This window comes from Theobroma cacao, chromosome 10, assembly GCF_000208745.1.
Source record: "Theobroma cacao cultivar B97-61/B2 chromosome 10, Criollo_cocoa_genome_V2, whole genome shotgun sequence".
In the NCBI taxonomy this organism is placed as follows: Eukaryota; Viridiplantae; Streptophyta; class Magnoliopsida; order Malvales; family Malvaceae; genus Theobroma; species Theobroma cacao.
Window position 1 is genome coordinate 4,296,206 of NC_030859.1, and position 286,575 is coordinate 4,582,780.

A 286,575-nucleotide genomic window follows, 5' to 3' on the forward strand; every position below is an offset into this window, starting at 1 on the left:
AAAAGAAAGGCAACCTGGATAAAATTAAAAGGCTACATCAAATTGGCATTAAGCTGCATGGGTAGCTCCACAGGTGCCAGATGTTCGAAAGCTAACAATGCATTTACGTCGTCTACATCTTTATCAGTGAAAAGCTCATCCAACTTGCTAATTTCACTTATGTTGCTAATTCCTCATAGCTGATCCAATTTCTTGAAAGACTCATCATCGTTTAATTCCTCATATCCACCCAATAGCTCATCCACATTCGAATCAGTGACAGGTTCAACCGATTTGCTAATTTCATTGTTGTTGCTAATCCCATGTAGTTGATCCAATTCCTTCTAACAGTCACCATCGATTAATGCCTCATATTCACGCAATAATTCATCTACGCTCTTATCAATGACAAGCTCATCCAAGTTGCTAATTTGATCGTTGTTGCTAATCCCCAATAGTTGATCCACCTCATTGAAAGGGTCTTCATCCCGCAACTGATCCATCAAAGAATAACCCTCACCTACTAGGCCATTAGATTCCATTTCTCCAAAACCATTCACTAGAGATTCTGATCCTTCCACCAAAATTGATGACTGACATTCCAGGTTCTCTGACTGCTGCAACCTTCCATCCACGTAATTATCTATCAAAGGATCGCATTGTCCATAATCGGGCAAAGGTAAATTTCCACTGAAAACAGCTTCTTGCATCAAAGCAGATGATGGACATTCTTTGTTTCCAAGAAGCAGATTTCCAAAAAGCTCCTTAACCCAAAAAGCTACACACTCATCTTTCTCTAAACAGGCTATGTCTTTGATCTTGCAGATAACCCATTCTTGAAAATTTTCTCCGGGGAGACGATACTCATGCATCAGCCAGCTAGTTTTGTTGGCATCCTTTGAACTTCGTTTTCGCACCCTTGCACTCATAGAAGTTAAGGGTATTCACGTACCCTATAACATGCTCTCCTTGTTCATCAAGAATAGGTTTCTCACCTGTTGAAGACCTCCAAAATCCACCGACTCCTGCTGCTCGACTGTCAAGAACCCTTCTAGGTCGTTTTCCATTTGCATTCTTTTGAGAAATCTTCTGACGATGGGTGAAGACGAAACGCTGGTTGGGTTTGACGAACGGAAGAAAGCCTTTGTTAACATCAAACAGGGCAGCTGGCTTGATGCAATATAGATCACAAAATTCAATGAGGTAGCTAAGTTCGCCGATCCCTTCACCAGTCATCAACTTGGGCAGAAAAAAGGAAACTATCACCCGATCAGAAGGATTGAACACCACTCCTGGAGCTGGAGGATGGAACATCATTGCTAGGGTCGGAGTTAGAACAAGATTTTCTTGTTTTGGGAAAGAGAATGAAGAGGTTCTTAGCGTCAAAAGGAAGCAGAATGCTTTGTTTTCTGAGAGTGAAGTGAGAAGAAATCTACTTGCTTAATTCTGCTTTTATTTATAGTTAACAAAAGAGACGGTTTAAGCAGAATTCTACTTGCTTAATTCTAGTTGCTTAAAACGCGTTTTTTTTTTTAATTTTAAATTTGAAATTTGGTAGCACTGCTTCTGCTGGTCTCTTGATCAGCTTTGCTATGAAAGTTCCTTGATGGTACAAGAACACTAAAGCAAGGCACCTCACCCTCGCTCCAACCAAGGCCGTCGATAGCACGTTCTCTCCCAGCGGCCACCAGTCCTTGTCTCCCATCACGGTACCTTCCCCCTCTCAATCTCCCCCCAATTTCCGTGTTTCACCCTGTGAGGTTATAATTCCACCCTCCCCTGCATTTCTTGGGTTTTAGCTCCTGAATTTTGGCATGGAAACTCAATTAAATTTCTATTTTATTCTAATTAGCATCAAATGAACTTCTTTTACTAAATTTCAAGGAATTTATTTGGAAATGCTCATAATTTTTCACTTTTAAAGTAAAGGATATGTTTGTTTGAAATTTCAATGTCAGTACATGTGTGATTTCTATGGTTTACTGTGAAACCATGCTCAGAGTTATTCAAGATGGTGATTTGGGTTGGGATGAATGGCATAATTAGCTTTACTTGATCATCTTTTCCATAACTTGTTTAAATTTTTTACTAAAAGATTGTTAAAAGATGAGAATGAGGGGGAGAGTTTGAAGAATTGTTACTAACTGTTTGGGGTAAAGGGTTGAATCCATCATGATAGGAAATGGATGCACTTGATAGTAAAGATGTGATATGAACTTTATGATAAGCATTAAATGGGGTGATTTGGGTTGAATCCATTATGATAGGAAGGGGATGCCTCATGCCTGGTGCCTTGTCTGATGAGAGAAAGTAATGATAACGATTTTTGTTTCGAAACAGACTGTATATCACCAGAATAATTTCTCATGCACTGTTACCAGTCTGTTGTTTTGAGGCCTTGTCCGTTGTTTTGGCTCTTTTTCCCCTTTTAGCGCAGGTTCATCAGGTTCACTTGCAGATAGGAAAGAATTGGTTTCTTTGTCTCTGCAGGACACGGGGGGGATACTGGTGTTCTTGTTGTGAGGGTCAAGACTGACTGCCAATCAGTCTTCCACTCTCCTCTGTTTGTTTTTGGACTCCCTCCAGGGAATGAATGACTTAATTTAAAAAAAAAAAAAGCTTAAATTTTTTCTATATACCATGACCAGAACCCAGCTTTATTTTTTTGTGCCCAAATAAAATGGTGAAGAAATATCATTTTGCTTTACATGAAAGAGATTGGGAAACAACTTATTTCTTTGGAAGGTAAGAGATGTGATGAAATTTTTAGGTTGAGAAAAGATTTGTGGATGGATATAGAACGAAGTGCAATTATATTTCATATGGACATTTTGTTTTTTACTTTGTTGTTTTGAGTTCTGGATTTTAATTTGTTATGATTCTTTTTGGATATTTAATTTTTTTGAAATCCAGTGAGTAATAAAAAGGATAGCTGCTCCACAAAATAAAACTTGATTGCAAATTTAAAAGTTCTAACTAGGAAATACCTATAAAGAGGAATGCCATGATATCTACTTTCTTTCTTTTTTTTAATTTTTGGCCATTTCTAGCTTGGAAATAGCTATTGTTCACATAGATGAATCAAGCATTTGGAACCATATGGTAGAATCATCATGTAGATAAGTCACTTTGATGGTATTTTCTTTCTGAATTTAAAATGTATGGCAAAGTCTCTCATATGCCAGCTATCCACATTGCAAGTCTGGAATCAGTAATCAGCAATATTATGATATCTTTATGCTATCTTATTGTGTGCGTGTATATATATATATATATATCCAAGTTACAAAATATAATGCCATGTTGACAAGGGTAAGGAAGAAAGAAGTATATAAGTTTTGGCTCTATAGAGTGCAAGGCTAGAGGGTCTTTCATCATCTTATTTCATGCTTCTGGCAGTTTGATGTCAAAATCTCTTGCTTCTCTGATGCTGGATTAGTAGGATTGCAAGATATTCTGCCTATGAACTGTCATCTTCATGTTGTCGAAAAATTCCTGATCCAGTATTATGAGGAAACTACCGAGTTTCATGTGACTAGCACAGATACATATCAGATTACACAAGAGTGATACCCAGGACATCATGATAACTAAGTGATGGTGGGAAGAAATTAGAGTTTTGGGAAGTATAACTTGCATCTCATTGATGGAAGCCTTCAAATATCAAATTTCTTTGGGCATTTTGATATAAACCAAACATCAAGGTTACATAAATAACTTTAGTTTTCACAAGTATAACTTGGTTATAAGAGGAATGCCATGGTATTTTGTTTTTAATTATTTGGCCGAACTCCATAGAAAGTCAAAGAGAAGATTACCTAGTGGTTGCTTATTTCCATATACTATGCCCCCCAGAAATTTAAGTGCTGGAACACCCCTAATTTCCATGTCCACTAGGGGTGCTTGGATTAACTTCAAGCTGGATAGTTTTGGATTGTTACGAATCATATCAGGGCATGCATTTGATGTTGAAATATTCAATTAATAATAAATAATTAAAAATATTCGAGTATTTGGTTCGGTAATTGATACATGATCCTTTGTCTAGAAAGTAAAATTTGAATTCCCTTCTCTTAATTAAAAAAAAAAAACAATGAGTAATTACGGGGAAGAGTAAGTTGGAAAGGATGATGAAGATACTAATGTTCCATCTTTCCGTTAATATGTTCTTCCATTCAACATGCTATGAAACATCGATCACCATTTGTCATAATATTATTGAGGGTAAACAGATTATACCTTTCTTTTCACAGCACAGAACTTGCAGTCAGAGGCAGATGGATGAAGAATCTGATTAACAATAAGTCGCCTGACAGGAACATTTTCCTTGTCCAAGAAGGCACGTAGTCTAGATGACTCATTGGCTGCCATCACCTAGGGAAAGGACATAAAACATGAGCAATGAGCTGAGGTTATTCTAGTTGTTGTATTAAGGCAATGAACAGAGGTTCTTTGTGTAGACACAGAGAAAACTTTGGACAGAACTATAATCAACACGTTTACCCATTTCACCTACACGTTTTCTGCTGCAGGTGTTTTATCAAGGTGGCAGGGAGGTTTCCCTTTCTAGGTATCATCATCAACTATGTATGAGTATGACCATTTGAACACAATCTAATTCATCATTTCATATATATATATATATATATATATATATTATAACTATCAGAAATCAAAACATATTTTTTTATAATTTGCACTAAATATATTTGTAATTTTACATATTATTATATTATATTATAGATATTTATATTTTGTATGGTTTTAGGAATAATACTGTATGTTGTTTGAATTTTAATAAATTTCAAATATAATTATATGCTAATTTTGCAATACTTATTATTAAATAAAATATAAATTATATGATTAATAAAATATAACTATAGAATGTGCAGGCAGTGTCAATAGGAGCTCCCTCGAGCATATGTGCCATATATACACCTTCGAATCCTCACTACCACTTGCAATAAATTACAAATCGGATACGTTTTATGACCTTTGTACTTTGACACAAGTGTAGGATCACCTTCTATGCTCCAGAGATGGTTTTCTTGGATTATAAGATTCACCAGTAAGAACTTATTGTCTTTTGATAATGAGAATGAAGTAATCATGTCCACCTCTTCAATAAGTCTCTCAAATTTTCGTTCCCAGTCGAGCAATAGTATAGCAGATTCTCTGAATATGCTTATGATCCTCTTATCATCATCCGTTATGGCCATATCTGAGATTTTAAATTTCCTCTGTCCTTTGCAGCATTCTTCAGAACTGAAATCCCAACGCCTGATACCCTCCTCCTGTCCACAGGTAAGGATTTGGCTATCATCTGGGCTCCATGAAACAGTTAATACTGGTTTCTGATGGCCGCATAGGGTAAGCTTCAGTGACCCTTGCCCTTGACCACTAGTTATATCTTAATCCCATATGTAGTCCATGGGAATTCATTCATTCATTTGGTCTACAAAGGCAACGTGTAAGGGATATGATCTCATATATAGAAATTGAACTACAACGGATTTGAATGACCTTATCTAGCTATATATCTATTTTTGCACGATGATCAGCCGCCATCTTTGAACAACTATGTTGAAAAACTTGAAAAATGGAATGCCTTCTCTTGAGATAAGCCAGTTTCTCACTTTACTGATATAAGCCAATTTCGTAAGTGATATCAACTTGACAGAGCTAGCTAAATTAGCCTCGTGAATTTGGTTGTTAGTTTGACTACTTACTTTTCCATAAATAATAGATATTTTCACATAGTTAAAAATAAAAAAATTCTATTTAGAAATCTTTCTTATCACAAAGAATTATAATGATTAACCATTAAAGCCTATAATATAAAGTCCATTTTTTGGGTTCATAATTTGACTTTTCTTCAATCTAAATCCATTTAAACAAATATTCATGGCAATCTAGATGGTTCGAGTTAGTGTTAACAGATCTTCATATTAATCATCATTTGGTTGTACACTCAAAAAGAACTAATCCAAAATTTAAAAATGAAATATGGAGGTTGTTGTAAACCGTGCGAATTAAAAAATCAATTAAAATATAGTTGGAATACTCTAGTTATCAGGGCTTAACATTAAAAACTAATTAAAGTTGCTTCCTATATTATACCAAATATATAAATATCCGCGCAGCTGACAAGGCAATGTTTTCTCCATTGAAAATTTGCTATATTAGATTCATTAGAATGAGAAAGAATAATTAGATATTATGACGTGTAATTTTTTTATTTATACATTTGCTTTGTGAGAGATTCTGATATTCAAATATACTCAAAATGGACACAACAAAATATAATCATAAAACGAAAAAGGTTTTAATAGGAGACTATTATTAATATCTTATACCAAATTTAAAACAAATTACAGACATATATGTATTTCAAGAGTTACAATAATTTTGAGCTTGCTTATTTAATTATGGCTACATGACTAGGTATAAATAAGTGACTTGCTAGTCAAGTATATAAGCCCTTTGCATTTAACCAATGACGGGAACCCTGGTAACGATCCCATCAGTGTTAACCCAAACACGAACCCTAGTGCACAAGAAATCCGGGGTGACAAATGATCCTTCCGACACAATCACAGCATTGACATTAGGATTCTCCCTCTCAATTGTTGCTGCTGCCTCCTCCCCTTTTGCTCCCAGGAGCTCCGGCCATGAACTTTTCCCTACATATTTAGGCATAGCCACAAGAATTTGTATTAAACAAAAGGAAATTGTTAATCAGCACAAACCATTCCAGGCTCTGGAAGTTGTTATTTACCTTGGCATTCATCTGAAGCCATCTTTCTCTTCTTTTCACTCTATTGCAATATCCTGTTCCTCTATGATTTAACTGTGTTATGGCAATCGGGTAAAAGGGATATTTATAGATGGAAAAGTATATGGTGGTTTGTTGGACATTATTGACTTTCGAGGCTTATGCCAAAAGTTTGACGTTCTTGGCAAATTAATTGTTCCATAGTTCTCAAACCTGCATTTAGCTATATGATCAGAAATCTGTCAGCTGATGAAGATTTACATGAAAGTCTGTGTATTCTTTAAGCAATTCTTCTCACGTTTCCTTTCAGATTTTATTTAAAACCATCGGATATATATATGATCAGCCACTATTTTTTCATTGAAATTTTCTATGCATTTGATTACATCAAAGCTTCTTTGAACAGTTCCATGTCTTTTCTTGCAGATATTGCAATAGCCAATAGGGAAGCTTATCGCCAAGATTGGCTTATGCTGCAAGATATATCTTGAATCAGGGCAAGGTTTTAAAATGAATGGCTTACAACTGATCTAGATCTCTCCTGGTCAAAGTCAGCCTGTAAATATATTGCTTACGTTGAAAATTGTGCATTTTCATTCACATTCAATCCAAATTTCCTAACATAGTTAATTAATTAATATTGTAAGCATTCGGTTTTCATTTTATAAATATATATCTATTGAATCAAAAGTGTATATTTAAGTTGAAATAGATCAGAGGAAATGTAACATGGAGTGAAATTATCAAGTGTTTTGTGATCTTTAATGAGATTTCATTCAGAAACAAAGTCAATGATGAACCATGATAAAGTTGAATCATTTCATTTTCGTCACAGCTTGACCATGAACCAACCGGGAATCAAACCCGGGTCTGTGCCGTGGGAGTGTATACTACTATTCTACCATTAGAGTCCTTCCCACTTCACCTTGACAAAATTATCTCCCACGCAGCCCCAACCCCTAAATCTGGTGAAGGAAAACCCAAAATGCCTCTGTCCCAAAATATTTAAATTACATTTGCATTTTTTTAATAATGATTTGCAATTTTTAAGTTTTAATTACATACAAGGGAGCCAAATCATATTCATCTTGTAAGAGAGAAATGACATGATGCTTCATTTTTTTTTAAAGAGAAAAAACAAGAAATTAAAACTAAATGTAACTTACATCTATATATAAAGTATAAATTAATAACTTTTCTTTGAAAATTAGAAATTCATATCTGTCCATGGCATTCTCTTTCCAGATTCCAATTTCATGGCAAAGTCTTTCCATATGTCTGATCTCTAAATACTATTGCACATCCCAAATCAAAAATCAAGCTTTGATATCTTATAATGCTTTATCCTGATCTCACAAAATAAATGTAGTAGTAGTTGACAAGGTACTTTGTTCTCTATGTTCATATATTACAAATAAATAACAGTTTATGGAATTATATTTGACTCAATAGTTTATACATGAGTTCCCTTCAAAGAATGGGATCTGAATTTCTTTTCTCCAAAAAACCAAAAGAAAGAAAATGCTATTAGATTGTCATTATTTGCAACAATATTCTCTAACATCACAAGAATTAATCCTTCTTGAACAATGGGTGTTAAAAGGATGTAAGAGGACATTTTGCAAAGAATGGACCATTTAGGTCCGGCACCTTCAAAATTTTGCATTTCTTCTCACTTAATTCCAAATTCAAGTGCATGACAAAATATGATCATAAAATACAAAGAAGCCTTAATGGAGACGGTTCAAAATCTTATTCCAAACTAAAAATAAATTACAGACTTAAATAAAGATAATGAGATTATGTAACATAATATTGGGTATTCTTATTTTAAATTACAATACGTAATTCGTGTCTATTAAAGAAATTAAAACAAGTAACTTGCTAGTAAAGCATAAGCCCTTCACAATTTAACCAATGATAGGAACCCTGGTAACAATCCCATAGGTGTTAACCCAAACTCGAACCCTAGTGCACAAGAAATCCGCTGTAACAAATGATCCTTCCAACACAATCACAGCATTGACATGAGGATTCTCCTTCTCAATTCTTGCTGCCGCATCCTCCCCTTTCTTCCCCACAAGCTCAGGCCAAGAACTTTTCCCTACATTTATAGCCACAAGAACTTATATAATTGCTTTTAAGGAAATAAAATCATTAGTACAATTACAAATCATTCTTAGCTTCGAAAGTTGTTAATATTTACCTTTGCATTCATCTGAAGCCATCTTGTTCTTCCTCTTACTCTATTGAACTATTTTTCCTCCTTTGATTTATTTGTGTTATGAAAACTAGTTAAGATGGGAATTTATAGATGAGTAGGTTAGCCTGCTGCTCATTATTGACCTTTCTAGGAAGCTTATGTAGAAAGTTTGAAGTGTTTTTATGGGGATAAATTGTTTGTTGTATTCCACTATCAGCTCTGATGAAGATTAGGATGAAGACAGTTGGTGCACTCTTCAGCAATTTTTCTCACTTTCCTTACCAAAATTAAATTTAGAGTTCACAGATATATGGTTTCCACAACCATTTGTCTAATGAAATTTTCGATTACTACATATTGTTTGAACAGCTCAAATCTTAACTTGTCTAGATTTTTCAAAATTGGATTATACTTCAAGATATCTTGAAACATTTATTGGCTTAAAACAATGAATTTAAGTCAATTAATGATCCATATATATATACATATATCTCTATAAACAAAGGACCAAAATCTTAATCATGTAAAAGAGAAAGCAAAAATGAAAACCACAAACATATGAGATAAAGTTGAAGTCTTTGATGTGTTCCAACAAGGAAGATTTGAAATTCAATTTGTGTATGGTGCGAACACCCAAAACTTAAAGAAAAACAAACATATAGAAAGTCATAATAACTATATATCTATAAACAACTTTAAACAAGCACAGAAATTTTAAAGCTATATATAAAGAGTTGAAAGTCTTTGTTGCAAGAAGGAAGGTGAATATTAGATTTTGATTTATCTTCGGAGAAGTGATTGTTAAATGTTAATATATTCTTTGATTATTTAAAGTCAACAGAGCAATAATGAGCATGGTAGATTTAAATGGTATGTTCAATTCTTTTAGAATTAGACATTATCTTTGAGGTTTTGAGCATCCATATTTAATTAGCTTGAAGACGATGTACAATGCTTCAATGATTAATTTATCAAGTTAATTGATGTCAGAGGGTCTGAACCGACTATCTATTAAGCAAAATCAGATTTTTATCTTATCAAGCGTTGTTTATGGTTTTCTAAATGGCTAAAGCACAAAATAAGTCCTTATACTAAAAATATCTATCATATGAGCTTTTATCTTTTTATTGCATTAAATATTTGAGCTCTTAATCAATTATTACAATCAATCGAGTCCTTTTGGATATATAAAAATTTTAACACCATTAACTCTTTCTACCAATGAGAACAGAATTGTCATGTGCCATAAATAATGTGGAACACACAGCATTTTTTAGGCATGTGTTAAAATAAAAAAAAAACAAAGAATTTAATAATTTTTTCATTGAAATTTTCTATGCGTCTGATTACATCAAAGCTTCTTTGAACAGTTCCATGTCTTTACTTGCAGATATTGCAATAGCCAATAGGGAAGCTTATCACCAAGATTGGCTTATGCTTCAAGACATTTCTTGAATCAGGGCAAGGTTGAAAATTGATCTAGATCTCTACTGGTCAAAGTCAGCCTGTAAATATATTGCTTACGTTGAAAATTGTGCATTTTCATTCACATTCAATCCAAATTTTCTAACAAGATAGTTAATTAATTATTGTAAGCATTCGGTTTTCATTTTATAAATACTAGAGTGGTGCCTCGCTTTGTGTGGGTGTTAAATTTTTTATTAAAAATTATATAATATTATAAATAAAAATAATAATATCAAGAGCAATAATTTTAAATTTAAAAATACTATAAATAATAGTTATAATGATAATTTAAAGAAAATTATTTTTTAAAATATTTCTCATCTCTTATTAAGCAAAAATTTTATTTAAATAATTTTTTTTAAAACATTTAATTTTTTATATCTTAATATATGCTAATATTGATATATTCATATTTTATTAATTACATGATTCTAATAGTGAAATCAAATTCATATTGAAAAAATATAATGTTTTAAAAGTAATTATTGATAAGCTATATAATTGATATAATAAAATTATTCAAATAAAATAAATATTTTTTGAAAGTCAAAATGAAATAAATATTAATTATACTTATTAATTTTTTTAGTTTTAATGATGAAATGTTCTAAATGATCTTTAATTTTAATTAGTACTTTTTTATCTCATGCCTTTATAATTGTTTAGAATTAATTCCCCTTATAATTCCTATCGTGTCTCATTAAAAATTAAAAATTTGCTTCACATCAAACTTGAATGAAATCCATAAATGTGCACCAAAAAAAGTTTATTTTTATATTTTATTTTATAAAGAATATATATTTCATAATACATGAAAGCACTGTTAGCTTCAATTTCCTATGAACCAAAACATTATCAATACGGAAAAAATGCTCTTATGAAGCTAAAGAAAAAAAATCTTCTGTTGACAATCCTAAATGCAACCGACCCCACAAAAATCATCTCAAAATTCTTTATAAATCAATCATTTTAAATTAGCCACATGTCAATAAAAGAAGCCACAAACGTGGCCAAGTGTGGAAGCCCCTGTAGGGCTTCATTTTACTTATGTTATAGATATATCTATATATTGAATCGAAAGTGTACATTTAATTTGAAATAGATCATAGGAAATGTAACATGGAGTGAAATTATAAAGTGTTTTGTGATCTTTATTGAGATTTCATTTTTATGTAATGTAGAGAAACAAACTCAATGATGAACCATGATAGAGTTGAATCATTTCATTTTCATCACAGCTTGAACACGAACCAATGGGGAATCAAACCGAGGGGGTCTGTACCGAGGCAGGGTATTACTATTCTACCATTAGAGTCCTTCCAACTTCACCTTGACAAAATTATCACCACGCAGCCCTAACCCCTAAATCTGATGAAAAACCCAAAATGCCTCTGTCCCAAAATATTTAAATTACATTTACATATTTTTTATCAATAATGATTTGCAGTTTTTAAGTATTAATTACATACAAGGGAGCCAAATCATGTTCATCTTGCAAGAAAGAAATGACATGATGCTTCATTTTTTTAAAAAAAGAAGAAATTAAAACTAAATGTAACCTACATCTATATATAAAGTATAAATTAATAACTTTTCTTTGAAAATTAGAAATTCATATCTGTCCATGGCATTCTCTTTCCAGATTCCAATTTCATGGCAAAGTCTTTCCATATGTCTGATCTCTACATACTATTGCACATCCCAAATCAGAAATCAGGCTTTGATATCTTATAATGCTTTATCCTGATCTCACAAAATAAATGTTGTAGTAGTTGACAAGGTAATTTGTTCTCTATGTTCATATATTACGAATAAATAACAGTTTACAGAATTAGATTTGACTCAATAGTTCATGTATGTGTTCCCTTCAAAGAGTGGGATTTGAATTTCTTTTCTCCAAAAAACCAAAAGAAAGAAAACGTTATAAGATTGTCATTATTTGCAATAATATTCTCCAACATCACAAGAATTAATCCTTCTTGAGCAATAGGTACGTTAAAAGGATGCAATAGGACATTTTGCAAAGAATGGACCATTTAGGTCCGGCACCTTCAAAATGTTGTATTTCTTCTCCCTTAATTCCAAATTCAAGTGCATGAAAAAATATGATCATAAAATACAAAGAAGCCTTAATGGAGATGGTTAAAAATCTTATTCCAAACAAAAAATAAATTATAGATTTAAATAAAGATAATGAGATCGTATAACATAATAGTGGGTATTCTTATTTTAAATTACAATACGTAATTTGTGTTTATTAAAGAAATTAAAACAAGTAACTTGCTAGTAAAGCATAAGCCCTTCACAATTTAACCAATGGTCGGAACCCTGGTAACAATCCCATAGGTGTTAACCCAAACTCGAACCCTAGTGCACAAGAAATCCGCTGTAACAAATGATCCTTCCAACACAATCACAGCATTGACATGAGGATTCTCCTTCTCAATTCTTGCCGCTGCATCCTCCCCTTTCTTCCCCACAAGCTCAGGCCAAGAACTTTTCCCTACATTTATAGCCACAAGAACTTATATAATTGCTTTTAAGGAAATAAAATTATTATTACAATTACAAATCATTCTTAGCTTCGAAAGTTGTTAATATTTACCTTCGCATTCATCTGAAGCCATCTTGTTCTTCCTCTTACTCTATTGAACTATTTTTTCTCCTTTGATTTATTTGTGTTATGGAAACTAGTTAAGATGGGTATTTATAGATGAGTAGGTTAGCCTGCTGCTCATTATTGACCTTTCTTAGAAGCTTATGTTGAAAGTTTCAAGTATTTTTTTTGGGGATAAATTGTTTGTTGTATTCCAACATCAGCTCTGATGAAGATTAGGATGAAGACAGTTGGTGCACTCTTCAGCAATTTTTCTCACTTTCCTTACCAAAATTAAATTTAGAGTTCAAGGATATATGGTTTCCGCGACCATTTGTCTAATGAAATTTTCTATTACTACATATTGTTTGAACAGCTCAAATCTTAACTTGTCTAGATTTTTCAAAATTGGATTATGCTTCAAGATATCTTGAAACATTTATTGGCTTAAAACTATGAATTTAAGTCAATTGATGATCCATATACATATATCTATAAACAAAGGACCAAATCTTAATCATGTAAAAGAGAAAGCAAAAATGAAAACCACAAACATATGAGATAAAGTTGAAGTCTTTGATGTGTTCCAACAAGGAAGATTTGAAATTCAATTTGTGTATGGTGTGAACACCCAAAAATTAAAGAAAAACAAACACATTGAAAGTCATAATAGCTATATATCTATAAACAACTTTAAACAAGCACAGAAATTTTAAAACTATATATAAAGAGTTGAAAGTCTTCGTTCCAAGAAGGAAGACTGAATCTTATATTTTGATTTATCTCTCGGAGAAGTGATTGTTAAATGATAATATATTCTTTGATTATTTAAAGTCAATAGGGCAATAATGAGTATGAAGATATAAATGGTATATTCAATTCTTTTAGAATTAGACATTATCTTTGAGGTTTTGAGCATCCATATTTAAATAGCTTGAAGACGATGTACAATGCTTCAATGATTAATTTATCAAGTTAATTAATAAGTTAGGTTCCAAGTCCAAATTGTACTCTTAAAAAATGGGTTAAAATTAAATTGGTTTCGTCTCACTGATTAAGTAATCATTTATAACTATTTATTCTATTATTTATTATTACTAATGTCGGAGAGTCTAAACCAACTATCTATTAAGCAAAATCAAATTTTAATCTTATCAGGCATTGTTTATGGTTTTCTAAATGGCTAAAGCACAAAATAAGTCCTTATACTAAAAATATCTATCATTTGAGCTTTTATCTTTTTAGTGCATTAAATATTTGAGTTCTTAATCAACTATTACAATCAATTGAGTCCTTACTGGAATATATAAAAATTTTAACACCATTAGCTCTTTCTATCAATGAGAATAAGATTGTCATGTGACATAAACAATGTGGAACACACAGCATTTTTTAGGCATGTGTTAAAATTAAAAAAAAAAAAACAAAGAATTCCTTTCATTCTTGACATGTATTAAAAATGACCATTTCTTTTAATTTGACACACATGCTCAAAAAATGTCGTGTTAATATTTATTCCACATCATTCATGTCTCATGAAAATTATATCCCGACTAATAGAAATTAAAGAATTAATGGTGTTAAAATTTTCATCAAATAAGAATCCAATTGATTGTAAATAATTGATTAAAAACCTAATTATTTACAATAGAATAGAAGCTCTTGCAACACATTTAATTGCATACAAGGGCTTATTTTGTTTTTAGTCAAATCATATTCATCTTGTGTGAAAGAAATGACATGATGCCAGTCGACATGGTGCTTCAATATTTTTTTTTTTAAATAAACTACATGTAACATAAATAAAGTATAATATAAGTATTTTCATGAATGCATTAAAAAATCAATAACTTGATTAGGCATTGTACAAATATATAACTATCTTCCCTTTGGAAATTAGAAATTCATAATTCATCCATGGCATTCTATTTCCAGATTCCAATTTCATGGCAAAGTGTTTCCATATGTCATGTATTTCTACATTGCAAATTCCAAAACAGAAATCAGGCTTTGATATCTTATAACTCATTAACGATTTGTGTATGTATTCCCTTCGGAGAGCCTTAATGGAGACCGTTTAGCATCTAATTAGTCCAAATTTGAAACAAATTAGAGACTTACGTAGATAAACAATGAGATCAAATAATCAAATTTATTCTTGTTTTATATTACAACATAGTCCCCATTTATTAAAAAAATAAAAGCAAGTAACTTGCTATAGTCGAGCATAAGCCCTTCACAATATATTTAACCAATGATGGGAACCCTGGTAACGATCCCATCCGTGTTAACCCAAACCCGAACCCTAGTGCACAAGAACTCCAATGTTACAAATGTTCCTTCCAACACAATCATAGCATTGACATGAGGATTCTCCTTCTCAATTCTTGCCGCTGCATCCTCCCCTTTCTTCCCCACAAGCTCAGGCCACGAACTTTTCCCTACACATATAGCCACAAGAATGTATATAATTATTCTGAAGGAAAAAAAGTTATTAGTACGATTACAAAGCATTCTTAGCTTTGAAAGTTGTTACTATTTACCTTTGCATTCGTCTGAAGCCATCTTGTTCTTCTTTTCACTCTATTGAACTATTTTTTTCTACTTTGATTTATTTGTGTTAAGGCAACTAGTTAAGATGGGTATTTATAGATGAGGAGCAGATTAGCCTGTTCCTCATTGTTGACCTTTCCAGCAGGCTTATGTTGAAAGTTTGAAGTGTTTTTTTGGGAGGGGATAAATTTTTTGTTGTATTCCAACATCACCTCTGAGAAAGATTAGGATGAAGAAAGTTGGTGCATTTTTAAGCAATGTTTCTCACTTTCCCTTCCAAAACTTAATCTATAAACCTAACATATTTGTGGTCTCAGCTGCCACTATCTGCCCAATGACATTTTCAATGCATTTGATTACAGCAAAGTATCTTTGAACAGTTCAGCATCTTAGCTTGTGGATATTGCAATAGGAAGCTTATCCCAAAGATTGGATTATGGTGCAAGATATCTTGAATCAGGGCAAGGTATTCAAACAAATATGGCTTAAAAGTCATCAGAATTCTACTTCTATAGGAAAAATTTTTTTGAACATTAATCTTCCATGACTCCATCTTTCTTGATGTTGCCGCTACCACTGCTTCTTCTGTTCTCTTGATCACCTTTGATGTCAAAATTCCTTGATGCTCCATAACAAAAGCAAACTAAAGTGGTACACCTGCGACGCCGCCAGGAGTACAGACCAACAAGCTGAAATCCTTTCTATTTATGCCGATACCATTCCAGACAGCTTTATTTATTATGGCTATTGATCAACCAAATTAAAAATGGTGACGAGATATGGGTATACCATTTTTCTTTTGCACAATCAGAAATGCTTTATTGAATATCACAGAAAACTGATCACAAAAGATCAGTATGGAGTACAATATGACTCATCACACTAAGGCTAACAGCCCCCAAAAAAAACAAAGGCACCAGAAGCCTCCCATAAAGTAATAGCATGGTCACCATTAGCTGTACTCAATCGAAAACAGAGGAGGAAAGATCTTACTTCTATACTATATATATTAATATGAAGGTTAATTCTGGTTTTGAGATGTCTTGTTAGGTTTCTTCTTTCTTTTTCATCTTGTTGTTGGGTTGATCTTCTTTTTTGTTTTCTCCCCTTGTGGATGTGTGTTTCTGTTTCTGTTTCTGTTTCTGTATCTTTGTTTTCTGCTTCTGCGGGTGCTGGCTTTCTCAGCTAGTTTCCTTCTGAACCTCTGTTTCTTTTGTGATGATTATGTTTCATATGGACAATTTGTGTTCTATTTTGTTGTTTTGATCTTTTAATTTTAATTTTGGGATGAGTCTTTTTGGATATTTCATCTGTTTGAAATCCAGTGAATTGTAAAATTGATAGCTAGTCCACCAAACTTAAAATAAAAAAAGTTGTAATCACTAAAGCGTACACTAAATTCAGCAAGGAAAAAACTCCAGCCTAGCTTGATTACAAAATTAAAAGTTCTAGATAGGAAATATCTATAAAGAGGAATGCCATAATATTTTGTTTTCTTTGTTTTAATCTTTGGGCCATGTCTAGCTTGGAAATGGCTAACGAATGTTGAGAAATCATTGTTCAGATTGATGAATCAAGCACTTAGAACCCTATGGTAGAATCATTAAATGGATAGACACTTTCATGGTCCTTTCTTTTTGAATTTAATTCTATGGCAAAGCCTTTCATATACCAGCTATCCACATTGCAAGTCTGGAATCAGTAATCAGCAATATTATGTTATCTTTATGCTATCTTATTGTGTACGTATCCAAGTTACAAAATATAAAGCCATGTTGACAAGGGTAAGGAAGAAACAGGTATATAAGTTTTGGCTTTATAGAGTGCAGGGCTGGAGAGTCTTCCATCATCCTATTTCATGTTTCTGGCAGTTTGATATCAAAATCTCTGACTTTTAAATATATGTAGCTACCGTCCATGAATAAAAGTCAACCAGATTATTATACAAGTCCCTAACTCTATAGCTCATATAGCTTAGCTCAACAAAAGCAAATATTCTTTGATTATTTAACTAAACGGCATGTTAAATTCATTTACAATTAGACACTATCTTAATTTGAGCATTCATACTGGATAATTTGAAGCCTAGGAAAATTTAATGCTTGAATATCATTTGTAATTTTAGCCAATTTCTCAATAATATAATTATTAAATTTACTGTTTGATAAATCAGGTTGAAACTAAAATGGTTTTGTCTCATCAATGAAGAAACCATTTCTATTTGAATGGATTTCTGCTTAGCACCAAGATTCCAAAGACCAATAGAAAGGCATAGGCAGTGGTAGATCAGCATCATCCACGAGTCAGCACTGACAGAGCACAAGCAGTTGAAAGTGCAGCAGCATTCAAAGAGTGTTGCCATAACATAATAAACCAGCAAAATCAGATTTTTTTATCTTGTTTTGACTAAACAAGAATTAATTACTTTTCATTAAGGATGAGATCGATTCATATTGGCCATCAATTTGGAAAAGCATAACATTTTATTGATTTCAGCTTGAAAAATATATTCAAGGCTAATCTTTACATTTAGAAGAAAAAAAGAAAAGCAACCTAGATATGAAATACAAAATTATAAGGCTACTTCAAATTGGCACAGGTAGCTCCGAAGGTGGCAGATGGTCGAAAGCCAACAATGCATGTATGTCATCTACATCCTTATCAGTGAAAAGCTCATCCAACTTGCTATTCTCATCTGTGTTCCTAATTCCCCATAGCTGATCCACCTCCTTGAAAGAGTCATCATGGTTTAATTCCTCATATCCACCCGATAGCTCATCTACATTCTTACCAGTGACAATGACAGGTTCAACCGGTTTGCTACTTTCACTGTTGTTGCTAATCCCATGTAGTTGATCCACTTCCTTCAAACAGTCACCATCGATTAATGCCTCATATTCACGCAATAATTCATCTACGCTCTTATCAATGACAAGCTCATCCAAGTTGCTAATTTGATCGTTGTTGCTAATCCCCAATAGTTGATCCACCTCACTGTAGGGGTCTTCATCCAGTAACTGATCCATCAAAGAATCACCCTCACCTACTAGGCCATTAGAATCCATTTCTCCAAAACCATTTACTCGAGATTCTGATCGTTCCACCAAAATTGATGATTGACATTCCAGGTTCTCTGACTACTGCAACCTTCCATCTACGTAATTATCTACCCAAGGACGGCATTGTCCATCATCGAGCAAAGGTAAATTTCCACTGAAAACAGCTTCTTGCATTAAAGCAGATGATGGACATTCTTTGTTTCCAAGAAACAGATTTCCAAAAAGCTCATTAACCCAAAAAGCTACACACTTATCTTCCTCTGAACAGGCTGTGTCTTTGATCTTGCAGATAACCCATTCTTGAAAATTTTCTCTGGGGAGACGATACTCATGCATAAGCCAGCTAGTTTTGGTGGCATCCTTTGGATTTCGTTTCTCACCCTTGTACTCATAGAAGTTAAGGGTATTCACGTACCCTATAACATGCTCTCCTTGTTCATCAAGAATAGGTTTCTCACCTGTTGAAGACCTCCAAAATCCACCGTCTCCTACTGCTCGACTGTCAAGAACCCTTCTAGGTCGTTTTCCATTTGCATTCTTTTGAGAAATCTTCTGTCGATGGGTGAAGACGAAACGCTGGTTGGGTTTGACGAACGGAAGAAAGCCTTTGTTAACATCAAACAGGGCATCTGGCTTGATGCAATATAGATCACAAAATTCAATGAGGTAGCTAAGTTCGTCGATCCCTTCACCAGTCATCAACTTGGGCAGAAAAAAGGAAACTATTTCCCGATCAGAAGGATTGAACACCACTCCTGGAGCTGGAGGATGGAACATCATCGCTAGGGTCGGAGTTAGAATGAGATTTTCTTGTTTTGGGAAAGAGAGTGAAGAGGTTTTTAGCGTCAAAAGGAAGCAGAATGCTTTGTTTTCTGAAAGTGAAGTAAGAAGAAATCTAGTTGCTTAATTCTGCTTTTATTTATAGTTACCAAAAGAGACGGTTTAAGCAGAATTCTACTTGCTTAATTCTAGTTGCCTAAAACGCGTTTTTTGTTTTTAATTTTAAATTTGAAATTTGGTAGCGCTGCTTCTGATGGTCTCTTGATCAGCTTTGCTATGAAAGTTCCTTGATGGTACAAGAACACTAAAGCAAGGCACCTCACCCTCACTCCAACCATGGCCGCCGATATCAGGATCTCTACCAGCGACCACCAGGCCTTGTCTCCCATCACGGTACCTTCCCCCTCTCAATCTCCCCTCCAATTCCCATGTTTCCCCCGTGAGGTTATAATTCGCCCCTCCCCTGCATGTCTTGGGTTTTAGCTCCTGAATTTTAGCATGGAAACTCAATTAGATTTCTATTTTATTTTAATTAATATCAAATGAACTTCTTTTACTAAATTTCAAGGAATTTATTTGGAAATGCTCATATTTTTTTCACTTTTAAAGTAAAGGATATGTTTGTTTGAAATTTCAATGTCAGTACATACGTGTGATTTCTATGGTTTCCTGTAAAACAATGCTCAGAGTTATTCAAGATGGTGATTTGGGTTGGGATGAATGGCATAATTAGCTTTACTTAATCATCTTTTCCATAACTTGTTACAATTTTTTACTACAAGATTGTTAATAGATGAGAATGGAGGGAGACTTTGAAGAATTGTTAATAACTGTTTGGGGTAAAGGGTTGAATCTATCATGATAGGAAAGGGATGCACTTGATAGTAAAGATGTGATAAGAACTTTTTGATAAGCATTAAATGGGATGATTTGGGTTGAATCCATCATGATAGGAAAGGGATGCCTCATGCCTGGTGCCTAGTCTGATGAGAGAAAGTAATGATAACAACTTTTGTTTCGAAACGGACTGTATATCACCAGAATCATTTCTCATGCACTGTTACCAGTATGTTGTTTTGAGGCCTTGTCTGTTGTTTTGGCTCTTTTTCCCCTGTTAGCGCAGGTTTATCGGGTTCACTTGTAAATAGGGAAAGAATTGGTTTCTTTGTCTCTGCAGGACACGGAGGGTATACTGGTGTTCCTGTTACCAGTCTATGCTGTGAGGGTCAAGACTAACTGCCAATCAGTCTTCTACTCTCCTCTGTTTGTTTTTGGACTCCCTCTATGGAATGAATGACTTAATTTTCAAAAAGCAAAAAAAAAAAAAAAGGTTAAATCTTTTTCTATATACCATGACCAGAACCCAGCTTTATTTTTTTGTGGCCAAATAAAATTGTGAAGAAATATCACTTTGCTTTACATGAAAGAGATTAGGAAACAACTTATTTCTTTGGGAGGTAGGAGATGTGATGAAATTTTTAGGTTGAGAAAAGATTTATGGATGGATATAGAATGAAGCGCAATTATATTTCATATGGACATTTTGTATTTTACTTTGTTGTTTCGAATTCTGAATTTTAATTTGTTATAATTCTTTTTGGATATTTAATTTTCTTGAAATCCCATGAGTGGTAAAAAGGATAGCTAGTCCACCAAAATAAAACTTGATTGCAAATTTAAAAGCTCTAACTAGGAAATACCTATAAAGAGGAATGCCACAATATTTTCTTCTTTTTTTTTAATTTTTGGCCATTTCTAGCTTGGAAATAGCTATTGTTCACATAGATGAATCAAGCACTTGGAACCCTATGGTAGAATCATCAGGTAGATAGACACTTTCATGGTATTTTCTTTCTGAATTTAAAATGTATGGCAAAGTCTTTCATATGCCAGCTATCCACATTGCAAGTCTGGAATCAGTAATCAGCAATATTATGGTATCTTTGTGCGATCTTATTGTATATATATATCCAAGTTACAAAATATAAAGCCATGTTGACAAGGCTAAGGAAGAAAGAAGTATATAAGTTTTGGCTCTATATAGAGTGCAAGGCTGGAGGGCCTTCCATCATCCTATTTCATGCTTCTGGCAGTTTGATATCAAAATCTCTTGCTTCTCTGATGCTGGATTTGTAGGATTGCAAGATATTCTGCTTATGAACTGTCACCTTCATGCTGTCGAAAATTCCTGATCCAGTATTATGAGGAAACTGCTAAGTTACATGTGACAAGCACAAATACATATCAGATTACACAGGAGTGATACCCAGGACATTATGATAACTAAGTGATGGTGGCGAGAAACTAGAGTTTTGGGAAGTATAATTTGCATCTCATTGATGGAAGCCTCCAAATAACAAATTTCTTTTTTTGGGCTTTTTGATATAAACCAAACATCAAGGTTGCATAAATAACTTTAGTTTTCGGAAGTATAACTTGGTTATAAGAGGAATGCCATGGTATTGGTTTTTTAATTATTTGGCCGAACTCCATAGAAAGTCAAAGGGAAGATTACCTAGTGGTTACTTATTTCCATATACAATGTCCCCCACAAATTTAAGTGCTGGAACACCTCTAATTTCCATGTCAACTAGGGGTGCTTGGTTTAACTTCAAGCTGGATAGCTCTGGATTGTTATGAATCATATCAAGGGCACGCATCTGATGTTGAAATATTTAATTAACAATAAATAATTAAAAATATTCGAATATTTGATTTATTGGTTAGTACATAATTTTTTATTTAAAAAATATGATTCAAATCCCTCTTCTCTCAATTAAAAAAAAAACAATGAATAATTAAGGGGAAGAGTAAGTTGGAAAGGAAGATGAAGATACTAATGTTCCATCTTTTCGTTAATATATTCTTCCATTCAACATGCTATGACACATCGATCACCATTCGTCATAATATTATTGAGGGTAAACAGATTTATACCTTTATTTTCACAGCACAGAACTTGCAGTCAGAGGCAGATGGATGAAGAATCTGATTAACAATAAGTCGCCTGACAGGAACATTTTCCATCTCCAAGAAGGCACGTAGTCTAGATGACTCACTGACTGCCATCACCTAAGGAAAGGACATAAAACATGAGCAATGAGCACAGAGGTTCTTCTAGTTGTTGTAATAAGGCAATGAGCAGAGGCTCTTTGTGTGGACACACAGAACTTTGGATAGAACTATAATCAACACGTTTACCCATTTCACCTACACGTTTTGTGCTGCAGGTGCTTTTTTAAGGAAGCAGGGAGTTTTCCCTTTCTAGGTACCATTATCAACTATGTATGAGTATGACGACTTGAATATAATCTAATTCAGCATTTCAAAAATATATATATTATAAATATTCAGAAATCAAAACATATTTTTTTATCATTTGCACTAAATTTATTTGTAATTTTACATATTATTATATTATATTGTAGATATTTATATTTTGTATGGTTTTAGGATTGATACTGTATGTTGTTTGAATTTTAATAAATTTCAAATATAATTATATGCTAATTTTGCAATATTTATTATTAAATAAAATATAAATTATATGATTTATAAAATATAACTGTAGAAAGTGCAGGCAGTGTCAATAGGAGCTCCCTTGAGCACCTGCACCATATATACACATTCGAATCCTCACTAGCAATAAATTACAAATCGAATACGTTTTGTGACCTTTGTTTTGACACAAGTGTAGGATCACCTTCTATGCTCCAGAGATGGATTTCTTGGATTATAAGCTTCATCAGTAAGAACTTATTGTCTTTTGATAATGAGAATGAAGTAATCATGTCTACCTCTTCAATAAGTCACTCAAATTTTGCCTCCCAGTCGAGCAATAGTATAGCAGATTCTCTGCATATGCTTATGATCCTCTTATCATCATCAGTTATGGCCATATCTGAGATTTTAAGTGTCTTCTGTCCTTTACAGCATTCTCCAGAACTGACATCCCAAGGCCTCATACCCTCCTCCTGTCCACAAGTAAGGATTTGGCTATCATCTGGGCTCCATGAAACAGTTAATACTGGTTTCTGGTGGCCGCATAGGGTAGGCTTCAGTGAACTTTGCCCTTGACCACTAGTTATCTTAATCCCATATGTAGTCCATGTGTAGTCATGCATTCATTTGGTCCACAAAGGCAATGTGTGAGGGATGTGATCTCATATATAGAAATTGAACTACAGCGGATTTGAATGACCTTATCTAGCTATATATCTAATCTTGCACGACAATCAGCCACCATTTTTGAACAACTATGTTGAAAAACTGGAAAAATAGAATGCCTTCTGTTGAGATAAGCTAGTTTCTCACTTTATTGATATAAGACAATTTTGTAAGTGATATCAACTTGACAGAGCTAGCTTATAAATTAGCCTGGTCAATTTGGTTGTTAGTTTGACTACTTACTTTTTCAGAAATAATTGATATTTTCAAATAATTAAAAAAATAAAAAAATTCCATTTAGAAATCTTTCTTATCACAAAGAATTATTATGATTAACCATTAAAGCCTATAGAATAAAGTCTATTTTCTGGGTTCGTAATTTGACTTTTCGTCAATCTAAATCCATTTAAACAAATATTCATGGCAATCTAGATGACTAGAGTTAGTGTTAAAATAGACCTTCATATTAATCGTCATTTGCTTGCATACTTAAAAAGAACTAACCCAAAATTTAAAATGGAATATGAAGGATGTTCTACACCGTGCTAATTAAAAAGCCAATTAAAATATAGTTGAAATACTCTACTTATCAGGGCTTAACATTAAAAATTAATTAAAGCTGTTTCCTGATATTATACCAAATATATAAATATCCCTGCAGCTGACAAGGCAATGTTTTTTCCATTGAAAATTTTCTATATTAGATTCATTGGAATGAGAAAGAAGAATTAGATATTATAGCGTGTTTTTCCATCCATATGATTGATTTGTAAAAGATTCTGATATTCAAAGATACTCAAAATAGGCATGGCAAAATATAATTATAAAGTGAAAAAGGTCTTAATAGGAAACTATTATTAGTATCTTATGTCAAATTTAAACCAAATTACAGAGATATATGTATGTCAAGAGATACAATAATTTTGAGCTTGCTTATTTAATTATGGCTACATGACTAGGTATAAATAAGTGACTTCCTAGTCAAGTGTATAAGCCCTTTGCATTTAACCAATGACGGGAACCCTGGTAACGATCCCATCAGTGTTAACCCAAACACGAACCCTAGTGCACAAGAAATCCGGGGTGACAAATGATCCTTCCAACACAATCACAGCATTGACATTAGGATTCTCCCTCTCAATTGTAGCTGCTGCCTCCTCCCCTTTTGCTCCCAGGAGCTCCGGCCATGAACTTTTCCCTACATATATAGGCATAGCCACAAGAATTTGCATTAAACAAAAGGAAATTGTTAATCAGTACAAACCATTCGAGGCTCTGGAAGTTGTTATTTACCTTGGCATTCATCTGAAGCCATGTTTCTCTTCTTTTCACTCTATTGCAATATCCTTTTCCTCTTTGATTTAATTGTGTTATGGCAATCGGGTAAAAGGGGTATTTATAGATGAAAAGTATATGGTGGTTTGTTGGACATTATTGACTTTCAAGGCTTATGCCAAAAGTTTGAAGTTCTTGGCAAATTAATTGTTCCATAGTTTTCAAACCTGCATTTAGCTATATGATCAGAAATCCGTCAGCTGTAATTACATGATAGATGGTGCATTCTTTAAGCAATTCTTCTCACGTTTCCTTTCAGATTTTATTTAAAACCATCGGATATATATATATATGATCAGCCACTATTTTTTCATTGAAATTTTCTATGCGTCTGATTACATCAAAGCTTCTTTGAACAGTTCCATGTCTTTACTTGCAGATATTGCAATAGCCAATAGGGAAGCTTATCACCAAGATTGGCTTATGCTTCAAGACATTTCTTGAATCAAGGCAAGGTTTTAAAAGGAATGGCTTAAAACTGATCTACATCTCTACTGGTCAAAGTCAGCCTGTAAATATATTGCGTACGTTGAAAATTGTGCATTTTCATTCACATTCAATCCAAATTTCCTAACAAGATATATAGTTAATTAATTATTGTAAGCATTCGGTTTTCATTTTATAAATACTAGAGTGGTGCCCCGCTTTGCGTGGGTGTTAAATTTTTTATTAAAAACAATATCAAATTATATAATATTATAAATAAAAATAATAATTTTAAATTTAAAAACACTATAAATAATAGTTATAATGATAATTTAAAGATAATTATTTTAAAAATTATTTTTTAAAATATTTCTCATCTCTTATTAAGCAAAATTTTTTATTTAAATAATTTTTTTGAAAACATTTAATTTTTTATATCTTAATATATGCTAATATTGATATATTTATATTTTATTAATTACATGATTCTAACTGTGAAATCAAATTTATATTGAGAAAATATAATGTTTTAAAAGTAATTATTGATAAGCTATATAATTGATATAATAAAATTATTCAAATAAAATAAAAATTTTTGAAAGTCAAAATGAAATAAATATTAATTATACTTATTAAATTTTTTTTAGTTTTAATGATGAAATTTTCTAAATGATCTTTAATTTTAATTAATACTTTTTTATCTCATGCCTTTATAATTATTTAGAATTAATCTCCCTTATAATTCCTTTCGTGTCTCATTAAAAATTAAAAATTTGCTTCACGTCAAACTTGAATGAAATCCATAAATGTCCACTAAAAAAGTTTATTTTTATATTTTATTCTATAAAAAATATATATTTCATAGTACATGAAAGCACTGTTAGCTTCAATTCCCTATGAACCAAAACATTATCAATACGGTAAAAATGCTCTTATGAAGCTAAAGAAAAAAATTCCTCTGTTGACAATCTTAAATGCAACCGACCTCACAAAAATCATCTCAAAATTTTTTATAAATCAACCATTTTAAATTAGCCACATGTCAATGAAAAAAGCCACAAACGTGGCCAAGTGTGGAAGCCCCTTTGAAGCTTCCCTTTACTTAAGTTATAGATATATCTATTTATTGAATCGAAAGTGTACATTTAATTTGAAATAGATCATAGGAAATGTAACATGGGGTGAAATTATAAAGTGTTTTGTGATCTTTATTGAGATTTCATTTTTATGTAATGTAGAGAAACAAACTCAATGATGAACCATGATAGAGTTGAATCATTTCATTTTCATCACAGCTTGAACACGAACCAATCTGGAATCAAACCGTGGGGGTCTGTACCGAGGAAGGGTATTACTATTCTACCATTTGAGTCCTTCCAACTTCACCTTGACAAATTTATCACCACGCAGCCCTAACCCCTAAATCTGATGAGGAAAAACCCAAAATGCCTCTGTCCCAAAATATTTAAATTACATTTACATATTTTTTGTCAATAATGATTTGCACTTTTTAAGTATTAATTACATACAAGGGAGCCAAATCATATTCATCTTGTAAGAAAGAAATGACATGATGCTTCATTTAAAAAAAAAAAGAAGAAATTAAAACTAAATGTAACCTACCGCTATATATAAAGTATAAATTAATAACTTTTCTTTGAAAATTAGAAATTCATATCTGTCCATGGCATTCTCTTTCCAGATTCCAATTTCATGGCAAAGTCTTTCCATATGTCTGATCTCTACATACTATTGCAATCCCAAATCAGAAATCAGGCTTTGATATCTTATAAAGCTTTATCCTGATCTCACAAAATAAATGTTGTAGTAGTTGACAAGGTAATTTGTTCTCTATGTTCCTATATTACGAATAAATAACAGTTTACAGAATTAAATTTGACTCAATAGTTCATGTATGTGTTCCCTTCAAAGAATGAGATTTGAATTTCTTTTCTTCAAGAAAACAAAAGAAAGAAAATGTTATAAGATTGTCATTATTTGCAACAACATTCTCTGACATCACAAGAATTAATCCTTCTTGAGCAATTGGAGTTAATAGGAGTTAAGAGGATGTAAGACGACATTTTGCAAAGAATGGACCATTTAGGTCCGGCACCTTCAAAATTTTGCATTTTTTCTCCCTTAATTCCAAATTCAAGTGCATGACAAAATATGATCATAAAGTACAAAGAAGTCTTAATGGAGACGGTTCAAAATCTTATTTCAAATTAAAAATAAATTACAAACTTAAATAAAGATAATGAGATCATATAACATAATATTGGGTATTCTTATTTTAAATTATAATACATAATTCGTGTTTATTAAAGAAATTAAAACAAGTAACTTGCTAGTAAAGCATAGGCCCTTCACAATTTAACCAATCATAGGAACCCTGGTAACAATCCCATAGGTGTTAACCCAAACTCGAACCCTAGTGCACAAGAAATCCGCTGTAACAAATGATCCTTCTAACACAATCACAGCATTGACACGAGGATTCTCCTTCTCAATTGTTGCTGCCGCATCCTCCCCTTTCTTCCCCACAAGCTCAGGCCAAGAACTTTTCCCTACATTTATAGCCACAAGAACTTATATAATTGCCTTTAAGGAAATAATATTATTAGTACAATTACAAATCATTCCTAGCTTCGAAAGTTGTTAATATTTACCTTCGCATTCATCTGAAGCCATCTTGTTCTTCCTCTTACTCTATTGAACTATTTTTTCTCCTTTGATTTGTTTTTGTTATGGAAACTAGTTAAGATGGGTATTTATAGATGAGTAGGTTAGCCTGCTGCTCATTATATTGACCTTTATTAGAAGCTTATGTTGAAAGTTTCAAGTTTTTTTTTGGGGATAAATTGTTTGTTGTATTCCAACGTCAGCTCTGATGAAGATTAGGATGAAGACAGTTGGCGCACTCTTCAGCAATTTTTCTCACTTTCCTTACCAAAATTAAATTTAGAGTTCAAGGATATATGGTTTCCGCGACCATTTGTCTAATGAAATTTTCTATTACTACATATTCTTTGAGCAGCTCAAATCTTAACTCGTCTAGATTTTGCAAAATTGGATTATGCTTCAAGATATCTTGAAACATTTATTGGCTTAAAACTATGAATTTAAGTCAATTGATGATCCATATACATATATCTATAAACAAAGGACCAAATCTTAATCATGTAAAAGAGAAAGCAAAAATGGAAACCACAAACATATGAGATAAAGTTGAAGTCTTTGATGTGTTCCAACAAGGAAGACTTGAAATTCAATTTGTGTATGGTGTGAACACCCAAAAATTAAAGAAAACAAACACATTAGAAAGTCATAATAGCTATATATCTATAAACAACTTTAAACAAGCACGGAAATTTTAAAGCTATATATAAAGAGTTGAAAGTCTTTGTTCCGAGAAGGAAGACTGAATCTTACATTTTGATTTATCTCTCGGAGAAGTGATTGTTAAATGATGATATATTCTTTGATTATTTAAAGTCAATAGAGCAATAATGAGTATGGGATATTTGAATGGTGAATTCAATTCTTTTAGAATTAGACATTATCTTTGAGGTTTTGAGCATCCATATTTAAATAGCTTGAAGACGATGTACAATGCTTCAATGATTAATTTATCAAGTTAATTAATAAGTTAGGTTCCAAGTCCAAATTCTACTCTTAAAAACTGGGTTAAAATTAAATTGGTTTCGTCTCACTGATTAAGTAATCATTTATAACTATTTATTCTATTATTTATTATTACTGATGTCAGAGAGTCTAAACCAACTATCTATTAAGCAAAATCAGATTTTAATCTTATCAAGCATTGTTTATGGTTTTCTAAATGGCTAAAGCATAAAATAAGTCCTTATACTTAATTAAATCTATCATTTGAGCTTTTATCTTTTTATTGTATTAAATATTTGAGTTCTTAATCAACTATTACAATCAATTGAGTCCTTCCTGGAATACATAAAAACTTTAACACCATTAGCACTTTCTATCAATGAGAATAGGATTGTCATGTGACATAAATAATGTGGCATTTTTTAGGCATGTGTTAAAATAAAAAACAAAATTTCCTTTCATTCTTGACATGTATTAAAAATGACCATTTCTTTTAACTTGACACACATGCTCAAAAAATGTCATGTGAAAATATTTATTCCACATCATTCATATCACATGAAAATTATATTCCGACTAATAGAAGGAATTAATGGTGTTAAAATTTTCATCAAATAAGAATCCAATTGATTGTAATTAAAAACTTAATTATTTACAATAGAATAGAAGCTCTTGCAATACATTTAATTACATATATTCATGGGCTTATTTTGCTTTTAGTCAAATCATATTCATCTTGTGTGAAAGAAATGACATGATGCCAGTTGACATGCTGCTTCAATATTTTAAAAAATAAATAAATAAAACTAAATGTAACATAAATAAAGTATATATAAGTATTTTTATGAATACATTAAAAAATCAATAACTTGATTAGGCATTGTACAAATATATACTATATTCCCTTTGGAAATTAGAAATTCATAATTCATCCATGGCATTCTATTTCCAGATTCCAATTTCATGGCAAAATCTTTCCATATGTCATATATTTCTACATTGCAAATTCCAAAACAGAAATCAGGCTTTGTATCTTATAAAGCTTTATCCTGATATCATAAAATAAATGTCTTAGTAATTAACAGGGCAACTTTTTCTCCATATTTATGTATTACGAATAAATAACAATTTATAAAATCAAATTTAACTCATTTATGATTTGTATATGTATTCCCTTCAAAGAGCCTTAATGGAGACCGTTTAGCAACTAATTATACCAAATTTGATACAAATTAGAGACTTACGTAGATAAACAATGAGATCAAATAATCAAATTTATTCTTATTTCATATTACAACATAGTCCCCATTTATTAAAGATATAAAAGCAAGTAACTTGCTATAGTCGAGCATAAGCCCTTCACAATTTAACCAATGATGGGAACCCTGGTAACGATCCCATTGGTGTTAACCCAAACCCGAACCCTAGTGCACAAGAACTCCAATGTAACAAATGTTCCTTCCAACACAATCACAGCATTGACATGAGGATTCTCCTTCTCAATTCTTGCTGCTGCATCCTCCCCTTTCTTCCCCACAAGCTCAGGCCACGAACTTTTCCCTACAAATATAGCCGCAAGAACGTATAATTATTCTGAAGGAAAGAAAGTTATTAGTACGATTACAAAGCATTCTTAGCTTTGAAAGTTGTTAGTATTTACCTTTGCATTCGTCTGAAGCCATCTTGTTCTTCCTTTCACTCTATTGAACTATTTTTTTCTGCTTTGATTTATTTGTGTTAAGGCAACTAGTTAAGATTAAGATGGGTATTTATAGATGAGGACTAGATTAGCCTGTTGCTCATTGTTGACCTTCCCAGCAAGCTTATGTTGAAAGTTTGAAGTGTTTTTTTGGGAGGGGATAAATTGTTTGTTGTATTCCAACATCAGCTCTGAGGAAGATTAGGATGAAGAAAGTTGGTGCATTTTTCAGCAATGTTTCTCACTTCCCCTTCCAAAATTTAATCTATAAACCTAACATATATGTGGTCTCAGCTGCCACTATCTGTCCAATGACATTTTCAATGCATTTGATTACAGCAAAGTATCTTTGAACAGTTCAGCATCTTAGCTTGTGGATATTGCAATAGGAAGCTTATCCCAAAGATTGGATTATGGTGCAAGATATCTTGAATCATGGCAAGGTATGCAAACAAATATGGCTTACAAGTCATCAGAATTCTACTTCTATAGGAAATAATTTTTTTGAACATTAATCTGTTGATCTTTTGAGAATATTTAAAAGAGAAAATTTCCAGAAAAGAGATAAATTGAAAACAAGGAATTGATTGATATTTTTCACTACTGCATTAAGTGTATTTATACACAAACACTGAGAGGATAAGGACAAGAAAATAGTTAATCTAAAAATAAAGGATCCAAGACAGCACAACTTATTCAAATAACTGCTGCCTTTAACGGCTCACATCATGTGGCCTTTATTCCAACATAAAAAACTGCTTAAGGATAAAATTCCAACTCATGTGGTTGACATGTGGACATCTTCATCTTTGAAGTACTGATGCCACTCTCTGCAACCGAGACTTTAATTTCCATTATAATCTTCCATGACTCCATCTTTCTTGATGTTGCTGCTACCACTGCTTCTTCTGTTCTCTTGATCACCTTTGATATCAAAATTCCTTGGTGCTACATAACAAAAGCAAACTAAAGCGGTACACCTGTGACGCCGCCAGGAGTACAGACCAACAAGCTGAAATCCTTTCTATTAATGCCGATACCATGACCAGACAGCTTTATTTATTATGGCTATTGCTCAACCAAATTAAAAATGGTGAAGAGATATGGCTATACCATTTTTCTTTTGCACAATCAGAAAGGCTTTATTGAATATCAAAGAAAACTGATCACAAAAGATCAGTATGGAGAACAATATGACTCATCACACTAATGGTAACAGCCCCAATAAAAAACAAAGGCACCAGAAGCCTCCCATGCAGCAATCGCATGGTCACCATTTGCTGTACTCAATCGAAAACAGAGGGGGAAAGGTCTGACTTCTATACTATATATATTAATATGAAGGTTAATTATGGTTTTGGGATGCCTAGTTAGGTTTCTTCTTTCTTTTTCATCTTGTTGTTGGGTTGATCTTCTCTTTTGTTTTCTCTCCTTGTGGATTTTCTGTTTCTGTTTCTCTTTCTGTTTCTGTATCTTTGTTTTCTGGTTCTGCGGGTGCTGGCTTTCTCAGCTAGTTTCCTTCTGAACCTCTGTTTCTTTTGTGATGATTATGTTTCATATGGACAATTTGTGTTCTATTTTGTTGTTTTGAGCTTTTAATTTTAATTTTGTGATGATTCTTTTTGGATATTTCATCTGTTTGAAATCCAGTGAATAGTAACCACTAGAGCATAAACTAAATTCAGCAAGAAAAAAGCTTAAGCCTAGCTTGATTACAAAATTAGAAGTTCTAGATAGGAAATATCTATAAAGAGGATTGCCATAATATTTTGTTTTCTTTGTTTCAATTTTTTGGCCATTTCTAGCTTGGAATATAGCTAAAGAATGTTGAGAAATCATTGTTCAGATTGATGAATCAAGCACTTAGAACCCTATGGTAGAATCATTACATAGATAGACACTTTCATGGTCTTTTCATTTTGAATTTAAATTCTATGGCAAAGTCTTTCATATACCAGCTATCCACATTGCAAGTCTGGAATCAGTAATCAACAATATTATGTTATCTTTATGCTATCTTATTGTGTACGTATCCATGTTACAAAATATAAAGCCATGTTGACAAGGGTAAGGAAGAAACATGTATATAAGTTTTGGCTATATAGAGTGCAGGGCTGGAGGGTCTTCCACCATCCTATTTCATGCTTCTGGGAGTTTGATATCAAAATCTCTGACTTTTAAATATATGTAGCTACCGTCCAAGAATAAAAGTCAACCAGATTATTTTACAGGTCCCAAACTCTATAGCTCATATAGCTTAGCTCAACAGAAGCAAATATTCTTTGATAATTTAACTAAACGGCATGTTCAATTCATTTACAATTAGACACCATCTTAATTTGAGCATTCATACTGGATAACTTGAAGCCTAGGAAAATTTAATGCTTGAATATCATTTGTAATTTTAGCCAAATTCTCAATAATATAATTATTAAATTTACTCTTTGATAAATCAGGTTGAAACTAAAATGGTTTTGTCTCATCAATGAAGAAACCATTTCTATTTGAATGGATTTCTGCTTAGCACCAAGATTCCGAAGACCAATAGAAAGGCATAGGCAGTAATAGATCAGCATCATCCACGAGACAGCACTGACAGAGCACAAGCAGTTGAAAGTGCAGCAGCATTTAAAGAGTGTTCCCATAACATAATAAACCAGCAAAATCAGATTTTTTTTATCTTGCTTTGACTAAACAAGAATTAATTACTTTTCATTAAGGATGAGATCGATTCATATTGGCAATCAATTTGGAAAAGCATAAAATTTTATTGATTTCAGCTTGAAAAATATATTCAAGGCTAATCTTTAAATTTAGAAGAAAAAAAGAAAAGCAATCTAGATATAAAATACAAAATCAAAAGGCTACTTCAAATTGGCACAGGTAGCTCCGACTGTGGCAGATGGTCGGAAGCCAACAATGCATGTATGTCATCTACATCCTTAACAGTGTAAAGCTCATCCAACTTGCTATTCTCATCTGTGTTGCTAATTCCCCATAGCTGATCCACCTCCTTGAAAGAGTTATCATAGTTTAATTCCTCATATCCACCCGATAGCTCATCTACATTCTTACCAGTGACAATGACAGGTTCAACCGATTTGCTACTTTCACTGTTGTTGCTAATCCCATGTAGTTGATCCACTTCCTTCAAACAGTCACCATCGATTAACGCCTTATATTCACGCACTAATTCATCTACGCTCTTATCAACGACAAGCTCATCCAAGTTGCTAATTTGATCGTTGTTGCTAATCCCCAATAGTTGATCCACCTCATTGAAGGGGTCTTCATCCAGTAACTGATCCATCAAAGAATAACCCTCACCTACTAGGCCATTAGAATCCATTTCTCCAAAACCATTTACTAGAGATTCTGATCGTTCCACCAAAATTGATGATTGACATTCCTGGTTCTCTGACTGCTGCAACCTTCCATCCACGTAATTATCTATCAAAGGATCGCATTGTCCATAATCGGTCAAAGGTAAATTTCCACTGAAAACAGCTTCTTGCATCAAAGCAGATGATGGACATTCTTTGTTTCCAAGAAGCAGATTTCCAAAAAGCTCCTTAACCAAAAAACTGCACACTTATCTTCCTCTAAACAGGCTGTGTCTTTGATCTTGCAGATAACCCATTCTTGAAAATTTTCTCCGGGGACACAATACTCATGCATAAGCCAGCTAGTTTTGTTGGCATCCTTTGGACTTCATTTCTCACCCTTGTACTCATAGAAGTTAAGGGTATTCACGTACCCTATAACATGCTCTCCTTGCTCATCAAGAATAGGTTTCTCACCTGTTGAAGACCTCCAAAATCCACCGTCTCCCACTGCTCGACTGTCAAGAACCCTTCTAGGTCTTTTTCCATTTGCATTCTTTTGAGAAATCTTCTGACGATGGGTGAAGACGAAACGTTGGTTGGGTTTGACGAACGGAAGAAAGCCTTTGTTAACATTGAACAGGGCAGCTGGGTTGATGCAATATAGATCACAAAATTCAATGAGGTAGCTAAGTTCGCCGATCCCTTCACCACTTATCAACTTGGGCAGAAAAAAGGAAACAATCTCCCGATCAGAAGGATTGAACACCACCACTGGAGCTGGAGGATAGAACATCATTGCTAGGGTCGGACTGTCGGAGTTAGAATGAGATTTTCTTGTTTTGGGAAAGAGAATGAAGAGGTTTTTAGCGTCAAAAGGAAGCAGAATTCTTTCTTTGTTTTTTGAGAGTGAAGTAAGAAGAAATCTAGTTGCTTAATTCTGCTTTTATTTATAGTTAACAAAAGAGACGGTTTATGCAGAATTCTACATGCTTAATTCTACTTGCTTAAAACGCCTCTTTTTTTAAAAAAAAATGAAATTTGGTAGCACTGCTTCTGCTGGTCTCTTGATCAGCTATGCTATGAAAGCTCCTTGATGGTGCGTACAAGAACACTAGAGCGGGGCACCTGTCCTACTTATCCTTGGAGGCTCGGGAACCTTGTTGGTTCAGCTCAAATGGCGTGGTTGGCATTAAAAGGATGTCTTGTGTTTTACAGCTTCCTGCCGTTCGGCATCGTACAGGGAAGTTCTTGCTCTGTTCCTTTGTTTTGGTATTCTTCTGTCTTGTGAATGGGGTTTGCATATTTTTTTACACTTTTTTTTATAAGTAGTTATTAATTTTTCATTTGGAGTTATTTATTACTAATTACGTTTGCATTTAAGCTTTTGATTTAATGATAAATACATAATTTTTCTATTGAATTTAAGTTTTCTTTTCACTTATTTCCAAAGCTTAAACAACTCCCCAAATTTCACAAATAATGAATATTTTTGTCTAGTAAATTGAAGATTATGAAAGGATTAATAACTCATATTTAGTAAATTTTTGTTTATATAATGTAACACTAACACAAGTTTTGATTTGAGGGTTGAATATCTTTTTAATTTTCAAGCAAACGTCCATGATAGAGTCTTGAGTTATAGACCTTTTCAACTTAAAATTTCATCCAAATCCTATCTCAAAAAAATGTTTTGAGTTAAACATTTAAAAAAGTACCATCTTTTAGGTTTTATATATTTTACCTTCCCAATCATAAACATCTTCTTTCTGAATTTAGAATCTATGGCAAAATCTTTTATATGCCAGCTATCCACATTGCATGTCTGGAATCAACAATCAGCAATATTATGATATCTTTATGCTGTCTTATTGTATATATATCCAAGTTACAAAAATATAAAGCCATGTTGACAAAGCTAAAAAGAAAAAAGTTTTGGCTCTATAGAGTGCAGGGCTGGAGGGTCTTCCATCATCCTATTTCATGCTTCTGGCAGTTTTGATATCAAAATCTCTGGCTTCTCTGATGCTGGATTTGTAGTATTGCAAGATATTCTGGTTATGAACTGTCATCTTCATGTCCCGGAAAATTCCCAATCCAGTATTTCGAGGAAACTGCCAATTAACATGCGACAGGCACAGATGCTTATCAGATTGCACAAGAGTGATACTCAGGACATTATGATAACTAAGTGATGGTGGGGAGAAATTAGAGTTTTGGGAAGTATAACTTGCATCTCATTGATGGAAGCCTCCAAATATCAAATTTCTCTTTTTAGGCCTTTTGACACAAACCAAACATTAAGGTTACATAAATAAATTTAGTTTTCGGAAGAATAACTTGATTATAAGAGGAATGCCATGATATTTTGTTTTTTAATTATTTGGCCGAAGGCCAAGAAAAGGCAAAGAGAAGATTACCTAGTGGTTGCTTATTTCCATACTATGTCACCCATAAATTTAAGTGCTGGAACACCCCTAATCTCCATGTCAACTAGGGGTGCCTGGATTAACTTCAAGCTGGATAGCTCTGGATCATTTTGAATCATATCAAGGGCATGCATCTGATCCTGAAATATTTAATTAACAATGAGTAATTAAGGGGAAGAGTAAGGTGGAAAGAAAGATCAAGATACTGATGTTCCATCTTTCTGTTAATATGTTCTACCGTTCAACATGTTATAAAACATCCGTCACCATTTGTCATAATATTATTGAGGGCTTAAAACCTCTATGAGAGCAAACAGATTAATACCTTTCTTTTCACTGCACAAAACTTGCAGTCAGAGGCAGATGGAGGAAGAATCTGATTAACAATAAGTCGCCTGACAGGAACATTTTCCTTCTCCAAGGAGGCACGTAGTCTAGATGACTCATTGACTGCCATCACCTAGGGTAAGGAGATAAAATATGAGCGATTAGTTAAAAGCAATAAACATTTACTTGGGAGTCCTATCTTCACAACTTATGTAATGGAAGGAAAAATCCATGTAAGCAATGCTAAACAGTTCAATATTGAAGTTGAGCACTGAAATACAATTCTAAAGGTCACTACCGTGGGAATTGTGACTATGACAAACTCTGTTGAATCTGAGTCACGGAAAAGGTCTCTCACTTTTACCATCCTCTCCCTCAGACGCTCCAGCTTGTCAGCCTGCACAATAATACAAGGATAAATTGTATTAAAAAAATAAAATAATTTTAAAAATAATAAACAAGATGCCAACTCTCAACCATATCAGACTTACAGAATTTTGACGGGTTTCTTCTTGCCCAAAAACAGATTTGATGGCTGAGGTGGCTGAAGCTATCTTCTGTCTAAGCTGTATAATGAGAAAAAAGTGAAAGAAAAGAAATCAGTAGCAAAAAGACACTTCCTCCAGCACCACATAAGTAAAAATAATATCAAATTAATACAGAGCAAGTTCCAGATTCCTAAAAATGCTCAATTTGGTGAGCTACTAACTTAACTCACAAGACATCAGTATGTAAAACCATGTTAGACAAGGAGAAAATTATGCTTATATTGTCAACCAACTCAACCTCATCATTCTTGAGGAATTGAAAGCTTTATATGTAAAATTTGTCAGACAAGCCATCTGTATGTTAAGTCATGGCCACATGAAACATCATCTGACCATCTAAATTGAAAAGCATCTCTAATAAAATAAGATTTAACCAACATAGTATGATAACCTCATCTTTTACGATTCAAATTTGTAATATTTTTTAAAGTCTGCCTCGTTCTTAACATCATAAGCAGCTTGTTACAGAGATGTCACTTGTCTATCATTTTTCCTTGCTGGCTTTTATATTAGATTCAAGCATTGAGTGATTTCCAGTAATATAATCATCAAATAAGTATGGTATACTAGAAAATGTTGTTTAAATCTTTTGTCACTTAATAATTCATCCTCACAACATGATGGCCATATGAGTTTAAAAAAAAAAAAACGCAGAACAATTAAATCAGAATGAGAGAGCACATCATCAACAGGCTTTAATCATTCAAGTTGGCATGCCAACCTTCAATATCTTGCCTATTGATGCATCCAAGAAGTCTGGCAATGACAAAAGTCGCAGTGTGTGTCCCTGAAAAAAGCCTCCCATCAATTAGAGTTCATTGGGTTGATTTCAAATATGAAGTGCCAAAACATAGAAAGAAGAAATTCTCACTCACCGTTGGTGCAGTGTCAAACACTATTCGAGTAAACATACTATATTGTGGTGATTCAAGAAATTGCATCACCTAGCAAGAGCTTTCTGCAGTCAATATGATGCCTAAAAATGCAATAAAATGAGGAAAATAAGCAGAGCACATAATGCTTACCTTTGAAATTGCGATAGCTTCATCTAAACCAGGAGGTGGCGTGTCAAGTAGTTCCCCCAGTTTCAGCTCTCCTAACTTCATAAGTCAGAAGAAGCATCAGAAGCAGAAATCATGATTTTAGAAATTAGGAAATTTCAAATGAATAAAAGAGGGAGACTAGATGGGGGAAAGGAGGGTATGAGAGAAAAAGAGAGGATTGGCATCCAGATACAATGACGAAATTCACATATGGCAAAATTGAGAGAAAGAGAGAGGATTGGCATCCAGATACAATGACAAAATTCACACGGCAAAAATTTTCTCATCTCTCCATGGCTTAGCATCTTAAGTTTGCCATGTTACTGTGGTTTTGAGTTTTTGCGCATGCATGAGCAGGAGTGTGCACACATGCAGGTTTGCATGCTTTTTCGCATATTTGCCAAATCACTAAAGTCCTCACCGAAGGAAAGATTGAGAGGGGCATGAAAGACACAATGCATGCAGCTCCAACAAAATAAAAGTTATGGGGTCATTTAGAAGAAACTTTGCTCAATACAAAGATTACTGGCCAAAATGCAGTCAGTGAGGCCATCCAAGACAAAACATAGTGCAAATTTGATCAAAAAACTATTTGGTATCTGAAGTTGCAACGCTCAGACGTATATATAAAGCTTCACCTGTTCTGCAAGTATCCCAAGGCCCATGCCATCCATGAAATCTTTGACCCCAGTTCCACCATTGTTCTTACTTGCATCTCGAAATTCTTCCCTAGCCTTCTCTGGGTTTATCTGTTTTAGAGCTATAAATTTAACTTACTGAGATACAGGGCAACAATACCATAAAAACAATAACTAGCAGATAGTTATTTCTTACATAATCTATAATGTCAAGGACTACATTAGACAAACAGATAAGAATCATCAAAAGAAAAATTAAGGAGAACTTAGTAAGAAAATTTATTCCACATACCTCAAGAGCAAACAAGGGGAAGTCAGGTCCTTCAACTGGTACTAGTGTTCCTCCAGTCAAATCCTAGATGAAAAATGAACACATAGACTGAGCCCATATGAAGATAAATGCAGGAAGAACAACATTAGAAAACAAAACGATAGAATGGATTTAAACCTGAGCAAAAGAATCACTCAAGGAATGTGCTGGATCAGTTGAAACCACCAGAGTGTGGTGTCCATTATTTGCAAATTTAACTGCCAGTGAAGCAGCACAACTTGTCTTTCCTACACCTCCCTTGCCACCTAGCATATAATACTTACGTTGGGTCCCAGAAACCATGTCTTCAAACCCTGCAACATCTTCTGCAGGAGCAGCCACAGATCTCACTGCCACACAAATATACAGATAAAAAATTCAGCTCCAATATGCTAGGATTTTATCCAAGGAAAATACAACAATGGAATGAAATACTCTTTCTCCATTGAACACAATAACACAAATTTCAATTATCACAATCATTATGCTACCTCTAAAGTGATGAAAAGAAAGGCTCAATGAATTCGGGGTTCATTCACTAGAGTGATTCCAAAAAGACACAACTTTTACTGTATCCTGTAATATCTCTCTGAGTACAGCATTGGATCTCGAACAAGCAGAACAGAAACAAAATCTTATCACCATATTCCCATTTCCAGAAACCTCCTCATCTCAACCATGAAAATATCATGTAAAATACTTTCTTCTCCCCTGCTATCATCTTTATAACAGTGAAATCTCATTCTTGCTCCAGTATGCTTTGCTTTGGTCTGAGGAAAATGGCACAGTGGCATAAACTACTACTCCCCCGTTGAACACTATTCACTAAAACACTAAGCATTTGTCATGGAATAAACTTCAATTATCACATCTTATTGTCTCCTAAAAATTGCAGAAAAGAAAAGCCTGTTAAATATGGAATTTCCTTCCCTAAAATTATTCCAGCATGAATAAATTTTCGCTTTCTATTGCCATTGCTCAATGACTACAACTTTTGGCCTCAAACAAGGTGGAAAAGAAAAAAGAAGAAGAAAAAGAAAGACAAATTCCTATCATCATCTTCAATTTCCAGTAACTTTCTCATCTCATCCATTAAAAATATCATTTAAATTCTCCTTCTTCTTCCGCTTCCTCTCTATAGTTATCTTTTCTTTCCTTTTCTTTTTTTCTTAACAAACTTTTCACTTTCATTGCTACTTGCACTCCAACAAATTATAAAGTTTACATCTAAATAACAATTACACTACTTCAGAATTAAACTACACAATGGAGCATCAACTATAATAAGCACAAAAAATGATACAATTCTCAATTTGAAGTTAGATTCTACAAGAGAGTCAAATTCTTTTTTAAAAAAAAACATGCTAATAGTAAGAAAAAATCAACTTTTCATTTCTATTTTAACAAAGTTGACTTTTTTTTTCGCTTGCATCTTCAACAATTTATTAAATTTAAATCACTTAACAATCTCACTACTTCTAAAGTAAAACTACCCAATTAAACATCCATTACAATGAGCACAAAAAATGAATCAATCCATAAAAAAACACATTGAGAATATCAATTCTTTTCCTAACAAATAAGAAAAAGAAAGTAAAACCCAAGAAAGATACAATCTTGAAAGGAAGTAGAAAGTATAAAGGAATCACCTTGAAAAGAGTTGTTGGGTCGTTTTGGTTTGATAGAAAGGGAAGGAAAAGTTGAAGATAGAGTGTGAACTCTGGGTGAAAAAGAAAGCAAAAAACCAACTGCTACTATGGGTTTTCTTGGAGTCCAAAATTTATGAAAAGAAGAAGAAAATGAAGTGAAAGAAGCATGACAAGCTGCTGCTTTTGCCATTTTTTTTTCCTCTGCTTTTTCTTTCGTCTAGCTGTTCTTATAAGGTAATGAGCAGAGGTTTTATGTGTCGACACGGAGAAAACTTGGATAGAACTACAATTAACACGTGACCCATTTCACGTACACGTTTACCCATTTCCTTTTTCGGGTTTGAATAATTTGAATTGGAATATAGAAATTTAATCTTAAAAAAATAGTAATAATCAACAGTGAAATAAATTAAATCATTTTATTTACTCTAAATACTAAAAAAATCTTCATTTTATTTCTTTTTCTTTTCTCTCCTTTTGTCTTCCATTTTCATTTCTTTTTTTTTTTTGTTTTTAGTCCATTTGTTTATAAAAAAAAAAACCTTTCATTCAAATTAATGGTAATTACTTTATTTTAACTAAAACTGATTTAATACATTCATCTTAAAGCTAATATATAATTGAATTAAAGATAAGTTTATTAAATTTAATATGTCATTGAATTAGAAGATAAATTAATTAAAATTTATTTTCATAGTAATTAAAGATGATTTTAAAACTAATTAAATCTCATGATTTTTTAGTAAAAAAATTGTATAGAAGAAAATAAGAAAAGAGAAATAAATAATTAATAGAGGATTTTTTTATTTAAATTAATAATATTACCTGTGTGGGAGTAAGGGTATTTTCAACCAAATTTCAAAGGTATTTTTGTATATTTCCATATGATTATTTAGCCATCATTTTCTTTATCCCTTTTAGCATCCTATCATCTCCATAATCCATAAATTAATCATAAATGTATAATCCTGTTGGAGGCCAAGGCTTTTCATCATGCTAATAGCAGGAAAGCATTTCATTCTGTTGAAAACATTTTCCCTTAATTAGACAGACAATCTATGCTGCTGAACGACTTCTCCATTGGAGAATGATGGGGAAGAACACATAGGTTTTGACTATAAATTTTTAGTTTTATCTAAAACATGGTATTTGGGAGGAGGTTAACATTAAGAAATGCTTCAAAACGTTCACATCAAGAAATCTCATCACAAATACATATCATGTTTACCCTTTCAGGGCTCCCTTTCCAGCTAAATCTTCAAGAGTTAGATTCAGGGTGTCAACTGAGCCTTTTTTTACTTCCTCGCCACGAGCAGCTAGGAAATCCTCGATGCTTCCTGGTTCACCAAACCACCCAAGACGATCTGCAATCAGATGTAAATTATTACACCCGCTACATCTTGCCACCACCACACCTTTCTCATATGATTCGCGGCAAACTGTCTTAACTGATCTTGTTTCACAGACCCTGCATGTAAATATCATGGCAAGATCATGCCTTGAGGATGTTTTCAAGTTGGAAACAGCAGTATGCTTCACAGCGGAATGGTTTGCCTCGGAAGGAACATTAGCCAAGTCAGAAGCAGACTTTAAATGGTCAGCTTCATGGTTTTCTGTATCCTCATTAGACTGGCCATCTGGATTTGCTTGAATCTGGAGCCATCTTCTATAAAAGTTATGTCTACTGCTGAAGAATGCACTTGCAGAAGGTAGGACTTGTGAAGGGGGTTCTGCCGGCAAAAAGTTAACTTCCATTGTTAGAAAGGCAAACTGAATTCCATTAATATCTTCATGAAAGCATGTGTAACTATTATTACAAAGATTTTTTGCGATCAAATCACCAATCATTTTGCCAAATTTCTTAATTTATTTATTTCTTAGAATTCCAATCACTTGGAGTTTTAATTAACTAATGCCTTTGTTAGAACCAATATGCCAAACTTGCTTGGCATATCGAATCACAAAACAAAGCAAAGACCTAACATCTCAGCACTGTCAGTAAGCAACACCAGTGTCAACAGCAGCAGTACGATTCTATCCGTTCGAGTCTAGTATTCCAGAAGCCATTAAACATGCAATGAACATCCCCATCACCCCTTGGTTAGCCACTATTAAATAATAAACTCATTTCCACTGTCGGTTTGCATCGGTCAGACAAAACTTAGGGAAAGCCAACCCTTCAATTTAACTAGAAAAACATCCCTCTGATGAAAACATTAGTCCATTTCACTAAAATAACTACTAAATCTCAAAACAAAGTCTACAAGCACCACGAAAATTCCAACATAGAAGACCTAGACCTTGCGATCCCCCATTGTTTCACAAAATGCCAGCTATCGCCTAAGTACTTAACTCTTGATTTAAGCATGGTAGTCCCTGGGAAAACTTGAAAGACCAATTTGCAATTTCACATTTGTTGTAAATTTCTATTTTTCATAACTTTAACTTTGATACATTAGAATTATGCACAAATTCATAATTTCGAAGTATTAAACTACTCAAACCTTCAATTTCTCCACCCAGCTATCTTATCACACTACAAGACATGATACCCGCAGCTAATACACTAAACAATAACAAAAGAATGTTAGTAATAAATTCTTCCCTCTCCTTAGAACACAACAAATTTTCACAAGCATTCACTTTCCATTGAAAATATCAGATAGCAAAAATAAAACTTCTAGCTGTTCTCATAATACAGTAATAAAAACATAGAACCAAGATAAATCCACAGCACAAAAAAGGTACAAAATTTTCAAACATGCTGAAAAATGCAAGATAGCAAAAACCCAACAATTATTTCTTCGAATAACAAAAACCCAATCTTTCTATCGATTGAAAAAGCTCAAACAAAGCCAAAAAAAGGCCACTTTTGTAAAGTTCCACAGCTTCCATATCACAGCTTCAGCTCATATAAAGAAAACCCAAATAATAGAAAACAAAGAAAGAGGGAGGAAAGAGAAGGAAACGAGCTTACCTTTGAAAAGAGAGGTTTGAGGCTGATTACGAGCAAGAAGTGAGAGAACTCGCCGAAACTGAGACATCCTCGGCTGACATGAAGTGAACCGGTTTGAGGAACTGAGTTAGGATTCTGAATTTATACGTAATGCCCTTTTATTTTTTATTTTTATATATTTATAATTAAGTAAAATACCTCCACACTTTAATTTTTAATCGAAATTATATTAAAAATTTATTAATTTTAAATATTTTTATTTAATAAAAAATAATTATGATTATTCATAGATGAAATTTGATTGGATGATCCATAAATTTTTTAAATTTGTTTGGTTAAGTCATGTGTTTTAATCTTAAATTTCATATGATATGTTTTTNTTTCTAGGGAGTTGGGTGTTTTTTTTTTATTGTTTTTAAAAAATATAATAATAATTTTTTAAATTAATAAAAAATATATTTTAAATTTTTTATAATTTTTATTAATAATATTTACATCTTTAAGATGAAATGTTTATTTCAAAAATTAATAAATTAATTTAAAATTTTGATTATAATTTAAATTGATAAGAGTCTTTTACCCATATAATTATTTTCTTTTCTAATTACTTGCTCTAAAAGATTTTGTTTTCTTTTTTGAGTGTAAAAGTCTTTAAATTATAAAGTTGTCATATTTTAGAAGCAAATTCTTTTTTTTTTTTGGTAAAGATTATAGTTCAAAGGTCTTATAAAGGAGAAAAAGACTTTGATTTTTTTATTTTTTATTAAATCCAAAGTGTCAGCCACAGAAAGAATAGAAATCTAAGATTTTCCTGCTATTTTAATTATTTTTAATAATTAATTATCATTAATTACATTTCAATATAAAATTATTGAAGATTATAATTAATCTTATAATTTCATGGATTTTGCATGAAAATGTTATTTTATTCTTATTTTCATTTAAGCATTTAGTAAAAGTTAGAAGAGAGTGTAAAAAACTTTTTGTTCATATATTTCTTTTTGGTACATCATTTTGGTAAATAAATTGCTTAATATTTTGCGTTCGGACAAGATGCGTCGTACTCGTAAAGGTCGTGCATTCAAGATTAACGCAAACAAGGGCCACTTCATTGATAATATTCTAATTCAATACTACTTAAATCGAGATAAACATACCAATTAAATCAACCCGATTTAATCACATATGTATATATATATTGATAATATAATCAAATAGTAAAATGGAAATCTCAAACAATTTTCCCCTAAATACATGCATTTAAGTTCTAAATATTAGCATTTGATAGTTTTTTTTATTAAGATATTCTATTTAATAATTTATTAACAAGAGTATAAAGAATGTTGAAAGAAAAAATCATTAAAAAATTGAATTTAACTTTCAATTGATTACTGCTAAAATTAAATAATAAAGTTGACACTCTTACAAAATTATAATCATTAGCATATAAGAAAGAAAGATTAGTAAAATATTAAAGGTAGCAGTCAAATGATGAAGTGAAAGGGGACCATGACCAAGTATTAAACCTGAAATTAGTAACAAAATTCCATCATTTCTCAATAAAATGAGAATCTTAAGTATCTTATAGCCATTAAGCCTCAAGTTGATAAAGAAACAGAGCCTTGGGCTGCGTTTGTCTATGGAAATGACGGCTTTAGATTCAAAATAGTTGTAAGGGAAGTGCTGATTCTTCCCTTAGAAGTGGATTAAGAACAAATACCAGATGTTAAATCAGCCTTTCATCTATGTCCCAGCCACCAACCTTAAACTTGTATTAGTCTTAAGTCAAAAGATACTTAGTTATATCAAGTCTTCCCTTGAACAAGACTTTTGTAGACCAATGGCAAGACATGTCCATTTTGCTTGCTTCTTATTTGTAGACGTCTCCAATCTTCTTACATGTCTGCAGCATTTTCTTAAAACTAATTGAAAGATTTTCTCAGATTTTCATTTCATGATGAAGTGCTGAACGCAGCCTGAGATAATCCAATGCTTACTGTAGTAAAATGATAACGATCCCTTTGATTTCAACATAGCACAAAGGTCAGGTCAACAAAATTTGCATATGGAGCTGGAATTGGTCCCAGAATTCCATCCTTGCTGGATGATTCAGGAGACAAAATCTTGTACTACCAAGATAAGGACTCAAATTGAACAAGTGATTTGAATTCAAAGTGGTTTTAAGGTCTTGGCCTGGGGTTTCTGTGCAATTGTCATTTCAACATTTTTAAGTAGAGAAGCACAGAAATAATATATGCAGAGAAGATAGATGGTAATGACAATTGCTGATGTCCCAATGAAGCATTACATTGAAGTCTTTGGAATCTCCACCTTCTATTGGTCGTAGCCAATAAAATAAAGCAAAAAGAAATAAGGAATAGAGCAGTTAACCGTCTGGCCAATCAATCAAAGCAGCTCAACTAATTGTGCAGACAGTTGGGAAGTGAAAAAACCAACTTTAATGACTACAAAAAGCTATCTACCTTCCAATTCCATTTCATTCTTTTTTCATGTTCTTGCTGGTGACTAGACAGTTGAGAAACTAATTCAGATGTCTTTGTTTAAACTTCTACGAAAGAATTTTTCCGATTTAGGTTCTTGACCCTTACAGTGTAAAAGACTGGTTGCTCTCACATCACATGTGTAAGGCATAAATGGTGGGGAACCAGACAACAGCATTTTCACCAAAAGTCACGTCTGAAAGTATTTTTGCAAACTGGGGTAATGGAAAACTCTCGAGTAGACTAATGACAACATTGGCATTGTCATATTCCATTAATTCCTAGGGTCTACAGTTGAATATCTACATCCATCCACTAACTTCAGCACAGAGTGAGTCTTGAGTATAACATATCACTGCAGAAAACTTATGTTGAGAAGATCCTAACTACAAAGAGTTTTGGATCAAAGATTCAAAAACAATAGCAATACATGCACTCCAAAAAACTGTCTGAAGCAGTCAATACACTAGTACCATTTTCAGTAACAGACAGCACTAACTGAAGCAGAAAATCTTGTTTGCATAACAATTATTAAGAATGAACCTAGTTTCACAAAATCCTATACCAAAATCTCTCCCACAAAATGAACTTAAGTCTAAAAAAACTGCTCTCTGTATAGATTCACAAAAGGTACAAATATGTACAGGTACCTCAAGTTGTTGAGAAGAATCATGAATTTGTAAAGCTAAAAGAACAAAAAAAATAACTCTACTAACTCTCATTACTGATCAAACTGACAACCCCAAAGAATTTGCTCATAAGAAAAAAAAAACAAAAGCCGCAATCAATTTGTATAATTACCTTGGAGCCATTGAGACTGAGATATCAGTAGGCAAAACAATCTTGTCAGCCCAGTTCTTAGACTCCAAATACGACTTTGAAACCTGCCCTGCAACCTTATTCATATCAGGCCTTTTTCCTGGATCTTCCTCCACACATTCCAATGCCACCAAAACCATCTTCTCTGCCACATCCACTGGAAAGGAGTCCTTAAACCTCCTATCCACCCACCTCCTCACCCCTGCACTGCCTCCGGCCGCCGCCTCCCTAGCAGTATCTATAACACTCACTCTCTTATACCCTCCATTTTCTTCATCAACCGAATACTTTAAGGCTTCCTGTCCACTCAAAAGCTCCAAAACCACGACCCCAAATGCATAAACGTCACATTTCTGTGTCACCAAACCACTAAACTGAAGCTCAGGTGCCATGTACCCTCTTGTTCCTTCAATCTTCATAACTTTACTGTTTGATCTCTTAAGACTTTTTGACCCCTCCTCTTTTGCCACTTCCCCACATAGCTCAGCAGTGCCAAAATGACAAATTTTGGCTCTTAAAGAATCTTCAGCTACTAAAATACTTGAGATCTTTATATGGTTATGAGTGAAGCTAGTTTCAAGACCTGAACAATGGTGAATATAATCCAAGCCATGAGCAATACCATCAGCAATTTGCATACGAGAAATCCAAGTAGAAAGTATAGTAAAACTTGGGTTCTTGGGGTTTCTTAAACAATCTCTAAGGTTAGCTCCTTGTACATATTCATAAACAAGATAAATATAATTCCCTGACAGAGAAACACCCAAAAGCTTGATTAAACTACTATGATGACTCCTACAAATGAGTGATAACTTGTGAACCAAGTCATCTAACTCAATCGCACGTCTCAATTTTCTTTGGAAAATGACAACTCGTTTGCCTTGAAGGTTGCAGAGCCATGACGATGATGAAGAGGAAGAAGAAAAACGTTTAGCAAGGAAGTTGTCTGTGGCCGAGCAAATGTCTGAGAAGTTATAGATGTGGGGGTTTTCAGGGAGAGAGGCTTTGAAAGTTGAGAGAGTTCTGGAGATTTGGCTTGAGGTCGAGTAGCTGGAAGAGTTGTCTAAGAAGTAGCTTGAAGAAAGAACCAAATTGTTGGCTGCGGAAGTGCTGCTGGATGGGTCTGATAAAGAAGAGACGGATTTTGAGGTTTTGGGTGTTTGAGATGAGGATGAAAAAGATGGTCTTTTGGAAGATCTCGGTTGGATTACCTCTATGCTTTTCTTTGATCCACACATTAGGAAGAGAGAAAGAAAGGGAAAACAACGAAAAATTCTCTTGTTTTCTAGGGAAATTTTGTTTCTTTACAAGGATTCTTTGGTGGGGATTGGCGGTTGAGGTGGCGGTGGTTGGGGGCGTGGTCTGGAGACAGAAAGGGGAAATTTTTAATGGGACATAAGAGGAAATGAAAAGACTTTCTGTTTCAGTTTTTGATTCGGAACTCTTTGTTGGTTTGCAGTGTTGTCTCTGTCGATGAGCCGCAGACATTGGTTTCTCTCTTCCTGAAATTAATACAGTCTTTTCAACAGACACGTGTGGGTTACGCTGCAGAACCATCAAAAGCTCCAATTCTTTCTCCCATTCTTAGCTTCATCAAAATTTTTTTTTATCTTTTTTAAGTTTCATTTTATTGTTAATTTCATAACTTATTTTTCATTTGCTTTCCATGAAAAATCGTTTTGTCAACACTTTGAAGCTGAATTAGCGTGAAAGATTCAAGTGCTCAATCTGTTGTCATCCATTGCTGCTATCCCACGCCGCCACCAAAAAAATAAACTTTAATTTATAAATAATATATTCTTCTTGAAGCTGCTTTATTTGAATATCATTTTATCTCCCGGAAAACTAGACATGTCATTGTTTTAATTCTTTTAATAATCAATTTCTTATGGATATTCAACTCATTATTATTCCATGTGAAAGCAAGCAGGATACCTTTCTGATTTCAGGATCCAATCCCCTTTGCTCTTTGCTTATGGAACTGCCTTCATCCATGGTGGAGTTTTATATGGTCAAGTCTTTGAAGATGAAATTGAATTACTCATGCATATAAAAGTTTTTTATTCCTAATTTAATTACATCATTAATTATTTAAGTGAGATGTGTTGAGCTATAATATATTAATTTTAGAGCTTAAAAATATTGACATTAATTTGATTTTTGTTAAATCAAATAAAATCTACTTACTACGTTATATCTTTTATTTTTCGAAACGTAATATTATAACTGAAATTTTGTATTATATTAATATTAACGTGTATTAAAACTCATAATATAATACAATAGTTAAGAAAAAAAGTAGCAAAGTAGTTTTTTTACAAACTCTTGATGATAAAAGATGTTTGAATTTGAATGATGGAACATTTATCTGGCTGTTTGTGACTTTTTGTACCCTCTATTCACAGTTGCATATTGATACCATCCTTGGTAGCTTAGTTAGCCTGCCTACAAATGCTATATACCTGGTTCTACACAATTAAAATTCAGACTTAACTAGGATATAAGTTGCCAATAAGTTGGCTAATTCCCACTAGGCAAGATCCAATGGCTGCTGCTATTGTTAATTTGTTATTAAATTTCCTCATTACAGCTACCTGCTTCTATAGTCATAGCAATTGTGTCCATTCTCAGCTCTAGAGTCACGTTTGTGGGGCTTTCTAGAGCCAATCTGCTCTTTTTTCTCTGGCAATCTTTGCCAATTGCATAGCACCGGTAACCCAGAATATTGTTTACAAGTATCCCTATGCTCATGAAAGATGTAAACAGCATGAAAACCAAGTTGCTGAAGAGAACAAATATACCACGACAAGGAACATGGTTACCTGCAAAATGTAGAGTTTCAGCTTTCAACTAAATGCTGAATTGCTTACCACTAGGAAGGACAAGTTCAAATAGTAAAGAATACACAACTCTTGACATTGCGCCATGTTGGAAATCCCATCTCAATCCCATACAAGTTATGAGGAAAGTTATTCCAGTTCAATGGTGTGTAGAATCTGCTTTTATGCTGGGGGAGATAAGTCAGGATTGACTGCCTAAACAAAAATGCTTGATGTTTTATTAACATGCAATCAATGTGATTCCCCAACCAATACATTTTGAATATGAACTCTTTCCTAAACATGGGAATAGGCCTGCAAATGGATTTTCAAATAAACCTAACCGAGGAAATTCACACCCTCATGTACAAATGAATATGGGAGATAGGTTGTATAACCTAAGCAAACAAAGTTACACTGATCAACTCCTAGATATACAAAATAAGCCGTGGCACTATTTAGTGACAGATTGAGATCATCACTCTCATGATTTTCCTGTTGCTGAAGGTTCGATGGTGCCATGAGCCTTCAGAGCTGAAGCATTCCACTTCTCCAGAAGGAATTAGAATGCCAAACAAATGCCAGGTTGGAAACTGATGTTCACTTCTTCTGAAAAGTAATCATACCAACAAATGCAAATAAACGGCTGACTACACCAGTAAGAATGAGGATGAATATACAAAGAGTCCATTCATGTAGACTATAACCACTTTTCAGAAGCGCACCACAACGAGTAATTAACCACACTCCATAGTACCTGCAATGTAAACATGACTCTTTTGGTAAATGAGATTTTCATTCAAAAGAAAACCAACAAATCACAAGGAAACATTAAGGAAAAAAAAAAAGGGAAACTAGCAGGAGGGGGAAAGTACTATGGTGGTGCTCTATTCAAAAGATGATTAACAATGTGCATCAGAAAAACCATAGTTTTCTAAGTTTCCATGATTACTTCCAAAAATTGCTGATGCCAAACCTATGCTCAAAGGAAAAATTGGTAAAAAATAATAAATAAATAAAAAAGCCATGCTAAGGGGTTTCTTTGTTACATCCAAACTACGGATTCTGAATGAGCCTCTGCCTGATCTGGGAAATGACAAATTATTTCAGATGTACACTAATACATACTAAAAGGTTCTTTCTAACCAGAATTTGGTGGCTGCAAAGGGATCAAAGGATACTAAATGATTTGATGCGAGGATATTGCACATTAGGTTTTTGTGGTCAGAAATCTAGTTAATTGCATCTCCCAAAAGTACTACAGTGGTGCTCTATTCAAAAGAACCTCTCTCAGAAACTTGGGAGACAACAGTGAATCAAGGCTTCGCAGCTTTGTCCACAACCTACGCAACTATTATTTTCTCCTCCTGAAAACTGCCAAAGTTTTGCCCCACAAAAACATTCCAGCTTGAGCGTTTTGCCCTATAAAACTCTTCCACCTTCAGCATTTTGGCCCAAAAACAGCTTACTAAAGCTAAGCCATCACAAAAATTCTGGGTCTCATATTTGACTGCTTGAAGTCTGGAGCCACCAATGACATAATTTTAAAGTGTATGGCACTAATTGTTAAATATTTCTATGGCCCAGACTAGTAATAAAAGAATAACCACAAACAGTTTCAAATATTATTACAGATTAAAGAAAAGCCTTTCTTTCAGCATCTTCGCAGGCATTGTGGTTCTTAGATATAGAAACATTGCAAAGCCCACTGCAGTGGTCTTAATTATTTGGATTCAGATTTCATTGCCCTTCCTACATACAAATTTTTTAGATAAATTTATCTAGAGTTTCATAGATATGATCAAATAATATACTCTGTTCAATTCAGTCTGAAAGATCTGATCCATAGATATCCCAAAATCATTTCTGCCGAGGAGAACCTTCTAAATGAAGTGAAACCTTCCTTGTCCTAGAGTGAGTAGGCAAAACTTTTCAGTCAGCCTCTGGCATAGACAAGTTATAAGACCTAAAGGAACAAACCTAATAGAAGAAGCAATAGCTTTTCTGTTTTGCACTGTAGCTTAATCCATTGCTATACTTAAGCTAACCAGTCCAAGTTGCAGTTCAGGTTGACTTGGCTAATTCTGCTGTAATTTAATATGACTAGGACATTGAGAACACAATATGTTTAGATTAGGTTAAGTAGCTGTGAAGGTTCCTAAAGTTTCTTGATCTGTGTTGAAGATGGGAGTCTGCAATGAGGAAATTCTTGGTGCTAAAATGTTTGAAGCTATTGGAGAAGAAGAACACATGATCTTATCTGTTTTTAACTTTTATCTTTATAGTATTTTATATTTTATTTTCTTGTATCAGAATAGCCTGTGAGCTATCAGGAATTAGCTGTGGAGGGCATGTGGCATTTCTTGATTGTAAGCCACTGTCCACCTAGCCGACAAGGAGCAATATGGTACTGCTGTGCAGTTGACCTGTCCTATTTGTTTTTATTTCCTCCAAAGGGTGGTTATATACCACACCATTTTCACAAAATGAAGATATTCCAGCTACTGTCTTCTTCATTGAGTATTTGATATTTTTACTCTGTTTTTATGTCTACTCTGTGACTAATTTTCTTTATGAAATTCTTCAATCTGGAAGCTTCTCTTTGCCTATATTAATCCAATTAGATATTTTTAGATTATCATGACAATGAGATGGTGAATCTAAGGAGCAACGTATACATATTTATCTTTGATATCTTGAATAGATAAAGGGGTGATTTGCCATACCTTTCAGCATTTGCTATCACAAAAGCTTCCAAAGCCCACTTCGGGTAGCACAAATTAGATATCTTTTTCAGAACTTCACCATCTTGTTTCTGAGTGGCGACAAGTGTCAAAACAACTGGAAGAAGAACCGACCACTACAAGAAACAGTAACGTCAACGAAAGGGAAAGGATATATAAAATTTGAAATTGGTTAAATGACATGTCTATTCCACTCTCAGTACGTGCTAATCTTACTCACCAGCTGGGCTGGACCAGGTTGAAAGAAGATGGCCAATGCATAGGCTATACCAGTCACACAGTACACCAGGCACAGCAAGACAATATAATTTTCAGCAAACGAAGATCTTGGATTTGTGAAGAAAAAGAACATAGAGAGATAAACCACAGGCTTGATCACAGTATTAAAGTGGTCAATGGTGTCTTTGGCCAAAAAGTAAGCCAAGCTGCTCATGCCAGATGCACTCTCTCTCCAATATTGTAATTTATCCAGTGAAAATGATCTCAAAGCTGCTATTTTGCATAGAAGAGCTGAAAACATCAAGAACCATGGTGAGAAAGTTATTGATACGGCAATTAGTTTACCATATGAATTCCACATCTTAACATTATTATTAATTGTTGCAAATGTATTTTAGCCTTGTGTGTGTGCAATTTATGCTTCATTTTCAATTGAATATATGTTTTCTAAAAAAGAAAAAGACTTTGCTGGAGGCAATAGTAAAATGAAGTTCCTCCAGTACTTCTGCAACTTTCATGGAACAAATCAAAAGAGCAAATTCGAAGAAATCCTTCTAGCATAAGTAACAGTTGTCCAACTTACAGACTGCAATTATGGTATAAGTATAACCAACTGCCCCGAAGTTTTCGTCACTTGTTTTAGCTAATGTTCCTAAGCAGGCTCCAGCAAGCAGTAAGATCAGATAATCTGTCGCTTGTATCTTAGCTTCCCTCATACGCTGCTTCCCAACCCTGAAATATTTATGGGAATTAAGCTGAAGATTTCTCAAGTTAAAAAAAATAACATGAAGAAATTGAACCGTATTGGCCACTGGATAGTTAACTCAAAAGATCATAGAACATTTAGCCCTGGGGCAAATTTATCAAGTAAAAGCCATTAAAGACTCAGATTAATAGTTATAGGAAAGAAGGTTATGAATTTTTAATTCACAATTTGACATAAATTGTCTTTGAGATTTTAAAACCCAAAGCCCATCACCTATTCAAACCAATTATATGCAGAATCAGTGGGATCTCAACAAACTCAAACAGACAAAAGCAGAGCTTTTGAGTGAAGCAAGCCTAAAACTTTAATGTGGTGCTTTTAATATCTGTTTTGGCCCCGAAAAAACTTATAATCAACAAATCAGACAAAAGCTATGGAATATGTATTGTATAAATGAGGTTTTCATCATTGAACATTTTACCAAATTAATCATTATATAAAGTTGGAAGCTACATGCAATCTCGGCAAAAGTTAGATAGTCCTTACCTCCCAAGAAAATATCTGTATTGCCAGAGTACACCTGGAGTTCTCCGGCATGATAAGTCCTTAAACTTTAAGAAATTGTGATGTATGCTATCCCGCTGCAACTCCACATTACTCCTCACATCTTGCCATAACTCTCCAGCAAAAGATTTTTCCTCCATTCCAGCATGAACAGGATTTGTCCCATTTGCTGGACCTGCACCTGCTGAGGGCATAGCAAGCTGAGCAAAACTTTGCTGCAGATCAGGGGGCACTGGGTACCCATTGTGAAGCATCCACCTGACAGGAAACTCTTTGTAGTTGACACCTGAGGTTGCACTTGGTGTTACTATACCCTCTAAAATGTCAATGAAGTGGTCTGGAGGGTTAACACGTTCTGGGACATGGATCCCAAGGCCCGCAAAGTATTCTTCTGCTTTCTTTGCTGAACCATGGTAGACAGTGAGGCCGCCTTTTGCCAAAAGTACTAGATCATCAAACATTTGGAACAAGGCATAGCTGAACCAGAAATTTCAGCAATTAATACACAAAAAAGACAGTAAATTTACATGCCTTAGAATCTAAATGAATCTTAACCAAGTTTCTAACTCCACAGAATTAGTTAGTATGTTTATTATATGCAAGGATACAGCAGTCTACGACTGACGCAAATTCATAATGACCAGATTGAAAAATATAGATTTCTGATAAAAAATTGTTACCTAGGTTGATGAAGCACCATGCAGATGTTTACTCCTTCAAGAGCTTCATGTCGAAGTGCTCTAAGAAGCAGCTGAGAGGATGCACTGTCCAAACCAGATGTGGGTTCATCCAAGATCAAAAGTGAAGGTTCCATGACCATTTCCAATCCAACATTTACTCGCTTCCTCTGGCCCCCTGAGATACCTCGCTTCTCTACAGTTCCCACCAAGGAATTACGCACCATCTGAAGCCCCAAAGACTCAATAACTCTTTCAACAACAAGAACTGTATCTGGTTTTGATAAATGAGCAGGAAGCCTTTAACATGCAGGAGTTTATGACATAGGGAAAATACGAGTAGTCAATACAAAAGAACTGATAGGAAAAGAACCCAGAAGATCAAGACATATAATTTAAGTATACACAAAAGAACATCAAGAGAAAGAGTATTTTCCAAACAAATGACTTCAGAATAATCATCCATTACTCTAAGTGAACTTTGATGTTGCCATATATAAGAAACAGCTTCAGCCATAACATGACAGGGACAGAGACAGGTCAAAAACTAAGGTTCTATTTTTGGGGAACAAAGGTGATGGGGGCTGGGAGGAGGGGAGGAGGAGGACCCAACCAATTCAAATGCAAGTGAAATAGAGTGCTAATTGATTCCTTGATATTATATACATCCATGACGAATTGATTCAAATAGAAATAACGACTAAAGGTTTTTTTATTATTTTTGAGAAGAACAAGCACAGAAACAGAATAGCTAAGCAAACCCACTCTTAAGTGATCTAGTATTCTAGAAGTCTTCCGTAAAAGGAATGTCCAAGTTATAGTATTTATACGTGACATACAGAAAGAAGGCAATAGTGTGGTTTTAGCATACTATGGCAGGGAGAAGGGAAATTTCCCTGCCACCACCACCTTCTTAGTCCTTGGTTAAAAGGTAAAGTGGGTGGTGTGTTAATAGAGCAACTGAGCAACTGGATTTTAGTTCAACATCTGAGCTTACCAACTTAGTAAACATGATTGCAAAAACAGCAACAAATTTAGTGATGAAAGTTTCATCTCTATCATTCACCGGGCACAATAAATTGATGAGTTTGATTGATAGATATGGATTTCATTCTGCCAGGAGGAAACAAGTGTAGGGAACAATCGTTCATGAGCCATAATTAATCAAAAAGCATATTTCTATAGCTAAAGGTTCCTGGAAAGTGAAATAAGAACAAAATAATATTCCTAAAAATTTTGCATATCATTAGAGAATGTTAAACATGCATCCATCACATAGCAGCACTAAAGACTATTTGGGACCTGTAAATGTTGCCTATAAGTTGTTGTCATTATATTAACAACAGCACATGTAGATCTTAGAAAGGCAATGCGCCAGACCCTAATTCATTTTAACTGCTCTAGCTACCTATTACAAGGTGCCATTTTTACATCCTACAATAGTTATTAAAAAAAAAAGACATCATTACTTAGCTCCTGTCTGCTCTTGCCAAAGCAAGGAATTGGATGAGTTACTGAAATATGGTAGCATAGGACATCACATGCTAGGTAATAGTCAGTTTTTGACAAGTATTTTCCATTAGTTCAAAGGGTGAAGTGATTACAACCCCTTGACAATATCAACCCACCTATGGCAATCCACCACACTAAACGTAACATGGACCAGAAAGAAAACAAGATGATAATTTGTATTATGCACACGAGTCAATATCTATGTTGCTGATGTAAAAGGGGTTTAAATCTGGCATACCTGCACTTAGCATTAAACCGTAGATTCTCTTCCACGGTCAAGTTCCCATGCACAATATCATCTTGTGGCACATAACCAATTATTTTCCTATATGAGCGGATTGATTCATTCTTTCCATTTATAAGAATCAAACCAGTCATCTTGCAACCTATTGCCTTTCCAGCCAGAGCAGAAATAAATGTTGTTTTTCCAGCACCTGAAGGGCCCATTACAGCAGTGATGCGACCAGGCTTAATTTTTCCAGTAACACACCTCAAAAGATGCTTGCCTTTCCCCTTCAAAGTGAGTGTAAGGTCTTTGAAAGAGACCTCAATCAGGGGCCTTTTCCTGATTTCAGGATTAGTAGCCATAGAAATTACTCCTGAGAATGTAAGATTTTTATTTTCTTCTTGCAGTGCTTTCTCTTTTTCAAGTTGAGCATATGCATACTTAAAAATTTGGCTATGAGTATTAGGTTGTTTTCCCTTTGGCTTATGGCCTTTAGATTTTCTATCATGGGTATTAACATCAAATCCTTCATAATTTCCAGGGTCATCTTCAATTTCATGCATCATCCGCATCAAATTGCCAGGTTCCATTGGCTTTCCCCTGGATGGTGCAGATGATGATAAAGATTCACTTGAACAACTTATATGTGTAGGAGCATACAAGTCTTCATCTGTTTCACAACTTGTTTGATCCAATATTTTAAGTTCCTCAGGATGCTTGGCAGATTTTTTAAAAGAAAATGTCTGTGAAAAATGAGTTTGCAGTCCACTTGCATGTTTCTTAGCAGCATCCTTAGCAGTTTTCCACCTTTGACGTGCTTTTGCTGTGTCTCTTGCACTTCTTGCCGCTGCTTCCCTGGTTTTCGCCAGTCGTCTTTCCCTTGTGTTGAGAACTTGGTCAGAACAATTGTAGATAATGAGGAGAAGAGTAGTAGTAGCAGCCTGCATAAGCAAAGAGATATTTTATTATTGTTTTGGATCGTTGTCAAAGGGCTATAAGCATACTTCTGCAAGCATGTCAGACTAACAGTAAATGATAAGAATCCAAAAAAACAAAATAGGTGATTATACTTATGGCTCTGGAGTCAAGCAAATGACTTACTATAAGCATAATTCCATAGGCATGCAAATCTTGATTTGATGCGTTTGAATTGCAAGAAGTCAACTTGAAGCAGCCTGCAAGATCAGTGAGGGTAAAAATGCAGTCCAGGCATCATGAAGCCTCAACCAGGACATAAACCATAGGATCCTAAATATTAATTTCACAAAGTGACAAATGCCTATATACACTCCCAGTGGAGTCAGATGTAATATGCAAAATAAACAATCTAAGCAAAGGGCTTACGTTTCTCAGATGTTGAACCCATCCTGCAGTAATGTCTGCAAAAGGCAAACAAAAATTTGATAGCATCAAGAAAAATGAAAATAAAACCAGGAGATTAAGTATACATATAAATAACGCAGACAGGATTATTAAATATTTTGTTATGATAGATATAGAAAGAATGAAACTGGCCAAATGTCGGAGCTCCAGGAGAAGCGATTAAGTGTTAGGAAGAAAACTAATACCCACTACTGCACGGCTTTTCCTGGGTTGTTGTTGGACAATATGACCCTGCTGAACAGAATACCTCACCACTGCTACGAACATCAGCCCATATATTGGCTCCTCCACAAGTATGGTTTGGCTTTCCTGGAGGCAGCTGGTAAAGATATCTGAAAAACCATATCAATAGTTTTTTTATATGAACCTTCTTAAAGCCATAGGCCATTCAATTTGTAAAGCAATGTTTAGAAGTAGTATGAACTTACGGCTCACATATGCCAGTAGCGTTATTGAGTGTTGCAACCGGACAATGGGAACCCAATGGGCAAGCTGTAGAAAGATGGCATCAGATAAAGCATGTGCAGAAAAAAAATAGACATATTTTTAACCATTCTAAGAAAACAATGACTAAGCATGGAATGATACTTAGAAAAAAAGTTACAAGGCCGTGAACTAACAAAAGATACTTGAGAATTTTTGGTTATTAATGTTGCATACTTCATTACTAGGCAATATAGAGACTTAATAATCTAGAAGTATAAGGATTAGATAGCAGAAAAATATACCTTGTTTTGCAGGATGCTCAATAATAAATAGAAATTAGCTATCTAGGAAGAAAGCCTTGAAAAGATCTTCAGATACTTACGAATCATGCATGTAAGACCACGAGGGCAGAAAAAGCCCTCACAACAAGCCTGACAATCATGAGTCCTAGGAGGAATGACTCGAGAATTTTCAAGGTCAACCTGCTGGTTTGGACCAATACTACAAGCCCATCCCGGCTCACAACCAGAAACCCATGAGGTTACATTACAGTTTTCGTTAGGCCTCAAATTAGTTGCACTTGAACTTCTAAAAAAAGTATCGAAGTAGAATTTTGCCTCAGCTGCTGTGCACAAGCGCCGCATAATATCTCCTGTTGAACCAATGGACACCACAGTATTATACTAACACATGAGACAGTAGAATAAAAGAAATTTTTAACATAACTAATTCTAAGTCAACTCAACTAGTCTCATTTCCAACTTCCAAGTACACGGTTGGTTTTGTGCGAGAATCTCTACTTAGAGTTATAACTTATGTTGAGGCAACAAATTTTAGAAGTAACAGCAACACTAACTACAATGTTTACAAAAATACTACTGGAAGAACACTGTCAAAGCTTCAAAATTTTCTTCTCATCTCTTTCTGCATTTCCTTAGCTACTAAAGAAAGCAAGTAGTTTCATTCTTGCTAATCACAGATATTGTACCTTTAGTTTTCTGAATACAGGAAGCCAAGAAGTCCAAATTTGATGAAAAATTAAATGCTTTATTCCAATCAGCTTCCCTGAAACATAGAGGCAGCTTCAAACTCAAAACGATCCAATTCCATTGTATGAACAAATATATAAAACTAACAAATAAGTATCACCTCAGAAAATTTTCTGCAAAATTAAAGAAATTAACATTTTTTAAAAAAAAATCACTTTGTAACCAGAAACAAACATATAGCGCCAATTAGTACAAACTTCATTCGACATGTCACAGCCAAGCTTCATTTCTATTCATTATCAAAGAAACCAAAAGAATACAGAATAGAACAGTTCAATGCAGTTTACCGTTCTACAATTGTTCAGCAACCAAATAGAGTAAAAGACCAAAAAGAAATGGCATGCAAAGCACAAAAGAAATGACCTTAATAGAACGAAATACAAGCTAACCTTCATTAACCAAAAACCCGAAGCAACATTAAACATAAAACAGACTCAATTCTCAATTATTCCCTTCCTTTTCCTCATCAATTCTATTTAAGAAATAGATAATGAACAAGTATGACATAGAGAAAAAAGAAAAAAGGAAAAACTTACTGGTTTTTTATGCAGAACCTGGCCTGGTCACCAATATCCTTGCTAAAAACTGCAGTAAGATTAGAAAGCCTGCTATTAACAAGGGCTGTAGTAAAGCGAAGAGCAGTAGGATCGTCCACTTGATCATAATCATTCAAATCTTGACATTGTACCATATTCACTAAGAAACTCAAAACTACAAAAACCCAGAAAGAAGCCGACCAAAAACTACAAACTTTTAACTTTTTTAAGCCCATTTTGAGCATATGGAAAGAAACCCAACAAAGAGACAATTTTGTTCTTTTGACAAAAAAAAATGGAACTCTGCTTTTCACTTAGGATAAAAATGAGTGTGTGGAGCTAAAGAAAAATGTGAATGAGGAACATAAAGAGATCTGGGATTGGCTTAAGCAGCCATGTGGTGGGTTTTAAAGGTCAAACTTTTGTATTTTAGGAAGGCTGCTTAGCCACCCTTTGTATTAAAAAGAATTATCTTTCATTCTTATCCTCCCTTCCTTCCTGGTTCATGCCCAAGGCGGGGTGAAAAAGATAGAAGGAATGAGTTGGGAAGAAATGGTGAAAGTGGGACCCTTGTAAGAGGAGACCTTGTCTTAAGGACCATTTGCTTGTTTGCCGGCTTTCGCAGACAGGACATGTTTGGTTGCGCTGTCTGGTTTGAGAAGAAAACCATATGTAAATCTGTTTTATATAAGATTCCTATTCCTATATGAATAATATCAGAATGTGAACTACTTAGCATCCCTAGTAGTAAATTATTCTACGTCTGGCGTATTCGTGAAGCCATGTGTGAAAGTCAAGACCAAGCCAGGCCACCCAATCTTGAAAGCTGGACACTATTGTGACCCTTGAATGAGCCAAGCCTACCATGGCCAGGTCCATGGTAGGTCTCGTTGACACATTTCAAATCATTGTCCATTTTCCCTTTTACCCTGGGAAACATGAGGCTGTAAGACCTAGCATAGGACCATAATTTCATCTCAAACTAAATGGAAAGCAGAGAACTTGAGTATTCAAAGTTGTCAGGAACTGTTAAGGTGTAAATCTATAACAATGTAAAATTGGGTAACCTGTTGGGGTTGATAGATTAAGGGTGTCAGTTAATGTTATGTACAGGCTTTGAGAATCTGTCCTGCTGCCTATGTGTTATTGTGCAGTGTTGAGCTTTTGTAAGGCTACCGGAATTTTATCTAAGTCAGAATTTTTATATCGATGAAAGTCTTTTGTCAAAGACTTAATATGGTATTTTGGCATTGGAAGTAAGGATGAGTAAAATTAGATTAGATTAATTATTCATCCAAATTAAATATAATTTAGATAAAACGGTTCGATTCAATTGATTCAAAATATTTGATCTAATTAATTTATTTAATTGATTTTCAATTTTTAAAATTTTTGAATCAAACTGATTCAAACAAATTAAATTTTTATATATATTAATATATTATGTATTATTTTGAAATTTATATAAAATATAATATACATTTAATATTTTTAAGTTTTAATTACTATTTACTATGTTACATTCCCAGAATTCACTTCTTCATTTTTATTTTTTAATCACTCCTTCTTTACTTTTTTTTTTCTCACCTAGTCACCTTTACATTTTACTCTTTCTTTATTTCTTTTAATTCTTTTTTGTTTATACATTTTAAGATGTCAAAGATTGGGATTATAGATTCCATTTCTGTTGTTGACAATTGACAATTGAAGAATTTAGAAATGCATTCTTCACACTTGAATTGAAATAAAATGTTAAATTTTATGACTTTTTACATAATTTTCATTTTTAATATGCTTTGACTTTGTTATTAAAAAAATTATATTAATTATATTTTTTATATTCTTTCGATTGGTAGATAGTTATGTGAGTGAATGTGAAGAGCCAAGTCATTAAAAAGATTCAAGTTGATAATTTGTGATGATTAATGGTCTTGTGTTAAACAATTTTATTTTGTGAAAGTTAATTTTATTATTTTGACTCTTTATTTTGTTGAATCTTAAATATTAATTTAATGATTTATGTAAAAAGATATAATTATATAAGTGAATGAACAAATTTTATGTTTTTTATATTTAGATTATTTGTGTATTTTATACTTATGGATAAAATTTAGAAGTTTTAATGTTGTACTATAAAAAAAAGTGATAAAATTTTGATCTATTGGTTCAAAATCGAACTGATCAAACCAATTCAATATTTGGTTAGTTTAATCTTACTTTATATTTGATCAGTTTTAATCGATTTTTTAAAAATATTTGATTTATTTAGTCTTTAGGTAAGATAGACCAAATTGTCTAATTGCTCACCCCTAACTGAAAGAGTTAAGAAAAACTTAAAAAAAGAAGAAGTTAGAAATCAAAATAAGTATATGATTTATGAAACCAAAGTTCTTGTCTTAAATAATCTATAATCTAATTAACCTATTAATGTACAAAGCTATAATCCACCTACTCTATTAAACTCATTTTTTTCTCAAACTTTTTTGGTAAATAAGATAATTATGGGAGTTAATGTAAATCTTAGCCGTGATTACCTCCTACAATCATTGGAAGAACTTAATTAAAAGGCCACCATTAACTATTCATAAACATTGTTAATTAAACTGTTTGACTTGTTGCATTTAGTAAAAGTTAAGCATCCCATTTTTTCCCTTTTGCACCTGCTTACGCTATTAAAGTAATTAGTTGCCACATTCCTAATTCCTCATAAACAGGTTTGAATAAGTACAAGACTTGAGAGATTAGAACAATTTATCAGTCTATGAATTTTAATTCGTAATCAAAAGAATTAGGTAAAATATCCTCACTTTTTAAGTTTTGATTAAAATTATACAATAGTCAATTAATTTTCAAAATAGACAATACGTCTCAAAAAATATTTTTCTAAAAAAAATAATTTTATTTTTAATTAATTTTTAAAAATACTATTATATAATTTTATTAATTATTTAATCAGAAAAAGCTTCGTGCTCTCCTTTTTTGGAGAGTTGAGAAGCATGATCAATGCTCCTTATTTTAATTTTTTTAAAAAAATATAATAATAATTTTTAAGTTAATAAAGAAAGAAAATATATTTTAATTTTATCATAATTTATGTTAACAGTGTTTGTACTCTCTTGGTTCACTAGAAAGAATAAAATATGAATAAAATAGTCATTTCAAGATAATAAAATAGAGGAATAATAGCTATTATGTAGATTGGTTAATGGGAATGGAATATGATAGAAATTGCTATTATTACTTATTCTATTATTTGATTGGCATGAATAATTTTAAGAATGGTTAAGGAATAATGGGTAAATGATAAAAATACCCTTTATTAAAATTTAAAAATTTTTTAATTAAAAGACAAAAAAACTATGATGGAAAATAAATAATCTTTATTCAAATTTAAAATTTTATTTTATTAAAAGATAAAAATATTTCGAGCAATAAAATCAAAATAACTTTTACTATAATTAATAATATTTTCACTAAAATACAAACATATTTTTATTATAATTTAATAATATTTTTATTAGAAGTTAATTAAACTTTTTATTATAATTAAATAATATTTAATATTAAAAGATAAAATATATTATTCATTAAATTTAAATAATACTCTTTATTATATTTATTATATTCAAATAATAATATTAAATAATATGTTTTATAATATTTATTATAGTGAAACAATATTAATATATTAAATAATATTTAAATATTTTTATTTCCTTTTTTTTGAAAATGAAGTAAAAACTTGTGTCTTTTGTGCTTTAGAGAGAGAAGAAGTGAGGACGAGAGAGAAAAAATAGATTTAGTATTTTTTTGTAAGATAATTTTTTAAATTGTAAAAGGGTATATTTATCTAATCAACTTCTTTTCTTATTCTTAATAATTTGGAATAGTTATTACCAAAGAAGGCCTTGGTAATGGCTATTCAAACTTCTATTGAAATGGTTATTCTGAAGAATAATCATTCCATTGAACTAAATACAACTTTATTTCAAAAATGAGAATGGGGAAGGAATGAATATTCCATTATATTCAACCAAGCATGCCCTTAGAGTAAAATGTTTATTTCAAAAATTAATGAATTTATTTAAAATTTTTATTAAAACTTAAAATGTGAAAGTATTTTACTCAAAAAATTAATATGTTTCAATAGTTATCAAGAAGAGAAAATCTAATGATAAGATTCAAAATATAATGATAAAGTAAAAAATAATGAATATTCGAATATTTGATTCATTAATTAATATATAATTTTTTTATTTAAAAAATAAAATTTAAAATTTTTTTAATTAAAAGAAATTGAGGGGAGGTGAAATTCACTAGACATTCTAGACTGCAGACATTGCCTCTATGCGCCACAGCTAATGATCCAAACTTCACCTTAACTTGCACCACCATATGGTACACTACACCAATGAAGGGAGAGGCAAACTCCACAAAGGGACCTAAAAGGACAGGTTCATGATCATGAAGGAAGAGGCAAATGTCATATCAACACTGTTTCATTAATGATATGATCTTCCCATTGTCAGGTTCAACAGAAACAAAGGGTAGAGATGCATTAAGGGCAAAGCTTTTTGGCAAATTGTCTTGTTCATTTATGTTACCAGGTTCATGACAAAGATAAAAGGATACAGTCATGGATTAAATTATTCCCCATATTACATTATTTTATTATTTATAACATTTCTTGATATTAACTAAAAAAAACAATTTTGAACATGTCATGCAATGTTAGTTTTTGAAATAATTTTGCTTTAAGCTTCATGGGGGGTTTTGGACTTAGGTTTTGTATCAGGTTTTATCTTCTCTAATGTTACTTGATGCATTTATATTTATTATTACTGTATAATTTATTCATAAAAATCAATACTAAAAGGATTTTCATTCAAGAGAGAGAGTAAAATTGAATCGAAATAATGATTCAATCGAATCAAATATAATTTAAATAAAATGGTTTAATCCAATTGATCCATTAAATTTGTTGATTTAAAAAATTTAATCTAATTAATTTATTTGATTAGTTCTCAATTTTACAATTTTTAAATCGAATCGATCAATAGATCAAATTAATATTCTCTACATATATATATATACATCAATATATATAATATTATATATTATTTTTAAATTTATATAAAATATATATTTTATTACTAATATTTATTTTATATTTTATAATTACAAGTTAAATTTATAAATTTTAATATTATAATTTAAAAAAATACAAAATTTTATTTTTTTTATTTAAAACCAAATTGAATAAATCAATTCAAGATTTAATCGATTTCATCCTTTTTATATTTAATCAATTCGAATTAATGTTCAAAAAATGTTTCCCCCGTTTAATCATCAGGATTGATAGTCTAAACTGACCTAACTACCTAATTGCTGGTCTATGCTTCAATTGACGCGTTGTCAAAATCAAATTGAAGGCCATAAACAAGTGGGTAGAACGTGCATTCGAAGCTTTAATGTTATGGAGAATTCAAGAGTTTCTAATGAATGACCTGTTGACTTTCCTCATCCTAAAATGATGGTGCAACTTCTTATGCTGACACACAACATGAAGTTAGAACTACCCTTTTTTTTTCCCAGCAATTTCATGAATTTTGACTTATGAATTGTTTTTGTCTTCACTTTGAATTTCCATTATAAAACTATTTGAAGCCCATGGTTGCAAGCTATGTTAATGGTTTCCAACTTCCAACTACACCTTTAAAAAAAGAAATACTACAAATACAATTCCTCTTTTTTTGTATTCATAGATATGCTATACAAATGACTCATTCTCCGTGATTGTTTCACCTTCAAATCCTTTCTTTTGAAGAAAGTGACAACCAAATCTTTTCCCTTTTCACACTTTCTCACTTTTTTGTTCTTCAAGTCCTAGACATAATACTATAATCTCATTTGGTTTTTATCATTATTTTTTTTGGGGGGCTGTTGTTTACTCACTAAAAGCCTTTTTTTTTCTTAATGAGGTTCTTGGTTGGTGAGCTAAAATACAGCTGCCTTGTATTGACTTGTTGCTTTAGATCATGGAGAGCTCGTTGCTGTGTCCTTGGATCCTCTCAGTATTCCTTTTGGCTTTCTGGGTGTCTCTTTAATATGGAAAACCTGTGAATTCTATCTACTTTGTTCTTGTTGTTTTTCTGGGTTTATATTCAAAGAGAGCATTAGCAAAGGTCAGTGCTTTCTTGAAATTATTTCCTTTTTGTCAAAAAGCGTTTTGAATTTTTTTGGTCTTTCACAATTCAAAATGTTGTTGAATTTTATTTGTAGCATATGTGAGTTTATATCTTTTTCAAGGTTTCTTGGTGGTTCAATGCAGAGCTTCTTTGACTTATATTATAGTTTCTCTCTCTCCCCCCCCCCCNCTCTCTCCCCCCCCCCTCCCCCCCCCTCCCTCTCTCTCTCTCTCTCTCTCTCATGTTTGATAAATTTGTTGGGTAACTTGTTGCACTGGAAGTTGGTTCCTTTCAGGAATAGTATACCATTGTTAAGGGTGTATCTGATGACATTTTAGTCTATGGCACATATTTAATTTTGAATTTGTAATGTTCAAGAAATATGGTAGCCGACTATTTTCTCTAATAAGATGAATTGTTTTGTTTAAAGCCCTGGTCATGGAATTTTGCTGGTGACTAAAAATGCAGACAAAGAACATTGGCATCTTGATGTCATGTTTGACGTTTAAAAGCCTACTTTTTTTGAGTTGCTAATGGTATTTTGTATCATATCTTGAATTTTGCTGGAAGTTGTCGTTTGATTGATTTTATGCTGCTTGAGCATGTGGAATTGGATAATAGCTATGTTTATACTTTATCAACATTCTTCATCTCTATACTTTCATTTTATTATCAGCAATTCTTGTTAGGATTAAGCGTTAGGTTACGATTACGTTCATCAGGCTGTTAATCTCAAAATCTATTTGAGTTAATCCATACTAATGCAATTCTTAATGTGCAGTGAGGCAGTGTGTTTCTTTGGGGCTATGAAGTGTTTTTGTTTCTCTGGTAAAGAGAAGAATGCTGAACCAAAAGCTACAAAGTCTATTTCCGTCCGTTCCTCCACTTCCATTTCCATGTCAGCAGATCATGATATGAGGAGATCTGGGTCTGAGTTCAATTCTCAGAATGTCTCAGATTTTAGCACAGAATCCTCCACGAAGAATTCATTTGCTGCTTTGTCTCAAAGACAAAGTAATCTCAGAGAGTTCACGTTCTCAGAGTTGAAGACAGCAACAAAGAATTTCAGCCGCTCCCTGATGATTGGAGAAGGTGGGTTTGGCGGTGTATATAGGGGTGTTATCCGAAGCACAGACGATCCTCATAAGAAAATTGATATTGCTGTTAAACAGCTCAGCAGAAGAGGGTTGCAGGTAAGCTTTCTGCTTTTGTAAAGCTTGGTACAAAAAATGGTATTTCAAAATTTTAAAATTTTCCCTAGCTTGGGTGTGAAGTCTTTTGGGTAACATGCCAGCGAATTTACCTTTTTTTCTGTGCATTATTGATCTTTCGTATCTGTCTTATCTGTACTGAGAAACCAACAATTCCAGGGAGTTCTTTCCTTGTAAAGTTGCAGATATGACTAACACAAAGGGAATATTGTAGTTTGTTCTACATGCTGAATTTAGACAATTTATATGTTTATTAAATACGTAGTTTACTTGAATGCATATAATCCTTTTATCCCTATGAATTAATTAATGTCTTTTAATCTAAAAAAGCATGTGTACAAAATATTCCAGGAATGTGTGGTTGGCTACTTTAACAGTCGTCTTCTCAGCACTTCTAGACCTTCCATTGTTGACACTCTTATGCTAGCAGAAGATGCTGGCTGCTTCTTGTTTTTTGTTTCCTTGAACAGTTTTCCATTTAGCCATGGGATCATTAAATTGTGGTAGGAAGTCAAAGTAGAGTTTTGGATAACCAAGTTAGATAAGGGGTATAAATTATGACTTCTAACTAACTTATATTAATTATTGAACCTGATTTTGGTGAAAATCAATGCGAGAGGAATTAAATGTCATAGTCATCAGGCTGAAGTGATATGGAACTGCTAAACATTTTCAGATGGAGCACTTTACCAAGAACAAATAAATCTTTTAGGGGATACACAGCCTACAGCATGATCTTTTATGTAAATATCCACATATTTTGGGATAGTTTAAATCATTTTGCCCAGTTTAAAGGTCCCCATCTACCAGTGTTCTGCTCATGCCTTTCTTCCTATCCTTTCTCAAACTGTTTTAGGACTGCAATGCATCTTGATTCCTATGGCTTAAGATTGCATTAACCTATTTTTTACTTTTAATGAGTACTTATTTTAGAAAAGGGGAAATCTCTGGCGATTAAATTGATTCCCTTATTCCTGTTATATGTTCTTTTCTGTAACATGTAGATGTAACAATCCTTTTGAAATATGTAATAGTTGTTTCCACATTTTGTTGGCAGGGGCACAAAGAATGGGTGACAGAAGTAAATGTTTTAGGGGTAGTTGAACACCAAAATCTTGTGAAATTAGTGGGTTACTGTGCTGAGGATGATGAAAGAGGTATACAGAGGCTGCTGATATATGAGTACATGCCCAACAGGAGTGTGCAGGATCACTTGTCAAGTCGGTTTCAAACAACTCTTCCTTGGGCCACCAGAATTAAAATTGCCCAGGACGCTGCCCGAGGCTTAGCTTACCTCCATGAAGGAATGGACTTTCAGGTACCTTTTACTTCTTGCTAGATATGATTGCAATCTGATAGAGAAATTTTCTTCTTTTGGTATATATGTAGATGAGGTGGGAAACAAAATGCAAAAAAAGAATAGGGAAAAAAAGGTGCAAATTTAGTATAAAGATTTCATGCAAAGAGTTGTGGTAGGACTTAAAGGAACTAGGCATGTCAAAAAAGAAACACTCAAAACATGATGAATTGATAACAATGAAGCTTCTTATCGCAAATGAAACCCGCATTTTACCTCATTGCATCTTTTAGCTGCTTTAGAAGTTTAAATCCTTTTCTTGAACTATATATATATATATATTATTTATCAAGAACTTTTGTTTTGTGATTGGCTCAGATTATTTTCAGAGATTTCAAGTCCTCAAATATACTTTTGGATGAGCATTGGAATGCAAAGCTGTCAGACTTTGGGTTGGCCAGACTGGGGCCTTCAGATGGATTAAGTCATGTCTCAACTGCAGTAGGTTTTGAAGTTGCTGCAGATGATCTTAAATTGCATTTGTTTTCTTTACACTGCAATTTAGGCCATAAAAGCTTATGCCATATGTCATAGTTACTTGAAGATGCTAGACCATTTCTTGAAATTCTACGTTGTCTTTGTTGACTACTAAAAATTGCTTTTCCGATACTCATCTGCACTACTCACCTTAAAATGAATGGACTTTTGCTTACTTCCAACATCTCCAAACCAGCACTTATTATCCCTCCTCCCCCTTTCTCTGGCCCCATTTCTTCCATATTCCTTGTGCAAATGTTTCATATCATGCTCTTTTTACAGGAATAGAGGTACCAATTTGTCCATTTTCTGTGCAGGTTGTAGGGACTATTGGATATGCAGCTCCTGAATACATTCAAACCGGGCGCCTGACAGCTAAAAGTGATGTGTGGAGCTATGGAGTTTTCCTTTATGAACTCATAACAGGTAGGCGCCCTTTGGATCGGAGTCGCCCCAAGCGGGAGCAAAAGCTTTTAGAATGGGTCAGGCCACACATCTCTGATATAAAGAAGTTCAAGTTGATTTTGGACCCTAGGCTCGAAGGGAAGTATTCTCTCAAGTCTGCACATAAACTTGCAGCAGTAGCAAACAAATGCTTGGCACGGCAGGCCAAACTACGCCCCAAAATGAGTGAAGTTCTAGAAATGGTGAACCGAATCGTGGAAGCAGCAGATATGGTAAGCCCCCAACTCCCTATGAAGAGTTCAACTCTGAAAAATGTCTCTGAAGTATTATCAAGCAGGAAGCGTCTAAAAAGAAGGTTTGTTGATCTGATAACCGGGGACAAAGGATGTTTGATTTGGCGAACACGGAGACCAAAGATTGTGAGAACTTGTTAAGACACTAGTTGATGAATTTGGTTGAATTCTGTAAGTTAGTCTTCTCTACGTATCGCATAAAAACCATTGTAAAGGCTTTGCTTTGGCTGTAGGAAGTTTTCAAACTACCATATTTGAGCTGATACTTTGTGCTCAAAGCTTAATAGCTTGAAAGAGTAATATCTAGTCAATAGCTGTTTAATTTCATCTTATAAATAAGTTTCCAAGGTATTTGGTTTATCCTCAGCTTTCATAACTTTCATTAATAATTTGTTAAAATGAAGCTAATGCAAAGATGCTTTGCTTGATGTATGTTTTGATCCAAGCTTAATTGCTTGTAATCAAAAGCATTTACCGGATTCTCTCTGTCTTGATTTACAAGCTACATTGATAATTAAAAGATATGAGTAACGAGGCCTTAAAGTTGTTAAGAAGGTAACCATGGTGGAAAAGGAAGTGACAAGCCTAGTTTGTGTTTGTTCTCTAAGAATTTGGATGCCATGGCTAAAACTTCATGGGGCAGAGGGATTAAGTTAGAAGTAGCTGACACGATTTATAAGACCCTTTTCATCAAATGAAGCTCCAATTGGCTTTAACGTAAAAACAGGTTGAATCAAAAGCCATTCCAGACTTGAATTTGGATTATTACAGTTCACAAAATAAATGTGTTAAACATTGGCTTGGTGTAATTTACACAAAAAGAAAACACTCCAGGAAAATTGGGTGACATAGGCACCGAGTCACTTTTGTGCTTGGGCTTGTTTAAAAGGCCTATAAGAACTGACGCACTTAAATTATATTCAAAAACATAAATCCAACTCATTCCAAAGCCCTCCTTCTTCTTATTCTTATTCAACAGTGAACTCGGCGAGCTCTCTTTGATGGCTACCGAAGAGGAATCGATAGAACAAGCAGCTGCGTCACGTCGAGAGAGGCTTAGAGCTCTTAAAGCAGCTCAGGAACTGTTAAGCACCCCAGATGAAGATTCTGCTCAAGCTGCTGAAGACAAAACAAATGAAACTGACGAAGAAAAGTAAGTTAAAAAGCTTCCTATTTTGTTTAATTTCCATCCCAGGATTTATTTATTTTTTAGCATAAAGGTAATATGAATTAGGCTTTAGTAATTGGGTTTTCTTTATCTTGTGAAGATATGGATGTTTAAGACTATGGGTACAGGAATACTATGAATCCTAGTTAAAATACCAGTAAAATACCAGATTTTTTTAATCTGATGTCCTCTGATGAATGGTGCGTTTGGCAACTGTATCTTCAGCCTCCACCAAACGACACCGTTTCTTTCACTCTGTTTTCTTCACAGCCCCACCCTCATCCTTTTCAATCCAGCAACACAGATCTAAACCTGCCACCGTTCAAATCGCCTTGCCACGCCTTAGCCGACGTCGTATTCTACTGCCACACTCCTGCCACACCCCGAATGCCCCCAAATCCCTAAATCTGAGAGCTTTCTAGTCTAAAGAACAAAGCATGAAACCAGTCTATGGTTTCTTTAAAGAGTTTTCATCCTAGGTTTCGTCTTTGATTTTATTTTTTTATTTTTCTTGTGGTGCTAGGTTTCTAGGTTTTCTCTATCGCGGCTTTTGCTAGGTTTTTTCCTGAAAACCCTCCCCCTCCGAAGAAATTTCTGGGCTCCCCATCAACAGAGAGAGCAGAAAGCTGCCCTCAAGGTTGCTGGGAGGTGGCAGCGCACTCGTTTCTGCATATGTTTCGCCAACGAATTTGAAAAATCTCTCGAACAACCCAAAACCCATGTTTTTCCGCAACTCAAACTCAAAATCCCACTTTAAAAGACTAATCTTTTCTTCCAATTTTTCAACCTTTTCCCTTTTTATTCATCAAAAACCTCCTTTTAGATACACCCAAAATCACAACTATGTGAATGTGTACATGAAATGGAAGAAAGATCCGTTCTTTGACTCAATAGTGCACATCCATAAATCCATAGAGCTTAAACCAATTATTCAACTCAAAAACTTCGTTGCTAAAGACCCCAGTGGTTGCATCCCCATCTCTGCTGTATCAAAAAGAGGCTTAGAATTTGATATTTCCATTAAGGTTGCTAGGTTCCTAAGGCAATACCCTTCAGTTTTTGAGGAGTTTAGAGGTCCTGAATACAATTTGCCTTGGTTTAGGTTGACCCCAGAAGCTGCTGAGATTGATGGAGAGGAGAAAAGGGTATTTGATGAATGCAAGGAGGATTTGAAGGATAGGTTGAAAAGGTTTATTTTAATGAGTAAAGATAAGGTTTTGCCTTTGAAGATTATTAAAGGAATGGAATGGTATTTGGGGTTGCCTGAAGGGTTTTTGGAGGATTCAAAAGGAAATCTTGATGAGTCTTTTAGGTTTATGGACATGGAAGATGGGTTAAAAGGATTGGCTGTTGAGAGTGAGGGGGAAAAAGTATTGTCTACAATGCAAAGAAATGCGATGAAAAATGGAGTGTATTTTGGTGGGACGATGGAAGGAATTGAGTTTCCAATTTTTCCATCAAAGGGTTTAAGGTTAAGGAGGAAGATCGAAGGTTGGTTAAATGAGTTTCAAAAACTTCCTTATGTTTCACCTTATGAGGATTTTTCACATTTAGATCCTAATAGTGATGTAGCTGAGAAGAGAGTTGTAGGGATTCTTCACGAGTTGTTGAGTTTGTTTGTCGAACACTCAGCACAAAGGAAGAAGCTTTTGTGTCTTAAGAAATATTTGGGGTTGCCACAGAAAGTCCATAAAGCATTTGAAAGGCATCCTCATATGTTTTATTTATCTTTTAAGGACAAGACCTGTACTGCAATTCTTAAGGAGGCATATTGTGGTAAGTCTGGTATAGAGAGGCATCCATTGTTGGGAGTGAGGAAGAAATACATTCGATTGGTAAAAGAATCAGGTAGGATTTTGAAGTATAGAAAGACTAATAATCGGTTTATTAAGCAAGAAAAGTTGGAGAAGGATTTGGATTTGGATTCAGAGTCAGATGACAGAACAGAGCTTCCTTTGTAAATGGGGTGATCATGTTACATTGCAAGCAGCTGCAGATACGGTATGGTCAACTACCAAACCTTTCTATTTCTAACATGATTTAACTTTAGCTCTTTTAGGCATACTGTATGCTGCTTACTACCTTCGCACTGACATTGCAATCATTAACACATATAATATCGTTGGTTCTTTTTTTATTCCATAGAATTTCCAGCATGAACTTTCCACGTAAATTTCCATCCAAAGATTTTGTGTTTTTTAGTGCAAATATAATATGTGTTATAGAATAACAACTCGGTTTATCATGGGTTTCATTTTCTCTTGAAAATATGGATGTTTTAGATTATTGGAAGGGGCCAGCAAGAAAGTACAGTAAAAATTAATTGAATGTTACTTTCTTAAATTCAATACAAACCTACCGGGCATATAGAAACAAAATAATTTCCATTGGAGTTTTTGCTTTCTTCTTTTGGCCTTTTGGGCAAAATAAATCACTAACACTAAATTTAGGAATTGCATGGGAAAATGGAATGAGAGGTAAAGGAGGAAGAGTGGGGAAGAGGGGAAAAGAGAGGCCAAGGCCTTATTTGGATTATTTGAAAAGATTAAGGGAACAAAAGAAAGGATGTGCTATGTAGCCCTCATTCTGTTAAGGAGTGGAAAGGTATGGGGGAGCTATAACTTGTTAGGTCTTTTTACAACTATATCTTTTTGTTGGTCTTGTATGGTAGGAAGGATGGAAAGGTTGAAGGATACAAAAAGTTTTAGGCCTATGAGGTAGAATTTTGTATAACAACCTTTGGATTGAAAAATCTTCCTTTCTTTCACCTTTCTATATTCTCTCTCTCTGATCATCTCAATTTGGGGAAATTGAACAAATTGGGGTTTGGACGGTTTTGTCGGAATAAATGTAACCCTTGTTATCCATTCCCCTCCCTTAGAAATTCTCCAAACAAGGTAAAGCACCATTCCTCCTTGGTTTTCTCCCTTTTCCATCTAGTCCCTTGGATCCAAAGAAAGTGGGGAACTTTTTGTAGTTTACTGGTTTGAAAATGAGTTGCAAATACACCATGTATGTTTGGCTAAATGTCTTCTTGCAGCTCTTTCATGTACACCTTCCTTGCTTGTCTTTTTTGTTCGACAGTAATCGCAGCATGAAGTTTCGAAATTATGTACCTCATGATATACAGCTGCAGGAGGGTAAAGTTGCTCCCCCAGTGCTGCCAAAGTTTGAAGATCCTGTTGAAGTAGCACCTCCACCATCAGAAGACAAAGAGGTGCTTGTTTATCCTCAATATCTCATATAACTGAGCAAGAGTTTTTCTTCAAGTTTGTTCTAATTGTGGGTCAAATGGTATAGGATCCCTTTGTCAACATTGCTCCCAAGAAACCAAACTGGGATCTGCGAAGAGACGTGCAGAAGAAGCTTGATAAGCTTGAAAGGCGCACACAGAAGGCAATATACATACTTATGGGTAAGTAATATTGTGTCAAACAACTTCTGCTAATATGCTGATGAGTCAGATTGGCTGTCAAATTTTTTCGGAATTTTAGATGTAAACCATAATAACTAGTATCTGGTTCCCAATCGGCTTTAAAGAGGTAACCTCAATGCACATTTGCCATATGCTTTTTATTAACTATAGAACTGGAAAAGTCTAGATTGGTTATCAGGTTTGATCAGACTTAAAGTATACAGCAACTTCAGGTTAGCAACAAAAATTTTGAATGTGAACTAGAATTGTAAGTAAAAATACATAGAAAGTCCTACTCAGGTAGGATTATAAAAACTAAACATTTAGCTTATCTGGTGGTTAAGGTTTTCACTGAATAGTGATGAAGCAGCTTACAACAAATTAAAGACGAAGAAAGGGTGCCTCAGAATGTCACAAGCAAACCCTGTAAAAATAAGATAACACATAAATAAAGCAGGGGAAGAAAAGAATCAAGAAGTTAACTGCTGCACTTTAATATAATACACACGGTAATTTAGATGCTTTAGCTTGTAGGTCTCCCAATAGAAGCTGCCAATTATTATGCCTGTGAAACTTACCTGTGGAATCAAAATCTGTTGTCTAAATTTTTTTTTAAGGCCCTGTATGCACTTTGTTATAATTCTTGATCCTTTGGATGACACGATGATTGTTGCATTTGCATGTTGAATTATGCTCGCTTTTAAGCTTTGGACAAGGTTGCAACTAATTTTAAGCATGAGGTAAAAAATTAATGCTATGTTTGCATGTCACCTTCTTCCTGCTGGGATTGGTGATTTATCAAAATGTATGGCTTCAGCTAGAAGTTCCTATGCATTTGAAGTTATTATTCACTATGTAACATATTTGAAGTTATTATTCACTATGTAACATAATCCTGTTTTAAGTATCAATGGTTTTAGGTCATAGTCAAAACATTGTATTGTGCTTGATGTGAACATGAATGCTGTTTGTCCATGGTTATTAGGTTTCTAAATGTTCATATACATATAGAAGAGAGTTTCCATCAAAAAGGAAAAAAGAAAAGAGGAGAGTTGATGTTTTTGCCTTCTTTCATAAATTTATTAGTTTTCACATGTAACATCCACTTTCTGCAGTGGATGCTCTAATAAATGCTTCTGTATCTTTACTGGTGCGAAATGACTATGATCATAAAGCTGTCTACTGGTTGTGTTTCATGTGGAAATCTGTTTGATTGGTGTCAATTTTTGTGCCACGCAGAGCAACAAGAACAGGAAAAACAGTTGGCTGAAGGTGGAAATAACATTGAAGACTAGAATTAGATCTGAAGTCAAAGATTTGTTGAACCACTCTGATCATAAACTACTGAGAAATGGCGATCTGTTGGAGCAGCTGAATGAAATACTTGTAGGAAAACAATATGTTATTCAATAGTGAATTAGCCAACAGGAAAATGCTTGAATCTTTTTGAGACTGAAATATGATTCTATTGTCAGTACCTGAGATGCTTCATCTACACCTAGTTGCATAATCTGAAGGTGCTAAGTGCTTTGGTTCACCAGAATTATGATTAGCACAAGTCAAACTCCAAATGGTGTTTGAGTTGCTTTTCAATTACACTACAATTGCCAGAATCCATCTTTGTTATATCTGCTGTTATATTTTAGTCATAGCATAATTTTCTAGGGGAAGATTAGATTCCTGGGTGAGGATCTTGGACTGCTATTAATGAACAAAACGGCCTACCAAAAATTATTGCCCTCCCCAAATACCCCAATCCAGAGAAACATTATAGAAGTTGTACAGAAGAGTGGTCTTCAGTTGGCGACATTACAGAAACCTATATTAATTACCAAATCTACAATTTTGAAATAATTTGGATGCTAAATGTGTAATTAATTCTTAAATATATATTTGAAAAATAATCCTAGAAAATATTTACGTTAGCTAAATTGCAAGCTCTAGTAAACCCAACTCCAAAGTAGAGAAGGAAAAGAAAATACTAATACAAATAGGAAATCCACCTTTCAAAAAGTAATAAAAATACAAATAGGAAACCCAAATCCTACTCCAAGTAGAGGATTTAAAGTATAAAACAATGGACCAGCAATGTTTTCTTTCACTTTCTCAATCTAAATTTCTACTCTACCTTTCATCCCAAGGTACCAATGGCGCTCTGCAATTCAAGCCATCACTACAGGATTTACGTTTCTGCACAGCCAAACAATGTTTACAAAGATGATCAATCTTTGGGATTTCCTCTGATCACGTTCAAGTGCAACATCAAGATGAGTTACATATCAGATCAACGGGACAAATCCATTCAAATCCATATTCAAGGCCACGATTCTTGGCACGAATTTGAGCATAATCCAGCCAATGAGCTGACAAGGGATTTTATATCTAATATGCTTGCCAACACCAGGATAATCCCATTCTCGTTGAGAAATTTGCATTGGAAAAAACGGGTTTATGACAAAGAATCTGTCCCCTTAATGTCAACAGATGGTGTTATAACCTCCATGTTGGATGTTTGTCATAACATGGTCCGTGAATCAAGACGCCAGAAAATGTTTCTACTTGTGTTTATCAAGAAAGAAGTGATTGTGCCCCACGCTGAATATCTGGCAATGCTCAAGGCGAAGCAAGCAGAAGAAATTCTTCACCAGGTTGAAGATATGGTTCGGTTGCAGGCTCAAGGCTGGAGCTTCCAACAAGCAGATTGGGAAAACATGGGTAACGTTATAAGACAAGCGGGACTCGGTAATTCGATAAGGAACGCTTTGGATTTAGCCAGGGAACGTGCTATATGGGAGTCGAGTGAACAACAAGTGGTTAGGTTGGTGCCTGCAGCAGCAACATCGGTTCAAGTCTTGAAAAAGGTGACCTGTGGTTCAGAAGAGAAGTGTTCAGTGTGTTTGGAGGAGATGTTAACTGGTTCTCAAGTTACTCAGATGCCTTGCTCCCACGTGTTCCATGGAGATTGCATTGTTCAGTGGTTGAAGACAAGTCATATGTGTCCGGTGTGCCGGTTCAAGTTGCCAACAACATAGTTTGTTTTTTTCTCTTCTGAATGTTTAAAATTTGTTTCTATATTGACATTAGAAGGTATCCTTTTCCTGATGTTTTTCAAAATTTTGCACTAATTTGACACATATAGTGCAAAATTTTAAGCTTTTATCTATACTTTGTGGAAGTAAAACACGAGAATTGTTTTTTATCTGGATGTCTTTTGAAGAATGATATGTTTTGCTAGTCACCTCAGCGTCTCTGAGTGTTATGATCTGCTGCGCCACAGGCTGACCACTCCTTAAATTTTAGGTTATTTCTCTTTTGTTCAAACTCTTGTCAACATAGGTATAGCAACGATTAGGGTTACAATGGTATAACTATACTTTCGTTTAATTTCATCAATGTTCTGGACTTGGTAACAAACAATTTCTTTGGTTTTAATCAATGAGAAAGTCCATTCTGCTTTTAAAAAAACATTAACCATTAGCATGTCATCAAAACGCATATCAGGGGCAGTGCCTTCAACAAAAGCTGTTAGAAAAAAGAGGAAGAGAAATCTGAATTTTAAGCATGAGGTCAAAAATGAATGCCATGTTTGCATGTCACCTTCCTCTCGCCTGGATTGGTGATTTATCAAAGTGTATGACTTAACTATGTAACATAACCCTGTTTTAAGTATCAATGGTTTCAGGTCATAGTCAAAACATTGTATTGTGGTTGATGTGAACATGAATGTTGCTAGCCCATGGTTATCAGGTTTCTAAATATTCATGTACATATAGAAGGAGAGTTTCCATCAAAAATGGAAAAAGGAAAAAAAAGGAGAGTGGGTGCTTTTGCTTTCTTCAAAAATTTATTAGTTTTAATGTTCACTTTTTGTAGTGGATGCTTTAATAAATGCCTTGTTGGTTAGTCTTTTTACTTTGTCATTTATGAGCTCTTAGTCAACAGGAAGAAGATATCTTTACCATTATTTTAGGAAGAAGTTACAGATTGTTGGTTGATTTATGCCCATTTTATTGTTTTCTTGTTACATGTACAGCCTTTATATAGGCTAGCTTTTGGTAAATAAAGCATGTTCAAAACTCATTCTTATCCTTTCTTTGTCTTATCTAATCTGCTCTTTATTTTTTTACGTTCCTTGCTTATTTGTTTTCTTTTCTTTGGTATCAGAGCCAAGTTTTAAAAGTGTTGTCGAAAAGATTCTCTGCAACCGTTAATGTTCTACACACTTTCTTTTATGGCTTTTAAGAATTTCGTCCAAGCCTCCATTCCACGTTTTGACGGTCATTATGTCCAGTGGAGTATGTTGATGGATAACTTTATGAGATCAAAAGAATACTGGCAAGTAGTTTCAGAAGGTATACCACGATTGGCAATAGGAGCAGCATAAGCACAAAAGGTAAAAGTAAAGGCATTGAAATTGAAAGATCTAAAGGCTAAAAATTATCTGTTTTAGACCATAGATCGTTCAATCTTGGAGACAATACTTTGCAAAGATACTTCCAAGCACATATGGGACTCAATGAAGATGAAGTACCAAGGTTCTGCCAAAACCAAAAAGTAGTAACTTCAGGCACTTCAAATTGAGTTTGAAACCTTGAGGATGAAGCCAGGTGAGACAATTACACAATACTTCTCAAGAGTAATGGCCATTGTTAACAAGATGAGGGTGCATGGTGATGCATCAGAAGATGTGGTCATTGTAGAGAAGATTTTGAGATCATTGACACCAAAGTATAACTTTGTTGTATGTTTCATAGAAGAGTCACATGGTATTGACGAACTATCTTTAGATGAGTTACAATGCTCGTTGCTGGTTCATGAGCAGAAGCTGATCCAACCAGACCAAATGGAGCAAGCTTTTCAAGTCTCCACTCAAGCAAGCAGGTATGACAAGAGCAAAAAAAAAAAAGGAAAGGATACAGGAGTGTGCAAATAGATAATAATGCTCAAAGAAAGGAAAAAGGTTAAGGAAGATCTGCTCAAACTAGTCACAAAGGAGGAACAGGAAGCAAGGCACATGTTGAGAGCTACAGGTGTCATAAATTGGCCATTATAAGTCAGAATGCAAAACAAATATGTCAAAAAGCAAAGGAGAATCATCCAATTTTGCATAATAGGAAGAGGAGATATCTTTGTTGAAAGTATGTCAAACAAAGGAGGAAACTGCCAAGGGCTTGTGGTACTTAGACACGGGGTGTAGTAATCATATGAGTGGTTAAAAATAAGTTTTTTCAAGTTTGGACGAAACTTTCAAAGGCAACGTGAAATTTGGAGATAACATAAAAGTTTCAATCATGGAGAAATGTTAGGTCAGAATTAGAACAAAAAAGAATTCAATTCAAACAATCTCTAATGTACTTTTTGTACCAAACTTAAAGGCCAACTTATTGAGCATTGGACAACTACAGGACAAAGTCTATGAAGTGATTATCAAGGATGGTACGTGCAAAATTCAAAACAAAAAACTTGGACTGATAGCATAAGTAAATATGACTGCTAATAGAATGTTTCAATTTAATCTTTATTATATTAAGCAGTCATGTTTTACAGCTCAATTGAGGGATATAGCTTGGTTGTGGCATTTTAGATATGGCCACTTGAATTTTGGAGGACTGAAAACCTTCTAACAGAAGAACATGGTGACTAGTCTTTCAACTTTTCAAATTCTTTCTAGCATTTGTGAAGGTTGTGTCATTGGGAAGTAGCACAAGGAATCCTTTCCAAAAGGAAGGACACAAGGAGCAAAAGAAATATTAGAGATTATCCACTCAAATATATGTGGACCTATCACTCCTGCTTCAAATGGTAGAAAAAGGTACTTTGCAACCTTTATAGATGATCACAGTAGAAAAACTTGGGTGTACTTTCTTGCAGAAAAATCAGAAGTATTTGAAACTTTCAACAAATTTAAAGCAATTGCAGAAAATGAAGTAGGAAGGACAATTTAGGTGCTACGCATAAATAGAGGTGGAGAGTATGACTCACAAGATTTTTCAAAATTTTGTGGGTTACATGGTATAAAGAGACAGAAAACAGCAGCTTACACTCCACAACAAAATGGAGTGAGTAAGAGAAAGAACTGAACAATTATGACCATGGTGAGAAGCTTGATGATAAGGAGCAAAGTGCCAAAGAAATTTTAGCCCGAAACAACAAATTGGAGTGTGCGCATTCTGAATAGAAGTCTAACATTGGCTACGTAAAGCATGACACTTGAAAAAGCATGGAGTAGAAGAAAACCTGATGTAAGTTATTTCAAAAGTTTTTGTTGCGTTGGTTATGCACATGTACTAGATGAAAAAAAGGAGAAAATTGAATGACAAAGGAAAGAAGTGTGTGTTTCTTGGCATAGCAGATTGTACAAAAGCTTATAAACTCTATAATCCCACTACAAAGAAGATTGTAATTAGTAGGGATGTGGTCTTTGATGAAACAGAGTTATGGCAGTGGGATGAAGGTGGAGCAAAGCAACATATATCTACAAATCTCAATGATGAAGAGTAGACCAATGGTGAAGGAAAACAACATGATATAGAGTAAGCTAAGGAGGTTGAAACTGCTAGTCAAAGCACAAGTACCCTTGACTAGAGAGTTCAAAGGCAAAGAAGGAGGCTTGCTTAGATGGAGGATTATGAGGTAATTGGAGTTAGTCAAACAGATGCAACTTTGACTCATTTTTGCTTGTTTGTAGAATATGATCCAATTACCTTCGAGGAAGCTATCAAGAAACCAAAATGGTAGAAGGCAATGAATGAAGATATATTAGCCATTAAAAGGGGTAACACTTGGGAACTGACAACATTGCCAAAAGGTCAAAAAAATATTAGAATGAAATGGGTGTTTAAGACAAAGTTGAAGGAAAATGGAGAGACAGACAAACACAAAGCCAGACTTGTAACAAAAAAGGTACAAACAGAAGTATAATGTTGACTATGAGGAAGTGTTTGCACCTGGTGTGAAGCATGGTACAATCAGAATGATTTTGAGATTGGTAGCTCAAAACCAATGGCCGATATATTAGCTTGGTGTAAAGTCAGCATTTATACATGGAGAGCTACAAGAAGAAGTATATGTTGATCAACCTTTTGGCTATACTAGAACTGGTGAAGAACACAAGGTGTATAGACTGAAGAAGGCATTAAATGGACTGAAACAAGCACCTAGAGCTTGGTTCAGCCACATAGATGCCTATTTTGCAAGAGAAGGCTTTCATAAATGCCCATATGAGCATATTCTCTACATCAGGTTTTTTTTTTATAAAATAGGGTCTAACTACCCTATTCAAGTTTATTAATTACGAAATAAAAAGTACAAAAGAGTGAGACATAAACCGTACCTCCAAGTTACATGATTGTAAGAAAGTTTTGAAGAAATACTTAGAGTAGGGAAATCCATTTTACATGTATAATTTTTAATGCTACAGTAAAACAGATATTTCCTACTATTACATTGAGACAATATACTAAAATCAAGTTTAGAATAGAAAATGTAAGTAGGAAAACACCTAGAATGGAGCGTTTCATTTTATGACCATAATTTTTACTATCATCATAAACTTGAAACACTACCATGTTACAACAATCAGTGTTAATAAAATTGACTTTAGAAGCAACTACCATGGGTTCCAAAATGACTAGAAATACCTATCGCGTTCCCAACTAGTTGCAAAATTCACCGAGATGGCGTCTTCATCCGAGGCCTCATCATTTTCCCCATATCCACGGCTCTATCTGAGGCTAGACTTAGTATTTTATCTATTGAAACTTCAGTATTTGAATGTCTCCTAAGCTGTACCCGAGGATGGACTTCAATTTCTGAAAAATTTGTTTTGGAGACAAAAGGAATAGAAGGAACATCACTTAGTTCTTTATTGTACATGCACTTACCCGAGGCAGACTCCAAATTTGGTGGATTTTCAGCATATGCTTCCATTCTGTCACTTGGGCGTGCTACTGTTAAAACAGACTTGTTATTGTTAGTGGTTTGAGTTGCACTCTTTTCAGTATTTGGGCTGTGTTCTCTACTGCCTTCCAACATGTCCACAGGCCCAGTCTGACCCCCCTCTTCTGCCCTTTGTTGGTCGTCCCCTTGTGGGACAACTGCTGTCCAATTTGGTGGCATATAAAAATGAATTTTTGAATTCTCACTTGCACCTTCTTACGTCGATTTGAGTACACCCGTCCATTCCTCTGCAGGTGCTGTCCGTTCCCTGTCCCTCTCACCCCTAATTTTTTTCTTTTTAATATTTTTTTTGCCCCGCTTACCCTGCACGTTGAGGAATAAAGCTGCATGCTTTTCTATATTCTCTACATCAGGTTTGATAAAGGTAATATTCTCATTGTTTGTCTATATGTGAATGACTTAATTTTTACTAGAAGCAATGAGATTATGTTTGACAAGTTTAAAGAATCTATGATGAAGGAGTTTGACATGACTGATTTGGGAAGATTGCATTACTTCCTTGGGCTTGAGGTAGTTCAATTAGATAGTGGAATTTTTGTTTCTTAGAAAAAGTATGTGTGGGAAATGTTAGTTAAGTTTCAGATGGAGAAATGTATTCCAGTTCTCACACTAGCTGATCCTAGCATAAAGTTAGACAAGGATCTAAAAGGGAAAGATGTTGATGGAACTTACTACAAACAGATAGTAAGAAGTCTGATCATTAGGTATGCAGTTAGCCTTATCATTAGGTACATGCACAAACCTAAACAATCTCATCTTTTAGTAGCTAAACGAATTCTGAGGTATTTGCAGGGCACAACCAGCCATGGTTTGTTGTACAAGAAAGGGGAAAATTCAATGTTGATAGGGTTTACAGACAGGGATTATGCAGGAGATAGAGATGATAGGAAGAGCACCACTGGATTTGTGTTCAAGTTGGAATCAAATGCTATATCATGGTCATCCAAGAAGCAGCCTATAGTAACTCTGTCCACTACAGAAGCAAAGTTTGTTGCAGCAACAGCTTGTGCATGTCAATCTATCTGGCTTAAGAAGTTGCTGAAAGAAATTTATTGCAAGCAAACAGAAGCTACTCCAATATATTGTGACAATAGCTCAGCTATCAAATTGTCAAAAAATCCAGTGTTCCTTAGGAGAAGCAAACATATAGATGTAAGGTATCATTTCTTAAGAGACCTTACACGTGATGGTATAATTGATGTGGTTTACTGCAAAAGTGAAGACCAAGCAGCAGATATTTTCACCAAGCCTTGAAAAAGGAGAGTTTTCTCAAGTTCGGAGACATGCTTGGTATCTATTCATCAGAAGAATTTAAAGCCCTGTAAACTGTGTTAGAAACATCAGTTTAAGGGAGGCATTGTTGGTCAGTCTTTTTACTCTGTCATTTAGGAACTTCGAGTCAATAGGAGGAAGATATTTTTTTACCATTATTTTAGAAAGAAGTTACAAACTGTTAGCTGATTTTATGCCCATTTTATTGTTTTCTTGTTAAGGTACAGCTTGTATATAGGCTAGCTTTTGGTAAATAAAGTATGTTCATCCTTTCTTTGTCTTGTCTAATTTGCTCCCTATTTTTTTTTACGTTCCTTCCTTATTTATTTTCTTTTATGCCACTGTATCTTTACTGGTGCGGAATGACTGTATATTAACCAAATTTTATGTTTAAAGGACCCTTTTGAAGTTTAAAGGACACATGATGTTCATATATTTTGTTTCAATAGAAATAGCTCAATCAGCTATAATCCGAGATAAAGCTTCTAAAGTGACAAAATTTAATAATAAATGTTTAGCAGAAGTCAAACCCCAAATGGTGTTTGAGTTACTTTTCAATTACATTACAATTGCCAGAATCCATCTTTGTTATATCTGTTGTTCTATTTTGGTCATAGCATAATTTTCTAGTCCAAGATTAGGTTCCTGGATGAGGAACTTGGACTGCTATTAATAAACAAAAAAGCCTACCAAAAATAATTGCCCTCCCCAAATACCCCAATCTAGAGAAACATTATAGAAGTTGTACAGAAGAAGGGTCTCTAGTTGGCAACATTAATCGTAGAAACTTAAATTAATTACCAAATCTATAATTTTAATATAATTTGGATACTAAATCTGTAAGTAATCCTTAAAAATATATTTTTTTTTGTGAAAAATAGTGCTTAAAAATTTTTACTCGAACCAAATTGCAAGTTCAAATAAAGCCAACTCCAAAGTAGAGAAGGAAAAGAAAATACTAATACAAATAGGAAATCCACCTTTCAAAAATTAATAATAATAAAAATAGGAAACCCAAATCCTACTCTAAGAAGAAGATTAATACTACAAAACAAGGGACCCGCAATGCTCTCTTTCACATTCTCAATCTAAATTTCTACTCTACCTTTCATCCCAAGGTACCGATGGCGCACTGCAATTCAAGCCATCGCTACAGGATTTACGTTTCTACACAGCCAAACAATGTTTACCAGGATGATCAATCTTTGGAATCTCCTCTGATCACATTCAAGTGCAACATCAAGATGAGTTACATATCAGACAAACCAGACAAATCCATTCAAAGCTATATTCAAGGCCACGATTCATGGCATGATTTTGAGCATCATCCAGCCAATGAGCTGACAAGGGATTTTATATCTAATATGCTTGCCAACACCAGAATAATCCCATTCTCGTTGAGAAATTTGTATTGGAAAAACCAGGTTTATGACCAAGAATCAGTCCCTTTAATGTCAACAGATGGTGTTATAACCTCCATGTTGGATGTTTGTGATAGCATGGTCAGTGAATCAAGACGTAAGAAATTTTTTCTGCTTGTCTTTATTAAGAAGGAAGTGATTATGCCCCATGATGAATATCTGGCAATGCTCAAGGCGAAGCAAGCAGAAGAAATTCTTCACCAGCTTGAAGATATGGTTCGGTTGCAGGCTCAAGGTTGGAGGTTCAGACAAGCAGATTGGGAAAACATGGCTAACGTTATAAGACAAGCGGGACTTGGTAATTCGATAAGGATCGCTTTGGATTTAGTGAGGGAACGTGCTACAAGGGAGTCGAGCGAACAACAAGTGGTTAGGTTGGTGCCTGCAGCTGCAACCTCGGTTCAAGCCTTGGAAAAAGTGACCTGTCATTCAGAAGAGAAGTGTTCAGTGTGCTTGGAAGAGATGTTAACTGGTTCTCAAGTTACCAAAATGCCTTGCTCCCATTTGTTTCATGGAGATTGCATTATTCAATGGCTGAAGACAAGTCATATATGTCCTGTGTGTCGGTTTAAGTTGCCAACAACATAGTTTTTAATGTACTTTTTATTAATCAATTTGTTCCATCTAATCACATTTGGTTTTAGCTAGTTTATTTTTCTTTCTTCTGAATGTTTAAAATTTGTTTCAATATTGACATTAGAAGGTATCCTTCTCCGGATGTATTTCAGATTTTGACATGTATAATACAAACTTTTAAGCTTTTATCTATACTTTTACGTTTTTTTGAACTGGATTTTTCTTTTTTATATTTTTTTCGGATAAACCAGTAACATACCAGATTTTTTTATCTGATGTCCTCTGATTAACGGTGCATTTAGCAACTGTATCTTCAGCCTCCACCGAACGACACCGTTTCTATCACTCTGTTTTCTTCACAGCCGCATACCCTCAGCTTTTTCGATCCAGCAATACAGATCTTAGCCTTTCAGAGTTCATATAGCCATGCCACTCTCTAGCCTACGTCGTATTCTACTGCCACACTCATGTCTCTGATCAAAAAGCAATCTTTCGAGCTTTTCGATTCTACACCCCGAATGCCCCAAAATCCCTAAATCTCAGAACTTTCTAGTCTAAAGAACAAAGCATGAAACCATTCTATGGTTTCTTTAAAGAGTTTTTCATCCTAGGTTTCTTCTTTGATTATTTTTTTATTTTTCTTGTGGTTTTCTAAGGCTGGTAGAGGTGCTAGGTTTCTAGGGGTTTCTCTATCGCGGCTTTTGCTAGGTTTTTTTCAGCAAACCCTCTCCCTCCAAAGAAATTTTTGGGCTCTCCCATCAACAGAGAGAGCAGAAAGCTGCCCTCAAGGGTGCTGGCAGGTGATACCGCACTCGTTTCTGCATATGTTTTGCCAACGAATTTGAAAAATCCCTCGAACAATCCAAAACCCATGTTTTTTCACAACTCAAACTCAAAATCCCACTTTAAAAAACTAATCTTTTCTTCCAATTTTTCAATCTTTTCCCTTTTTATTCACCAAAAACTTCCTTTTAGATACACCCAAAATCACAACTATGTGAATGTGTACATGAAATGGAAGAAAGATCCATTCTTTGACTCAATAATGCACATCCATAAATCCATAGAGCTTAAACCAATTATTCAACTCAAAAACTTCATTGCCAAAGACCCCAGTGGTTGCATCCCCATCTCTGCTGTATCAAAAAGAGGCTTAGAATTTGATATTTCCATTAAGGTTGCTAGGTTCCTTAGGCAATACCCTTCAGTTTTTGAGGAGTTTAGAGGTCCTGAATACAATTTGCCTTGGTTTAGGTTGACCCCAGAAGCTGCTGAGATTGATAGAGAGGAGAAAAGGGTATTTGATGAATGCAAGGAGGATTTGAAGGATAGGTTGAAAAGGTTTATTTTAATGAGTAAAGATAAGGTTTTGCCTTTGAAGATTATTAAAGGAATGGAATGGTATTTGGGGTTGCCTGAAGGGTTTTTGGAGGATTCAAAAGGGTATCTAGATGAGTCTTTTAGGTTTATGGACATGGAAGATGGGTTAAAAGGATTGGCTGTTGAGAGTGAGCGGGAAAAAGTATTGTCTACGATGCAAAGAAATGCGATGAAAAATGGAGTGTATTTTGGTGGGACAATGGAAGGAATTGAGTTTCCAATTTTTCCATCAAAGGGTTTAAGGTTAAGGAGGAAGATCGAAGGTTGGTTAAATGAGTTTCAAAAACTTCCTTACGTTTCACCTTATGAGGATTTTTCACATTTAGATCCTAATAGTGATGTAGCTGAGAAGAGGGTTGTAGGGATTCTTCACGAGTTGTTGAGTTTGTTTGTTGAACACTCAGCACAAAGGAAGAAGCTTTTGTGTCTTAAGAAATATTTTGGGTTGCCACAGAAAGTCCATAAAGCATTTGAAAGGCATCCTCATATGTTTTATTTATCTTTTAAGAACAAGACTTGTACTGCAATTCTCAAGGAGGCATATTGTGGTAATTCTAGTATAGAGAGGCATCCATTGTTGGGAGTGAGGAAGAAATATATTCGATTGGTAAAAGAATCAGGTAGGATTTTGAAGAATAGAAAGACGAATAACCAGTTTATTAAGCAAGAAAAGTTGGAGAAGGATTTGGATTCGGATTCAGAGTCAGATGACAGAACGGAGCTTCCTTTGTAAATTATGGTTCCATAATTTTTACGTTAGACATGTACAGGCTAACACAATAAGTGTGGGCAAGAGCTTCTCCTAGACGGTGATTAGAGCTTATGCTTATATACTAGCCTTTCAGTGGCAGGGGATTTGTCTTAGTTAGACATTGGAACTAACAATAGTACTTAAAAAGTGGCAAGTCTTGGACCTGTTGGTGCATTTGAGCAGTTCTTTCATTGTGAAGGTACTTCTGAAAATGTAGCTATTAGCATTGCCATGATGTTATTAATCTCAAAACGTTTCTTGCGCATGATGTTAACATATACATGTTCTATAAGTATTGCTAGCAAATTTTAATATAGAAGAGGTTTCAGTAGAATTCTCTTGTGATATTTAACCTATGTCTTCAATAGATGCTCTAGTTAGTGCCTCAATTTCTTTCCTGGTATAAGTAACTGTCAACTGTTTATTGATTGTGGTTCACGTCAAAATCTATCTAATTGGTGTCCATTTGGCTTGCCTTGCAGAGCAACAACAAGAACAAGAAAAAGCAGCTGAAGGAGGATCATTCCATTGAAGATTAGAATTACATTGACTAGTTTAACCATTTTGATAATCAAATGACTTTGAATGGCAGTTTGTTGAATCATCCAACAGAACAGTCGCTGGAAACTAGTGTGTTCTTCAGTAGTGAATTGGCCAACAGTAAGAAGCTTAAAAATCATTTTGAGGCTGAAATATGATGCTCCTTCCTTCTGTATCTGTTGTCTATACCTGAGATGAAGCATTGCTTACCTAGTATCATGATCTGCTAAGTATTTTGGGTTCACTGGGATTCTGAAATGCAAGCAGAAGTCAAAACTCCCAAGTTAACCAAATCCTGTCAGCTACATCTGGTATTTATGTCTTGTTGAAATGTCAAACTGTTAACGTCCAAATATAGACATGTCTTGCTGAAGTCAAAAAAAAAAAAAAAAAACACTAATGCATGCGTCAGGCATTTTCATTTTCAACCTTACTTAATTCCCTTCATTGACAAGTTTGTGCAGTGGGGAGTACATGATGCTTAACCATGAATCCATTGACCTGACATATTATAATGTTCTGATTTCTAACTTGGATGCCTGCAAAGTCAATTCTCTTCAACATGTAAATTAAAATAGAATGCTACTCTGGACAACTTAAGACATGAATTATTAAATCAATAAAAAAATAGTTTCCCATCCCAATTCAGAATCCAGACAAAGATAATAAAATGTTTTCCATATAAATAAAAATATGATTGCGAATTGTAGCATAAAGGGCATGTTTAGTTCGGGAGAATGACTTTTATTTTGACATTTGGTTTGCAGAATGGTTATTTTTTGAAACTTCAAAATAAAAAATTTCAAATTAAAATTAGGGGTATTTTCATGAAAAAAGGTATGCTGTTTTTTTTTTTTTTTCTGGAAATAAAATTTGTTATGTTTGAGTTGTAAAGACAATAAAGAACAAGGGAAGACGCCAGGATTGCTGAGATGCTGTTTGGTTGCATATTTTGACAATTGTCAAAATATTAGGCAGATTTTAATGTTTTAATTTACCTAATATGTAACGGATGTTAGGTACATTTAGTTTTCAAAGGGCGTCTTTTTGGACACTTTCGATTGACACAACACAACACAACACAACATAAGAGAACTCGACAAGGACGAGGCTTCGGACCATACTAGTATAGGCCGGCATCACTCTACTTTCCACGTGTCCTCTTTTTCCTATACTTGAAAAAACTGATTTTTCTCTATTATTATTTATATAATATTTGAAAAAAAAAATAAAGTAAATATGTGTATTTTATTTTAAAATAAACAAATTTTTATAATTAATGATCTATTAATTATTATTAATCAAAATATTATATTATAATAATAAATAATTTAACACAATAATATAATATGTGTTTTTTGATCTTTTAGATTAACGTTTCCTTAATATAAAATGACAATTGATAATTTAATTAATAATACTGTTAATTATAAAAAAATTTTAATTTAAAATAAAAATATTAACTGAACATAATAAAAAATTTTATTTAAAATTTTTAAATAATTCAAATAAATTGATGATTAACAAAGGGTGGCGGGCCCGACACTTAAATCAATTGGGGCCCATAAACCCAAAGAGTATTGAAGGTAAGTATAAAAGCCTCTATTTCTGACTTCGACTTCGCCTCCTGGGTTACGTTCTCTTCTGATATTCGTTTCTACTCTCTGTCTCTCTCTCTCTCTCGCCTTCGAATTTAATTTCAAGTAAGTTTCTATTTATTTTTCTTTACATAAAAATTTTATTACCTTCTTTATTTGAAGATTCTATTTTTATTCCTAACATTAGTTCTCTCATCTATAAACAATAATTAGATTTTTCTGAATTTTGTTCCGTCAGAATTTTTCTATGTATATTCGTAAAAGTACATGGAAACCTATAAATGTTCAGCGAATTTTTGTTGGAATGAGAACAAATTTTTGTATAGGTACGTTGGAAACCTCGTATATAGCGTTATGTACGAAAAATCGAGGATATTTTATTCAGTAAATATGTGAAAGAATCGAATCGAGAGGATAACATTAAACTAGGATGGAATTGGTTGGTCTTGAGTTAGCTTTGAAACTTGTAGTATAAGATGTGAGAAAAAAAGAAAATCGATAATTAATGAGATTGTATGTAAATCTTTTGTATAAATGTAAGCGGAATTTGAATCCAAAATCTCTTATTTATTAAAAAAAATATTTTTGTTAATTAGATTAATCATATCTCAATTATGTAATATTATTGAAATTGAGACAGAAATCTGGAGTTAAAGATCATTCAAATTGCTGAAAATGTAATATATCATAAGGTGTAAGATTATAGTCAGATATGCAGGCATGATAAAAGCCATTAAATTTTGTGATTAAAATTTATTATATGCATTAATTTTCACTCATGCACCAGGTAACATTAGGAAACTTTTTTACTAGATATCAGATTTGTAACTTAATTATAAATTCAAAACAATTATATTGCACATGTTATAGGCTTTTGTAATAATTTTGGAATTTTTTCCATGGTTATTATCCAGATCCAAGTTAAGTTTGTAGCATGTTTAGGTCTTTGAATATAAGATCAAGATGCATCCACCTAACTTTTCCCAATTATTATTTCTAATCACTTTGTAAATACATTACCTTTGTATTTAAAAATAGCATAAATAGTATTTAAAAAAAATTACAAATAGCAAAAGCAGCTTGAAGTCAAGAATAATCCCAAACAAATTAAGCCATTCTCCTTTCCTTTTACCTTGTACTAATCAAATCTCCAATAGACCCCACAGAGCAATACTACATGCTTGGTAGTAATAATAGTAAAGATTTGATTATTTCAAGTTAATAAGAGAGGGAGTGAAAAAAGGAAAAGTAAGAAAGGAGAGATTTCAATGTTAAAATATGCTCCAAAATATCTGAGAAAAGAAAAAGAAAGTCCATTTTTTCTTCTCATAAAATTTTCTTTCTTCTTTTTCATCATTTTCCTAGGTAATTTCTGTGAATTTGCATATATGAATTGGAAAATAGTGTGTTGGGTTGGTTTTCTGTTTGATGAATTTGTTCTGGATTGGAAGATTGGTTTTGTTAAGAATTTGGATTTTGGGATTAGCGTTTTTGTGGCTTTCTTGTTCCAGTTGTACGTCTTACAAGCAATGGTTGCTTTCTCTCTTCTTTTTTTTGGTTTTGAGTTTTGTGTGCTTCTTGAATCTATGTTAAGAGATTTCTGTGTTAGTTTCTTTAGGCTTTTTATATGTATATTTTCCTGATTTGGGATGGTTGATATTATCATATGCTAATTATGATTAATTTACTTCTATGTTCTTGTCCTCAGAAATTCATTTGGGGGAGTATATAAATTAAAGCAGAACGTGCACGGTGTTCTCTTATAAATTTTACCAATGATTACATATGATATAGATCCTGATGTCCTTCGCTGGGGTCTCGAAGATCTACAAGTTTGTGTATTTAGCCATTCTGGTGCCAGTGGTAGTGTTACTCAATATGAGAGAGACAATAGCCAAACTGGGTATATTGGAGAGGGTTATTATGAACCAGAACATGTAAATGTAGAGAATGATGCGGTTATTGCACATGCCTTTCAAGAGGAACTCTCTCGAGTTGCTGCTGCAGAGGCATCTGGATCTACTAATCCTGGCCAAGATTCTATTCTTGCCCAAGATTGTTTTGGCTTTCCTGGAAGACAACATAGTTCTGGTAGTGGGAATTTCGTAAGTTGCCATTATGGCTCAATGATTATATTGACTTTTTATTAATTTAATGTTGTTACCTATTGTGTATAGATCATGAAGATGTTAGGAAAATTGTAGAAGATCCTAACCAAACTGAACGGTGCACAAATGAAGTTAATCACGTGAAGAGGGATTTAAGTGATCAAAACATTAGTAGAAGTGAACAAGGTGGTGACTCTGGCATGGGAGACAAAGTTTTTCTTGGTGAAGACATGTTGCGTATAGATAAAATTGATGAGTCATCTGCTCTTGATGGTGAAGTAGAGAAGAGGTTGAATGACATGGTTGCTATTCCCGTAAGTACAAGTCCTGGAAAGTTGCATTATTTATTAGGATTTGAAGAATTTTCTTGTTAAATTTTAATTGAAGTTCTGCTGCAGTGAGTGGAAGCATCATTTCGCACATTGTTTTCTTTAACTTTTTAGTTGATTTTATTTTTTAATATAATTTTGATGAAGTCCTTGTGTTTTCAATCTCTTTTGTGAGGAATGAAATTTGACGAATTGATCATGGTAACCCAATCAAGTGTTCTGCATCATTTGCAATCTTAAACTAGCTGTTCTTCAAATAAAATAATGCCTGTTCTGACTTCATTCCTTTTGTTTTGTGGAAGTATTGGGTTAAATTATTGTTCATAATTTGTTATGCTTCTGTTAGAGGAATTTTTGGCTATGAAAGCTATAACATTTGCCTTATCCTTCATTCTCCCCCTATGCATTGAAAAAAGAAGGCTGGATATATTTAAATTTAACAAAATTATAATTTTGTTAATTGGTTACAAATTTTTCTAATGAATGTTATGAATCTTGGTTGAGTTGGTGTATGCTCTTTTGGTAAACAATGTTTTATTTTAATGGAATGATTAGGGATCATCACATGTTAAAATTAATTCATTTGTTTATATTTTCTTAATTTAAAATTCAAGCATTAAAGTTTAGTAGGTTGGCACTGCTTGAAGTGTCTCAAGGTTCACCATTAAGTTGCATCTACTGATGCAAAAAGGCGAACTTCGATTTGTGATTGTGGATGTGATTTCTTCACCTTTTACCCTGTAACACTGTGTTGGATCAGAATTGACTTTGCTAATTTTATGATATGTATCGTGCAGCATGTACCTAAAATTAATAGTGAAATACCATCAGCTGATGAAGAGATATCAGACCATCAAAGGCTACTTGATAGGTTTGGCTCGAAATTTTCTCTATTTTATCTGATTCTCTTATGATTTTGTGGAAAATAAACTTCACCACCCTGAACTTTGGGATTGGTTTCATTTTATATCCTAAATTTTCATATTTCGAGAATTAACATCCCAATCTATGATCCAATTCCAGGGTTAGCAATTTAAAGAAAACCCTTTAAAATGATAGAAGCGCATCTGCATATCAGGCACTAGGGTGCTATGACAAGTTGCACATTATTATGTGGTCTAACAAAAGACTAAATGACTCTCATTTAGAACCTCATATAGCTCTAGACCCTCCTTGGTTCAAATCTAATCTCCCCTGCCTAACGTCTACTTTGCTTTTTCTCTTTTTGATATCGTAGCGTTAACCCTAATTTTTTGTGAGAACTTAACTTTTAGACTCCATTATTGAAATTGCAGGTGGTTCTGACCATCGGTCATAAAATTCCTAAAAGAAGCTTCTTGTTGAATTTTGATAGCAACCTTAAAAATTAGGTTACCTCAAATTTATGCAGTGCTAGAATTTAAAAGCACGTCGTGAAACTAACAGCTCTGGAACAAAATGAGAACCATTTGAGTTTAGTCATCCACTCTGTGTATTCCAATGATATTCCTTTTGCATGACATTATAAATAACTCACAATGTCCATTGAGAAAAGTCTCACCTATCAATAGCTAGCTGAGCTCATTAAGCTCAATTGGACTCACTAGAAATATGTCCAGTTGCTTTAGGTTTCCATTCTTGAGGTAGTGGGAAATTAAGTAATGATAAAAGAAAAAAAATGTTTCATTTAAATATATTTTAATGAGGATCGAAGATAACTGAAGCCATTTAACCAGCATGTTTGGCATTTTCCATGAGGTTGCCCATGTATGGATCCATCTTGGTAAATAGTTCTGCTCCTTTTTGAAAGGGTCTTTTGTACCTCATTGCCTTCTATAAGATATCAAGGTGTGGTTGAGCATGTGTATTTTTTTTACAATGAGAAATTCACTTGTTTAAGTTTTTTTTTTTTTTTAATTCTTTAAAATATTTTAACTCTTGTATCAGGATCCATTTGGTAAGTAATTGCTCCTTTGCCATAGAATTCCCTCTCCCCATTCAACTGTTTTTTTTCCCTCTTCTATAGACTTGCCATTCAATTTTGGCATCTAGTGAGTTGTTCTTGCTTAACCATTTTTTGTTTCTTCTTCTCCATTAAAAAAAAAATTACTTTTGCGGTTAAGTTATTGGGTTGTGTTTGTTTTAGTAATACACTCAATCTTATGAATGTTGGGTTTTAATTACATATTCAATTTTGAATTTATTATTGTATATTTCAGGTTGCAGTTGTATGGTCTGGTTGAGAATAAGGTTCAAGGTGATGGTAACTGTCAGGTTGGTTTTTACTTAATTCTCTAACAGAAAGATGCATGATATTGCATGTTAACATGCACAGGTGTTTTCTTTGCTGAATTGTAGTGAGACATAGACGCAAGTGATTGAAAGGGGTTTTAATTGCAATAAACATGTTGGATGAAGATACTATATAAAAACTGTCATGCTAATTTCATGAGTTTATGGTGACTCTTAACTATTTTATAATCTTTATGGTCGTTGAATATAGTGTCTGAGTCATTATTACCAGGTACGTGGTACGGGTTTGGGGATGAGGCATATGGATTAATTTTTTCATGGTATGATGGGGGTAGTTTTAATTGGTTTGTTATTTTGGGTCGTGGCACATTGTAAGGTACTTGTGGGACTGTATTTACTTTAAAAGATTATAGGTGTTTCTTTTTTCAATTACACAAGTATATTGTAGTATGAACATATAAGTTTATAAATATTTTTATAAGCAACTATTTTCATGATTGTAAGAAAATAACAATGAATATTACTTTTAAATCTCTTTTTTTTTTTAAAGAGAGGAAGTAACAATAGTAAATTTTTGTAGTAGTTTTGTTCCCTCTTTACTCTCCAAATAATGTCAGTCAATTTATTTAATTACCAATAAATAAAGGAAATACTGGGAATGAATATTGCATATAAATGGACCAATGATAATAATAAGCCCAAAACGAAACCCACTTTTTTTTTTGAAAGATACAACGAAACCCACTTAACATAGAATGTAGATAAAAATTCTAAATCATTTTAATTTTAAAGTTTACATGTACTCTTTTGGTGCATGGCCTCTGTATGCCTATGCAGCCCACTGTTTTTAATCTTTTCGCCTGGAATCAACCTTTGAGTTTCCAGATTCTTTCATTCTTTTTATATTTTAAAATTTTTGGACATGTCAATATTTCTTCTTTTGCATTTGAAAACATCCTTTTACCTTTCTCTCTTCATTGTTTCTCCATTGTGCCTCTTTCTTCTTTCTTCTCTTGCTCATGTCGAACTTCTTTTCTTTCTATTTAACCAATCAATTTGGGTCCATGATTTTGGCAATCCAGGCCATGTACCCAAACAATCTGGGACATAAAAGACCCATGATCTGGAATGTACAAATTGGATCACCAACCCAGGGGGTAGCTGTGATTTTGGTGACTATGGTCTGCATACAATAATTTTCAGATGGTGCTATCATGTCCTCTAGCAATCACTTGTATTAGACCGAACCTTCCTGTTATTTATCTGTTTGTGGATAATATGGATTTTCATTTGCCATTGTTGCATTGCATTGTCTGCATCTAAATAACTTGAGAACTTAATGGCTGTGGTGAGAATGCATAGTATTCATTTGCCAAAATTTTACTCGGAGTTAATATAGAGACTTCTAAGGAAGGCAATGAAAATGGAAAAAAAATACCATTTCCATTTGTCTTCCCCTGCCATTATTTTCTACTTGGCAGAAAGACTGCATGCTTTTGAATTGTTGCACAATAGGTAGGGCTGTTCCTCTGGTTGTTGGTTACTGATACTATGCATCCAAGAAAAACAATAACACATGGAAACATATATATGTACATATAACTACGGGAATTAGTCTACAGTTTTTGGTTTCGGCAGTGACAATTTCCAATTGAATTTATGTGTCGTTCACAAGATTTAGGACTTATTTTTCCGAGAATATCATCAATGATTGATGCTTAACTATTGATTTATTAATTGAACTTGATGACCGTAGAGCCTGACTTGTAATTTTGAAGTCAACTGTGTCAATGCCAGAAGATTTAGGACTTATTTTTCCAAGAATATCATCAATGATTGATGCTTAACTATGGATTTATTAATTAAACTTGATGACCGTAGAGCCTGACTTGTAATTTTGAAGTCAACTGTGTCAATGCCTTAAGTGATTCCTTTTATTTTATATGTTCCAGTTTCGTTCTTTATCAGATCAACTTTACCGTTCTCAAGATCACCACAGGTTTGTGAGGCAGCAAGTTGTTTCTCAGGTTGGTTGGCATTTCTATAAGTTCATTTTATCCAGTCAATTGAAGTCCTTTGGTGGCATATTCAATCTCTTAGTCTAATGATTTTTTTTTTCTCTTGATATGTTTGATTTCATTAGCTTAAATTGAATCCAGAGATTTACAAGGGTTATGTTCCAATGGCTTATGGCGACTATTTGAAGAAAATGAACAAGTAAAAATGTTTCCGTGCTATTGTAGTACTAAAAATGTTTTAAGAACACTTTCATGCTTACAATAGTTATTTACATCGATGAAGCAGGAATGGTGAATGGGGTGATCATGTTACATTGCAAGCAGCTGCAGATACGGTATGGTCAACTACCAAACCTTTCTATTTCTAACATGATTTGACTTTAGTTCTTTTCCCAACTGATTGCTGGATTTAAAGTATTTGAATATAGACCATAAATTTTGTACCACCATAAGGCTTAAACTTTAGCAATATACGAGAACTGATTTTTGTTCACATTATTTTTTTAGGAAATGTTCGCTGTTTAAGTTTTAAATGCATGCTTGTTTTCTAAAAGAAGTATTAATATTAAGCTTTACCCGTGTGGGTGAACTTTGTTACCACAATGAGTTTGTGGTTTTCTAAGATTGGAAAATTATATGGGAGCAATATGTTATTCCTTGCCTAAAAACTTGACAATGGCCACAAATTTGTGGGTTGAGGTAAGGCAACAAAATAGATGATTTATAATTATTCATGTGATACTGTTTCCTATTGTTTAAGATTTTAAGCGTTCATCAGATTGGGTAATAAAATATGTCTCATTGCACAATAACATTTTTTTATCAAGCAATTTCAAGTTCTATTTTATAAAATAATGGAGGACTTTTATTTGTATTTTCTTTAAGACATTTACTTATTATAAAGCGGTTTAGTTTGTAGGTTCATGTGTGGTATGCTTGAGAAGTTGCTGAAGAGATGTGTGATTGTTACAAATATAACTAAACAACATTAAAGCACGTAACATTTCATATCTTGCATTACTTTTGCAACTCTAGTGTTTTGCTTACTTTACGTGGACTATTTAATAGATGATTAATGTAAATTTGCTGTTTGATTGCAGTATGGGGTGAAGATATTTGTATTAACTTCATTTAAGGATACATGTTATATCGAGATCCTTCCACATCGTCAAAAGTCTCAACGAAGTAAGATATATTGATGCTTTTCATCTTTTTTCTTTTTTTGGTATAATATTGGAAATGTAGCATTTTTTTTTTTTTGAAAGGCTATTGGAAATGTAGCATTAATATATGAGAAAACAAAAAAACCAGAGATGAGTTGTTCAGATATGTCATTAGATTTTAAACTTTTAAGGCTAGACTCAATTTACAATACTTGTCACATGCTTATCACAACATTTTTTGGGATAAAACAGAAAAAGCACCAATTAGATAAATGTAAGAAAAGCATGTCTATATGATCATGAAGCTTGTGAAATGGTGTAGGTTGTTGAATTCATGGATCACCCATTCTTCCTGAACTTTGTATAACTTATTTTTGGATAGCAGTTCATATTTCCCAATATTTGAGAAGCAGATATACTTGTGATGGGGTCAGAGTTTTGCCATATTTTCTTTTTCATATCATGGTTTTTTTGTCTTTGAATTCGTACAAAATAGTGCTTTTCAACTTTTTTGCTTTAGATGGAAATGATAATATTCTAGTTTTTAACTAAGACCGAAACTTGCCAATCGAATATGATGAAAGAATTCTTTGCCTCTTAAAATTGCCTATGGCTGTTCTAGTTGCTGGTTTTACGTACTTGCTTCCATGTTACCTGTTTATGAATTATGACTTTCTAGTTGCTGGTTTTATGTACTTGCGTCCATGTTACCTGTTCATGAATTATGACTTATGCAGTTATATTCTTGAGTTTCTGGGCTGAGGTGCACTATAATTCGATTTATCCTGAAGAAGGTAAACTTACTCAGCAAAACGCATTTAATAAAACACGAGTTGCTATTCCCAATGTGGAAGAAACTGTTTTAAGTTATTGTATAATCATGTTCATGTTGTTTTTTATATCCAGAACTGCCTATGTTAGAGAGTCAGAAAAAGAAGAAATGGTGGATGATTTTAAGTTAAGAGCATTGCTTGCGATGGCAGACTCATACATTGCACCTGGTGGAGTTTCCATTGGGGGTTAGGGCTGCCTTTGATAGTTAGTAGCATCTTTCTTTCCATCTTTGTACATGCCATGTAATTTCTTTCATGTATATAGATCGGACCTTGTGACACTTTCTTCTCCTTTTTTCTTCTTTAAAATCGGCAATAGGGCAATAGGTTAATAGTATTTGATTGTAAATAAATTTTTAGTGATTTCTTCAATTGATTGATTGATTTATTTATTTAGTTTTAGCATATTAGGAGCACGTCATTATTAATAGAAAAATTCACGTATACGTCACAAGATCATTACTTCTTTTTGTAAAAATTTAACCTGATAAAACATGTAACATAAAGTTGACTTTTATAAATTTAGTCTTAAAATCTAATATTTAATATTCTTGCAGAATGTGTAACATTCACGTTTATAAATTTATCAAAATTTCCATAGTAGGCATTATTGGGAAAAGTTTTCATCACATAACAAGTCTAGCAAGAGATAAGAATATGAGGTAATATTTACATAATAAATGCAAGCAAAAATTCTCAATATTGATTGCAACTCACTCTAAGCATTTACATCCATAGCTTCTGCTTTACAATCTATATATCCACTTCCAGAATGGATACCCAAAATTATAACTCATCCTCTGCTCTGCTCTTGTTCATCCAACACAACCTTCCCTACAACAAGTCTTCTTTGAATATACAATTAAATATCGACAAGGCACCATCTTATTCTCTAGTCCTACTACTACTGGATTGGTGTTTATCTATCAACTTTTTTTTTACTCACCCTCCATGTCAGCTGTACAATTTGCATCTATTTCCAGTCTTGTCGTGGCAGCACAGAAAAAGTAGAGTGCCATATATGCTTTTATACATGGATTATTTAGGCGGCCAATGACGAAAGTAATCCTATGCGCCTTTCTGCAATCAACATTTTCGGGTTTATATAAGTTGGCAGCAGTCACTGATAAGGCTAGGCTAGTAATTATAAAACAAAAGGTAAGGGAAACTCACCTCCAGTTGCAATAAGCTTCTCAACGCGTGAAACAATATGTTTGCCGTAAGTGTACCTCTTCAGGGCATTTAAATGTACCTTGATTCGAGAGAGAATCAACTCAAGACTCCGATCATCACAAGTCTCAAGAACCTTTTGCACAACATAGTTTCCAAATTGATCTTTCATCATGGCCTGCAGTTTTCAATTCCACAAATTTCAGTATTTGGCAAGTGCAAATTAAGAACTGAAACATATTCATGCAAGTACATGGTTATAAAGTCTTACAAAAGCAGCAAATAATACCCAAGAATTTGCATTAGTAATGCAGCAAGACAAAATATAGAGGAAAAACTTAGGTGCAGGGAATGAAAAAAACAGTGTAAAAATGCACTATGGTGGGTCTCACGAGAAACTAAGTATTCTGCACACCATCTCTTCTAGGATGATAGTCATATTTCAACATTTTGTACACCATTTTCAGATTTCTTGCTAAGATAGTTATTGCATTGATTTGATTAAAAAACAAAGACAGAAGATCTTCACCATTAAAATATAATCTCTCATTATGGTTACACCAAAAAAAGAAAAACTATTTGATGTGAAAAAATAAAAAATACTTGGAGAAACTGCATACACAAATACATACATATATCACCATTTGCATGTGGAAAAAGAAATTACTATTGTGACAGACCTGCAATGGCTCATTTTCATCAGTAGAACCAAGCATCTCGTTCACCAAAATTTGACGTTCCTCAGGCCCACCAAAAGTCAAGCACTTCTCGACAACATTAGAAGCGAATTTCTGCTGACTCATCTTCACGATTTGTCCTGCAAGCTTGCTGATAATAGCAGATCGCTCATGTGGTTTACCATGTTCAAGAACATGCTACCACACATAAATAGACATGTCAAGGACACATAATTAATACAATAGCATGGATGATCAAAATAGGACATATATTGGCAAAATGCGGCTAGAGCAACAAGCAACTGGTAAAAGAAAATTGGAAGAAACAACTTGAGCCACAATAAAAAGTGATTTTAGCTTGAAACCAAGCATACATCAGCTTTTCCAAAACCTCGTTCATGGCACAGTTTCAAGACAATCCAAAGTGAAGATAAGACACTTTAACAAAAACCAACATAAAAGAAAAGAATTAATGACAAACTAAATATAATCCAGTAAGAATTTAACAAATTGTTCACAAAAGAACTACTAGGACTTGGGTACTAGGGTTGTGTGCAGCAAAATATATGCAAGACGCATGAATTCCAATACATAGTCATACAGTAGAGTGCATTGCTGATGGAGAGTATCTTGTATGCATCTAATGATAGCCAAGCAGAAACAAATATGCCTCCCATGTGATTCAATATAATCCTCCAGGCAAAACAAATTCACATACACAAGTATTTAATCCTTTTTGCATAGGCAGAAATGTGAATATAGAGAACTTCTGAATGATACTTTTGGGATGGGGAAAGGGAAAGAAGGAATAGATGATATCTGATCTGGAAACCAAGATGAAGAAGTTTGATGTCTAAAAATAGTCAAAGAACGAAAAATCTACTAATTACAAACTGATTCTCAGAAAGATCTACTAATTACAAACTGATTCTCAGAGCATATTACAATTAGCAATATATATGCAAAAACAGATAAAGCAATTAACTTGAGAGAACATTGTAGAAAACAGGGTAAGCTCCATTTTTCTGATAGCAGATAAATTAGATCACATTTCCCAAATGAAAAGTAGAAATAGACTAAATTCAAAAGGGAAGCTTAGATACCTGAATAACATAGTTCCCATATTGATCTTGTGCCAGAGTGCATACAGATAGCATGATCTCATCCATAATAATTTGTTGGGTTTTTACATCATCGCAATGTTCCAGAACCCTCTATCAGCATTAATAGTGAGTGAAAATTAATATAAGTAAATGTCATATCTCCAGCAATGAAAGGGTATGATCAGTAAATTTCAAACCTGAATGACACGACAACCATAAGGGTGGGTAGAAAGAGCGACAACTTGGCCATGGAAAGCAGATATGATAAACAGAATTCGATCCTGAGGGACACACTCTATACACTTCTGAATAACATGATTACCGTTCTGATCACGAACACATTTCATGATTGAACCATCAAGCTCTGCCACCATTCCAGTCTGCTGATCCACACCAACAACTTCCAAAGCCTGTGGTCATCAGATTTCTAGCAATAAGAGGCTAATATAACTCCCTCAAACCCAAAAGATATACAAGCAATTCACTTTAACTTTGACCATCCTGATAATATATAACCCCCTCAAACCCAAAAGATATACGAGCAATTCACTTTAACTTTGCGGACCATTCTGATAAGACAGGACTTCATCTCATACCATTATCAGATCAATTGTCAACATTAAGTCATTAGATTGCCATAAATAAGTAAAATGTTTTGGTAAAGGCACTTGCATGAAATGCTCTTCCTACACATACTACCACCCCTCTACATCACAATTCTTAAGCAAATTGCTAATTCATCACTTCTGGTAACAGTTGAGGATTCTTGTGCATACTCAAGTGCTCCAAACAACAAAACAGCCATAACTATTATAAATTGGATGATTAAAATAGTTTCATGCGGCCTGTAAAAGTGCTACTAAGCCTGGCAATTTAATAGAAAGTGACTCCAGTATAGGATGGAGGCTATTGAAAGTAAAAAATGATCAATATAGCATGGAAATTCTTTTATAAAAAAAAAAAAAGAAAGATAGGGAAACACAGTTCATGCACCTTCTGAATCACTCTGCAACCATACATTTGAAGACTGAGAGGCAACACATGACCAGTAAGTTGACTGGCTAACTCTGCTCTTTGACTTTCTGTACCATGCTCAAAAAACTGCAAATCCAGCTCAACAATTAGGCTAGCAATTATAATTATATAAACAGGATGATTGACTAATTGAAATAAGTAATGATGTATATACTTTCTGTATGACATAATTTCCAAACACATCAGTCATCAAAGCGCGAGCATGGGGAATAATCTCAGGAAATATTTTGGTCTTCTCTTCCTCTGTGGCAGTTTCTAATTTCTGCTGAATAAAGCGACTACCATACTGATCCGTACTGCATCATACAATAGCGATTAGATTCAGTACATTACACGCATGAGTGCTGGGCACATAACATAAAAGATAGCACCATGACACTACCTGAATTCAACAACATGATCAATGATATCTAAGAGTTCAAAACACCTAGTCTTGTTGTTCTTAAATTCATCTAATAAAGATGATATGAATCTTCCATCCACATTATTACCAATATCTGAGGGCCATGCTCCTGTTGAGGTTCTCATCATTGAATTAAAACGTGCAGTTCTATCATTCTGTATACTTCCAGAACCAATAGAGGGGAGTACAGAATTTGCCATTGAATTTCCAGCAAACGGCATGCCAAGACCATACGAGGGATTCCCATAATAGCCATGATTCAGAGCAGCAGCTTTACCTAAAAGTGGCAGTTCATACTGCTGCTTCTGTTGAGCTAATATTGCCTCAAGGTATGCTTTTTGAAGGCCATCCAAATCCCCATGCAGAGTACCAACATAGTTCCCAGAAAGCAGAGAATCAGGGCTAGCTGCAGCTCGTGCCCCATACTGAGAAGTTCTTTGCAAGTACTGGATATAACGAGGATCCATAAGTGGAGAAAGAAGGTCAGCCCCTTGATTTCCAGCTCTATTTAAACTTTGCCTATCCCCAGTACCAGTCAAAGGGGAACCTACAAAAAAAAAACAGAACGACAACAGCAACAAAAGTTACAGAGAAAAATGTATAAACTGATCAATGCCAACAAAAAAAATATACAAGCTTCCAGAAGATACAATACCTGCATTTAAATGGTTCTTAATCGCTGAATTCAACTTCTGGTTAACAGAATAAGCACTGGGTAGTTGGCCAATGAAATCTGTGTTTGCAAGATTCACATTAGGATGGCCAACATCACATACTTCCAAACTTCCAAGGCCTGAAGGATGCACTTTTGCGTAAAGATCTGCAGAAGAGGAAGTTCTTTTGGGAATGCTGACTTGTCCATTGGAACTAATATTATAAGCATTAATATTAGGTGCAATTCCCTTTTTCCTTGCCAAGTCGATATGGTTGGTAGGAAATGCAAGCTTTTCAGCACTGGACTTGTCAATGAATTGCTGCTGCAAACTCTGATTATGACCATTGGGCATATTGAATGAAAAATCTAGCTGATTATCCAGATCAACCTGAAGCTGAGACCGCATATGACTATTCTCATCTGCATGTCTAGTTTTCGATAAGGTCAACCCAGATAATGTAGCTCCAATTTCAGAAAGTTCAGTCACAGCAGAAGAATGCCCATTTTGGACATTAGATCCAATGATATTCTTTTTTTCTGCATGGCCAACCTTGCTCCCAACAGGAGGAAGTCCAGAACCAGAAGACCTCCCAACTAAATATGGTTCAGGAGTTGTACTCCTCGATAATGATGAACCTACAGCAGATGCAAAAGAGTGAGAAGTAGTTTTACCATGGCTCTGAACTCCTACCACACCTGGACGAGCTACCCCAGCAGGCAAGCTCTCTATGGACTCTGCTGCATTATGAAAACCTGGTGGACTGGGATCAGCAATGCTAGCTGCATCCAACATATCACTAAAAGCATTGCGACTTGATGGCTGTGAGAGATGGCCTGATAAGGTGGCAGGTCGATCAAGTCCATCCTGCACAAGATAATCTTGTCAGCTGTACTACAGAACCAGTTAAATTAAACAAATGGTATTTCACTTAATCAATGATCCACATTCATTCGAATTAAATCACATTGTTTAGTGTTAAGCAATGTTAAGATGTTTCAAGCATAACAATAAAAGTAATGCGGATCTAAAAGTGTTACGAATAAGATAAACATGCATCATTACAAAACAAACACGAGAACCTCAAGGCAGAAAATAACTGTAATTGATTATCCAAAACTTGAAAATAATTGAATACATTCCAATTTAAATGCTGCAGAAGAAAATAATCTAAAAAGCTGAACCTTGATACCCTTTTTCTCTTTGCACCAATTACTTGGATCATCATACCAAGGTCACAAGTACATCATTAAATTGTTGTATTATACAATTTTCATGAAAATCCTTATAGCCATAGTCATATAATTCCCTCTAATTGCATTTTGTGAAAATCCTTATAGCATGAAAGTCAAGAAAAGAAAATGGAGAAGAGAATCCCACAGATGCACCATGCAAAAGAAATACATAGTAAAGTACCCAGAAATTCCCAGGAATCTTGGAAGTTAGATCTAGAAAGTGAGCTGAGTTAATAGCGTTAGTAAATAAGAAGATATGTCCAACAAAAACAAAAAGGATTAAAGGATAGGAAAGAAAAGGCAAATTGGTAGATGCTGGATGGAAACTGTAAACAAGTTGAGAAACAAGTAGGAGAGTCTTCAACCTAATATAACCAACAATATGAGATATTTAACGAACTCAACCCAATGATTCAAAGGCACATCTACAATCAAAATAAGAATCTTCTTTTAACACCATCCCACCACAAAAATAAATGCAAGAAAAGAAATATATTAACCAAAGCAAAAGAGGGAAATGAAATTGGAAATCACCTATATGGGAAATTTATACTGGCATGAATATCATAAAAAAAAAAAAACAGGACAAAACAACCCATATCAGTACAGAGACATTAAAACCAATAATGTTGCAATGAGGTTAAAAGAAAAAAAAATACAACCTACAAACTCATCAATTGAAGGGGGGGCTACATCACCTGAAGAATGTCAGCAAAACTCTTCCTCCTTGCACCAAGCCCAGTACCAGACAGCCCAACCAAACCATCTGAACCTCTATCAAGCCACTCAGCTGACATTTTTCTAGATGTATTCCTTGCATTGGTATTCCTCAGTTCCATCAAATCATTTTGTTCTTGTTGTACAGAAAGACCTGGCTGCATTGAAAATAAGGACGAACTATCACCGCCATCAACCAACTTCTTCTTTCTCCAGTCCCCAATGTTCCCAAGGGAAGACCCACTAGCCTGAAACCTTTGTGCAACACGCCAATCCTCTTTTGATAACAACGGTGGAGGCAGCCTTGGATTTATGTTTTCATGGGAGTAATAATATGAAAGATATGCAGGGTGTGAGCGTATCTCATCTTCAGACAGCATTCCATTATTGCTACTACTACTACTACCAGCAACAGCAGTTATGCCATTAATGTCTCCAAAATCAGGATTAGCAAAAAGACTACCAACAGCACTCAAGGATCCCTCAACTGTAGGTGGAGCACTGCCACTCCTATATATATTAAGATCCCTTTCACGACCTACAAATTGTTGATTACGATGCGCTTGCAAAATCAATTCTAGCTCAGTGAAACTATCTTCCAAATTCCCACCATGTCTTTCTAAACCATTATCTATAGTTGGTAGCATATCTATGTTACTGCCTGTAACCATCCCCAAAACCCTACATCCACAAAATAACAAATAAATAAAATATAAGCTAAATCCCAGGATAATCAAAACCCATCATGCAAAGTCTTAAGTTTTATTTAATTCTTCTTCATTTACTAAAGCATTTAATAATGGATATTGTGTTAAAAGATACCGAAAGTCACAAAATAAAAGTGGTTTCATACTTAGAAATCAGTGCCTTTTTTTTCTACTCTTTTCAGTATTTTCTCAGCAAGCAAACAGACAATAAATGAAAATTAAAATTCAATTAAGAAAAGAAACAACTTATTTAAAAAAAAGTCCCATCTTCAGGAAAAAAATAAACATATTAAAAAAATCCCATTTTTTGCAACCAAACAGAGCATAATTGAACATTAAAATTCAATATAAAAACATTTTTTTTTCTAAAAAAGTCCCATCTTCAGCATAATTGAACATTAAAATTATAAAACAAAAACTATAAATTTTAAAAAAAATCCCCAGAGTATTTCTTCAGCAACTAACCATATTACTGAACATTTAATTCAACAAAAAAAACCCAAAATTTTTAAAAATCCCCATGGTATTTTCTCATCAACCACATAGCTTTATAAAACATTGAATTTCAATAAAAAAAATGTAAAAATTTCTTACAAAAACACCTTCAGGCAAATCCCCGCATCAAGTAACAACAAAGCACCAAAATCAATCAACCTGAAACTCAAACCAAATAAAAATCAGCGACAATATTAATTTCTATTATTGAATTACGCTTATAACGACGTCAATTAAGATAAACTTACAGTGCTTGAAGATCAATACTCTTTCTTTTATATTTCTTTTATTGAATTCTTTAAACCAAAAAAAAATTTTGGGGATCGAAAATAATAATTATTTTCAATAGATGGGAAAAAAAATTAACAAAGAGGGAGGCGAGGTATGGAGGTTGGAGATCGCGTAATGTCTTCTCTCAGATTCTTTCGAAACGGCCGTTTTTTTTATTTAAATTTATTAGGAAACTTTAAATATGTACAAAATAAAAGGAATAAAGAAACAAGAGAGAGGAAGTGGGGCCGAGAATGAGGTGATATGAGACGTTGGATTAAGAACGGACGGTGATGGACGGTAATTACGTGCATGGACGTTAATTGCTAAGCAAGTAGTTGATTTTTATTTATTATTATTATTATTTCAATGACGTTAGGGTAAAGAGTTGAAAGGAGAATTAGGGTATATACTACATACTTTATGATATAATATAATATAATAACGCATACAGAGAAAATAGAGGATGGTCTATCACTACATCAAATAAGTCATGATCTTTCATTCAATTCAAATAAGTTTTTAGTTTTTTTATTGCATTTAAGTGAAATTTAAATTTTTATATTAAGTGTTTGTTTGATTTGATTTTTTTTTAATTTATTTATTTTTTAAAAATAAATATTAATATTTAAAAATAAAACTTTAAAGAAGAGCTTTCTTCTCTTGTTTTAAAAACACATCTCAAGAAATAATTTCCCTCTCCTCTCTCTTCTTCTGCAAATCATTTTTATCTAACACTCTTCCACCTTTCCTTACAAATACTATTTAAAAAAATAAAATAAAAGATTAGTAACAAAATAAGAAAATTTGAAATTTTTTTATTTGTACAAACATTAAGGGAAAAATATTCAACATTTAAAGTTATATTCAGTTACCATTTAAAAGTTTTCTCTCTTTTTCGTTAAAGATTTTAATATTAAATACATCGTTTCCTTTTCTCTTTACTTTTTTGGAGAATTGAAGTATTATGTTCCGATTGCTTAGTAGATCAATAAAAATCTAATACTATTATTACTATACAAAGTTTGAGAATTATTCTATTTTTGTATGAATTTATTTGATTTTAAGTAAAATATTCATATCAATAAATTTTAATCGAAATTACACAAAGCTACACTTCACTCCAAATGTCTAAACGACGTTAATATTAAATATGAAATATTTAAAATGTTCAATTTTTCATTATTTTCTTTCTCTCAAGCCAATTGGCAACGTCCCTTACACCGATCTACCACCCTACGCTCCCCTAGATCCCTATGAGCACCAAGGCTCCCCAAGGGAGCCTCAGTCCGACTTTCCAAGGGAGCCCCAAATTGGGCTCCTCAAGGGGAGCACTAACGCTCCCTCAAGGAGCCTCAATCGGGCTCCTTAGGGGAACTTCGGTGCTCCCTTGAGAAGGCTGATCAAGGCTTTTTTTAAAAAAATTAATAAAAAATTATATAATAGTAAATTTTAAAATTAATAAAAAATAAAATTATTTTTTTAATATTACCATGACATCAAATTAATAAAAACATTAATGATTGATTAACGATTTGACCTATATATTTAGCGAAAGATATTTTTTTGAGATGGAGTGTCTATTTAGAAAATTAATAGACTTGCTTGAAATTTTGATTAAAACCTAGGAAGAGAGGGTATTTTACCCTTAGTTTTAACATCTAAAATCGTATATAAGTTTGAAACAGACTTATTCTGTTTTGATTTATTAGGTGATTGAACAAAACATGAATGTCCTTTATGATAATTTTAACCAAAATTAGAGCTTATATAATTTATTTTACCAAACAACTTCATAATAACTTTTAAGCTAAAAAAAAGTTAAGCCAAATATACTCTAAGTCAAATAAGTTCTTATAATTAACGATTAATTAATTATCATTAATTAAAATGACATTTGTCATTCTATAACCACGTGATATTAACGTGGAGGGTGAAAAATGTCACATGATATAACAGCAACATGTCATGTCATTATCCACTATGATATGACAGTATGTCACATTAGCACTACATGACATAGAATGAAAAGTGATATTTTGACTAACAGTCAGTTAACTATTAATTATAAAAGCTTATTTAACTCAAAATAAAAATATAAATATTTGATTGAATCTAATAAAATAAATTTTTATAAGTAATAGTTAACTAATTATCATTAGTCAAAATAATATTTCTCATTTTATGTTTGCGTGGCATTGACATGTTGTTAATGTAAATGGTGAAAAGTAATGCATGATGCTACATCATTATGTAATGTCATTATCCATTATGATATGTAAGATAAACCTTATTGGGCACCCTCATCCTCAGGACTATTTATTGTTTCATCAACTTAACTTATGAAAGATTGAGAGGTTCGGTTATATTGAATATTGCTAATGGTAATGATATATAGAGCTTGATATGGAGTTGGCAGGATTCTAAAAAGATCCGCACCCTTTTTTTTTTTTGATACACAACAAGTTGCTAACAAATAGAGAGAGAGAGAGAGAGAGAGAGAGAGAGAGTAGAAGTAAATGAGGATGGATGAGTGACTTTAGGTAATGGTAGCTGGAAAGAATAGAAGAAAGGAGCAGCACTTGAAAAATGCATTTGCAGAGGAGAGAAAAGGTGAGAGAAAGGGGGAGAGGCGCTACACAGCCAGAGTAATAAGAAAAAATTTAATTAGGGTTTTTAAAGTAGAATGATGGTTTGGAGCTTTTGGACACCTGGGTCCTAATAGGGTTTTAGGGGTTGTTCAGGCTTTTANCGTAACTAAACGTAAACGTAAGTAAGAAGAGAGAGAGAGAGAGAGAGAGAGAGAGAGAGAGTTAGAAGGAATTTTCCCAATGATTCCTTATGCCCATTATGTAACTTGGAGGAAGAATCGGTTATTCATGCTTTGAGGGATTGTCTTTTGGCTTATACATTATGGATAAGATTGTTGCCACAAAATCAGTAAGGTAGATTCCATTCACTCTCTTTGTTTGATCAGTTTTCTGTCAATTTAAAGAAAAATAAAAATTCGTGAATGGTATTTCTTGGAGCAAGACGCTTGGTGCTGCATGTTGGCTTCTATGGAAATGGAGAAATCTATTCATATTTGAAATAAGAATATTACTATGGCGAGCCGATTGTGTTTCATTCAGAGTTGAACACAAGACGTACATGCTACGAGAACCATTTGTTTGTTATTGTAAATATTGATGGGGCATTTCGACAATCTCTTCAAATGGCAATAGCAGGAGAAGCAATAAGAGACGCACAAGGTGAATGGAAAGGAGGCTTCTCAATTAAGTTAGGAAAATGCACAGCTAATAAAGCAAGCTTTGGGGTGTTCATGAAAGGTTCAAGTTGGCATGGGACTTGGGATATAGGAGAATCGATCTCCCAGCTGATAACAAGATGATGGTTCAGGCTATAAAGGCATTATCTCCCCTTCCTTGTTCAAACTCAGAACTTGATTTAGTCAATTCAACAACTCATTCATAGACAGTGAAAGGTAATCACATGTCATGTCTTTAGTGAAGGCAACAGAGTAGCAAACTACATGGCCAATAAAGGTTTTTTTTTTTTTTAAGGGGCCAATAAAGGTTTCTTGTTGGATAATAAATTAGTACCTTGTGATAATCCTCCTCTGGACTTTCAAGATTTATTCTATGATGTTGTTAGCTTTATTAGGTTTAAAATTATTATAGTTTTGAGATGACAAAAGTGATCAAAATTACTTCAATGATTTTTGAACTTCTTTGAGTAATCCTTGAACTTGTTTGAATGATTTTTGAAATTGTTTGAAAATGTTTATGAACTTAATTTATTAATGTTAAAAACTCTCATATATTTGCTTTTAAAGTGCATAAGTGTTTCCATGTGAAAAATAATCTAAACTGTTTAAATGATCTTTGAACTTGTTTGAATAATTTTTAAAGTTGTTTAAATGAGTTTTTGAACTTGTTTGAATAGTTTTTTAAACTTTTTTAAATAAGTTTTGAAGTGCCTAAGTGTTTCCATGTGAAAAGTTTCAAAATTATTTGAATGAGTTTTGAAAATTGCTTTAATGATTTTCGAACTTATTTGAATAGCTTTTAAACTTGTTTAAATTAGTTTTAAACCTCCCTTACATATGATTTTGAAATGTCTAAGTATTTGGCGTCAAATTGGGTTCAAAAAGAAGAATTTTTTATATTTTAAGCTACAAGTATCGATACTTTGGTCAAAAGTATCGATACATTTAAAATAGAATGATTTTGCCAAAAATGCATGAATATATTTCCAAATGTCTGGAAACATTTTAAAATGTATCGATACATTCCAAAATGTATCGATACATGCGGTCTAAAACTAACCGTTACACACGAAAATCAAATGAAAAATGGTTATTTTCTTCATCAAACCTTCTCCAACTATAAAAGGACTTCTCCAACACATTTACAAGTTTAGAAGAGTGTAGAAAAACATTATTTGATCAAGAATCAAATTATATGAAGAAAAAGAAGAAAAAAAAAGGAGAAACCAAGTTAAAGCAAGTAATTCAGATTCTTCCACCAAGCTTTTAAGGTTTCTTGTGTTATGATTCCTTTGTGTCAATATTATTATATTTTGTAATTATTTTTATACTCATCATATTCTTCCTACATTGTACTTACTTAGCAAAACCCACTTTCTAAAAGTATCTTTTCCATTCAAAATTGTAAGAGAGAAAAAGGCTACGTCTTAGTTTTTAAAAAGCATTATGAAGGTTGTGCTTGATTCATAAAAGACATTATATTAAAAGGTTGTGCTTGATCCTTGAAAGGCATTGTAAAGGTTATACTTGAACTTTAAAAAATACTTTGCAAAGTAAATTTGAAATTCCTTAGTGAACTAAGGGAGAGAACGTAAGCAAAGAAGCAAAACTTTTATAAAAATATTGTGTATACTTTCTTTATTTTTCACTCCTTGAATTTATGCATTTACATTAAAGAATTTATCAAATTTTTTCTTAATTTGTTTATTCCTTAATTTACTCTTCAAATTATTGTTGACACACTTTGATAGAAAACAAATTTATGAAAATTATTTTTAGCTTGACTTGATTGGAAGCTTGTGAAATTTTTACACTAGTGCAATTTGCCTTAAAGAGTTAAAAAATTTATTTTCAACTTATTTGATCATTATTTTGCTTAAATTACTTTTGGCATACTTTAAAGTGAAAACAAATTTGAAAAACTTGTTTTCAAACTTGCCTTCATAAAAAGTTTAAACTTGTTAAAAAGAATTTTTAAAAATCCAATTCACCCTTTCTTGGATATTTTTCTCATTATTATAGAGCTAACACTTTTAACGGATGTATTGGGACTTTGTATAGCAAGTTTGATAAGAATAAAATTTGTTTTCTCTTTAAAAAAAATGACAAATAGTATTTTGATTAATAACAACTAATCAAACATCATGACTTATTTAATTCAAAATAAAAATATAAAAATTTAATTAAAAGTAATAAAACAATAAAGATTCATTTAAATTTTTTTAAATAATTTAGAAATTTTTTAAATATTATACTTATAGTTTTGATATCGAATAAATAATTCAACGATAAATATATGTATCATTGATTCTCGTATATAAATTTATATTTAAGTTAATAGTAAATTTCAATCCCTGTTTTAATAAAAGAAAGACTTTTTACTTTTATGCACTGTGATTGGATGAGATGATGGGCTGGGAAAGTAGTTTTTTAAAGACATTGTGAGTTATTTAGGTTGAAAATTGAAGAGAATTGTGGCTACAAGCCGACCAAATTCCATTAAAGGTTGAATGAAGAGAGTTTGGTAGGTACAACTTGCAGCAGTTATTATTATCTACCTTTAAAGGGATCTTTATAAATGCCGACATAAAGATTTTACAAGTGAAGTATGCATACAATATATCACGTGCAAAATGTGCACAATTTGTTGTGTCTACACTTCAAACCAGATCATTTTTACTCGTCACCTACCTTCCTAATCTGATTTCTTTTTCTGCCATTGGCATGCAAGGTTACTCATCACCTGACCATTTCCCAAACCCAGTCAATAACAGTGAGAAAACATACAATGACAATGGTAATGGCAATGGCAGAAATCTATAGATTTCAGCCTTCTCCAAGGGAATGTGTGTTAATGCTAGAGAAGTTAACAGTAGAACTAAACGAAGGTTTTGGTAGTAGCATTGCCTTCTCATATGACAGCAGAACAAAGAGCATTGCCATAGCATTATATTTCAAGACATAAAGAGATAAATCACAATTGGAAGTTTCTGAATCAAAATTTTCTTTATTATTGCTTCTTGACAGCAACTTTCTCTGTTGCAAGTATAACAGTTACATTGTTAAGGAAACAACATGCTGGTTTTCTTTTTCTTTAGCAATGATTTTTTGACCGATCTAATTTGTCAGGAAAATTTTATAAATTTAATTTCCTTGTAAAGGAGAAATATTTAGATAAAAAATTGAAAAGTTGCCTGCTGTGCTATTACTCATGTGGTACACTCGTTTTCAATCATTTCGCGTACTTCATTAACAACCAAATATGCTTTGTGGCCACCAATCACCTCAGCCTGTTTCTTGCTATCCCTCCATAGCTGTAATGCAAACACCATTATTAAGTTAAGAAAAGAAACAACCTAGGACTGCAAACTAACCAAAACATCAAAATTCCGCTTAAGGTCAGCTTGCTGAACAGCTGATTGGGATCCTTCACAAATTAATTGAACCAATCTTGAGAAACCTGCTTCTTAAAATTTTCTTTAGAAATCAAGCGACTCAAGTTGGACCCAATATTGCAGTAAGTTGACAATGTCCAGCTTGATTAGCCATACACAACTCAACTTGGCTTAATTACGACCCTCAGAAATAATGTTTCTCAAAGAAATGAAACTAACCTGTATAGTTGGCATTTTCTGCAGTGTTGTAGTCAACGGCATTGAAACATGTAAAAAAGGTATAATTAAGTCAATTATAATTGCATCACTATAGTACTAATTAAAATCACGCATGGAAATATTAAAGATCCTACAAACTCATAGCGGGAAAGTGTAAAAGCAAAATGAGGAAATGTCAAAGAACATTCAAGGATATGAATAAGATCATTGTATTTGCAACATCATTTCTAAAATGTTAGTATTTTTCCCTGTCTCTTTGAGAGCTGGTATAAAAACAGTTGTAGGATATACAGCTTCAGAATCTAAGCTTTCATGACATTGAAATTGGTACTAATCCAGTGGAGACTATAAAGGAACTAACAGAGCTCACAGGCAGCAAGCCATTGCCAGGATCTAACCAAGCCATCTGTTATCGTGTAACGATAAAAATAAATAATTCCATAATAAGTCTCTAACAGACAATGATGTCCCAATTATTCTTGAGAAGAACTAGAGAAAGTTTCAGAATCTTCAGTTTAAGGTGAAGGAATCTCAATTACTACTCATTTCTTAGCTAATTGATTCATAATACATTTCTGCATGCCTTAAAGTTAACAATTCATATCCCAACTAAAGTGTACCAACTCTTCTAAGAGGCAGATAGAGAAACCAGTTTGGGAGGATCAGAAAGAGGTAGAGAGGAATGATGGGAAATTATAGTAAGAGGGAAAAACCAGACTGATTCCTGTAAAAACTTTGTCACAGCTTCATACTACTCCTGTTTAGAAATTAGATCTTGTCCCATCCTGACAGAAGAATTTGAAGAGAGAGAATGCCATTATACATGGAAGTAGTTCAGTTGAGTCACAATGTTATTTCAATCACGTTCTATACAGAAGACCTAAAGCAGAAAGATTTAGAACACTACGAAGTGGTAAATCTGGCAGCATATGAAAATTGAAACTACAACTTGCCAATGTCCACTCAGTATATATAGGCTTAGTTAGGTTATTGTACCCAAGGGACTGAACCACAAGTTTGGCAAACATGTTTTCAAAATTACAGGCGATTGCTATTCTATATTCTTACATTATACAAAAGATTGAATGATTAGCTGCCATTAAAGTACAAAACACATAGTTGTATTGACTATTTGAAAGTCCAACATAAAATTATTAAGCTGACAAATTGCTGAAGCAAATGTACTTTGTAGGGTTATGGGACACTTACCGTGACTCCAGCGCGAGCAACAAGGTTGTGTGGAACTGTATTTACATCTACACGGTAAAACCTTAATCTACACAAAATATTCAAAACAAAAATTACTAACCTTAATCACCAAGCCAGCTTGCTCAATATCATATACCAACAATTTCACAAAACAAACAAACCTACATAGATATAAACTTTTTTGATACACATACAAACATGATGGCAACAATCTAACATAAATTTTAGCCATTGGGTTATCTAAGAATGCACGACCAACAAATAAATGGAAAGTCAAATGTGAAGCATTTCTGTATCCTGAGGATTAAAAACTGCAGATTGAACACTCAAATCAAAGGCATCAGCATGCAACAAATTTGTATAAAGATGCAAAAGTCTAAAACAGCCCAGTTAGATGCTTGGAGAATCCCACTCTGCTCCTCATACTTTAATGGGAAAAAAGGTTTCCAGATTCATCAGCCAGCTGCAGAGATAACATAATGAAAGTACTAATTGCAAGCTTTTGAGTCTATCTAACGAGCGGGAGCATTGGTTCATAGTTAGATATCATTTGCATAAGATGAAGGAAAACAATGGAATGATGTGCTCAAATAAATCAAAAGCTCCAAGTTCAAAACCCTTATTTTACAAAGGAAGAATTGACATGAGACTTGAAAAGATGTTGCTCAGCTGCATCCACTATCATGTCAAGATTTTAGCATATGTGGCAAGGAGGATTAGTGACAAGAGCCGAGATTATGGATGTCATGAAATGTCCATTTCCTCCAAACTAGCTGCTAACAAATGTTGAATTCTTTTGTTTGCTATTTTCGAGGAAGGATCCAAAAGCATCTTTTTTCACTAAATGAGCAGAGAGAGGACTTGGTGTGAATGAATTGGCGTAAAAGATTCATGTGGTTCCCCTAATTACTTTCAAATTAAGGTCAAACCTGGGAGATTTCATTCTCTGATGAAATGTTGCTTATGCATTTCGCAATGAGATGCGTGAAGTTGATCTCTAGGCAGCTATGGACTTATGCAAAAAACTCTACATGTATACTCTGTTTTGATAGGTGAATAACTTGATGACAACAAAAAGGTTGATAAACCAAATATACATGGAGGAAAGAAGCTGAAAGTATACTGGAATGATCTGAGAAATAACAAGGAAATTACACTAAGTTCATTGCGACACACAGGTTTCATTGGATCAGAGATGTAAAAAGAAACCTGGCTAACCTTGGATAGTATTCAGCTGCCAACTTTTCCAGTTTTGGTTTCAAATATATACATTTTCTGCACCAGCTTGCCATCCTAAAAGTTCAAAAAACTTTCTTTTGCAATCAAACTCAATATAAGCATTCTTTAGGGAAGTAAAACAAAAGACTTTATTATCTTCATTTAATCCCATATCCACTAGAAAACAAAAATATTACAATAAAACAAGTTGATCTTCATTCTGTAAACACAATAAGCTTTTTGTACATTAATTCAACACCCCCCCCCCCCNAACTCACACACACACACATATGAGAAAAGACCTACTGGTAGGTTTTAAGATAACAATTTTGCTTTGAACAATAATACCTACATCTAAGCTTCACCAACATCACAAACAAGAACTAAAGATTGAATATAGCAACAAATTCTCCATGCAATTTGAATCAATTACAACCAACTAAAAAAGCCTGCTTGTTTCCGGTCTCATATAAATTAGGTCATATAACTGGGTCTCCAAAGGCAGAATATCTCCAACTTATAATCTAGTTCCCTTTCCTTCACTTCCTCAGGAACCAAACCACAAAAAAGTAATTAATCTCATAAAATGGACAAAGATGTCTCCAAAGTGACACCTCACGTTTAGAACTAGAGACTCCAACACGAAGTCTCCAGTTTAAATCTTGGGAATGGCAGGTGAGGTTTATGAGACAAGGAATGGCTACCTCAGTTGTGTAACCCAATGCTCAATGCGTCTCCATAAATACAAAAATATCAAATGGGAATGAGAAATGGTTTTAAGTGTTGACCTTTTCCTGCCAAGTTAACTCAATTTCTCAGAGACCAAAAATAAACAAGAGTCCCAAATTCAACAAACAACAAAAAGTAAACAAAAACATATATCAAATCAAAACAAACCAAAGAAATCATAATATAACCTACCCAGAAACACACATACCAAAGTATAATCAAAGACTCCTCAAGTTGTTGAGCCTCAGCAATAACTCTATCAAACTGACTCTCACTGCATATTTGCTGCAACTCAACAGCCAATGGCGCATCATCCAACTCTTCCAAATACTCATCTTTTTTCCAAGCATTAAAGATTCCAAATTTCCCTCCGAACCTATTAATTCTCTCACTAAAACTCAACGTTTTTCTCTTCAAAGAAAGCCCATCAAAGCTTGAACATGGATTTTTCAAAAAGGGTGTTGCGAAACAAGGCAAAGGGTCTCCCGGAAACTTGGAATTTAGCAGAGTTTTCAGGGATGGAGAGAAGCGTAAGGTGAAGGATTCAGAAGTCATTGCAGGGAATGTTTGTTGTTTTTTTTTTTTTTTTTATAAACGGAAAGAAAAAGAGTATAGTATATTTGGTAAAGGTGTAAAAGGTATCAGGTTAAAACCCTGAATAAGAAGAGAAGGAACAGGGAATGGGCTGCTTGATGGGACCGGGAGCCTCAACCTGTTTCAGGATTTTCAAGGAAGATATTTTCGACAGGCCTTTAGAGTTCGTGGAGTCCTATGTTAGATTGAGCAGACATCAATGACCAGTGAATTAAACTGTTTCGGCTGTCGGATTGGGCTTTTCCTTTGTCCGTTTCTGATACACCAAAGAATAGAGGTCCCTTTCTACATAACGAAGGGCCAAAAGTAAAACAAACTCTGATTTTCTTTTCTTGGCCAAAGCAACCTTTGAAATTTAAACAGTGGAAAAGTAAGAGTCCTGTCATATGCCAAAACCATAAACTGGAACTCACTCAGTTGGCCTCCCAACAAAACAGATCCAAGCTATTTTACAGTTCATGGTCTCTCCATCGACGCACAGGGTTACATATTGGTGTGTCAGATACAGATTTCTTAAAAACAAATTTTGTTATTATTGATGATTTTCTATCTCAAGTTTTGATTCAAAGGTTTCACTAACTAAATTAGTTGATACTTTCAGTCATTACCATTTCAGTTTAAATATGAGCTTGTTTGTCAAGCTGGTGAGACCAACAATATTGCTCAATTGCTAGCTTTAAATTTAATCACTCTGAAAAAACAAAACCAAAGAATACATCTGGATGAAATGAATGATAATATATCAGATTATTCTTAAAAGCTTGAAGTATGTCAAGTACCTTGGGAGACGATTTAGTCAAAAGTTTACAAGAAATTCACAATTAAAACAGGAAAGGGTAATGAAATTTTAGGAAGTAAACTACTACATGAAGGAAGTAGCAAGAATCTTTAAGTTAAAATCCACATCCGACTTCAATCACGTAAGCAGTTGGTTTTCAATTCTGCTTAAACGAGTTTGTGTGTAGAGCACTCCTTATGTGTGAAAACGCCTGCCTGGAGTGGAAATGGAGTTGTGGTTGTTATTGGCTTCTAATGGTTCCAAAGAGAAAGGAATCGGCCTCCCCATCATTCTCTATGTTGCTTTGTCAATCCGAAATTTAAGATGAAGCATGTGGAAAATGCTGCAAAGACATTCGGCCTCCTCCTGAAGCCAGTAGTAGACCACTTGAAATTTTCATGGCACATGATCTTGAAAAAAGCAAGCTTCTATGTTAGAACAAAACAGAATAAATCTAGATGAAGAAGGAACATAACTAACTGGCAATAATCATAGAAACATTTGAAGGAAAAGGAAGCAAGTGACAAGGCATACCTCAAATACCAAATGGCAGCCTCGAATGCAATGCACAACAATTGAAGATCACTATTTGCAGGTCTGCATACCTTCTATCCCAGAAAGCAGAAGTCAACTCCGTATTATGGAAACATAACTTTCAGCACTGACCAGAGAAGCATCAATGTTAGCTTTAGTTGTGTTAGACATCAGTGGAGCAATCACAAAAGTATTTGTTCAAGTTACAGAATTTGTTCTAATTGTAACCGTGTGCTAATGACTGAACCTAGTCTGTATAGCATGTTCAATTTCAAAATAGTATGAAATTTCTTGAAAAAGGACCTTCAAAAGTTTGATAATAATAATTAGCTACTGGCACGAGTTACCCGCATTTGATTTGTTGCAGATCCTTTAGTGGAAGAGCCAGAGAAAAATATACCGGATAAGATATCTGCTAAGAATGTGGTGAAATACTTTTAATTGGCTATTAAGAATTTAAAGAGAACCAATAAATAACAAGTAATGAGACACGAAGAGTTGTGAGCCTTTATGATATAGCAAAAAAAACATCTTTATAGAGTAAACCCCCATAAAGCATAAAGTCAACCTGCCTTCGTGAAGTTTTGTGAGTTGCTGAGATCTTCAAAGTCCAAATTCTGATAGTACATCTCAAAAACTTTGAAAACTCTGAAAGGATAATAGAAACACTATTAAAAAGAACTAAGCAATTTAGAGTCATCTTTGAGAGGGAAAATAATGAAAATAACAAAGTGATACAACCTCAATAAAAACTTATAAACAAAGGGAACAATGACCTGTCTATGACTATTTCATTTCATCACATGGCTGTCAATTTTCCAACAGAACATGTGAAAGTTAGGTGAAATTCTGTCCACTCTCCCTCTAGAATCCACAAGAAGAACAATTCCTTAATCTGCTGGAAATGAAGCAATTTCAACATCCCTCTTACTGGTATGAAGAGATAACCTAAATGCAACAACATTAAGAGAACTTAACAACTTAAATCTTTCACTAATCTGAGAGTTGAGAACACTTTAAATTGCTGTTTTCCAGAAAAAAAAGAAGTGTCATAGTACTGAACTGATGAAACAGAATATATATACTGACTGCTGGCATCTTCTCCATTTGGACAACAACTAATGCTTTATGCAAGTACTTGATGCCATCATTGCCTTTCTCATTTCAGGGAAGGATGCCGATTGCAGCTTAAACATCCAAACAAACATACTATAAAGTCAATGCAAGTATACCATGAGTTCAGAAGTAAAACTAACTAAATGTCCAAAGCAGCTTGAAGCAGAGGACATAATCCACATTTAATGGAGGGCTGTCTGTGAGGAAAGTTTCTGTGTTAGTGACATATAATAATTGATTATTGACAGATAAATTTCTTGATCCATTATGAAAGCTAGAATTGCAAAGGAAAAAAAAAAAAGCCTACCTGGTTTTCGTCATGTCTGATAATACAGCTCTTCTTTCTTCAACTTTTTAGTTTAGAACAACAAAAGAAATGCATTAAACAGAAAAGGCTAGCCAGTCTTCAGAAAGATTGCAAGAAATTGGAGGTTGATGCCATGCTTGTCGATCACAGTTGCAAACACAAGATTGTTGCAAGAAAACCTCAAATTTGCCTAGAACATAGGATAAAAAACCAGGTAAAAATTCATTAGATAAGTGTCAGCAATGATCAGTATATGCAGGAGTAAACCAAATACACATTATGTGAAAGAAAGTTCTGGAAGTTGTAAATAAACCAAAGGCACATTAAGTTGGGAAAAAATTGAAAATGATGTAGAAATGAAACAAAACAAGATGATCTTATAGTTGATACAAACAATAAAGAGTGCAAAAGAATACCAGAATGAATTAGGCACCTCTTCATAGGAATGACACTATACTAGTCCTTGAGTTGGGAGTATAGCAATCATTAATTTTCACCTCGTTCAGACCACAAAACAGTCCCTCAAAAGGCAAGGAATCAAATTCAACCAACTCCAATACATGGATTGCTGCAATTTGAAGTTAACCCACACATATTCTCAAGTTTCATTGAGAGGGCAAGATCTCGATTAGCTTAGGACAATTTAAGTAAAGTTCTTTGAGATGAGCCCCAACATTCTTCATTGTCTTCAGAAAAAACTCATTCCTGCCATTTTAAGTTTCATTAAAACCTTGATGCTTCATTGGAAACAAGTATGTGAGAGAGTGGATTTGAATTTGATTTGTTCATTTTTGTGACAATTACTGTAGTCATTACGTTTAAGAGAGTAAAAAAGGATGTATTTGGAATTCAATTTTCTATCTAGGTATTTTAAATTCACTACATAAGAGATACTTTATAAATCCATATGTTTAACTGTAATTAGAAAACTCATATATTTATGAGTATTATCAAGTAACTTTTACTAAATTCGAAATCCAAATCCATAGTCTCTAATATATATTCCCAAATGCAATCTAAAATTTCATGGAACCTGGATGGCTTTGTTGCTCAAGGAATGTGATCATGGAAGTTAGAAAACTACTTTGAAAAGGAGCAGCTCTCCAAGTTGTTTGAGCAGTCCTTGAACCGAACAAATCATGATAATGAAACTAACCATCTGGTATGAACTAAAGAATATGGTAGTCATTGATTTCATACTATACAAGAGAGGAAGGAGTTGAAATCTGAGCACACCATCATTCCAGCTCTAGGAAGTCCAAATTTGGAGTGAAGTATGCAGAGCTTGATGCGAAGATGTTGATGAAAACGTTCATGCAATTAATTCTACTTAGAAAAATGAGGCCCTGTTGCTCCAGGCTGAAGCAAATCATGCAAGAGGAACATCATTTGGGTGGGAATCAGTGATTAGAATTTGAAACTATGAGTCAAAAGAAGGAAGCTAGCAGGCTATAAAAAAATTTGCAGCAAATTAAGCATGTGATCCCTAGTGTTATGAAAGAAATAGAGAATTTGGCATTAGAATGCAAGAAAAGATAACCTTTTCTCTTTCTTTTTCTATTTTGCTTTTCATGAAGAACTTAATCCAACAATTAATAAAATTGTTACAAGAACAAGAGCATAATGCATTGTCAACAAAATGGTGGAAAAAAAATAACACACAATTCGTAAGTATTACTCTCACAAACAAAAAAAAAATATAAGGAAAAAAATGAGAACACAGTACACAAACCTCAATCAATTAAAAATTTTTGAAAGAAAAATCAAAAAATAAATATGTAAAATAAAAGTTAGTGAAATTAAATGATAATGAATGAAGTACCTGAGTCAGACTGCGTTGATCAGGCCAAAGGACTACTTGAGACATTTATAGTCCTGCTACATAATGACTTGTCCGTCAATCTCAATGACAGGGATGTGGGAAATCTTTGGCCAATCTTTACCTTCCTTCTTTTTGCAATTTCTTCCAGCAACGGACAATTTGTAAGCCATAAAGAAGAAAGGGAGATAGAAAGCCTCTTTGCTGGCATCAATTGGAGCTTTGGACAGTCCGAGATAACCAATGTGCGAAGAGATGTGAGGTGCTGAGAGCCCTTCTAGTCCAAAAACTGATTTGGAAGACGCCATATGTGAAAATGGGTAAGAGTAGAGGGCAGCAAATGTTCATCTGGAAAGGACACCATATCTTCTGCATCCCAGATTGAGAAGCTCGCAAGTGAAGGGAGTATTTTCAAACCCCAATCCTTCCTGCCCTAGAAATGTTCTAGTGGATGATAACTGATGCAATTCATGCGTAAGCATTCAAGGGATGTATACAAGAGGATTTTGCAATATATGATGCTGTTTTTTCCTCTTTATAAAGAAAATAAATTAAACAAATGATAGATAAAAAAAACAACACATTTCATGACTAAACTATGCAAACATCAAAGATAAGGAAAACTTTGCGAACACCACTAACGAACACACACCCAAAAAGGAAAAATGAAGATACTACACAAATCGGAATTAATTAAGAACTTTTTTTAAAAGAAAAATCAATAAATAAACAAGTAGCGTATATAAAGAATGGACAAGGGCTAGTGAAATTAAATGCAAATGACTGGATCGAGTACCTGAGTGAGATTGCATCAATTATGCCAAAGGGCCTCTTTCACAATGAATTCATTCTCAATGGAAATGATAGGAATGGAAAGCCTCTTCACCGGCATGGATTGGAGCTCTGGACATCCAGAGATATGCAATTCGCGAAGACAGCTGAGGTGTTGAAAGCCCTTGTAGTCCAAAAACTTAAGATTTGGAAGATTGAATATGTAAATTTTGGTAAGAGTTGAGGGCAGCAGATATTCATCTGGAAAAGACTCTATCTCTTCTGCATCATCCATTTGGAAGGTTGTAACTGAAGGGAGTCTTTCCAAACCCCAATCCTTCCTGCCCGCAATTAGCTTTTCACTTCTTCCGATTGTAATATCTTTTAATTTGGAGGGTAAACCTTTGGAAATGACTCAATTTCTGGACAATTGAATATTGTCAAATCCTCAAGGGATGGTAAGAGGGATTGCATTTGCTCAGGCAATGACTTCAAAATTTTGCAATTAAAAAGCCTAAGTGTTGTCAGATTGGTGGCAGATAATCCCTCATCGGGAAAAGATATAAAATTAGGGCAGGTCTCGATTTTCAAAAAATTGAGACATGCGAGATGTTGGTGAGGGCCCTCTGATGCACCAATCGACTTCAAGCCTTTGCATGACCTGATACGGAGACGATTTAGCTTATGGAATGATCCTATTGAGAAAGATTCTAGTGGATGATTGCTGTTGCCTGATATTTCTAAGCATTCAAGGGATGTATACGAAAGGATTTTGGAATAATCCAACGCATCACAGTTATGGATGCCCAATTCCTTTAGCATAGTTGGTAGACTACCTTCAGGAAGAGATTTGAGTCCATAACAAAACCCCATTTCCAACTTTTCAAGATGAGTGCAGTGGCGCATCATCTGCTCCAATATGGAATCATTGATATTCGAATCATAGATCTTCAAATTGCGAAGCCCACAAGGCAATGGCTCCAATTGCAATGCATCACACTGGTTTAAGTAAAGTTCAGACATGCTTGGTGCCCTTGGAAGCAAGCCTCCAAGCTTCTCACATCTCACAATCGTAAGTTTCAATAAAGAAGGGAGGTGTTTGGGCAAAGACTTGGTTAACTTGGGACAATCTTCTATGTATAACTTTTGAAGAAGACAGAAAGCTCCATCTTTCAAACGAAACCATTCTTCCCACTCTGACATATCTGCGAATCTTAGAATTTCAAGAGATCCAAATGGTTTACTCGAAGCATCACCCTTCCCATAGAACTCATCACCCACTGTTACTACTTCAGAAAACCCACTAATGGAGAGAGATTTCAAAGATGATAATCGCCCAAGCGGTGGCAAGAACAAGCAAAATATACAATCTCTCAATTGCAAAGATACTAAATTTGAGAAGGATGATGGCCCACCAATTCTGGATCTAAATAACGCAATTGAAGTACAATTGCAAACATTATAAATTGCAAACATTTCAATTGAAGTACAAGAGAGATCTAAATAACGCAAATGCTTTAATTTTTCAATTTCTTCATTGATATTTTCATAGTTAGCCAAAGAAAGCAATCGTAAGGATCTTGATTTTAGTAAGAAGTCATCCATTATCACATTGGTAACCCAACAACGCAGTCGCAGTGACTTTATAGTTAAAAATGTACGTAAACTTTTAATTTCACATAAAGCCTCAAATTTTTTAAATACATCATATTTTTTCGGAATATTGGATAAATGACGGATCTTTTTTCTTATTTCACTTGAACACTTACCTTCCAATCTATAAGAGAATTTTCCCGATACAGATTTAAATTAAGTCATGCATGACAAAGCAAGATTTATTCCCACTTAATTGTTGAAAAAATGACCTGGATGTTAAATCTTCGAAGTGCTCACTACCTCGCAATTCCTCCATATTTACATCTTCTCCGTAGTATGCTAAAAGATCTTCAGCCATCCACAACCGAACGAGTTCTTCCTTTTGAAATTCATAATCTTTTGAATAACATGCAAAGCAACGCTTTAAATGGGAAGGAAGATAATAATAACTTAATCTGAGTGCTGGAAGAATATCATCCGTTATGTCCCACAAATTGCTGTTTAATACTTTATTCCAATCCTCAACATCTAATCTACAACGCAGAAGACCGGCAAGTGCTTTCACTGCTAGAGGCAGGCCTTTGCATCTTTTGACAATTCCTTCACCGATTGCCTTCAAATTTGGACGCAAGCTTGGGCTTGTATTAACAAATGCATGTTTTGCAAATAACAACCAACAATCCTCATCAGACAACTCACTGAGATGATGAGTTGGAACAGTCCCCATAGTGCGTGCAACCTCTTGATTACGTGTTGTTCAATAATCTTGCTATTTTTTGCCCCAAAATTGGAAGGACTTCTCAACTCTTCCCAATCAACATATTTCTCGTTTCAAACATCGTCCAAAACAAATAGAAACCTCTTTCCCAATAGCTTCTCCTTCAATTGAAGTTGAAGCTGATTTAGGTTCTGACTATCATCACTGCTAGCAGTGATTTCTTCAAGCATGGTTTTGGTTACCCTTAAAGCATCAAATTCATCTGAAACACACACCCATGCTTTGACGTCAAACCATTTCTCCACGCTCTCGTCATTGTAGATCCATTGTGCAAGGGTGGTTTTACCAACCCTTCCCATACCCACTATTGAAATCACATCGATCTGATTTGCACTTGCATATTCTGGGTTCAGAAACTCCATGATCGCTTCTTTTTCATCATGTCTACCATAAACACCCGATTCATCCACCAGAGAAGTTGCAAGTGGTCTTGGAAATGACTTTTCTCCTCTACTTTCTTTCAAACCCAGGATGTCTTTTTGGTTGACTAAACATTCTAGTCTCTCAAGGATTTCTTCTAGTTTTGATCCCATCCCCCAATTGAAAGGATTGAGAGAAGAGATAAAGCTACATACCTGCTTTGCAGTACTAGTTTGATCCTCGGATTCCATCCTGCTTCGAAGAGCTTCAGTAGCGATCTCATCAAGGAGGTCCTCCGCATCATAAACAGCATCCTTGAGCTCATCAATCCAGCTTCTCACCTTTGGGTTCGTGATCTGCTCATTTTCAGCATCATCGAGCACTGCTTTAACTGACATCAATGCTCGTTTCAGTTTCTTCAGCAGCCCGTCTTCAAGTTTCTTTCCCTTAAAAAGATTCAAAACATCCCGAGAAGCAATCCTCTCAACCAGCACCTGGATGGAAGCAGTGAGAAAAGCTTGACCCACCAAAGTCATTTTTTTTTTTCGGTGATTAAAGAAAGGTTTGAAGAAGATCAAAGGAATTGATTCGCAAACAATGAAATGAAGAGTGGCTTTACTGAAGTGAAGGCAATGAAGACTTGGCACGCGTAGATTCGGTGAAGTCAATGAAGACTTGGCATGTGCAGATTACGTGAAGTCAACGAAGACGAAGCTCCACTGAAAATTGTTTATTTGAATTTTCTTTAATTTATTTTTTAAAATAAAAAAATAAAGTAAAATAATCATATATGAGGAAGAGATTTTTAAATTATTTTGTGTGTTTTTTAAGAAGCAAAGAGATATTTAAAAATATAAATATATGTTTCATGCAGATGCCTCTATTTGTACAAATATTACTTAATTATTTTTAAGTGTCTTTACAATATATTAATTATATATTATAAATATAATTAAATTTTAAGACCAATCAAGACTTGAAAAGCTTAGTGATAGTTCAATTTGTACTTTAATTCAATTATTAAGATCTTATTCTCCTTTATATTTAAAGAAGTTTCTCCTCTTTCAATGTAAAATTGTGGAGTACATGTAACTCAACTGATAGGTAAAAAACCAATGACAAAAGCAAGAGAGAAGCCATCTCATGAAATCTATTTGATCTTTTGCGTTAATCACATAAGAAAAACAACAACGCATCAAAACTTGAGAGTAGAGATACAAAATTCCACAACTGACTCAACATTTAGGAAATGGGGAAGCAGTACAGCAATAGATTTTGTCTACACAATCAAGGCAACTCTAGTCAAAGAAAAACTTTCAGCTTCTCAAATTCTCAACAATCTTGGAGAGTGCTGAGTATGTTCCAAAGGCTGATGAAACTACTCCCACTGCTATAACTATTATACAAAGTGTAGCCTGTAAAACAAGAAAAGGAAAGATTATAAGAAAAGCCAGTAAGATAAACTAAGCATTCTATAAGATAAAATTTTATATGGATTCATGCAGGCTCTAAAACAACTCTTTATGAATTCAGTTATCTTGTTTCCTTCTTTTTCTTTTGTACTGTTCAGTGGAAGACGCAAGTAGGAGTTGTTAATTTTTTGAATTGTCACAGTATGTGTGTTTGTGTGCACGCGCATGCTTATATATATACACGTTACATGTATTATGATCATACCTGAATACGGGTTACTTTACCCCTCAGGATGCTTAAATAACAAGCAGGAGGAAGTATCAAGGTCTGCCATAGAAGTAATTATTCAAAGCACATTAGTCTTTGTTCTATATGTTTATTTCAAAACAACTAGTTTTGTAAAGTGATAGAGAAGAATTTCCACGATTCAAATGGCAGAAGGTAACTTACCACAAACATTGTGAATAAAGATCCTATCAATGACATCACCAAACCTACAACAAAGGGAGAAAATTTTCCCATGATGACCTAGAAATTCAATGGAATACCTAACACTATCTGGATGATCCAACCTTACAACCAAAATGTTCTCTCAGTTCAAAATAGCAGATATGCAACAGAAGAGGTTTCTCTTTGAAGATGAATGGTAAATGCATAAACAAACAATAACAGACGCTTACCAAAGAAGGGGATGCTGAGACCAACAATCAAGGTTGAGATCACTAGTGATGTTCTGATTAAGATAGCATAGATGTGAGACTTGAGATGGCTTGATGGTATCAACTCCTCAAGACTCATTGCAACCGGAGACATGGTTAATGCATATGTTTGGTCTAATTAAGGCAGAACATTTATTTTGCTTAGATATGAGAGCATAAATGATAACTAAAAGGCAATAGCTAGACTTTGTTTAACTCAAGAGGGAATTAGGACTTTCTGATGATACAGTTCTCTTACTGGAGAGGGCAATGAAAGAGGGAAAATGCCAAGAAAAAGAACGAGAGTAAGGAATTTACGCTTACTCATGATCCCTCATTTTCCATAACAACTGTAAAGTTCTTGTTCCCAATTTTCTCTTTCTTTCTCATGCTTTCCCATTAGAGAAGGAGACCATGAAGTTTATGCCTCCAAGTAGAACTATATTTCATTACCTAATAAACTGATTTCAGAGTAATAATGCGAAGAGCTATAATGAAAAGAATATTTCGTAAATGGGTTTATTACCTGCAAAAGAACAGAAAATAAATGAATTGTAGTTAACAGAAACAAAATGATCATAAAATGCTATTTGAAAGTCTAAGCCTGGACTAGGCAAGGGTAAAGTGAGAACCTTAAGATCTAATTAGTTGAAAAGGCTAGCCAGACAACTATAATATCATGAGAGTTAGCTTTTTCTCAACTTTGCATATAAGCAAAGTGTTTTGACATCTGTATTGTATTGCTGTTTCTCCAAAATTGGTGCATCAACGACATTTTCAAATAAGTGCAGTTCTACCAATCATTATAAGCACAGAACAAATTGTCAAGAAAATCTGATAAGATGAGCATACCGTTGTCCACACAGCAATCTTTGAAGCAATCAGATCTTTAGGCATGTTAAGGATAAACTGTGATTCTGTTGCTTCTCCAAACATTGTGTACCCCATAATTGCAGTTCCAGCATACAACAAAGAACAGATTCCAAAACTGCAAGGAAATTGAAACCAAAGATGATAAGAGGAGCAGCATTTATAACCACAAAGAACCATTATGAAGGAATGATGAGGTGCATGGTCAGTAATCAACAATTTGTGAACCTTTTGCTTATGTTAATCATAACATACACAATGCAGCAACTTGCATTATCAAAAAGAATAATAAACCAATTGGTTGAGCATAACTTTGAACCAGCTAAATCAATGCAGAGAGGTAAAAAGATCCCAGCAAGAGTAACAACACAAATCTCATTTAGCAAGAGAAAATATGTGACATTTCAGAGTCTCCAAGATAACAAATTGAACTGAGCAGCTATACTTTACCAAGCTAAGAGGACTGAAGGGAATTGATTTGGTTTTGCCATTGAGGTATAGATATTGGGGAAAACAGCATGTCCTGAATAACAGTAACCATAGAGCCCAACAGCAACAGGAAGACTAGCCAGGTTCAATGTAGTTCCTTTGTTATGAAAGCCAACTTGATCTACCAAGCCAACACAAAACAAGCAGGGTACTACCAAGATTGATGCAACGACTCCACCAGCTGGAAACAGAGAAAGAACACACTAAGACCAACATCAAACTATGTGACATAGTATAGAGAGAGATAGCCTTGGGGCTGAAGAGAGTGCAACTAAAATCAACTGTACTGTGGATTTTCAGTTAGGATACATTACAGATCAATATGTTTCTTACCAGAGATATAACTCAGAACGCTGAGGTCTCAGCGCCAAACAGTGGGAAGAACAGCAAGGGTTGTCATCAATGCAAACAGACGTTGGGAATTCAACTCAAATCCACCCAAACTGATATGTGCATTTGGGAACAAGGACGACAAGTTATCACCCCCTAAAATTACATATTCAACGCAACAAGCCTGTGTTGAAGATTGTAAGAGTAACCTCACTGGTAAAAAATAGAACATGTTCCAAAATATCTATGGGAATCACTACATTCTCCATGATGTTATGTAATCCAGTAAACAAGCTAAATATCATCAGAATTAGATAATAAAGGCATGTGATTCCAAGATGAAACCTCATGTAAGAGTAAAAACATAAGTTCATTAGGTTATGTAGAACTATTTTTGTTCAAAGTATTTATCCCGCCAGGTTTTCATTTAAGTATGTAAAAGTCTTATTTATAAGAAAAAATAAATAACAATAATAAAAAAGGAGATGCAAACTAAAACTGGTATTCAATGAGGAGATATTTCTGAATACTGATTCAATGCCCAAGAATTCACTCTAGTTGAGGTTCTCTACAGGAAGTCAAAACCCAGAAAAATAGCTATATGCCTCAAGGAATGGTACTTGCAATTGAACCCAGAAGCTCTTGCCATTGGCTGAGCAATTTTGATCATATTATTCTGAAATTATTCCTGTCAGCAGCTTCTAAATTTGCATGGTAAAAAAGATTTGGATGTCTTAGCTGATATATGAAAATGGATGCCCTAAAGCATATCTTAAAATTGTTGTAGCCACTAGATTTCCTTCATTGATGAACAAGGTAGAGACATAAGTTAAAACAGAATGGAAGACAGAACCAAAAATGCAGGACCCAGGAATTTGCAAGAGGACCCCTGATGGAATCTTAGCTTACACATTCTCAAGCATAGCTAGACAACTATTGGATTTATCATACAATACTAAGAAAAGCCAATTGTACTTACATATAACTCAACGTATAATATTAGCTGCAACCACAGGAAAAACAAGAGCTAAAACCATGACAATCAGTGATCATTCAGTCTTTGTAAACCAGTGCTTATTTTAATCTGTCAATTTCCTAGTTTCTATCTTGTAAAATAAAATAAAAAGAAAAAAGACCCAAAATATATAAAAATTTATTGACATAGAAAATGACTGCTTGTAAGGATTTTTGAGTAAATTTGATATTGAAAAAAAACGAAAATAATTAAAGTTTGGTTTTTGTTGCCTTTGGTTCCAAAAACAAAAATATTATAAGAAGACACAATGAGATACAAAAGAAAATAATACACATAATAGTTAAAAATATTTTTAAAATTATTTTAAAAAATTAAACAGTATATGAGTTCAATTAAGCGTACTAAAAGAATAAAAATATATTTGAATCTTTATGAATAATTTAGAAATTTTTTAACATATTCTGTTTAAATAATATTTATAAAATATTAAAAATTTCAAATATTTTTTTAAAACAAAATGCATGAGTTTACCTTTATATAAAACAATTCTATTAAGATTTACATTAAATTTTAATTAATTATGATATTACTTATTTCTCTTTTGTGTTTTTATTTTATAACAAATTTTCAAACAGTAAAAATTAGATAATAAAATACAATTAATAAATTTATTAACTACACAGAAACGTAGAATTACCGAGAGGGCAATTCTGCCGGCGGTGCCAAATACGGCTTGACCAATATCTGCTATACCAAAGAATAGAGGCCCCTTTTTTATCTAACAAAGGGCCAAAAGTAAAACAAAATCTGATTTTCTATCTCAAGTTTTGATTCAAAGGGTTCACTAACTAAATTAGTTGATACTTTCGGTCATTACCATTTCAGTTTAAATATGAGCTTGTTTGTTTGTCAAGCTGGTCAGACCAACAACTTCAATATTGCTCAATTGCTAGCTTTAATTTAATCACTCTGACAATAAGAAAGAAAAAAAAAAAAAACCAAAGAATACATCAGGATGAAATGAATGATAATTCATCAGATTATTCTTAAAAGCTTGAAGTATGTCAAGTACCTTGGGAGACGATTTAGTCAAAAGTTTACAAGAAATTCACAATTAAAACAGGAAAGGGAAATGAAATTTTAGGAAGTAAACTACTACATGAAAGAAGGAGCAAGAATCTTTAAGTTAAAATCCACATCCGACTTCAATCACGCAAGCAGTTGGTTTTCAATTCTGATTAAACGAGTTTATGTGTAGAGCACTCCTTATGTGTGAAAACGCCTGCCTGGCATGGAATTGGAATTGTGGTTGTTATTGGCCTCTAATGGTTCCAAAGAGACAGGAATTGGTCTCCCCATCATACACCAAAATCAAGTCTATGAACAATGTACTATCATCCTCTATGTTGCTTTGACAATCCCAAATTTAAGTGAAGCATGTGGAAAATGCTGCAAAGACATTCCACCTCTTCCTGAAGCCGGTAGTAGACCACTTGAAATTTTCATGGCGCATAATCTTGAAAAAAGCAAGCTTCAATGTTAGCCCCAAAACAGAATAAATCTAGATGCAGAAGGAACATAACTAACTGGCAATAATAAACTCAAATTTGCAACAAGTTCTTGTAACTAAAAGGAAGCAAGTGATGAGGCATACCTCAAATACCAAATGAGAGCCTCAAATGCAATGCACAACAATTGAAGGTCACTATTTGCAGGTCTGCATACTTTCTATCCCAGAAAGCAGAAGTCAACTCCGTATTATGGAAACAAACTTTCAGCACTAACCAGAGAAGCATCAATTGTGTCAGACATCAGTGGAGCAATCACAAAATATTTGTTCAAGTTACAAAATTTGTTTGAATTGCAACCGTGTGCTAATGACTAAACCTAGTCTGTATAGCATGTTCAATTTCAAAATAGTATGAAATTTCTTGAAAAGGACCTTCAAAAGTTTGATAATAATAATTCGCTACTGGCACGAGTTACCTGCATTTGATTTGTTGCAGGTCCTTTAGTGGAAGAGCCAGAGAAGAATATACCGGATAAGATATCTGTTAAGATTGTGGTGAAATACATTTAATTGGCTATTAAGAATTTAAAGAGAACCAATAAATAGCAAGTACTGAGACACGAAGAGTTGTGAGCCTTTATGATATAGCAAAACACTAAACCCCCATAAAGCATAAAGTTAACCTGCCTTTGTGAAGTTTTGAGAGTTACTGAGATCTTCAAAGTCCAAACTCTGATAGTACATCTCAATAACTTTGAAAACTCTGAAAGGATAATAGAAACAATATTTAAAAGAACTAAGCAATTTAGAGTCATCATTGAGAGGGAAAATAATGAAAATAACAAAATGATATAACCTCAATAAAAACTTATAAACAAAGGGAACAATGACCTTTCTATGACTATTTCATTTCATCACATGGCTGTCAATTTTCCAACAGAACATGTAAAAGTTAGGTGAAATTCTGTCCACTCTTCCTCTAGAATCCACAAGAAGAACAATTCCTTAAGCTGCTGGCAGTGAAGCAATTTCAACATCCCTTTTACTGGTATGAAAAGATAACCAAAATGCAACAACATTAAGAGAAGTCAACAACTTAAATCTTTCACTAATCTTAGAGTTGAGAACACTTTAAATTTTTGTTTTCCAGAAAAAAAAGAAGTGTCATGGTACTGAACTGATGAAACAGAATATACATGCTGGCTGCTGGCATCTTCTCCATTTGGACAACAACTAATGCCTGTTATGCAAGTACTTGATGCCATCATTGCCTTTCACATTTCAGGGAAGGATGCCGATTGCAGCTTAAATGTCCAAACAAACATACTATAAAATCAATGCAAGTATACCATGAGTTCAGAAGTAAAACTAACTAAATGTCCAAAGTAGCGTGAAGCAGAGGACATAATCCACATGTTAACACAGGGCTGTCTGCAAGTAAAGTTGCTGTGTTACTGACATATAATAATTGATTATTGACAGATAAATTTCTTGATTCATTATGAAAGCTGGAATTGCGAAGGGAGAAAAAAAAGCCTACCTAGTTTTCGTCATATCTGAAAATACAGCTCTTCTTTCTTCAACTTTTTAGTTTAGAAGAATACAAGAAATGCATTAAACAGAACAGGCTAGCTAGTCTGAAGAAATTTGAGGTTGATGCCATGCTTGTTGATCACAGTTGCTAACACAAGATTGTTCCAAGAAAACCTCAAATTTGTCAAGAACATAGGGATAAAAAACCTGGTAAAAATTCATTAGATGAGTGTCAGCAATGATCAGTATATGCAGAAGTAAACCAAATACACATTATGTGAAAGAAAGTTCTGGAAGGTGCAAATAAACCAAAGGCACATTAGGTTGGGAAAAAATTTAAAATGATGTAGAAATGAAACCAAAAAAGATGAGGGCATAGTTAATACAAACAATAAAGAGTGCAAAAGAATACCAGAGTGAATTAGGCACCTCTTCATAGGAATGACACTGTACTAGTTCCTTGAGCTGGGAGTATAGCAATTTAATTTTCAAATTGTGCAGACCACAAAGTAGTCCCTGAAAAGGCGATGAATCAAATTCAACCAACAACAATACATGGATTGCTGCAATTTGAAGTTAACCCACACACATTCTCAAGTTTCATTCAAAGGGAAAAATGTTGATTTAGCTTAGGACAATTATAAGTAAAGTTCTTCAAGATGAGCCCTGACATTCTTCATACCCAATCCTGCCATTTTAAGATTTGTTAAAACCTTGATGCTTCATTTGGAAACAAGAATTTGAGAGGGTGTATTCGAATTGATTTGTTCTTCATTTTTGTAACTATTACTGTAGTCATTACATTTAAGAGAGTAAAAAAGGATGTATTTGGAATTCACTTTTCTATCTAGGTATTTTAAATTCACTACAAAAGAGATATTTTATAAATCCATATATTTGACTGTAATTAGAAAACTCATATATTTATAAGTATTACCACATAACTTTTACTACATTTGAAATCCAAATCCATTTTCTCAAATATATATATTTCCAAATGCAATCTAAAATTTCATGGAACCTAGATGGCTTTGTTGCTCAAGATATGTAACCATGGAAGTTACAATACTACTTTGAGAAGGAACGCAACCATGGAACTAAAGAACATGGTAGTCATTGATTTCATACTGTACAAGAAAGGAAGGAGTCGAACCTGTGCACACCATCATTCCAGCTGTAGGAAGTCCAAATTTGAAGTGAAGTATGCAGAGCTTGATGTGAAGATGTTGACAAAAACTTTCATGCAGATAATTCTCCTTAGAAAAATGAGGCCCTGTAGCTCTAGGCTGAAGCAAATCATGCAAGAGGAACATCATTTGAAAGGGAATCATAGATTAGAATTTGCAACTAAGAGTCAAAAGAAGGGAGCTAGCAGGCTGTAAAACAATTTGCAGCAAATTAAGCATGTGATCCCAAGTGTTATGAAAGAAATAAAGAATTTGGCATTAGAATGAAAGAAAAGAAAACCTTTTCTCTTTCTTTTTAGCTTTTCATGAAGAACTTAATCCAACAATTGATTAAATTGTTACAAGAACAAAAGCATAATGCATTGTCAACAAAATGGTTGGAAAAAAAACACATAATTCATTGATATTACTCTCACAAACAATAAATAAATAAATAAATAAAAGGAAAAAAATGAGAACGCAGTACACAAACCTCAATCAATTAAAAAATTTTGAAAGAAAAATCAATAAAGAAATATGTAAAATAAATGGAGAATGGACAAGGGTTAGTGAAATTAAATGAAAATGAATGGAGTACCTGAGTCATATTGCGTTCATAATGCCCACTGATCCACGGGACTCCTTGAGACATATAGTCCTGCTAAATAATGAGTTGTCCGTCATTCTCAATGGCAGGGATGTGGGAAATCTTTGGTCAATCTTTACCTTCCTTCTTTTCGCAATTTCTTCCAGCAACGGACAGTTTATAAGGCATAAAGAAGAAAGGGAGATAGGAAGCCTCTTTGCTGGCATGGATTGGAGCATCGGACAGTCCAAGATGACCAATGTGCGAAGAGAAGTGAGGTGTTGAAAGCCCTTGTAGTCCAAAAACTTAAGATTTGGAAGATTCCATATCTCGAGACGAGTAAGAGTAGAGGGCAGCAGATGTTCATCTGGAAAAGACTCTATCTCTTCCGCACCATCGATTAGGAAGGTTGTAAGTGAAGGGAGTGTTTCCAAACCCCAATCCTTCCTGCCCGCAATTAGCTTTTCACTTCTTCCCATTGAAATATTTTTTAATTTGGAGGGTAAACCCTCTTTTGGAAATGACTCAATTTCTGGACAATTGAATATAAAGAAAACCTCAAGGGATGGAAAGAGGGATTGCATTTGCTCAGGCAATGACTTTAAATTTTTGCAACCGTCAAGCCAAAGTGATGTCAAATTGGTGGCAGAAAAACCCTCTTCGGGAAAAGATATAAAATTAGGGCAGGAATAGATTGATAAAAGATTGAGACATGGGAGATGCTGGTGAGGGCCCTCTGATGCAAGAAATGACTTCAAGTCTTCATCTAAGAAATCGGAGATTTGAAGACTATTTAGCTTAGGTAATGATCCTATTGAGAAAGATTCCAGTGGATGATCACTGAGGCTACGTATGAGTAAGCGTTCAAGGGATGTATACAAGAGGATTTTGTTTGAGAAGCTCTTAAACTGATTGAAACATGGTAAGGAAGACAGTGCCTCTGGTATGAACTAGAGAATATGGCAGTTGCCGATCAAATACTGTACAAGAGAAGGAAAAGGTTGAAGTCCTTGTTCTTTATTGGTTTGAAATCTGTGCACATCCTTGTTGTTGCTCTAGCTAGCAAATATCCAAATTTGAAATGAAAAATGCAGTGCTTGATGCAAAGCAGTGAAACTTTATATAATTTTTCATGGAGAGGATTCTTGGATAGAAAAATGAGCTCCTGAAGCTACAGGCTAAGACAAATCATACAAGAGGAACTTCATTTGGATGACAATCATCAACTAGAATTTGCAACCAACAGCTAGAAGTAAGGTGCCAGCAGCCTGTAAAACAATTTACAGCAAATTAGGCATCAGTTGCAAAATTTAATTCTACCTAAAAGCCCAAATGTACAAGTTAACCCCTGTATTAAGAAAGAAACTATGGCAAATAAATTAAACACAAGATGAATAATAAACAACACAGTTCATGACTAAACTATGACAAACATCAAAGACAAGGAAAACCTTGCGAATACCACTAATGAACACAAAAAAGAAAAAGAAAAATGAAGACACTGTATACAAATCTGAATTAATTTAATAATTTTTTAAAAGAAAAGTCAATAAATAAACAAGTAACGTATATAAAGAATGGACAAGGGCTATTGAAATTAAATGATATTGACTGGATGGAGTACCTGAGTGAGATTGCATTAATTATGCCAAAAGGGCCTCTTTCATAATGAGTTCATATTCAATCCAAATGATAGGAATGGGGAGCCTCTTTACCGGCATGGATTGGAGCTCTGGACATCCAGAGATATGCAATTCGCGAAGACAGCTGAGGTGTTGAAAGCCCTTGTAGTCCAAAAACTTAAGATTTGGAAGATCGAATATGTAAATTTTGGTAAGAGTTGAGGGCAGCAGATATTCATCTGGAAAAGACTCTATCTCTTCTGCCTTAAGGATTTGGAAGCTTGTAAGTGAAGGGAGTGTTTCCAAACCCCAATCCTTCCTGCCCGCAATTAGCTTTTCACTTCTTCCAATTGTAATATTTTTTAATTTGGAGGGTAAACCCTCTTTTGGAAATGACTCAATTTCTGGACAATTGGATATTTCCAAATCCTCAAGGGATGGAAAGAGGGATTGCATTTGCTCAGGCAATGACTTTAAATTTTTGCAATTGTAAAGATAAAGTGATGTCAAATTGGTGGCAGAAAAACCCTCTTCGGGAAAAGATATAAAATTAGGGAAGGAATTGATTGACAAATGATTGAGACATGGGGGATGCTGGTCAAGGCCCTCTAATGTAAGAAATGACTTCGAGTCTTCACCTGAATATATAACAAGATTATTTAGCTTAGGTAATGAACCTATTCGAATCGACTTCAAGCCTTCGCATGACCAGATTTGAAGACTATTTAGCTTAGGTAATGATTCTATTGAGAAAGATTCCAGTGGATGGTTGCTGAGGTAACTTATGTTTAAGCGTTCAAGGGATGTACACAAGAGGATTTTGGAAAAATCCAACGCATTACAATGAATGATCTGCAATTCCTTTAGCGTAGTAGGTAGACTACCTTCAGGAAGAGATTTGAGGCCATCACAATCGAAAATTTCCAATCTTTCAAGATGAGTGCTGTGTCGCACCATCTGCTCCAATATGGAATCATTGATATGCGAATCATTTATATTCAAGCAAGACATCGTCAAATTTCGAAGCCCACAAGGCAATGGCTGCAATTGCAATGCATCGCATTCCTCTAAGTCAAGTTGGGACATGCTTAGTGCCCTTGGAAGCAAGGCTCCAAGCTTCCCACATCTCTTAATCGTAAGTTTCAATAAAGAAGGGAGGTGTTTGGGCAAAGACTTGGTTAACTTGGGACAATCTTTTATGTATAACTCTTGGAGGAGACGGAAAGCTCCGTCATTCAAGCAAAACCATTCTTCCCACTCTGACATATCTGTGAAACTTAGAATTTCAAGAGATCCAAATGGTTTACTCGAAGCATCACCTTGCCCATAGAACTCATCATCCACTGTTACTACTTCAGAAAACCCACTAATGGAGAGAGATTTCAAAGATGATAACCGCCCAAGCGGTGGCCAGAACAAGCAAAATTTACAACCCCTCAAGTGCAAAGATACTAGATTCGAGAAAGAAAAATGCCCCACCCATTCCGGGAATCTTGTACCTCTATAAAACTCAATAGCAAGATGCTCCAAGTTTGTGTGAGGCTCCAGTTGTTCAAGTATTTCTCTATCATGCTTTGAATCATCATTAGTATGACAATCCTCACTCCATTTCAACTCCAACTCCCTAAGGTTAATCTTCTCCTTCAAATTGGCATCTTTGGCATCCTTTTGACAAACAACGTTTTGTAAATTTGAGATGGCAAGTCTTCCACGTAGATTCTTGAGCTTTCCCAACTCACTTATGCTTGAACCTTTTTGCTCACCCAAAACAAAATCTGTTAATGTTCGAAGATCTTTCAATTTATCCATTCCTGGTGGCATCCTTACTAACTTGGTACCCCTGATATCAAGATGATGCATGTTGATCAATCTTCCCATGTCTTCGGGCAACTCAACAAGCTTTGCGCATTGAAACAAGAGTAATGTTTGCAAATTATACAATGTAGTTAAAAAGTTTAGTAACCTTTCAATTGAAGTTTCAGATAGATCCAAATAACGCAGCTGTTTTAATTTTCTAATTTCTTCTGATAACTCATTGATATTATGATAATGAGCCAAAGAAAGCACTCGTAAGGATCTAAATTTTACGATCAAATCATCCATTATCACATTGGTAACATAACAATGCCCTGACCTTGACTTTAAAGTTAAGAATGTATGCAAACCTTTTGCTTTAGGTAAAGCTTCAAATTTTTGAAGTACATCGAATTCTTCTTGGATATTAGAGAAATAACGGGTCTTTTTACTTATTTGACATGAAAGCCTATCATCACCGTCCAATCTACAAATGAATTCTCCAGATACAGATTTTGCTAAGTCACTAATTAAGTCATGCATGACAAAGCAAGGCTTATTCCCACTTAATTGTTGAAAAAATGACCTGGATGTTAAATCTTTGAAATACTCATTACCCCAATCCTCCATATTTACAACTTCTCTGGAATATGCTAAAAGATCTTCAGCCATCCATAACCGAATGAGTTCTTCCTTTCTGAATTCATAATCTTTAGGAAAAATTGAACAATAAGCAAAGCAGCGCTTTAAATGGGAAGGAAGATAATAATAACTTAATCTGAGTGCTGGAAGAATATCATCTGTTATGTCCCACAAACTGCTGGTTAATACTTTATTCCAATCCTCAACATCTGTTCTACAACGAAGAAGACCTCCAAGTGTTTTTGCCGCTAAAGGGAGGCCTTTGCATCTTTTGGCAATTGCTTCACCGATTTCCTTCAAATCTGGATGCATGCTTGGGCTTGTATTAGCAAATGCATGTTTTGCAAATAACAACCAACAATCCTCATCAGATAAGATATTAAGATGATAAGTTGGAACAGTCCTCACAATGGATGCCACGTTTTCACCACGCGTTGTTACAACAATCTTGCTGTTTTTCGCCCCAGAATTGAAAGGACTTCTCAACTCTTCCCAATCAACATATTTCTCGTTCCAAACATCGTCCAAAACAAATAGAAACTTCTTTCCCAACAGCTTCTCCTTGAGTTTAAGCTGAAGCTGATTTAGGTTCTGACTAGCATCACCGTTAGAAGTGATTTCTTCAAGAATGGTTTTGGTTACCCTTAAAGCATCAAATTCCTCTGAAACACACACCCATGCTTTGACGTCAAACCATTCCGCCACTCTCTTGTCATTGTAGATCAATTGTGCAAGCGTGGTTTTACCAACCCCGCCCATACCCACTATTGGAATCACATCGATCTGATTTGCACTTGCATATTCCGGGTTCAGCAACTCCATGATCACTTCTTTTTCATCATGTCTACCATAAACACCGGATTCATCCACCAGAGAAGTTGCAGGTGGTCTTTGAATTGACTTTTCTCCTCTACTTTCTTTCAAACCCAGGATGTCTTTTTGGTTGACTAAACGTTCTAGTGTCTCAAGGATTTCTTCTAGTTTTGATCCCATCCCGCTATTGAAAGGATTGAGAGAAGAGAACAAGCTACGTACCTGCTTTGCAATACTAGTCTGATCCTCGGATTCCAACCTGCTTCGAAGAGCTTCGGTAGCGATCTCATCAAGGAGGTCCTCCGCATCATAAACAGCATCTTTGAGCTCATCAATCCAGCTTCTCACATTTGGGTTCGTGATTTGCTTATTTTCAGCATCATCCAGCACTGCTTTAACTGACATCAATGCTGGTTTCAGTTTCTTCAGCAGCCCATCTTCAAGTTTCTTTCCCTTAAAAAGATTCAAAACATCCGGAGAAGCAATCCTCTCGACCAGCAACTCGATGGAAGCAGTGAGAAAAGCTTCACCCACCAAAGCCATTTTCTTTTTCGGTGATTAAAGAAAGGTTTGAAGAAGATCAAAGGAATTGATTTGCAAAGAATGAAATGAAGAGTGGGTTTACTGAAGTGAAGGCAATGAGGACTTGGCACTAATAGATTAGGTGAAGTCAACGAAGACTTGAAGGTGAAATGAACATTGGTTATTTGGATTTTCTTTAATTTATTCTTTTAAAATAAAAAATGTGTATAAAATAAAAATATAAATAAAATAATCATATATGAAGAAGAGATTTTTAAATTATTTTGTGTGTTTTTTAGGAAGCAAAGAGATATTTAAAAACATAAATATATGTTTCATACAGACACGTCTATTAGTATAAATATTATTTAACTATCTTTAAATGTCTTTATAATATATTAATTATATATTATTAATATAATTAAATTTCAAGACCAATCAAGGCTTGAAAAGCTTAATGGTAGTCCAATTTGTACTTTAATTCAATTATTAAGAGCTTATTCTCCATCAAATTTAAAAACTTTCTTCTTCTCTTCCAATGTAAAATTGTGTATTACATGTAACCCAACTAATAGGTAAAAACCCAATGACAAAAGCAAGAGAAAAGCCATCTCATGAATTCTGTTTGATCTCTTTTGTGTAAATCACATAAGAAAAACAACAACACATCAAAACTTGAGAGTAGGGATACAAAATTCCACAACTGACTCAATATTTAGGAAATGGAGAAGCAGTACAGCAATAGACTTTGTCTACATAATCAAGGCAACTCTAGTAAAAGAAAAACTTTCAGCTTCTCAAATTCTCAACAATCTTGGAGAGTGCTGAGTATGTTCCAAAGGCTGATGAAACTACTCCCACTGCTATAACTATTATACAAAGTGTAGTCTGTAAAACAAGAAAAGGAAAGATTATGAGAAAAGCCAGAAAGATAAACTAAGCATTCTATGAGATAAAATTTTATATGGATTCACGCAGGCTCTAAAACAACTCTTTTATGGATTTAGTTTTCTTGATTCCTTCTATTTTCTTTTGCACTTTTCAGTGGAAGATGCAATAGGAGTTGTTAATTTTTTGAATTGTTACCGTATGAGTATTTGTGTGCACACGCATGCTTATATATATACATGTTACATGTATTATGATCGTACCTGAATACGGGTTACTTTACCCCTCACGATGCTTAAATAACAAGCAGGAGGAAGTATCAAGGTCTGTTGTAGAAGTAATTAGTGAAAGCACATTAGTCTTTGTTCTATATGCTTGCTTCAAACAACTTGCTTTGTAAAGTGATAGAGAAGAAGTTCCATGATTCAAATGGCAGAAGGTAACTTACCACGAGCATTGTGAGTGAAGATCCTATCAGTGACATCACCAAACCTGCAACAAAGGGAGAAAATTTTCCCACGATGACCTAGAAATTCAATGGAATACCTAACACTATCTGGATGATCCAACCTTACAACCAAAATGTTCTCTCAGTTCAAAATAGCAGATATGCAACAGAAGAGGTTTCTCTTTGAAGATGAATGGTAAATGCATAAACAAACAATAACAGACGCTTACCAAAGAAGGGGATGCTGAGACCGACAATCAAGGTTGAGATCACCAGTGAAGTTCTGATTAAGATAGCATAGATGTGAGACTTGAGATGGCTTGACGGTATCAACTCCTCAAGACTCATTGCCACCGGAGACATGGTTAATGCATATGTTAGGTCTAATTAAGGCAGAACATTTATTTTTTTAGATATGAGAGCACAAATGCTAACTAAAAGGCAATAGCTAGACTTTGTTTAACTAAAGACGGAATTAGGACTTTCTGATGATAACAGTTCTCTTACTGGAGAGGGTAATGAAAGAGGGAAAATATCATGAAAAAAAAGGGGAGTAAGGAATTTAAGCTTACTCATAGATCCCTCATTTTCGACAACAACTGTAATGTTCTTGTTCCCAATTTTCTCTTTCTTTCTCATGCTTTCCCATTAGAGAAGGAGACCATGAAGTTTATGCCTCCAAGTAGAACTATATTTCATTACCTAAAAGGTTGATTCCAGGTAATAATGCGAAGAGCTATAATGAAAAGGATATTTGGTAAATGGGTTGACTACCTGCAAAAGAACAGAAAATAATTGAATTGTAGTTAACAGAAACAAAATGTTCATAAAATGCTATTTGAAAGTCTAAGCCTGGACAAGGCAAGGGTAAAGTGATACTGTAAGATCTAATTAGTTGAATAGGCTAGCCAGACAAATATAATATCATGGGAGTTAGTTTCTTCTCAACTTTGCATATAAGCATGGTGTTTAGACAAGATATCAGCTCATTGTATTGCTGTTTCTCCAAAATTGGTGCATCAATGACATTTTCAAATAAGTGCAGTTATACCAATCATTATAAGCACAGAACAAATTGTCAAGAAAATCTGCTAAGATGAGAATACCGTTGTCCACACAGCAATCTTTGAAGCAATCAGATCTTTAGGCATGTTAAGAGTAAACTGTGATTCTGTTGCTTCTCCAAACATTGTGTACCCCATAATTGCAGTTCCAGCATACAACAAAGAACAGATTCCAAAACTGCAAGGAAATTAAAACCAAAGATGATAAGAGGAGCAGCATTTATAACCACAAACTACCCTTTTTAAGGAATGATAAGGTGCATGGTTAGTAATCAACAATTTGTGAACCTTCTGCTTATGTTAATCATAACGTACACGATGCAGCACCTTGCATTATCAAAAGGAATAACAAACCAATTGGTTGAGCATAACTTTGAACCAGCTAAATCGATGCAGAGAGGTAAAAAGATCCCAGCAAGAGTAACGACACAAATATCATTTAGCAAGAAAAAATACGTGACATTTCATAGTCTCTAAGATAACAAATCGAACTGAGCAGCTATACTTTACCAAGCTATGAGGACTGAAGGGAATTGATTTGGTTTTGCCATTGAGGTATAGATATTGGGGAAAACAGCATGTCCTGAATAACAGTAACCGTAGAGCCCAACAGCAACAGGAAGACTAGCCAGGTTCAATGTAGTTCCTTTGTTATGAAAGCCAACTTGATCTACCAAGCCAACCCAAAACAAGCAGAGTACTACCAAGATTGATGCAACGACTCCACCAGCTGGAAACAGAGAGAACACACTAAGACAAACATCAAACTATGTGACATAGTATAGTGTGAGAGATAGCCTTGGGGCTGAAGAGAGTGCACCTAAGATCAACTGTACTGTGGATTTTCAGTTAGGAAACATTACTTATCAATATGTTTCTTACCAGAGATATAACTAAGAACGCTGAGGTCTCGGAGCCAAACGGTGGGAAGAACAGCAAGGGTTGTCATCAATGCAAACAGACGTTGGGAATTCAACTCAAATCCACCCAAACTGATATGTGCATTTGGGAATAAGGATGACAAGTTATCACCCTCCAAAATTATATATTCAACGCAACAAGCCTGTACAGAAGATTGAAAGAGCAACCTCACTGGTAAAAAATAGAACATGTTTTAAAATATCGATGGGAATCACTACATTCTTCATAATGTAAATATGTGATCCAGTAAATAAGCTAAATATCAGCAGATTTAGATAATAAAGGCACGTGATTCTAAAATGAAACCTCATGTTCAAAATCATAACTTCATCAGGTTATGTTGAACCATTTGTTAAAATTTATCTGCAATTGCATGGTAAAAACGATTTCGATCCCTTTGCTGATATATGAAAAAAGATGCCCTATAGCATATCTTAAAAAAGTCGTAGCCACTAGATTTCCTTCATTGATGAACAAGGTGGAGACATAGGTTAAAATAGAATGGAACACAAAACAAAAAATGTAGGACCCCAGGAATCTGTAAGCGGTGACCCCTCTCGGAATCTTAGCTTACTGATTCTCAAGCACAGTTAGACAGCTATTGGATTTATCATACAATTCTAAGACAAGCCAGCTGTACTTACATATAACTCCACGTATAATATTATCTGCAACCACAGAAAAACAAGAGCAAAATTGACAATCAGTGGCCTTTCATTCTTTGTAAACTAGTGCTTATTTTAATCTGTCAATTTTCCAGTTTCTATCTTATAAAATAAAATAAAAAGAAAAAAAGACCCAAAATATATAAAAATTCATTGACATAGAAAATGACTGCTTGTAAGGATTTTAGAGTAAATTTGATCTAGAAAAAAATGAAAATAATTAAAGTTTGGCTTTGTTGCTTTTGGTTCCCAAAACAAAATTATTATAAGGAGACACAATGAGATAGAAAAGCAAATAATACTCATAATGTTTAAAAATATTTTTTAAATTATTCAAGAAAATTAAAAAATATATGAGTTTACTTAAGCTTAACAAAAGAATAAAGATATATTCGAATTTTCATGAATAATTTAGAAACTTTTTAAAATATTATGCTTAAATAATATTTATAAAATAAAATATTAAAAATTTCTAATATTTTTTTAAACAAAATGCAAGAGTTTACCTTTATATAAAACAATTCTATTAGGATTTATAATAAATTTTAATTAATTATAATATTACTAATTTCTATTATTTGTTTTTATTTCTATAACAAATTTTCAAACAGTAAAAATTAGATAATAAAATACAATTAATAAAAATATTAACTACAAGGAGTCTTAGAATTACCGAGACGGCAATTCTGCCGGCGGTTCCAAATGCGGCTTGACCAATATCTGGGTAAGTTTCAAGCCCAGGCTCACTGTCCAGGCATTGGCGCAAGAGGAGTCCAGTGTAAAACGAAAGCACCGCAAACGTGAATAATATTATAAGCCCTAACCATCCTCCTTCCTTGGCAGCATATGGGGTTGAAAGGATTCCAACTCCACATAGCACATTGATGCCTGCATAAACCCAAAATGGAAATGACTAAGGAATGCTACAAATTTGATTAGACTGGAACACTGGAATCTGGCTTCATATTTAAGTAAATGTAAACTTCAGTTGCTTTTAACCAATATTGATTGTCTGTGTATATAATATAATCTATGGTTTGAATGATAATGATGAATGAATCTATTGTTGTAATCATAGTTCATTGACGCCTAATTTCTATGGTTCCTGTTGGCAAGTTGATCTTTTTTCATGTGCCCCATGTGCAGTGGAAGTCGGGCCACCTCATCATAATTCATTGAGAAATATATATCAGTTTGTTTTCATGTCCATATATGATGACATCAATGAGATATGGACAAAGACAATATGACAGACGTGAAACTTAGGAAAACAATATATTTTTTTCTACAATCAAAACATCTATTGGCTAAGCTATGCATGCCACATAAGCCAAGAGAGGGATAAAATGAAAACTATCAAGATATGGTAGACAAAGCTAAGCTCTAAGTTCAAGCCCTGTGTGGAGGGGGTGATGGTGACAAAAATGTGACCCCGCAGTTTTAGTTTTACTTGAAATGATGTGCTCCCAGATTCAACCCAATATGATTGGTTTTTTGTGGTCCTTTTTGATGAAAGGCCAACAAAGGTTTAGGGTTGGTGGCTGTAACAATTCTAAATGTGCAAGTGGCTTCATTAAAAGATAGGCTAGATGATACAAATTTAAAGGCCTTTTTGGTCTATTCCAAGCCAATAATTCTCATTAGTTTAATAATAAGGATGTTTTCATACGGTAAAGTTAACAACTCCCTTCAAGTTCATACAGTTTCTTATAATAAAGGATTGCAGACATCCAGAACCACCCTGATCTTTTCCATTTCATGATCTGATTTTGGTGAACTCAGCCAAACCTGAATGTATGCAATCCTTTTGGAAGGATCCGTGACTAAATTAAAGTTGCTAAGAGTGGCAAGAAAACAGTCTTTCCATCACATTTACAGACAGGAAAATAAAGTTTATGCCATGCCTATAAATTTTGTAAGACAGATGCAATATAACAGCATATTATGTGACCATGTGACAGATAAACTTTGGGGAATGGTCCAGAGTTATATAAACTAACCATTTAGCACAGCTTGCCCGTATGAGCTCTGGCGAGAAATTGGAAGTTCATGGGAGACCTTGGAGGTCTTGTCATCTACTCTGACAGATTGTCTCCTTGATGGAATGGGGGGTAAGAGAGAGTGCGAACTACGTCTATAAGGCTGTATTTGATCATCTACTGTTGGTACTAGAGGTTTTGTCACTGCAGATAATGATTCCGGGGTATGCCTTCTTGTCAACGATGAGGAAAGAAACGAACTGCCTAATCTTGAAAGTGTAGGAGTGCCCAAGAACCCGATACTTGGAGATGGTACACTACTATACAAATCAATAGACTGCCTGGAAAATTAACAGAACCCTATCAGCAGTTGAAACTATAAGTGGAAGCAATGCCTCGTAGAAGCAATTTATCAGGCTTTTTCACATGAACCAACTCCCTGATACTGTGCAGATTAAAGGTCCTATAACAGTTGCCATTTTCACATTACATTTCTCCTAAAACAGTATTAGTTTACTTTGGATCCAGGAATTTCAACTTATGTCAAATTTGGCAAAATCTTCCATACAAGAATGTACTTTATTTGTGTTCTTGAGGAAATTGTCTTGAATGTTCCAGCAGCAGAAGGAAGTACAATTGAGTGATCAAAAGTTAAATGAGAGAAACCAACTTTTTGTTGTGTATTATTATAGGGTAAAAATCATACCATCAACCAATTTAAATAGACTATCTCTTTTAGGGTCCCATAGAGGATTCATGTTTCCAATATCACCCGGGGTAGCATAATTCAATAATTGGAGATAAGATTTGTAGGCCAAAGTGTCACAGAGAAGCATCTCTTTTACAAACTTTTACAAAACACTCATCCCTGATCTATATCATGAGTCTATCAATCAATCATAGTTTAAGTGCTTTCTTTCCCTTTCCAAAGATCTGCTTAAATCTGCCTGTATTTTCCCTGATTTCATTTTATACTCTTCTGTTTACCTTCTCCTATACCAAATTCACAAGCAGTTCTCATCAAGAAAAGCATATCCAAGTGGAAAGAGGAAAGAAAATATTAATGTTTCTTCTCGAGGTGATTCTTATCTTTTGATCCTGAAAATTAGTCAAAATAAATCTTTGGAAAAAGATAAAATATCCAGGCTGATATGAGAGAAAGCTTATGAGGGTGAACAGAAGAAAGCAGAGAAAAACAGAGCAGTAGGAAAATCATGAAAGCATATGAAAAGAGAAATGACCTGTAACTTTGAGGCCATGACGTGTTGTAGGAACTGGGTTTATTCTGCTGCTGGTTTTCAGCCGAAGAATCAGATACGTCAGATTCATTTCCATCATCTTCTCCTTCATGTCTGTTAAACACTTTCTCCTCATCTTCCTCATCTTCACTCTCAATGTAGAAACTCTGGTCCGAAACCGAGTTCTTCATTCTCTTGCAGCCTCAATCTCCTACAGCAAAAATCATGAAAACTCAATAGAAAACCAGGCTAATTGTAAGAAGGAATTGATTTTGAAAGCCTGTGAAATAAGAGGAAAAACCACATATTAGATACCTTCAATGGAAGTATTCAATTCTGCTTTATGATTGGCCTCTTTTTGCAGGTTGTTCTCAATAAATGTACCTATAAATGTTGATTAAATTGCATGAGGTAACGAGAGGGAATGGTTATATATTTATCTGTATGAAATTAAACAAATAAATAAATCAAGTCCTGAAAAAAAGAGAAAAAAAGATTAGTCAAGTTGTTCAGAAATGGTAAATTGATTTAAATACAGCAATAATGGTTCATAATTGTAAAGAATATAGTAATTCAGCAATAATAAGACAGTGATACACTCAAAACTTAAAACTTGCCATATCTCTAGGAACTAAGTTTGAAGCTTTCAAACTGAACTCTTGTGTCTGAACTGTTACGTTCTGTTTGGTTACTGAGTACCAAAAGAGAAAAAATGGAAAAGGAAGAAGATTTCCTTTGTTTGTGGAAACTTTTGAATTCTTCAAATCATTTCTATATTCTTCATCTTAGATTTCTCAGCAACCAAACAGAAATCTTCAGAACATAAAACCAGAAAGAAACCAACTCCAAAAACAACCAAAAACACAAAAGATTTATTGTTTTTTTCTGTTCTTATTCTTTTCCCAAGAGATTATCTCAGCTACACCAAACAGAAACCATTTACCATACTACAAAACCTGTCTCCTTATAAAGACACTGCAATGGCTTCTTTATTTAAAAGAAACAAAGAATAGAATCAGAAAAGTGACCTTTCTCTGAACATCTGATACAAAAAGTGAACTGGGTTTTTTCTTGAATTGAGGATCTGTATCAATAAACACAAGAAAAGAAGAGCAACCACACAGAGAGAAACTGCTAGAAACAGATAAAAGTAGTCTGCTGGGGCTTACTTGTTTGAGTCGTTTCTCACAAAGATATGTATATAATAAAAATAACCTCTACAGTTTTTACATTAAATTTGTACTTGAATTATTTACATGAAGGATGATGAACAGGTGATTCATGAGGATAGAAACATATTAATTGATTAATTCCTTGTTGTTTACGGAAAAGTGCAAAGCTGTAAATGTCTGTCCCAATGAATTTTCCAGCCAAAGCCTGCTGCCTGTAGCAAGCTGACAAGTAATTTAAGCTGTAAGAATTTAAAAAGGAAACATTCAGTACTACTTGTTCGTTGCTTCTATTTTGTATTTATCTTAAATGTTCTGATAGAATTGGCCATAGATAATGAATTTATCCGTTTCGTACAAGCTAAATGTGCAGTTTCGTTAAGAACTCTGAAAGGAACAAACCACCACACAAACTTCACATGCATTTATGTGGTTCATAAAAAAAAAATTCTTAATGATTTAAGTAAAAATGAGATTAGTTTATTTAATTTACATTTGATTCAATGATAATTATATGTATTCTTGATTTAAAGAATTAGATTTAAATAATTTGAATTCAGATTTATATTTAAGTGTAAGTTTTCGGGTTAAATTGTTCGACTCAAACCTAATTCCGTCAATGATATTGTATTAAGTCTGAATTAGTTAGAAAATGTAAAACTTTGATTGAAATCATTAATCAAGTTAATCATGTGAGTTTCTTTTATTTCAAATAATACTTGCAGGGTTTGGTAGGGTCTAGATATTTAGAATCCAAAAAGCAGACAAAATTTGCTTGCCTTTCTTGTTAATTGTAAGCCTCATACTGGACAAAATATACCCACTTTTAACTCTATATTTCTAGCTGAATATAGACATGCATGGGACCAAAAGCAATAATTCACTCATTCCCAATCTCTATGCAGCTGATATCTTGTACTTTTTGATCCAATTCAGAAAGAAATCTAATTCAAATTTGAAAAATATAATTAAATAATTCTCAAAAAATTAAAAAAACCCAAACATAATCTAATTATGATCCTTACCAATCTTTTGAAGGATTATTTAAGTAAATTAATTTAGAAATTAAGCTCAAAGTTTGTAAATTTATAATTGTAATTCCTTTACCATTAAATTAAACGTTTCAATATAAGTTTAGGTATAATTATAAATCAATTCTTTTTTCATTAAATTTAATTTATGTGAGTTACTATTTATCAATTAGTTTTAAATTGAACATTTATCTTAAAAATTTTAATAATTAAAAATAAAAATTATGAAAAGGTAGAGTAAACATCATATAGCTTGACTGTCTGTAGCAAACATTTCCCTAAGCAAACAATTCTGTGCTTCTTTAACCGCATGAGAGAACACAATTGCGTCGTTGATTTTCCGCTTCTCCCTGTGCTTCTTGTCCTTAGAAAACGATAAATTTAGTCACATAATTTGACAAATTCGTACCAAAAGGTAAAAACAAAAAAACAACACAATTAGATCATAATTACGGCAAGCGCTCCGATCCATATTAATTAAATCTCGAGACATTTCAATATTAAGAATTTGAAATTATTATATCTTAAAAATTTTAAATTTACATTTTGAGATACACGGCACCAAAAGATAAGATTCGAGAAGATTATTTTTTATGAGAAATTAAAATCTTTAAATATAAAAAAAATTAATTGATCGATATTCGAAAAATAATTTCTGAAAATTTAACATTTAATTTTGCTTTGAACTCTAATGCCCAAAAGATTAACACTTTTAAAGAATTAATGCTTTTTATCTTTTTTGTTTAAATGCAAAGTCTTAGTAGTAGTATTATAATATATACTATTAGTATTTAAAAGGAATAAGATAAATTAAGTACTATCTTTTTTTTCCCTTTTATGAATACCCATTTGTCTCGTAAAAATTATTTCTATATTCTCGAGGGGACACTGTAACTGCTAAAATTCGAGATTTGAAATTTTTATGAAAATTCCAAATTCAAATCCTGAAAAATATGTTATTACAGAGTCTTTAAATCGTTCCCCATAACATAATATTTAATATTATTACAAAATTAATTTCATTTGGAAATTTGAGTAAAAAAAATTCCTTTTTGTTTTGGTACATAAAATAAATTACTTTTTCACCTAAAAGGCTAGAACATCTACCGACTTGACCAACCGTGTCGAGTCAAAAGAACAATTAATGCATAGTTGGAGAGAGCATTGTTGTATATGAGACAAGACATAGGCTATCTGAATTACAGCCCCTTTTGAGTTGGTAAGATACAAATTTTTATATATAATTTAGAAGGAAAACATAGATGTGCACATAATGTATATGACCAGAGATCCAATCTACATGCAAGCACAACAAATTAAAAGAATGTTTTTTTTTTTTGTCGAAAAAAATTATTATACTGGGTTATGTCCAAATCTAAGCACATGCATTGTTGGTGATTGTCAGCTGAATGGATAAGAATGCATGTCCAAAATCCATTTGGAGAAAAAATCAAGCCCTCACCAATCGTGAATATGTTTCATTAATTTCAACCTGATATAAAATCAAAATAGACAAGATCAAAAAAAGAAACAACATGCACAGAGATGACACATTGAAACTGATCACTCTACAGACTGGAAGATGTCCTGTCGTTATCCATCCAATGTACGAGAACAAAGAGAGAGAGAGAGAGAGACAGATGAGTTTTCTCCCTACAATTAATTAATAGTTTTGTTATATATTACTCATTCTACTTTTGCCTTTTTTATTCTTTTTTTTTTTTGAGTTTTACTTTTTAACATTTGTGGAAATTATTACTTGTTTGGTGTGATCTAGCAAATTTGTTGCCTTTTTTTTTTTTTGCTTATTATTTTTAATAATTACACTTTGATATTTTTGCTAATCTTATGGAGTAAATAAATACTCTTAAATTCAAACATCTTCGTAAAATGTTAATATTAGATATCATATGTACAATCGATAAGAAATTAACTTAATTGGTAAATTCTCCCACCTGAGTGAATTTTTAATTTGAGTCTTATTGAGATATAACCCTTCATCAGCACTAATGTTGAAGTATTATATTTTGAAATATGATACATCTTATCTTGACTTTGTATCTACTTTGAAGATCTTTTTTATTTTACCAAATATAAGATGCACAAATCTTTTGCTCTACCTTAAATCACCTCTATCCCTAACTTAAACTTATGCAAGAATGTGATTTTGTAATGCCCCTTACTTTTAATGAGATTAAGATGGTAATTTACTTGGTGAGCTTAGGAGAAATTAGGTTCTATTGAAAAAGTATCGATACATCGAGAATAAGTATCAATATTTATATGAAAGAATGCCTTGGGAAGTATTATATGTGAAAAGTATCGATACATTGTACAAATATATAGATATTTTCATGTAATAGTGCAAAAATAAATATAATGGTCTCTAGTTGAACGGCCCTTTTATTTTCTTTCCAACTCAAGACACCCTCAACTCCCCTCTCCCAATCTAACTCCAAAATATGTCTAGAGGTGGATTCAAGTTGAAATTGAGCAAATTAAAGTAAGTATTACCCATTTCTAGATGCATTGACCGATTGGTTCTTTTGAATTTGTGTTTCCACTAAGAGATATGTGATTTTCCTCCTAAGTGATAGGGTTGTTGAGTTGAGTGCCTTGGAGGAAGCTCACCAAGCTAAGTGTAGTTGAGTGCCTTGGAGGAAGCTCACCAAGCTAAGTGTAAGTTGAAATGAATTAGTAATAATGTGAATTGTGTAAATGAAAAAGTTTTTGGGTTGAGCTAAAGTCAAGATGTGTGTATTATGCACTGCAAGGATTATGGATGGAAATGGGTATGAGAAAAATATTGATTGTTGTGCATTGGTTTAATGCTAGATTGCATTGGAGCTCCAAAGTCTTGTAATTAGGGAGCTTGGTTGCCTGGTTTGGCTATTGTGTTGGTTAAGCTACAGTGTAGGTGGCCGAGTGGATATGCATTCTAAAAGTTTCACGAAATGCACGAAAAGCTTCAAGTATGATTAAGCTTAAATGTTTTCAAAATGTATAAGGGAACAAGCTTGTGTATTGATACTCTATGCTGATGTATGTGTTCTTGACTAACACGTGAACTTGATGTGTTAAAAACTTATAAGTATCGTACTATGATGCTATATATGTTATTGAGTTGATATGTTGTTATGTTGTAAGCTTATGAGCTACTGTTATGATGATGTGTTGAGAGATTGTGACATGTGTATTGAATGACATGGTAGCTAAGGCTAAATATAATATGAGGTCAGTGGCTATATGCACTGGATAGTGATACAGTGTCTTTTGATAGTGAGGGGAAAATGTCACCATCTCGCGTTTAGGAATGCTGCGATTCCCTAGATAGTGAGGAAAAAATATCACTATTTTGTGGTTGAGCGTCCCATGGAGTAGCTCAATTCCCTTGATAGTGAAGAGGAAATATCATTATCCCATGGTTAGTAAGTCCCATAGAAAGGTATAGAAATTGTTTAAGTGTAATCCGACATTCTGATGTTGTGAATCCTAAGTGAAATAGCAAGTTTGGAAGTGTTTTCTTGATGATTGTGATGATTGATAAGTATGATTAAGTTTATAAGTGTGGAAATGTGTTAATTAAGATTAAGGTGTTGAAAAAAGTGTTGACAAAGTTGAGTTTTTGAATGGAATGATATAAACGGGTTTAACAGTTAAAAATTTCAAAAAATTTGTAAATTTTAAATGAAGTATCGATACCTCTGAAAATGTATCAATATTTGTTCATTAGGATAAGTTACTAGGATATTTTGGACCAAATGTATCAATACATTTCGTAAAAGTATCACTACTTATGTCCTGTTTTTGGATGAATGATGGTTATAGCTGGTTTGTTCATGAAAACATTTTCCCACTAGTATTGATCACCTCACTGAGTAAAGAAAGGATGTTTTTCAATTGATATAATTGTTTAAGAGTGAAATATTGACATTGCATAATGGATTTTATTTGTGAGCAAAACTGAATGGTTTCAAAGAAGAAGAGCATTGTTTATAAACTCTTTTTCGCTTATTACTTGTTCCCCTCAAACATCCTTCACTAAGTTATACTCACTATTTTAAATTTCCCATTTCTAGATCCAGAGGTAGTTAGATCTTAGATACTCTTGAAGGAATCCAAGTACATCTTTGGTAAATTCGAGACCATGACATTCGGTAGTTATCTCCTCATTTGGAGTCACTCCCGCTGATCATCTGGTTATTTTGGCCATTTGGTCTTGTGCATATATATTGTGGGTTATGGGATATGCATGTAAATTGTATAGTATACGGTGACATAGCCACGAGTTGGCAAATATGATACGATTTTGTGTAAACCCAATAAAAAAACTAAACTTTCAAAAGAGAAACGAATTTTAAGTAAATCAAAATTTTTGGAATCAAAACCTAAAAATTAGATGTTTAAGATAACGAAACCTTACCTCTAGGAGTTTTTAAAACGAAAATCAGAACTCAAAAATGAGTTTTTATATGCTTGAAAATGATTTAGAAAGATGAGAGGGAGTGTGTAGAGATCAGAGAGAAAAATAGGCTGAGAGTATTGAGAGAAAGTGTTTAAACCATTTAAGGAAAGTTTCTTGAGGTTTAGGGCTTTAAAACAATTGTGAAAAGTCTATTTTACTTTTATTTTCAAATTCATAATGTAAATATCAATACTTTTCTTTTTTGATTACTCATTAACAAATATTGATACTTATTCATTAGGATCATTTTTGGATTTCAAGTGCCGATATCTCATGAACATGTATCCATACTTTTTGTCCATAATATAGTTTTTAAATTTAAAATAAAGCCTTTTGACACTTTCTAGGTCCCTCCTTTCTAGTAAACTTATTCGTTTATGAAAGCATGCATTTTCTAAGTTGTAAAAGTCCAAGAATCTCGTATAGAAACATTAATTCAATAACTCACCAAACTAAATTACGTTTCTAACTTTAAGTCAAACTTGGAGTTTCACGTACATTGAAGGAGGCTGCTGTAACTTGGGAGGTGAGTGAGGACTTAGTATTAGTGTTTGAAGAAGGAAAAGAACCCACGTTAGGCCTTTAAGGAAAACAGACAAAAACGAGCTGTTAGCTTGAGTGTCTTCATCTTCAATTTGTGATTTTGGGGTGTATTTTATTTTCTTATAAACATTTTAACATCAAATATACGAGACTTAGGGGAAAAGGAGAAAAAAGGGTGGTAAAAAATCTTTGTGGTTAAGGTCAAGCCTAACTTGCTCCTCCTATAGGAAATTAAAATGCCGTTTGTGGAGGACAAAGACTATAAGGCGATGCAAGAAAACGAATAACGATGGAATTTGAGGAACATTTTCAAGTCCGTATGAAGCATTAGGTGGGCTTATCACTATTTAGAAGGACACATTTTTTTGCTGTTAAATCTTGCATGGTGTGTAAAAGTTATAATCTACCTATTGGCTTTCTTAGTCATATGAATTTAAGGTGTGGATTTGGAACTATATATGGCCCAAATGATGATGGCAACAAGCAATGGTTATGGGAGGAGCTTGATGGTTTCTTTAGAAACAGTTTTGTTTAATGGTGTTTAGGGGCCTGATTTTAATATGGTCAAGAATAGTGAAGGCCAGGTTGGAAGCCACGTGAATAGTAAGGCATTCTCTTAGTATGGGGAGTTCGTGGATAGTTTGGAGTTGATTAACCTTCCAATGGTGGGTGGTAAATTCACTTGGTGTTGCAACAAAATTGATCTTTCAGTTAGCAGATTAGACAAATTTTTACTGGTGAATGTCTTCGGAGAAAAAATAAGAATCTGTTGTAAAATGCCTACCTAGTTCTCTATTGGACTATAACCCAGTTTTGTTAGGAGAAAAGGTAGTGAATCGGGGATCGAGACCTTTTCATTTCTTCAATCACTAGTTAGAGGAAGGGAGTTTTTCAGATACGTTTCTTGAAGCTTGGAAGGCATCAAAGAAAAGAGGGTAAAAAATAGTTGGCATACGGTTCAAACTTAAGGAGACAAAGCATGCTATCAAGTAATGGCAGAAGCAAGTAGAGATGCAGCAAGATAATTTTGATGAAGGCAAAAGACAATTTATTGTGAGTAAAAAGGTTGATATCTGGGCAAACTATAAAAAGAAAAAAAAATCATGATAGTAAAAATCTTGAGTTAAGTGAATTATTGAAGGAGAGTGGAACACAAAATTTTTTACACTTCATGGCATGAAGGAGAGGGACAAAGTTCATTGAGAAAATTATAATCCAAGGGAGATTAATTAGTTACCATCTTGAGATTCTGATAAAGGAAGTGGCCAACCATTTTGAATCTTTTTATAGATTACTTGAGTAGCCCATGTTAGTCATCTCAATTAATGTTGATTTGCTTTAATTACAAAGTAAACTAACCAAAATAATTAACAGCAGTACCAGAAATGTTTCACGTGTTGACAAGCAAAACTCATGCAGATGTAGCAAATGTCCACTAGATTTCACTTACATCACCAATCAAGATAGCAACTTGCACCAGTTCATGGCGGCTAGCAAGCACTATCCCAGCGTTGAGGATGAACTGGATTCAACTAAAACTTCTCCATGCCAATCACGCGAAAGGACGATCATGGTTGACTAGAATAAAGTTGGATATACAGTACCAGGAAATTATTTGAGTGGACTAAAGCAACATTTTGCAGACAGAAAGTGACTGCACAACCTATTGACTGTTAATGTATTGTTTACTAATAGTTGAAAGCAAATGGTATCTGATATTGGAATCTTGACGCAGTCATATCCTTCCAAGGATTTTCCAGGATGAATCTTCCTGAAAATGTCCTTCGCTTTCTTCAAGTCAAGCCTCCTATACCTGAATAATATGCATTCCACGTGTGAATCACCCTGATTTGTTAATAGCAAAGATTCTATTTTGAACATCTGAATTCTTAATGCTCTCTAAGAACAGGGAAGAGTTACCAATGAATGGTTAGCTTCATGTGGTCTGATTCAATAGTGAGTAGTCTAATTATCTAGGTTTGTATTTTACTGGTCATTCTTTATATTGGAGTCAAGATTTTACATTTGGAGGAGAAGATAATGTCTATAAAATAGTTATACTAAAAGTTTAATGTTTGACAAAAATATAAGAGAATTTAAATGAACAAAATTTATATAAAAATTACATAAATAACTCCAATTACATATTAACTACAAAATAAAGACATTTTTTAACAACTATTGTATACTAAGATTAAACATTTTAATTGAGTTCGATGATTTTTTATAGAGTTAAAGACATCTATCGCTAAATCAATATCAAAACTTCAAATGATTTCTTTCTGAATGAAAATGATCAATGACTATTTAAGAAAATTATCTGACATTTTATTATGAAACTCGTTCTTAATGAGTTTCATAGCAAAAAAGCATGCTGCAATAGGTTTTACTTTTGTTTCTAAATCCACTTAAATTAGTTGTTGAATAATTGTTGTAAAGGTATCTTACCAAAAACAAATTATTGTAAGGACAAAATTATAAAAGCTTTTTAAAAAAACAATAGTATATTATGAAATTTTAAAATTTTTTAGAGTCGGGGGTCCTACTAGCCTCCATTCCCTCTCTCACTAGGCATCAATCTTGCCAGAGCCGATTGTTGGGTAAAGCCATCTAAGCAAGGGCTTTAGGCTTCATATTTGAAGAGGTTATATATTTTTGTAATAATAATATGATTAATTATATAAAAAATTAACATAATTAATAAAATATTTACTTGCCTAATAAATATTTATTTTCTCTTACTTCCACATTCCTATTAATTCTTAATTAATTATCTCATATTTTATTAAAAATAAGTAAAAGTTAAAGATAATTAATAAAATAACATATTTTCTCATTTTTCTAATTATATGCTTAATAAATATCAATTTTTTATTATTCTCAATTCCTATAATGCTATTAATTCTCAACTTTTTTTTCAATCAATTAACGATAATATGTATTTAATGATTTTCAACAATTATTTTTTTCTCACATATTTTTTCTATTTTCGCTCAATATTTAATGATTTTGAACAACTTTTTTTCTATTTATAGAACCAATTATTTTTTTTTCAATTTATAATATCTACTTGATAATAAAAGAAATATTAGAAGAATTTGATTATAAAAGTTTAATTAGAAATTTTACATCTAAAAAAACTAGAAGAATAAAATTTTAATAAATTTTTTTAAATTTCAATAAAAAAGATCTCATTTTAATATTTGACTTTTAAGTCTTAGAGGTTATATTTTGCAAATGCCCCAACCACAAATCCAGGAAACTGTCCCAACCACATCTGAAACATTGAAGAAGGAGCTCAATGGCTATTGGAGTTGTAACAAGTTATGTGTTGTCTAACTTATGCCAGATGTGATAATTACTATTGCTCATGTCCATTATTAGATACATTGAGTCAAGTTGTTGGAGTTTGATTGAGCTTTCTAACATAATTACTATTGCTCAAGTTGTTCCAGGTTAAGATCATTTATCTTTTCCAATTGGATTTGCTCATCTTTCATCTTCCTTATCCCTAAGCATTAGGGTTTTCAACCTTACTGCATGTAACAGTCCAGATGGTGAACCATGTTAGATTTTGTGATTGGAACATAATTAATAATCATAACTCAATAAATCATCTCAAGGCAATTGGATTCAGGAAATTTTTTTTGGGTGGAGACAATGTTGTGGACATTTACACCTCAACGGTTAAACTTGAGAACTTGAGGTTTATGAGATGATAGAGGACTCTTTCACATATGTCCAAAAAGAATACTGCTATCAATTTTTGGAACAAGGGTAAAAGTGTTAATAAACTTGAATGTGAGATTGAAGTCAAAACATTTACACATTTCATGTTAATTACACAAATTACTTGCACCTTGTAGCCCATATCAACTGCCTACTGTATTATGTTACAATATTTACTGTACAAAATTCCTTTATAAAGGGAGTAGAAAATAATTTCAAAAAAGGAACTAATAAAACAAGCTAGTATTATCAGGCTAAACAAAGCACACATGTCACTGTGTGGATCTCTGGTTGGCCACTTCTCTCCTACTTAGGCCAACAACACACTCAACCTATCCTTTCTCCTCTTGAAACAATGTGATAATATGAACACAATGCAAAATCTTCACCGTGTAATAACAAGCATGGAATGCCACTAATCCTGCAACGACCTGGGTGGATTTGGAAAATATCTATCAAATGTCACGTGAAGTAGGGAAGCTAACTCCATCTTTCAGATAACTAATTGATGCCGGCCATAACCATCTCAGCATGTTGGGACCCAATACCTGATTAAGAGGCAGATAAAATCACGTACTAATAGCTTACAGGTACAATATATTATGAAGAAAATAAAGAGGAAGGACACACACACACGGCCAAGACAGATAAGAAGGGAGAAGTACCAAGGTAATATTTTTGTAAACACTAAGATCAAATGGATGACGATAGCTCAGCCCAGATTTCTTAGCCAACCATGCTGCTCGTATTCCTTCATAATACTGGCAAACGGATAATTTCAGGGTGATTTAAACAACTATGCAGGAGTAATCCAAGACATGCATCCAACTGTAAAAATCAACCCACCTCTATGGTTGTCATGTTGTGAGTTATCAGGTAGATATGCCAACCTAAGAGAGTCCCAAGTGTTGCAGATAATGCAAGCATCATTGCTCCACAAGCAACCTACAAAACATACCACCCTCAGAATTTAATAATATCTGGATTGCAGGGACAGGGAAAAAAAAAAGAGTGGGAGGGGGGTGGGGGTGGGAGGACAGGTTGGCGAGAAGCAGGAATTAAAGGAAAGATGAGTCTCTTCAGTCATACTTCAAAGGCGCCAGGACTTATTGACATAAAGTTTCCTGACTTAAGCAGGTCAAACAATAAGTGAGCAGACTCCTGGAATTCAATTTGGTAAATTGATGAAATAACAAACTCAGAAGCCACTACAGAAGCTGAAATTTTAATTTAAATCTAGTAGAGTTAAAACTCCAGTTTCAATTTTTCTATCCAAAAAGAAAGAAGGTAGTCCAAGAATAAATCAAATTTATATATTCTAGACTAGCGAAGAAGAGAATTTACAACGCAGGACTCTCAAAGCAACCACCAGGATTAAATAAATCCAACTAAGAATAGCCATCTAGTTCCATTTGGCCATTAGACATCAGATTAGGGTTGTTCTCCTTCAATAGTAGGGAAGAAAAAACAAGGGTAGCCTAAAAAGTACATGTCTCGCTTAATACTTTAACATGTCCCCTAATATGTAGAAAACAAGTGTGCACAAAGATTGGTTAAGTATAAGAAAATTGATAAAGTTAAACAAAAACAAAAAAGGGTCAGAGTGTATACATTTTGATTTAAGATGACAAGGAAACAGAGGAAAACAACATATGATTGACATAGTTTAGAGAGTCTTAACCAGAATACACCAAAAATCTAGAGACAAAAGGTAAAGAACTGTAGCCAACTAGATTTTATATTTACTTTGGACTCTGCCTCACCATCGAAACTTACAAAATACAAAGCAATTCTGCTAGCCAGAAACAGCTACTGTAGACATAGTTGTCCAGACCTAGCTTCTCTACAAGTTTACAAACAGGGGACAGGCAATTAGCCAGAATTCTAGCTTAAATAATTCATTTGACCAAATATATTGCCATAAAAACAATAAAATCGCAGATGCAGCTAATCAACTACATATTATTAGCTACCAACTTACATAAAAAATTTTGAGGGGAGTTCTTCCGCTGTAATTCCAGTCCTTCTGACAGGCACAGCTTATTATGGTTATCTAAGCATGACAAATTTTATGTCAAAACTTGGTGCAACTTTGTAGCAATAATACAAGACAAGAAACCAATGATACATACCGTGGAGTGGATGCTACCGATGGTTGCATAAAGTATAAGATTGAAGAAAGCTTTATAGTTGCAATAACCAACACAATTATTTATCCACAGGCAATGATGGTCCTGCACCCAATTAGAGCATTAGAATTTTAGAAACCATATTTGCAAATTTTATGGTTAAAGAAAAACTCTTACATAAAAATTGCTAAAATAAATACATCCTACCATCCTTAGTATGCATCTTCTGCAAACCCGGCAGTGATGAGCCCTGGGAGGCTTATAAGCAGCACATTTGTCACAGTATTTTAACTGTACACCCTAAATCATTCATCCATGTAGTCAGAATACAAAATGAAGTTATACACTTTGCAAAATGCATAACTGAAATCAAAACAACAAAACCCTTACTACACAAAACATATAGCCCTGTACTTATTAACTTCCATAAAACCTTAATAAAAAAGGAAAAGAAAAGAAAACAGTGAGCACGATCTCACTAGACATTGAGATAAAAAGGACTCCATGACATGGCTATGATAGCAGTATACTCGTATAACTTTAACCACGCTGTTTCGTTATGAAACTGACTAACTCCGAAATGAATGTCTTTCTCAATAATAATGGGTTTACAGATAAAACATAGAAGTTTAGCCTCGTATCCTAATGGGTCCTGAATCAACTAGATACATCTTGATGGACCAAGACTACCCATATAAATTGGGAAATTTTGAATTCATAGAAACAGCTGGTTATAATTATATAGACTAGTTATTCTTACCTTCAATGTCATTCTACTTTCTTGTTCCCATGTTTGATAAATCTATAACATGATTACTTTCACTTCATAAGCTCTTGGGTTAAACTTTTCTTCACTCATGTACTAAACTTTCTTCACCAACGACAATCTCCATAACTACCCCTCTAACTGCCAGCTGGATTGACTACTCAATATCACAGGTCTCATATTATCATTGTTTGTGAAGAACCTCTTTGAACCTCAATTCAGCTATTCTATATTGATTGCTTTAACGTCATATCATGCTTCTGACAACTATAAAACTTGTATACATAATCTTTAGCATATTCTTAAATCATAAAAAATGCAATATTTAGAATATTGCACATGCCAAAACTTAAGACTAGACAACAAATATTGACTTTTCATGCTGTGGCTATCAACTGTATTATATAAGTCATCGGTAAAACAATTTAAACCCAAGAAATGATAAGTGCCAACCCTGTTAAGCTCCAACCAAAAGCCATTGGAAATAGTTAGGTTGCATTTGGTTGATGTTTTTGCTCATTGCTTTTTGTTTATTTTTTTTTATTTTCTATTCATTTTGCTTCTTCTTTTCTATTCATTTTTTGCAAAAAGAAGAAAACAAAGAGCAAAAGCATCAATCATATGGAGTCTTAATTTCGTCTTTCATGTCCAAAAGATCCAAATTGGAATAAAACACATATACTTGAAATTTTTATAATTGCCATAAAAGTAAAAGCTCCTTCAATTACCTTATTTTATAGAACATATCTCGAGTAAAATTTTGAGATGGTAAATGAACAGTATTCTCCAAAAACTATACAGTTCCTAAGCTTGTCCTTCAAAATTCACAAGCATCTAACAGTTAATACCTAACATTTCAGTCCAATTCTCTAAAAGCTTTCTAGTGAATGTAGAAAACCCAAATCACATCATATCTCAAAACACAAAAAATTCAACTTTCCTTGAAAATGTTGATCTAATACATTTAGGAAAAAAAAAAAAGACCTTACATTTTTCTTGGGTTCTTCATCTGAGACAGAAGAACTATCTTCAACATCAGGGAGATAAGAAGAAGGAACATAACCTGGGTCAGTAAGAACGCCTACAGAAAAAGAGAAGAGACAGAGAGAAGCCAAGAAAGTGAAGATCGTGGCATTTAAAAATCCAGCTGAGCTCTGCAAACCAACCCAATCTTCAATGAAAATGAAAACTGTGATATAATAAACAAAACCGATCAAGAAAAACACAGCACAGATTGGAATTGAGAGGAATTTTTGGTACTTCATTTTGGAGAATTCTTGGGTTGATCAGAAGAAGAGGAAGAGGGCTGGTAGACATGAGAGTTTTACTTTTGAATGTCGTCAAAAGTATCTTGGGCTCCTAATCAAAGTTTTGGGTTATAATTTTTGGGCCGTTGATAACTGACAATCTGTGTTGGACTTCAAAAAGATGAATTTTGTGAAATTTTTTATTGGAAAAAACAAATATAAAAAAAGAAATTAAGAATCAAAATTAATGGATTGATGATATTACTTGTTCAATAGATAACGCATCGCAAATAATTTAAACGAGACATAATTTTTATTTAAATAAGCATATATTAATTAAAAATTATAACAAATTTAACCTTTTCAATAAGCAGTAATTAAGTTGGTATAAAAATACTACATATTTAATCAATAATACATTAATTTGTTAAAAAATGCAGAGATTGGGTTATATTGATATATTGTTTTATCTGCATTTTATGCCATTTCAAGGAATTAATAATGTTAAATTTTATTTTTTAAAAAAAGTAAAGAGTAAAGAAAATGAAGAATTAATAATGTGAAGAACAAAAGAACAGACCTGTAAAACTAAGCGGCAGAATAAAAAATCAAAGGCTTCGCATTTTTCTGTGGCCCAAATCCTAAGAAATTGAATCTAACGGTGAGATGATGAGTTGAAAAAGACATAAAAGTGAATCACTGTCCAGTCTTGCTTCTTGAAAAGATGAGGGAAACGATGAGACTAAAATGCATCACTTATTCAACAAAATGAAAAATAAAGCATTAATAAGAGAGGAGAGGATTGTAAGAAAGTTACTTCAATTTTCATCAAATTAGGCAAAGCAGCAGACAACGTCCTTGGGATCTCAATGTATCAATGCGAATATTTGAGACGTGAGAAATCTCAGCCCAATCGGCATCGGTGTCCCTTTTGCATCTTTCACTCAAATGGGGACAATCATAGATTCGGAGAAGGTGTAGATTGGTGAGTCGACTCATCCCTTCTGGCAATGATTGTAATTTGTCGCAGCTTTCAATGGCCAACTCTTGGAGGGAAGTGAGATTGGGTATCCAGTTAGGCAAAGCCATCAAATTGCGACATTCATATATCATCAACTTTTGTAAAGAGGTGAAGGCATGCACTTCTGTCTGTAACAATGTCAACTCAAGACAACACTCAATCTCTAGAGACTCAAGACTAGTGCAGCGGTAATTTTGTAAAAATTCCTTTAACACAGATTTTACATTCTCCATCCCACTTAACCTCAGAGACTTCAAATTGGCGAGAGAAAGAGTAGTCGATGATGATGTTGTTGCAGCTGATGTTATCTTTCCCTTGGTTCTCATCCTCGTTGTCTGCTACAATAGCCTTCCACTGGTAATCCTCAAGCTCAACTTGTCATTGAGAGTTGGAAACAATGGAAGGGAGGTTAGATTAGGACATCCCCAAATTGTTAATGTGGAAAGCCAAGGAAAGTGAGGCAGCAACTCTGTAGTTGATGCTTCAATTGATTCTTCATCATCCTCATCATCTTCTTTCCTCCTCCTCCACCATCCCTTGAGATTGGGACACCGGGAAATCTTCAGAAATTTTAAGGATGGGAAGAACGTCGTTGCTGTCAACGTGTCTGTTTCTATATCTGACACGTGTTCTAAAGCATCCAAACCATCAAGGTCAAGATCCTTTAGAGAGGGGAGATGATCCATAGGAGGTAGATTTCGGAGTTTTTTACAAAAATTTAAATGAATTTGGACTAATTTTGTGATGGAAGACAACCAATTTGAAAACTTGGCTCCGTGAAACATCCACACCTGTAGCTCCTTGAGATTTGGATGTGGTCGTAGGCTCTCCAACACCTTGTCTTCATCCCATTGGCTACTGTATTCATCCCACGACCATGATAAAAATAACGACTCCAGATACAACTTTTCTTCCAAGTAGGCAGTCCCGCTTTCTAGAGTGGCATCTGTTAAACTTTCAATTGAAAGTTGTCCTCCCAAGTTATTCAGCCTATTCAATTCACTTAGCCCCCCAACATGCCGATCTCTCTTGCTTATTTTGAACATTGGTAACAATGTAAGACAAGTCAATTGCCCTAGTCCACGTGGCATATATCTCAACCTATTACATTTGTCAATTTCAAGATGCCTAAGCCTCACCATGTTTCCAATATCTCTTGGCAATTCCTCGAGATTTATACAAGAGCTAAGATCCAGTGTTTGCAAATTATGTAGCCTTGTCACAAAATTAGGTACTTTCCTAATATAATCGTTCATAGAAAGATCAAGATAACGTAGATGTTTTAATCTACAAATAGAATGTGGTATCTTTTCAAATCTTGAACATCTTAAATCCAACATTCATAAACATTTAAAGCTTCTTATAAGTTTATCTCTACTGGACTCATTTTCATTTAAGTTCAATGGCATCGAAAGTGAAGAGTATCTGAACTCAATTCCTTCAAAGGTAAATGGCTGAAAAAATGTTCTTATCTTATTTACTCTGGGTGAGACACTTGAAATCTTCTGCAAAAAATCTATTTTTTCACCAAATGACACATGACGTGTACTTTCATTTAAATTTTCTACATCTAAATTTGTAACATAAAAGCACTCACTTCCAACAACGGATTTGGCAAGATCATGCATCAGATCATGCATCTTGCAACTTACTATATTGCCAAAATAATCTTTTTCTGCCTCTTGAAAGAAAGATCTCCCAAGCAAATCCATGAAGTAATCATGACCAACATTCTCTAGAGATTGGCCTCTGTCTGGTGACTGAATAAATCCTTGAGCCATCCAAAAGTTTATCAAAGCATGCTTACTGATTCTATAATCCTTTGGAAATAAGGAATAATAAGCAAAGCATTGCTTCAAATGTGATGGAAGATGATCATAACTCAACCTTTAAATTGGCCCAATACCAGTTCCTTGTTGAGTTATATTTTCAAGCACACGTGACCACTTTGATTTGGTTCTTTCAAGGCATAAAAAGCTTCCAATGGACCTAATTGCTCAAGGAACCCCTGCACAGTATTTCACAATCTTTTCTCCAATTGTTTTTAACTCTAGGTCAAGAAAATTGGATGTTTGGATTTGTTTTTCAAATGTTATTTGCTTAAATAAGGACAAAGATTGACTTTCTGATAGACCTTTTAGAAAGTATGGTGAAATTGTGCTTGTAACTCTTCCAACCAATTCACTCCTTGTAGTTACAACAATCCTACTTCCTCTAGCTCCCCCCATTAACAGACTTTTCACCATAGACCACTTCTGTGCATCCTCATTCCACACATCATCTAGGACAAGCAAATATTTCTTTCCATCAATTTCCTTTCGGAGGTCATTTTGCAATGTTTCCAATTGACAATTTTGTTGAACTTTCTTTTGAGCTGCAGCCTCTAGTATTTTTTCCACAGCTATTTTAACTTCAAACCTATCTGACACACATACCCATATTTTTAGCTCAAAATGTGCTTTAACTTTTTCATCATTAAACGCCATTTGAGCTAATGTAGTTTTTCCTAATCCTCCAATCCCAACAATGGGGACAACTTTAATACTTTCTTCAGAGTTGGTTTCCAGTAGCAATTCTATAATTTCATTTTTATCACCATCTCTTCCAATCACTTCCTCTAAGCGTACAAAGGAATGCGTTTGCTCTCTTTCACTACTTTGAATTTGTGACTCTACAAGGCGCTCATTAAATCCGAACTTGATTCTATTAGCTGAAATTGCTTCTAGTTTTCCACTTAAAGCTTTAACTCTATGACCCAGCTTGAGACGATATGAGAGTTGGTTTGATTTCGAGAAGAAAATGCGCACCTTTTTTGACATTTCATTCCCCTTCATTGTCTTTCGCCGTAAAACTTCAGTGGAGAAATCGTCTAGCAAGTCGTCCACATCATAAACTGCATCTTTAAGCTGCTTGAGCCAGACCTTGACCCCTTGGTTGTTGCTGTTGTGTTGCTCTTCCGCATCGAGAAGGACAACTTTGATAATGGAAACAATTTCTTCGAGCTTGGTGAGTTCAGCTTTTACATTACTGGCCAAGCTAAGCTCTTGGAGAGCTGAAGATCCCAGATGCTCCAGGACTTTTTCGGCAATGTCAAACAAAACTCCTTCAGCCATTTTTTTTTCTCTGGAAAGATAATTGTAAGAGCTTTTGAAAGAAGGAAAATCTTTTGACTTGTGAATCATGATCACGTACCATTGCCAATATATATAGATGGAGAAGAGGACGTACATAGCCAACGATACCTTCCTTGATGACAATGGAGATGCATCCATTCATTCCTTAAGGTGGAGGAAATATGTTTCCTAAAGCCAAAAGCATGAAGAAGATGCTAACTTATGAATGACAAAAGATGTCATTGGGAAAGCCAAGTAAGAAGAAAAGAAGAGAGAGCGTTAAGATGGGAGCCAATCTACTACTTTCAGCTCAACTCAAGAACCCAACACAAAGGTTTTCTTTAGTTCTAGACTCAATCTTCTTGGAGTAACAATCTGTTAAGGCTCAAGGTTTATGTGTTTCTTGAGCTGAGGCTTCTAGCCAGAGGTAGAATATTTTTAGCTTCTGGGCTTAAGGGGTGGGTCTTCCTCAGCCCAGGTGAGATATATTGCCTAAAGGTAGCTTAGGCGTAGTTTGCCGCAAGGACTTTTACTAGTGCATATAACCAGTTTCAATTTTCAAACCACCATTAATTAATTTGCAATTAAACCTTTGAATTGTATTATATTTTTAGTGCAATTACTGTTAAGTGGCAAATAAAACTTTGTTGGGTTCATCAAAACATTCCTGGTTTAGATGAAAACAAGAACAAATTACAAGCAAAGTCGACACATGTTGTTCTATTGATTAATTCTAATTCATGATTAGATTATCAAAAACAAGTTTCAAATTATCGTTAATTAGTACTACCAAAATTAATTGGATTTCTATGATTTGAAGTAATTTCTTTCCTCTTCTTTAACTATATTCCTTTCATCTTGTTTTCTTCGTTCATCCTTCTTTTTTTTTAAATATTTAAAAATTATGTTATATTCTACAAAAATTACAGCAAACTAAATTAAGATATGCAATACATATCGTACTCTATGAATAAAAATCGATACATATTGTTATATTTCTTGTATTTAATCAATTATTTAAAATTTTTTTCATTTCATTTATTTTAAATCAAAGTTATTGTTCAATTTTAATTTTTTTAATACTATCTTTATGTACCGTCTATTGCTTGCTTCCATTTAATTTTAATAGAGATTAAGAAAACTACATTGACTATAATATATTTAACATTGAAAATTTTAATTTTAAAAATATTGTGCTTTAATGCTTTTTTATTCCAAATTTTTTTTAAATAAGTAACAACATGAAAATTAAATTGTTAATGGACAGAAGGAAAGATAACGATGGATGAAATAGTAATGAATTATAAGATGCTGTTGATGGGTGGAACAGTTGATCCTGAATTAATATTCAGTGGGAACAAATTAATATATATAATATTAAATATACAAAATATATAAATAAAAATTAATTGAAGTGGTACAAAAAAAAAATTATGTAAAGATAATACATTACATATGTTCTCTACTATAAAATATAGTATAGAAGCTCTGAAAAAAAATTTTTAATTATCAATACTATAAAATAAATATTTCTCTGTAACATAAGCAAACAATCATTCATTCAATAAAATCCCTTCAAAATTGATAATATTTTTTTAAAAAAATTCTTTGATTATTTCTCTACATATGCAAAATTATTCCATTAGTATAATTAAATATTTACAAATGATCAGAATATATATATATATATATATATATATATAAAATAATTATTCAGTTAAATATCTTCCAATTCTGAAAGAAGAAAGTGATCCAATCTTTATAATATAATCAAATGAATATTAAGATGTTGTTGGGGCAATATATATGGTTACTACTTTTATTCCGTTTTCTTTATCCAATTTTTTGGAAGTAAAGTCCCAAAGTCATGTTCTTATTTTATTATTAAATACTAAATACTTTTTATTTTTTGTATATTTATCTCAAATTCAATTTTTTTTTTGTATACTTAAACATGAATATTATCAAAATTTTAACATTTTATGATATAAAAATACATTGAAATGAAAACTTTTTCTTAATCTAATATCTCAACAGTTAACCTGGAGAGGTCTCAATTTGGAATCTTGAAAAGAGAAGTTGAGATTTATAGCATGAATTGAAAGAGGACTCCACCCTCAATTGGCTTAATTTCACATATGTCCAGAAAGAATACTATTTCACAAGGGTAAAAGTGGAATAAACTTGAATGTGTGATTGAAGTTGAAACATTTACAAATGTTTATTACACAGATTACATTCAACTTGAAGCCTACATCAACTGCCTATTGTATGATGTCACAATTTAATTTAATGTACAAAATTCCTTTAAAAATAATTAAAAAAAAAAGGAACTAAAAAACACAAGCTACTATTATCTGGCAACACAAAGCTTACATGGCACTGTGGGGATCTATGGTTGACCACTTCTCCTAGTTAGGCCAATAACTCACTGAACATATCCTTTCTCCTCTTGAAACAATGTGATAAAATGAACACAATGCAAAATCTTCACCGTGTAATAACACGTATGGAATGCCAAGAATCCTGCAACAACCTGGGTGGAATTGGAAAATTTCTATGAACTATCATGTGAAGTAGGGAGGCTCACTCCATCTTTCAGATGGCTAATTGATGCCGGCCATAACCATCTCAGCATGTTGGGACCCAATACCTGATTAAGAGGCAGATAAATCACATACTAATAGCTTGCAGGTACAATATATTAACAAGAAAAATAAAGAGGAAAGACACACAAAGCCAAGACAGAGAGAGAACGACAGTAGTCGCAGCACCAAGGTAATGTTCTTCTAAACACTAAGATCAAATGGATGATGATAGCTCAGCCCGGATTTCTTAGCCAACCATGCAGCTCGTATTCCTTCATAATACCGTGAAAAGGATAATTTCAAAGTGGTTTAAACAACTATGCAGGAATAATCCAAGCCATGCATCCAACTGTAAAAAATCAACCTACCTCTATGGCTGTCATATTGTGAGTTATTAGGTAGATATGCCAACCTAAGAGAGTCCCAAATGTTGCAAATAATGCAAGTGCCATTGCTCCACAAGAAACCTATAACACATGCCACCCTCAGAATTTATTAGGTAGAGAGGGAGAATAATGACATTAAGCTTTATGACTTAAGCAGGTCAAACACTAGGCGAGCAGTTGATGAAATAGCAAACTCAGAAGCCACTATAGAAGCAGAAATTTCAATTTAAATCTAGTATAGTTAAAACTCAAGTTTCAAGTTTGCTATAGAAAATGAAAGAAGGTTGTCAAAGAATAAATCAAATTTATATATTCTAGACCTTAGCAAAGAAGAGAATTTGTAACGCAGGGCTCTCAAAATAATCACCTGGATCAAAAAAATCCAACTAAGAATGACCGTCTAGTTCTTTTGGACATTAGACATCAGATTGTCTAAGGCTTGCATCAGATTAGGGTTGTTCCAGGTCTTCAATATTAGGGATAAGAAAAATCAAGGATAACCTGAATAGTTCATGTCTCACTTAATACATTAACATGTTCCCTAATATGTATAAAAGAAGTCAGCACAAACATTGGTTTAAGTATAAAATTCAAGTTTCAAGTTCATGTCTCACTTAATACTTTTTCTTCCTTCCTCCTCCTCCACCATCCCTTGAGATTGGGACAAGAATAAATCCCTAGAAATTCTAGGGATGGGAAGAACGTCATTGCTGTCCATGTGTCTGTTCCTTTTCTGACACGTGTTCTAAAGCATCCAAAGTATTAAGTGAAAGATGCTTTAAAGCATCCAGCAATGTCAAACAAAACTCCTTCAGCCATTTCTTTTTTTGTCTATTTGAAAGATAATTGTAAGAGTTTTTGAAAGAAGGAAAATCCATTGACTAGTGAATCATGATCATGTACCACTGCCAACATATATAAATGGAGAAGAGGAAGTACATAGCCAATGTGACTCTACAGGACGGTCACTAAATTGGAATTTGATACTTTCCTTAAGGTGGAGAAGAATATGTTTCCTAAAATCAAAAGCATGAAGAAGATACTAACTTATGAATGACAAAAGATGTCATTGGGAAAGCCAAGTAAGAAGAAAAGAAGAGAGAACGTTAAGATGGGAGCCAATCTACTACTTTCAGCTCAACTCAGGAAACAAAACAGAAAGGTTTTCTTTAGTTCCAGACCGAATCTTCTTGGAGTAACAATCTGTTAAGGCTCAAGGTTTATGTGTTTCTTGGGTTGAGGCTTGTAGTCAGAGTTAGAATATTTTTAGCTTGTGGGCACAAGGCATAGGTCTTGTTCAGCCCAGGTGAGATATATTGCCTCGAGAAAGCTTAGGTGTAGTTTGGCAGAAGCACTATTACTAGTGAATCTAGCTAGTTTCAAACCATCATTAATTGGTTTGCAGTTAAAACTTTGAATTCTAGTATATTTTTTGCGCAATTACTGTTAATTGGGAAATAAAATTTTGCTGGGTTCATTGAAACGTCCTTGGTTTACATGAAAACAAAAACAAAAAATTACAAACAAAATCGATACATGTGGGTCTATTGATTTATTTTAATTAATGACTATATTATCAAAAATTCAAGACTTGAATTTGATTAAGATATTAAATAATTATAGAGAGCATATCTCATTTTTACATGGTCATTACTTACAAATTTATTGAATAAACGAAGCTGGTTGCATGGGAATGAGCACAACAAATTTTTCGAGTTATTGTGGAGAAGTATAAATTAATAAACGTTTAGATATCTTAAAAGAAGTTACCCCTAGTGGATTTAATATATATCAATTTATTATTTTATTGTTTTATGACAAATTATAGTGGATTAATTATATTTGAAATTTAACTAGAATATATAAAAGAATAATAATATAATAATCCTTAATTGATATACTTATACCAAATTAAGAAAAATAAACTCTTCCATGAAAAGTAAAACATTTTTGTTTTATCAACTCTCTTTCTCTCTCATGTTCTATCTTCTTCTTTTTTCCAAATAAGATATAACCACCCTATTTCATCCAAACTTAATTTCAACTTATTTTCTTGATTTTTTCCATTTAAAAAACGAACAACATACTAAATTTTCAACTCTTGCATCCTATAAAAATCTCTTTCCATCTTTTGTTTAAAAATTATATTAGATTTCATTTTCTAAATCCTTAACATTCTTTCTTTTTCTAAATTTTAAAATTACTTTTCAAGATGAAAAGAGTATATTAAGATTTTAAAAAAATCTTAAATTTGAATCCGTCTCCCTTAATTTATATAAAAATCTTTCTAACATTGAAATAAATTAGACCTACCATTTTGTGAAACAAAATGTCCCTCTTTTTCTTTAATTAGTATTGGCATTTCTGGAACAATGTTTTGGTAGTCACACTCCATGATCTTCATACCTTATTTGAACCTCACAGCTCCATTATTTGCAAATATATGAATTCCATCAAAAATCAACAATACCATATCATGTTTGGATAGGAAGAAAATTAAAATTTATATTTAAATTATAAAGATTGTAAGAAATTAAATTAAGATACACAATACGTATCGCGCATGATACATATCAAATGTAATTTTTATTCAAAATATATTAAAAAAAAAACTACTCATTTAAATATTTTCAAGTTTTGAAAGAAGAAAGTAATTCAATATCCTTTTTGTTTCTTCCAAGTTTCTTTGATAAAATCATTTATCATTATTCTTTTCATTATAGTGATTTAGGTTCTTTATTACTCTCCTTATGTTTTGTAATATTTTTTGATGAGAAAGCACCGGGGAAGGACGTGAGGTAAAAGATGAATTTGTCACTTGTAAATATCTTTCATATTTTGTTGTCCTGTAATTTTCTAAGATCCTATTTTAATAAACCAATTAACTATAAAACTTTATTTATATTTATATTTATATAGTATTATACATTATTATTTTGCAAAGTAAGTTACTTTTTATTATAATTATACTTTTATTTTTTCCAATGTTTATACTGATGTCCATTATTAGATACATTGAGTCAGGTTGTTCGAGTTTGATTGAGCATTTCTAACATAATTACTATTGCTCAAGTTGTTCCAGGTTAAGATCAATTGGATTTGATCATCATTCATCTTCCTTCTCCCCAAGCATTAGAGTTGATTCAACCTTCCTCTATGCCACAGTCCAGATGGCGAACCATATTAGATTTTGTGATTGGGACATAATTAATAATCATATCTCAATAAATTATCTCCAGGCAATTGGATTCAAGAAACCATTTTGGGCAGAGACAATATTGTGGACAATTACACCTCAACAGTTAACTTGAGAGGTCTCGATTTCGATTCTTGAAAAGAGAACTTTTGAGATTTATAAGATGATAGAGGACTCTTCCACATGTGTGATTGAAGTCAAAACATTTACACATTTGACGGTTATTACACAAATTACTTTAACCTCGTAGCCTATATCCACTGCCTACTGTATTATGTTACAAAATTTTGTGTACAAAATTCCTTTATAAAGGGAAGTAGAAAATAATTTCAAAAAGGGAACTACAAGAACAAGCTAGTATTATCAGGCCAGGCAAAGCATACATGTCACTGTGTGGATCTATGGTTAACCACTTCTCTTCTAGTAACGCCAACAACTCACTGAACCTATCCTTTCCCCTCTGGAAACAATGAGATAAAATGAACACAATGCAAAATCTTCACCATGTAATACCAAGCATGGAATGCCACTAATCCTGCAACGACCTGGGTGGAATTGGAAACTATCTATCAACTATCATGTGAAGTAGAGAAGCTAACTCCATCTTTCAGATGGCTGATTGATGCTGGCCATAACCATCTCAGCATGTTGGGACCCAATACCTGATTAAGAGGCAGATAAAATCACATACTAATAGCTTCCAGGGACAATATATTATGAAGAAAATAAAGAGGAAAGACACACACAGAGCCAAGACAGAGACGGAGGGAGAAGTACCAAGGTAATATTTTTGTAAACACTAAGATCAAATGGATGACGATAGCTCAGCCCAGATTTCTTAGCCAACCACGTAGCTCGTATTCCTTCATAATACTGGCAAAAGGATAATTTCAAAGTGGTTTAAACAACTATGCAGGAGTAATCCAAGCCATGCATCCAACTGTAAAAAATCAACCTACCTCTATGGTTGTCATATTGTGAGTTATTAGGTAGCTATGCTAACCTAAGAGAGTCCCAAGTGTTGCAAATAATGCAACCATCATTGCTCCACAAGCAACCTACAACACACAGCACCCTCAGAATTTATTATAGAGAGAGGGAGACTAATGACTTAAAAGTTTCATGACTTAAGTAGGTCAAACACTAAGCGTGCAGACTCCTGGAATTCAATTTGGTAAATGGATGAAATAACAAACTCAGAAGCCACCATAGAAGCTGAAATTTCAATTTAAATCTAGTATAGTTAAAACTCAAGTTTCAAGTTTGCTATGGACAATGAAAGAAGGTAGTCAAGGAAAAAATCAAATTTATATATTCTAGACTTTAGTGAAGAAGAGAATTTATAACACAGGGCTCTCAAAATAATCACCTGGATCAAATAAATCCAACTAAGAGTGGCCATCTAGTTCTTTTTGGACATTACACATCAGAAGAGAATTTATGACACAGGGCTTGCATCAGATTAGGGTTGTTCCAAGTCTTCAATATTAGGGATAAGAAAAATCAAGGGTAACCTAAAAGGTTCATGTCTCACTTAATACTTTAACAGATCCCCTAATATGTATAAAAGAAGTCTGCAGAAACAGTGGTTAAGTATAAGAAACTTGAGAAAGTTAAACAAAAAAAAAAAGGTCAAGAGACTGTAAATTTTAAATTAAGGGGATATAAATTACGAGGAAAACAGCATATGATCGATGTAGTTTAGAGAGACTTAACCAGAATATACCAAAAATCTAAAAACAAAAGGTAAGAAACTGTAGCCAACTAGATTCTATATTTACTTTGGACTCTGCTGCACCATAAAAAATAACACAATATACAGCAATTCTGCTAGCCAGAAACAGCTTCCTGTGCACATAATTGTCCAGACCTAGCTTCTCAACCAGTTTAGAACAGGGGACAAGCAATTAGCCAGAACTCTAGCTGAAATAATTCATTTGACCAAATATATTGTGGTAAAAACAATAAAATTACAATGCACCTCATCAACTACATATTATTAACTACCAACTTACATAAAAAATTTTGAGGGGAGTTCTTCCACTGTAATTCCAGTCCTTTTGACACGCACAGCTTATTACGATTATCTGAGCATGACAGGTTTTATGTCAAAACTTGAGGCAACCTTGTAGCATTAATACAAGACAAGAAACAAATGATACATACCGTGGAGTGGATGCTACCGATGGTTGCATAAAGTACAAGAGTGAAGAAAGCTTTATAGTTCCAATAACCAACACAATTATTTATCCACAGGCAATGATGGTCCTGCACCCAATTAGAGCATTGTAACGTCGGAAACCATAATTTTGCAATTTTCAAGGTTAAAGAAAAACTCTTACTCAAATAAAAATTGCTAAAACAAATATAGCCTACCATCCTTAGTATGCATCTTCTGCAAACCCGGCAATGATGAGCCCTGGGAGGCTTATAAGCAGCACATTTGTCACAATATTTTGATTGTACACCCTAAATCATTCATCCATGAAGTCAAAATACATAATGAAGTTATGAACTTTGCATAATGCATAAATCAAAATCACACATCTAACTAACAGCTGGATTGACTACTCAATATCACACGTCTCATAACATTATTTGTAAAGAACCTTTATGAACCTCAATTCAGCCATTTGACATTGATTGCCTCAATGTCACATCAAGCTTCTGACAACTATAAAACCTGTATACATAAACTTTAGCATATTCTTAAATCATAAAAAATGCAATATTTAGAATATTGCAAATACCAAAACTAAAGACTAGACAACAAATATTGACTTTTCATGTTGTGGCTACAACTGTATTATATAAGACATCTGTAAAACAATTTAAACCCAAGAAATGAGAAGTGCCAACCCTGTTAAGCTCCTAAAGCCATTGGAAATAGTTAGGCTCCATTTGGTTGATGCTTTTGCTCTTCGCTTTTTGTTTTTTCTATTTTCTATGCATTTTGCTTCTCCTTTTCTATTCATTTTTTGCAAAAATAAGAAAACAAAGAGCAAAAGCATCAATCAAATGGAGTCTTAAATTAGTCTTCACATCCAAAAGATCCAAATTGGAATAAAACACGTATGCTTGAAATTTTTACAATTGGAATAAAAGTAAAAGCTCCATTAATTACCTTATTTTATTGAACATATCTCGAGTTAAATTTGGAGATGGTAAATGACAGTGTTCTACAAAAAGTAAACAGTTCCTAACCCTGTCCTTCAAAATCCACCAGCATCTACCACTTCATACCCAACATTTCAATCCAATTCTCTAAAAGCTTTCTAATGAATGTAAAAAACCCAAATCACATCATATCTCAAAACACAAAAAATTCAACTTTCCTTGAAAATATTGATTTAATACATTTAGAAAAAAAGAAAACAAAACTTACATTTTTCTTGGGTTCTTCATCTGAGACAGAAGAACTATCTTCAACATCAGGGAGATAAGAAGAAGGAGCATAACCTGGGTCAGTAAGAACGCCAACAGAAAAAGAGAAGAGACACAGAGAAGCCAAGAAAGTGAAGATCTTGGCATTTAAAGATCCAGCTGAGCTCTGCAAACCAACCCAATCTTCAATGAAAATGAAAACTGTGATATAATAAACAAAACCAGAACAAGAAAAACACAGCAAAGTTTGGAATTGAGAGGAATTTTTGGTACTTCATTTTGGAGAATTCTAGGGTTGAGAAGAAGAGGAGAGCTGGTAGACATGAGAGTTTTACCTTTGGTCGTTGCTAGACATAATGAATGTCGTCAAAAATATCTTGGGCTCCTTTGAAAAGTTTTGGGTTATAATTTTTGGGCCGTTGATAACTGACAGTCCGTGTTGGAATTCTGTAAAAGATGAATTTTGTGAAATTTTGTATTGAAAAAATAATTATAAAAAAAAGAAATTAACAATCAAAATTAATGATTTGATTATATTACTTGTTAAATAGATAACGCATAACAAACGAGATGTAATTTTTATTTAAATAAGCATATATTAATTAAAAATTATGACAAAATTTACCCCTTTCAATATAAACAGTGATTAAGTTGGTGTAAAAATATTATATATATTCAATCAATAATGCATTAATTTGTTAACAAATGCAGAGATTGTGTTATATTGATATATTGTTTTATCTACATTTTATGCCATTACAAGGAATTAATAATGTTGATTTTTAAAAAAAATAAAGAGAAAAGAAAATGAAGAATTAATAATGTGAAAAACAAAAGAACAGACCTATGAAATTAAGCAGCAGAATAAAATATCGAAGGCTTTGCATTTTTGTGTGGCCTAGATTATAGGAAATTGAATCTAACGGTGAGATGATGAGTTGAAAAAGAGATAAAGGTGAATCACTGTCCGATCTTGCTTCCTGAAAAGGTGAGGGAAACCATGAGACTAAAATGCATCGCTTATTCAACAAAATGAAGCTGAAGTTTAAGCATATTAAAATAGAGATATATATATATGAGAAAAATAAAGCATTAATAAGAGGGGAGAGGATTGTAAGAAAATTACTTCAATTTTCATCAAATTAGGCAAAGCAGCAGACAATGTCCTGGGGATCTCAATCTCAAACAATGCAAATATCTGGGACGTGAGAAATCTTAGTCCAATCGGCACCGGTGTCCCTTTTGCATCTTTCACTCAAATGGGGACAATAAATGATTTGAATAAGGCGTAGATTGGCAAGTCGACTCATCCCTTCTAGCAATGATTGTAGTTTGTGGGAGTTTCTAATTTCCAACTCTTTGAGGGAAGTGAGATTGGATATCCAGTCGGGCAAAGCCATCAAATTGTGACAACCATTAATTGTCAACTTTCTTAAAGAGGTGAGGGCATGCATTTCTATCTGCAACGATGTGAATTCAAGACAATTTTCAATCTCTAGAGACTCAAGACAAATGCAGCTGGAGTTTTGTAAAAACTCCTTTAACGCAGATTCTGCATTTTCAATCCCATTTAAACTCAAGGACTTCAAATTGGAGAGAGGAAGAGTAGTCGATGATGATGTTGTTGCAGCTGATGTTATCTTCACCTTGGTTCTCATCCTCATTGTCTGCTGCAATAGCCTTCCACTAGTACTCAACAAGACCAACTTGTCATTGAGAGTTGAAAACAATGGGAGAGAGGTTAGCTTAGGACATCCCCAAATAAGTAATCTGGAAAGGTAAGGAAAGTGAAGCAGCAACTCTACAGTTGATGCTTCAGTTGATTCTTCATTATCCTCATCATCTTCCTTCCTCCTCCTCCACCATCCCTTGAGATTGGGACAATCGAAAATCCTCAGAGATTTAGGGATGGGAAGAGCGTCGTTGCTATTAACATGTCTGTTTCTATTTTTGACACGTGTTCTAAAGCATCCAAATCGTAAAGTTTAGAATCTTTAGAGAGGGGAGATGATTCATAGGAGGTAGATTTCGGCATTTCTTACAAGCCTCTATTTCAATGTTGACTAAATTTATGATGGAGGACAACCAATTCGAAAACTTGGCTCCATTAAACTCCGATACCCACAACACCTTGAGATTTGGATGTGGTCGTAGGCTTTCCAACACCTGTTCCTCATCCAAACTTGCTTCATCCCCTTGGCTCCTGTATACACTTCACGATAAAAATAAGTATTCTAGATACAGTTTTTCTTCCAAGTAGGTTGCCTCGCTTTCTGGAGTGGCATCTCTTAAATATTCAATTGAAAGCTTTCCTTGCAAGTTATTCAACATATTCAATTCACTTAGCCCCCCAACATGCCGATCTCTCTTTCCTATTTTAAACATTGGTAATTGTCGTAACGTGCGAGTTCGGGAACCCGATCGCTAGACGCGGACGAAAATTAAATGTTTAGGAGTCGTCACCAATCGTTTTTATCTAGGTTTGATTGGACACCTATTAACCCGTTTCTAATCAACGAAGTCCTAAATTAATTTTAAGTTCGTCGAAAGAATGAGAATTGATCCACGTTTTTTAAAGATGGGTTCGGGAGTGCGGTTACACACGGAGAAGGGTTATCACCTCCATGGCGCCCGTTCCACGAATGATATCATTTAATCTTAAGTTATCTTATTGTAGCCTACTTTTGATTTAGTCCCCGCTTATTAACTAATTTTCTATTAAATTGACTGCTTGAGTCTTTTATTTGGTTTTACGTATGCACATGATGCAAGCGTAAAATGCTGTCATGACTTGTTTATTTTAAATAATGGGGTTGGTAATCTTTTATTGGAAAATCATTCGAAAACCATCCCAACGCTTTGGTGAAGTCTCGAAATTTTCCTCACCTAGAGATATCCGCGGAAGAACTCGTCTCTACAAGCTCCTCGGGGAAATCTCATCATCGGAACTCCCGCACCATTTGCAAGATAAATGTGGCATGCTATGATAGTATAAGATGATGATGCCTATATGATCGCGTTTATTGATTTAGTTAGTTAAAATTCATGTGATAATGTGTTTAATAGTTCAAGGTGATTTATTGCCGTGTTTACGTGTTTATTATTAAAATTTTTTCTTTAATGCATATTATTTGCTATTTTATTATTTTTTATCTTTTTATTATTTATTTATTATTTTTATTTATTATTTCGTTTTATAGTTTTTAAACAATTATTTGAATTAATGGGTATTAGAGTATAGAGTTCGGATATATCCCGACGCTTCGGTGAAAATTCGTTTCGATCTCTAAATTTAAGTGACCTACCTAAAAGTGGCAACTCTTTACCAATTTTAAGTGAAATTACTCAAAAAAATGTATTTTATTATTTATTTAATATTTCTATTTCTTTTTATTATTATATTTTTTTATTTCTTTATTCTTCTTCATAATTTATTTTTACTTTTTATAATTTTTATATTTGTATTATGATTTTTTAATATTATCATTTATTTATTTATTATTATTATTATTATCTTCTAATACTAAAATCAACATAAAAAAAATTTAAAATTTTTTTATAACTTTTCCTAAAATAATTAACATTAAATCAACAATACATTTTATCTACACAAAATGGACTAGATCCAAAACCAACTAAAATGACCCACAAATAAAAGGAAAGAGTTTTACCTTACCAGGCTAGATTGGCCCAGTTTTCACAAGCCCGCAGAGGACCCAAGCTTGCCACTCCAATCCTGTTTTGCAAGCCCACCGGACCCTTGACCCAAAACCTTTTCCTTCTTTTTTTCTTTTCTTTATTTCTTTTCATTTTTCTTTCTTCTTCTCTCCCAGCCGCTCCCTCTTCTTCTTCTCTCTTTCTTTCTTTCTCCTTCTCATTCTTCCCTTTTTTCCCCTTATTTCTTTCTCTTTTTCTTCTTTTCTCTTTCTTCTTTTCTTTCTCCTTCTTCCTCTCTCTCCCAACTGTAGCATTCCCCACTACCGGCGCCCCTCTCCCTCTGTCTCCCTCACCTTTTTTGTTTCTTTTGTATTTATTTTTTTGATTTTTTTGTTGTTTGATTGTGGCTTTTTGGTTGCTGTTTTGTGGGATTTTGGGTTAATTGTTGTTGTTTTTTCTTGTTTGAGTTTTTTTTGGTGGAGGGATTTTTTTGCAGGAGATGAATCAATTTTTTAAAATTTTCTTGACTTTTTTGGCTGTGTTTTTTTGCTTTTTCAAAAATCCTCCCCCTTTTTTGCTGGTAATAAATCTTTAAAAACGGGGTTGTCCAAAAATTTGGATAACCCGGTAATGGGGTTCTGGCACCAAAAAGTTGGTAGCCAGAGCCCCCATTACTCATGGTGGTCGAGGGTATGCCCAATCATTCCTCTCTTCTTCTTTTTTTTTAATTTTTTATTATTTTGTTTTATATTTTATTATTATTTTTTTATTTTAGAGGTGTTTACAGTAATGTTGTAAGACAAATCAATTGCCTCAATCCACATGGCATATATCTTAATTCATAACAACAATCAATTTCAAGATGCCTAAGCCTCACCATGTTTCCAATATCTCTTAGCAATTCCTGGAGACTTCTACAGGAATTGAGACCCAGTGTTTGCAAATTATGTAGCCTTGTCACAAAATTAGGTACTTCTCTAATATCATTGTTCCAAGAAAGATCAAGATAATATAGATGTTTTAATCTACAAATAGAATGCGGTACTTTTTCAAACGTTGAGAATTTCAAATCCAACACTCGTAAACATTTAAAGCTTTTTATAATTTTATCCCTACTGGACTCATTTTCTTTGAAGTGAAGTGATCGAAAAAATGTTCTTATTTTATTTGCCTTGAGTGAGACACTTGGAATATTCGATGAAAAATCTAATTTCTCACCAAATGACACATGACGTGTGTTTTCATCTAAATTTTCTACATTTAAATTTGTAAGAACAAAGCACTCAATTCCAGCAACAGATTTGGCAAGATCATACATCAGATCATGCATCTTGCAACTTGCTATATTGCCAAAAAAATCTTTTTCTGCCTCTTGAAAGAAAGATCTCCAAAGCAAATCTATGAAGTAATCATGACCAACATCCTTTAGAGATTGGCCTTTGTCTGGTGACTGAATAAATCCTTGAGCCATCCAAAGCTTTATCAAAGCATGGTTACTGATTCTATAATCCTTGGGAAATAAAGAACAATAAGCAAAGCATTGTTTCAAATGTGATGGAAGATGACCATAACTTAACCTTAAAATTGGCTCAATACCAGTTCCTTGTTGGGTTATATTTTCAAGCACACGTGACCACTTTGATTTGGTTCTTTCAAGGCATAAAAAGCTTCCTATGGACCTAATTGCTAAAGGAACCCCTGCACAACATTTCACAATATTTTCTCCAATTGTTTCTAACTCTAGGTCGAGAAAGTTGGAAGTTTGGAATTGTTTTTCAAATGTTATTTGCTTAAATTAAGACAAAAATTGACTTTCTGATAGACCTTCTAAAATGTATGGTGAAATTGTGCCTGTAACTCTTCCAACCAATTCACTCATTGTAGTTACAACAATCCTACTTCCTTTAGCTCCCCCCACTAACAGACTTTTCACCATAGACCACTTCTGTGCATCCTCATTCCACACATCATTTAGGACTAGCAAATATTTCTTTCCATTAATTTTTTGTTGGAGGTCATTTTGCAGTATTTCCATTTGACAATTTTGTTGAACTTTCTTTTGAGTTGCAACCTCAAGTATTTTTTCCACAACTATTTTAACTTTAAACCTATCTGACACACATACCCACAGTTTTAGCTCAAAATGTACTATGACTTTTTCATCATTAAACACTATTTGAGCTAGTGTAGTTTTTCCTAATCCTCCAATCCCAACAATGGGGACAACTCTAATACTTTCTTCAGAATTAGTTTCTAGGAGCAATTTTATAATTGCACTTTTATCACCATTTCTTCCAATCACTTCCTCTAAGCGTACAAAGGAATGCGTTTGCTCTTTTTCCCTACTTTGAATTTGTGACTCTACAAGACGCTCATTAAAGTGGAAGTTGATTCTATCAGCTGAAATTGCATCTAGTTTCTCTCTTAGAGCTTTAACTCTATGACCCATCTTGAGACGATATGAGAACTGGTTTGATTTCGAGAAGAAAATGCGTACCTTTTTTGACATTTCATTCCCTTTCATTGTCTTTCACCGTAAAACTTGAGTGGAGAAATCATCCAACAAGTGGTCCACATCATAAATTGCATCTTTGAGCTGCTTGAGCCAACTGTGACCTCTCGGTTGTTGCTGTGGTGTTGCTCCTCTGCATCGAGAAGGACAGCTTTGATAATGGAAATAGTTCCTTCGAGCTTGGAGAGTTTAGCTTTTACATTACTGGCCAAGTTAAGTTCTCGGAGAACTATAGGTCCTAAACCCTCCAGGACTTTTCCAGCAATGTCAAACAAAACTCCTTCAGCCATTTCTTTTTTTTTTTCCCGAAAAGATAATTGTAAGAGTTTTTGAAAGAAGGAAAATCTCTTGACTTGTGAATCATGATCATGTACCATTGCCAATATATATAGATGGAGAAGAGGAAGTACATAGCCAATGATACTTTCCTTGATGACAAGGGAGATGGATCCATTCTTTCCTCAAGGTGGAGAAAATATGTTTCCCAAAGCCAAAAACATGAAGAAGATGTTAACTTATTAAGGTGGAGAAAATATTTTTTGTAAAGCCAAAAGCATGAAGAAGATGCTAACTTATTAAAGTGGAGAAGAATATGTTTCCTAAAGATAAAAGCATGAAGAAGATGCTAACTTATGAATGACAAAAGATGTCATTGGGAAAGCTAAGTAAGAAGCAAATAAGAAAGAACGTTAAAATGGGAGCCAATCTACTACTTTCAGCTCAACTCAAGAAACCAACACAAAGGTTCTCTTTAGTCCAGATCACCAGATGTGTGTGGTTCAAAGACTGGCTTGCTGCTTGATTTAACCCAATCTTCTTGCCTTCTTGAAGTAACAATCTGTTGAGGCTCAAGGTTTATGTGTTGCTTGGAGTGAGGCTTCTAAATAATTATATAGACTAGTAGTTCTTACCTTTATTGTCATTCTACTTTCTTAGTCCCATGTTTTATAAATCTACTACATGATTACTTTCACTTCATAAGCTCTTGGATTAAACTATGTATCTAAAACCAAATTTCTTCACTCATGCAATAAACTTTCTTCACTAAAGGCAATTTCCATAATTTCCCCTCTACTTACCAGCTGGATTGACTACTAAATATCACACGTCTCATATTACCATTATTTGTCAGGAACCTTTATGAACCTCAATTCAGTCATTCTACATTGATTGCTTTAATGTCATATCAAGCTTCTTACAAGTATAAAACTTGAATACATAATCTTTAGCATATTCTTAAATCGTAAAAAATGCAATATGTAGAATATTACACATACTAAAACTTAAGACTAGACAACAAATATTGACTTGTCATGTTGTGGCTATCAACTGTATTATATAAGACATCTGTAAAACAATTTAAACCTAAGAATCGATAGGTGCCAACCTGTTAAGCTCTAAAAGGCCATTGGAAATACTTAGGTTCCGTTTAGTTGATGTTTTTGCTTTTTGCTATTTGTTTTTCTATTTTCTATTCATTTTCTATCTTTTGCTTGTTCTTTTCTATTCATTGTTTTGCAAAAAGAAGAAAACAAAGAGCAAAAACATCAATCAAATGGAGTCTTAAATTAGTCATTCATGTCCAAAAGATTCAAATAGGAATAAAACACATGTTTCAAATTTTTCCAATTGGAATAAAAGTAAAAGCTCCATTAATTACCTTATTTTATTGAACATATCTCGAGTTAAATTTGGAGATGGTAATGATAGTGTTCTCTAAAAACTAAATAGTTCTTTACCCTGCCTTTCAAAATCCACCTGCATCTACCACATAATACACAACATTTCAGTCCAATTCTCTAAAAGCTTTCTAATGGATGTAGAAAACCCAAATCAAATCATATCTCAAATATACAAAAGAATTCAACTTTCCTTGAAAATATTTATCTAATACATTTAGAAAAAAAAAAAAACAAAACTTACCTTTTTCTTGGATTCTTCATATGAAAGAAAAGAACTATCTTCAACATCAGGGAGATAAGAAGAAGGAACATCACCTGGGCCAATAAAAATGCCAACAAAAAAGGAGAAGAATCAGAGTGAAGCCAAGAAAATGAAGATCGTGCCATTTAAATACTCAGTTGTGCTCTGCAAACCAACCCCATCTTCAATGAAAATGAAAACTGTGATATAATAAACAAAACCCATCAAGAAAAAGTATAGACTTGTGAAATTAACCAGCACAATAAACAATCAAAGGCTTTGCATTTTTCTCTGGCCCAGATTCCAAGAGATGATGAGTTGAAAAAGAGATAAAAGTGAATCAATCTCCCATCTTGCTTCCTGAAAGGGTAAGGGAAACCTTAAGACTAAAATGCGACACTAATTCATGCTGTCAAGAAAGTGAAGCTGAAGACTCAATAGATTGAAATAAATATATATGACTAAAATAATGCATTAATAAGAGAGGAGAGGTTGGCAAGAAAATTACTTCAATTTTCATCAAAAAAAGGTAAAGCAGTAGCTAACTTCCTTGGGATCTCAATCTCTATCAATGCGAATATCTTGGACTTGAGAAATCTTAGCCCAATCGACATCGGTGTCCCTTTGGCATCTTTCACTCAAATGGGGACAACCTTTGATTCGAAAATGGCGTAGATTGGTGAGTCGACTCATCCCTTCTAGCAATGATGGTAATTTGGGGCAGTATCTAATTTTGAACCCTTCGAGGGAAGTGAGATTGTGTATCCAGTCGAGCAAAGCCATCAGATTGGGAATATTAAAAATTTTCAACCTTCGTAGAGAGGTGAGGGCATGCAGTTCTGTCAGCAACGATGTCAATTCAGGACAACACCCAATCTTTAAGAACTCAAGACAAGTGCAGCGGCAATTTTGTAGAAACTCCTTTAACACAGATTTTTCATTTTCAATCTCATATAAAATCAAAGACTTCAAATTGGAGAGAGGAAGAGTAGTCGATGATGATATTGTTGCAACTAATGTTATCTTCCCCTTAGTTCTCCTCCTCGCTGTTTGTTGCAATGGCCTTCCATTGGTACACCGCAAGCTCAACTTGTTATTGAGAGTAGGAAACAATGGGAGGGAGGTTAGCTTAGGACATTCTCAAATTTCTAACGTGGAAAGGCAAAGGAAGTAAGGTAGCAGCTCTACAGTTGATGCTTTAGTTGATTCTTCATCGTCCTCCTCATCTTCCTTCTTCTTCTTCCACCATCCCTTAAGATTGGGACAAGAATAAATCCCTAGAAATTCTAAGGATGGGAAGAACGTCGTTGTTGTCAACGTGTCTGTTCCTATTTCTGACATGTGTTCTAAAGCATCCAAAGTATTAAGTGAAAGATGCTTTGGAGAGGGGAGATGATCCATAGGAGGTAGATTTCAGAGTTTATTACAATACTGTAAATGAATTTGACTACATTTGAGATGGAAGACAACTAATTCGGAAACATAGCTCCGTTAAAACTCGATACCACCAGCTTTTTGAGATTTGGATGTCGTCGTAGGCTCTCCAACACCTTTTCCTCATTTAAACCTGCTCCATGCCATAATAACCTTAAGGACTCAAGACACAACTTTTTTTCCAAGTAGGCAACCTCGGTTTCTAGAGTGGCATTTTTTAAATGGACAATTGAAAGCATTCCTCGCAAGTTATTCAACCCATTTAGTTCACTTGGCCCCCCAACATGCCTCTCTCCCTCTTGCCTGTTATGAAGCTTGATAATGTTGTAAGACAAGTCAATTGTCCCAGTCCACGTGGCATATTTCTCAATTCAGGACAATTGAACATTTCAAGATGCCTAAAACTTATCATTTTTCCAATGTCTCTTGGCAATTTCACAAGTCTTTTACAACAATCCAAATCCAGTGTTTGCAAATTTTGTAACCTTGCCACAAAATTAGGTACTTCTCTAATATATGAGTTGTGAGAAAGATAAAGATAACGTAAATGTTTTAATCTACAAATAGATTACGGTAATTTTTCAAACTTTAAGAATTTCAAATCTAACATTCGTAAATGTCTAAAGTTTCTCATAATTGTGTCACTAACAAACTTGCTCAAACAATCATCCACCACAACTTTATAAAACTCCATTTTATATGATTCAACTGGCAAAAAAAATGTCCTTATTTTATTTGCTTTCAGTAAGGCATTTAGAATTTTTCATTGAGAGTGTGATTTTATGTCCAATGACACATGATGTGTATTTTCATCTAAATTTTCTTCATCTAAATTTGTAAGGTCAAAACTCTCAGCTCTGGCAACAGATTTGGCAACATCATGCATAAGATCATGCATCTTGAAACTTTTTATATTGCCCAAATCATCTTCTTTTGCCTATTGAAAGAAAGATCTTTAAGCAAAACCATGAAATAATCATGACCAACATCCTCTAGAGATTGGCCTCTGTTTGGTGACTGAATAAATCCTTGAGCCATCCAAAGCTTTATCAAAGCATGCTTATGAATTTCATAATCGTTGGGAAATAAGGAACAATAAGTAAAGCATTGCTCCAAATGCAATGGAAGATGATCATAACTCAACCTTAAAATGGACTCAATACCAGTTCCATGTCCATGTTGAGTTATATTTCCAAGTACACGTGACCACTCTGATTTGGTTCTTTTGAAGCATAAAAGGCTTCCTATGGCCTTAACTGCTAGAGGAACCCCTGCACAATGCTTTACAATCTTTTCTCTAATTGTTTCTAGCTCTAAGTCAACAAAGTTGAAAGTTTGGATTTGTTTTTCAAATGCTAATTGTTTAAATAAAGACAGAGATTGACTTTTTGATAGACCTTTTAAAATGTATGGTGAAATTGTGCTTGTAACGCGCCCAACTAATTCACTCCTTGTAGTTACAACAATCCTACTTCCTCTAGGTCCCCCCATTAACAGATTTTTCACCATAGACCACTTCTGTTCTTCCTCATTCCACACATCATCTAAGACTAGTAAGTATTTCTTTCCATTAATTTTATCTCGGAGGCGATTTTGTAGTGTTTCTATTTGCTAGTTTAGTTGATCTTTTATTTTGAGTTGCAACCTCAAGTATTTTTTCCACTACTGTTTTAACTTCAAACCTATCTGACACATAAACCCACATTTTTAGCTCAAAATGTGCTCTGACTTTCTCATCATTAAACACCATTTGAGCTAATGTAGTTTTTCCTAATCCTCTAATCCAAACAATGGGGACTACTCTAATACTTTCTTCAGAATTAGTTTCTAAGAGCAATTCTATAATTGCTCTTTTATCATCATCTCTTCCAATCACTTCCTCTTATCGTACAAAGGAATAAGTTTGCTCTCTTTCCCTACTTTGAATCTATGACTCCATAAGGCGTTCATTAAACTGGAAGTTGATTCTATCAGTTGAAATTGCATCTAGTTTCTTTCTTAGAGCTCTAACTCTATGACCCATCTTGAGACGATATGAGAGCTGGTTTGATTTCAAGAAGAATACGCACCTTTTTTGACATTTCATTTCCCTTCATTGCCTTTTGCTGCAAAACTTCAGTGGAGAAATCATCTAGCAAGTTGTCCACGTCATCAACTGCATCTTTTAGCTGCTTGAGCCAGACCGTGACCTCTTGTTTGTTGCTGTTGTGCTACTCCTCTGCATAGAGAAGGACAACTTTGATAATGGAAACAGTTCTTTCGAGCTTGGTGAGTTCAAATTTTACATTACTGGCCAAGCTAAGCTCTCGAAGAGCTAAAGGTCTCAGACCTTCCAGGACTTTTCCAGCAATGTCAAACAAAACTCCTTCAACCATTTTTTTTTGTCTGTTTGAAAGATAATTGTAAGAGTTTTTGAAAGAAGGAAAATCTCTTGACTTGTGAATCATGATCACGTACCACTGCCAATTTATATAAATGGAGAAGAGGAAGTACATAGCCAATGTGACTCTATAGGACGATCACTAAATTGGAATTTGATTCTTTTCTTAGGGTGGAGAAGAATATGTTTTTTAAAACCAAAGCATGAAGAAGATGCTAACTTATTAAGGTGGAGAAGAATATGATTCCTAAAGCTAAAAGCATGAAGAAGATACTAACTTATGAGTGACAAACAATGTCATTGGGACAACAAAGTAAGTAGAAACGAAGAAAAAGCGTTAAGATGGGAGCCAATCTACTATTTTCAACTCAACTCAAGAAACCGACGGAAAGGCCATCTTTAGTTCTAGGCCGCCAGATGTGTGGTCCAATGCCTGGGCTGCTGGTTGATTTAACCCAATCTTCATGTGTTTCTTGGCCTGAGGCTTCTAGCCAGAGTTAGAATATTTTTAGCTTTTGGGCTTAAGGGATTGGTCTTCCTCAGCCCAGGTGAGATATATGGCCTTGAGGAAGCTTAGGTCTAGCTTGGCTTGAGCGCTTTTAATAATGAATCTAGCCAGTTTCAAACCACCATTAAATTGATATGCAGTTAAAACTTTGAATTGTATTATATTTTTACTGCGATTACTGTTAAGTGGCAAATAAAACTTTGTTGGGTTCATCGAAACGCTCCTGGTTTAGATGAAAACAAGAACAAATTACAAGCAAATTCGACAACATGTTGGTCTTTTAATTTATTCTAATTAATGACTATATTGTCAAAAAGAATTTTAATATTATGATTGCCTAGTACTACCATAGTTAATTGGATTACATGATTTGAAGTAAATTTTTTCCATTTCTTTTCCTCATTCTGTTCCTTGCTAAAAAATTCAAAACTTGAATTTAATTAGGATTCTAAATGATTGCACAGAAAGCATATGTCATATTATTAGATGATCATTGCCGACAAATTTATTGAAGATAATGGGATATTAAAAATGTGTAGTAGTAATTAGTAAATATAAAAGAGGATTAACTTATAAGGTTTAGTACTCTTGTATAAGTATAAAGTTTTTCTACTGCATTGTGATCAATCAATATAACTGCAGCTTCGACCTCCCTTAGCTAGGCTTCTATCTCAAACTTAATCTTTATTAATCAAAATAAGATGAGATATTAATAATTAGAACCTTTTTCAATCAGTGCATTTTTTTATGTAACTTTGAAATGTGTAAAAACTAGCAGAAAACACAAAGCATTTATCATAATAAAACCTTTAGCTATCATATACCAAATCAAACATTAATAGTTTGACATAAATCCTACAAAGCTGTCTCTCATTTACACTTCTGTGGTCTAAAATTGGCACGTACATTGTAAATGGTTATCATCATTCAATTCTCATCTCAGTTATTTTGCTATTGTATATTTTTCAAATGGGGGGACAAGCCATAGTACTCTTGCTATCATCATGGCCTGCCATGGGGACCATGGAATTCCCAGTGTGGCCCCCTTCGACCGACCGTTCTTATGGCCATTCATGGTGAAAAGAAATCCAAGTGTACTAATAATAAATCGACTCAATTAATAAATTTGTTCATTTCGATAATGAATAATCATAAATTTAAATTTTACTGATAGGTTATTTTTTAACGTTAATATCAAATGCACAACTTATATGAAGGAGAGAATCAAGTATAAACCTCGAATTTTCAAATTCACTAAAGATTAAAAACGAAAAGGGTCCCTATTGAACTTCTGGTGTCTAATTAAAGTGATGAGAAAATTATGGATGGATTAGGGCAGCTGGTTCTATAGTAGGTAAAAGGTAATGTACATGGAAAAGGGGGACCATTAATTTTGATGCAGTGTATTTCTTAAATTTGGTATAAATAGCATAACATTATAGATTGAAAAAGCTGCAAAGGCATGAGGGAGGAGGACATCTAGGAATTAAGATGCATCGCTATCAAAAAAAAGGGGCATAGTGCTACTGATCATCAATCAATACTGGCCGATATGTACTATAAATGTGCCAACCATTTTTTCTTGGACAGCAATCAGCCTGTAGGAGGAGAAGGAGGATGAGGTCGCTACGTGGGTTGGTTAAGGTTTTTTCTTTTTTTTTTTTTGAGTGCATTGAACCTGACAATTTTGATCAAACAAGAGAAAAAATCTGCAGACAAAGCTGTGGCACATGAAAAGCACTAAACATGAAACATAAAGGTTGACAAAACAGGGGCGGAGCCAAGGGCTGATGTGTGGTGGCGGCTTTCACCTTTAATTTTTATTTTTATTTTATTATTATATGGATAAAATTCTATATATATAGTATTATTATTTTTATAATTACCTTTTAACTATCTATGCAAAATCTTAGATTCACCATTAGTGACAAATATTACATTGAATGGATTTTCAAGATATATATAGAAGTAGTGGGATCATTCATGCTTTTGCCTGCAGGAATTAATCCATGGAGGACTATGTATTTATAACCAGGAATTAAGTAATCCAAGTAATTTGGCTATACCAAAATACTGGGAGACCTAAGAAAAGTCAGCTGGCTATAACTTGACACCATTTAACTCTCTGGAACCTATTCTGAATACTGCTTTTTCTCACAAAATTCAATGAAGCAGTAGAGTGTTAAGATTTTGTTTTTGTTGGAGGAAGAGGAAATTCAGTAAAGTGCATATAAATGTATGTAGATTCTGCAAATATTTACTGCATTATTATTGATATTTTATTTTGAGTTTATAAAAATTTGTATTGCAACTGTCCTGATCATATTCTAGAAGTTGCTTATGAAGCAATACTCTATAACTGGAATTATCAAGGAAAGCAGCAGGGAAAAGTTAGACATTAACGAAAGTGGCCTGAATTTTCAAAAGTCTTCATTTCTTTTTTCCAAAAGTTAGGCATTATTTGAATATTTATCATATAGATTAATATAAAAGAATTCTTGACTAATTCCAGAATGTTAATCAGTAGCAGTACAGCATATGGAACACATTTTGAAATTATAAATATTAAAGCAAAATAAGACAATTTCTGCAACACTTTAGATACTATTTAAAAATAAAAAAATTAAGAAAAAAAAGAACAGGCTGCATCAGGTCACTCAGAAAGGACTGATTAATAGCTAATACTTGTACTTAATCAGTCATTGCCATTCCATTTTGTTCATTGATAATAATGAATGGTATGATAATTAAATTAACTTCTGCCCAAAGATGAAGATCAAAAGGAGGAGGAAATGGACAGTGATAATATCTCCCAAAGCACCACACGTTTAGCTATTGATGTTGTGAACTTGAACTAGTCAGATTAATACTGTTAGCAGTAAATGCATTTTCTGTAATTACTTACAAGCAAATATTTGATTGTCATGCAAAAGCTGTGGCATAAGATTTTGAACTTAGATATATACTTGAGATATCTAATGACCTTACGCCATTAAAGCTTTGATCAAGAAATGAAAGAGTCAGATACACAAATCAGAAATGAATTATTTATGAATGCATGGAACATCTGCAGAGTAAGATTGATTTGCTATGATCACATCGTGCACGTTTAAGTTGTTTTTCCCCAGACTGAGTGGACCTGTTGAAGAAGGAATGATTCATCACAGTTTCTTTTCACTTGTCAAAATGACAAAACAGCTTTTGTCATTAAATGCCCCACATGATACGGCTTAAGATATTTCTTCCTTAAAAATCCATGGCTGATAAGCAAGAAAACTACTTGCCTTTGAAACCATATATCACATCAGTAGTTCCTCAACCAAGTTTCCACAGCAGCTTCCAAGCAAAAACTCCATGGAAGATTATAACAAATGCATGGGCTTCTAAAACTGTTTCTCTTTTCAAGGTCCTCCTTTGGATGCGTTTGCTACAAGGTTAAGTATTCCCTGATTCAAAAAAAAGAAAAAAAGAAAAAATCAAGTTAAATTTCTCAGCCTTTCTCACATATAAAGGAGCCTATATAGCCCCATCAGTCCATCAAATCATTTACCCCAAATCGATTACCCCATGTACAATCATGTGCAAATATTGAAAGATAATTGCAAGGAGATTTGTCATTTAGAATCATATTGATTCCAATTTTTCTGAGATCCAGCTAATGCTGTATGTATTTTTTGTTTTTTCTTTTGTTTTGCATGTGGGACGTTCAGCCAGGATTTTCCTGACTGGTGATGTCCTCAAACCAGTCAGAAACAAGCAGCAGTATCTTATTTTATTAATCCTTTCTTTTCCTTTTGCCCATTTTTTTCATATGAATGTTGAAACCAAGTAGTTTTATTGTAGGTTTTTCTTAAAGAACTACAAGAAAGATGATTGAGATGCCTAACCTGGATATTTATGAAATCTGTGCTTTGAAATTTATCCCCAATCTGAAACATGGGAGCATAAGCTTGGTAATGTCAAAGAAAATAAGAATATTAAAAATAGAGAAAACATATGTATATCCTGAATTAAAATTAGATATGCATACAATCTATTCTAACTTCACAAGGGAAATAAAGAGTTAAGTAAAACAAAAAAACACCAGATAAATTGCCTACGGGAAGATCAAATGCGTAACAAAAACATATGCATGTTTCTTTTGGAGGGGAAGTGGCTACTAGGGAAATAAAGCAATAGAAAAAGAAGGAATGAAACATTGGGTTGATTCAGGTGAAGTCTCAATAACCATTATATTTCCCAGATAGTAGCTGATGTGAGAACTTCTTTTTTGCTCAGCCAAGAAAATAAATGCATTGATGGCTTTTAAACGTACAAAAGAGAGTACCACCCATGGGTGCAGGAGCATGAAAGCTGCCGCTCAATACAGAACATCAATGGAAAAGGAAATAAATCAGGGGCTGACAGGAATCAGCTGATGTGAGAACTATTAAGAAGAATAAGCCAGCAAGGAATAGAAGAATGAGGAAGAAAGCAAACATTGCCTTATGTAGCTCTCAAGAACTCGAGAATTTATCCTGAAAATCATTATATTTCAAGAAATTAATCATTAACAGATGATGAGGAAGATTATGATTCAATCTTTTTGGTTGAGTACACCGGATTTAAGTGAAACTGAATATGTATCAGAAACATATCTGCATTGGAAGCAAGTTAAAAAATTTGAGGATGCCAATGAAAAACTGTACCTAAAAGCATCATTCAACAAATTACAAAACATTTAAAAGAATTAAAGAGACATGGTCAAGAACCAAATTGGCAATGGGTAGCAAAAATTTCTCCCATCCAAACCAAACATTGAGATATTAGTACCTTTCAATGAACCCCATTTGATTTTCTTGATAAGCTTCAAGAAATCAAAAGGTAGGATAAAAAAAATTCACAAAAATGGAAAAAAATATTTTCATATAGGCAAACAAAACCCTATATTCCATAAACCCTAAAAAATATAAAAACACAAAAAGAAACTGTTATTGTATGGACAGAAAATCACACTAACTAGAATTCTAGACCACAGAAACTATAAGTTTCATATCTAACCATAATTTCTTCAAACTGTAAGTTTGATAATTGCATCCCTGATCATCATGTGCTGCAAAAAGAAAAAGCAAGAAACAGCAGTAGAATAATTCAGCTTATGGAATAATTCAGCTTATGCAGATACATATGCCAAACAAAAATATCATATGAAAAGATCTACAAGAACATTCCGATAAAATATATATCAATATCAAAGAAGACAAGGGAAACAGGAAGGAAACCCGAAAAAGTCCTTTGGATTAAGAAGAGTTCACCTTCTATAGCTGCAAAAGCAGTGTAAATCAAGATCTATAAAGATTTATATGGATTTTTTTGTGAAGTCATTTATGGCCGATGCAGCATCATCAAGATTCTCATGCTCAAATAAAAGCTATGGCATCTGAAAAAAAACAATCGCGGTACCGGGACCACGGCTGCCGTACTATATTTGCATATGAATCTTGATAATGCTGCAGCAGCAAAAAACGACTGATAATCTAAGTACTGTTTAGTAATCAGAAGGAATGTGAAATTTGCAGGGAAAGAGAGAAAAAGCAAAGAAAAGAAGAAAGAGCAAAGGGCTGAGGTCTTTTAGTTTTTTTTTTTTTTTTATGTGGCTTCTACAAGCTTATGCTAACGTGGCATTAACAAATGGATGCAAGGTCAAAAGGAGAAGCCTAGGTAGAATATAAGGTTCCTAAACAAAACCTGCTGAAAAGGGCAAACTGAAAATAAGCCAAAAATGAGAAAAATATACACATATAAGCATATATATTAGTGAAAGTAATATGTCTTTGTTGAATGTTAAATCATGAACAAAACACTTGCCAACTACTACTACTACTATTACTACTTTTCTTTCTTGTAATAGTTCATGCTTCTTAAATTTGTGGGTTCAAAAATTTTTTTTTCCATCATCAAAGTTGACAAATCTACTTTAGCTTGTAGATTGGAGAAAACCCAAAGCTCAAAAAAATTTTTAAAAAATGGCAAAAAATGGGCTTAAACGTTTTTGAAAGGTTTGGCAAAAGGAAGAATGTTCAAAGAAGAAGTGCTGTTAAGTAAAGAAAGAGAGAAGACATAGGGAAAAGAGATGCTGAGATAGTCAAGATCTAGCCGCGTCACTACACATAACATAAGAAAGAAATATATGATGAGAGACGAGAAGAGTAGGTGGAGGAAAGGATTGTTTGAGGTGCTTATATACACACGACATCCTCAAAAGAGATTTTTAAGTTACTTATAGATGCATGGAACTTCTATGCTCTCTCTCTCTCTCTTTTTTAATACAACGATTTATGAAAAAATTTAAGTAAAAAGAAAGATTTAAATAGTAAATTTTAATTTTTTTTAAAAATAATAATAAACGATGATAAATCGAATTTGAATTGCTATATTAATAGATTGAGTATGTAACGGATTCTTTAATTCATTTGATGTTTGCGAGAGATTAAATCGTTAAATTCCTTAAATAATTACTAAAAAGCTTTACCAAACGGTTTAAAAAAGAGTGGTTTGACAAGTAAAATGAAAGGTACTAGACAACAAGGAAAATAATTTAAAAAATTATTAAAATTGAAAGCAAAGGTTGGTGAAAGATAATTTATTTAATAAATTATATTATGTGGTTGAATATTTAATCATTGGCTTAGCATCTCAACTCAATTTATTACTTTGCTAATCTAGGATTCGACCCAATATTTGCTCTGATCATTAATTTATATATATATATATATATCACTGCATCAAACATTGTGGTCCAACATGCTAGTCTGGACAGACAGGAAATTATTATTTGTACAACTTCTTTAGTTCCTCTCCTTTTTCTTTTTCTTTTTTTTTTTGAGATGCAATAATAGAAGATCTACTGGCAAAAAGAAACCTCCATTATATGTTGAGTAAAGCTTACTTCTTGATTCAAAAAGATTGATCATTGATTGGTTCAAAGTTTAAACCCTAGTTTTTGAGTATATATATGTATGAAAAATAATGCTTTTTTTTTTCAAAAATATTGGCTAGTGATATAGTATGCTTGTAAAATATTTAGGTAGGTGTTGAAGTTTTTTTTTTTTGAAGTTATAGTAGAATTGTCACTCAAAAGTTTCCTTCTTTAATGTGAATAAAAAAAAGAAAAAAGAAATGAAAAATATTCTCAATAGCTGACAAGCAGCCCTAAATCAATGTGGTAAGCTTATGGCTTTGTAGGGCTTGCTCATTGCAATTGACAAAGAAATGAGTAGTTGAATAAGACAGAGAAAGGAATCTTGTTAACCAAAAAATATACATACATACATATTATATATATATATATATATATAAAGTAAGAAGAACTAATAATTATTAGAATAAATATGTCAATAGCCCAATGTGAACATCGACCTGCCTTTTTTGAAAACTTTCAACAGTGCCTTTAAAAATAGTGCAAAATAAAAAATCATTGCTACTAATTCTTTTAATGACAAAGTTATTCTGTAAATCAACTATGCATTTCTGGGTGGGTGCTTATACCTATGTATTTGACCTGTGAGCTTCTATATCTATCTCTCATTAGGTGGTGAAACTTTCACATGGGAGGTTATACCTCCCTATGTACTGTTCCTTTCCTAACCAATTCCCTTCAGAAGATTTAAATGAAAATGAATTCTCTAGATAGATAGATATATATATATATATATATATTATTTGTATGTATATTCTGATGTTAATTTGATTTGAGTACTCAAGTCCCTACATTGATAAAGCAACTACTAACATGGAGTGATTTCAAAGCATGATCTCCTTTAGTTATCATTACCAAGACTTTACTTAAGATAGACAGTCATCTTTTCATTCAAGCTGTATTATTAATGGAAGATATGCCTCAAATGGCAGACTGAATTTGGCTTTAGCAGTTTAGCTCTTCATTGACACTTCACATCATTTACTACAGCTAATGAGAAGTAACTACACATACATACATACATACATATATGAAATTGTTCTATCCCATCAACTGATGCTCGTGAGAAGAAAATAGTTAGATTGGATTTGTTAATTACATGATAACAAACTACCTTTTCATTTATTCAAGCAACAGTTAATGCAGTTGATTGCTAGTTTATCAATGCTATTGCTGTTATAGATAATTTGAGATATATGATCTGATATTTTCATTCAAATTGATCACAGTTCATCAACTGTAACAGAAATAAATGAGAAGACTACTTTTGCTAGGCTCACGAACCTTTGAAAACTCAGTCAAATCAAGAGAGTTCAATACCTAAGCATGAATCATGGTGACGACTCTCACTTGCATCTCAATTCTCAATCTTCATACAAGTCTAAAAGTTGCAGCTCAAAAAAATCTACTTGTCATTTATTTTCAACAGCTTGTCTTCATGCTTTTGCTCTGAGTACTGCTTAATTCCAGCGTTTCACCTCCCCAACATGTCATCAATTGGATCAAGTTTTAGGTCTCTTGCATCCTTGTAGATAATGGGAAAACTATATGTATATAATTCATTCATTTTCAATCCTTTAGTTTCATATGCATCTAAGTTTCTCTTCTGCTAGAGAGGATATATCAGCTATATCCATGGAAGAAATTGGAAGAATGGAAAAAGATTTTCTGCTCTTGACAACTTTGCAAACTTCTGCAATTCTGTTAAATGTCATTTAATGACACAGTATCCAAGAACAAGTTAATGATAAGATTGGCATTTAGGAAATTAACAGATAAAATCATCCATAATTATCATCTTCACCGCCTTACGTCCTCCACTAACCTTTGTCCTTGTCAATGTCAGATATAGGATTAATTATCATGATTTTCCTCTTCACCGTCATCTAATCATAATCCTTTCTTTTTCCTGATAATTATCATCAATCTTCCACTGAGTATCTTCATTAGTTTGTCTGATACATCAAACTGTCATGAACAGAATTAATTACCTTAAAAACAGCTATGTTTCTGATTTTTTTTATCCAAGTGAAAGTCGAAAGTCAAATTACCACACAAAAGATTGAATTTATACTGTTTCCTCCATAAAAAGATCTACCAGTTACAGTTTCAAAAACAAGTAGATTTTGTTAATTGGGATCATAATTCTGTTTTGGACTCTAGCAGGATCATGCATAAGAACCTGCCTATACCAATTTCTTGTGCTGCAATGCAAAGGAAAATGACTCTTTTCCTAAATAGCAGAGAAGCATATTGTTTATATTATTGAAAGAGTTGAATCTTCACAGAATATTAATTGTTATTATCCTATGATCCCAAATACAAAATTTAATGGCCGGTGGTTCATATATATTCCTTATATATATTTAGTCCTGATAGATTCCTAGAACTATAAAAGTTGTTTGCACAACAGAAATCAGTGATAGTTTGGTTTGTCATCATCCCTTTTTTTATTTAATTCTGAGACCAATTTGTCAAGTTGTCATAAAGCTCATAGGTCAAGGGATCCACCAAAAATTATAGGACTTAAATAATCATATTTTGTACTGCCTCTGTTGTCTTTGAATTTTTTTGTTAGCGTGACAGGATTAGTGTATGAAAGGACAAATTCTAATGAGTCATCACCTTACAAAAACTTGAAAGAAACAGGCAAACCAAAATTGCTGGCAGGTTCCTTCCTTTATGTGAAAATTTCCACCTGAATTCCCACCAAACCATAAAGGAAAAATAAAAAGAGGAAAAAGAAAATCAAAAGAAAATAAAAAGAGGAACAAGAAAATCAAAAGAAAACAAGAATGGCACCCACCTGAAATGGGGCATCATCCATATTCTCTGCTGTATCGTCTGAACTTCAATCGTTTTGTGTTCATGAAAATGACATAATATCTTGAGTGAAAAGGAACACAAAAACAATCAGACAAGACTCTGAATATGTCAATTCTTTTTTCAACAGAAAAAAAGGGCTAATTATGCCAATCCTAAAGATGTTAGAGCTTTGAAAACTATAATGATCAATACAATATATATATATATATATTCTTTTCAAAAAAAATTATATATATATTTTGGATAAAATATAATTAAACTTTTTAACTGCAGCTCTGCACAAAGTATTATATTGGATGCTCAATGATTGTTGCTGTTGAGTTTTGATGTCTTGATTTTATCCTTTAGTATCATTGTGAGCATAGTTTCATTAAGGTCTCAATCACAAACCAGCTATGATGGAAAAAATTTTGACCAATATCTATTCGTGATTCCCAGGCATCCATTCAAAAACAGACTAAACCAGTTGGTATTTGGTGACCCTACAAAGATTCATTCAAAACTTAATATTTTAGTTGAGTGAAGAAACTGTTAATGGTGGTGAGGTTACATAATTGCCCTACGCATGATGAACAGCAGATTTCAATGTTATTTAACTAACAAATTACCATGTTCGATTTGTTGTTAAATAAATGGATTTATTACACTAAAGGATCATAAGCATATACAAAAGCTGGACAAGAGAAAAAAGAAATTATTTTCTGTTAAGAGCACAAGAAATTCTTAGACAAAGTATCATTCATGTATAGCTGGATGCAAGGCATTATATGGATACAAAATATATAAAAAAAAAAACAACTTAATCTTTCCCCTGTTGCATTTGCATCCAAAATTCTGAATTACAATGTAGGAAGCTGTTTCCATAGATGCAACATGTGACAAATATAAAAATCATGTTGGAAGTCCAATTTTTAAGTATTAGTTTATGCTAAAATTTGCAAATTTTGTATATGAAAAACTGTGCAAAGAATCTCACTGCTCTCTTCCAACACCTTTCGGTCATGATTTTTAATGCAACAAACATTTGTTTTTTGAAGTTTGGACGTTTATGGTGGACAAAGTAAAAAGAAGATTCCAAAAAAGAAAGAGGCCAGAGAAATGAAAACACCAGATTGTACAGCACTTGCAATGTTGGCACACGCTTTGATCGAAAACCATGATTTTATGGCGATTTGAGTGTTCCTCCCAGCATACATAACATCCAAAGGTCTTTTCGTGTCGTACTATCAATTCAAGCTTTCACTTATGTCCCGTTTAGTTGATATCAATTAAAGAGAATCTTAATTAAAATTAAAATTTTAAATTTTAAATTTTAAAATATATTTTTTACTATTAAAACTCGCAATTTAATATCTTTCAAACTGTTTTATTCCATCATGCTATATAGGATTTACTTTGAATATGTAACCTATTAGTGACAAATAGGTTCATGAAGAGTTATGATGGCAAATGGCCTTAACAATTAATCAAATTATAGTCCAAATTTCTCAAATGAAATAGTAATAATAATTTAAAAAGCTTCGAGTGATTATTATCCATGAGTTGCATAATAAGTCAATTAATCTCAAAAAACATATATACATATATACATATGTACATATATACGTACATATATTAATATTTTTCTAGTAATTAAGGCAATCTTCAATGGCTCAATCCAAACGCATTCTTAGAATCAATGCACCGAGTATACAGTTGAGATTGGAGAGAAGGGAATGAACATATGGTTCTCAAAACTCCCATATTTCTGGCTTTTTGTAAGTTTGGCCGGCCTTGGTTTGAGTGACTACATCAACTCACAGTTACAAGCAGAGCAAAAAAAAAAAAAAAACTCACTGTCACAAAGTTGTCAAGCATTTCATAAGAAACTTTCAAATCCCCAACTTAGTATATATGCATTTACCCCAAGACAAATGGAGGATGTAGCTCCCAAAGGGTGAGATAAAATTTATTTAAAATTTTTTCCACTAGGACAAACCGTTTGGCATACCAAACCTTATATTCAAATGCAAACTTTTGTGGCTTATTCTTCTTTTTACTTTGTCAAACATTTACTCATTCTCCTAAGACTTTACCAGCTGTGAAAACATAAAAAACTACAGCCAACCGCCCAACACCAAAGTACTTGGTAATATATGTTGTGTTTGAATCAGATGGGATGATACAAAGATTTAAAGAAAAGGGTCATTTTGTTTCCCGCAGATCGAACAAACAAAATCATTCCATCAAAATCTCATCTTTTAAAAAAGAGAAACGAAGGAAGGAAAAAAAAGAGCCTTAGATGGCCCCAACTCCACTTAACACGATGCCATATGATGATGAAGTGTAATGTCAAAAGCATTTTTGCTTGTTTATAAGGGTTTCAACTTTTTATATGGCTAAGGTTAAGCCCGTGCGGCCAACTAACTTTAGCCTTTAAAATAATTGGTGAGAGAGAGAGAGAGGGTAGGAAGGCTTTGTGCCCTACTCATGGCCAGCAACCTAGTACTACTTTATTAGATTTTTTTGCCTCTGGCCTTCATATATTCACATGTAACTATGGGATATCAACCGACTTTTTTCTGTTTCTAGAGATACTCATGTTTTCTACTTTTGAGTTTTGATCATAAAGCTTTGATATGCTAAGGATATAAATAACTATAGTTTGCATGATGGGAGTATAACATAATTATTTTTTTTTCACTTTGTTCTTTGAAGGTGGGGTGATGCTTTTAGTGCATTTAGCTAGGCAGGTCAAAAAGAAGAGATACCATGATTTTAAATATTATATACATATGCAAGGAAAAACTAGTGTTTTATTTACACCCATTAAGCATTTGATAAAGGCCTTTTAGACAATTAACATTGGTTTGCATGTACTTTCGAGGAGCCAAGCATAGAGTCAGGGAACTCTTGTGGAGGATATACGATCAGATTATATTACTGCCTTGATGCATTCCAGATTAGATTAAGTTTTCCTTCAATCTTTTCAGCCCTTTGATGCTTTTAGTTCCATTTTATCAAAATTTAATTTATAATCAACAGGGATTTTTTACAACTTTTTATGAGACACTGAAATGTAATTTACTGACACAGTACATACATTTTTTTGAATATATATATATATATATATATATATATATATATATATATATTTAAGTTTTTAGCTTTGGATAGGTAGGAGACTTGTGACAGCCATATCACTATACAGTAAGAACATTAACAATGCAAATTAAATACCTAGGCTTTACTTGTAAGAATTTCTCTTTATGAGAAAAGAAGAAAAGAAAAAGTTAGCTTTGGTGTACGTACTGGAAACATAACCGTAAATTATATGAGAGCCTTGTGAAATAAATTGCTTTATCACATGGCCTATACAGTAAACTAGTTATATTGATGACATTCATTTCTTTCCCTGATATATAAGCTTTCAATCCCCATCAGCAAATTAAAATTGTATTTACGACTATTTGTTTCCGTCGTACACATTATTCATAGCCATTCTACAATGTGTCTGCAGGAACATTTAATGCATCTATGTGACTCAATACTTCCATGATGTCATTTAACCATTTAGACTTTGATTCACATATTTAAAGATATTTAATCAATGATCATGATTAATAAGGGTGGCGGGCATTGAATGAGGGTATCTAATTAAATCAAGAGATTTATCATATCATTATAGGAAACAGACAAGTTTAAGATACTTCGAGATCTCTCTCTTCTCTTCCCGATGAACCCAAGTTCAAATCCAAATAACTTCAAATCTCATGTCTTACATCCTTTTTTTCATTGATTTTTTTATTTATAAATTTATCTTCGTTAAAGAAAAAAATACCTGTTGTTATGTTTCATTAGATCAAATAGTCCTTTATTGAAATGTTGGTAAACTTATTTTCTATCTGTTTAGTTTTAATATAAATTTGACTTTGTATCCCTTTTTTGATAAATGATTAAATAAATTTATTTAATCGAAAAAAACAAATATTCGAATCATTTCTAGATCATGTAAGATTGATCTCTTGCAAAAAAGATAAAAAGTTTTAAGATTACGAATAATACCATAGCATGATTATGAAATGTTCTTAATTAAAATATGTTTATCCTAATCATGGAAATCAATTGAATGATTAAAGACCAGTTATGCATGTCTTCTTTTGTTTCTTCTGTTTTTCATATTTAGTCTTGCCAAAATAAAGCATCTAAAATAAAATGGTGATTAAGATTGAATGATCAAAGCACATGGCTCCCGTGGATGGCTATGATTAATTAATTCACGCGATCATGGAGTCGTGGTCGGCTATAAATCTGACCCAACGTGGCGGGATTAATATTAATTTGTTGCTAATGACCTGAATAATAATCAGTTGATTAATTTCTGGAAGCTCGTCGATTATATGTTGGGTTATTAACTTAACAAAGCACCCATAGCTGACCTGACCTTGGGTTAATTAATTAATTAAGCCAGGTCTTAGTTTAATGCTCCTCTTAATTAAATACCATTTCTTGTTAGATAGGCATGTTCCTAGTAGTCTGGTTTTGTTTCAAAACCGTGGGCTGTGTTTAGCAGCTCTGTGATTAAGTAAGCTTAATTAATTAATTAATCAGTGCTATATTTTGTTTATCAGTATAACTTAATTAAACATTATTATTTTGTATATTAGTTGTGGAATTTTTAAAGTCCACAAAGTAAAATTAGATGATTATTATATGTTCATTTAATAGTTAATTATTTATTAATTTTGATAAATGTATCTTGAAAATTTTGTTAGTGGAGTTGAAATTCACCGATGTATAAGATAATTTTTTTATTTTTAATTTTTTTTTACTCAATCAAGTCAAAATTCATTAAGTATAAAATAGATAATGCACATAAGAGACGGTAAAAAAAATTCTGAAAAGAGCAAACAAGTTACCAAATTTGTAAAATTTGAAATAACATGTTGCTTATAATTTTTGGTTCAGAGATATTTTAGATGCAATATTTTTTTTTAGCTTGTACAATTTGTCAAATTCCCACCCTGGCACTCCTTGGATTGGTAAACAATTTGGAAGCCATAGACTCTCCTAAACAAAGTGAGAAATAACTACTGAGATTTCATGCTTTGCTTTCGCTCATGTTTGATTTGCTTGCTAATAGAAGATGCTTGGACTGTCTAACAATTGACCTAGGTTTTGGTTTCCAAGAAAATGGGAAAGGAGAGTTAGATCCAAGGTTGGCAAAAGGAATTGCTTCTCCTAGCTAGAATATGTTTCAAATATTCATGTTAATCTAACTTGTAAAGCTTGCTAGCTCGTTTCACTTTCGAAGCATGCATGCAGTTGAGTTACTGTAGTTCATGTTAAGTTCAAGTCTAAGCTGCATTTTTCAATTCTTGGAATAAGGATTCAAGTGATTTGATGTTGTTTCCATTACATTTTTCTTCATTTGAATTCCCACTCTTCGTCCATTTTTGTATTATTTTCTTAATTAATCTTGAAAGGAAGGCCAATTAGGACTGGAAGATATCTCAAACCTAGTCAGAATTAACAGGCTAACTATTGTCTTGGTTTCAACACATATTTTAGTGTGTCATAAAACCCCAGTACTCCAATGAGGACTGGTTCCAAACTTGGATTAAAATAATGGGATCAGTTTGAAAATTTTTGGAAGTTCACATGGGTCCTTAAATTTTCCTTAATGATGTAATTTTCATTTAATAATACGTAACTTATCATTGTTAATAGCAACAATGACTATGAATCTTAGTGACTTACACGTAATTTTGTTTAAAGATGTTTCTTTTCGACATCAATCATTCAAATTTTAATTCAGTTTAACAACAAAATTCACGACAGTTCACGTGACTGTTTGATTATTTATCTATTATAATTTGATTCAATAAAGATCACTGATTGATCTGTCAATCAATATTTTGTTAATCGTGATTCATAATGATGTCAACAGTCGAACGATATGAAGTTGTTTTGTCATTTATGACTAATTGAAAGATGGATTTAACTTTAAAGCCAAAGACTAATTAAAGAACCTATGAACATGATAATACTTTTGAAGTACTAACTCAATTAGATAATTTCACTAACCTTAGACTAATTAAAGAACCTATGAACATGATAATACTTTTGAAGTACTAACTCAATTAGATAATTTCACTAACCTTTTCCGAGGTAGTTAAGAGTGGTTTGTTTTTGTTAAGGTTGTTTAGCCTAAACCCTATGGGCTGTTTTGGCTTATTAATACTTAATAATTACACTTAGATTCTAAATAATCACTACTTTAATACTTCGGATCAAGTTTCTTTCTTAGCAACAAAGAGAAATTAAATTATTGTAGTTATGCACATCCGTACGGAGTTGAGAGAAGCAAATGCCAAGTCAATAGTAAGGCATGGAATGGGAGGGGCAACACATTTACCAATAGCTTCAGCAATTGATAAATGGATGTGCACTTGACTTTTTTAACTAGGGATTGCAATTTCTTTTTCGAAATTACATCATTTTATGCTTCCTAACATGGTTTTCTTGATGTTGAGCACTACGTTAATTGGGGCATATTTTCATTCTATAACTTTACCCTCAAAAAATTCTCAATTTCTAAGCTAAGATGGAGTGAATAGGACAAGTTTTCAATTGGTTAGCATCAACCTCTGCTTAGACTTGTAAATCTCATTTGGGTGGGTAGTTAGGTATGTAAATTCTTCCTTTCTACTTGATCAAAAAATGCATAGATTACACTGGTTTTTTTGTTTTTGTTTTTTTTTTCATATAATTACTTTTATTGATAAGAAGGCTTATACAACATCATAGTTCAAGACGATGAATTGAAAATAAAACATATAAACGCCTTGAGAAAACATAAGGAAGGTTACATAACGTTCATAGCACATGCACTAGTAAACAGTGAAACCTTCATACGATGCCACAGAATACCCACAAAGAACTTGCCGCAACATATGTTCAATTACCAACAGGCAACACTAAAAATGTCATATTGATCAACGTTCATTATTGCAAATGTATCCATAAAGTGATTAGCTTTCTTGTCAACCTGCTTATATTTGACTTCACCAATCAGTTTCTGTAACTTGTCAATATTTGCAAAGGCCTTTCACAATACCCATGGATCTAATTTTAAAACTCATGAGAGTGCAACACAAAAATCTAACTCCAGAACCAAAAATTTCGTACCTTTCTATGGAAAAGCATCATAAAATTGTAAAACAATTTTAGTAGTCAGCATAGTTAGACTCTTGAACGCTCAATGGACCAAAAAATTGACTCATCACGTTACTATTACAATTTCTAAACACACCCTCACATCTCATCGGGTCGGACTTACCTCTAATAGAGGCATCAACATTGAATTTCAATTCATCCTTATTTGAGGGAAATCCAAACAATCCCTCTCCTCATATTAATCTTATCAAGGGACCTACTCAAACTCCAAGGCATCGTCCACCACCTTATTTCCTCAATAACATTCTCTTTCTCAATTGCATTGGTCCAAAACTTTACTCTCATTTTGATCATGAAGTAAATGTCATCTTTCTCCCACCTCTTAGAATAAAAAACATTGGGTATTCATCATCATCTTGGCATAAGAAAACACTAGATAGTATGAGTTAATTCGACATTATGGTGCGAAATGAAATCTTCAAAAACAAAGATAATCAAGTACAGTTTATAAAATCAAAGCCAAATACACAATGCTTGGTTATGGATAAACTAGTACAAACTAGAATAGACCTATAGCAATGTGATAAAAAAAAAAAAACTTCTTGCATTTAACTGTATTTTTCAATTGAGGACAATCCGCAGTCCACTAATATATATATATATATATATATATAGAGAGAGAGAGAGAGAGAGAGAGTCTCCGTCCATCTACGAAAAATGTGGCAAAAAACCTCATTCTATACTAAAATGTTTCGTTTGCTGGTCCGTAGTATTTCTTTTTTGGTGAATGCACTGTGCTTGTTGGATTATAGCAAATTGAATTATAATCTTTCTCATCGTGGTTGGCGAAATCTAAAACTTGGATTTGCTAACCAGCCGCCGTTTCATTAAATGGCGAATATCAATGAAAACTAAAAAAAAAAAAATGGGAGGCTTGATAGTGGGTTCATAGGCGCTTGTTAGATCTTGTCATGGATTATTTTAATGGGGAAAACATGTAAAGGTGAGAAGTGCCATTTTGAACTCAGGCTGGTAAATCCTAAGTATCTTCTTTGCCCTTAAAAAAAGACAAATTCGTTGGCTAAAACTTTGGATATATGGGCTTTCTGATGTGCTAGAATTTTAGCTTTCTTGGGCATCTCTTAAACAGGCTGCCCAGACTCTTAGCCAAGCCTGGACCTTAATATCTAGCTTTTTAGAGCAAGGTTATAATGGGCTTCGTCTGGCTGTTTCGCTGGCTGAAGCAAAGAATTGAAGACAGCATTTCTTTTCCTTTCCTAGGATAGGGTAATCTAAATCGCTCGAAGACCAACTGCCTTTAATCCCTGATGAATTCCACTAGAAAACCCATTTTTTGCCATATCACATACTTGTCAGTTGCCAAATATATGGGACCCTTCAGTGGATTGAAGCAGAGTCGAAGTCAAATCCCTTTCTTTCTTCAAACAAAATGACTGGAAGTGTTAAACTCATTCAATACACGAGAGTAAACAAAGAGAACCAAAAGATGTCTCCATAAAACTTGTGAGGAGTTGCAATGGCATTGATACTTCCATTTCACCCTGCGGTGCCAAAAAGTTTTCATAAACATGAGAAAGTATAAAGTTCAGGGTAAAAAGTTATGATTGATAGACATTAGGTACTTTAGAATGCAGCTCAAGTCAAGTGTGCAAGAGACTCAAGAAGATACAGAGCATAATCTCTGGCAAGAAAATCATACATCCCAAGCTTTTAGATGGTATCTCAGACAGTATAAAAGGGCTTCACATCCTCCTGAAAAGGGGAAACAGATTCTGTCCAAACACAAGATGATCGATATGATTGATATTCCCTCCGAGCGACATCATGAAGACACCACGAAAGAAAGCAAGTATCTGGCTGGAGAAGGAAAGTAAAATGAAATTTGAATGTCAGATGAGAAAACTTTAAAGCTACTGAAGCTCCAAAGAGATAAAAATTTCCCACGAAGGCCAAAGCGAATAAAACATTAAAAGAATCAACTATATTACATTGTAAATAATGGAGTAACAATGCTAGCAAATATAAGTTCACAGCAATAGGAGATAGAACTTGCAAAACACAAAAACTAATGCCCCAAGTAGGAGTTCGTATACTTACTTTTTAACGACTACTACTCTTTCAATTGGGTCCAACTGTTCTTCCCTTCTAATCTTGAATGGCCTCCCACGCATAGCACACTCATAGCTGGTTGTGAGATTTTCTTTCTCCAGTATGGGTTAGAGTTTGTTAGGCAACATAGTGGACTAATCATCCTTTCATTATAGTATGTTCTTTTTATGCATATGTGTGATAGGAGGTCTTTGTCTATACTTTTCATTTTCTTAACAAATTGGAGCTTAAATTTATCAAATGAGAACTATTAGGTTAAGAACTGCAAAAGTGGAGAAGATTTTTGTTAGAAACTAAAAAGTATTAGAAACACAATGAATGGCTATGTGTCGACTCCAAACTCAACAAAAGGAATGAAGCTATCATAACAATCACTAGAAAGCATCAATCTCACTTTAAATAAGAATATTCTCGAACTAGACAGAAAAAATGTCATCAGAGAGTGTGAAGCTTCTATATAAAAGGAACAAGTTACCGAAATATATAGTGTAAGATGTTCTTGTAGAACACCATCATCTCCCACAGATCAGCAATAAATCTCCCACAAAACAGAAATAAATTACTCACAAACCAACAGCAAATCAGCAGGAGATATGACAACAGATCAGCAGTAGGAATAGCAGCATGTGTTGCAATATTTCTATACAGAGATGTTGCACCAATTTTGTGTATAAACCTTGTAATCTCTCCCTATTGTTGGTCAAAGTTTCCTTGTATAATATAGTTTGTAACCTGCACGCGAGCATTTGATTTATTGATTGGTGCATTATCCTTCTGCCTAAAGAGTAGGGTTCGAACCTCTCTTCCGTCAATTATAAAAAAGGAGAATCAACTAAGTTCTTAAGCAGAAAAATACAAAAAATCCTTATACTTGTTTTCTCTTCCCTTTACCTTCCAACTCTCTCAACTTCTCTCTCCCTCTTCCTTCCTGTTTTAAATTTCTTCATGATATCAAAGCAGTTTTTAGGATGAATTCCGATTTCTTTTTCCTCTGCCTTGTGCACTTCTAATTTCTTCTGCCTTATTCACTTTTAATTTCTTTTTCTTCTATCTTGTTCACTTCCTACCTTACGTGAGCTGCAATTTTTGTTTCTTTTACCTTCTTTTCCTATCTTTTTTTTCTTATCATTTTATTATTCTAAACTTATTCTAATTGTTCTTTTCTTATTCTATAATTCTATCATTCTACTACTAATAAATGTCTTCTAAATTTTACTTTTACTCAATCTCAACCTTTTTTTCTTAGGAAATTTTACTATCATTGCACTTCTATTTTTTTCTTTTACTTATTGTTGTTACTATTACACTCTATCACATCTCTTCTACTATTGTTTTCTGGACTTCTAATAACTTCACAACTTCTGATTTTTTTTCTCTTATGAAGCATACTCTTTTTTTACTATCATTAGATTTCTATTTTTTTTCTACTGCTTTATAAATTTGTTTACTCTCTCTATTCCCTCAACGGCTTCATCTATTAAATATACTTATCGTTCAGAACTGAATGTAGGGAATTTTGTTTATATCCATCTCAACCAGACAAACCTTCTTTTATGGAAGACTCAAGTCATAGGATTAGTTGAAAGCCAATATATGCTTGGTTTTCTTGATGGTAAATGTACCATGCCTGACCAAACTAGTCTAGAATATATGTTTAGGAAAAAATCAAATTCTCTCTTGTGAGGCTGGATAATAAGTGCATTATTTTAAGAAGTGCTTGTGCTAGTTGTTGGATTAGAAACATTGCTAGATGTGTGGAATGCCTTAGTGGATGCCTTTGCCCAAGAATCACAAGAAAGGGAGTTTTATCTTTTACAAACTCTACAAAGTCATAGAAACGATAATGTCTCCATTCCTAACTACATCAAAAAGTTCAAAGCAACCTGTGATGACTTGGTAGCTATTGGAAACCTAGTAATTGATTGAACTAAAGTGTTTCAATTGCTCAGGGGTCTTGGTCATGGATATGAGTCATTTGTAACAACTATGATGAAACCTCCAATACCATTATTTCATGAAATTATTTCCCTATTTCAAGGATATGAGACAATGAAGTCTGTTAACTCTCTTGATAGTTATGGTTCTTTAAATCAAACTATGGCTTTTGTTAGCCAACGTTCTTCACATCAATCTAGTAGAAGGACCTTCAACAACAGATCTCAACAACCATAGATTAGTTTCTCATCTCAAGGTAAAGGTTTTCCCAATCTACTCATTCACATGTTAAGGATGGCATTCTAGGTGTAAAACCCTTAACATCTATAGCAAATCTCTCTACCAAGCAAGATTAGGATACTCAAGCCTGCTGTTAAATTTGCAACAAACCAAGGCATATTGCTCTTAATTGCTAGCAACGCTTCAATCAACTTTATCAACTTGAAATTCCCTCACAAGTTTTAACGGCCATCATTATCTCAGATATTCAAGATGAATCTTGACACCTAGACACTGAAGCCTCATCTCATATAACTTTTGACATTAGTAAGCTAAATAATTTCAATTCATATCATGGGCCTGACAAAATTATGGTAGGTAATGGACAAATGTTAAACACTACTCATATAGGATCTGTATCACCTAAAGTTGCAAAAAAATCTACATTTAAATAATGTTCTTGTTATACCTCAAATTAAGAAAAAATTATTATCTGTCAGCTAATTAACCTTTGATTATCATGGAAAGGAATTATACTGTTAATCTCAAGAAGTTGTTTGAGAGATTTCGGAAGTTTCAGCTCAAGTTGAATCTTGTAAAATGTACTTTTCTTATTACTTCTGGGAAATTGTTAGGGTTCGTAGTAAGTGAAAAAGAAATCGAAGTGGACCCAGATAAAATACGAGCTATCCAAGAGTTGCCACCACCTAAAACGTAAAAAGAAGTTAAAGAATTTTTAAGGAGGTTGAATTACATTGCTCGATTTATATCCCAACTCACCTTCAAGTGCAATCCGATTTTCAAACTGCTTTGGAAGCGAGACCCAGGAGAATAGAATGAAAAATGTTAGATAGCTTTTGATAAAATCAAATAGTATGTCACAAATTCACTAGTGTTGGTACCACCAACGGTTGAAAAGCCTCTTATTTTGTATTTGACCATAAATAAGAATTTCATGGGATGTGTATTAGGGCAACATGATGAGATAGGAAATAAAAAACAGGCCATATATTACTTGAATAAGAAATTCACAGAGTATGAGTCTAAACACTTTGCACTCGAAAATATGTGTTGTGCGCTAGCGTGGATCGTTTAGAGGCTCTGACAATATATGTTGTATCTACAACGTGGTTGGTGGCAAAATTGGATCCCATCAAGTATATTTTTGAAAAACCTTTCCTGTTTGGAAGAATAGCATGCTGGCAAGTTCTACTGTTTGAATATAATATGTTGTATATGTCCCAAAAATCAATCAATGGGAGCATCATCGCCGATTTCCTTGCAAATCGAGTTGTTGAGGATTATGAACTTGTAAGTTTTGATTTTCCAGATGAAGATTTGATGGCCATTTTACTCATAGAAAAATGGGGTCCCAATAAACTTAATCTTTAGAAGATGTATTTTGATGGGGCACCCAATGCTTTGAGGCACAGAATTGGAGTAGTGTTGATTTCTCCAGATGGAAAGTATTATCCAGCCACGACAAGATTGAATTTCAACTGTATTAATAATATGGCAGAGTATGAGGCATTGGTGATGGGTTTACAAGCAGCAATCGACATGAAAGTCGACACAAGAGGTTTACGAAGATTTAGCTTTAGTGATATGTCAAATGAGAGGTGAATGAGAAACTAGAGATTCTAAAATGGTTCCATATCAAAAGCTAGTTGTAGAATGAAGTAAACAATTCAAGAAAATTAACTTCAATCATTTGCCTTGAGAAAAGAACCAGATTGTCGATGCTCTAGCTACTCTAGCAGCAATGTTTATAATAAATAACGGGGCTGACATACGTCCTTTTAATTTAGGAATTCGAGGGGTCTCTACACATTGTTTGAATATTGAAGAAGAACTTGATGGCAAACCATGGTACTATGATATCATGCAATACATTAAGCACTAGGTGTATCCTGAAATGCCACAAAGAATGACAAGAGATTTCTCAGAAGGTTAGCAATGGGTTTTTACCTCAATGGGAAAATACTCTACAAAAGAAACCGGGACCAAATTCTCCTCAGATGTGTGGATGCAGTCGAAACTGATAAGATAATGGAAGAAGTCCGCAAGGGATCATGTGGAGTTCATGCCAATGGACATATGTTACCCAACAAATTATAAAAGCTGGATACTATTGGTTGACATTGGAAGCAGATTGTATAAATTTTGCTTAAAAGTGCCATAAATGCTAAATCTATGCTGATAAAATCCATGCTTCGCCATCCCCATTACACGTCTTCACAACACTTTGGCCTTTTGCAATATGGGGAATGGACGTGATTAGGCTCATTACTCCAAAGGCCTCTAACGGACATCAGTTCATATTGGTAGCCGTTGATTATTTCACGAAATGGGTAGAAGCAGCTTCTTATGCTAATGTGACATAAAACATGGTGTGCAAGTTCGTCAAAAGGGAGATAATATGTCAATATGGGTTTTCAGAAAAGATCATTACTGATAATTCAAGCAATTTGAATGGTGCAATGGTAAGAGAGGTTTGTGCTAAATTCAAGATCAAGTACCATAGCTCAACAACTTATCGTCCAAAAATGAATGGAGTGGTAGAGGCGACTAATAAGAATATTAAAAAAATTGTCGAAAAAATAATTGAAGTTTATAAAGATTGGCATGAGAAGCTCCCTTTCACTTTGCACGCATATCGAACTTTTGTGCGTACCTCCACAAGAGTAACTCCATACTCATTAGTGTATGGTACAGAAGCAGTTCTACCTATTGAAATATAAATTTCATCATTAAGAGTGTTAATGGAGACAAAGTTGGAAGAAGCTGAATGGGTCCGTTCTCGTCAAGAGCAACCAAATTGGATTGAAGAAAAGAGACTCGGGGGCCCTATGTCATGGTCAAATGTATCAACAACGGATGATACGGGCATATGAGAAAAAAGTTCATCCCAGGTAGTTCCGTGAAGGAGAGTTAGTTCTCAAAAGAATACTCCCTAATCAAAACGATTTTCGGAGAAAATGGATGCCAAATTGGGAAGCACTATATCTGGTAAAAAAGGTTTTTTCAAAAGGAGCTTTAATTTTGGCTGACATGGATGGGGAGGATTTATCTAATCCAATTATGTGGATACGGTAAAGAAGTACTATACTTGAAAAAAAACAACAACAAAAAAAAACTTATAATATATATATATATATATATATATATATATATATATATATATATAAANGAAGGAGAGTTAGTTCTCAAAAGAATACTCCCTAATCAAAACGATTTTCGGAGAAAATGGATGCCAAATTGGGAAGCACTATATCTGGTAAATAAGGCTTTTTCAGGAGGAGCTTTTATTTTGGCTGACATGGATGGGGAGGATTTATCTAATCCAATTATGTGGATACGGTAAAGAAGTACTATACTTGAAAAAAAACAACAACAAAAAAAAACTTATAATATATATATATATAATATATATTATATATATATATATATATAAAAAGGTTTGTGTTGAAAACCCGAAAAGGGTAACTTGTACCCAAAAAAGGTGGCTCATTCTGAAAACCCGAAAAGAGAGACTTAAGGCCAAAAGGTAGAGAGTTAGAATGAAATTTAAAGATGTCAGCTCAAATGGAGTATAAGATTGAGGTACAAACACACTATAAATGGAGCTCCACAATTTCGCAAAACAGAGGGAAGTTATGAAGTCTGCAACCTACAGATTTGCTCAAAGTATCAATCAAAGACAATTCTTGAAGTTGGAAATCATATTGTTTTCTCTAAATGGTCTGAGTGCTCATTATTTGAATGATTTAATCATTGTTTTGTAAATTTCCCTTCCTTTAATCCTTTTTACACTTTTATATATATGAAATTCTCCTTCACTTCTATATTTCAAGCCTTGCTTTCCACTAGTACATAATCCAACACGATGATTGTCATGGAAATGAATGATGATTGGTAAGGAAATGAACTAATTAAGCAAAAAATTACATTCGTTGTTCAATGAAAGACTTAAGGATGAGGTCAAAACAAAAAAATGAGTCTCAACATGAAAAAAAAAAAAGGAAAGAAAAGAGGCAGTTAAGTGTCAAAGGAAGGTGTGCGTAAAGAAAATTAAAGAATGTTAACCAATGAAGAAAGGCACAGATGAAAATGATTAAAAGTTGTAGTGAAAATTGGATAAAGCAAAAGAAGGGTCTAGGAACCTTAATGAATCATAAGCATGAAAGCATTCTATCATTTCAATCATGCGTACATGCCTAGCCATGCACATGATTATTCTCAAAGCAAGAATCAAAATTAATTCATGTCCCAAACTTCAAAAGTAGAAATTCACCCAACCTAAAGTGTTGAAGTTGTAAAACTTTGATGGAAGAATTTGAGTCTTTCATTTTCATGTTAATCTAATTAAGTTTGCATTAGAGTTTTTAAATCGAACCTGTTGTGACATAGGTCGAGCCTAGATTAAGTCTAAAAATTTTAATTTTTAAATCGAACCTATTTTGAGATAGGTCGAGCCTAGATTAAGTCTAAGAATTTTAATTTTTAAATCAAACCTATTTTGAGATAGGTCAAGCCTAGATTAAGTTTAGGAATTTCAGTTTTAAGTCGAACCTATTGTGAGATAGGTCGAGCCTAGATAAAGTTTAGGAATTTCAATTTTTAAATCGAACATGTTTTAAGATAGGTCGAGCCCAAATTTAGTCTAGGAATTTCAGTTTTTAAATTGAACCTGTTGTGAGATAAGTTGAGCCTAGATCAAGTCTAGAAATTTCAATTTTTAAGTAGAACCTGTTATGAGATAGGTCAAGCCTAGATCAAGTCTAGAAATTTCAATTTTTAAATCGAACCTGTTTTGAGATAGGTCGAGCCTATATTAAGTTTAGAAATTTTCAATTTTTAAGTCAAATCTGTTCTGATATAGGTTGAGCCTAGATCAAGTCTAGAAATTTCAATTTTTAAATCGAACCTATTTTGAGATAGGTTAAACTTAGATTAAGTCTAGAAATTTTTTTTTTGAACCCAAGTCAAGCTTAAGAATTTCATTTTTTTTTTTAAATCAAACATGTTTTGAGATATGTCAAGCCTAGATCAAATTGCTTAAATCGATTACAGTGTCTATATCTTTACACTATTCTTGATTCTCAAGAATGTACAAAGAGGAGCAACTGCAGACACCCATCCAAAAATCAAGCAAAAATAAAAATAAACAATAATGTAATATAATAAAAAAATAAGAAATAAATTTAAATAATAAAAAAAAGGGAAAAAAAAAGAAAAGAAAACAAGGAAAGGATTGAGTGTGTGGTCAGTGTCCCTCTCTAGTTCATCATTACATGGCATTTAATGCACTTGGGAGGCAGCCGGATTTGGGGAGTAATGGTCACATCCGGTTGCCAACCCCCCTTATTGTTCCAGAGCCTTGTGAAATCATGCTTAGAAGAGCATGATTTACCTCTGGATTGTCCAAAATTTTGGACAATTCAACTCTTAAAAATGGGTCTCAAACAGACAATAGAGAGAGAGGATTTTGGAAAAACCAGAGAAAACGATCAAAAAAAAAACCAACCTTTCAGAAACAAAAGAGAGTTAGATTCAAACTACAAAAGCACAAATCTTCCAAATCAAAAAAAAAAAGAGTGAACCAAAAATCCTAAACTTCCAGTCGACTACCTAGCCACAATTAAAGGAAAAAATCACAACTAAAAACGAAACCAAAATACTAAAGAAAACCAAAAGAGAATTAGGTTTTTCGGGTTTCGAGAGGGAGTAAGAGAAGGCTGAAAGTTTGAGGGAGAGAAAAGAAAATCTAAGAAAGAAAGGAGAATAGAGAAGAAAAAGAAGAGGGGAAAAGAAAAGAAGAGTCGTCGAAAGGGAGAGAAGACGCCGGTGAGGAAAAAAGAGAAAGAGAGAAGAAGAAAAAGGGAAAAAAAAGAAGCGAAGAAAGGAAGATCAGGAAGAGAGAGAAGAAAGAAAGAAAAAAGAAAAAGAAAAAGAAAGAGAGAAGGAAAGGAAAGAAAAAGAAAAAAAAAAGAAAGAGAAAGAGAAGAGCAGAAGAACAGTTGAGCAAAACACCAAACGGTGCGCTTTAACTGAGGAGCAGCGACCTGTGGAGCAAGCTTGGTTGCCTTGGCCGACTCTAGCCCAAGATAAGTATAACCTCTCTTTGACCCATTTGTGAATTTGTTTGGGTTAAGATGTTAGGTTGTTTTATTTTGAAATATGTTGTCCCAAATACATGATTAATCTAAGTAAGATGAAGTAAAATGTTAAGGAGAATTATTTAGTGTTAGGGTAGGAATATTAAACAAAAAAGAAAAGAAAAGATAAACATTTAAATTCAAAAAAATAAAAAGAAATGGTAATGATTATAATAGTAATATATATATATATATATATATATATATATATATATATATATATAATTTGGATCAATATTTATAGTTAGGAAAATTTTTAGGCTCATCTTAAAGAAGTAATGATAACAATAAAAAAAATAAAAAAAATAATAAGATATAAAATTAAAAGTAATAAAGATGTATAATACCCATTGTTCCGGAAATTATATAAGTTATCGATGATGGGATATCCATTCAGAACACAAGAAGTCGCAATTTCGAGTGAATTTCTTTAGATTAGAGATTTCAATTAAGACTCCACCAATATGATGGGAATGTCTTAATTTGAAATTCTAATGTTTCTAATTTTAAATAAATAAAAAACTATATATACTTAATCACCAATTAACCAATATTATATGTATATATAATATATATAAAAATAAGAAAATTAATGATAACAATAAATTTGTTAATCATAATAATAAAAAATTGATAAAATACATATGCATAAATAATAACTACGGATAATAAAAAAAATATACGCGGTATAAAATATGATTTTGGGGGAGTTTCATATATTAAAATAAATAAAGTATATGACGAAATAGAAATGGTTATACAAAAACAATAAGTAAATGTAAAACATTTGTTCATGATAAATTAGCTCAAAGAAAAGTAGTAAATAAGAAACAAACATTGAATCTACGTGTACGTCATGTATCATTGTTGCATTGTTAAATATCATGGCATATACACATATTCTGTATACGAGTATAAAGGCCAATGATGGGATTGTCCAAGGAAGTTCGCGAAGGCAAGTTTCTTCGGTAAATTTCCTAAGTGAAAAGATACCTCCAGATCCCATCAGTATGATGGGAGGGTTCGGAGAAATATCTTTAATAAAAAGTTTTTGCTTGTATTAGGATTTACATTCATAAAAATATTTTTTTTTTCACAAATGACTACCACGATAATGGGATTTACTCGTTAAACTTGCAAAGGCAAGTCTTTCGGGTAATTTCTTAGGTGAAAGGATATCTCCAGATCCCACCAGCATGATGGGCGGATTTGAGATATATTTTCAATAAAAGGTATTTGTTTGGCATTATTTCGATCTTATGCCATGCATTACACAATAGCATCACATGCACGTCCAACTCGTAAAATCAAATAAAATATTTTAATTTAAGACAAATAAATAATAATTAAGGGAACATAAAAACAAATCAATGGATTAGGATAACATATGATTAAATGGTATCATTCGTGAAACGAGCATCATAGGGGTGCTAATCTTTCCCTGTGCGTAATCGTACTTCCGGACCCAACTTTAAACAAAAAATACGTAGACCAGTTTATCGTTATTTCGACAGACCTAAAATCAATTTAGGATCCCGTTGAATAGAACAAATTCATTAAGTGGCCAATCACACCTAAAAAAAGATTGGTAGCGACTCCCTAAGTTAACCACGTCTAGCGATCGAGTTCTCGGACCCGACACGTTATGACAACTTGTTACTCGATCAATTGTCCATGTAAGTTTACGTTTATAGTTATGTAGAAAACGCAGAAACTTAACTATTTTAATTTGTTTATGAAAAACTAGAGCCAAAAAAGAGGGTTTAAAAAGATTAAGAAAGTTATTTTCTTTATGATTCTTCGACTTAAAAGTTTTCTAATAAGAAAAAGCAAGAGCCACGATGAAGAACCTCTAATAAGAGTTCAAAAAACTTCTAAATTGAATAGCACGTTGTCCCTCTCCCGGCCTTTCTTGGCGACCAAACGGGAGACAATAAGAGAGAAACCTTACCCGATATCAACCGAGGATGGTTGTAGCTTAGATACCGGGTATCAAAAGAAGGAAAGGTTATGTACAGTACCACATTAAAAGTATGGGCTTGGGCTCAAAGTGATCAGTACTTCTACCTTCACTCTTGAGCTAGAAAAGTCACTGATTGTATCATGAACCCGCACCCATGCCGAGTATTTATGAGTTATCTAGAACTTTTAAGAGGATGAATTGAGAGCAAAGTTTCAAAAAATGAGATAGCTGTGCTAAACCTAAAGGGCCATGCTTGTCGACTTCTTAGTGGGCCTTGGGCCATGTTTCTTGACAGTCCCTATTTATGGGTTGTGTCTCTTATGAAATTTTTTTCTAAGTTTATAATTTGGGATTATATAATCCAAAGTAGCTGTTAATTCTAATTGATTTTAATTTTGAACTGACAAAACATTAAGTTAATTTTCTTTCTTAAATATTAAGTTAATTTGCTGGCTTAATCATTTTGACAAGTTTTATTTGATAATTTCTAATGTATATAAGGGTTTTTTTTTTTACATTAAGATAAATTTGTGAAGAAATTAATATCAATCCAGTCTAAATTGTAAAAATGATAAGATTAGATAACAGACTGAAAAGGGAAAAAAATTGATGATAAGACTATCCTTGTTATGAGATTAGTTTGGACAGTATCATCGATGGAATTTGAACAGCATTTCTGATGGATTAAATATCATCATAGACGAAATTGGAATATCAGTGATTGAACTTTTGTCTATGGTTGAACTTAATTTTCGTCGATGAAAATGTTAAATTTGGTACTTGTTGTTTGGAATTCCTTGATTACCTTGGTGAGATTATTAAAGGTGTGGAAGATGGCTTTTTTTTTTTTTTTGTTAATATTTGGTCAATTTGACTACATAGAAATAAAATGATCTTTAATGGTAAAGTGTGAAATAAGATGCAAGTGTTCGATAACATGAAAATGAGAGTGAGTTTTCAAGGTAAAATAGCTGAAAGATAAGAACACATTTGTAGACCTCATCAGCCAACCCAAGAAGGCAAGCATAACTAGTCTATATAGAGTGGTGTATTATTGTTATGGCTATTTTTTGTGGTTGCCATACGACCTCTGTTTTGATTGTGTATTATTGTTACGGCTTGTTAATAAGCAAGTGTTAAAGTGTTCGATTGTTTGTTCTAATGTCTAACTATTCACAAAAAATAAATGTTTATAAAATTATGTATTTATTACCTCATGCAAGCTGGTCGTCAAAAATCGATTAAAAAAAACATTACTATTATTAGTATTAGTCACAATTCTGAAATATGGAAAGACGACTGGATAAATAATAATATCATTTCTTTGAGCTTCTCTCGAATTTACACTCTTGTAGTCAACAAAAACAAAGCATATTGTAGAATGTAACAATTGAAATGGAAACAGTTCGGATTTAAAATATCAATTTTTGCTGGAGACCGTTTGGTTAGGAGCTGCCATAGTGGGAAGAATTCTTGTCCTTGATGAACCAATTCACTCCACATCCAATCGGTTCAATTAGTTCGTGTACTTTAGTAAAGTAGTGGATTTAGTTTTTGTACAATAAATTGTAAAATTTGAATCTTTATAATTTTCAAATTTGACAATGTCGATCCAATTATTAATAGTATTAAAATTTTATTATTATTTATACTTACATGACATTTTTTAACTGATGTAATACTGAATATGATTTGTTAATGATGACGTGATATTTTTTTATCAATTTCACAACATTTTTTTCACTATTTTAACTTATACAGCATAGAAATTTAGTTCTTCTTTATCTCACAACACTTTTTCCTAAATCTTAGAAACATATTCATAATTTTGATTTGTTTCTTTTCAAATCCTATTTAAAACCATTAACTCATACTAAATAATTCTATATCCACATTTATAAAATCCATGTTAATACTTAGTCATATTATATCGCTACTATTATTACATCATTCATGAAATATTACATCATCATTGTTATAATATCATATTTAATGTCAAATCAATAAGAAAATGGCATGTCGACATAATTAAATGTCATGTTAATATATATAATAAAAAAATTTTAATATATTAAATTAACATTGTCAATTTTAAAAAATATAAAGACTCAATTTTTATAAATTATTATATGAAAATTAAATCTATCAATTTTTTTTTTAAAAAAAAGTTAAAATTCATTGATAATCAGGTGAACATGAATTCATCCTCAAATACAAAAGTTTTACAGTGTTATCAAAACAAAACATCAACAAACAAAAAAGCCCTTTATACAAAAATAGGTTCATCTAAAGCACCCTGTACACCCCTTAGAACACACAAAACATCATTAAACGTCAAGACCACATCTATTTACCATGAATCAAAAGAGGGGATGGAAACCAAACCTCATAATTCAAAGGTTGAATTATTTGGTTTTGTTATTTATTGGGAAAGTAGCAGTTAAATTCGAGTTGACGAGAAGGGGTTTGGATGCGGCCTTAGCCAAATGCAGTTTTGCAAAGCAGAGACGGAAACTGCTGGGCGTCGGTTCTTCAATTACCTCTCCCTTTGGAGGATCTATATAATATGGATGTCGTGTTGCAAACTTTGGGGAGTTCATTGGTATTTGGAATATGCTTCTTTTATTATGATGCTTTAATGGGGAGAAAAGTTACATATCCCAACATTTTTTTCAATAGTAAATCCACGAATAGAATTATTAACTTCACTTCAAGCTTTTACAGCATGGTTATATCATATGTGTATTGGGCTTCATCTGGATCTATGAGGAAGGTTTTGATATTACGAGTTGATCCAGGGAAAAATAAAACCACAAAATACGATTTGCTGGCCAAGGAATTTGTTTCCCTTTACTATTCATCAATAGTTTTTGCTGGGGAAAACAGAATCTCAAGTTCTAAACATCACAAAATTTGCAGTTTTCATCTTTTGTTTTCCCCTTCTGGCCACAGCAAAAAATAAAAGAAAGCATTTCTTTTCCTTCTCAAGGATAGAAGAATCTTAATCTCACAAAGACCAACTGCTCTTTAATCCTTGATGACTTCCTCTAGAAAATCCATTTTTGGCTATATCACATATTTACTTGCCGGTTGCCAATGAATTTTGAGAATATAGCAGTTGAGAAAATGAATGGGACTCTTCAGTGGATTGAAGCAGAGTTGAAGTCAAATCCTTTTCTTTCTTCAAACAAAATGATTCAAAGGTGAAACTGATCCAATATATTTATAGACATCAGAAAGTACAAAGTTCGGGGAACAAAGTTATGATGGACATTAGGTACCTTATAGTGTCTCTCAAGTCAAGTCTGCAAGAGACTCAAGAAGAAACACAGCATACTCTCTGGCAAGAAAAGCATTCATCCCAAGCTTTTAGATGGTATTAAATGTTCAAAAGACATCTCAGACAGTCCAAATGGGCTTCTTATAAGGTAGCTTGCTTATAAGGAGAAACAGCTTCTTTTCATGCTCAAGATGAGAGAGACGAGAGGGATCCCCTTTGAGCAGCATGAAGAGGTCACCAAATGAAAAATTAATCTCCCTGGAGAAGGGGAGCAAAATGAAATTTGGATGTCAGATGAGAAGTTTAAAACTACTGAAGCTCCAAGAGATAAAAATTGCCATCAAAGGCCAAAGCAAATAAAACATTAAAAGAATAAACTACAATACATTGTAAATAATGGAGTAACAATGCTAGCAAATAACAGTTCACAGCAATAGGAGGTAGAACTTGCAAAACACAAAAACAAATGTCGCAAGTAGGAATTATTATACTTACATTGTGCTGCTCTCTTTTTCCATTGTGACATTGTTTAGCTTCCCTTGCCTGACATACTCATAGCTGTCCGCGAGAGTCTCTTTCTTCTCCTGTATTAGTAGAGTTTGTTAGGCAACCTTACTAGACTTATCATTCCTTCATTATAGTATGTTCTTCTCATCTATGTGTATGCATGGAGGGAGGTCTTTGTCATATACTTTTCAATTTTCTCAGCAGACTGGAACATAAATTTAACAAATGAGACCTAATAGATTAAAAGCGGCAGAGTGAAGAAGATTCTGTTGGTAATCCAAAAAGTACAAGAAACAGAACCAATGACTACGTGTCAACTCCAAGATGAACAAAAATGAATGAAGCTACCATAACAATCACTAGAAAGCATCAATTTCACTTTAGAAAAAATGCCATTACAGAATGTGAAGCTACTATTTAGAAGGAACAAGTTACCGGGTAATTGTAGTCGGTCTGAGTTTCTCCATCCAAATACAATGTATAGGCTAATGACAATAGGAATATATCACCAACTTTCATAGGATATCTCTCTGTGTCCACATCTAGCTGCATGAGAATTTTATGAAGCTGGCTCCGTGCTTCGATGGAAGTAACTGCAGCATATCAAAAGCAAACTAATGTGAATGACAGAGTATTCAAATAAATATTACATGAGATACTGTAAATAAACCAAAAAGTCTAAAACGACAAATAATGTCAAGGTAAAAACTTTACCAAATAACAAACTTTATAAATAAATCAACTTAACAACAGATAATGCTAATATAATTACACTTTAAATAGCTAATATAATTAGAATATCAAAATCCTGCAAGAATGTAATATTATAATCTGCCCTTTTCTTTTGATGCCATTACAAGATATACCTTCCTAAACTATCTCTTAACATTATCAACAAGAATCAAGCATATACTCCAAAAGCACTATATTTGACAAAATAATAAAAAAAGAAAAGAAAAGACATGTTTTTACCTCCGTTAATCTCCTGATCCGCCTTGTGCACCACGAAAACCTGCTGAAAAATTACATGGTCTGCCTTCGACATCTTAATTTGCAGCAAAAGCACTCTTACAAAAGAATATAAGCAAGATTGTCAAAAGTAATTAACAAACAATAAAAACCACCCAAAAGATTTGCATTACGTTTCCTTCTAAACTTCTCTAAAAACCCTTTAAGCGATTGTAGTTGTTCTTCTAGAAAAAGACAGAAAACTCAAGAAAATAGAAAAGGAAAAGAAAAACAAAAAAGAACGTCTTTTTCATGCATGCTTCTTACACGAGCAATTATCGATGCAAGTTTACGTATATAGTTATATAAAAAGCAGAGAAACTTAAGTATTTTAATTTGTCTTCATGAAAAAATTGAGCAAAAAAGGGGTTCAAAAAGATTAAGAAAGGTATTTTCTTCATGATTCTTGGACTTCAAAGTTTTCAAAGAAAAAAGCAAGAACCACGATGAAAAACCTCAAATAAGAGTTCAAGAACTTCTAAATTAATGCTCATTTCTCAAGTAGTTGAAAAAGAATAGCACGTTGTCACTTTCCCGGCCTTTCTTGGCTACCAAACGGGTGACGAGAAGAGGAAGAGAGAGAGAGAGCTTACCAGATATCAGCAGTGGGGTTTTAGGGTGGTTTATGGAAGGTTCTAAAGGAGAGAGAAAGGATATATTTAGTAGCGCTTGGGCTCAAATTAATAAAAGAGTTTTCTATCTTGGAAGGAACAACGGCCTGATTGCTCTTTGCTTGGAAATGAGTTGGCCTATTGGGAGAACTTTGTTGGGCAGTTTCCTTTTGGGTTTCTCTTGTTCTTGTGTGGTCAGGGGAGCTTTCTAACAGACCAGAGTGTTGCTATTTTTTTGATGCGGCAGTAAGGACGTTCGTCTTGCATCTGCTGCTGAGGTCTTCTGTTGGTTTTTTTTTTTATTAGGCCAATATCTTTTGTAATGACTGGTAGTTCGGACAAATGTATAGATTTCTCCTGTTCAACCGAATTTGTTTATGTCATGAGAGTCTTTTAGGAACAAATAAGAGACTCAAAATGACATCACGATTATGAAGTTAATAATTTTTTTATAAAAAATTGAATATATATAATTTTTTTTTATTTTTTACAGTGAGACAAATTTGTGAAGAAATTAATAATAATTCAGCCTGAACTCTATTCTAAAATGGTAAGATTAGATAAGGAACTGAAAGGAAAAAAAGTCTGAAATGTTTTTTTTTACCTTAAATTGATGATATTTTGATTGGCAGAGCTGCCCTTGTGATGAGATAAGTTTGGAAATTGATATATGAATCTTTTGACTTTGGTCTAATAGACTAAGACAAATTTGAGAATTTTGTTTTGAAAGAGTATAATTTTCTTTAGTTTATTATTTAATATGTATCGTGAATATCATGTATGATTAACGTCAAAAATATTTAGCATTACTTGTGAACCAATTAATAAGAAAAATTTGAGTGAGGAATGGATTGATCGTTTTATATTGAAAGGGGCTTTTTCAAAGACGTTTGTCTTGACGGTGATTAAAAATATTGGGAGAGTGATGGGCTATAGGTTGAGGGTTAATAATTTTTTACGAATAGACGGAATGTATTCTATGAAAAAATTTAAATGAAATTGCTAGCCATCTCCTTTTTTTCAGAGTCATGAACCATGAGAAATATGGGTAATGTGGTGCAACATGTGGGCCTGCACATTGGTGACCCCGGCTGAGGCTTTAGCATTTCTTCTTGCTTGGAATTCCTTGATTACCGGTGGGATAGTCAAAAGTGTCGAAGATGGCTTTTTTCGTAATTATATGGTCAATTTGACTGCAACGAAATGCAATGATCTTTAATAGTAAGGTGTGGGATAGAATGTAAGTGTTTGATACTATGAAAATGAGAGTGGATTGACGGTTCAAGAAGAAAAGGCCAGAAGATAAAATTACATTTGTAGACCTCATCAGCCAACCCAATTTGGCAGTCGTGTCTAGAAGGATAAAGGAGTCCCAGACAGCTATCACTTGGATGAGTCCACTTTTTGATACTTTAAAATTTAATGTTGATGGGACCTCAAAAAGAAAACCACGAGAAGTGAGTACTGGTGGTGTTATTAGAGACGAGGTTGCGGCGGTTAAACATATGTTTTCCAAAGTTGTGGGTGTCATGGATTGTAAAGCAGTTGAGTTGGTTGCTATGAAAGAGGTCTTCATGATGTTCGGTTCTTCAAAACGGGTTTACTGTTATGGTTATTTTTTGTGATTGCCATACAACTTATGTTTTGATCGTGTATGGTAGAGAAGTGCTGGTCGACAATGTCCACGTTTGTATTCTCATCTTCACCTATAAAGTGCTTTGTGAACCTTTCTTTATATAAGCCAACATTTTATTGGTTCTTGAAAGAGAACTTCCAGATTCAGAGTATGGTATTTCGTCACTATCCACATCACACAGCCTTAGCTCTTGCTATTTCATAGTCCCACAAAATCTGTAGCTGAAGAGAGAAATGAAAAGGTTTGTCTCCCCTTTAACTTTAGAGAAACAGCTTTGCACAACCTCATTTCATCAGAGCCCACATAATCCACAATACATTATGCAGAAAACCAGAAAACAAAAACTCATTTACTACTCAATATCCCAATTTTGTCACATTTCCTCTGCAGCTCATAACTCAGATCCTTGCCATGAATATATTCTCTTTGTCAGCGCCTCTCTTTACAAGCAAGTCAGCACAGTTGTTCCTTTCCCTGAAAATATTTGTGAACTGAACACATCCAATAATCTGTGTCACTCATCCACTAGCTGAAAAATTTTCCATCACCTCCATGGTCTCCTCACAAGTTTAACAAGCCAGATCATCACAACACTCGAGTCAGATTCCCACTAAAGCCTTCTTTCCTACCTATTTCGATTGATTAAATACTTCTAGTGCTATCTTTATCGCTACGAGTTCAGCAAAGTTAGCATCACACACCACAATTGGGCCTGAAAAAAAAGGCCAATATATTTCCACCGTCGTCTCTCAACACCCCTGCTCTTCCCAACTTTCCCTTTACTGGCCTATCAGTATTAAAAATTTTATAAACCCCTCACTTGGTGGCTCCCCTCCCTCACTTCTCCTAGAATCCCCTTTCCTAACCTTCTGCCCTCCCTCCTCTCTGGGGCCCATCCACCACTCTGCTTCGGTAATCGACACTCCCCCTCCTAAAGCTTTAACTCAAACCATTGTCGTAATTTTTACTAGCGTAACTAGATCCCTTACTTTCCATTCTCATTTCTAACCACCCCACATGGTCCACAAAGCTGCCAAAAAAATAAGTCTCCACCTGTTGACACCATACGAATTTGGTAAACACTACCCAAGCACTCCCCACCACTTCAAGATCTCACCCCAAAACTCCCAACCTCCACTTACAATTCAGTATTAGGTGGTTATAATCCTCAAATTCCACACGACACTAACACTTTAAAAAAATAAGATTTTACTGACGAAATATTTTTCGTCGATATAATCCGTCAATAATTATTAACGGATTGTCGATAGAACACTGATGGAGTTTTGTGTTCCCTATTACTAATGGAGTTTTGTGTTCTTTATTATTGACGAAATTCTGACAGAAAATACAAACGAATGAGTTCCGTCAGTATTCCCTCAACAATACAACATCGCGACTGAATAATGAAATAGTACCAATTGACCGTTGGAATTAGTTTATCGATAAAGATATAATCGACACATTATACCAATCAATTTATCGACGAAATATGTGGTCGGTACTATTTTCAAAAAGTCAATGAACTTGCGATCGGTAAGACATTGGTAAGCTTACTGACAAAGTTGTTGATAGAATTTCTATCAGTAATTATTTTGTACATAAATTTCCTGCTTGAGAATTCGATTTTTAATTGCCAATGAATTGTTCCGTCAGTAATTCCGTTGTTATTTATAATTAAAATGCCCTCGGCAAGATTTCTCTCCCTTATTTTCCCTTTCCCCTTCTCCCTTTTCTTCTCTCTGTCTACTCCACTCTCCTGCCGCCTAACCCTACACCCGACCAGACTACACCCTTAGCCAATGATCAAACCACCCCCTCGACAACCATCTCTCTCCCCTTTCTCTTTCACTCAACTCTTTCTCTCTCGCTTTTCCCTCTTCTCCCTAAGCCCCATGCGTGCCCTTTACCCAATGCATCTGCCGACACAACCTCCCCCACTAGTGCCTTCGACCCACCCAACCTCACCGGCAGCCATCTCCTCCACTGCCAGTGCCCAGTGCCTAGGTACCCTATTGCTTAAACCTTTTTTACAAATAATTAGTTAAATTATTTGTGTACATGAATGTTGACCGTTGCCATTGCTGTTAACTTTAATTTGTATATTTTAGGGTTTAGGTTTGATTGTTGCCATTGCCATTGCTGTTAGTTAAATTGTGTATTAGATTTGCAATTCTAGCTGTGTTGTAGCTTCTTGGTTTAGGGTTTAATAAGTAATTTTATGTAATTTAAAAAATATTGAAATTAATTTAGGTGTTAATAACAGTTAATTAAATATTATATAATATTCAGGATATTATGTAATGTAATGTGTTAGTAATTAAACCATAAATTAAATAAGTAATAGTATATAATATTTTATTTATTTAAATTAATTAAGGTTATATGGAATTAATTACATAATTTAGCTAAGTAAAAAGTATTGTATTAGTACTCAAACAATTAATTAAATTGGTAAATTTAGTAAAATTTACCCAAAATCCACTCCCACCCCATCAATAAGATTAGATGTTTACTTTTGAATTATTATCAGATATTTACATTGGAATTTTTTTTATTAATAACGATTTGTATTAGATTTTCATATTTTCTATATACCTATACATGTTTGTTATATGCTTACTTTATCAATAACAGCATCATATATAATTTTATTATGAATAGAACAAAATTTAATACAAATCATAAAAAAAAAAAAACCACTTTGCAAGTACTACTGACGAAATTGTCAATGATGTCATCTATTAACAATGGAATTCATCAACTATTGACGAAGTTTATACAAAATATCGACAGAATCCTAACGCAATTCTTGTCATTGCTAATGGATACTGCTTGTAAACTTCAAAGCTTTCTCCATCGGTTATCCCTCAGCAATCACCGATGGAACATTGACGAAATGGTATTTGTCGATAATGTTACCAATGGAATTTACTAACAAATTTTAACCAATACCAATGACTATACAGCCAACGAATCTAAGTCTTTGCCGATTGAATGACAAACAAAAATTTTAATCAATAAGTTATTGATGGAGTAATCCGTCATCGACGTATTTACCATTACTGACAACAGCATTTTCGGCCGATTGCCAACGGAAAGGTCCGTCAATATTTTCGTTGATAATATAACATACCGACGGAATCTAATCTATTATCAACAGAATATTCTATCGATAATGCCCAATTTTTGTGTAGTGTAAGGACATTTTGATCCTTTTCCCCTAAACTTACTCCCCTTGCCAATAAAAGTCTGTTATCGTGATCCTACCTAAATCGAGTTTAGCTAAGTGCATGATTTTTGTAACAAGGTTCATTAGCTATGAATCCGAATGGGTTAAAACTATATATTACTCCATTGAAATGAAAACACTTTGCATTTAAAAAAAATTAATAAAATAATGTTAAAGCATTTAATTGTCTTACTATTAAGAGGAAATAAATGTTTATAAGATTATATATTTATTATCTCACGCAATCTGGGCAGTCAAAAATCAAATAAAATAATATTACTCTTATTATTATTAGTCACAACTCTAGAATATGGAAAAAGGCTTGGATAAATAATAATATTCTTTCTCTGTGTTTTTCTCGAATTTATGTTTTTGCAATAAAAAAGAAACAAGGAATATTGTGCAATACGGTGATTGGAACGACAACAGTTGGATTTAAAATATCAATCTTCGCTAAAGACCATTTGGTTGGGAGCTACAACAATGAAAAGAATTCTTGTCCTTGATCAACCAATGCACCCCACATCTCATCGATGAGAATGGCAATGGGTATCCTATTACAAGGTACCCGCGGATGCTCTATCTGATTCTATAGGATTAGGGTATTTTACAATTAGATTTTGGATGTGTTCAAATATTGATTTCACTACTCGTACTGAGTTAGGGTAGGGTTCGGGAACTTCGAGTATCACCCCTTATATATCTACTGCCTGAATCCGATTATTATTTATAAACATTTTATTTATTTTTAAATAATTAAATTAACAATGAATAATTTATAAATATTTTATTATTATTTAAATAATTAAATTAAAGATGCATTCAAGACCTTTCTTAACTTTGTAAACAATTCTTTTTGTTAAAAATTGACAAATATTTGAAAAGTATGGTTACTAAAATTATTAATGTGAAGACATTAATATATTTAAATTAAAAAATTATTAGATTATCAATTATATTTAAATAATATGAATATCATATCATACTACAAAGAAATATAATTACTATTATATATATACTTTTAATATAAATATATTTACTTTTTATTTGTGTTAATATTACCAAAATTACAATTTATAAAATTATTAATTATAATATATATATCATTGTTTATATAAACTTATAATATATATACTTAAAGAAAGTCTTCGAAATTAGAATAGTTTTGGGATCTAACTATTTCTTTTTAATTTCATGTAATTAAAGACAAACCCATATAGTAAAGTAAATTAATTCATAAAACTATGATTATTTATTAACTCGTAATGTCTTGTAATATAAATAGTTTATATATTGTGTTAATTAATAAGAAATATAATTACTATTTATATATATTTGTTAAAATACTTTTAGTATATATATTCTTTAAATAAAAACATATTTACTTTCTATTTGTATTAACATTACAAAAATTATAACTTATAAATTATTAATTATAAATATATATACCTTTATTTATATAAACTTATAATATATAAACCTAAAGAGAAGTTATGAGATTATAATAGTTTTATTACCTACTTATTTTTTTAATTTCATATAATTAAGGACAAACTCATATAGTTAATTAAATTAATTTATAAAAATATAATTATTAATTAACTTGTAATGTCTTTTAACTTCTATACTTTATATATATTGAGTTCATTTATAAGGANAAATACTTTTAGTGTATATATATATATATACACACACTTTAAATATAAATATATTTACTTTCTCCTTTGTGTTAACATTATAAAAATTATAACTTATAGAATTACTAATTATAATATATATCCTTTTGTTTATAAAAATTTATAATATATAAATCTAAAGAGAAGTTATGAGATTAGAATAGTTTTGAAACTTAGTTATTTTTTTAATTTCATATAATTAAAGACAAACCCATGTAGTTAATTAAATTAGTAAATGAAACTATGATTATTACTTAACTTGTAATGTCTTTTAATGTATATACTTTTTATATTGGATTCATTTATATGGAATATAATTGCTATTATATATATACTAAAATACTTTTAGTATATACATATAGTTTAAATATAAACATATTTACTTTCTATTTGGGTTAACATTATAAAAATTATAACTTATAAAATTATGAATATGTTTGAAATATTTTTTTGATTATTTAAATTTAAATTTTATTATTTTTGTGTTTTTATTAATTTAATTATTAATGAATTATATGAATTATATAGGAGAAATATTATTAGATATGGATACGATGCAAGTTTGGGTTTAAGTAATTGGGTAACCATAAAGAGAATTTCAATAATTTTTTTAAATAATTGGATTTTTTAAATTGATTAAGGTAATTATAAAGTAGTGGAGATGTATTAAGATTAGGGTTATGATAGTAATTTTTAAAATATTTAAATAGTTAATAAAATTCAGACATTTTATTTCTTATAGAGTTAAAGTTCGAATACTTCAAAATTAAAAAGTATCTTATCTGTTGACAACTCTATTCATCGACACAAACAAAATCATTAAGAAATTCGTTCGAGTGGCTCATACTAAGCGAACTCCTTTTGAAAAACCTTTTTCTCTTCCTTGGACTCGAAAAGGATTTGGACAGTGGTGTGGTTAGGCCTTGCACATCCAAGGGTTGAATTCTTAGATTGGCAAGTTGTCATTGGGAAAGTAGTTGTTAAATTCGAGTTGATGAGAGAGGGTAATTTTCAGACATGTATATTTTCTTACTTTTTTTTTTTAAGCTTGTCACCAATTTGACTAATAATTAATATAATTTAAAAGTGTAAATTGTATATTAAAGGTACAATTCGAATAGATAATGGTAAATTTTATAATTTTAGATATCAAATTACTAATTTCAATATAATTCGAATATCAAATTTATAATTAACATAAAAAGATTTCATGGACTTTTGCTATTTGTAACGAGGGCGTACAACTCCTTTTTTTTTTTTTTTGAAAGATTGGAGTTTCATTGCAAAGAATGGTGGAATAATCCCCTTCAAATACAACTCCATTTAACCTTGTATAAATCTTATCTAAACTCAATATTTTTAATATTGAAATCTTAAATTTTAATATTTTTTAATTATATACAACACGTCTAAAAGCAATTTTTGTTGACATTACATTTATTAAATGCGCAAGAACTTGGGAATGCATATCCTTTAGCACATACAGATCGTGCTTTCTTTAAATCTTTATAATAGTCGTTGAGATCCTGCACGTTGGCGAAACAACAAGATCTCCCCTTTTATTTGTCAAGATTTTCATAACACGTGGCTGAAGATTAAGCCCGATAGATGAAGCAGATGATGTGTAAAGGGCTTGGACACTGAAGATAAGCTGACCAAATAGGTAAGCTACTACTTCCACGTGGACGATTAAAAAACCCCCACGTATATGAAGTGAGAGGTGTTGACTTTTTTGCCAAGTTGATTATGTTTACATTTGCCTAAACTATACGTCTTGTTATTGCATGATACATCGTAGGTCATGGGACAAAGTTGACATGTTGGTTGTTGATTTTTTCTTTTCAATTTCGTAATCTAAAGAAGAGTCAATTGGTATCTAATTAATCTATTTACCAAAAAATAAAAATTAAAAAACATGTACGCAGAATTCTAAAAAGTGATTTTAAGTTATTATTTGTCCTTTTTAATATAGTAAAATTTTATTAGATAATCTAAAATTAATATTTACCAACTTACAATAAGTAAACTTATTTATAAATGCTATTTTTAAAATTAAATTAATGGATAGATAGGGATGAGAGGGGTTCATGATGTAATTTTGAGCAATATAACTCTTAATTTCCGGTTTTTAAGAGGATATACTTGCTGTTTTTTTACCGAATGAAGGTTATAGAGTCGAGATGAGTCTTTTGTCCATTGAACACGATTTTAGACTTAACTCGACATTGATGTTTCCTTACCTTCAATGAATATGGTTCAAAAAGGAAACTAATGGATTTTTATGACATCAAGATAAATATTAATAGAGATTAAAATGTAGAACTAAAAATCATTTTCTCTACCTTAAAGCATAAGGGAACCCAACGAGTAATGATGAAATTTAATGAGGCTTTAGCTTCTAGTCAAATAGTTTTCAATTGGCCTAATATATGTAAAGGAAAAAATATTGACGATAATCTTGAAGACAAGGAACACAAATGTAAAAGAACTCGACTTTTGACGAGATAATAGAAATACCTATAAAGTCAAAGAAAACCCTAGGAAGTTATATAGTTATGAAATGCACGAGCTTCATCACTTTGCATAGTTCAAAAGCAAATTTCCCAATAGTCCACCGCACAAGGTGTACTATACCCAGCTAGCATTTGCTTAGCTATCAATGAGTTGGTCTCACGAGCCTATTTAAAGCCACCTCTCTCCCTCATACTTTCTCCACAGATAAACAATATTCCCCTCATTCAAACTATCCTCACAAGATTCAATAAGCAACTTTTCTTCCTTTCCCCCAGAATGCCTACCACTCTTTTCTTCATGTTTTTGCTCTACTTCTTTCTTCTTTTATCTCCTCCGCCTGTGATGATCGGAATGAATTCTATGGCAATTGTCGGTGGTGCGACAAGACCATTGGTATCGAAGTCTCCAGGTTTGGTCACGTTCAAGCCAGAAACAGGTACGAAACATGGTTTTCACAGCCAAGACGTGAAGAATTGCTTGCCAAAAGGATTTCATCGTACTTCCGCACCTAGCCGGTACATAAATGATCATACTTTCGGTTCAACAATGTGTTCAACAACCTCTGATATTTCGACCAGGCCATGAAATGTTGATCAATTCAATCGGTCATGAACAATGAGCATTACTTCTGTTATATATAGTTGCTTCAAACAATATAAGTATGTGGTTGATGGGGTTTTAGGGTTAATAGGAGAAGGTAAGGGAAGAAGAAAATGAATGGATATGTAAGAAGACATGATAATATTGACTATTTGTTGAATTATATGGTAAGGAATTTAAAAATGAAGTTCCTGTAATTTTCTTTTTCGCCTTTATTAATTTAGGGATGGAATGGCTTTTATTAATTAGGAGACTGAATTGATTTGAATTTCCATTATTACTGTTCTTTCAAATATCAATTAGGCATAACTTATTGCTATCAAAAATGTAATTCAACTGTTAGCTTTTTTTTTTTTCGTTTGTTGGTACAGAAAAATTGATTATCTAATCTGACTCTAAATTGGTGTTTCTTTGAATTTTAATAAAAAGCTAAGATAATGGATAAATTACAGATTTTAATGAAATTGATAGCTTTAGAAATTATCTTGGGGACATTGTATTTGTGCTCACACTCCATGAAGCTAATGCTTTAGAAAATTCGTTAACTAAATTTGAGATATATAAATTTGTGATTTTTTTGCATGGGGTAAAATTTGATTTTATGGGTTGATTTCGTGTTTTTTTTTTTTTTTTGCTTTATTTGGTGTTATTACAGCTTCCTTCTTTTGGTAAATAATTATAAGTTTAGGTACAATGTTATTGCAAATTGTGATATTGTATCAGTCACTAATCTTTAATAAAATTCTATTTAAATGAGCAAAAAAAATATCAATCAAACTTTATAAAACCCTTGAAAAAAATTTAAGAAATATCAAATATAAAGCTAGATTTCATCATTTCAAACAAATTCATGGAAGAAAAGAAATCTAAGATACATTATAATAAAACAATTCAAACTACAATAAGATCTCAATAAATTAACAACCTCGATTAAATAATAGTTTTAATCAGTATTAACTTCGGACTAACATGATAAATTAATAATTCATTAAATTTATAAGATAATTCATTTTGAAAAAACGCATAGGTCCCAATTGATATGTAAATTAATAGTCTTCTTATACATCAAAATTATATATATATATATATATATATGTATATACTTTACTCGATTAGAAGGTCTTTATAAATTATAATTCAAATGTTATTTGTTTCTTCTTGAAATTGATGTCATCTTGGACTTCATCTCTAACTTTTCTTAGAATATTAAGAAGCTTTAGTATAGTGTTCTCGTATTGTAAGAGAAAATTAATATTGGCTAATAAATACTCTTAAATACTCTGATGACCTCTTAATCGTATTTGGTATTGTTGCTTGACTCACTTACAAGTTAAACTTTTCTGACACCCACTGTTGCAATTGCTTTTTGGTGCAATTTGGGCTTTCTATATTATATTCACACAATACTTTACGCATTTCATCCATCATTATTGATTTCTTTACACTTTTAAGATGAGAAGCTATTGTGTTTAATTTTACCATTTTTTTTTCTCAGCCAATAATGTGAATCTCATTAATATTCTGCTTATAATAATAAGGAGTCAGCCAAATAACTACTTCAAAAGATTATAATCACCAAAGGATAAAGGCTAGTATAACTCAATGTATTTATATTATGACCTCATTGGTTAGTATATAATCTCCCTCTCAAAAAGAGTAGGATTTGAATCCCTCTTCCCTCAAATATAAAAGAAAAAAATTACTAATCCCCTAAAAAATCACAAAATCATCGCAATACATCATAGAAACCAAAAAAGCAACATTCATCCTCTTTGGCTCCCTTCAGAAGATCAATAATGTTTCGCACTTTCTTACTTTTCATATAAATGTTATCAAATCGCTCATAGTTTACAGTCATTATCAAAATATGGTTAAAAAAAAAAAAAAACCAGAGTTGGTTTGGGTAAACAAAACACCATTAATAACTCAGAATTGAAAAGATATTCCACTAGTTTTACCGTTTGTGATAATGTATTTTTTTTTTTTGTAGATGTTTTTACTTGACTTAATGTTCATGAGTACATCAATTAAGTATAAATCGAATGTAATTTTAATTTGTTATAAAAATGGATTGATTCATAATTTCTATTTAATAAGACTAATTACATTTATAAACTTATTTTGGTTAAACAAATACGTAAAATAATAATAATTTGTAATTGATAATTAAGCAATATTCGTATAATTACAATAAATAATACATGTATTAAGTTCAATGTTTTGAGAAAAATAAAAAATAAAAAATATATTGATAAATTCATTTTTTATTAATTAATATATAAATTAATGAATTATCTATTAAATAACATCTCGATTAATTAATAAATTTTTATAATTTCAATAATATTATTTTATAGAAGTTTTACTAAATGTGAGTAATAATCACATCTGAATTCGACAATCATAGTTAATGATTGTTAAGTTGCACATCCACTAAGTAAAAGGATAAGAATAAATTAAACAAGTTTAGTTTCAGTAATTACTAATTAATTAGTTGTTAGAGGAAATGCATGGGGAAAAAGTAAACGAAATTTGAGTTAACTAGAAGAACAATGCAGATAATATACACTGATACTAGTATATTTTATAGAATAAGTAAGGCAAAACCCAGTAGGTCATCTTGGTGTTGACATCCTTCAGATGTTATTTAATTAGTCATTTTAAGTACAAACTGCTCCTTTTTTTTAGGATAGACTTTAGAAACTTGTACTTTAATTCTAAAGGAAGATGAAAATAGAATACTCACATTTTTTAGTAATGAGAAGTAAAACATCATGAACTAACAACATTACAACAGGTCTGCCAACTAGAAGTTGACTCAAATAGTAAATGTCGTCCATTTCGTTGTAAATGGTTTTAGATTTTATATATATATATATATATATATATATATATATATATATATATGTATGTATGTATGTATGTATGTATGTATGTATGTATATATATATATATGTATGTATTTATGGTATGGGCTATGGATCTTATAATGGTCTTGAGCTCATTTAGGTCATGTAAGTCTTAGCCCATCCAAGCGAGGATTGAGTTTATATATGATATGGCTCCTAAGAGGTTGCAAGCAAAAGCTGAAGATTTTGCTCATCCTTTACTTACTATAAGCTAGCCATAAACACCAGAACTCTGTGAGCAATGACAAATAGGGAGGGAACCACGCATAAAAAGTGGATTTGAGTTATACAATAATGACCTCGGGATGGTCTTTTTGGACATACAAACAAAACTTGGTACCAACTGCTTTGGTTCGAGTGCTCTAGATAACAAGGGAAGGCGGTGAAGACATGTAGAGAGATTGTAACGATCTTTGTGGACAATCTGCGTCCTAAGGTTCATTGGCCATGGTTGGGAATGATATGCCAAAAGTTTGGCAAGGTGTTGGATATTTCTCATTCCCTAAAAAACGAAGTAACAGAGAAAGAAGGATCAGGTTATGCATTAATGTTTGAAGCCAAGAGGGCGGTTTGGAAACTTAACAGAGTCTGGTTGCTTGATTACAAAGTCGAGGTGAATATTGCTTGTTATGATGCAAGGATCTCTTTTTGCAGTAGGAGAAGCTCCTAACAACAGGGTGCTTTTTCAAATGCAGTGCCAAGAAGACGAGATGCTCAAAATGGTCAAGAAATAGAAGCAAGAAATGAGTCAAGCGATGAAAGCAAGAAAAGTTATTTATAAGCTCTAATGGCAGGAGAAGGAATAGAAAAACCAGAAGTCCAAGATGGAGAATACGCAGGAAAGAGGCATAACTTGATATGCAAAGGGGTGGTAGATGAAGAAAGTATTCTTAGGCTTGAAAGGAGTGTCGTTGGCAGATGTAGAAGTGTCTCAGAGCTTGATATGATTTCTGAAACTTATCGGGTTTTTAGCAGATATGATATATAACCAGAAGTCCATTTGGTTTGTTTCGATTCTGAGTTCATTTGGTAATAGTTGCATTGATTTTATAGCATAAGAATTTGTGTCTTTATAGGTTGTACAAGAAAAATGGTGCAATTGGCATCCATTCCCTGAAGTAATGAAGCTGAAGGAAGCAGGCAAAGACTGGCATCAATTACTTACATAACAAGCATTAGTTGTTATCAATATGGAGAAAATATCAGCATGTTCTTTTTCTTCACTTTGCTATGGAACTTTTATGTATGCAAAACAACAATTTAATGAAAGTGTTCATGGATTTTGACAATCATTTCGTACCAGAAAAAAACAAATGCTAAGACTGCTTTGTTGCCAGCAGATTAAGAAATTGTTCTTTGCTTGTGGTTTCTAAAGGGAGAGTGGGCAAGATTTCACCCAATTCTTTACATATCCTGCTGGAAATTGACAGCCTTGCAATCATATGAGCTTGACTTGGACAGATCGTTGTTTAAGTATTCAATCGAGGTGCACATTTTGCACTACCATGTTTATATCACTAGACAATTTTAGTCATTTCCATATCAATTCTAACTGCAAATTGCTTAGTGCTTTTTACTACTGTTTCTCTTATCGTTTCAGTTTTTTTCAAGTTATTGATTGTTGATTGTTGTAAACTTTTGGCTAAATTGTGGACCAAATTACTTGACATGGTGGGAGCTTTTAATTATATAACCTTATATTTCATCAACATGTACTATTTTTTTTTCTTTTATTGGGGTGATAAAAGCTATCAAGCACAACTTTGTTCACAAACTCCACCAGCTGTCTCTTATATTAAAAATTCATCAAGCCAAATATTTTACTAACAAAATAACTTTTATACTAAAAAAATAAAATATTATTATCTTAATATTTAAATATTTAATTCAACAATAAACGTACATATTTTTTAAAAATAAACCCTCGAGACTTCTTTCTTTCACTTCATCATCATCTCTAATGGGTCCAATTTAAAGTGGCAATTCCTTTCGAGATTGGGACGCGTTAAGTTTGGACTTTTAAGATTATATTAATTTAAATTTCAGTGGATAATATTCTTTCACTAAAAAAATATTTATTTTCCGAACTTAATTGCTATACAACCTAAGAAGTTCAATGAGTTTAAGCATCTCGTGACTTGTGTGGCCTTTATAAAAAAAACCTTTGATTCATTCAACAACCGTCACATGTACGTCATTGGGATCATTGATTATTTTATTGAAAAATATAATAAAATAAGCATAAAATAAAACGAAAACCACTAGCATATATATATATATATATATATATTAAAATTAACAAGTAACAGTGCTAGTTGGCATAAGATTCTTCCGCTCCAAATTAAGTAGAATTTTTTTTTAAACAATTTTAATATATATTATATTAAAATTAACAATTAATGTGCTAGTTCGCTGCCTATTGACAGACTGCTTTGTGGAACAAGGAATCTCCTCCCTCCTTCCACGTCCTCTTGAAGAGTAACTAGGAGAAAATAAGGGAATGCAATATTCCCATGTCAAGGAACTAGCATGTCATCATTCCTATGAAGAGTAAAATAGCTCCCTAATTTATTCTGGTATTATTATATGCACTAGTTATTGTCCGTGTTAATAATGAAATCATCTTTTCTTGTTTCATTTGCACATCATTTTCCATTTTTTCCCAACACCATGTGCCTTTGATTTATTTATTGTGCCTTGTAGTACTTTCTTTCGCATAATGTGCATTTGGTTTTGCTGCTGATCATTGCTGTTACATATCACATGATTTCTTGCCATGTTTTTTGTTTCCAAATTTAAGGGTTCTTGGTTCAATTTTGTGTTAGCCACTAGGATCAACAAGCAGGGCATCATTCTCAAATTTCTTGCAATCTTTCTGAAGGCTTGCTAGTGTGTTCTGTTTAACACATTTCTTTTATTGTTCTAAACTAAAAAGTTGAAGAAAGAGAAGCCATGTTTTCAGACGGTAGCCAAACTCGGTAGCCTTTTGTTTTCTTTTAAATTCAGCCTATACAATGGATCAAGAAATTTTTCTGTCATTGATTGATTATTATGCATCACTAACAACTTCATCTACACAGACTCTTGTGTAAACTTGTGAAAATTGACCACTTCATACGAATTTGGAAATTTAGTTTGGATTACTTGTCAAACCCTGTTCTATAAAATAATTATGACGTCATTTACATGCTCAATAGAATGTTTGCAGATTTAGAAAGTTCGAAGAATCGTTAAAAGACGATATTACCCCTAATGGTACCATTGAGTCGATTAAGCCTCGAACTAGTTCAAATAGGAATTTTAAGGTGAAATTAAGAGTTTCACAGTTCATGGATGACTCAAAATGGTAATTCAGAGTTCGAGGATCAATTTGGAGTCAAATCAAAATTTTCACTATCTAGGGGTAAAATGGTCATTTGCCACTTGGGGACAAAATGAGAATTTTTAAAAAAGATTTTTTTTGGTCCATTTGACTTATTGGAGTATGATTTGAAGTTTAGAAGTGAAAAATTTTAATTCCGGTATAATTTGGAGCATAAAGGTGAAATGGTAATTTTGTCACCCCGGGGGTAAATCGGTAAATTTTCACCCTCGACACTTGTCAAGGCCAAGGGATTTTATTCATCATGGAAATGGATAAACATGAGAAATGTGTGGTGGAGAATTAAAGAATTAAAAGTCAAATATTTAAAATTTGAGCCAATAAGGAAATGTCATGTGTCATGTTTTTATTATTTTATTATTTCTTTATAAAAAGGTAAAAAATCAGCCCATTTCTCCCATAGTGATCAGCCAAACTAGAAAAGAAGAGAAACCAAGGAAGAACAAACCCTAGGTGGGAAAAATCAAAGAAAAAGTGTTGAAATTCAAGGATTTGATCAAGTAAAGGTAAAATTTTTTTTATTTTGCTAGTGATTTACCTTACCCATGCATTTTTTCTTAATTTTCATGGTTAAATTACATGTTTTCATGATAAAATTATGGCTGGTCAAAATGGGTATTGAGAGAGAAAGATGTTGGAATTGTTTGATTTTGAGTTATGTTGGTGTTTAGAGTTAGTTAAACATGTTTAGAAACAAAACAACAAGAAAAGAATCCATTTTCCCCATGAACCTTCAATGGTCGAAAGTTTCAAGAAGAAAAGTGAAGATAAATTTGCCTAATTGTGTGTTAACTAGTTGTACTTGGTGAATTGAGGGATTGGAAAAGAAATGGAGAAAGTTGGAGTGAAATTGGATGCATTGGCCAATTTATTGGATGAAAAATCGACTTAGGTCAATACCGGGTCTAGATGACTACCTGTGCATTTTTTATTTCATATCATGCATATATATCGAGCCTGAAATAGCTTACGACTGTTAGACACAATTTAATTGGAATATGTGCCATGGATTATGGCTAAGTGGTGAGCCATTAGATACGGGTAAAGGACTGTATCCGCGGACTGAAAATAGGAGTATATCGACTCCTAGAACAGTGAGTAAACTTACTATCGTCTTAATTATCTAGAGTAGATTTATTTAATTGTGTGATTTTATGAAAAAATGATTTAATTGGAAAATTATTGTGTTTTATGGGAAAATGAGATTTTATAAAATTTTTACAAATTTAATAATGATTTCAAAAATAGAGTAATTGGAGACCTATATTATGATTGTGTTGTTTATCTATGATTTTACATTAAATGGCTTATGATAAATATGGGTATGACTGGTTATTTTTATGATTTCAAGAATATGTGAACTGCTTTGATTTACCTTGAATGTGTTAAGTGAGCCATGTCATACTATTGTGATTTTATTGGTTGATGGATTATAAATTGGGCACTGCAGTGACGGGGGTTCCGTGGGCCAGCCTAATTAGAGAGACACGGTTCCCAATTATTGAGCTTACCTCGATTGGAGAGGCGCGTAGGATAACTCTCGAGGTAGGATTTGAGTACACTTCACGCTGGCCACCACGTGAAACTGGGACTCAGCCAATGCCGAGGAACGGCTGTGTTGTCAGAGGTGAAATGTGTTTGTGTGTGTGACAATAAACAGCCTTGGCGGTCTCGGTAAGATGCCTTCGCGGGGTATCCCCGAGAATGGATTTTTGGCAAGGGCCAAGTTTTTGAAAAGTGCATAAGCCATGTTGAGTAATTGGATGAAATCCAATAATTTATATGGGTTGGGATGAATTATTTTAATTGTCTCCTATTACTCGGCTTTAGATTATTTTGATGATGTCTGTCTACTCACTAGGATTTTATAATCTCACCCCTTATTCCTATCCATTTTTCAGGCTCAAGACAATTTGTTGATAGTTGATTAAGACGAGAATTAATCTCGGAGTTGCATCTTAGAAAGTAAGGGCTCGTAACCCTACATTTTCTTAGTCAGTTGGGGGCCCACGTGTCACTGTAAAAGTAATTTTATTCTTCAGTTATTTAATTTAAAATATGTATGAATATATTTAGCTTTTACACCATGTTTTTGGCAAGTTTCGGTATTTTCGAAGAAAAATGACGAAAATACCCCTGTGAGCCAGAAAATAATATTTTATTGTTTTGATTTAGAAATGACTTATGATTTTTTTTTAAATGTGAGATTTAATAACTGTCGCTCACTGGGGAGATGCAGAAGCTGATGCTAAGCCTTGCGGGGTTTCAATCGACATTCGGGGTAATGAGTGCCTATCGGGATGTCGCGGCGGTTGTCACAGGCTCGATGGGAGTTCCGGGTCGTGACATTACTTCCATTGACTTTATTGTAAATTCATCTGTCTTCATAGGTTGTACATGGAGAAGAAATGCAATAGGCATCCACTCAGTGAAGTGAAAAAGGCAAAGAATATTGGCATCAAGTACTTGCATAACGTGCATTAGTTGTTGTCAGAATGGAGAAAATGTCAGCCCCTTCTCTTTCTTCAATTCACAAGGACACTTCTTTTTTTTTCGAAAATTAAATTTCATTCATATAAGGTAGGGTATCCCTGTATGTTCAAAGGAGGATCAAGACTGGTAAGAAAGCAGTCTTAACCCTCTGCTCGCATGCTGGTAAACACACAATGACACTTTTGTCTGCAAAACAACAATTCAAAGTTTTTTCAACTCTAAGAAGAGTGAAAGATTTAAGCTATTCACTTTTCATGACTGTTGTTGGATTTGTTAATCACTTCATACCAGAAAAAGGGATGTTAACATTGCATGGTTTCCACCAGATTTAGAAGTTGTTCTTTGCTATTGCATTGTTTCCACCAGATTTAGAAGTTGTTCTTTGCTTGTGGGTTCTAGAGGGAATGGCAAGATTTTACGCAATTCTCTGGAAAATTTACAGCATTGTGATCAAATGACTAAAGTTGGACAGGTCATTGTGCTTGTCTTCATATGTTTTCATTGAGGTAGACATTTTGCACTTTCATATTAAATCATCACTTGGTGATTTCCATTATTTTCCCTTTCAATGGGGACTTGAATTGCTTAGTTCTCTATAATATTTGTTTCTATTATCCTTTCAGAGCTTTTCAAGTTATTAACTTGTACTATCAAAGTTTGAAGAAGGTCCACTATCTCACAAAGCTTGATGAAGGCAGGGTAAGTCTAGCTTTCAGTTGGTTCACTCTACAACGATATGCTTTTCATCGTACCATGAGGCTCAAAACTAGTTGCAAGTCATGTCTTATCACTTGCTATTTGTTGTCTCTTTAATTCTTTATACCTAATTAAAAAGTATTTCACCACGACAGATATTTAATCTGGTATATTCTGCTCTTGGTCTTACACTAAAGGACCTACAAGGCTACATACAAGAAATCAAATGCAGGTAATAACTCATGCCACTAACTTACTATTATTATTATTATCAAAATTGTGAAGGTCCTTTTTAAAGAAATGTCATACTAGTTTGAAGTTGAAAGGCAATTGGGAACTAGGTTAAGTGCTCATACTAGAAAAAACTCGTAACTTGTGCAAGTACTTTGATGGTTGCTATACTGATGTCAAGCACAAGTAAGGCTAGCATTGGTGCTTCTCTAGTTAGTGACTTGTGCTTTCTAGGATACAAAAGTAGACTTGCAACCTGTGATATTCACTTGTAGTACTGCTACCTGTTCTAGGCTGCCAATTACTGTTTGAGGAATGCATCATCTCTTGCTTCCTCTTACCTCAGAAATTCTGTTGCAAATTTGAGTTGATTATTTTCATTTAGTTGAGTTCCTTCGGCATCCAAAGTTACTTTGTTCTAGAGCTAACAAAGAAGCTTGCTCTCTTCAAGATATAGGCACCCAATTACATGGAATTTTCAAGCCGTCTACTACCAGCTACAGCTGGAGGTTGAATGTCTTTGCAGCAAGTTCAGTATGCTGCATTTCAAATTTGGGCTTGTCAAAGCAACAAAGAGGTTGATCATGCATTATTGGTAGACTGCATATTGGTGGATGATAAGGAAATTGACTTCATTTCAATTGTTAATTGCTTCTACAATTTTGGCTACATCATGGCCCAAATGACTCTACTTAATTGGAGCTTTTAAGACATTATCTTGTATTATCGTTGTTTTTCCATTCATCCAAAATTCAAATGCATTTTTTCCTATTATCTTTATTTATTTATTTTGTTTCTGTGTGCTAAAAGGTAGAAGTGAGGCAAATTTTAAGTTGTTTGCCAACTTGGTTGAATGCTAAGCTCATAGTGAATTGGTTAGTTATAATGAAAGTATTAAACTAATTTTTAGTTAAGTAGGTAAAATATTTTAATGTAATTAAAAATTCAACTGGGTTGGAACCAATGATCATACATTTAAATTGTCTACCATGAGCTATATATGGATGGACCCTTTGACATTTAATTTAAAGATAATTTTGCTTTCTCTCAGCAAATATGCAGAGTTAAAGCAGGTATGAATGAGTATCAAATTTCTTGTCTTTGTTCACATTATCAAAACTGTGTGGAGTTTATGCCTTCCATTACATATAAATCTAAAGCTTTAACCTTTGAAATAATTGTAGGATTTATGTTTGCAGCATAAATTCATTCTTGATTGAAGATACAAAAAGATCCAAATGTTGAAAAAGGGAAAATTGGGTTTGAATACCATGCATGAGGCAGACAACCTTGTTTCCCTTTATCTCATAAAGGAATGATTTGATTTATAATCTCTAGAAATAGCGTGCAAGCCAAATAGAAGCAACCTTACCCATTTGTTTGCTTGGAAATGATTATGAGAGACACCCAACAATTTCGTTCATTCCCTTCCCATTTTGTAACTCCAAATTGCTTACTTCTTTTTGCTACTTTCTCTTTTCTTTTCATACTATGGAGGCCGTTGATTTTTTATTAAAAATAAAATAAAATCGAAAACCACTAGTTGACAAAATCTAGTTAGAATTAAAATAAGTTGACGAGTAAAATATAGGTAATAAGTTACCATTAACAAATTTTTCTGCATCATCCATTAAAGATCAACTAGCTTAATTAGGAAGATCAACTTTTGGACTGATTCACATATCAGTTTGTAATCAAACTTTATAGTTGGAAACAAATGAGTTATCATTTTATAACATCTGATTAATTTTTAATAGCATTTATTGAAAATTAATTCTTGGTCCAAATCGATTTTGAGTGATCTAAATCATTTTTTTTTTGTAACTCTAGTTTAGGTAAATATAAAGGTATGAATCTAATTATACTTTTCTTGGTCAAATGCATAACAAAAGAAATAATTAAAATTTTTAATAAAAAAGAAATAATAGTATTAACTTGTAAATTAAGTTGTTCAGATCGCGTTGATTTATAGTTAAAACCGGTGTCTCCCAGTCAAAATAGTAGTGCTCGTTGGCATAGGATTCTTCCGCTCCAAATTAATTAAATTTTTTTTTGAAACCTGTGCTTTGGAGTTTAGTATGAAAGAATTAAAAATTAATGCGCATGGCTCCCACCTTGTGGAGCCTTTCATTCCAAACGATGGGAAACAATTTGATGAAGGTAACCGAGGAATTGCACTGTAAGCCATCAGTACGTGCAAGATATTTTAATCAATATAATATTCAAATTTAGTGGTAATAACTAAAGTCACGGTAAGGATCTTGAAAATACTCAGGGTCATCTCTCGAGCAATTGCATTAAGGCTTGACTTAAAGCTCTCTTGCTCTTTCACTTGATTTTACGCACTCTCCTTTCCATTGTTTCCAATCACTTCCTTCGATCTTCTTCAAATCGTTCTTACCAAAAAAAAAAAAACATGGCCGGGGCTTTGGTGGGTGAAGCTTTTCTCACTGCTTCCATCGAGGTATTGGTTGAGAGGATTGCTTGTCGGGATGTTTTGAACCTTATCAAGGGAAAGAGGCTTGAAGATGGGCTGCTGAAGAAACTGAAGCCTGCTCTGATGTCAGTTAAAGCAGTGCTGAATGATGCTGAAAGTCGGCAGATTAAGGACCCAGACGTGAGAAGCTGGATTGATGAGCTTAAAGATGCTGTTTATGATGCGGAAGACTTCCTTGATGAGATCGCTACCGAAGCTCTTCGAAGCAGGTTGGAATCCGAGGATCAAACTAGTACTGCAAAGCAGGTATGTAGCTTTTTCTCTTCTGTCAATCCTTTCAATAGGGGGATGGGATCTAAGCTAGAAGAAATCCTTGAGAGACTTGAATATCTAGTCAACCAAAAAGACATCCTGGGTTTAAAAGAAAGTAGAGGAGAAAAGTCATTTCAAAGACCACCTGCAACTTCTCTGGTGGATGAATCCGCTGTTTGTGGTAGAAATGATGAAAAAGAGGCGATCATGGAGTTGCTGAACCCAGAATATGCAAGTGCAAATCTGATCGATGTGATTCCAGTAGTGGGTATGGGCGGGGTTGGTAAAACCACCCTTGCACAATTGATCTACAATGACAAGAGAGTGGAAGAATGGTTTGACCTCAAAGCATGGGTGTGTGTTTCAGAGGAATTTGATGTTTTCAAGGTAACCAAAACCCTTCTTGATGAGATCACTTCTAGCACTGGTGATAGTGAGAACCTAAATAAGCTTCAACTTAAACTGAAGGAGAAGCTGTCGGGAAAGAAGTTTCTATTTGTTTTGGACGATGTTTGGAACGAGAAATATGTTGATTGGGAAGAGTTGAGAAGTCCTTTCAATTCTGGGGCGAAAAACAGCAAGATTGTTGTAACAACGCGCAGTGAAAATGTGGCATCCATTATGAGGACTGTTCCAACTTATCATCTTCATATCTTATCAGATGAGGATTGCTGGTCGTTATTTGCAAAACATGCATTTGTTAATACAAGCCCAAGCATGTCTCCAAATTTGAAAGAAATCGGTGAAGCAATTGCCAAAAGATGCAAAGGCCTCCCTTTAGCAGCAAAGACACTTGGAGGTCTGCTTCGTTGTAGAACAGATGTTGAGGATTGGAATAAAGTATTAAACAGCAGTTTGTGGGACATAACAGATGATATTCTTCCAGCACTCAGATTAAGTTATTATTATCTTCCTTCCCATTTGAAGCGTTGCTTTGCATATTGTTCAATTTTTCCTAGAGATTATGAATTCAGGAAGGAAGAACTCATTCGGCTATGGATGGCTGAAGATCTTTTAGCATATTCCGGAGAAGTTGTAAATGTGGAGGATCGGGGTAATGAGTATTTCAAAGATTTAACGTCCAGGTCATTTTTTCAACAATTAAGTGGGAAAAAGTCTTGCTTTGTCATGCATGACCTAATTAATGACTTAGCAAAATTTGTATCTGGAGAATTCATTTGTAGATTGGAGGGTGGTGATAAACGTTCATGTAAAATAATTAAGAAGACTCGTTATTTATCCAATGTCCAAGAAGAATACGATGTACTTCAAAAATTTGAAGCTTTACCTGAAGCAAAAGGTTTGCATACATTCTTAACTTTAAAGTCACAGGCATGGTGTTGTTATGTTACCAATGTGATTATAGATGATTTGATAGTACAATTGAGATACTTACGAGTGCTTTCTTTGGCTTGCTATAAAAATATCAATGAGTTATCAGAAGAAATTAGAAAATTAAAGCAGCTGCGTTATTTGGATTTATCCGAAACTTCAATTGAAAGATTACCGAACTCTTTGACTACATTGTATAATTTACAAACATTACTCTTATTTAAGTGCAAAAAGCTTGTTGAGTTGCCTGAAGACATGGGAAGATTGATCAACATGCATCATCTTGATATCAGGGGTACCAAGTTAGTAAGGATGCCACCAGGAATGGATAAATTGAAAGATCTTCGAACATTAACAGATTTTGTTTTGGGTGAGCAAAAAGGTTCAAGCATAAGTGAGTTGGGAAAGCTCAAGGATCTACGTGGAAGACTTGCCATTTCAAATTTACAAAATGTTGTTTGCCATAGGGATGCCAAAGATGCCAATTTGGAAGAGATGATCAACCTTAGGGAGTTGGAGTTGAAATGGAGTGAGGATTGTCATACTAATGAAGATTCAAAGCATGATAGAGAAATACTTGAACAACTGGAGCCTCACACAAACTTGGAGCATCTTGGTATTGAGTTTTATAGAGGTACAAGATTTCCGGAATGGGTGGGGCATTCTTCCTTCTCGAATCTAGTGTCTTTGCACTTGAGCGGTTGTAAATTTTGCTTGTTCTTGCCACCGCTTGGGCGATTATCATCTTTGAAATCTCTCTCCATTAGTGGGTTTTCTGAAGTAGTAACAGTGGGTGATGAGTTCTATGGGCAGGGTGATGCTTCGAGTAAACCATTTGGATCTCTTGAAATTCTAAGTTTCACAGATATGTCAGAGTGGGAAGAATGGTTTTGCTTGAATGACGGAGCTTTCCCTCTTCTCCAAGAGTTATACATAGAATATTGTCCCAAGTTAACCAAGTCTTTGCCCAAACACCTCCCTTCTTTAATGAAACTAATTGTGAGTTGTGGGAAGCTTGGAGGCTTGCTTCCAAGTGCACCAAGCATGTCCGAACTTGACTTACAGGAATGCGATGCATTGCAATGGGAGCCATTTGCTTGTGGGCTTCGAAATTTGACGATATCTCAGTTGAATATAAACGATTCCATATTGGAACAGATGGTGAGACACTGCACTCATCTTGAAAAGTTGGAAATGTGGTATTGTAATGGCCTCAAATCTCTTCCTGAAGGTAGTCTACCTACTACGCTAAAGGAATTGTGGATCCATGACTGTCCTGCGTTGGATTATTCCAAAATCTTCTTGTATACATCCCTTGAACGCTTAAACATAAGTTACCTCAGCAACCATCCACTGGAATCTTTCTCAATAGAATCATTACCTAAGCTAAATAGTCTTCAAATCTGGTCATGCGAAGGCTTGAAGTCGATTCGAATAGGTTCATTACCTAAGCTAAATAATCTTGTTATATATTCAGGTGAAGACTCGAAGTCATTTCTTACATTAGAGGGCCTTGACCAGCATCCCCCATGTCTCAATCATTTGTCAATCAATTCCTTCCCTAATTTTATATCTTTTCCCGAAGAGGGTTTTTCTGCCACCAATTTGACATCACTTTATCTTTACAATTGCAATAATTTAAAGTCATTGCCTGAGCAAATGCAATCCCTCTTTCCATCCCTTGAGGATTTCTTAATATCCAATTGTCCAGAAATTGAGTCATTTCCAAAAGAGGGTTTACCCTCCAAATTAAAAAATATTACAATTGAAAGAAGTGAAAAGCTAATTGCGGGCAGGAAGGATTGGGGTTTGGAAACACTCCCTTCACTTACAACCTTCCGAATCCTTGAGGCAGAAGAGATAGAGTCTTTTCCAGATGAACATCTGCTGCCCTCTACTCTTACTCGTCTCGACATATGGGATCTTCCAAATCTTAAGTTTTTGGACTGCAAGGGCTTTCAACACCTCACCTCTCTTCGCGAATTGCGCATCTCCAGATGTCCAGAGCTCCAATCCATGCCGGTAAAGTGGCTCCCCATTCCTATCATTTGGATTGACGGTGAACTCATAATGAAAAAGGCCATTTGGCATAACTAATGCAATCTCACTCAGGTACTCCATCCAGTCAATATCATTTAATTTCAATAGCCCTTGTCCATTCTTTATATACGTTACTTGTTTATTTATTGATTTTCTTCTAAAAAATTATTAATTAATTCAGATTTGTATACAGTGTCTTCATTTTTCAATTTTTTTTTTTTTGTGTTCATTAGTGGCATTCGCAAAGTTTTCCTTGTCTTTGATGTTTGTCATAGTTTAGTCATGAACTGTGTTGTTTATTATCCATCTTGTGTTTAATTTATTTGCCATAGTTTCTTTCTTAATACAGGGATTAACTTGTACATTTGGGCTTTTAGATAGAATTAAATTTTGCAACTGAGGCCTAATTTGCTGTAAATTCTTTTACAGGCTGCTGGCACCTTACTTCTAGCTGTTGGTTGCGAATTCTAGTTGATGATTGCCAGCCAAATGAAGTTCCTCTTGCATGATTTGTCTTAGCCTGGAGCTTCAGGAGCTCATTTTTCTATCCAAGAATCCTCTCCATGAAAAATTATTGAAAGTTTCACTACTTTGCATCAAGCACTGCATTTGTCATTTCAAATTTGGATTTTGCTAGCTAGAGCAGCAACAAGGATGTGCACAGATTTTAAACCAATAAAGAATAAGGACTTCAACTCCTTCCTTCTCTTGTACAGTATTTGATCAGCAACTGCCATATTCTCTAGTTCATACCAGAGGCACTGTCTTCCTTACCGTGTTTCATTCAGTTTAAGAACTTCTCAAACAAAAAGGGCGACTGCTCCTTTTGGAAGATCTTTCTCTTTGAGGGTTTTCCTGACTCCTTGGTAGTGGCTATCGATCCTAACTTCCTTTGGTAAGTTCTTTGAACAACTAATCCATCTAGATTTCAGGAAATTTAAGATTTTAACAAATCTTGAAATGGCAGGAACAGGTTTGTTCTGTAAACAGTGAAGAATTTGGAGGCATTCTGTCATCTTGAAGAACTTTACTTCAGACTATCCTAAGCTACTCGAGGTGTTTCCCTTTTGATGAAACTTGAAAGTGATGCATGGGGGCATTTTGTGGGTTAACTTCCAATTGCAGCAATCCATGAAATTGGAGTTGGTTGAATTTCATTCACTGCCTTTTCAGGAATGCTTTGTTGTTTGCACAAGGTGAAAAATTAGAGATTTGCAATGCTCCCAACTCAAGGAACTATTACTGTCAATCCTATGAAAAGGTGGATAGCTCCCTAATTCACTCTGGTATCCTTATGCATCCTTATTGCTAGTGTTAATTATGAACTCATCTTTTTATGTTTCATTTCTACTTCAGTTTTCATTTTGTGCCCAACTTAATGTGCCATGGTTTACTTGCATGTTCTAGAACCTTCTTTCACATATGTCTATTTGGTATCCTGCATATACTGATCATTGCTGTAACTTATCTCATTAATTTTTACCAGGCTTTTCATCCTTATGTTCTCTGCCAAATTTGAGGGTTTTTTGTGGCAATCTGGTGGTCGCTATTGTGATCCACATGCATGGCATGAGCCTCATATTTCTTGCAATCTTTCTGAAGACTTGCTTCCCTGTTCTGTTTAGCGCAATTTTTGTATAGTTATAAACTAAAAAGTTGGAGACAGAGAGGCTGTATTTTCAGGTATGATTGAAACCAAATTGGCTTTCCTTTTTTTTTTTTCCTTTTCAATTTCAACTTTCATAATGGATGAAGTAATTTATCAGTCAATAATTGATCATTACACATCCCTAACACAGAATTTTTATTCACACACATCCCTGTGATAATGTGAAAACTGTCCTCTACTTCTTGTAAATCCTGATATGTGGTTTGTTTTACTTCTGAATCCATTGGGTGTAGTTGCATTGACTTTATAGTATATTCATTTGTGCCTTTATTGGTTGTTAATGCAGAAGGTTTGTGTACTATGTTTTTGCATTTCCTTATAATTCCTTCGCATGTTTGTTAGGGTATGAGCCATGAATTGTGCTGTTTGTTTATTTTACTTTTTCTTTTCCTTCATTTTGTTGTTGCTGCAGAATTGCTCACATTGCTCTTATTGTTTTGGAATTTTACACTTGAGAAGATGGATTGGGATTTCATATGTAGTAGAAATATGTCATAATACTAATGAATATATGAGTTATATAATTACACTCAAATACATGGATTCATAACATTACTCAAGTAGTGAATTAAAATACCTCAATATACAATTGAATTCCATATGCATTCTTTTATACACTCCTATATGTAATGACTATACTATTCTCCAAAAAACTGTAGTGACTAAACTCATCCTCACAAAAATGAAGAACAAATCAAACTCAAAATTCACCTTCTCAGAGTACTTGCTTCAAAATGAAGCCTTAAGGTTTTGATAACTCTTGAAACGGCAGGAACGGGTTTTTTCTGAGAACAATGAAGATGTGGGGGCACTTTCTCATCTTGAAGAGCTTTACTTAAGACTGTCCTAAGCTAATTGAGGTCCTGCTCTTCCAACGAAACTTGAGGATAATGAATGGGGGCAGACTGGAGGTTAACTTCCAATTGCATAATCCATGAATCAGAGTCGGCTGACTTTGGTTTGCTACGTGTAACCAGGAATCTCCTCCCTTCTTCCACACTGTCCTGAAGAGTAACTAGGACATATCTGCACAAGGTGAAAATAAGGGAATGGAATATTCCCAAGTCAAGGCACTAGTATGTTGTCATTTCTATGAAGAGTTGGATAGCTTCTTAATTCACTCTGGTATTATTATTTGCAGTTGTTATTATTTGTGTTAATAATGAGCTTATCGTTTTCTTGTTTCATTTTAACATCATTTTCCATATTTTTCCAACATCATGTTCCTTTGATTCATTTACTGTTGCGCATTATGGAACTTTCTTTCACATGATGTGTATTTGGTTTACTACTGATCATATCTGTTTCATGTCTTATGATTTCTTACCAGGTATTTTATCCTTATTTTGCCAAATCTTACGGGTTTTGTATTAGCAACTGTGGTCAACAAGCATGGTATCATTCTCAAATTTCTTGCAATCTTTCTGAAGACTTGCTGGCGTGTTCTGTCTAACACATTTGTCTTATTGTTCTAAATTAAAAAGTTGATGAAAGAGAAGCCATGTTTTAAGATGGTAACATAACCTGGTAGCCTTTTGTTTTCTTTTAAATTCAGCCTATTCAATGGATCAAGAAACTTTTCTCAGTAATTGATTATTATGCATCACTAACGAAATTTTATTTACATACATTCCCGTGTTTTTTTTTGGAAAAATGGAAGTATATATTGCTGAACTTTTGATGCATACAGCATGTTATAACTTATTACAAGAATATTTCAAATTTTAAGTAACATGCATTACAAAAAACTGCAGCTTGAAGAAATGTCACCATTATCTATGAGGACTACCATTCGGTTGTCTTTCAGAACTTCATGTTTTCTTGTATCAACATACACACATTCCTGTGTTAACATGTGAATATTGTCCTTTCCTTCATGCAAATTAGGAGATTTAGTTTGTTTCACTTCTGAATTCATTTGGTATACTTTCGTTGACTTTTTTGTATATTCATTTGTGCATTTATAGGTTGTACATGGAGAAGAAGTGCAATAGGCCTCCATTCACTGAAGTGAGAAAGGCAAAGAATATTGGCATCAAGTACTTGCGAAACAAGCTTTAGTTATCAAAATGGAGAAAATGTCAGTACCTTCTGTTTCTTTCAATTCACAATGACATTTTCTTCTGCAAAACAACAATTCAAATTCTTCTCAACTTTACGAACAGTGAAAGATTTAAGGTATTCACTTTGCATGAATGTTCTTGAATATGATAATCACTTTATACAGGAAAAAGGAATGTTAATATTGCATGGTTTCCAGCAGATTTAGATGTTGTTCATAAGTATTCATTGAAATAGACATTTTGCATTGTCATATTATATCATCACTGGGTGATTTTCAGTATTTTCCCTTTCAACGGTGACTCTGAATTGCTTAGTTCTCTTTAATATTGTGGCTTCTAGAGTGAGAGTGGCAAACTTCACCCAGTTCTCTGGAAAATTTAGAGCCTTGTGATCAGATGACTAGAGTTGGACAGGTCCTTGTTCCTTGTCTCCATAAGTTTTCATTGAAGTAGGGATTTTGCACTGTCATATTATATATCACTAGGTGATTTTTATTATTTTCCCTTTCAACAGTGACTATGAATTGCTTAGCTCTCCTTAATATCATGGCATCAAGAGGGAGAGTGGCAAGATTTCACCCAATTCTCTGTAAAATTTACAACCTTGTGAGCAAATGACTAAAGTTGGCCAGGTCATTGTTCCTTGTCTTCATAAGTTTTCATTGAGGTAGACATTTTTCACTGATATTAAATCATCACTTGGTGATTTCCATCATTTTCCCTTTCAATGGTGACTCTGAATTGCTTAGTTCTCTTTAATATTGTTTCATTTATCCTTTCAGAGCTTTTCAAGTTATTGAGATGTACTATCAAAGTTTGAAGAATGTCCAGTATCTCAGAAACATGATGAAGGCAGGGTAAGCCTATGCTTTCTGTTGGTATACTCTACAAAGATGTGCTTTTCATTGTACCATTAGGCTTAAAACTAGTCCCAAGTCATGTCTCATCACTTGCTATTTGTTGTCTCTTTGATTCTTTGTAGCTAATTAAAAAGTATTTTACAACATTCTTAACAGATATCATATCCAGTATATTCTTCTCTTGGTCTTCCACTAATGGACCTACAAAGCTATATACAAGAAATCAAATGCAGGTAACTCATGCCACTAACTTATTATGAGTATCAAAATTGTGAAGGTCCTTTTTTAATGAAATTTCATACTAGTTTCAAGTTCAAAAGCTACGGCAACTAGGTTAACTGCACGTTACAATTATTAGAAGAAATTTTGTAACTTGTACAAATACTTTTGTAGGACGTCAAGCACAACTAAGGCTAGCATTGATGCTTGACTAGTTAGTGACTTGTGCTTCCTCAGATATAAAGTAGACCTGCAACTTGTTCTCTTCGATTGCAGTAGTGCTAACTGTTCTGGGCTACCAGTTACTATTTGAGGGATGCATCATCCCTTGCTTCCTATTACTTCTGAAATTCTGTTGCAAATTTGAGTTAATTATTTTCATTTAGTTGAGTTCCTTTAGCATCCAAATTTTCTTTGTTCTAGAGCTAACAAAGAAGCTTACTTTCCTCCAGATATAGGCACCAATTACATGAAATTTCAAGTGGTCTACTACTGGCTACAGCTGGAGGTTGAATGTCTTTGCAGCAAGTTCAGTATGTTTCATTTCAAATTTGGGCTTTGTCAAAGCAATATAGAGGATGATCGTACATTATTGGTAGACTTCAACTTGGTGGACAATAAGGAAATCGACTCCACGTCAATAACAACTACAGCATCCGGTCCATGCCAGGCAGGCATTTTGAAACGCAAGTAGCGCTCTACACATTCAACAGGAAGGAGGGATCGGAAAGTAAAGAAGAAGGCCTTTCAAAACACATTCTGTATGCATGTATGGGCAAAATCCTGTTCTTATACATGATAAGGTCTGGTGGTCAGTAATGCTTGTTTGAAGTCAGATGTGAATTGCAATCTGGATTCCTTCTATATGTTTCCCATTTTTAACCCATGATGCGTTTTACTCATACAATTTTATTTTTCTTTCCCTGTTCAATTGTTAATTGCATGTACAGTTTTGGCAACATCATGGCCCAAATGACTCTACATAGTTGGAGCTTTGAAGACATTATCTTGTATTATCATTGCTTATCATCCATTCAAATGCAGTTTTTTCTATTATCTTTATTTATTTATTTTGTTTCTGAGCAATAAAAGGTAGAAGTGAAGCAAATTTTAAGTTGTTTGCCTACTTGGTTGAATGCTAAGCTCATGGTGAATTGGTTAGCTATAATGAAAGTATGAACTAACTTTTAGTGAAGTAAAATATTTTAATGTAGTTAAAAGTTCAACTGGCTTGGAACCAATGATCATACATTAAATTATCTACCATAAGCTATGGATGTACCTTTGGACATTGAAAAAACAATTTTGCTTTCTCTAAGCTAATTTGCAAAGTGAAAGCAGGTCTGACTCTTGAGTATAAAATTTCTTGTCTTCGTTCACATTATGAAAACTATGTTGAGTTCATACCTTCAATTACATATATATCTAAAGCTTTAACCTTTGAAAAGTAACTTTCATACTTTCTTGAATAAAATTTCCAAGACAATGCTTTTTTTTTGTTCTGGTGGTGTTTTGTTCCTCTGTAATTTCCTATGAAATTGCTACTGAACAAATAATTTAAGAATTCGGCTTGTATTTTCTATGTTTTATGTTGATAGCTAGCTTCTAGTAAATTTTTATATATTTGAAGAATTCCGTTCAATTATCATCATGCTTTTGAGAAAATTCCAAATCAAGAAATAGCCGGAATGAATTTATCCAATTATCAGGAGAAATTTTTTTGAATGGAATAAAATCATAAATGAATGAAAAATATGAGAAGCATCTGTTTCCCTGTAGAATTTCCTACTAAAAGAAGCTGTCTCAAAGAAACATACTATACGGCTTCCTGCTACAATGATCGAAGTTGACTTTGACTTTCTCTAATCTGATGAAACAATTGCTGAATTAAGCACAGAAACAATTCCTTTGCAGTCACTTACTTTCATCTTCTTCAGATCCCTCTGTTGCAAAAAACCAAAGAGACATGGCCGAGGCCTTAGTTGGTGGAGCCTTTCTCTCTGCTTCAAACCGAGTTCTGTTTGACAGGATGGCTTCTCTTGACATCTTGGATGCAGGCAGAGGATGTTGACAAGATTGGCTTGCTGAGCTTAAACATGCTGTGTATGATGCGGAGGACCTCTTGGATGAGATTGCTACTGAAGCTCTTCAAGCAGGTAGGAATCCCAGGATCAAACAACTGTAACGCAGGCATGTAGTTTTTCCACATATATTCTGCTGGAAAATTGACAGCTTTGTGATCACATGAACTAGACTTGGACAGTTCATTGTTCCTTTTGTTTATAAGTTTTCACTGTGGTGCACATTTTAAACTACTGTATTATGACTTGGTAATTTCCATTATTTTCCCTCATCAATGGTGGCTCGGAATTGCTTAATTACTTAATTTTAATACTGTTTCTATGATCCTTTTCGAGTTTTTCTAGTTATTAAGATGTATTATCAGAGTCTGAAGATCTCAGTAACTCAAAACTTGTTGAAAGCTGGCAAAGGACCTACAACAAATCAAAGCAGGTAAGTTGCACCAATAACTTATTATTGTTATTATTACTATGAAAATGTTGAAGGTTCTTTTTTAGGAAGTTTCAGACTAGTTTGAAGCTGAACATGCAACTAATGATCATATGTGACATGATTGCTTTACTAATGTCAGGCACAAATACTTCAGGTGAACATTGATGCTTTTCTCGTTAGTGCTGGATGTTATATTTCCTAATACAGGAGGTGACCTGTGCTTATTGGAGGAAAAAATATAAAAAGGACCTGCAACTAGTGATCTTCAATTCTTGTGCTTTATGTTTCAAGCTGCCAGTTGCTATTTGAGGAATTCTTCACCACTTGCTTCTTGTTACTTCTAAGAAATTTGTTCCAAATTATAGTTAATTATTGCCAGTCAGTTAAGTTCCTCCTGCATCCAATCTACTTTGTTCTGCAGCTGACAAAGAAGAAGCTTTGATGATTTTTCTAGATTTATGCACCATGAGAATTTCAAATGGTCTACTACCAGCTACAGATACAAGTTGAGTCTCTTTGCAGCTAGTTCTTTTATCTGCTTCATTTCAAAGTTTGGATTGGCAAAACAACATAGAGGATCATCTTACATTGTTCATAGACTTTCTTTACTTGGATTTCTCAACTGTAATAGGCCAATAACAATCAGAACCTTCAGTTCATTCCACACAGGCCTTTTCGAACGCAAAGGACAGCACCAACACTTTCAACAGAAGAGAGGGAGGGAAGAAGGCCCTTTCAAATATATCCTGTATGCAGAACTGAAATTGAAATGCTTATGTGAAGCATATACGGGGAAAATCCTGTTCTTGATTTTGTTGGAAGTTTTTTCATGTTCTTAAGGCATCCATCCAGTAGTTTATTAGTCTCAGTATCAACTGATATAGGCCAACAAACTCATAAAAACATTTTGTTGGTAATGCGGTCAGTAAGGTTGCAACTTTTTTTTTTAATCCAGTTATCGACTGAATTTTCATAGTAATTCAGTTGGCTTTTTGACCACATTACCGACGAGTTATTCCATCGGCACGTTGGTCGATAAATTCCATCGATGAAATTTTTCGATCAGTAAGCTTCATGCCATCGGCTAAAATTTCGTGCCATCATTTTACCAATGGAATATCGACGGAATGTGTTCCGTCGGGATTCTGTCAATATTTATGGTAGTTGAATTTCATCAATATTTTGTCAATAATTCATCAATAATTTTCATCGAATTTTACCTACATAATAAATTCCATTGATAATTGTCAGTTTTTTTTGTAGTGATACTTTTCTTTCTAGCATGGATATCACAGGTATATTTTTTATCAACTAGTTTTAAGTATTATTTATCATTTTCCCCTTTTTTCTAAAAAAAAAGAAAATAATCCATCACCTTATGTCTATCATACACATTTTACTAAGTTACATACTTACTTTATTTTTATATTGTATTTTTTCATGAATCTAATTTTGCATGATGTCTTATGTAACAAACTACTTTATTCTATTTTTTTGCAAAATAAATATGTATTAATATCACCAACAAAAAGAATATTAATTAATATCACCAACTAAAGAAATAAAAAACATACAAATAATAAACCACATAAAAATCCATCCAAAAATAAACATCAGAGCCCAAGGACTCCTTTCCCTTCTTCTACGCGGGCTGGGGCTGGCCTACCTTAACAGCTTGCTATTAACCTAGCAAAGCACACTGTTCGGTGTGCAAGGGGCTTCCTATAAATGGCATCGCTTGAACGCCCCTAACAACACCCACCTAATGCCCAATTGGTACCATTTGGCAGCTTTTACCATTCCTAACCCTAACTATTTGAACGTGATTTTCTCTCTCATGTTTCATTTTCTCCAAACAAGCGACCAACAAAACTTTTTGCTCTCAAAACACGTTACTCCCCCGACGCTTCTCTTGCCACCGCTACCACAGAGGCCTTAAAATAGTCTCACTTTCCTTTACCCTAGCCTCAAGTCCCCACAAACCATAAAATCCTAAAACCTCTCGACAGAGCCTGCTCGGCTCTTGCTTCATTTCTTCATTTTTTGTTTTTGTTTTTTTTTGGAGTTTCTTTCAAGATAGTTTTTCGCATTTGTGTGTGGTATGTGATGTTAGAGAAACTAGGGTTTTTTGCTATTGTTACTTCACTAGTGCTTTTCTAATTATTGATCTCTAGGTTCTTTTTTCTGTAAAATTTGCTCCCTTTTGTGAATGGAAGAGAGGGTACCTTATAGCTGCCTTCATGGGGGATCGAAGGTTGGCCAATTGTGATTCTGCGATGAGATTCTTGTGCTTGGCAGGGTGCGTTCACACGCTTGCCAAATGTACATTGGGCATGGCTTGTCGCCATGTCCTACTGGCTAATTTTTTTCCTCTTTCTTTTTTTTCTTTTTTTCATTGTTTTATTCATTTTCTCATTTTTTATTTTTTAAGAGAAATAATAATAAATTGAAATTAAATAATAACAGAAATAAAAGTAAATGAAACAATAAAAAAAAAGTAAAAAGAAAACTGGTGTCTATAGCTAACAAAGTACATTAGTGCTTTGATTGCACTAAGTACGGTGCTTTAGTATCAAGAGGTTCTTTATCATCGTGTTTTGTGTATATAGAATTATTTTAATACTTTTGTTAAATAATTTGATTGTTGAATAAAAATTACTTTTGTAAATGCTCAATTTGAAGACTCAAATAACATTTTGTCTCTTTCATCTTAAATTTTTTTTTAAAGTAATTCATGACTTTTGATAGCTTTTCAAAAATTTTAATAATTTTTAGGTCATCAACATAAATAGTAATTATAAAAAATATAATATCTAAATCTTTTTATAAAAACACATGGGTATATCGGATCATTTTTATAACTCTTTTTCAACAAATATTACCAAGAGGATTATAACACATGCATTCGGATTGTTTTAATTCATATTAAAATTATTTAATTTGATCAAATAAATTTTTCAAGAATTCAAATTGTATACTTTAGTATTTTAGGTAACTTAACTCCTTTAGGGATTTTCATATAAATATCTTTATCAAATGAGTTTCATATAAATATCTTTATCAAGTGAGTCATATAAATAGATTATAACTATATCCATCATACACATTTCAAGCTTCTCCAATATTACCAGACTAATTAAATATCGGAATATAATTACATCCACCATAAGAGAATATATATCTTCATAATCAATACCAAGTCATTGGGTAAAATCTTAAGCGACAAGTTGTACTTTATATTTAATAATCTCATTTTATTTTCGTACAAATACCCATTTATATCTCGTTGTCTTTTACATCATTTGGTGTATGGACTGCAAGTCCAAAAACTTCACATTTTGCATATCCAAAAATTTCAATATTTTCATTCTCTAACAAATGTAGTTTTAAGATCTTCATTTTCTTCCATAATATCGAGCGCTACATTAAAGGTTAAATTATTGTCGATGTCTATTTCATTCTGATTTTATCTTTTTCCCATCATAATATAATTTATTTAAATCTTTTCATTTTAACTAATTTCATATACTTGAATTTTTTCTGAAATTTTATCAATTGTATCAAGAGTCCTTTCTTTGACCATCTTGAACATTTTACTATAGCACTTTTATGTATGCAAAACAACAATTTAAAGTGCTCATGGATTTTAATAATCATTTCATACCAGAAAAACAAATGTTAATATTGCTTTTGTTGCCAAAGGATTAAGAAGTGGTTTCTAAAGGGAGAGTGGCAAGATTTCACCCAATTCTTTACATATTTTGCTGGAAATGTCACGAGCACGAGTTCAGTAGGCAGAGCTCACAAAACCCAAGCAAGCCTCTTAAATTCGAATCAAAATCATCTACCATAGGTAAGGGATCTCGTAGAAAATATTTTCACAACATAGTTAATTTCAAATACAGATAATTGCCCTTGGCATCATGTTCATACACAATATTTAATACAAAGGTCGTACATTGGCCATCAAGGCAAGTTCATACTTTACAACCCTTAACACGAATTTAAACGGCACATCATGCCTACATACGTTACAAGCTAAACTGGATGTGGAAACTCATGACAAACTCAGTAGAATTACAAAACAGAATGGGACCCTACAAGATGCCAAAATTGGTTCGTCAATGGATGACCCTTGCCACGCAGTCTTGTGACTTATTTATCTACACATGGTACAATAAATAGGTAAGTCATTTAATACTCAGTGAGAGGTGTAGATAAATTAAACATATATATAATTGACAATATACGCATATATATATTTACTACACCATTAATGCAAGCAAATATTCTAACAAACATCTCCAAGGTCAAGGGCATATCAATCATCCCTTCGAAGTCTCCACAAGAAATGTATATCACTATGCTTATCCTCAAAACCATTCAAGTTATTTTCCATAGGCATAACTTAGTCACCGAAGTATCATATCAATTTCAATTCTAAATTTATTTTAGCTTACCCGAGGCTGTATCACATCACTCATGATTTGGATCATAATCTTTTGAGTGGTCCTTCCTTAGACATCATCAAATCATGCATGGTGGCATCAGATTCATCATCTAGATTAATCTCAAACGAATGGCATCATAGTCATAAACATCACCGGGAGTAGTCTCAAACAAGTGGTATCACATTCATCATCTAGATTAATCTCTCAACAGATGGCAATCATCACCTGGAGTAGTCTCGAACGAGTGGTATCACATTCATCATCTAGAGTAATCTCTCAACAGATGGCAATCATCCCCTGAAGTAATCTCAAATGGGTGGCATTACAGTACTATAGGCGAGAATTACAAGCAAGACTAATACCGCCATCCTTGCTTGCCACCATCCCTACAAGCATACACGTAGTCAGAGGGTGTAAGACTCCACTCAACCTCAAATCATATCAACGCCCAAAATTCTCATCATCGGACGGAATACAAATCCTCAAATAAGGCCATTATACCTTAGGTATCACATATACCACAATTCGTATCTAAAATCGCGCTTAATGAGCTTCAGGTATATTCTAGCTCCATATCATGTCTAATGCCCTTAACTCTCTAAGGCATCCAATGTTTGCAATCCATCAAGGGATTAATCGTCTAAAGTAATATACTCCTAGACATCCACTATATTTACTAGACCTCCTAGTCTAGGCTCAACAAACATAGGCCACTATGTGGCTTGCATTAAGACATACATACACATCGCACCAACGTGCACGCACACACACACACAAAAACATATATATATATATATACACACACACACACATCTTACTCTAGCCTAGGCATGTTCATCTACACATTTATATGCATACAAGTTTTATTCTAATACTATGGCAACGCATTTAACAATGCGACATGCATCACACGCATTTCAAATAAAACCTACTCATAGTGACAGTCGAAGATGCACCTACAACCAAGCTCTAATTCTTAGCCTCCAACCTCTTTCAACTCACCAAAGGGTTAAATAGCTCCAAATTCCCCTTAAAAGCTGGATTGCCCAAATCTAAGCTCTAAATCTCCAGTCGAAGTCAAAGGGGGAAAATCACCAAATTTGAAAAAATTGGATTTCGAAATTATTAACCTATTAAATTGAAAATAAATCGGTAAAAACATTTAATCTTACCTCCAAAGTGGTTTTGCAAACTTTAATCTACCCCAAATAGCTCCCAAATTTCGTTTGGGAGGTTAAGGTTTTGGGGGTTTGAGAGAGAGAAAGAGTTTTTCTTTTTGTTTTTAAGCTAAATGATAGCTGTAACCCTTTTTATTTTTACATTTTCGGGATGATCTATCTATAGATGAGAGGCATCTATAGTTAGATCTCTCTAAAAATTTTGGATGTTGACTTTCATCTATTGATAGATTCCTCGAATCTATCGATAGTTTTGAGTGTGCACTATTGATCTTTTTCTCTCGTGTTGCTATTTATCGATAGATAGATTCCCTCGATCTAGCAATAGATAGAACACAAAACACTTTCCCTTGTTCACTGCCTTACATCTATTGATAGATCATGAACATCTATCAATAGATATGCATGTGTTCTTTCAAATTGCTCATATCTATAGATAGATCAAGAACATCTATCAATAGATCATGCCCAGATTTTGGATTTTCACTTCTTTAAGCCTCTAAATTCATTTCTAAGGCCTCCAATTCACTTTCCTTCAATCAAAAACACTCCAGTTCATCAATATTACTTGAAATCCTTCATACATGTACTCAAATATATGATTAAATCTTGATTAAGTCATCAAACTCTAAGATCCATCAAAAATGTTTATAAAATTTTTTCCTAAGTATCTATTGGCATACTTCCACATGCACAGCATATTTAATCTATCATTAACAGTCCTCAAATGTATTATAACTTCAACTTTATCCACCATAATTATGTCAAAAAATCGGAGTGTCACAGGAAAATTGACAGCCTTGCAATCATTTGAACTTGACTTGGGCAGATCATTGTTCCTTTCGAATTTAATTTTTCAACTAAGGTGCACATTTTGCACTTCCATGTTTATATCACTTGGCAATTTTAATCATTTCCATATCAATGCTAACTCCAAATTGCTTAGTTCGTTTTACTACTGTTTCTTTTATCCTTTCAGATTTTTTTAAGTTATTGTGACGTATTATTGGATTTGAAGATCTCGATAACTCACAGAACTTAATCAAGGCAAGTTAACTCTGCTTTCTTTGTGTTTGTTGTATAAATTAATCATAGTTTTTGATGAATCATATAGGCTCTTAGCTAGTCAAAATCTGTGTCTCATTACTTGTTGTTTAGTTTTTTCTATTTAAATTCTTAGTTTCCAATTATTAAGTGTTCCACCATATTCTCAATAGATACATGTCCAGTGTATTCTTTACTTGGGTATTTCAACTAAAGGACCTAGAACAAATCAAATGCAGGTAACTCATAATACCACCAACTTATTTCTTTAAAATTTTGAAGGTCTTTTTCTGGAGATTTCCATCAATAGTTTGATGTGGTACTACAAACGTGTTATGCTAACTAGGTTAAGACATTAGTGTTTCGTTGCAATTACAACAAATACCTTTTTTTTTTTTTGAGAAAGATGGGGTATAGACCCTGTAAGTAATTTGTACTAATCACTGAATTAAATGTTTGGGTGTAACTTGTACAAATACTTTCATAATTGCTTTCTCTGATATTAAGCACAATTATTGTTGAAAGTTATGTTTCCGCAGTACAGGAGGTGACTTGTGCTTTTGGGATTACAAAGTAGACCTGCTTCTAGTGATCATCTTCAATTATTGTTCACTGTCTTCCAGACTTCCCGGTTGATATATGAAGCATGCCTCATTACTTGCTCCCTTTTACATTTTAAAATTTGTTGCTAATTTTTTAATTGATTTTTCTTGTTTAGTCGAGTTCATAGTGGAACCAAATTTAATTTGTTCAGAGCTAAGACAGAAGCTATGGTTTTTTCAAGATTTATGCACCATGAAATTTTCAAGTGGTCTTGTACCGAGCTATAGATGGAATTTTCGTGGAGATCATATTGGTGAATGATAAGGACATGGATTCCTTGCTTATTTGAGTGTAAGAGGTAAAATAACAGCCATGAACTTCAGTCCATGCCAGCCAACCAGCCAGGCCTTTTCAACCCAAGGGAGGGAGAGGCCTTTAAACACATCCAATTTGCAGAATTCAAAATGGAATGGTTGTCTGTTGCAAATATGGACACATCCTGTTCTTGTACATGACAATGTCGGGTCAGCAGGTTTGTGTTCGTGTGTGAGTTACGATTCGTTGATTCTTTGTATTTTTCATGCTCTTAAAGAATGTGTAGTTTGCTTCATACAATATTCATTTCTCTATTCCAATTTTATTCGTTGATTGTTGTAAACTTTGGTTAAATTGTGTCCCAAATTACGTGACATGGTGGGAGCTTTTGATAGCAATCTCATATAATCATTTAGTCATCAACATGTACTTTTTTATTTTATTTTATTTGAGTGCTAAAACCAATCAAGCAAATTTTATTTTTTCTTTTTAATCATTTTTATAAAAAAATTAAAAATTAACGAAAAATCCTTTTAATTTTTGTTTCACATCCTATGGCAGTTGCCCCCACCAGGTTTGGACTTGACCGCAGCCCCAGGCTTGCGGTAGGAGCTAAAAATGCGGTGGGTGCATTATCTATTCTTTTGAGCTTGTCTACTCTGTTCTCTCAGGCTCACTAAATCATTATTTTAACTCTCGCTTTAGGCAAATATAAAAGGTATAAATCTAATCATACTATTCTTGGTCAAATGCATCAATAAAAGAAATAATTAACCATAGTAATATCATAATTGTTTTTTCCGCTGTAGATAAAAAATTGTTAATAATTAAGAAATTAAAAATTAATGCACATAGCTTCCACCCTGTCGATGGAAACAATGTTGTAAATGAATTAATTTTAATTGTCGATGAAAACAATTAAAAATTAATTGCACTGTAATTCATCAATTGTATATATTTTAATTTATTCAAATTTAGTAATAATAACTAAAATCAATGTAAGGTAGTTGAAAATACCCTTGATCATTTGCATTAAGGCTTCACTTATAGCACACTTGGTCTTTCGTCTGAGTTTGCGAACTCTTCTTTCCATTGTTTCCAATCACTTTCTTCGATCTTCTTCAAATCGTTCCTACCAAAAAAACCATGGCCGGGGCTTTGGTGGGTGAAGCTTTTCTCTCTGCTTCCATCGAGGTGCTGATTGATAGGATTGCTTCTCGGGATGTTTTGAACCTTATCAAGGGAAAGAGGCTTAAAGATGGGCTGCTGAAGAAGCTGAAACCAGCCCTGATGTCAGTTAAAGCAGTGCTTGATGATGCTGAAAATAAGCAGATTAGGAACCCAAATGTGAGAAGCTGGATTGACGAGCTCAAAGATGCTGTTTATGATGCGGAGGACCTCCTGGATGAGATCGCTACCGAAGCTCTTCGAAGCAGGTTGGAATCCGAGGATCAAACTAGTACTGCAAAGCAGGTATGTAGCTTTATCTCTTCTCTCAATCCTTTCAATAGGGGGATGGGATCTAAGCTAGAAGAAATCCTTGAGAGACTAGAATATCTAGTCAACCAAAAAGGCATCCTGGGTTTGAAAGAAAGTGGAGGAGAAAAGCCATTTCAAAGACCACCTGCAACTTCTCTGGTGGATGAATCCGGAGTTTATGGTAGACATGATGAAAAAGAAGCGATCATGGAGTTGCTGAACCCAGAATATGCAACTGCAAATCAGATCGATGTGATTCCAATAGTGGGTATGGGCGGGGTTGGTAAAACCACCCTTGCACAATTCATCTACAATGACAAGAGAGTGGAGGAATGGTTTGATGTCAAAGCATGGGTGTGTGTTTCAGAGGAATTTGATGCCTTAAGGGTAACCAAAACCATTCTTGAAGAAATCACTTCCAGCAGTGATGGTAGTCAGAACCTAAATCAGCTTCAGCTTAAACTAAAGGAGAAGCTGTTGGGAAAAAAGTTTCTATTTGTTTTGGACGATGTTTGGAACGAGAAATACGTTGATTGGGAAGAGTTGAGAAGTCCTTTCAATTCTGGGGCGAAAAACAGCAAGATTGTTGTAACAACACGTAATCAAGAGGTTGCACGCATTATGGGGACTGTTCCAACTTATCATCTTAATGTCTTATCTGATGAGGATTGTTGGTTGTTATTTGCAAAACATGCATTTGTTAATACAAGCCCAAGCATGCCTCCTAATTTGAAGGAAATCGGTGAAGCAATTGTCAAAAGATGCAAAGGCCTCCCTTTAGCAGCAAAAACACTCGGAGGTCTGCTTCGTTGTAGAACAGATGTTGAGGATTGGAATAAAGTATTGTTGTGGAAATTGTCCAAGAATCAACAAAAATAAAATCCAGAGAAAATAAGTAAATAGAAAAACACAAGAATTTACATGGTTCGACCTTTTGCCTACGTCCACGGAGTGAAACTGTTCTTCTATTATTTAGAATTTAAAGTACAATAAATTGGCCTTTATGGTTCCCCAAAACAAACCAAGATCCCTTGCACACTCTTCCTCAATAACCTCCCAAGAACACTCACTCAAACCACTTTAGCTCCACTTAGAGCAAAAGACAAAGTTACAAGGTGTTCATCTCTAGAGCTCTCAAAGCACTACTTGCAATTCTAAAGCTTAGAATCCACTTTTATAGTATAAAAATCCAAAGTAAAATGTGATTAGGACTCGATGTGGAATAAGAAGTTTAAAACTATACAACTATTTAATATTGTATACAAACAAAAAATCATAATCAAATAAGATCTAGAATTCTAGTCAACTTAAAACTCAACAAATCTCCACCTTTGACTTGAATTCAAACTCCTTAAACCTATTCCACTAGTCGCACCTAATTGCAACTTCCTAACTCCACTTACTTTCCAACACCTTGGACAACTCTCCAAGCATAAGACTTTCCAAATCATTGGCCTTTATAATTACCACGACTACACATACAGAATCAAACATGGTCCAACACTTGATTCCACAAAACGGCCAATGCACCTGTGTAGTCGTCAAGTCAATGGCACTAATTGACTTCGGAAAGGGACCTCGACAACCCTTCCACTTCACTATTGGCAAGATTTTTCGTCCTTTCACGATCGTCTACACCATGGGAACCTTTCATCACCTCCTCGGCAAATGAATCTCACTTTGGTAGCTACCATCCCTTGTGCACTGTTCCCATCCTTTCGAGGTCTCACATTCTAGACGATACAAGCCATTATGCAAATTCCCCTTCATCAGGACCATGTCGCCTTGTGTGACTTTTACTACTCATCACAAGCAGAATATTCAAACCCTTTGGAGTCTAACAGGCTCAATGATATTAGATTCTTACGCATCTTTGGGACATAAGCCACACCACCCAAAGAGCGCACAATCCCATCAAACATTTTGATTTTCACAACTCCAAGACCCATGACCTTCACTATTGACTTATTACCCAAAGTCAAATTTCCAGCCACTCCTTCTTGAAGTAAATCAAAACAATCCTTTTGATAACATATGTGAGTAGCAGAAGCAGAATCTAAATACCAATCAGAATTTGCATCCATATTTTCTGAAATTGTAAGGACATCACAATCATCACCTTCAGCAACGAAAGCACACTCACCTTTGTTCTCGTTACTTTCATCCCCTTTTGTAGGACAATCCCTTTTAATATGCCCATACCCTTTGCATTTAAAGCATTGAACATTGTTGGATCTAGACTTGCCACCCTTAGATCCCTTACCAGTTGACTTCCTCCTATTAGCCTCAATTACTAATGCCAAGCCATTTGGATCTCTATCCCCTTCTTTACTTTTCTTTCAGGCTTCACGAGACATTAACGTTGCTTGTGCTTGTTCTAACGTTATTGTATCCATCCCACATATAAGAGATTCCAAAAATACCTCATAGGAGTCTGGAAGCGAAGCTAGGAACAATAGTGCATTTTCCTCTTCCTCCACCTTGACATCAACCTTCTTCAACTGATCAATGATTCCATCGAATTCATTCATATGCTTCATGAGGTCTCCATTCTCCTCCATCTTTAAGCGATACAACTTTCGCCTAAGCTGCAACTTGTTAGAAAAACTTTTCGCCAAGTAAATTTTCTCTAACTTTGCCCATAATCTTAGAACAGAATCCTCATCAATAACATGATTAAACACATTATCTTCAATGCAAAGTCGAATAGTGCTCACACACCTTTGCTCTAACTCTGCCCATTCAACATCCTTCATGTCATCTGGTTGCCCTTCCTCCTTTCCTAGCAAGGGGCGAATTAAACCTTGCTGCACAAGGAGATCTTTCATCATTCTCTGCCACTGCGTGAAACTAGTCTTCCCATCAAACTTCTCAATTGAAAAATTCATAGAACTAGTGACTTTCGACATCCTTGTTGAATCTTGAATTTCCCGAACCCGAAGCTCTGATACCAGTTTGTTGTGGAAATTGCTCAAGAATCAACAAAGCTAAATCCAGAGAAAATAAGCAAAAAGAAAAACACAAGAATTTACGTGGTTCGGCCTCTTGCCTACGTCCACGGAGTGAAACTGTTCTTCTATTATTGAGAATTTAAAGTACAAAAAATTGACCTTTATGGTTCCCCAAAACAAATCAAGATCCCTTGCACACTCTTTCTCAATAACCTCCTAAGAACATTCACCCAAACCACTCTAGCTCCACCTAGAGCAAAAGATAGAGTTACAAGATGTTCTCTCTCTAGAGCTCTCAAAGCACTACTTGCAATTCTAAAGCTTAGAATCCACTTTTATAGTATAAAAAGTCCAAAGTAGAATGTGATTAGGATTCGATGTGGAATAAGAAGTTTAAAACTCCATACAACTACTTAATATTGTATACAAACAAAAATTCCTAATCAAATAAGATCTAGAATTCTAGTCAACCTAAAACTCAACAAGTATTGAACAGCAGTTTGTGGGACATAACAGATGATATTCTTCCAGCACTCAGATTAAGTTATTATTATCTTCCTTCCCATTTAAAGCGTTGCTTTGCATATTGTTCACTTTTTCCTAAAGATTATGAATTCAGAAAGGAAGAACTCATTCGGTTATGGATGGCTGAAGATCTTTTAGCATATTCCAGAGAAGTTGTAAATATGGAGGATCGGGGTAATGAGTATTTCAAAGATTTAACATCTAGGTCATTTTTTCAACAATTAAGTGGGAATAAGTCTTGCTTTGTCATGCATGACTTAATTAGTGACTTAGCAAAATCTGTATCCGGAGAATTCATTTGTAGATTGGACGGTGGTGATAGATTTTCATGTAAAATAACTAAAAGGACCCGTCATTTCTCTAATGTCCAAGAAGAATACGATATACTTAAAAGATTTGAGGCTTTAGCTAAAGCAAAAGGTTTGCATACATTCTTAACTTTAGAGTCATGGGCATGGGGTTGTTATGTTACCAATGCGATAATGGATGATTTGATTATAAAATTTAGATCCTTACGAGTGCTTTCTTTGGCTCATTATCATAATATCGATGAGTTATCAGAAGAAATTAGAAAATTAAAACAGCTACGTTATTTGGATCTATCTGAAACTTCAATTGAAAGGTTGCCTAACTCTTTGACTACATTGTATAATTTGCAAATATTACTCTTATTTGAGTGCGAAAAGCTTGTTGAGTTGCCTGAAGATGTGGGAAGGTTGATCAACATGCATCATCTTGATATCAGGGGTACCAAGTTAGTAAGGATGCCACCAAGAATGGATAAATTGAAAGATCTTCAAATATTAACAGATTTTGTTTTGGGTGAGCAAAAAGGTTCAAGCAAAAGTGAGTTGGGAAAGCTCAAGAATCTACGTGGAAGACTTGCCATTTCAAATTTACAAAATGTTGTTTGCCATAGGGATGCCAAAGATGCCAATTCGAAAGAGAAGATCAACCTTAGGGAGTTGGAGTTGAAATGGAGTGAGGATTGTCATACTAATGATGATTCAAAGCATGATAGAGAAATACTTGAACAACTGGAGCCTCACACAAACTTGGAGCATCTTGCTATTGAGTTTTATAGAGGTACAAGATTCCCGGAATGGGTAGGGCATTCTTCCTTCTCGAATCTAGTATCTTTGCACTTGAGGGGTTGTAAATTTTGCTTGTTCTTGCCTCCGCTTGGGCGATTATCATCTTTGAAGTCTCTCTCCATAAGTGGGTTTTCTGAAGTAGTAACAGTGGGTGATGAATTCTATGGGCAGGGTGATGCTTCGAGGAAACCATTTGGATCTCTTGAAATTCTAAGTTTCGCAGATATGTCAGAGTGGGAAGAATGGTTTTGCTTGAATGACGGAGCTTTCCCTCTTCTCCAAGAGTTATACATAGAAGATTGTCCCAAGTTAACCAAGTCTTTGCCCAAACACCTCCCTTCTTTAATGAAACTAAAGGTTGTGAGATGTGGGAAGCTTGGAGGCTTGCTTCCAAGGGCACCAAGCATGTCCGAACTTGACTTACAGGAATGCGATGCATTGCAATGGGAGCCATTTCCTTGTGGGCTTCGAAATTTGAAGATATCTCAGTTGAATATAAACGATTCGAATATCAATGATTCCATATTGGAACAGATGGTGAGACACTGCACTCATCTTGAAAAGTTGGAAATGTGGTATTGTTATGGCCTCAAATCTCTTCCTGAAGGTAGTCTACCTACTACGCTAAAGGAATTGCGGATCAATCATTGTAATGCGTTGGATTATTCCAAAATCCTCTTGTATACATCCCTTGAACGCTTAGACGTAAGAGACCACAGCGATCATCCACTGGAATCTTTCTCAATAGGATCATTACCTAAGCTAAATAGTCTTCAAATCTTCTCATGCGAAGGCTTGAAGTGGATTCGAATAGGTTCATTACCTAAGCTAAATAATCTTTGTATCAAGTCAGATAAAGACTTGAAGTCAATTCTTGCTTTAGAGGGCCCTCACCAGCATCTCCCATGTCTCAATGATTTGTCAATCCATTGGTGCCCTAATTTTATATCTTTTCCCGAAGAGGGTTTTTCTGCCACCAATTTAACATCACTTTATCTTTTCGATTGCAAAAATTTGAAGTCATTGCCTGAGCAAATGCAATCCCTCTTTCCATCCCTTGTGTTATTGTCAATATTCAAGTGTCCAGAAATTGAGTCATTTCCAAAAGAGGGTTTACCCTCCAAATTAAAAAATATTACAATTGGAAGAAGTGAAAAGCTAATTGCGGGCAGGAAGGATTGGGGTTTGGAAACACTCCCTTCACTTACAACCTTCCGAATCCTTGAGGCAGAAGAGATAGAGTCTTTTCCAGATGAACATCTGCTGCCCTCTACTCTTACCCATCTTTTCATATGCAATCTTCGAAATCTTAAGTTTTTGGACTACAAGGGCTTTCAACATCTCACCTCTCTTCGCGAATTGCGTATCTCAAAATGTCCAGAGCTCCAATCCATGCCGGTAAAGAGGCTCCCCATTCCTATCATTTGGATTGACGATGAACTCATTATGAAAGAGGCCCTTTTGGCATAATTAATGCAATCTCACTCAGGTACTCCATCCAGTCAATATCATTTAATTTCAATAGCCCTTGTCCATTCTTTATATACGTTACTTGTTTATTTATTGACTTTTCTTTTAAAAAATTATTAAATTAATTCAGATTTGTATACAGTGTCTTCATTTTTCTTTTTCTTTTTTTCTTTTTCTTTTTTGTGTTCATTAGTGGTATTCGCAAGGTTTTCCTTGTCTTTGATGTTTGTCATAGTTTAGTCATGAACTGTGTTGTTTATTATTCATCTTGTGTTTAATTTATTTGCCATAGTTTCTTTCTTAATACAGGGATTAACTTGTACATTTGGGCTTTTAGGTAGAATTAAATTTTGCAACTGATACCTAATTTGCTGTAAATTGTTTTACAGGCTGCTGGCACCTTACTTCTAGCTGTTGGTTGCAAATTCTAGTTGATGATTGTCATCCAAATGAAGTTCCTCTTGCATGATTTGTCTTAGCCTGTAGCTTCAGGAGCTCATTTTTCTATCCAAGAATCCTCTCCATGAAAAATTATATAAAGTTTCACTGCTTTGCATCAAGCACCGCATTTTTCATTTCAAATTTGGATATTTGCTAGCTAGAGCAACAACAAGGATGTGCACAGATTTCAAACCAATAAAGAACAAGGACTTCAACCCTTTCCTTCTCTTGTACAGTATTTGATCGGCAACTGCCATATTCTCTAGTTCATACCAGAGGCACTGTCTTCCTTACCATGTTTCAATCAGTTTAAGAGCTTCTCAAACAAAAAGGGCGACTGCTCCTTTTGGAAGATCTTTCTCTTTGAGGGTTTTCCTAACTCCTTGGTAGTGACTATGGATCCTAAGCTAATCGAGGTGTTGCCCTTTTGATGAAACTTGAAAGTGATGCATTCAGGCATTTTGTGGGTTAACTTCCAATTGCAGCAATCCATGAAATTGGAGTTGGTTGAATCTTATTCACTACTTTTTTAGGGAATGCTTTGTTGTTTGCACAAGGTGAAAAATTAGAGATTTACAATGCTCCCAACTCAAGGAACTATTAGTGTCATTCCTATGAAGAGGTGGATAGCTCCCTAATTCACTCTGGTATCCTTATGCATCCTTCTTGTTAGTGTTAATTATGAGCTCGTGTTTTTATGTTTCATTTTTACTTCAGTTTTCATATTTTGCCCAACTTAATTTGCCATGGTTTACTTGCATGTTCTAGAACCTTCTTTCGCATATGTCTATTTGGTAGACTGCATATACTGATCATTGCTGTAACTTATCTCATTGATTTTTACCAGACTTTTCATCCTTATGTTCTTGCCAAATTTGAGGTTTTTTTGCGACAATCTTGTGGTCGCTATTGTGATCCACATGCATGGCATCAACCTCAAATTTCTTGCAATCTTTCTGAAGACTAGCTTCCCTACTCTGTTGAACGGAATTTTTGTATTGTTATTAACTAAAAAGCTGGAGACAGAGAGGCTGTATTTTCAGATATGATTGAAACCAGGCTGGCTTTCCTTTTTTTTATTTCCCTTTTCAATTCCAACTTTCATAATGGATGAAGTAATTTAATAGTCAATAATTGATCATTATACATCCCTAACACAGAATTTTTATTCACCCACATCCCTGTGATATTGTGAAAATTTTCCTCTACTTGTGAATCCTGACATGTAGTTTGTTTTAGTTCTGAATCCATTGGGTGTACTTGCATTGACTTTATAGTATATTCATTTGTGCCTTTATTGGTTGTTAAGGCAGAAGGTTTGTGTACTATGTTTTCGTATTTCCTTATAATTCCTTTGCATGTCTGTTACGGTATGAGCTGTGAATTGTGCTGTTTATTTATTTTACTTTTTCTTTTCCTTCATTTTGTTGTCATTGCAGAATTGCTCACATTGCTCTTATTGTTTTGGAATTTTACACTTGAGAAGATGGATTGGGATTTCATCTGTAGTAGAAATATGTCATAATACTCATGAATATATGAGTTATATAATTATACTCAAATACATGGATTCATAATATTTCTCAAGTAGTGAATTACAACACCTCAATATAAAATTGAAGAACAAACTCATCCTCTCAAAAATAAAGAACAAATCAAATTCAAATTCACCCTCTCAGAGTACTTGTTTCAAAATGAAGCCTTAAGGATTTGACAACTCTATAAATGGCAGTAACGGGTTTTTTCTGAAAACAATGAAGATGTGGGGGCACTTTCTCATCTTGAAGAGCTTTACTTAAGACTGTCCTAAGCTAATCGAGGTCCTGCCCTTCCAATGAAACTTGAGGATAATGAATAGGGGCAGATTGTAGGTTAACTTCCAATTGCATAATCCATGAATCAGAGTAGGCTGACTTTGGTTTGCTGCGTGTAACCAGGAATCTTCTCTCTTCTTCCACACTGTCCTGAACACTAACTAGGACAAATCTGCACAAGGTGAAAATGAGGGAATGCAATATTCCCAAGTCAGGGAACTAGTATGGTGTCATTCCTATGAAGAGTTGGATAGCTCCCTAATTCACTCTGGTATTATTATTTGCACTTGTTATTATTTGTGTTAATAATGAGCTTATCTTTTCTTGTTTCATTTTAACATCATTTTCCATATTTTCCCAGCATCATGTGCCTTTGATTCATTTACTGTTGCGCATTATGGAACTTTCTTTCACATGATGTGTATTTGGTTTACTGCAGATCATATCTGTTACATATCTTATGATTTCTTACCAGGTATTTTATCTTTATGTTGCCAAATTTTAGGGGTTTTGTATTAGCCACTGTGGTAAACAAGCACGGTATCATTCTCAAATTTCTTGCAATCTTTCTGAAGACTTGCTGGCGTGTTCTGTTTAACACATTTCTCTTATTATTCTAAATTAAAAAGTTGAAGAAAGAGAAGCCATGTTTTAAGATGGTAACCTAACTTGGTAGTCTTTTGTTTTGTTTTAAATTCAGCCTATACAATGGATCAAGAAACTTTTCTCAGTAATTGATTATTATGCATCACTAACGAAATTTTATTTACATACATTCCCGTGTTTTTTTTTAGAAAAATGGAAGATATATTGCTGAACTTTTGATGCATATAACATGTTATAACTTGTTACAAAAATATTTCAAATTTTAAGTTACATGCATTACAGAAAACTGCAGCTTGAAGAAACGTCACCATTATCTATGAGGACTACCATTCGGTTGTCTTTCAGAACTTCATATTTTCTTCTATCAACATGCACACATTCCTGTGTTAACATGAAAATATTGTCCTTTGCTTCATGCAAATTAGGAGATTTAGTTTGTTTCACTTCTGAATTCATTTGGTATTCTTTCGTTGACTTTGTTGTATATTCATTTGTGCATTTATAGGTTGTGCACAGAGAAGAAGTGCAATAGGCCTCCATTCACTGAAGTGAGAAAGGCAAAGAATATTGGCATCAAGTACTTGCGAAACAAGCTTTAGTTGTCAAAATGGAGAAAATGTCAGTACCTTCTCTTTCTTTCAATTCACAATGACATTTTTTTTCTGCAAAACAACAATTCAAATTCTTCTCAACTTTACAAACAGCGAACAATTTAGGGTATTCACTTCACATGAATGTTCTTGGATATGATAATCACTTCATACCAGAAAAGTGAATGTTAATATTGCATGGTTTCCAGCAGATTTAGATGTTGTTCATAAGTATTCATTGAAATAGACATTTTGCATGTTCATATTATATCATCACTGTGTGATTTTCAGTATTTTCCCTTTCAACAGTGACTCTGAATTGCATAGTTCTCTTTAATATTGTGGCTTCTAGAGTGAGAGTGGCAAGACTTCACCCAATTCTCTGAAAAATTTAGAGCCTTGTGATCAAATGACTAAAGTTGGACTGGTCCTTGTTCCTTGTCTCCATAAGTTTTCATTGAAGTAGGCATTTTGCACTGTCATATTATATATCACTAGGTGATTTTTATTATTTTCTCTTTCAACAGTGACTATGAATTGCTTAGTTCTCCTTAATATCATGGCATCAAGAGGGAGAGTGGCAAGATTTCACCCAATTCTCTGTAAAATTTACAACCTTGTGAGCAAATGACTAAAGTTGGACAGGTCATTGTTCCTTGTCTTTATAAGTTTTCGTTGTGGTAGACTCTGAATTGCTTAGTTCTCTTTAATATTGTTTCATTTATCCTTTCAGAGCTTTTCAAGTTATTGAGATGTACTATCAAAGTTTGAAGAAGGTCCAGTATCTCAGAAACATGATGAAGGCAGGGTAAGCCTATGCTTTCTGTTGGTTTACTCTGCAAAGATGTGCTTTTCATTGTACCATTAGGCTTAAAACTAGTCCCAAGCCATGTCTCATCACTTGCTATTTGTTGTCTCTTTGATTCTTTGTAGCTAATTAAAAAGTATTTTACAACATTCTTAACAGATATCATGTCCAGTATATTCTTCTCTTGGTCTTCCACTAATGGACCTACAAAGCTATGTACAAGAAATCAAATGCAGGTAACGCATGCCACTTATTATGATTATCAAAATTGTGAAGGTCCTTTTTTAATGAAATTTTATGCTAGTTTGAAGTTCAAAAGCTATGGCAACTGGGTTAACTACACGTTACAATTATTAGAAGAAATTTTGTAACTCATACAAATACTTTTGTGGTTGCTCTACGGATGTCAAGCACAACTAAGGCTAGCATTGATGCTTCACTAGTTAGTGACTTGTGCTTCCTCAGATATAAAGTAGACTTGCAACTTGTTCTCTTCAATTGCAGTCATGCTAACTGTTCTAGGCTACCAGTTACTATTTGAGGGATGCATCATCCCTTGCTTCCTATTACTTCTGAAATTCTGTTGCAAATTTGAGTTAATTATTTTCATTTAGTTGAGTTCCTTTAGCATCCAAATTTACTTTGTTCTAGAGCTAACAAAGAAGCTTACTTTCCTCAAGATATAGGCACCAATTACATGAAAATTTTGAGTGGTCTACTACTGGCTACAGCTGGAGGTTGAATGTCTTTGCAGCAAGTTCAGGATGCTTCATTTCAAATTTGGGCTTTGTCAAAGCAATATAGAGGATGATCATACATTACTGGTAGACTTCAAGTTGGTGGACGATAAGGAAATCAACTCCACGTCAATAACAACTACATCATCCAGTCCATGCCAGGCAGGCATTTTGAAACGCAAGTAGTGCTCAACACATTCAACAGAAAGGAGGGATAGGAAAGTAAGGAAGAAGGCCTTTCAATACGCATTCTGTATGCATGTATGGGCAAAATCCTGTTCTTATACATGATAAGGTCTGGTGGTCAGTAATGTTTGTTTGAAGTCAGGTGTGAATTGCATGCTGCGTTTTACCCGTACAATTACATTTTTCTTTCCCTGTTCAATTGTTAATTGCATGTACAGTTTTGGCAACATCATGGCCCAAATGACTCTACATAGTTGGAGCTTTGAAGACATTATCTTGTATTATCATTGTTTTTCATCCATTCAAATGCAGTTTTTTCTATTATCTTTATTTATTTATTTTGTTTTTGAGCGATAAAAGGTAGAAGTGAAGCAAATTTTAAGTTGTTTGCCTACTTGGTTGAATGCTAAGCTATGAACAACTTTAAGTGAAGTGAAATATTTTAATGTAATTAAAAGTTCAACCAGCTTGGAACCAATGATCGTACATTAAATTATCTACCATAAGCTATGGATGTACCTTTTGACATTGAAAAAACAATTTGCTTGCTCTAAGCAAATTTGCAGAGTGAAAGCAGGTCTGACTCTGAGTATCAAATTCCTTGTCTTTGTTCACATTATGAAAACTATGTTGAGTTCATGCCTTCAATTACAGATATATCTAAAGCTTTAACCTTTGAAAAGTAACTTTCATACATTCTTAAATAAAATTTCCAAGACAATGCTTTTTAATTTTTTTTGCGGTGTTTTGCTCCTCTGTAATTTCCTATGGAAATTGCTGCTGAAAAAATAATTTAAGAATCCGGCTTGTATTTTCTATGTTTTATGCTGATAGCTAGCTTATAGTAAATTTTTATATATTTGAAGCATTCTGTTCAACGAATCATCATGCTTTTGAGAAAATTCCAAATCAAGAAATAGACTGGAATGAATTTATCCAATTACCAGGAGAAATTCTTTTGAATGGAATAAAATCATAAATGAATGAAAAATATGAGAAGCATCTGTTTCCCTGTAGAATTTCCTACTAAAAGAAGCTGTCTCAAAGAAACATACTATACTACTTCGGCTACAATGATCAAAGTTGACTTTCTCTAATCTGATGAAACAATTGCTGAATTAAGCACAGAAACAATTCCTTTGCAGTCACTTACTTTCATCTTCTTCAGATCCCTCTGCTGCAAAAAAACAAAGAGACATGACCGAGGCCTTCGTTGGTGGAGCTTTTCTCTCTGCTTCAAACCGAGTTCTGTTTGACAGGATGGGTTCTCTTGACATCTTGGATGCAGAGGATGTTGACAAGATTGGCTTGCTGAGCTTAAACATGCTGATGCGGAGGACCTCTTAGATGAGATTGCTACTGAAGCTCTTCGAGCAGGTAGGAATCCCAGGATCAAACAACTGTAATGCAGGTACGTCGTTTTTCCACATATATTGACAGCTTTGTGATCACATGAACTAGACTTGGACAGTTCATTGTTCCTTTTGTCTATAAGTTTTCATTGTGGTGCACATTTTAAACTACTGTATTATGACTTGGTAATTTCCATTATTTTCCCTTATCAATGGTGGCTCGGAATTGCTTAATTACTTAATTTTAATGCTGTTTCTATGATCCTTTCAGAGTTTTTCTAGTTATTAAGATGTATTATCAGAGTCTGAAGATCTCAATAACTCAAAACTTGATGAAAGCTGGCAAAGGACCTACAACAAATCAAAGCAGGTAAGTTGCACCGATTACTTATTATTGTTGTTATTACTATGAAAATGTTGAAGATTCTTTTTTAGCAAGTTTCAGACTAGTTTGAAGCTGAACATGCAACTAATGATCATATGTGACATGATTGCTTTACTAATGTCAGGCACAAATACTTAAGGTGAACATCGATGCTTTTCTGGTTAGTGCTGGAAGTTATATTTCCTAATACAGGAGGTGACATGTGCTTATTGGAGGAAAAAATAAAAATAAAAAGGACCTGCAACTAATGATCTTCAATTATTGTGCTTTATGTTCCAAGCTGCCAGTTGCTATATGAGGTATGGTTCACCAGTTGCTTCTTGTTTTTTTTTTTTTTGAAAGTTAAGGAAGGGTTTATTCATATGAAAAGGGATGAACCCAATTACACAAAAGGAGAAGGAACCTGGCAAAGAAAGCCTAGGATCCGACTCAAAGGCTGGCGTTGCAAAAAAATGGCCAGCAGTAACATAATCTGTAAAAAAATGGCGTTGCTTCTTGTTACTTCTGAGAAATTTGTTCCAAATTACAGTTAATTTTTGCCAGTCAGTTAAGTTCCTTCTGCATCCAATCTACTTTGTTCTGGAGGTGACAAAGAAGAAGCTTTGATGATTTTTCTAGATTTATGCACCATGAGAATTTTAAATGGTCTACTACTAGCTACAGATACAAGTTGAGTCTCTTTGCAGCTAGTTCTTCTATCTGCTTCATTTCAAAGTTTGGATTGGCAAAACAACATAGAGGATCATCTTACATTGTTCATAGACTTTCTTGGATTTCTGAACTGTAAGAGGTCAATAAAAATCACAACCTCCAGTTCGTTCCACGCAGGCCTTTTCGAACGTAAAGAACAGCACCAACACATTCAACAGCAGAGAGGTAGGGAAGAAGGCCCTTTCAATCATATCCTGCATGCAGAACTGAAATTGAAATGCTTATGTGAAGCATATATGGGCAAAATCCTGTTCTTGATTTTGTTGGAAGTTTTTTCATGTTCTTGAGGCATCCATCCTGTAGTTTATTAGTCTGAGTATCAACTGATATGGGCCAACAAACTCATAAACCAAGTGAAATGGTTATTAGTCAAAGTATCAACTAATTTAGTTGGTTAAGTATGTAAAAACTTGAGCTAACCATAGATGGGTAGCCCAACCATTCAGGAAAAGACATTGCTACAATATAAGCCGAAACATAGCAATTTTGACTTGGGCATCTGGCAAAGACTATGTAAAAGACAAACCAGAGCAATGCTTTACTTGCATGAAAATTAAACATGAAACAGAATGTAGTTTATATTTTCTTTTTCCATTTCTTCCCTGGGAGGCAATGGTTATCTAGGATTTTTGACTATCCTTAATTGGTGATAGACTGTGGATTAATGGCAAATATGGGGAAAATAATTAAAACAGGTTGCTCAGCCTGGCCTTGGGAGGTTTCTGCAAAGATGATATGAGCTGTAGAGTGCATTTGGGGTTGTAGCCGGTTGCCTCATTGATGATTAAAAATCAAAATTTGCTTTCTCTAAGCAAATTGGCAGAGTGAAGGCATGAGTGTCAAATTTCCTTGTCAGTCTCTGACAAAACCATACAATTCTTTTTTCCCAATCAAATCCTATGTTTGTTCACACTGTGAAAATCTATGTTGAGTTCATACCCTAATTTACATACCCAAAGCTTTAAACTTCGAAATAATTGTTGGATTTAGGTATGCAACACAAAATCATTCATGATTTAAGATTTATAAACATGAAAAGAATCAAATGTTGAACAAAAAGAAATGGGTGAGAAGATCTTCCATGGCCATTAGATGAGGGCAACAACCCTACAAGTTGTGGCAGACAAACTCCAATCATATATAAATGTCATCAAGGAATGATTTCCATTTCTTCGATTGCAAGTTTGGGGAACAGTGTATCCAAGTCCAACAAAAGCTGGTGACCATAAAGTTATAGAGTCAATCTACACTTTGTGTCTGCTTGGTAATGGATTTGAGATACACTTAACAATTCCCACTTAGGATCCAACAGATCTTGGTAGTTGGTAGGAATTCACTAGCCATTTTATAAGATATACGATAAAAAAAAATTGAGACTATGTTGAAAAATCACTCAAATCTAAAGTTTAAACCAATAAATAAAAGCCTAATTTTAGGTTTAATCCCTAGTAGTAGTACCATATTTCATAGCTCACCCATCCAACAAGTTAGAAAGCTATTTCATGTACAAATGTATATTAGTAGTTCTATTATTTCTAATGCTTTAATATAAATATAAAATATTTAAGTTAATTTAATGATACGTTTATATATTTTTTAAAAAAATAATTTTTTTAAACTAGTATTTTTTCGTAATATTGGTATTACATGAACCTCAATCAACCACCGTAACAGACAAGACACGAAGGTCGAAAGTTTAAATCTCTATTGATAAAAGAAAATTAGAAACTTGGCCTGGTGAACTAACTAATATTATATAATGGCATGATGTGGAAAAGAATATTTGGGCCTTGAAGTTCCCATTTCCACTAAACAAACCATCCAAATTTTCCAAGTCAAAAATTCAAACATGAATCTCACACACAACTCCCAAAGAAACTCATCAAGCATGGAAACTGTTATCGAAAATTATGATGATCACAATTTACAATGAAATCAATCTAGTATTTGGTCCACTAAATCCCATCCACACTTCTTGCGAGATCATACTATGATTTCGACACTTGAATTGTTTTGTACATAGTATATATGAAGCATATGTAATATTAAAATTCCAAGAAATAGTAAATTAAATATGAAAAATTACCCTATATGACGGTTTTTTTTAATAAAAAAAAAAGAAGCATGGGTTATAGTATGAACCCATCTTGAAATAAATATTTGATCACTTATTATATATTAGTGGAAATTATAAAAAAAAAAAAAAGGAAAAAGCCCTCTGTTATTATTGATGATCACAAGTTCCTTCCAAAGCAAGTACTTCCTCAAGCCAAATACTTTAGAGAAGAGGGAACATGTGTATTGACTTTAAAGCAAAACAGGGGGCTTCCTTCTTTGGCCTCTAACTCTTGTATTCTTTGCCCTTTCGGCATGAATTATTATGTTTTTGCTTCTAAGTCCAAGAAATTTATTATATAAATCTATTCCTTTTATTTATAAATTTGACTGATTTGATAAGATTCAAATATGAAATTGATATGAAGGTTTGTATCAAGTGAATAATTTTCAATTAACATATGGTTTATTTTCATAAAAATACTTGAGAAGAATTATACAATAAAATTTATTTAAAATTTTTCTAAAAAAACCCTTTCAACTGATTATTTAAAAAATGTGTCTGCAAAGCAAATTAAAAATATGTTTGACGTGATGTTTTAAAAAGTTTATGAACCATCTAAAAAAATTTAAATAAATTTTTATTTCCTAGTTACATTCAATCAAGTTTTTGTCATTTTTTAAGGTGAAGGGTAAAAATGCTACATAATTATATTATCATTTATAACCAGAGGCGGTGGAAGGGGGGCCTAATAGGGGCCTACCTTTCAAAATTTTAAAATTTATATTTTTTTCTTTGTTTTATGTTAAAATTTCATAAGTTTATTTTTATTTTTTAAAAATTTTATATTTTTGTCCCTTTAAATGTTAAATTTTTCATTTTTGCCTCTTCAAACTTAAAATCTTAGTTCCGTCACTGTCTACAACAACATATTATATCATCATTTTTTATGACATATCAATATATCACGTCGGTACCATATAATATAAAATGAGATATGATATTTTGATTAATAATTGTTAATCAATTGTTAATTATAAAAATTTATTTGATTAAAAATAAAAATACAAACGTTTGATCAAATGTAATAAAATAAAAAAATAAAAAATAAATAATTCAAACAATTTTTCAAATATTATACCTTATCTAAGACTAAAGAAAATTGCAAGCCAATTTGAAATCCTAAGCATCAAAATTGAGTTAACCTTTATTGATATGAGATTCAAAAATGTCATATAATCATTACAATCATTTTGAACAAGAGGTTCCACGCAGAAATAACCTAAAATTCTAGCAAAAAATGGGGCCATCTTATATTGTCCTCAAAATATCATTTCGAAAGGATTTGAGGCTTCTTATAAAGATTTCGATTTCAAAAGTAAATAGATTTATGTCTCATCATCCTAAACCAATTCTTTTATATGTATTATTACTAATAAAATATTGTACGGAGGCAGCAACTTTTTTATTTTTTTTTTCTAATAACTAATTATTTAAAAAAAAAAAAAACCCATCAAAGCACACGAGTGCTTAAGTGTACACGCTTGCTTGCTTTGCCTTTGAGCCAAATTCAGTCATCAGTCAAACAATGGTAACCCCAAAAGAAGATCTAAAGGAAGTCTCACCAAAATCTTAGGTTTGTCCTTTAATTATTGGGAAACCCAAAAATATATGCATTTTTTAAATAGTTATTAATTTATTAATCTTAACCTCGTTATTCTCTAACCACCATCTTTATTTCTCACCTTTTCTTCTTTTGCAAAAAAAAATAATAATAATAATCACCCCTTTGTTTCAAAATGGATGCCAGAGCATCTGGTCAATACAAAATTACACTTTTATCCTAGTACGTTGATATAAACATTAAGATACAGTAGGGTATTATTGTCTTTTCGGATGTCCAATTAATTTGTGTCCTTAAACATTATCAAACTTATATAAACCCCAAAAAGTCTTTCTTCTTCTCCACCAAACAAACTACTACTAGAAAAATCAATCCCCTTTTCCTCTCTACATCTCCACCACCACAGTGGGGAAAATCGAATCATTATATATATACACACACAGTGAAATGAAGCAAGAGAGCAACAGAAGCTTCTGCGACAGACACGTGGCAGACCCTTGTAGGGCGTTCGGACGGCGGTGCAGCCGGCTGGTGAAGGAGCAAAGAGCAAGGTTCTACATTCTCCGGCGGTGTGTCACCATGCTTGTTTGCTGGCATGAATGTGGTGACAGTTGAAGACAAAAATAGAAAAAAAAGAAATGTAGAGAGCAAAGTTAGAGCTTATATTAGAAGGAAGTTTCTATGTTCATATATATTAGAATACACATCAAAAGGAAGGGTTCTTTTTTTTTCTTCTTTCTTTCTTTCTTTAGTTCATTTTCTTATGAGTTTTGGGCAAAGAAAGAGTGTAGATCATCATCATCATCATCATCATCATCATCATCATCATATGTCAGAAGAATAGTTCCATATAATTACAGGAAAATCAGTTCCCTGAAAATTTTGGTTCACTTGATGAGGGTTTCATTCTTTTTTCTTTGGTATGACTAAGATTTCTTCTTTGATGCTCTATATGATCTTATAATGAAGGTTTCTTAATTAGAAGGATTTTTCTGGGAAAACAATAGCTTTTAAAGCTTTTAGGATGAAAAATGGAGCTATGAACTTCTTTGTAAAAACTTTTTGCCCTAAAAGTTTGGTGAAAAACTGGGGTTTTGGCTTGATTATCTCTCACAATAATTCTATTTCTGGTTGTATCAGATGCTAGACTGAGCAATGAATGCTTGTCTCATAGTATTTGCTATTCCAGATACATACAGATTTAATTTGTTTGGCTAACAAAATTTTACCATTTTCCTCTTTGATAATTATGGCAACTATAATACACGATTTGACAAATATATAACAGCTTGCCTTCATTTCACTTCTTCTGCCAAAAAATAACATGTTCTGATCTAATTAATCAGATTCAATTTTTGGTGGAGAGAAATTCCCAAAGTAATTAATTTTCTAAATTGGGTTTCGATTAAGTATGAGATCAATCATGCTAAACCTGGGTGAATTTTAGATCATTTCCTGCAGCCTCAGGATATAAATTCCTTGCTGATCAGACCTTTTGATTCAGGGAACTCTTCTTCTTTCATTTCCCTTAAAAGGAAAAAAGCTATGACTTGCGTGTAAAGGGAGTCGGCCAAGTGCTTGATTTGTTCTATAATTCTTTTGTGGTTTAAACTCTCCTGCTGCTCCTCCTTGTGAGCTACGAAATGCTGCTTAAAACAATCTTATATTCAAACCTTTTGTGAATGCCAATTTGTTTGTATTTATGGACTTGGGATTTTAAATTATTTTCAATGAAATTATAAGTTAAAATATTACACTTAATTACTTAATTAAATTCATGGTATAAAATTATTCAATTATATATATTAAATAAGGAATTAACATGTTTGTCACAATTATTTAATATATATCTAATCACGACTGACATTTTTTTAGAATCATATGAATGATCCAAATCATACACTCTTATCATTAAATCGAATTTATGAACTAAGTTTTTCTTAACTATATCATGACCTTTTTTTCCAGATATTTTCGTTTTTCGAGATTATGATGAGTCAAGATCATGCTGGGTCTTTCACTGAGTTGACTCAACCAGGTCAGACCAACTCGGTGAATGAGTAAAAAAAAAATAATAGGGATCCCAAGGGAAGACGTAGACGTGAGCCGACAGCGAGAATCGTTGAAAGAGCGTGACGTTGACGCTCCATGAGCTCGCTTTCACCCACACGTGCAACTCCTTTTCACACTCTCTCAAGTCTTAACATTTAAGACGAACCCCAACTGGGGCCCAATTCATCAACTTATTTATATTAAAAAGTTTCTTAAATTAAAATTAAAATACCCTTTTTTTAATAGGTAATACATACGTAATTTTTCATGAATGCTTAAATTATATAATATACTATAAGCAAAAAGCAAATTACTATAAGGATTGGGAACTCTTTTTTTTTGTTAGGATTAATTATTTTTCATTTTTTTATTTTGAAAAGTATATAAAAAATAATGACACGTATTAAAAACGGAAAATAATTCAAATTGAAATAAAGAATTATATAAGTATTAGTAGTATTTATCAAAATATATTATACGGAGTGAATACTATTTAACTTTTAAGAAAGAAAGAAACAAAAATGGAAAATTAAAAGGCAAATCTTACCCACCTTACACGAAATGTGAATGGTACCTCCACAGACGTGGGACCAATTTAGAGCTTGACACGTGCACCTGTAGAGAGTGATATATATATATATATATATATAAATAAGCGTAACATCACATCCATTTTTGCAAGAAAATAAATTAATCACCAATAATGCAATCTTTACTCATCCTTTTGCTTCTTAACTGGGGCTAAAATTTTGTGGCCCTTAAATTAATTTGTTGGAAGCGTATAATTCCTTGCTTTGCTTGTGGTAATTCTAACTTGGAAAGGAAAAAGAAATATGAAAAATTAAAATAATCACTTTAAAATTTATGAATTTAATCGATTTTTTTGTTTTTAAAAAACATCCTACCCGTCTTTTATTGAAAAAATTTTATGTTAGGTATAGAGCTTGAGACACATAACATGCAGTAGAGTAGTGGGGTGAACAAGCTGAAATTATGTATACAAATCAAACTAAACAATAATAAAGGTACTTTCAATAGTTCAATTTTTAGCATGTTTATGGAATATCATCGGAATGAATGAAAATTTATATATAACGATGGACCAAAGAAAGTGACGACAAGTACCTTTTATCTTATAATTTTATTTTATTTAAAAAATGATTAATTTTTATTTCAAATCAAATCATTAACTCGATTCATGATCTTATACAATTACCATTTAACCACCCCTTATACAAAATCCTAAATTCGTTACCGTTTATATATAAAGAGATTATTTCATTAAAACCATATATTTTTTAATTAAGTATGAGTTTAGAAAAAG

At 33.6% G+C, this 286,575-nt stretch overlaps 25 protein-coding genes, 10 long non-coding RNA genes and 3 pseudogenes across 57 annotated transcripts; 11 read left to right on the forward strand and 27 right to left on the reverse strand.

The window, feature by feature from the left end:
• Positions 859–1,296, reverse strand: LOC18586429. The gene has a single exon (XM_018128795.1). It carries the CDS (start codon positions 1,294–1,296, stop codon positions 859–861), a length of 438 nt encoding a protein of 145 aa, XP_017984284.1.
• On the reverse strand, positions 6,292–6,836 carry LOC18586430 (glu S.griseus protease inhibitor). The gene is made up of 2 exons (XM_007009822.2): positions 6,761–6,836; positions 6,292–6,665 (listed from the first exon to the last, which is right to left on the reverse strand). Exons 1-2 carry the CDS (start codon positions 6,780–6,782, stop codon positions 6,472–6,474), a joined length of 216 nt encoding a protein of 71 aa, XP_007009884.1. The 5' UTR covers positions 6,783–6,836; the 3' UTR covers positions 6,292–6,471.
• On the reverse strand, positions 8,476–9,063 carry LOC18586431 (glu S.griseus protease inhibitor). Its single transcript, XM_007009823.2, has 2 exons — positions 8,964–9,063; positions 8,476–8,861 (listed from the first exon to the last, which is right to left on the reverse strand). Exons 1-2 carry the CDS (start codon positions 8,983–8,985, stop codon positions 8,668–8,670), a joined length of 216 nt encoding a protein of 71 aa, XP_007009885.1. The 5' UTR covers positions 8,986–9,063; the 3' UTR covers positions 8,476–8,667.
• LOC18586434 (NAC domain-containing protein 37) lies at positions 18,714–19,906 on the reverse strand. Its single transcript, XM_018128796.1, has one exon. The coding sequence runs from the start codon at positions 19,413–19,415 to the stop codon at positions 18,714–18,716; it is 702 nt and encodes a 233-aa protein (XP_017984285.1). The 5' UTR covers positions 19,416–19,906.
• On the reverse strand, positions 24,404–24,979 carry LOC18586436 (glu S.griseus protease inhibitor). The gene is made up of 2 exons (XM_007009828.2): positions 24,876–24,979; positions 24,404–24,780 (listed from the first exon to the last, which is right to left on the reverse strand). Exons 1-2 carry the CDS (start codon positions 24,895–24,897, stop codon positions 24,587–24,589), a joined length of 216 nt encoding a protein of 71 aa, XP_007009890.1. The 5' UTR covers positions 24,898–24,979; the 3' UTR covers positions 24,404–24,586.
• On the reverse strand, positions 35,776–41,181 carry LOC18586439 (ATPase ASNA1 homolog). The gene is made up of 12 exons (XM_007009831.2): positions 40,937–41,181; positions 39,426–39,637; positions 39,270–39,332; positions 38,978–39,088; positions 38,322–38,396; positions 38,172–38,240; positions 38,018–38,083; positions 37,240–37,314; positions 37,047–37,145; positions 36,747–36,881; positions 36,413–36,561; positions 35,776–36,106 (listed from the first exon to the last, which is right to left on the reverse strand). Exons 1-11 carry the CDS (start codon positions 41,124–41,126, stop codon positions 36,424–36,426), a joined length of 1,233 nt encoding a protein of 410 aa, XP_007009893.2. The 5' UTR covers positions 41,127–41,181; the 3' UTR covers positions 35,776–36,106; positions 36,413–36,423.
• On the reverse strand, positions 42,028–44,041 carry LOC18586440. The gene is made up of 2 exons (XM_018128685.1): positions 43,914–44,041; positions 42,028–42,666 (listed from the first exon to the last, which is right to left on the reverse strand). Exons 1-2 carry the CDS (start codon positions 43,978–43,980, stop codon positions 42,161–42,163), a joined length of 573 nt encoding a protein of 190 aa, XP_017984174.1. The 5' UTR covers positions 43,981–44,041; the 3' UTR covers positions 42,028–42,160.
• LOC18586441 (lysM domain receptor-like kinase 3) lies at positions 46,825–48,795 on the reverse strand. Its single transcript, XM_007009833.2, has one exon. It carries the CDS (start codon positions 48,448–48,450, stop codon positions 47,191–47,193), a length of 1,260 nt encoding a protein of 419 aa, XP_007009895.1. The 5' UTR covers positions 48,451–48,795; the 3' UTR covers positions 46,825–47,190.
• LOC18586442 (ABC transporter G family member 24) lies at positions 50,045–60,736 on the reverse strand. Of its 2 annotated transcripts, none has more exons than XR_001929914.1 (14): positions 60,074–60,736; positions 59,477–59,553; positions 58,871–59,140; positions 58,491–58,554; positions 58,248–58,394; positions 58,024–58,058; positions 57,781–57,854; positions 56,692–57,620; positions 54,945–55,241; positions 54,247–54,741; positions 53,578–53,726; positions 52,996–53,285; positions 52,758–52,872; positions 50,045–50,788 (listed from the first exon to the last, which is right to left on the reverse strand). XR_001929914.1 is itself a non-coding variant. In XM_018129442.1 (14 exons), exons 1-14 carry the CDS (start codon positions 60,316–60,318, stop codon positions 50,632–50,634), a joined length of 3,363 nt encoding a protein of 1,120 aa, XP_017984931.1. In that variant the 5' UTR covers positions 60,319–60,734; the 3' UTR covers positions 50,045–50,631. The 2 variants fall into 2 exon arrangements, 1 of the variants encoding a protein (XP_017984931.1); XM_018129442.1 differs by having other exon boundaries at positions 52,758–52,891; positions 60,074–60,734.
• On the forward strand, positions 65,624–70,364 carry LOC18586443 (probable receptor-like protein kinase At5g47070). The gene is made up of 6 exons (XM_007009838.2): positions 65,624–65,641; positions 66,109–66,258; positions 67,043–67,454; positions 68,530–68,790; positions 69,148–69,270; positions 69,624–70,364. The coding sequence occupies exons 3-6, from the start codon at positions 67,068–67,070 to the stop codon at positions 70,143–70,145; spliced, it is 1,293 nt and encodes a 430-aa protein (XP_007009900.2). The 5' UTR covers positions 65,624–65,641; positions 66,109–66,258; positions 67,043–67,067; the 3' UTR covers positions 70,146–70,364.
• LOC18586444 (coiled-coil domain-containing protein 12) lies at positions 70,925–76,200 on the forward strand. Its single transcript, XM_007009839.2, has 4 exons — positions 70,925–71,157; positions 74,257–74,389; positions 74,473–74,587; positions 75,827–76,200. The coding sequence occupies exons 1-4, from the start codon at positions 71,006–71,008 to the stop codon at positions 75,880–75,882; spliced, it is 456 nt and encodes a 151-aa protein (XP_007009901.2). The 5' UTR covers positions 70,925–71,005; the 3' UTR covers positions 75,883–76,200.
• Positions 71,252–74,347, forward strand: LOC108663823 (protein ROOT PRIMORDIUM DEFECTIVE 1-like). The gene is made up of 2 exons (XM_018129587.1): positions 71,252–73,173; positions 74,257–74,347. Exon 1 carries the CDS (start codon positions 71,892–71,894, stop codon positions 73,131–73,133), a length of 1,242 nt encoding a protein of 413 aa, XP_017985076.1. The 5' UTR covers positions 71,252–71,891; the 3' UTR covers positions 73,134–73,173; positions 74,257–74,347.
• On the forward strand, positions 76,605–77,679 carry LOC18586445. The gene has a single exon (XM_007009841.2). The coding sequence runs from the start codon at positions 76,735–76,737 to the stop codon at positions 77,617–77,619; it is 885 nt and encodes a 294-aa protein (XP_007009903.2). The 5' UTR covers positions 76,605–76,734; the 3' UTR covers positions 77,620–77,679.
• On the forward strand, positions 86,161–88,880 carry LOC18586449 (protein ROOT PRIMORDIUM DEFECTIVE 1). Its single transcript, XM_007009845.2, has 2 exons — positions 86,161–88,145; positions 88,429–88,880. Exon 1 carries the CDS (start codon positions 86,687–86,689, stop codon positions 87,926–87,928), a length of 1,242 nt encoding a protein of 413 aa, XP_007009907.2. The 5' UTR covers positions 86,161–86,686; the 3' UTR covers positions 87,929–88,145; positions 88,429–88,880.
• LOC18586450 (OTU domain-containing protein DDB_G0284757) lies at positions 90,117–99,048 on the forward strand. The gene is made up of 11 exons (XM_007009846.2): positions 90,117–90,189; positions 91,793–92,175; positions 92,262–92,506; positions 93,319–93,392; positions 94,720–94,774; positions 96,706–96,780; positions 96,897–96,970; positions 97,058–97,106; positions 97,872–97,956; positions 98,672–98,728; positions 98,841–99,048. Exons 2-11 carry the CDS (start codon positions 91,860–91,862, stop codon positions 98,894–98,896), a joined length of 1,086 nt encoding a protein of 361 aa, XP_007009908.1. The 5' UTR covers positions 90,117–90,189; positions 91,793–91,859; the 3' UTR covers positions 98,897–99,048.
• On the reverse strand, positions 99,413–107,400 carry LOC18586451 (pumilio homolog 4). Of its 2 annotated transcripts, none has more exons than XM_018129249.1 (12): positions 107,211–107,400; positions 107,070–107,121; positions 105,742–106,441; positions 103,811–104,675; positions 103,135–103,702; positions 102,907–103,048; positions 102,711–102,818; positions 101,915–102,127; positions 101,718–101,828; positions 100,618–100,812; positions 99,941–100,115; positions 99,413–99,847 (listed from the first exon to the last, which is right to left on the reverse strand). In XM_018129249.1, the coding sequence occupies exons 3-12, from the start codon at positions 106,429–106,431 to the stop codon at positions 99,810–99,812; spliced, it is 3,105 nt and encodes a 1,034-aa protein (XP_017984738.1). In that variant the 5' UTR covers positions 106,432–106,441; positions 107,070–107,121; positions 107,211–107,400; the 3' UTR covers positions 99,413–99,809. The 2 variants fall into 2 exon arrangements, with proteins under 2 accessions (XP_017984738.1, XP_007009912.2); XM_007009850.2 differs by having other exon boundaries at positions 107,062–107,121.
• On the reverse strand, positions 113,471–118,293 carry LOC18586452 (thioredoxin-like 3-2, chloroplastic). 2 transcript variants are annotated; one of them, XM_007009853.2, is made up of 5 exons: positions 117,479–118,287; positions 116,542–116,616; positions 115,324–115,390; positions 114,115–114,132; positions 113,471–113,814 (listed from the first exon to the last, which is right to left on the reverse strand). In XM_007009853.2, the coding sequence occupies exons 1-5, from the start codon at positions 117,823–117,825 to the stop codon at positions 113,710–113,712; spliced, it is 612 nt and encodes a 203-aa protein (XP_007009915.2). In that variant the 5' UTR covers positions 117,826–118,287; the 3' UTR covers positions 113,471–113,709. The 2 variants fall into 2 exon arrangements, 1 of the variants encoding a protein (XP_007009915.2); XR_001929642.1 differs by having other exon boundaries at positions 113,684–113,814; positions 114,115–114,899; positions 117,479–118,293.
• Positions 118,584–120,656, reverse strand: LOC108663789. 6 transcript variants are annotated; one of them, XR_001929824.1, is made up of 7 exons: positions 120,600–120,656; positions 120,266–120,363; positions 119,953–120,124; positions 119,745–119,824; positions 119,480–119,588; positions 119,177–119,303; positions 118,584–119,052 (listed from the first exon to the last, which is right to left on the reverse strand). It is a non-coding gene; the product is annotated as an uncharacterized LOC108663789 (long non-coding RNA). The 6 variants fall into 6 exon arrangements; XR_001929826.1 differs by having other exon boundaries at positions 120,240–120,363; XR_001929825.1 differs by having other exon boundaries at positions 120,266–120,489; positions 120,600–120,650.
• Positions 120,661–124,543, reverse strand: LOC18586453. Its single transcript, XR_001929829.1, has 4 exons — positions 123,215–124,543; positions 122,422–122,876; positions 121,016–121,304; positions 120,661–120,789 (listed from the first exon to the last, which is right to left on the reverse strand). It is a non-coding gene; the product is annotated as an uncharacterized LOC18586453 (long non-coding RNA).
• Positions 124,838–126,616, reverse strand: LOC108660464 (annotated as a pseudogene).
• Positions 127,093–149,361, reverse strand: LOC18586455 (vacuolar amino acid transporter 1). 7 transcript variants are annotated; one of them, XM_018129135.1, is made up of 14 exons: positions 149,119–149,358; positions 148,406–148,564; positions 148,094–148,301; positions 146,874–147,193; positions 145,547–145,761; positions 144,853–144,876; positions 144,170–144,350; positions 143,798–144,017; positions 143,330–143,465; positions 142,978–142,997; positions 128,017–128,162; positions 127,787–127,830; positions 127,601–127,663; positions 127,093–127,338 (listed from the first exon to the last, which is right to left on the reverse strand). In XM_018129135.1, exons 3-14 carry the CDS (start codon positions 148,279–148,281, stop codon positions 127,240–127,242), a joined length of 1,656 nt encoding a protein of 551 aa, XP_017984624.1. In that variant the 5' UTR covers positions 148,282–148,301; positions 148,406–148,564; positions 149,119–149,358; the 3' UTR covers positions 127,093–127,239. The 7 variants fall into 7 exon arrangements, with proteins under 7 accessions (XP_017984624.1, XP_017984623.1, XP_017984626.1 ...); XM_018129134.1 differs by lacking the exon at positions 128,017–128,162 and adding an exon at positions 142,454–142,599 and having other exon boundaries at positions 149,119–149,285; XM_007009858.2 differs by lacking the exons at positions 127,093–127,338; positions 127,601–127,663; positions 127,787–127,830; positions 128,017–128,162 and adding exons at positions 141,475–141,775; positions 142,039–142,101; positions 142,224–142,267; positions 142,454–142,599 and having other exon boundaries at positions 148,406–148,474; positions 149,119–149,283.
• Positions 128,775–131,579, reverse strand: LOC108663576 (annotated as a pseudogene).
• On the reverse strand, positions 131,760–132,750 carry LOC108663791. Its single transcript, XR_001929831.1, has 3 exons — positions 132,686–132,750; positions 132,354–132,479; positions 131,760–132,215 (listed from the first exon to the last, which is right to left on the reverse strand). It is a non-coding gene; the product is annotated as an uncharacterized LOC108663791 (long non-coding RNA).
• On the reverse strand, positions 132,897–133,946 carry LOC18586456. Its single transcript, XR_001929832.1, has 4 exons — positions 133,750–133,946; positions 133,388–133,640; positions 133,101–133,254; positions 132,897–132,972 (listed from the first exon to the last, which is right to left on the reverse strand). It is a non-coding gene; the product is annotated as an uncharacterized LOC18586456 (long non-coding RNA).
• On the reverse strand, positions 136,612–137,372 carry LOC108663790. Its single transcript, XR_001929830.1, has 2 exons — positions 137,119–137,372; positions 136,612–136,762 (listed from the first exon to the last, which is right to left on the reverse strand). It is a non-coding gene; the product is annotated as an uncharacterized LOC108663790 (long non-coding RNA).
• On the reverse strand, positions 137,751–141,080 carry LOC108660476 (putative disease resistance RPP13-like protein 1). The gene is made up of 2 exons (XM_018128733.1): positions 137,826–141,080; positions 137,751–137,754 (listed from the first exon to the last, which is right to left on the reverse strand). The coding sequence occupies exons 1-2, from the start codon at positions 140,906–140,908 to the stop codon at positions 137,751–137,753; spliced, it is 3,087 nt and encodes a 1,028-aa protein (XP_017984222.1). The 5' UTR covers positions 140,909–141,080.
• Positions 159,083–163,340, reverse strand: LOC18586458 (probable protein S-acyltransferase 15). Of its 2 annotated transcripts, none has more exons than XM_018129234.1 (7): positions 162,912–163,340; positions 161,364–161,447; positions 161,160–161,261; positions 161,009–161,080; positions 159,874–159,972; positions 159,693–159,788; positions 159,083–159,575 (listed from the first exon to the last, which is right to left on the reverse strand). In XM_018129234.1, exons 1-7 carry the CDS (start codon positions 163,185–163,187, stop codon positions 159,483–159,485), a joined length of 822 nt encoding a protein of 273 aa, XP_017984723.1. In that variant the 5' UTR covers positions 163,188–163,340; the 3' UTR covers positions 159,083–159,482. The 2 variants fall into 2 exon arrangements, with proteins under 2 accessions (XP_017984723.1, XP_017984722.1); XM_018129233.1 differs by having other exon boundaries at positions 161,364–161,456.
• On the reverse strand, positions 165,806–167,303 carry LOC108663592 (putative disease resistance protein RGA4). Its single transcript, XM_018128797.1, has one exon. It carries the CDS (start codon positions 167,301–167,303, stop codon positions 166,188–166,190), a length of 1,116 nt encoding a protein of 371 aa, XP_017984286.1. The 3' UTR covers positions 165,806–166,187.
• LOC18586461 lies at positions 173,599–177,186 on the reverse strand (annotated as a pseudogene).
• Positions 178,039–183,038, reverse strand: LOC108663593 (putative disease resistance protein RGA4). The gene is made up of 4 exons (XM_018128798.1): positions 182,640–183,038; positions 181,300–182,309; positions 178,956–179,060; positions 178,039–178,819 (listed from the first exon to the last, which is right to left on the reverse strand). Exons 1-4 carry the CDS (start codon positions 183,036–183,038, stop codon positions 178,039–178,041), a joined length of 2,295 nt encoding a protein of 764 aa, XP_017984287.1.
• On the reverse strand, positions 183,336–186,570 carry LOC108663796. Its single transcript, XR_001929868.1, has 3 exons — positions 185,205–186,570; positions 184,950–185,023; positions 183,336–184,790 (listed from the first exon to the last, which is right to left on the reverse strand). It is a non-coding gene; the product is annotated as an uncharacterized LOC108663796 (long non-coding RNA).
• On the reverse strand, positions 192,113–195,449 carry LOC108663565. 4 transcript variants are annotated; one of them, XR_001929662.1, is made up of 4 exons: positions 194,566–195,449; positions 194,312–194,363; positions 193,159–193,200; positions 192,113–192,717 (listed from the first exon to the last, which is right to left on the reverse strand). It is a non-coding gene; the product is annotated as an uncharacterized LOC108663565 (long non-coding RNA). The 4 variants fall into 4 exon arrangements; XR_001929661.1 differs by having other exon boundaries at positions 193,159–193,220; XR_001929660.1 differs by having other exon boundaries at positions 194,312–195,449.
• LOC18586467 (DNA-directed RNA polymerases II, IV and V subunit 8B) lies at positions 222,018–223,450 on the reverse strand. Its single transcript, XM_007009872.2, has 4 exons — positions 223,378–223,450; positions 222,841–222,998; positions 222,394–222,482; positions 222,018–222,156 (listed from the first exon to the last, which is right to left on the reverse strand). The coding sequence occupies exons 1-4, from the start codon at positions 223,448–223,450 to the stop codon at positions 222,018–222,020; spliced, it is 459 nt and encodes a 152-aa protein (XP_007009934.2).
• On the forward strand, positions 245,648–248,955 carry LOC108663594 (putative disease resistance RPP13-like protein 1). The gene is made up of 2 exons (XM_018128799.1): positions 245,648–248,880; positions 248,952–248,955. Exons 1-2 carry the CDS (start codon positions 245,810–245,812, stop codon positions 248,953–248,955), a joined length of 3,075 nt encoding a protein of 1,024 aa, XP_017984288.1. The 5' UTR covers positions 245,648–245,809.
• Positions 249,171–250,790, forward strand: LOC108663804. The gene is made up of 3 exons (XR_001929876.1): positions 249,171–249,586; positions 249,944–250,409; positions 250,482–250,790. It is a non-coding gene; the product is annotated as an uncharacterized LOC108663804 (long non-coding RNA).
• LOC108663803 lies at positions 252,285–255,391 on the forward strand. Of its 4 annotated transcripts, XR_001929872.1 has the most exons (8): positions 252,285–252,308; positions 252,514–252,578; positions 253,151–253,263; positions 253,587–253,660; positions 253,761–253,913; positions 254,029–254,103; positions 254,263–254,339; positions 254,778–255,391. It is a non-coding gene; the product is annotated as an uncharacterized LOC108663803 (long non-coding RNA). The 4 variants fall into 4 exon arrangements; XR_001929874.1 differs by lacking the exon at positions 252,285–252,308 and having other exon boundaries at positions 252,392–252,697; XR_001929875.1 differs by lacking the exons at positions 253,587–253,660; positions 253,761–253,913.
• Positions 266,009–277,405, forward strand: LOC18586471 (putative disease resistance RPP13-like protein 1). Its single transcript, XM_007009876.2, has 9 exons — positions 266,009–266,706; positions 269,297–271,908; positions 272,279–272,977; positions 274,268–274,415; positions 274,584–275,368; positions 275,868–275,985; positions 276,074–276,148; positions 276,308–276,384; positions 276,829–277,405. Exons 1-2 carry the CDS (start codon positions 266,057–266,059, stop codon positions 271,887–271,889), a joined length of 3,243 nt encoding a protein of 1,080 aa, XP_007009938.2. The 5' UTR covers positions 266,009–266,056; the 3' UTR covers positions 271,890–271,908; positions 272,279–272,977; positions 274,268–274,415; positions 274,584–275,368; positions 275,868–275,985; positions 276,074–276,148; positions 276,308–276,384; positions 276,829–277,405.
• Positions 278,246–280,017, forward strand: LOC108663706. Of its 2 annotated transcripts, XR_001929718.1 has the most exons (4): positions 278,246–278,482; positions 278,695–278,793; positions 278,933–279,107; positions 279,338–280,017. It is a non-coding gene; the product is annotated as an uncharacterized LOC108663706 (long non-coding RNA). The 2 variants fall into 2 exon arrangements; XR_001929717.1 differs by having other exon boundaries at positions 278,246–278,793.

Excerpts from the sequence above, each read along its gene's own strand:
- LOC18586429 (XM_018128795.1), bottom strand. The coding sequence starts at position 1,296 with ATGATGTTCCATCCTCCAGCTCCAGGAGTGGTGTTCAATCCTTCTGAT.
- LOC18586430 (XM_007009822.2), bottom strand. The coding sequence starts at position 6,782 with ATGGCTTCAGATGAATGCCAAG. Across the intron at positions 6,666-6,760 it reads GGCTTCAGATGAATGCCAAG|GGAAAAGTTCATGGCCGGAG; the intron begins GTAAATAACAAC and ends CTAAATATGTAG.
- LOC18586431 (XM_007009823.2), bottom strand. The coding sequence starts at position 8,985 with ATGGCTTCAGATGAATGCAAAG. Across the intron at positions 8,862-8,963 it reads GGCTTCAGATGAATGCAAAG|GGAAAAGTTCTTGGCCTGAG; the intron begins GTAAATATTAAC and ends CTATAAATGTAG.
- LOC18586434 (XM_018128796.1), bottom strand. The coding sequence starts at position 19,415 with ATGATGTTCCATCCTCCAGCTCCAGGAGTGGTGTTCAATCCTTCTGAT.
- LOC18586436 (XM_007009828.2), bottom strand. The coding sequence starts at position 24,897 with ATGGCTTCAGATGAATGCCAAG. Across the intron at positions 24,781-24,875 it reads GGCTTCAGATGAATGCCAAG|GGAAAAGTTCATGGCCGGAG; the intron begins GTAAATAACAAC and ends CTATATATGTAG.
- LOC18586439 (XM_007009831.2), bottom strand. The coding sequence starts at position 41,126 with ATGGCAAAAGCAGCAGCTTGTCATGCTTCTTTCACTTCATTTTCTTCT. Across the intron at positions 39,638-40,936 it reads ACCCAACAACTCTTTTCAAG|TGAGATCTGTGGCTGCTCCT; the intron begins GTGATTCCTTTA and ends TTTGTGTGGCAG. Across the intron at positions 36,562-36,746 it reads TTTGTGCAGTGAAAAGAAAG|GATCAGATGCATGCCCTTGA; the intron begins GTATTAATCTGT and ends TAAATATTTCAG.
- LOC18586440 (XM_018128685.1), bottom strand. The coding sequence starts at position 43,980 with ATGTCTCAGTTTCGGCGAGTTCTCTCACTTCTTGCTCGTAATCAGCCT. Across the intron at positions 42,667-43,913 it reads TCAAACCTCTCTTTTCAAAG|AACCCCCTTCACAAGTCCTA; the intron begins GTAAGCTCGTTT and ends TTTTGCCGGCAG.
- LOC18586441 (XM_007009833.2), bottom strand. The coding sequence starts at position 48,450 with ATGTGTGGATCAAAGAAAAGCATAGAGGTAATCCAACCGAGATCTTCC.
- LOC18586442 (XM_018129442.1), bottom strand. The coding sequence starts at position 60,318 with ATGCTCAAAATGGGCTTAAAAAAGTTAAAAGTTTGTAGTTTTTGGTCG. Across the intron at positions 58,555-58,870 it reads TGGTCTTACATGCATGATTC|CTTGCCCATTGGGTTCCCAT; the intron begins GTAAGTATCTGA and ends ATCTTTCTACAG. Across the intron at positions 52,892-52,995 it reads AACCTGGTCCAGCCCAGCTG|TGGTCGGTTCTTCTTCCAGT; the intron begins GTGAGTAAGATT and ends TGTTTCTTGTAG.
- LOC18586443 (XM_007009838.2), top strand. The coding sequence starts at position 67,068 with ATGAAGTGTTTTTGTTTCTCTGGTAAAGAGAAGAATGCTGAACCAAAA. Across the intron at positions 68,791-69,147 it reads ATGAAGGAATGGACTTTCAG|ATTATTTTCAGAGATTTCAA; the intron begins GTACCTTTTACT and ends TGATTGGCTCAG. Across the intron at positions 69,271-69,623 it reads TAAGTCATGTCTCAACTGCA|GTTGTAGGGACTATTGGATA; the intron begins GTAGGTTTTGAA and ends TTTTCTGTGCAG.
- LOC18586444 (XM_007009839.2), top strand. The coding sequence starts at position 71,006 with ATGGCTACCGAAGAGGAATCGATAGAACAAGCAGCTGCGTCACGTCGA. Across the intron at positions 71,158-74,256 it reads AATGAAACTGACGAAGAAAA|TAATCGCAGCATGAAGTTTC; the intron begins GTAAGTTAAAAA and ends TTTGTTCGACAG. Across the intron at positions 74,390-74,472 it reads CACCATCAGAAGACAAAGAG|GATCCCTTTGTCAACATTGC; the intron begins GTGCTTGTTTAT and ends CAAATGGTATAG.
- LOC108663823 (XM_018129587.1), top strand. The coding sequence starts at position 71,892 with ATGTTTTTCCGCAACTCAAACTCAAAATCCCACTTTAAAAGACTAATC.
- LOC18586445 (XM_007009841.2), top strand. The coding sequence starts at position 76,735 with ATGGCGCTCTGCAATTCAAGCCATCACTACAGGATTTACGTTTCTGCA.
- LOC18586449 (XM_007009845.2), top strand. The coding sequence starts at position 86,687 with ATGTTTTTTCACAACTCAAACTCAAAATCCCACTTTAAAAAACTAATC.
- LOC18586450 (XM_007009846.2), top strand. The coding sequence starts at position 91,860 with ATGATTACATATGATATAGATCCTGATGTCCTTCGCTGGGGTCTCGAA. Across the intron at positions 92,507-93,318 it reads ATGACATGGTTGCTATTCCC|CATGTACCTAAAATTAATAG; the intron begins GTAAGTACAAGT and ends TGTATCGTGCAG. Across the intron at positions 96,781-96,896 it reads GGCAGCAAGTTGTTTCTCAG|CTTAAATTGAATCCAGAGAT; the intron begins GTTGGTTGGCAT and ends TGATTTCATTAG.
- LOC18586451 (XM_018129249.1), bottom strand. The coding sequence starts at position 106,431 with ATGGTTACAGGCAGTAACATAGATATGCTACCAACTATAGATAATGGT. Across the intron at positions 100,116-100,617 it reads ATGAAAATGAGCCATTGCAG|GCCATGATGAAAGATCAATT; the intron begins GTCTGTCACAAT and ends TGAAAACTGCAG. Across the intron at positions 99,848-99,940 it reads GAAGCTTATTGCAACTGGAG|AAAGGCGCATAGGATTACTT; the intron begins GTGAGTTTCCCT and ends TGTTGATTGCAG.
- LOC18586452 (XM_007009853.2), bottom strand. The coding sequence starts at position 117,825 with ATGACTTCTGAATCCTTCACCTTACGCTTCTCTCCATCCCTGAAAACT. Across the intron at positions 116,617-117,478 it reads GAGTCTTTGATTATACTTTG|GATGGCAAGCTGGTGCAGAA; the intron begins GTATGTGTGTTT and ends TTGAACTTTTAG. Across the intron at positions 115,391-116,541 it reads GCAGCTGAATACTATCCAAG|ATTAAGGTTTTACCGTGTAG; the intron begins GTTAGCCAGGTT and ends TATTTTGTGTAG.
- LOC108660476 (XM_018128733.1), bottom strand. The coding sequence starts at position 140,908 with ATGGCTTTGGTGGGTGAAGCTTTTCTCACTGCTTCCATCGAGTTGCTG.
- LOC18586455 (XM_018129135.1), bottom strand. The coding sequence starts at position 148,281 with ATGAAGAACTCGGTTTCGGACCAGAGTTTCTACATTGAGAGTGAAGAT. Across the intron at positions 144,018-144,169 it reads CGTTCTTAGTTATATCTCTG|CTGGTGGAGTCGTTGCATCA; the intron begins GTAAGAAACATA and ends CTCTGTTTCCAG. Across the intron at positions 142,998-143,329 it reads AGATTGCTGTGTGGACAACG|GTAGTCAACCCATTTACCAA; the intron begins GTATTCTCATCT and ends GTTCTTTTGCAG.
- LOC18586458 (XM_018129233.1), bottom strand. The coding sequence starts at position 163,187 with ATGAAGTACCAAAAATTCCTCTCAATTCCAATCTGTGCTGTGTTTTTC. Across the intron at positions 159,789-159,873 it reads ACAACATGACAACCATAGAG|TATTATGAAGGAATACGAGC; the intron begins GTGGGTTGATTT and ends TCCGTTTGCCAG. Across the intron at positions 159,576-159,692 it reads TTTACAAAAATATTACCTTG|GTATTGGGTCCCAACATGCT; the intron begins GTACTTCTCCCT and ends CCTCTTAATCAG.
- LOC108663592 (XM_018128797.1), bottom strand. The coding sequence starts at position 167,303 with ATGGCTGAAGGAGTTTTGTTTGACATTGCCGAAAAAGTCCTGGAGCAT.
- LOC108663593 (XM_018128798.1), bottom strand. The coding sequence starts at position 183,038 with ATGAAAGGGAATGAAATGTCAAAAAAGGTACGCATTTTCTTCTCGAAA. Across the intron at positions 179,061-181,299 it reads ATTTGTCTTACAACATTACT|GAGCCAAGGGGATGAAGCAA; the intron begins GTAAACACCTCT and ends AAGTGTATACAG. Across the intron at positions 178,820-178,955 it reads TCGGAGTTTAATGGAGCCAA|AACACGTGTCAAAAATAGAA; the intron begins GTTTTCGAATTG and ends TGGATGCTTTAG.
- LOC18586467 (XM_007009872.2), bottom strand. The coding sequence starts at position 223,450 with ATGTCGAAGGCAGACCATGTAATTTTTCAGCAGGTTTTCGTGGTGCAC. Across the intron at positions 222,483-222,840 it reads AGACCGACTACAATTACCCG|GAGAAGAAAGAGACTCTCGC; the intron begins GTAACTTGTTCC and ends CTACTAATACAG. Across the intron at positions 222,157-222,393 it reads GAAAAAGAGAGCAGCACAAT|GGAGATTAATTTTTCATTTG; the intron begins GTAAGTATAATA and ends CCCCTTCTCCAG.
- LOC108663594 (XM_018128799.1), top strand. The coding sequence starts at position 245,810 with ATGGCCGGGGCTTTGGTGGGTGAAGCTTTTCTCACTGCTTCCATCGAG.
- LOC18586471 (XM_007009876.2), top strand. The coding sequence starts at position 266,057 with ATGGAGTTGCTGAACCCAGAATATGCAACTGCAAATCAGATCGATGTG. Across the intron at positions 266,707-269,296 it reads AAAGTATTGTTGTGGAAATT|CAGTTTGTGGGACATAACAG; the intron begins GTCCAAGAATCA and ends AGTATTGAACAG.